This window comes from Orcinus orca, chromosome 14 (genome assembly GCF_937001465.1).
Source record: "Orcinus orca chromosome 14, mOrcOrc1.1, whole genome shotgun sequence".
In the NCBI taxonomy this organism is placed as follows: Eukaryota; Metazoa; Chordata; class Mammalia; order Artiodactyla; family Delphinidae; genus Orcinus; species Orcinus orca.
The window spans coordinates 63,613,675-63,852,691 of NC_064572.1; the positions used below are offsets into that span (position 1 = coordinate 63,613,675).

The 239,017-nt window shown below is 41.0% G+C and overlaps 2 protein-coding genes across 15 annotated transcripts; both read left to right on the forward strand.

The window, feature by feature from the left end:
* The first annotated feature begins 35,160 nt into the window (after window positions 1-35,160).
* Window positions 35,161-219,624, forward strand: BTRC (beta-transducin repeat containing E3 ubiquitin protein ligase). Of its 14 annotated transcripts, XR_004482645.2 has the most exons (17): window positions 35,161-35,315; window positions 91,470-91,577; window positions 115,496-115,582; window positions 133,638-133,715; window positions 150,557-150,646; window positions 190,668-190,899; window positions 194,179-194,365; window positions 199,313-199,409; window positions 200,063-200,200; window positions 200,672-200,790; window positions 202,620-202,869; window positions 203,362-203,480; window positions 204,685-204,795; window positions 206,450-206,528; window positions 212,745-212,937; window positions 214,897-215,715; window positions 216,030-219,624. XR_004482645.2 is itself a non-coding variant. In XM_033425813.2 (16 exons), exons 1-15 carry the CDS (start codon window positions 35,268-35,270, stop codon window positions 212,904-212,906), a joined length of 1,905 nt encoding a protein of 634 aa, XP_033281704.2. In that variant the 5' UTR covers window positions 35,161-35,267; the 3' UTR covers window positions 212,907-212,937; window positions 214,897-219,624. The 14 variants fall into 14 exon arrangements, 13 of the variants coding, with proteins under 13 accessions (XP_033281704.2, XP_004268522.2, XP_033281708.2 ...); XM_033425813.2 differs by having other exon boundaries at window positions 214,897-219,624; XM_033425814.2 differs by lacking the exon at window positions 35,161-35,315 and adding an exon at window positions 35,343-35,711 and having other exon boundaries at window positions 214,897-219,624.
* Window positions 58,776-62,680, forward strand: LOC117200883 (BTB/POZ domain-containing adapter for CUL3-mediated RhoA degradation protein 3-like). The gene has a single exon (XM_033425825.2). It carries the CDS (start codon window positions 60,509-60,511, stop codon window positions 61,508-61,510), a length of 1,002 nt encoding a protein of 333 aa, XP_033281716.2. The 5' UTR covers window positions 58,776-60,508; the 3' UTR covers window positions 61,511-62,680.
* Window positions 219,625-239,017: the final 19,393 nt, after the last annotated feature.

The following is a 239,017-nucleotide window of genomic DNA, read 5'->3' on the forward strand; positions in this document are numbered from 1 at the left end:
CGGTCTCTTTTCTTTTCCTCCCTCACTCCCTCCTCTTCTGTCTCTCTCTGCAACTCCTCCTGGGGTCAGCCTCCATCTATATCTCTGCATCTCTGAGCATCTCAGCCTTCCTCTCCCAGTCTCTCTCTCTCCCTCCCTCCTCCTCTGGGACTCACCTTCCCTAAATACTAAGGACAGGGATTTGCAGTGCCCCGAGGGCTCAGTTAAGTTCTGTTCCCCAGCTCTGCCCTCATCTGCCTTTGCCTGAAGGTGAGAAACTCTGTGGGGTTGGAGGTGGCAGGGCAGCTTGCAAGGCTTTGGGGAGGGTGAAGAGATGGGGAGGGGAGGCCAGGAGTTGGCTGTTTGCCTCCCCTCTTTCTCTTTCCTTAGGTAACAGGATGGCTCTCTGCAAGGATTCCCATCAGGAACTTAAGGATCCAGCAAGGAGAGCTGAAAACTGCCTTCTTAGGAGAGGTCCTGGAGGTTTTCTGGATATTGGAGGCCCCAAACCCAATCAGATTCCAAGTGCCAGACTATTGTGAGTAGATACAGCTGGTGAGAGGGTGCTCTGGAGAGACCTGGGGAAAAGGAGGAGCTGGCCCAACCTTCTAGGGCTACTTCTGAGTACACTGGGTTGTGAACTTGGCAGAGCTATCCAGGCTGGAGCTGCCTTTGCCAGGACATGGCTTAAAAGTCCACTGACAGCCTTTATCAAGGTGTCAGCCCCCATGTCAGAGCTCCTTGAAAGGCCTTCTCTTGCCTTCGTGGGTATTCTCTAAGATGGTGGTGGTGCTGGTGGAGAGATTGTCTATGCTGGTTGTTCATTTACCCATCCCCCTGGGTTTGTATTCCAGTTCTTTCACCTACTAGCTTTGAGGCTGTGGACAATGCTCTTAACTTCTCTAAGCTTCAGGGACCTCATCTATAAAATGGGAATAATAATAGTACCTATCTAGTGAACAAAATAATGTATATAAAGTGCTTAACACCGTGTTTGGCACATTGTTCAATAAATGTTAGCCATTATTATTACTATCGGCAAATATTGAATAATCACCTGCCATATATATTAAGCAGTACACCATGGAGATTATGAGCCTGGGTTTTTGGAGTCAGATTGCGTTTGGGTCCTAGCTTAGCCACCTTTCCAAGGCTTAATGACCTTGGAAAAGTCACTTAGCCTCTCTGAGACTCAGTTTCCTCATCTGTAACAGCAATAATAATTATCCTTACTTATAGTATTGTTGTGGGGGTTACTCAGGCTAAGATAGTGCTGGCACAGTGCTGACGTATGGCAAGGGCTCTAGAAATATTAGCAATTAAGGGTCGGGCATGGCGGATCCCGCCATGAATGAAGCACACACTGCCCTGGGTGTCCTGGGGTTATTCCCTGGGCTCTGACTCTTTCTATTGCTCTGGACCACTGATGGCCTTGACCTTTCACTTCTGTCTAGGGTGGGGGCTTGCTTTAATTTCTCTGGCTGTAAAACGTGGGCTTGCACCTTTTCAGCTGCCTACCTAGCTGAAAAGGGGTGGGACTAGGATTCCTGCTTAGCCCCTTCCCTGGGTAAGAGTGGTGAGAGAAGCTGGCTTTTGAATGCGCTGTCTTAGGCAAAGGTGACAGTGTCCAGAAGGCGACTCTTGAATGTGCTCCCTAAGGCAGGGGTGACAAATTAGAATCAGACATCTGCATCCTGTCCATTGCTGTGTTTCTAAGCGCTTATGGGTTGGTCTGTTCGTTTGCTTGCTTGCTTTTAGTTTTCCTTGGTTTCTCTCTGAAGATTCCTTTGGAGGTATTCCCAACCTAATCTCTGATGAAAGGGAAAGAAGACTACTAACCTCAGTTGGGCCATGAAGGCCAGACAATCAGAGCTTCCAGCTCTGGGGCCTGGAGAGGCAGACCCAGAGGAGGAACCTAGGGGCACGGTTTCTGGCCAGTGGTTTATTTGGGTCTCTTTGCTCATACCTAGCCTCTCTGCTTGGCTCCAGGAGAAAGGAAGCTACCCTTCAAAATCCAGAGCCATAAGCCTAAGCACTCTTAACTAAGTGCTTTAGCCCGTGGAACTTAGAGTCTGCTCTCCTCCCTCCTCACGCCTCTTCTCAAAGGCAAATAAGACATGGTCCGATTCTTCCAGATGCCACAGTCCAGTGGGGGAGTCAGGCATGAAAACAAAGAAGTAAAATAGAGTGAGAGACAACATAATAGAGACAATTACAGGGTGCAGTGAAGACAAAAAAAAAACAGTGGTCAGTTCAACCTGAGGTAACATTGAGGTAACACTTCCTAGAGGAACTGGTGCTTCAGCTAGTTTGTAAATGTGGGCAAAATGGGAGGGGGAAGAGAAGGAAGGGCATGTAAGGTGGGGGAACAGCATATGCAAAAGCCTTGAGGCATCAAACAGCCTGGCACATTTGGAGAACTGCTGTACAGAAGGTGAGGTAGAGAGGTCACTTTGGGGGAGGCCAGGGGAAGGGGACAGATAATAAAGGGCCTATGCGAAGTTGTGCTTTTATCTGGAAGGGCATTAGCAGTGGAATGATTTGCATTTCAGAAAGATAGCTCTGAGGATGATGAAGAGAAGGGGAGAAGGATGCAGCCAAAAATGCTGGAGGCTGGGAGACCAGTGAGGAGGCCCTTACAATTGTGCAGTCAAGAGACAAAGAGGACCTGAGCTGTGACAGTCGTGGTGGGGGTCCTGAGGAGTGAGACTGGGGAGAGCCTAACAAGGCAATTGACAGGATTTTGTACCTGGTTGGATGAGGGAGGTGATGAGGGAGAGGATTCCTGGATAACCGCCTTGGGTGAATGGTTGGAAGTGACAGAGATGGGGAACAGAAGGAGTGGAATGGGTTTGGGGAGAGTGCAGAATACTGAGTTCTGATTGGGACTTGTACTTGGGAAACCTAGAGTACATCTCAGTAAAGATACCCAGGAGGTTAAGAGACTATTAAGAACAATTTTACCTCCATACATTTGGAAACTAAGATGTCTAGTAGGGAGTTGGAAATATGTGTGTGTGAGAGAAGTCTTGTCAGGGTATATGGATTTGAGGGTCACCAGCATATGAATGGTAATTACAGCCATGGGAAGGAGGTCAATTACTTGGGAAAGACACATGAGGAGAGGGACTTCCCTGGTGGTCCAGTGGTTAAAAATCCACCTTCCACTGCAGGGGACGCGGGTTTGATCCCTGGCTAGGGAACTAAGATCCCACATGCCGCGGGGCAACTAAGCCCGTGCGCTGCAACTACTGAGCCCGCACGCTCTGCTGCAACTAGAGAGAAGCCTGTGCACCGCAACAAAGAGCCTGCACGCAGCAACTAAGACCCAGTGCAGCCAAATTAATTAATTAGTTAATTTTTTTAAAAAGCTGTGATGTTAAACAATTGCAGGTGATTATTTAAAAAAAGAAAGACACGTGAGGAGAGAAGAAGGCCAAGAATAGAGTCCTAGGGGGTATCAACACTTAGAGGAGTGGTTTTCAGCCTTGGCAGCACATTTCGATGAGCCAGGGAACTTGAAAAACACTAGTGTCTGAGCCCCACCCCAGACCAACTAGATCTGAATCTCTGGAAATGAGCTGTAAAAGTTCCTCAGGTGATTCTAAAATGAAGTTGGGGCTGAGAACCAATGACTCAGAGGGAGGGCAGAGGAACAGGGCTAGCAAAGAAGGCCGAGAAGGAATGTTCAGGAAGATAGGAAGAGTTTCAAGGAGGGAGAATTCCAAAGCATCAAATGATGCAGAATAGCAACGGTTGAACCCTACCCAGTACTTATGCTGTGTTGGGGACTTTACATGAACTCACTGAATCCTCCCAGAGACTCGATGAGGCAGGTCCTATTATTATCATTGCCATTTTAAAAATAAGTAAACCGAGGCACAGGGATATTAAGTACTTGTCCAAAGTCACATAACTAGTAACCAGAAACCAGGATTCAAGCCCAGGCAGGTGACTACCTGAGTCTGTGCTCCTAACTGCTCTGCTAGACCACCTCTTTTGCAGAGGGCTGAGTGAGGTGAGCACTGCCCGTGACTTTAGCAGTTTGCTGGTCCGTACAGCCTTCAAAGGGGGCCAGCTGTTATCTTCTCTCTTCCCTTCTTTCTGTCTCTTTCCCTTTTTTCTCTTGTCCTTTGTTACTAAGGCAGCTGCCTCTCACCTCTCTGGCCTTCCTCTGGCTGATGGGCCAGGTGGAGCTGGTTCTCCTCCCTCTTGGTGAGACCACATGTTCTGCCCCTTACCGGGTGGCCACAACTGTGAGCACATGGCCAGTAGCCTCTTCATTCATCAGGCTGAATTGAGCATCCTTTTAAGTCTCCACAGTCCAGAAGGGAGTGGGGAGTTGGGGTGATGCAGAAGAAATAGAGGCTCTTATCATCCTGGGAAGTAAGTCTTCCTGGGAAGTTGATGCCAAGATAGACCCTGAGGAGGAAAGAGACTGGAATCCACGTTCACATGGAGGGGATGTGAGCCTAATTAGACACCTGGGACGCCCCTGTGCGCAGCTCCTGCCTGACTTCACCAGGCCCAGAAGCAGTGGTTCTCAACCAGTCTGCATGTTAGAATTTTAAAATATACCACAAGGACCACCTTCAGAACAACTGGATCAGAATCTCCGGGGGTAGGGCTCAGGCACTGATGGGTTTTAAAAGCTCCCCAGGGGATTTTAAAGTAGCCAGAGTTGAGAAACACAACCTCAAGAAAAGAGGTCTGGATAAGTATGAAAAGACTCTGTTTCTAACCTTCACTTTATCATTTCCTAGCTGGTGGGCTTGGGCAGCCCATCGGACCTCTTTGAGCAGCCCATCAAACCTCTTTGAGCCTCAGTTTTCTTATATCTGTAAAATGGGGATAGTAACCTTGACCCTGCCTGCTTTATACAGGTAGACTGTTAAATGTGGTATATTTTGTTAATTATATAGGGCACTATATAAAAGTGAGGTGGAATTAACCTATACAGACACTAATATACAAATAAGCACACAAGGGACTTCCCTGGTGGCACAGTGGTTAAGAATCTGCCTGCCAACACAGGGGACATGGGTTCGAGCCCTGGTCCAGGAAGATCCCACATGCCGCGGAGTAACTAAGCCCGTGCGCCACAACCACTGAAGCCCACGCGCCTAGAGCCCATACTCCGCAACAAGAGAAGCCACCGCAATGAGAAGCCCGCACACCACAACGAAGACTAGCCCCCGCTCGCCGCAACTAGAGAAAGCCCACACGCAGCAATGAAGACCCAATGCAGCCAAAAATAAATAAATAAATAAATAAATAAATAAAAAACAAAAACAATGGGTATCCCTGGTGGCGCCTGCCAATGCAGGGGACATGGGTTCAAGCGCTGGTCCAGGAAGATACCACATGACGCAGAGCAACTAAGCCCATGCGCCACAACTACTGAGCTTGCGCTCTAGAGCCCGCGAGCCACAACTACTGAAGCCCGCATGCCTAGAGCCCATGCTCTGCAACAAGAGAAGCCATCGCAATGAGAAGCCCACGCACTGCAACGAATAGACCCCACTCGCCGCAACTAGAGCAAGCCTGCATGCAGCAACGAAGACCCAATGCAGCCAAAAATAATAAATAACTAAAAATAAATAAATTTATTTAAAAAAGACCCCAAAACAAATAAGCACATGTGTTCACTTGGCACAGTAGGTGCACTTGAGTGAGTACACACACACACACACACACAAGACCAGACAGCTGCTGGCTGGGTTCTGAAAGCAGAGCCTTGGTTCTCTAGACTTGGCCTTTTATGTTTTTAGCCTTCAGAATATGCCGTTACAATATGGAGAGATGATCTGTGTGTGTGTGTGTGTGTGTGCGCGCGCGCGTGTGTGTGTATGAGTGTATGTGTTTAAATGATTGCTAAAGTGTGGCATCATTTGAGTCCGCCTGTCAGCCTATCAGAAACGTCATCTATAACCTTCACTGTTTGCAGTTTAATCTCCCCTGCCTCCCTGAGGGCCCTGTTCTGACATTTTAAACCCCATAAATGACAGTAGTGCTCTTAGCGATTTTGAAAAAAGCCAAGCATTTGGAAAAAACACACATAGACACATACCCCTAAATTCCCCTTCCCTGAACACATGCTCACTCACGCTCATAAGTGGAATCACAGACCTGCTCACACCCTCATACTGGCCAATTTAGAAGTCACAGATATTGGCCAACATAAGTGCACACGCGTGATGGCAGGACACAGATGTATGAAGGCCCAGCCGTGCATCTGGTGCCTGTGTATATGCTCCAGTAGACACACAGCAGACACACCTTTCTGCTCTCATTCTCAAGTCCTATCTATTCCTCTGCTCCTTGGCCTTGAAAGAGAATGGAAGAATCCAAGGTCCTTGGAAGGCTGGTGCTGGGAGCAATGGGGTGACATGGGAGGCTGAGGGGCCCCAAATCTTGGTTTAGTGTTAGGCAAGGTTGTACATTAATAGGCTCAAAGTCTCCACTCTTGGAAAGCCCATGGGTAGAGGGGATAAAAAGCAAATTGTACCCCGCCCTACCAGCAACCAGAGAGCTCACCACATTTGGGGAACTGGAATGAAAAAAGAAAACCCAGAGATGCATATTAAAGGGTTGAGCATGTGAGTATAGAAGGACATGGTATAAGATGTTGACAGTGAGCTCCATAAGGCAGGGCCCTGTCAGCTCCTGGCTGTATCCTTAGGGTTTACAACACACCAGAGGCTCATCAGTACTTGTTGAATGAATGATTGAAAGAATTTGTAAGCTCTAGGGTGAGTAAGTAGTAAGGGGAATGTGTGTGTCCATGTGTGTGTGTTGTGTGTGTGTGTGAGCGAGAGAGAGAGAGAGAGAGAGAGATGGAGATGGGGATGGGAGATTAGATAGTTAAGGACAGTTTCTTAGAAGAGATGACTTCTGATCTAAGACTGAAATAGAGGTGTCCACATCATATGTGATATCCATTTATTCCAGGGTAAGTGGCTGGTTTTTCTTGCTCTGGACTATCTCTGACTTTGCAGCAAGATCTCCCTACTCAAAGACAAGACAGACTTTTCTCCTTATATGTGAAGCAAATGTACCAGCAGAGGATAGGGACTCTGGGCAGCCCTGCTTGATTCTGAGGGGCTCTGTGGATTCTTCGTGGCAGAGCTTGCTCTCATGGCTCTCCCTGTCACCACCTCAAGTCATCATGCACTTTAATGAACTTGTTTCCATGGCAACCAATTAGTGTCAGAAAATGAGGTCTGTGACATCAGGATGAGAGTGGGGTGAGGAACCTCCATCGTCCATATTCCTGGCTCCCTGCGCAGTGTCTGCAACCTTGTGGGAGGACGCAGGGAAAGCTCCAGAAGAGAGATGCAGGACGTTGTACTCCTGAGGAGCACAGATTCGGGGTAAGGCAGGGCCCAGGAATAGGGACTGGGTTGGAGATCTGATTCAGCTGGCAGCGTCCCTACCTGCCATTCCACTCCAAAACGCTGACAAGGCAGTGGGCCCAGTAGTGAGACAGTGTGGGAATACTTAGAAGGGTAACAATAATCTGGGACCATTGCCTGTTCCCTAAGAGAGAGGGATCCCAGGCTTTCTTTATTTGGGGGGCTGTAAACATGGCCCAGAAGGAAGGAAATTTTAGCTCTAGGAGAGGAGACCCTCCCCTTAGGCCTCACTTAAGACCTGTTGCCACCCGCTAGGGATGGATGCTTTGGTCTACAGGAGGAAAGTACATGCTTTAAATAAATAGTGGGAAGCGCAGCTAGAATAAGGCATCTGGAGAATGTAGGAGAGAGAATCCAATGGGCACTTAGCTCACTGATTCTTGGTGCAGAGAATGAGTTGTGGGTAACAGAACTGCACCAATCTGAACCCCTAGATCCTTAGGACCACAGCTGGCTTTCTGAGGGAGTCTGGCCAATTTGGGAAGGTCATTCTAATCAGAAGATAAAAGGAAGAATGCAAAGGACCTTGTACTTAGGAGAGAAAAGAAGGCTGGGTGTTCATTTACTGGACTTCCAAAGTTTGTGAACCTCATCACACCAGCTGGGCAGGCTCTGCTGTGAAGATGATGGAGAGGACAATGATGATGATGAAGGTAAACGGCAGCAGCTGTGTTTCTCATGGCACTTTACAAAACACTTTCATCCTTGTAGTAGCCCAGTCAGCAGGTAGGCAGGAATTGAATTGCCTGCAGGTTGGGTCTGGAAGCAGACTCTGGGGTGGAGATTACTGTGCGGGAGCTTCACTGGGGAGTGCCCTTGGGATCGTCACAAGTGCAAGGGATGGAACTGGAAAGAAGCAGGACTGAACAGAATGAGAAGTTGAGCTGTGCTGCAGTCTCAAAGAAGGCCTTAGTGGACCACAGGGAGGGCTCTGAGGCTGGAATGGCCCTTCAGGACTGTCCCAGGTCGGAGAGAGGGGGCTGGGCCTTCACATGCTGGGGATGACCAGGCATTGGATGCAGGCTGCCCAGGGGAAGGGCATGACCTTAAGTGAGGCAGCTCCCTTTTGACAGAGACAGCTCCAAGGAAAGCTGCCAAGCCAGGGCAGCACCTGGAGACCGTCCCTGAGTACTGAGGGAAGCAGGGCATTGCAGCGCAGCCTCCACAACAGCAGTTACCACTTTCCCTTTGAAGATGAGGAGACTGAAGTTCAGAGAGATGCAATGACCTGCCTCGTCATACAGCTGTCGTACAGGTAGGGTTGGAGTTTAGTTTCAGCATCGAAGTCTTAAGCCTTGGCTTCATGGAGAAGGGATTTCAGTGTAAAATTCTTCAGTGTGACTGCATGAGTAATTCATTAAGGGAACCCTTTCGCTGGGCTCCATGGAGGACAGGCCACTGGAGCTGAGGGTGCCTGGGGTGGGAGGCCGCAGGGAAAGCTCCGTGCGCTGTACCCGGGCAGAAAGAGTCAGGGTGCAGCGACCCTGTGCCAGGCCTCCTGAGAGCCTGCTCAGCTCTGCCGAGGTCCAGGGAGCCTCCTCCCCCGCTGGAAAGGGGAGACTGTGGCTTTAATCCTTCCCAGCGCTGAGGCCACAGAGCTGGCTGGTCTGGGCCATAAGAGAAACTTTCAGGGGTCCGGCCAACGGTCAACCTCCCTGGCCAGCCCCAGGGGCCACCAGCTGCCTCAGGAAGGCCTGGAAGAAGACTTTTGTTTGCTGAGGGATTGACAGAGGTGAGGGAAGGAGTGGGCAAGGTGGCAGAAGGTGAGAGATACCAAGGTGGAGGCCAAGAGAACAGAGAGGGGGCTGATGCTCTCAGAACCGGCCACCCCACAGAAACAAGCTGAAGGAAGGCAGTCCTTCGGCTGGGCCATCTATGCCCTGTTGAGGATTCTGGAAGTCTCCGAAGAGTGTTATGAATACGTGTGGTAGGGTGGGGGTGGGGCTGTGACAGGATCAGGTGAGCGTGGGAAATAGAAGGCCACCTGCAAGTTGGAATTGCTGGGTCCGCAGGCTGGGAGTGACAATGGTTCTTGCTCTTGTTTCTTACAAGTGTCCCTGGCTAGGAGGTGGGAAAGAGCCCTGAGCCACTAAGGGGGAAAGACCCAGAGATGCAAGAGGCAAAGGGACAGGAACCTGATGGCAGCTTGGGAGGCTCTGCCGGGGAGACTCACAAGGATCTACCAGCCTCTACCCAGTTGCCCTTTTGCCCTGAGGGCCATGGGCATGTGCCCCAGGGACCCGGTCCTTCTTGCTCTTTTCTGGGAGGCAAGAGTGAGTGGCTGGGGCTTCCTTGGTGGCGTAGTGGTTAAAGAATCCGCCTGCCAATGCAGGGCACATGGGTTCGAGCCCTGGTCCGGGAAGATCCCACGTGCCGGGGAGCAACTAAGCCCATGAGCCACAACTACTGAGCCTGAGTGCCACAACTACTGAAGCCCACGTGCCACAACTACTGAAGCCTATGCGCCTAGAGCCCGTGCTCCGCAACAAGAGAAGCCACCACAATGAGAAGCCCGCATACCACAACGAAGACCCAACACAGCCAAAAATAAAAAAAATAAAAAAAAAAAGAGTGAGTGGCCACAGCTTCTGTCCAGGAGACTCAGATCAGAAAGGGATTGTTGATTTTTGTTTTTTTTAACTCTGTCACCTTGCCCTTCCCCCATACATTTCCCTTCATGACCTTGTGACTCCTCCATTAGGTCTCCTTTCTTCTTGCTTCAAGAAAAAGCCAAGCGCGAGGGCTGGGGGCCAGGGAGGGAGGCGAGGCGGCAGAGAGGCTGAGCCAATCGCGGGTCTGCAAGGTGCAAAGCAATCAGCGGAGCCGCTGGTGAGCGGGTCACTCAGTAGTGTGCACATCAGGGTGAAATCCTTTCAGCTCTTCGCCAAACCCCTAGTGAAAGACAATCAGGCTCGCTGTCACCGAGCTAATTCTGTCTATATAAAAGCAGTAATGAAATTCACGGCAGGATTACCCTCTCCATCCAATGGGCCAGCGTCACGGTGACATATCTCTCTTATTGCCCGAATGTAACACACCATCTAATTTACGTCGTGTAGCGAGCAGGAATGAAATGTTCATAAAGAATTGCTGCATCTCGTCACCTTAACTGCGGCCCGGGGCTCTGAGGCATCTGTCAGGGAGAGGAGCAGGAGGGAGGGTGGGCGGGGCTCAGGGAGCAGCAGCCGGGGGCAGGGGTTCTGGGGGTGGTTGTTTCTCAGTAGGGTGAAGTGGAGGCAGAGGGAAATGGGGGCTGGGTCGGGGTAGGGAGAAGAGTAGGAAAGGGGGCCATGGAGGGCTTTGGGGAGGCAGGGATAAATAAGGGTAGGATGGAGTGGTCTGTAGGGAGTGATTGGAAGTCTGTGTAAGTCTGGGGAGCCAGAGAGTTTGAGAGAGTGTGTGTGTTTGGGTGAGTTTGGGAGGATAAATGACTGCCTGGTTCATTGGGGAAATGACCCTCTAGGTGCCTCCCAAATACTGCGTGGCCCCTGGTAGTCTCTCTCATTCTCTGGAAGTGGAAATCCATCCACCTCTGAAGGCTATCAGAACCAAACTCTAGGGTTTGTGAGAAAGAAGACCTTTAATAGAGGTGAGCAAGGAGCAGACAGACACTGGGAGCAAGTTTACAAACCTAGGGGCCATCTATGGCTCCTCTGGCTCCTCCTCTGCCCTTCAGGACCTGACCATCAGCTAGCCCTTTCACCTCCCCTCTAAAGTGTTTTACTCATCCATCCTTTTTTTTCTGTCTCCACCACCGCAGTCCAAGGCCACTGCCATCTTTTGCCTACCTAACTCCACACCCCACTGACTGGTCTCCCCCTTGCCCTCTTGCCCCCTCAACTCAGCCAGGTAGTGATCATCTGACTACTATCATCCCTCGACTTGAAACCCCGTTATGGTGTCCCCTTGCTCTTAGGACAAAGGCGAGAACCCACACCTCCGACTTCTTTGCCCTACGCTCTCAGTCTCACATTGTGCTCCAGCCATATTGGCCTTTTCCTGTTGCCTGAACGTGCCATGTTCTAACCAGCCACTGGGACTGTGCACAGGTTTCCTCCCCTTGGAAGACGCCTATCGGCGGGAGCAGCAACACCCGCGCGTGGCTTTAACACCCACTCTCACTTCTGATGTCAGCTGAAGTGTTGCGGCCTGGAGGAAGCCTCCTGTGAGTACCCACACTTCGTTACCTTGCTCTTTGATATGCTTTCCTGTCGTCATTTACTTCCTTTACAACAAAGACCACATATTGTAAGGAGATGTTTCCTTTTGTGACTATCTGATTACAGCCTGTATTTTCCCACTGGACTCCGAACTCCATGAGGGCAGGGACCCTTATGTCTCCAACACCTGGTACAGTATTCAGGGACATTGTAGCCGCTTGATAAATATTTGTGGAATGAAGGAATGAGGGGCCTGCACAACAACTACAGGGCTAGAAACCCTGCTCCTTCCTTCTTCCATTCATTCAGCAAACATCTACTGAGTGCCTTCTGTGTGCCAGGCACTGTCAGAGGCACTATGGTCACAATGCTAAACAAGTGAAGACACAGTCCCTGCCTCTGAGGAGCTCACAGTCCAGGCAGGGGGACAGGCAAGCACCAAAAACAACCAGGGCACTAAACATGTCCTGTGCTGCTTTACTCCGGAGACGAGCCACATCCCACTGTCAGAGCCCCTATGAGGAGGGGCTGATCTTCTGGGGCTATACAAAATTCCCCTAGACACAGGTCAGACACCTTTGGGGGGAAAAACTAGCAAAAGAAAGCAATTATATATATATATATATATTTTTTTTTTTTTTTCGTTACGTGGGCCTCTCACTGCCGTGGCCTCTCCCGTTACGGAGCACAGGCTCCAGACACGCAGGCTCAGCGGCCATGGCTCACGGGCCCAGCCGCTCTGCGGCATGTGGGATCTTCCTGGACCGGGGCACAAACCCGTGTCCCCTGCATCGGCAGGCGGACTCTCAACCACTGCGCCACCAGGGAAGCCCAAGAAAGCAACTATATTAAAGAGACATAACTGGGTTTCTCTTACTAGTGCTAACAACAACGAGAAGCATTTATTGAGACTCAGCTGTGTGCCAAGCACCTCACAACGACCGTGACTCCTATGGATTATTCTCCCTGGTTTATAGATGAGGAAACTGAAGCCAACTGAGTTATACAGCTTACCCCCAAAGGTCACACACCTGGCACACAGTTAATGCTTAATAAATATTTATTGAGTGAATGAATGAATGAGAAGCTGATAAGTAGTAGAAAGGGCAGGCATTAAACATAGGCTTCTGGCTCCAAAGCCCCTGGGCTTTCTGTTATTCATTTCAGGTAACTATTTTTGGACTCTCAGGGGCTTCAGTATTAGAGAAATAACCTGAGGTTGGACTCTAGATCTATGCTTCCTTCCGACCCAGACCCTAGTCTGAACATCCATAGCCTTCCCGCAGATACACATGATACCTCAGATACCAGAGAAGATCAGACCTTAATCCCTTTGGGGAAACACCTATAACGTGAACTCTTTCCAATCCTGTCCTGTCTTTGTCCAACACCCCAGGCTTAGGTTAGCTTATCAAGAAACCTAGGAAGGGGGCGTTCCCTGGTGGCCTAGTGGTTAGGATTCAGGGCCCCAGGTTCAATCCCTGGTTGGGGAACTGAGATCCCATAAGCTGCCCAGCGCAGCCAAAAAAAAAAAAAAAAAAGTCTAGGAAGGGATCTTTTTGGGAGATAGAACATCATTCTCATGTGTCTATAATCAACCACATCTTACACTATGTCTCTTGAGCCTAAGCTATGTGGTCTTTTCTTATTGATTCAGACATATTACTCACCAGATGATCTATATCTATGTGGGGTGTTGTGTGTGGACATGTGTTCATGTATGTATATATATACATGTATCAGTAATGCCATCATTTCATTAGCTCTCTCATATCCCAGTGGTATCTATTCTCTGTGTGTGGAGACACCTGAGTCTGTACCCTGAAGTTCCCTTCCCCACAGACGTCTGGGGATATGTGTCCCTGAAGCTGTCTTTCCCTCTTGCTTATACCCTCCACTCCTAAAAACTATGCATGACCTTCCAGCTAATGCTGGCAGGACACAGAGTGGGATTATGTGCCATGTGTTTCCTCTTATTTTGAGGAAAGTTCTGCTCCCTGGCAGTGGGTAAATTTCTCTTTATCAAAGAGCTAATGCATGGATGTATCATCAAAGAGATAATATATGCCTGGCACACAGTAATCTCCTAATTCATGTTAGCTATTAACATTATTATAGCTCATTTGTCCTCCCTGACCAGAGGGCGTCCCTCCTTCTCCCCACAGCCCTCCTTGGGCTGGAAGTACAAGTAACCATATCCATTCCTGCCAGGGAGCTGTGTGAGGCTTGGTGAACTTACATGGATCTCCTGGGGTGAGAGGCTCCGGGCCATTGTCATCTACATCTCTCAGTAGGTTAAAAATCTCACACACCCTTGGCAGGGAGGACTCCCTCATATTTTTTTTAAAGTTTCCATAAAATAAGTCTCAGGAGTATCCTTAGACATCGCATCCAAAACCTTAAACTTCTAAGACACAGATTGTTTCCTAAACCCATCCTCTTGCAGCTGACATCTTTCCTCCTAGACCAGTGGGTCGGAGGCCAGACCCACTGGCCAATGCCCACCAGAGAAGAGCAGTTGCAGTCATGACACCTGATAATCCTAACTCTTTTCCTTTGGCCCAGGCGGCCTATCCTTCCAGCTAGTGATCTGTTTTGTGGCTCTGCCAGGAGCTGACATTCTAAACCAGACCCACTTCTTCAGGTGAAGCAAGATATCATTCAAGTTGGATACAGAGCATTCAGTAGCAGAAGCAGGGGAGGGTGGGAATGAGAGAGAGAACAGCTATTGAAAAGAATCAGGATTCTCTGGACAATATCAATCCTTAAATTGACATCAGGCATTCTTTTCAGAGTCTCTGGAAACCCAGGGGTCTGTACCTAGAGGTGTATTAAGATAAAGATTTGTTTGATTGTTTTTGGACAGGCAAGAGGGGGAAGGAAGATTCTATGGAACAGATAATCTAGAGGAGGTTGGTGATGGATTGTAAATTGAAATTCAACACTGTCAATGTGTTTATTTGATTTCTACATTTTCCTCCCCCCTTTATTCCCACTCCTCCTCCCCTTCCCCCAGACTGACATAAATGAAACCCTGATGGCTATTTCAACTGCAACCTTTCATATCCAGGGAAGCCTGAGCTTCCCAGCTGCCGGCCAGCTCTGATCCTCTAAACCCAGAGAGACCAGTTGGTCAGAGTTCTCAGGGATGGCAGACCCCAAGTGCAAATTTGGCTTCTGCTACCAACAAACTCTGATCATGGCAGATCACTTAACTTCTCTGGGTATTGGCTTTAATATTAACTTCCTCCTCCCACCTCCACACACACCACCCCAGGTGAGAGTAAGAAGCATCCTGAATTTCATGAAAAATGATTCTAGAAATTCACCTTTCCATTTCCCAGTATAATCACCAGATCAGAATGTAATCCCCACGAGGATTAGCTTGGTCTTGTGTGGGCCAGTCCTCTTCACTGTTGGCCCGGGCAGCTGTTCAGTCATCAACCAGCAGAGAGAGTGCGAGTGGGTGGGTGCCGCTCAGCCCTGCTGCTGAGTGCACGACCCATTGTGATAACAGCAAAGATAATTTTCCAGCTTCATTGCTTGTCTGAGGGCTTTGTGTGTACCTCCAGATACCACATGGTTTAAAACTGTGTCAGTCCAGGGAGTTCCCTGGTGGTCCAGCGCTTAGGACTCTGCACTTTCACTGCTGAGGGCCTGGGTTCAATCCCTGGTCAGGGAATCCCACAAGCCAAGTGGCACAGCCAAAAAATAAAAATAAAGCCGTGTCAGCCCAAAGGAACTGCATCCAACCTGCTTAGAGTTCAGTATGATGGCGAAGGGATGTCTAGCATGTAGATAAAACTCAAAGACCCTCAAAATGGAGACTAATTGATGACTTGAAGGAAAAGGCATAAATTCCTGTTAAGTATGGCTCAACTCCCTTGCTCTCCAGGTCCTCCCAAAGCCAGAAATTTGGTTTTGGTGGTCATTACCTGCTCAGTGTCATTAAATTCTCTGGTAATCTGCAGGGATATGTAATTATGCTATAGTTAGTGATTGTTCACTAAGTAAACCCTTGGTGTAGTTACCATGTAAGTCAAAGGTATTTACAGGGTATTTTTTCTCCCTGTAACTCAAAGCCTTACCGAAACAAATTGGAATTGCCTTCTGGAGGCCGTTGTTATAAATTACAGACCCAACATCTGTCCACATCTGCAATGTCTAGACAGCCTGTCTCAGCTACAAGAGAGGGGAGAGATGAACGAGGAAAAGCAAGGGAGACATGAGGAGTGGCAGAGGAAATCTCAGATTCGTACAATTTTTCTCTGCAGAGGTTTACCCAGGTGATTCCTGTGCTGGCTTCTGAAATGGGTCTGAATCTTCAGAAGCCTAACATCAAGCTCTGGAGGGTTCAGGACCTGACCATCACGCCTGAGTGGGTTGGCAATGCAGCCACTTCCTTTGGGCCACATCTCTGACCCGACAGGCTCTCAGGTCACAGTGGTGTCTGGAAGTTACAAACACAGGGACTGATGACGTTCAGGTCAGGAGAGTTACCTGGTTCTTCAAATTCCCTCCATCCCCTCACCTGCTCCTCCCTGCCTCTCACCCCCACCTGGCTTAGCTTTTGGGGGGTGAGGCATTCATTTGCCTGCCTTTCCTGTGGTCCCTCTCCTGCACCCCCATAAGGAGCCTGCCCATCAGCTGAGTGATTGTATTTTTTTACAGTTCCTAGCACAAACCTTCTCATTTATATGTAAAGCAGCCATTAGTCATAGCTCCGTTCCCACACACTGCCTGATGTACAATCACATTTTGCAGCGGATGAATCTTTCCACACAGCTGCTCTGCTATGAATAATCCGTCTCCGGGCCCATAAATCAGAAAAAAATCATGCACCTCGTTCGCCTGATCCTTACACAAAGTCATATATTTTACATGAGGACGAGCTAAATATTCATGAGTCTTAAAGGCTTTTTTCATAGGCACTTGTTGGGGTTGTTTTCTACTATTGGGGGGATACCAAGGTTGTATTTAGGAGAACCAGGGATTTTAGAGAAGAGAGAAGAAGAGGGGAAGGAGAGAGAGAATCTCTGTGTTTGAGTGTGTATGTGTGTGTGTGTGTGTGTGTGTGTGTGTATGTGTGTGAGAGAGAGAGAGAGAGAGAGAGAGAGAGAGAGGGAGAGAGAGGGAGAGAGAGGGAGAGGGAGAGAGAGAGAGAGAGAGAGAGAGAGAGATGAGAGAGAGAGAGGTTGAGATTCCAAGCTTATCTCTTAGTCTAGGAGTCATGCGGGACAAAGGATGCTCATGTGAGGTCTTAAAAACATGATATATACTTGTTCACCTGAGCTTCTATCCTGCTCAGAGCCATGAATATTGCCTCCCTGACCTTCAAGTTCATTTCATAACCTTTGCCCTCTGACCTGTGCAGCAGTGACTTTGGCCCTTCTCGGTGTAGGGAGGTGCCTGGGAGCCCCACCCTGATTTGATAAAAGCAGAATTCAGGGTGAGGGAGGAGAGACGTGGGAAATGAGCAGATACAAAGAAAACCATTCTGATGCTAACAAAGCCTCTGGACCCACACACAACTTCAGGCCTCCAGAAGCTTCCTGGGGTTTTTGTTTATACCCCATTCTGGTTCCAGAGAGCATTTAAGGTAGTTTTCTTCAGCCTCTGCTTTATCTCCATCCCCTGGTCTATTTCCCTCCACTCACCCTTTTAGCCCCCCAGGCCCTGATCCCTGCAGTCTGCTCAGAGGGCCCACGTCTCTGTCAGGATTACTCTCCCGGCACAGCCCTTCAAACTCCCCCTCTTTTCTGAAATGCAAATTTTGACCCCTCCAAGAAGCCTCCTTCCACTATACAGAGGAGAAGGAGTTACTTGCCTTGCCATGCAAGACCCGCTTGCTTTCCCTAGCTAAACCACTTATCACACCAACTCGTCTGCTGGCAGGTACTTTTTCATTTTATTCTGGCATTCGCTCAACATTTGTCTGTGTGTTCAGTGACGCTGTCTGTCTGACTCATTAATGCTGTGGTCTGCAATGGAGATGATGATGTGTCCTCACTTCCCTTGAAAGGGTAGAAAATTCTTCATCCTGGATTTCACTGACTAGATGAAGAACATATTGCTGTTTCTAGGTAGATTTCTTGGATTTAGCTTTAGATTTGGAAACATATATAAGCTTCTCAGACCCTTTCAGCCTTCAGCGGATGATGATGACTTGTGTTCCAGTAGCTGTCCTCAGATGAAGAACTGTCCCCAAACTGTAGTGGCACCTCTGTGGAGAAAATCACTTCTCTGTTTAATCATTTCCATGCCTCAGATGGGCAAACTGAGGCATAACCTTGGCAAACTACTTTCTCAAGACAAATCAAGAGGAGATGACAGGAAGTTGCAATTGCATGCTAGTTAACTTTTATGATTTTGACTCAGGGCATCAAGTTTTTCCCACCAACCCCCAGGGTGAAAGGCCAGGCATCAAAGCCTTTTCCCATTTCTCTAAGTTCCACGGGTTTACCCTCTCTGCTACCCTTTGCTTCTCTGGCTCTCAACACACTTGCTAACGTTCAGAAAGAATTAAGTAAAAAACCTGCCAGAGAGGAGGAAAAAGTCCAAACTATCACAGATGGTCGGCTCGCAAATTTAATTTAAAATCATTCTTTATTATCCAAAATATTAAAATTAAAGCTATAATGCCCAAAGGAAAACACAGATTAAAACCCCCTATGTTTCACAGCCTCTTCCTCAGGGGGTCCCCAAAACACTGAGTAAGAATGCTTTGAAAAGAAAGCAGGCATGCAGGAGCAAAGAGCCAGCTGTAGATCATTGAGCCAAACTCTCAATGAGTGACCCAATCAGCTTCCCTTAAAGCCAAACACCAACTGTTTCATATGCAATTAATGATTGCCCTGGCAAATGAAAGTGCATCAAGTCATCACAGGCATCATTGAATGAGAAGACACACAGCAGTCACAGGTAGCTCATCCCTGGCATCTACATAATGATATTACCAGGCTAATCTAGGCTCAGAGATTTAATTCTGCAAAACACCATGCACTAAATATTTATATTCATAAAAGGGCTAAGGGGGGGGAAAAGCCCACGTGCTGCCTCTAGGCTCCCCATTTGTCTAGAATAGGCTGCTGGCTCATTTGCTGGGGTGTATGGTTGGGGTCAAGGGCATCAGTCATGTGTCAGTAGAATTCCAGTGTTTCTGGCCCCAACTTCACCCTTCGAAAAGGTTCATTGCTGGATTGGGTATTTAGAGGTACCCAAGAGAAGGCAAAGCAGAAAAGGAGGCCCCCTCATATATCAGCTGAAAAAGGGGCAGTAGAATGGATGAGAACGTCTGTTCTCCTTTCTCTGGTGCAAAAAAAAAAAAAAAATGTCCAGAGAAAGATCAGAGACTGTTAGACTCATTCCTTACAAATTTCAAAATTTCAATTGCAGATATAGTTCCAATTTTTGGTACTACCACACTTGAACTGTAAAACTGAAGGAGAGAGTCTTTCCAAATAGTCATAAATAAACCAATGCTGATGGAAAGAACAAGTGTTTTCTTTGGCTTTTTGGATTTGTCTCCGTTTCCTCTGCTGGAGCCTAATTCTGAACGATGGCCCTTATTCAAATGTTCTTTGCAGTGCGCTCCTGGGCCTGACACCTCCAGCATACAGGGCACAGGACCTAACGTGGCCTGGCGTCAGGGGTTGCCAGGATCATTTCTGGGTCCATCCTGGAGACTCCTCTTCTCCTCTCCCCACTCCCATCTCAAACCCAATTCTTTTTTTTTTTAATTGAAATACAGTTGATTTACAATGTTGTGTTAATTACTGCTATACAGCAAAGTGACTCAGTTATACATATATATATATTCTTTGCTATATTCTTTTCCATTATGGTTTATCACAGGTTATTGAATATAGTTCCTGACATTGTTGTTTAGCCATTCTATATATACCAGTTTGCATCTGCTAATCCCAAACTCCCAATCCATCCCTCTCCCACCCCTCTTCCCCTTGGCAACCACCAGTCTATTCTCAATGTCCGTGATTCTGTTTCTGTTTCATAGATAGGTTCATTTCTGTCATGTTTTAGATTCCACATATAAGTAATATCATATGATATTTGTCTTTTTCTGACTTACTTCACTTACTATGATGATCTCTAGTTGCATCCATATTGCTGCAAATGGCACTATTTTGTTCTTTTTTATGGCTGAGTAGTATTCCATGGTATATATGTACCACATCTTCTTTATCCATTCATCTGTTGATGGACATTTAGGTTGTTTCCATGTCTTGGCTCTCATGAATAGTGCTGCTATGAACATAGGGATGCACGTATCTTTTTGAATTATAGTTTTGTCTGGATGTATGCCCAGAATTGGGATTGCTGGATCATATGGTAATTTTATTTTTAGTTTTCTGAGGAAACGCCATACTGTTTTCCACAGTGGCTGCATCAACTTACCTTCCCACCAAGAGTGTAGGAGGGTTCCTTTTTCTCCACACCCTCTTTAGCACTTGTTATTTGTAGACTTTTTAATGATGGCCATTCTGACCTGTGTGAGGTGGTACTTCATTGTAGTTTTGATTTGCATTTCTCTAATAATTAGCAACGTTGAGCATCTTTTCATGTGCCTATTGGCCATCTATATTTCTTCTTTGGAGAAATGTCTCTTTAGGTCTTCTGCCCATTTTTCGATTGTGTTGTTTGCTTTTTTGTTGTTGAGTTCAAACCCAGTGCTTTTAATCCAGCCCCCTCTGCCCTTCTTTCTCCTTGGCAGAAAATGCAGATGATGGAGCCTGTCGGTTCCCTGTGCACACCATGACTTGGAGCCTTCAGCAACTTTTACAGTGCTCTGCATATTATAATCGAGATGAGATCAGCTAATAAAAATGACTTTGGTTACAATCCAAAAAGATTAACCAGCCTTAAGGGTTTCACGGCTATGCATTACACTTTTCAATTTTCCTACAATTAAGCTAACGACAAATACTATTGACAAATAAACTGCCAGATCTGCTAGCTGAAGCCCTGCCATGGCAAGAGTGTGTTGTTCTGCTGCTGAGTGATTGTCTAGCCACTGCCTGCTTGTAAGGTCCAGCCTGTGAGTTCTAACACGCTGGGGCACTGGCACTCTGGCTGCCTGGCTGAAGGGGCTACGAGGAATGGTTGTTGGCTTTGCTTTTAAAAAAGGTGATAGGGCTTCCCTGGTGGCGCAGTGGTTGAGAGTCCGCCTGCTGATGCAGGGGACACGGGTTCGTGTCCCGGTCCGGGAAGATCCCACGTGCCGCGGAGCGGCTGGGCCCGTGAGCCATGGCGGCTGAGCCTGCGCGTCCGGAGCCTGTGCTCCGCAATGGGAAAGGCCACGGCAGTGAGAGGCCTGCGTACCGCAAAAAAAAAAAAAAAAGGTGATAATTCTGACTCTTGCCCTCCTGCCACCTCTGAAGAATATTCCTGGTTTCCACTGATTTATCGACCTCCTGCTAGAGAAAATCCAAGGTGAGGAGACCTATATTTTTGTGAGGCACAACTACAACTCATTAACTAATTTGGAGTCACAAATCCAGGGCCCAATATAACTAGACCTAGCACTAATAAAATCTGGGGATGCACCCAAGTGTCTCAGTGAAAAACCCCTCCCACACAGATGCTGCTAGAGGTCTATGGAGGTCAGACTTCACCCTGCCTGACTGCCCTGGCATTGGGAAGAATAGAAGGCTGCAAGATGTTTTGGATCCTGTCTACAAAGCTAAGGTCCAATTACTTCTCCAGATATTTCTATTACGCAGTGTTGGAGAAGAAGACAGCAGGAGAAAGGGCTAGGAGACGAGAACTACAAAGGGAATAAAGATCATTGCTACCATTTAATGAGAGTTTACCATGTGCCAAGCACTGTGGTAAGTGCTTTCACTCAGTAATTTACTTAATCCTCATAATAATCTTATGAAGTAGACCTGCATTTTACAACTGAAGAAACCAAGGCTTGGAGAAGTTAAATAGCAGTTCCAAGAATTGCACGCAGGTTTTGGTTGCAGAGCCTGTGCTCTTTACCACAAAACCAATGAAAACTGCCAAATGATTATAAGTATAGAAAGTATCTTTCTATAACAGAATCTAAATTCTGATCTAGGGATTTCCCTGGTGGACCAGTGGTTAGGATTCTGTGCTTCCACTGCAGGGGGCATGGATTTGTCCCCTGGTTGAGGAACTAAGATCCCACATGCCACGCAGTGCGGCTAAAAAATAAAAAATAAAATAAAATAAAATGTAAAATAAATAAATAAATAAATTCTGATCTAGGTTAGAAACAGGACATCTAGCCTCAGTCATGCTCACTTTGATACAATGTTTGATCTTCATCAAAATCAAGAAATATCTGACAAGAACCCAGGCTCCTGGGCCAAATGGGAGAGTAAGAGAGTGCTGTTTCTCCAATTATGAGAAACAGAGGACAGTCTTTAAATCATTGGAGAAGCTTGTTAAAAATGCATTTAAAAATGTTAAATTCATGGGCCCCACGCAATCTTCTTGATCAAAATCTCTGAGTAGGAGGCTCATGAGTCTACTGTTTAACAAGCTCTCCAGATGACTATGCATCCCCCAAAGGAAAACTGAAACCATGCACCTCAGATTGGGGCTTGAATCCACGTGTCAGGACTTGAAACTGGCCAAAACCCACAGTCTTCCAACTGAGATCACACACCTGGTTTCAGGACTTAATGAAGCTCAGGTTCTTGATGTCTCATTGCAGAAAGAATTCAGTGAGAGACAAAGTGATAGGTAAGAAGTGGATTTATTTAGAGAGAAACACGCTCCACTGAGTGTGGGCCATCTCAGAAGGTGAGAAAGGCACCAGGGTATGGGGTTGTCAGTTTTTATACGAGTGGGTAATTTCATAGGCTAATTAGTGGGAGGAGTATTCCAGCTATTTCAGGAAGGGGTGAGGATTTCCAGGAATTGGGCCACTTCCCAATTTTTGATCCTTCTGGTCGGTCTTGGAACTGTCAGGGTGCCTGTGGGTGTGTCATTTAGCTTGCTGATGTGAGTGTATACTGAGGTTCAAGGTCTAGTGGAAGTCGACTTGTCCACCATCTTGGACCCATTTGGTTCTAATCAGTTTATGTCATGTACTCGGCTATGTCATTCTTTCAAAGGTTGTGCCCTGCCCCTTTCCCTCCTGTTTCAAAACCATTGACATGAACTATGAACACTGCCCTCAAATAGTTTCTAATCAAACCCAAGTCCCCTGCCCTGGCATCCAGGCCACTAATCTGACCCTAGGCAGCCCTCACCTCCTTCACTGTCCCCCTCCCTTCAGTCTTTCATATGTACCAACTGCATTTCTTCCTCCTGTCTGTCTTTGTTCTGTTTCACGCTGGTCCCCTCACCTGTGCTCGCCCCTCAATCTGTGTTTGGGTTTTATACACCGTGGCCTGCTATGACCTCTTTTTCTGTCCTCTCTACCTTTTTAAAATGTAATTTTTATTTAAGTATAATGTACATACAGAAAAGTACACAGATTAATAAGGTTACAGCTCAATGAATTTTTTTCAAAGTGTATATACCCATGTAGCCAGCATGAAGTCTCTCTCTTTTTTTAAAATACAAATTTGACTCTAAATAGCACTGAAGAGTAATTTAAGTCTTTAGTCTCTTAAAGGGCCAGCAAGAAAGGGAAATTCCACCGTACATCACTCTTTAAAGACCTCTCCTTATAGAAGCTTCTCCCCACCGAAATCTCTCTCCCTTCTTCCCTTCCTTTCTTTCCTCTCACACGTATTTATTAGGCACCTATCATATTATGTGCTGGGTTGATAATGATGAACAAGATATACCTGGGTCCTGCTTTCATGACACTTACAGTCTCGTGAGGGAAACAAATGAAACACAGGAAGGAAACAATAATTATAAATAGTGACAGTTGCTCTGAAGGGATTAACCGGGTGCTCTGATGCCTGGAGGCTGAGGAGGTGAGGGGAGAGTCTGAATAGCAAGGGCAAAGGCCCTGAGGTGGGTGGGACACACCTTGGCTCAAAGCAGGAATTCTTTCCTTTCTCCTCTGACTTTGGTGGCCTCTCTTCAGCCCTCTCCTCCCATCTTCACAACCTCTTCTTTTCCACCAGAAGCTTTCTACCTTGTCTGCCTCTTTTTATAGGAACGATTCACCATTTTCTCTCTTACAGCATAATAAAGGTTCATCAACACAAACCCTGACTGTTTAGTGAGTCAGGGAAGGGGGAAGAATGTGAACTTGCACTTTCTTTTTTTTTTTTTGGTTGCATTGGGTCTTCGTTGCTGCACGCAGGCTTTCTCCAGTTGCAGCAAGTGGGGGCTACTCTTTGTTGCGGTGTGCAAGCTTCTCATTGTGGTGGCTTCTCTTGTTGTGGAACATGGGCTCTAGGCAAGCAGGCTTCAGTAGTTGCAGCACACAGCCTCAGTAGTTGCGGCACACGTGCCCTAGAGTTCACGGGCTTAGTTGCTCCGTGGCATGGGGGATCTTCCCGGACCAGGGATCCAAACCGTGTCCCTCCATTGATAGGTGGATTCTTAACCACTGCGCCACCAGGTAAGTCCCCGAACTTGCACTTTAATTTCTTTGTTTCTTCCTTTGTTTCTTTCCCCGCTTCCGTCCTTCCTTCTGAAACCGTGCACCTTAGATTGGGACTTGAACCCACGTGCCAGGACTTGAACCCAGCCAAAACTCAGATTGGGACTTGAACCCATGTGGCTGGGACTCGAACCTGGCCAAAACCCAGTCTTCCAACTGAGATCACACACCTGGTTTCAGGACTTAATGAAGCTCAGGTTCTTGATGTCTCATTGCAGAAAGAACTCAGAGACAAAGTGATAGGTAAGAAGTGGATTTATTTAGAGAGAAACACGTTCCACTTAGTGTGGGCCATCTCAGAAGGTGAGAAAGGCACCAGGGTATGGGGTTGTCAGTTTTTATAGGAGTGGGTAATTTCATAGGCTAATGAGTGGGAAGAGTATTCCAGCTATTTCAGGAAGGGGTGGGGATTTCCAGGAATTGGGCCACTTCACACTTTTTGATCCTTCTGGTTGGTCTTGGAACTGTCATGGCGCCTGTGGGTGTGTCGTTTAGCTTGCTGATGTGAGTGTATACTGAGGTTCAAGGTCTAGTGGAAGTCGACATGTCCACCATGTTGGACCCATTTGGTTCTAATCAGTTTATGTCATGTCCTCAGGCTATGTCATTCTTTCAAAGGTTGTGCCCTGCCTCCTTCCCTCCTGTTTCACTTCCTCCCTCCCTCCCTCCTCTTTCATTTTCTTTCTTTCTTTCTTTTTCTTTCTTTCTTTCTTTTTTCCTTCCTTCCTTCCTTCCTTTCTCCCTTCCTCCCTTCCTCCCTCCCTCCCCCACCTTCTTTCTCTCTTTCTCCCTTTCTTCCTTTTTTATTTTTTCCCCAGAAATGTTTGAACAGGATTTATCTACCTACTCATTGGAATCAACACTCAGTCCATCCTCAATGGGGTTGTCCCTGATCTAAGTCTACAGGAAGCCTCTGAGTTGCCTCCTTTTTCTGGTTTCTCACAGTTATCACTGAGACTTACAGAGGTGTTCTGTTCAGGAACTCAGAGGTTTAGAATCAAGAGGTCTCATCAGTGGATTTAGCAGCTACACCGCTTTGTTACCGAGCTAACACTGTTACCACCTGGCATTAAAGGGAGGGGACAGCACAGTCTGTGCCCAAAAGGGTTCGGCTGTGAGCCATTCAGATTCTCACCTACCAACAATGACTTGATATTGTTACAAGCACAAACAGACCTGAGCACTCAAGTGTGGCCCCCTGTCATCTGGCTTTCTTCCCCCCAACATCAGTGTGGGCCCTTTGTGCCCTCTGACCCTAGAGGGAGGCAGAGCAAGTCCTTCTACTAGTCTCTTCTCTCCCTTTCCACCTCCACCACACAGCCCATCCTCAGATCCTGTTTCAATTCTGTCTGCCATGGTCTGGCCTCTTCTCTGAAGAACTGCCTCAGTCAGACTCCCTGACAGGTGACTGAAGTAGAGAGAATGTTGGGAGGTGAGCCCTCATAACAAAATAATTAGATCTTTCAAAAGCCCAGCTTTACAACCCTTTGCACTTTTCCAATATTATGTGATATAGCATCTAATTCTGTTAAATTCCATGTTCTAGAGAAGGTGAATTAAAACAAATTGAAAAAAAAAAAAACAAATAGGGCTTCCCTGGTGGCGCAGTGGTTGAGAATCCGCCTGCCGATGCAGGGGACACAGGTTCGTGCCCCGGTCCGGGAAGATCCCACTTGCCACGGAGCGGCTGGGCCCGTGAACCATGGCCGCTGAGCCTGCGCGTCTGGAGCCTGTGCTCCGCAATGGGAGAGGCCACAAGAGTGAGAGGCCCGTGTACCGCAAAAAACCAAAAAACAAAACCCAAAAAACAAATAAACTACTCTTCCATACTGAGATTCAAGTTAAGGCCTCAAAGCCAAATCTTGGTATATGGATCTTTTTATGTCTTCTCTCTGTCCCAGTCCTTGACAAAATTCTGTCCAGTCCTTATCATCATCATCACCACCATCTAACATTTACTGAGTCCCTACCATGAGCTAGGGCCTGGGCAAAGTGATTTATGTGCATCTTTTCATCCTGGTCCAGCTAAACCTGGACTGCTAAGCCTGACCCAGGACAGTGGTTCTGCAGGTCGATCTCCAGGGCTGTGCTATGAATGAGGCAGGCCCTCAGGCCAGCACTGGAGCCAGCAGGGAGAACCCAGGGACTGGGGATAAAGTTTAGATACGTTGCTCTCTGACAGTTGGGACATGGTTGGGATAATTCTCTGACAGAGACTAGAGAGTAGAATTTGGTCATGTGTCCATTTAATAACTAGGAGAATGATACTTGCTTAGGATAGGGGAAGTCTGAGCTCAGGGAAACCTTTTTTTTTTTTTTTTCCTGGTCTTGAAATTTTTTGCGTGTTTAATTTTTATTTATTTTTATTTTTTGGCTGTGCTACGCATCATGCACAATCTCAGTTCCCCGACCAGGGATCGAACTCTCGCACCCTGCAGTGGAAGCGTGGAGTCTTAACCACTGGAGCGCCAGGGATGTCCCCTTATTGAAGTATAATTGATTTACAATGTCATGTTAGTTTCAGGTGTAGAGCACAGTGATTCAGTTATATATATATATATATATATACACACACACACACACACATATAGGTATACACACAAACACACATATATATATGTATATATATATTCTTTTTCAGATGGTTCCCTGTGCTATGAGGTAGGTTCAGGAAAGCTTTGAGATCAGAAGTCAGTAAGGAGCCTTATGACCTTATATACTGCAAGCTACCCACATATTCATAGCTGAAATTATATGAGATTTATATCAATATAATCCAAAGGATGGGGGAAAGAAGTTGGTGGTGGTACAAATGAAATATAAGTGGCCATAAGTCAATATTTTTGAAGCTGAGTAATTGTTACAGGAGAATGGGGAGCAAGAGAATGGTCATGTCCCAGGTCTCGGACTAGTTCCTGGGATGGGCCACTAAGTGAGGGTCCTTGGCATTGTGCAGGGAAGAACTCAAGAGTGAGGCATAGTAAAGTGAAAGCGAGTTTATTCAGAGACCACATTCCATAGGCAGAATGTGGTCCATCTTAGAAGGTGAGAGCAGGGACTTCCCTGGTGTCCCAGTGGTTAAGACTCTGTGCTTCCACTGCAGGGGGTATGGGTTCCCCCAAGCCACACAGAGCAGCCAAAAAAAAAAAGGTGAGAGCACCCCTGGGGTATGGGGTTAGTTTTTATGCGCTGGGTAATTTCGTATGCTGACCAAGTTGGAGGATTACTCCAACTATTTAGGAGAAGGGTTGGGGATTTCCAGGAATTGGGCCACCGCCCACTTTTGGGCCTTTTATGGTTAGCCTTGGAACTGCCATGGTGCCTGTAGATGTGTCAGTTAGCATGCTGATATATTACAATGAGCATATAACGAGGCTCAACATCTAATGGAAGTCTAATCTTCCAACATCATGGGCCCAGTTGGTTCTAACCAGTTTTTGTAGTGTTCTGTTTTTCTTAATGGCTGTGTCATTCTTTTTTTTTTTTTTTAAATTATTTATTTATTTATTTTTGACTGTGTTGGGTCTTTGTTTCAGTGCGAGGGCTTTCTCTAGTTGCGGCAAGCGGGGGACACTCTTCATCGTGGTGCGCGGGCCCTCTCACTATCGCGGCCTCTCTTGTTGCGGAGCACAGGCTCCAGATGCGCAGGCTCAGTAGTTGTGGCTCATGGGCCTAGTTGCTCCACGGCATGTGGGATCTTCCCAGACCAGGGCTCGAACCCGTATCCCCTGCATTGGCAGGCAGATTCTCAACCACTGTGCCACCAGGGAAGCCCCTGTGTCATTCTTTTAATGGTTGTTCCCTGTCCCCTTCCCTCCTGTCTCCTAATGAGTAGAAGGAAGTTCACTATATTCTTCTCTTTATCTTTCTATGTGTTTGAAAGTTTACATAATCGAAAGTTACACACACACACACACACACACACACACACACACACACACACAGTGCCCTTTCTTTGTGCGCATGTTTACTTCCAGGTGTTTTCTTTTCCTCCCTCCTTCCCTTCCTTTCTTCTCTTCTCTTCTCTTCTCTTTCTCTATTTCTTCCTTTTCTTATTGTTAGTTGTTTTGTTATTGTTTCTCAAGTAAGGTGCCTTTATTTATTTTTTAAATGGCAGCCTGTTTTGGCTGTGGTAAGGACAAACCAAGTCAAATGGGGCCACTGAGAAAACGGTCCCTTGGACCCTAGGGGCAGTAGTGGTAGAAAGGACAATCATCAGACAACCCCAAGAAGACAAATATTCTGGGATAGGGAACTCAGACCTCTGTGAAATAGGAGAGAAGGGGGAAGGGCACAAACTTTAAAAGAATGACATAGCCCAAGGACATGACATAAACTGATTAGAACCAAATAGGTCCAAGATGGCGGATGAGTTGACTTCCACTAGACCTTGAACCTCAGTATATGCCATTGTAACACATCAGCAAGCTAAATGACACACCCACCAGCACCATGACGTTCTGAGACTGACCATCAAAGATTAAAAAAAAGTGGGTGGTGACCCAGTTCCTGGAAATCTCTTCCCCAAAATAGCTAGAATACTCCTCCCACTCATTAGCCTATGAAATTACCCGCCTCTATAAAAACTGACAACCCCATACCCTGGTGCCCTTCTCACCTTCTGAGATGGCCCACACTCTGTCTGTGGAGTGTGTTTCTCTCTAAATAAATCTGCCTCTTACCACTTTGTCCCTCACTGAATTCTTTCTGCGATGAGACATCAAGAACCTGAGCTTCATTAAGTCCTGAAACCAGGTGTGTGATCTCAGTTGGAAGACTGTGGGTTTTGGCCGGTTTCAAGTCCTGGCACATAGGTTCAAGTCCCAATCTGAGGAACATAGTTTCATTTGTATAGCTGTCCTGGCGCCTTCCTCTAAACTGCTGCCCCTCAGAATTGTTCCCCTCAAAAATTGTCTCTTGGGACTTCCCTCATGGTGCAGTGGTTAAGAATCCACCTGCCAATGCAAGGGACATGGGTTCGAGCCCTGGTCCGGGAAGATCCCACATGCTGCGGAGCAACTAAGCCTGTGCGCCACAACTACTGAGCCTGCACGCCACAAATACTGAAGCCCCTGCACCTAGAGCCTGTGCTCTGCACCAAGAAAAGCCACCGCAATGAGAAGCCCATGCACCGCGATGAAGAGTAGCCCCCACTTGTCACAACTAGAGAAGGCCTGTGTGCAGCAACGAAGACCCAACACACAGCCAAAAAAAAAAAAAAAAAAAAAATTATTAAAAAAAAAAGTTGTCTCTTGCTATATGGAGGAGATTGCATTTGATTTAAGGGGTTATTCTTCAACATCAAAGTTCTGACTCTACCTCCCCCACAGCCACCCCCCAGTCTGTTCCCAGACCTCTCTTGGGCTGACAGCCTGGCTGTCTGGATTACTCTCTGTTTATCTACTGATTAATGTGCCTCATATGGAAGCTTCTTCCAGCTGCAAGGCCCCAGGGATTTCCCCCTCCCTGAATGACCTGCCCTGCCCTGCAGGGCTGTCTACATTCCAGATCTCATCTTCCCCCACACCCCCATACTGTTGCCAAGAGAGCCCTGAAGTTAGTATATATTTTATGTTTTGTTTCCCTTACAAATAGAAAGCTTCCTAAAGGCAGGTCCTATCTCTTGAGATTCATTTCTTTTTCTTTAATATTTTATTTTTGGCTGTGTTGGGTCTTCGTTGCTCTGCGTGGGCTTTCTCTAATTGCGGCAAGTGGGGGGGGGGGCTACTCTTCATTGCAGTGCATGGCTTCTCATTGCAGTGGCTTCTTTTGTGGAGCACGGGCTCTAGGGCACTTGGGCTTCAGTAGTTGCAGCACGTGGGCTAAGTAGTTGCAGCACGCAGGCTCAGTAGTTGCAGCATGCGGGCTCAGTAGTTGTGGCACATGGGCCCTAGAGCATGCGGGCTCAGTAGTTGCAGCACGTGGGCTCTAGGGCACGCAGGCTTCAATAGTTGTGGTGCGCAGGCTTAGTTGCTCCACGGCATGTGGGATCTTACCGGACCAGGGATCGAACCCATGTCCCCTGCAATGGCAGGCAGCTTCTTAACCACTGCACCACCAGAGAAGTCCCGATACTATTGTTAATAAATGCATTTAGGCTCTGGGGTTAGACTACTTACAAGAGAATCTGTATTAGTTATCTATTGCCACATGACAAATAACCCTCCAACTTAACAGCTTAAAATAACGACAAACATTTATTATCTCATATGGGTCAGGAATTCAGGAACAGTTTGGCTGAGTGTTCTACCCAGTGTCTCATGAGGTTGTGTTCAAGATGTTGGCTGGGTTTGTAGTCACCTGAAAGCTTAACTGTGGCTGTTGGATCTGCTCCAAGATGCTTCACTTACGTTATTGGCTATTTGGTGCTGACTATTGGCAGAAGGCTTCAGTTCCTTGCTCTGCGGACCTCTCCACAGGGCTGCTTGGGGTTCCTCATAACTAAGTACCTTGTTTCCCCCAGAGCAAGTACTCCAAGTTGGTAAGGCAGAAACCACAATATTTTTTATAACCTAGCCTTGGGAGTCACCCTCCATCATTTCTGCAGTATCTCATTGGTTAAACAAATCAGCCCTATTCAGTATAGGAGGGATGTGAATACCAGGAGGCAAGAATTATTGGGTGTCATCTTGGAGGTAGACACCACCACGTCTTTGTTCTTCTTACTGCATTATATCAGGGGCACACAATTTCAATTTGCCCCATTCCTGATGATGTCCACCTTACTTTTTTTTTTGGCCGCTCCGCGTGGCATGCAGGATCTTAGTTCCCCAACCAGGGATCAAAACTGTGCCCCCTGCAGTGAAAGTGTGGAGTCCCAACCACTGAACTGCCAGGGAATTCCTGATGTTGTTCACCTTGATTGCTTGTTTAAAGTTATATCTACCAGGCTTCCCCACTGTGAAGTTACTCTTTTCTTTTTCGAATCATTAAGTATTTTGGGAGACATATCTCCATTATTCTTTGAGTACTTCTTTGTGTTCTGGCACAAAATGTTCTAGGCTCATCTTGTATTTTCCTTGTCCTAGCTCTGGAATCAGTTATTTCCCCAAGGAACACTGATTTCTTTTAGTGGAGAATGGTACTTAGAAGCTAAGATCTGGACGCTAAGTGTACTTATTGTCACTGGGTATTGCTGCTCCAAGACCCTCACAGTGGGCAGAGCTAGAGAATGTATGTATGTAACCAATCTCCCATTGCTGCTGCTAGCTCCTTCCTCCACATGGATGCCCTTACCACACCAGCTGGGCTCCAACACCCCATGCCAGATCACCTCTCAGCATGGACACCAACTTTGTTCTGCCCTATGTAATAGTTTTAAGACTAAATTATTCAGGAAGGAGAAGGTCCAAACTGAGCCCATCTTGATTGTATATGCAAATTATACGAAATTTAGAGCTATTAATTGTTAACATTTATTGAGTAGTTACTATGTGCCAGGTAATGGTCTAAGAATTTTCCATGAACCTTCACACCAGCCCAATGAGATAGGAACTATTGTGGTCCCTGTTTTGCTCATGAGGCATAAAGAGGTTAAGTAACTTGCCCAAGGTCACACAGTTACCAGTGAGATATAGCAGAACTGTTTTATTGGACTTTTAGAACATATCCTTCAAAAGGAGGAGGTATCCTGTGTCCTCCACAGCATTTTTCTGCCGTAGGCCTGGAACACAGATATTGCTAAATGTCCTCTAGGGACAAACTGCCCCCAGCTGAGAACCACTGGTCTAGAACAACATTAATCGAACCTAAGGAAAGTTACTTCTTGATTGTTTGTGCTAAGAATGAAAGAAAGGGGATAAACATAATACAGAAGGGCAGAACATGCAAAACTCTCATTTCTTTGTGCAGCAGAGATTGCTGTTTGCCTATTCCAACACCCATTAGAAGTGCATTTCTTTAACCTTTCTCCTCCAGCTCTATACCCCACCTGCCTTTGCACCCATACTCTCTCCCTCCATTTCTGTCACTGGAGGTTAATCCTTCCATCTGGATTTCATTCTGTTTTTTCTCAGGACCTGACTCCATCATTATGCCCTCCTCTTTCTTTTATCTTCAACCTTTCCTCTAATGGATCCTTTCTATCACCATTTAAATATGCTCAAGTCTCTCACTTCTTTTTATTCCCCAAGTTTTAATTTTGGAAATTTTATTTAATTAATTTATTTTAAAATTTTTTATTTTTAATTTTTTTTCGCTGCACTGCATAGTTTGCAGGATCTTAGCTCCCTGACCAGGGATTGAACCGGGGCCCTCTGCAGTGAAAGCGCAGAGTCCCAACCACTGGACTGCCAGGGAATTCCCCATATTTAGTATTTTATTTTATTTTATTTTATTTTATTATTATTGGCTGTGTTGGGTCTTCGTTGCTGCACGTGGGCTTTCTCTAGTTGCAGTGAGCTGGGGCTACTCTTTGTTGCAGTGCGTGGGCTTCTCATTGCGGTGGCTTCTCTTGTGGAGCATGGGCTCTAGGTGTGCGGGCTTCAGTAGTGGTGGCTTGTGGGTTCTAGAGCACAGGTTCAGTAGTTGTGGTGCACGGGCTTAGTTGCTCCACGGCATGTGGGATCTTCCTGGACCAGGTCTCAAACCCGTGTCCTCTGCATTGGCAGGTGGATTCTTAACCACTGTGCCACCAGGGAAGTCCCCAGAGCAGAATTTTAGAGTTTAAAAGATCTTAACCTCCCACCCAAACTGAACCCTCCTAGACAATCCTGCCTCTATGTTTTCAGACAATATGGTCATCGTGCCTCTATGTTTCCTTTGTCAGGACAGCTCTGATTACTAGAAAACTCTGAGTCTGAGTCCTATGTTATTACAGTGTGGTTCAGGGAAAATAGCACAGTCCTTGGAGTCAAGCAGAGTTGGGTTTCAATCCTGATGATGTAATTTGCTGCATGACTTGAGTAAGTTATCTCCTCTCAGTCTCACTTACTTCATCTGTAAATTAGGGATAATAGTACTTGTTTTTACAAAGTTACTCTATATTAGAGATTATGATTGTAAAATACCTAGTGTAGTGCCTGGCATAAAGAGCTAATAAAGTGACAGCTGTTATCATCATCATCATAATTATTATCCCACCCAGTGGTCCTAGTTTGCCCTATAGAGCTATATACATATGCATTTCAGTACTTTCAAATACTTGAATTTAGCTGCCATGTTATTCCTAAGCGCTCTTTTTTCAGAGTAAGCATCCATCAATATTTTTTCTTTCAGTTATCTTGTCCTTGGCTACGCTCCTGCATATGATGTTTATAGAACATGGTGCCCATAACTGAATAAAGTACTCCAGGTGTGAGGACTTCCCTGGTGGCGCAGTGGTTAAGAATCTGCCTGCCAATGCAGGGGACACAGGTTTGAGCCCTGGTCCAGGAAGATCCCACATGCCTCGGAGCAACTAAGTCTGTGCGCCACAGCTACTGAGCCTGTGCTTTAGAGCCCGCGAGCCACAACTACTGAGCCCACGTGCCACAACCACTGAACCTGTGTGGGTAGGGCCCATGCTCTGCAACAAGAGAAACCACCGCAATGAGAAGCCCGGGCACTGCAACAGAGTAGACCCCACTCGCCGCAAATAGAGAACGCCTGCACGCAGCAATGAAGACCCGATGCAGCCACAAATAAATTTATATAAAAAAATTAAATTAAAACAAAGCAAAAAACCCACAAAGTACTCCAGGTATGGTCTTAGTGCTTTAAAACAGAGTAAAACCATAAAACTCTATTCCCCAGACACTAGTCTCTTCAAGCTGCCTAGGATTGCTTTAGCTTTTTTGGCAACCATGTCATATACTGCCTTAGTCCTATGAGAAGCTGCAGGTAGTTTTCATATGAATGAGTTTTGAGTCTTCATTTTGCAGTAGTGTAAAACTTTTTTTTTTAATTCAAGAGTAAAACTTTTTATTAACTTAAAGTCTATTATGTATTAGGTATTGTGCTGAGTTCTGAGGATGTAGGGATGAGTAGGACAAAGTATCAACATACTAGAAATGTAAGCTCCATAAGACTGGGTCTATTGCGTTCACTACTGAATCCCCCCCATCTCTTGGCACAATGTCTGCACACGGTTATATGCTGTTTGTTGAATGAAAGAATGAATAAAATAGTTTACAATGGAAAATTTCCTTATAACCGAAAAGGTATTTCCCTAATTCACTTATTTTATAAACTCAGATATTTTGTACAGCATATCACTTTTAGCCCAACCCTAGTGTTTTTTCCACTTAGGTTAAACCCAATTTCCAAAATAAATTCGTACTGTCCCTTTTAAGGCCAAACTAAATACTTACATGCTTTATTTATTGGATGGCCATTATATTCCACCATTAAAGGCCTTTTGCAAGTACCCATTTAACCCTTAACGCAGGGCTTACATCTCAGGGTTAGCAGTAGAGGCCATGGTTTCTGAGTGCTAAACACCCGAGAATTTCCTGAGCCGAGTTCTATTCGGCCCTGATTTACTGTGGATTAGAATAAGGTGACAGGCAGAAATGTGCGGCGATGACTTAGGAGGACCTTGAAATTCTGCATTAGTCTATAAGGTGCTGCCAGGTGCCCATAGGCCAAACGCCTCTAGGTTGAAATCCGTCCCCCAGACGCCAGACATATGAATTTTGGGGGCGTCCAGTTTTCTACAACCACAGTTAGGGAGGCCCTAGGACCTTTGTCCTCTCACAGTTTTTTCCAGTATTTGGGCTACAGGTGAGGCACTGGTCGCCATCTTGATATCAATTGCCAGACAAGACGCCACTGGCGTCGCTCGGTAACCACGGAGACACCGATGCCCCTCCCATTTCCCAGCCCTAGAAGCTGTAAACTACGATTCCCATACGCTGATTCTCTACTTGACTGCCCGTTGTCTAGATGCGGCTTGTCAGCCACCGCGACCCTACCGCAGTGAACCGCGGGAGTTGCAGTTCGCGGTGTGGCCTCATTTTTTTCCGGCGGGAAGTCCCAGAACTACAAATCCCGTGAGCCAGCGGGCTCACGCACGCGCACGGAACAGCTGATCCTCCCTGGCCCCCCTGCGGGTGCCTGAGAGGTAAGAGGGCGGGGAGAAGGAAGAGGAGGCGGGATCCGGGCTCTGCGTTGGTTGCGGCCTGGCACCAAGGGGGCGGCCCCGGCGGAGTGCGGACTCGGTGGCTGTTGACGAGCATGGACCCGGCCGAGGCGGTGCTGCAGGAAAAAGCGCTCAAGTTTATGGTGAGGAGAATGTGCAGGCCGGGGAACGGTGGAGGCGGTGGCGTTGGCGGCGTCGCTCAGGCTCGGGTCTGGGCCGCCATCCCGCTGGAGGAGGGGGCAGCGGGACCCTGGGCCGAGGCCGGGGCCGGGGGCGGAGGCGGCTGAAGGGACGGGACGGGAGTTCCTGGGAGGTAGGAGGGGTTGCGGAGAGGACCCGGAGGTGGGGGGCAGCAGCTCCGCCATCTTGTGGATGAGAGGCCAAGTGACAGCAGGAGCTTAATCGGGGAGGGGGCTCTGGGCGGCGCGCAGGGCCCTGGAGGGAAAGGGGCGTAGGGACAGTTACTGAAGAGCGGAGGAAGCCAGGAGGAGAGACGCCGTGAGGCCGCTGGCAGGGCCTTCCTTGTGTGAGGGTTACGGGTGAGGCCCGGGAGAAGAGGTGCATTCAGGAGTGGGGAAGGGGAGCGCGGGATAGTGGGAGGAGAGATATTGGGAGTGGGAGGTGGGTGGGAAACGGGCAGTGCTGGATGCAGCTGGATCCAAGGTTAGAGGAGAGAAAGACAGGGCTGGTGGGAGACAGATTTGTAGAGTTAAGTGGGAGAGATAGCCTTTGCCTTCAGGGTACAATCCCAGCTTGGCCAAACTAATGTTGACAAACTCTGGAAAGGACTAGGCCTTACTTAGGAAGAAAAGGACTGGGGATGGGGATCTAGCGCTATGATGACAGTCTCTGAGAATGGAAGGGGGTTGACTAGGAACCAGAATTACAAATATCAGGAAAGGGGCTACATCCTCTAGTTTGAAAGGAGAAGACAGGAGAGGTTCATTGGCTGGGGAAACCTAGGTACAGGAGATTAGGGGCAAAATTAATAACTAATAGGGTAAAACAAAACTTAGTGCTAAATTGTAGAGATAGTAAAATGAGGGGACCGGATGCTGTACTACTTTCTGGGAAAGGAAAGGCCATGGAGAATCCAAAGACCCATAAGAAGTGATAAGATCAATGGAGAAATTCAGGAGATAAAAGGGGGAATGCAGGTAGTGAGGAATGGCTGATGTCAGGATTGGTAGTTTTGAGTTTTAGGTTGAAGCACAGTATGAACTTGGACTGGATTTTGTGGGTGTGTTTAAATCCTTTGGAATCTAGTTCTTTAACTTTGAATCATGCTTTTCTGTTTTTGATATGTGTATGTTTGGCAAATTTGTGGAGTCTGATATTTGATGCTTTTAATCTGATGCTTCATTTGTATATCCTAGTTGTAAAACCAGACTTTGTGGTTACAGAATGATGGGATGCATAGACTTACTTCTGTCTTAGCAGGTGGACATAGAGACGTTGATATTACTTGCAGTCTAGTTTTGCTTTTTCCAGAAGTAATTGTAACCTGTCACTCCAAATCTTATTTCTTTTGTCAGTTATTTTGTGTCTTTGCCTGAGATACCCAAATTTAAACAAACATGGACATTAACCTAATTGAATTTAGGCTTTAAACTGCCCCATTTACAAGAATACTGGTCAGATTTACTATGACTTTACTTACTTTGTATTAGTACTTTCAGAAACACCTAACTAAAGTTCAAGTGTATCTTTAATAAAATTCTGTTAGGCCTGAAGAAGGTTCTTGAGTTTCTACCAAATGTTGAAATTCTAAAATATTAAGAAGAGGCTTTGAAATTTTTTTGGACTATAGAAGTGAGAGGAAGTTGCTTTGTATCTACAGCCAGCTTCTAGATTTGAGTCAGAAAAGTGGCAGTTGCTTATTTTTGTTTTCCTGCTTAGAGATTGACTCAATCCTAATCTTGACATGTATCAGGTTTATGGAATAATGTGGTTTAAAGATCATAAAGAGACATTATGAGATCATCTTCTTTACTCCCCATTAGACGTCAGCCTAGGAACATTTTCAACCAATTGATCTCTGCTTGGCACCAGTGAGTTGTTTTGATAATGGTCTCCTGATTGAGTTAAAGTTGAGCTAGAGATGGCCGTGTAGTAGTTTACAGCTTTTGGGACGCCACACATTATTAAATGTTGAGTCAGTTTCCATAGGGAGAAACCAATTCTTCTTCAGTTTTACAATAGTTACTTTCATTTTTGACCTTGCCTGCTATTGTGGCTGCTGTTTGAGCAAAGGCCAACTGGAAGAGGGTCACCAAGAATGACACCTTAGGGCTTCCCTGGTGGCACAGTGGTTGAGAGTCCGCCTGCCGATGCAGGGGACATGGGTTCGTGCCCCAGTCCGGGAAGATCCCACATGGCGCAGAGCGGCTAGGCCCGTGAGCCATGGCCGCTGAGCCTGCATGTCCGGAGCCTGTGCTCCGCAACAGGAGAGGCCACAACAGTGAGAGGCCCGCGTACCGCAAAAAAAGAAAAAAAAAAAAAAGAATGACACCTTAATAACTGAAACAGAACAGAGAGTTAGAGATTTTGTATTCCTTTTTAGCTCAGTAACAGTCTTATTATGAATCTAAGTCACAACTTGCCTTTGGTCCCATTTACCCTGTTATAACATGTCTGTTTCCTTAGTCAGTTGAGATAGGAAGATATTTTGTGTTTGCACCTAGTAATTAGTGCACAGTACACATGCAAGGATTATCCTTTTAATAAAATTGAAGTTGTTGATAGTATTTGGCTTTATTTTGTCCTTATCCCTTCCTTCAGTTGTGAGTTGTGAATGATAATTTTTATACCGATGCCTGATTTCCACTGTTTAAGAAAATGTAGGGCTTCCCTGGTGGCGCAGTGGTTGAGAGTCCACCTGCCAATGCAGGGTACACGGGTTCGTGCCCTGGTCCAGGAAGATCCCACATGCTGCGGAGCAGCTGGGCCTGTGAGCCATGGCCGCTGAGCCTGCATGTACGGAGCCTGTGCTCCGCAACAGGAGAGGCCACAACAGTGAGAGGCCCGCGTACCGCTAAAAAAAAAAAAAAAGAAAATGTAAAATTTGTTTAAAAAGCAACATGAAATGATATTCTCTTTCATGAATTTTGTTCATTATTATATTGACATAGTACTTTGATTAGAAATTTTATAATAAAATCTTATCAATGAGACTGGTAATTCAGATTTGACCATAATTCACACATGGTCTAGACTTAAAGTTTACCTTTGGATTTTTGAGATATATCTATGTGTCTATCCTTCTGTATCCTACCTGTCTATATGACAAGTTGAGGGATGAATTTGAAGATTTTTTGTTTGTTTTGTTTTTATTTTTGGCTGCATTGCGTCTTCGTTGCTGCACGCGGACTTTCTCTAGTTGTGGCGAGTGGGGGCTACTCTTCGTTGTGGTGCACGGGCTTCTCATTGTGGTGGCTTCTCGTTGTGGAACACGGGCTCTGGGTACACGGGCTTCAGTAGTTGTGACACACAGGCTCAGTAGTTGTGGCTCGTGGGCTCTAGAGCACAGGCTTAGTAGTTGTGGCGCACGGGCGTAGTTGCTCCGCGGCATGTGGGATCTTCCCGGGGCAGGGCTCGAACCCGTGTCTCCTGCATTGGCAGGCAGATTCTTAACCACTGCACCACCAGGGAAGTCCTTGAAGTTTATTTTTAAATGGACAGGATAAACCAATCCCAGGATCTTAGAACTGGGAAAATTTGACGCATGCATGAAATAATTTTAGGACATATAAAATAGTTTTTTAAAGAATTGAAAGATAAGTGAAAGTGTAAAGGGTAACTTGCTGTGTAACAAAGATAAATCTGTGGTTGACTGATGCATTTTCTGTTTCACTTGGTGTTGGCTGGGGTGCCAGCGTTTCTGGAATGTTCAAAATGGCCACCTTCTGTCATGGCTGGCCACTGGATGAAAGTTCAGCTAGCAGTAATGCCTTCTGTCCTACTTTATGTGGGCCTCCTTTCTCTAAATGGCCTTTCAGTTTCCTTAAAGCATGATGCCTGGTGTCTAAGAAGGAGCATTCCAGGAGATAGGAAATAGAAACCAGTCAGCCAATTCTCCTAAGTCCTAGGTTTGGGAGTTGAGAATGCTGCCATTGGTCAAAGACAGTCAAGGCCAGCCCAGAGTCAGAGGGAGGGAAAATAATCTCTACCTGTAGACAAGAAGAGAGGTATGCATAAACAGAGAGAAACTGCTGGGGGCCATGCCCTTTTGAGACTGGCTACCACAGATGCTATTCTAGTTGGATGCTCAGGATAAAAATACAAATGGGATCAGCCAAATTTGTGGGTAATAACGCTAGGAATGCTTTGGAGGCATCTCTTTTTTGAGGTTAACTTCTTAAGGAGCTAACATGATCTCCTGCATGACTTGTCTTAATAATGTTACTGTAGAGATAATACTGGATGAATTGATAGGATTCAGGAACTTTTCTTTTTTGCCTGAGAACCATATATATCTAAAAGCAAGAAACTGCATTTTAAAATAAGTATTCAGATTTCTCACTATGTTGGGCTTTTCTTTAAAACAGTGAGGTTGATTACCAGCTGGTTGGATGGACATTTGAAACTAGTTCTTAGTTTGTCAGAATTTCTATATATCTGTTACCTGTTCTCAATTTAAATTAGCCTTCAGTTTCTTTTCTGAATACTCATATAGGTATTGGGGTATGGAATTACAAATTAATGATAATTCTCTGCGTTCATTTTCTTGATTCATGTTTGTAATGTACATAATAAATTATTGGAAGTGAATTATTAGATTGGAGTAAAAATTCTTCTACTTTGAATGATTGCCAGAAATTTTTTTTTTTTTTTTTTTTTGCGGCACGTGGGCCTGTCACTGTTGTGGCCTCTCCCGTTGCGGAGCACAGGCTCCGGACGCGCAGGCTCAGCGGCCATGGCTCATGGGCCCAGCCGCTCCGCAGCATGTGGGATCCTCCCAGACCGGGGCATGAACCCGTGTCCCCTGCATCAGCAGGCGGACTCTCAACCACTGAACCACCAGGGAAGCCCTGCCAGAAATTTTTTATTGCTAAATTAGAAAATGAACTTTCAAAGGAGACTACTTGTTATTCTATATTTTTTGTGTATTGTTTAAATCCTAAAAGAAAATAACCGGTTAAGAATTTTTTTCCCTTTCTAAAGGGAGATGGTACATTATGCAAGATCTTGATCATGTATAGATAAAATTATTTGTGGTAAATGGCATTACAATTAAAAAACGAATGAGAATGAAGAAAGAAAAAAGGATCTTTGTGGTATTAAAATATTTTAAAATACCATGTGCTTTCTAGCAATATTTTAATACAGCATGAAGGTGCTTTCTAAATGTATATAATAAGAATTCACTGTGGATAAAGTAGAAAATATTTACCAATGTTTAACAACTTGGTCACTATAAAGAAAACTGCTTTCTTCCTTAATAAATCAATCCCAGCATCCTAACATTGGCAGTGGAGGAGGGGAAAATCTCTATGGGAAAGGTCCACCTGATCTTACCATTTCAACTAGTATTCTGTAAGATTCACCTTGTCCTGGGGAATCTCTGGATAATTCCCTTTAGATTTCTGAAGCCTGATTGAAAACAGAGCTAGAACATTTTACAGAAGACTCAGAGATAACAACAGAAGAATAGATACTGAGAGTAATTTTGAACTAAGAATAAGATTTGTTCTCTGGGGCACTACAATCATAGTTCCTGGATTGCCTTTGTATGTGGCCAGGGTGAGGATGGGGAGCAGGGAAGCAAAAGCCACAGAGCTGGGAGAGAATTCCTGCCTGCTTAAGGTGAACGCTTTGAGTTGGAACTTCCTTCTGAGGTCTTGCTCCTTTCTGAGATTTGGCTCTCCCTTCAGGGTATACTTGCCTTCCTATTCCTAGGCTTGTGACTGACCTGACCTGACTCTGTCTGTGTCAATAATAGGATACCACAGTAGAAATGGGAGGGTTGTGTTTATTTATTTTTCTTTGTTTTTTTTTTAAATATGATCAGCCATGAATAGCTAATATGTATTTACTTAGTGTTTACTGTTTGCTATTCTAAATTCTTTACATATACTATTATTTCATTTAATCTTCCCAATAATCCTGTAAGATAGATTCAGTACTATTGTTACTCCCATTTTCAGATGAGGAAACTGATTCCAGGGAGGTTAAGTAACTTGCACAAAGTCTCTCTGCTTAGCAAGAAGCCTGAGATCAAACCCAGGCAGTCTGACTTGAAACCCTCATTTGCACTGTGTTTCATCCTTGAAGAGCAGAGAAACAATGGAATATGATGGCACATTTCTTTGCTGGTCCGATGGGCCAGAGTGGAGAGTTACCGTCCAGACTTATATATAGATTTATTTTATTTTATTTTACCTTTTTTTTTGTTTTTTTTTGCGGTACGCGGGCCTCTCACTGCTGTGGCCTCTCCCGTTGTGGCGCACAGGCTCCGGACGCACAGGCTCAGTGGCCATGGCTCATGGGTCCAGCTGCTCCGCGGCATCTGGGATCTTCCCGGACCGGGGCACGAACCCATGTCCCCTGCATCGGCAGGCGGACTCTCAACCACTGCGTCACCAGGGAAGCCCTATATATAGATTTCTGATCATTTGAATTACTGAGGAAACGGAGTTGTCACGGTATCATTGTATCAATTGGCTATTGCTGAGTAATAAAGACCCACAAAATGTCATGGCAATACGATGATAGTTATTTATTCTCATGAATATGTGGATTTGCTGAATATTGGATGACATAGACTGAATTTTGTTGGGTCACTCTGGATTTGGCTGCTCACTCAGGACTGTTCCACATGTTATTCTGGGACTCAGACTGTAGAGGCAGTGACTTCCCAGGCAGAGCTGTCCTCATAGCTATAGTAGAGGCACAAAAGAGCAAGCCCAGTTGTTCAAGTGCCTTTCAATCATTGGTTGTATTATACCAGCTGATATTCCATTAACCAAAGTAAATCACATGGTCAAGTCAAGAGATGGGAAGTATACTCTGCCCATAGAAGGAGTGGAAGAGAGAGCAACTTGCACAATAATTTACTATAGTAATAATAACCTAGTATACTTGATTTATAGAAGAATGATAAAATGCTTACTATTACAACTATTGTGCTTTCTTTCTGCTCTCCCTTGTTGGCACTATTCTGACTAGCACTTTCACATTTTGGTTACTGAACAACACCTATTGGTTGGATACTTCCAGAATCACAATTTAATACAGCAGGTGTCTTTGTATTATGTCATGTAGAAAAAAAAAAGTGTAAAGAAATAATCAGAATCTTGACTTTAATCCACAGTGATGCCCTGGAAAGTTCATCAGTATCACAATTCTTTTTTTCTGTACTTGGGAAGGATAAGGTTGATGTCACTCGAGTAGCATTTGTAACAGAATTTGAACTGTAACAGAATTTGAATCGAGGTCATACATAATGCCCTTGGTATTACGTTCAGCGCTCTTAAACTCCTTCTCTGAACGTAAACTTAAGGCTGTAACGATATTTTCTGATGTCTGGGGGACTTTCAGGCTTTCACTGAAAAGTCATGGAAACAGAATTGTAGCATGTGGATAATGTTTTTGCAGCATGGATATGTAAGTCCTTGTACTTCTTAGCAAGTACTACACTAAACTGTTAATGTGCTTTTTGTGAAATGCTAGATTATGGGTAATATTTCAAAATATTTGGCATCTGAAGATGTATTAGGAAACACACAAAAAAAGCATCACTTAGGTGATTTTTCTTTTCTTTTTCTTTTCTTTTTTTTTTTTTAAGAAGATGTTGGGGGTAGGAGTTTATTAATTAATTTATTTATTTTTGCTGTGTCGGGTCTTCGTTTCTGTGCGAGGGCTTTCTCTAGCTGCGGCAGGCGGAGGCCACTCTTCATCACGGTGCGTGGGCCTCTCACTATTCACGGCCTCTCTTGTTGCGGAGCGCAGGCTCCAGACGCGAGAGCTCAGTAGTTGTGGCTCACGGGCCTAGTTGCTCCGCGGCATGTGGGATCCTCCCAGACCAGGGCTCGAACCTGTGTCCCCTGCATTAACAGGCAGATTCTCAACCACTGCACCACCAGGGAAGCCCCGACTTTTCTTTTCTATATATTCCTTAATGTTTTCTACATTTTTGACGGTGAATATGTATTGTTTTTAATCAGAAAAATTAAAGTTTAATATATTTAATGTATACTTTATAAAACAAGTACCCCAAATGAAGACCTGCACTTGATCATGGACTACAGTGTAGCAAGTGTACTGGCCAGTGGACTGACAGTGGTGGCTTGAATAGACAACTGACTCTGAGCTCATTTTCTTAACTGAAAAGTCTTAATTGTTAGTCTTACCTAGTTAAGAAGGGTCTCTCTTTCTCTCTTTCTCCCCCGCCTCAGTTCATTTTAAATTGTAAATTGCCATGTATAATGTGTTAATTGATAAATTATGCTACTTAAACTCCTATATGTATCCAAGTTTTCATTGGAAATTTAGAACTCTATGGTCCTAAATTGTGCTGGAGCACTGCATTTTCCTGTTAAGTAGTACTTGACAAAATGAGTGAGTTGACAACTGAAAACGAGGCATGCCGTGTGATTTGATAAAAATATAAACATAAACCGAGTGCAAAACATTATGTTACACGTGGAGGGAACTGGTTATGGGGGCAGGAGGGGATGAAGACACAAAGTTAAGTATTATCAAACTTCTGTCTTCTCTAGAACTTCACAGTCTGTTGAGAAGATAGGCATTTATAAATATCTCTTAAGGCACACTTTGGTAAGTGCCAAAATAGAGGCACAAAGTGCTATAGAAGTTAAGGGAGGGGAAATTAGTTTTAACTGGAAAGATCTTTGGAAGGTTTGAAGAAGAGAGCTTCATATTGGACTTGTGGAATAGATAGATTTTGACAGACTTGTTTCTGAAGTGGGAAGTTCCAGGAAGAGGGCGTAGTTTAGGTAGAGGCCAGAAGATCAGGAGACGGCCAGCACAGTGTGAGTAGATGTGTATGATTTGAACATAAGGTGAATAGCAGACAAGAAGGAAAAGATAGATTGGGAGCCTAGGGAGTTTGGATTGAATCCAGTTTGTATTTAAGAATAATATTATAGTGTACTTGGTATGTGTCTATATAAGCTTTTATTGAAGTAAAATAAGTATACTTTTTAAAGAAATCATAAGTATACAGCTCATTGAATGTTTACCCAGTGGTCACTTCTGTGTAACTATTATCTTATATTTGTAGATTAGTTTTTGCCTTTACTGGTATTTAACTTCACATAAATGGAATCACTCCAGTATATATTCTCTAGTGTCTGGCATCTTTTGTCCCACATAAGAAGATTCATTCAGGTTGCTGTGTTAGGTGTAGTATGTTCATTTTTATTGCTATGCAGTATTCCACTGTGTGAATATACTTCAAATTTTTAGCCATTTTATTGTTGATGGACGTTTGGGTTATTTCCAGTTTTGGGTTACTGTGAATTGTGCTATTATGAATAATCTTGTACGTGTCTTTTCTTGTACGTATGTACATATTTCTGTTGGGTATATACCTAGGAGTGGAATTGCTGGGTCATAGGGTATGAAAAATGTTTAGCTTTAGTAGAGTCTATGAATTTTTTCCATTTCATACTTTCTACAGCACCATATGAGTTCCAGTTGCTGTACATTCTTGTAACATTTACTTGCTACTGTCTTTTTTCACTTCAGCCATACTAGTGGGTGAATGGTATTATTTGACTGTTTTAATTTGCATTTCCCTAATGACTGCTGTAATCAAGCACCTAAAAAGATTATTGAGGTTTTTGGCTTTTTTAGGTTTACTGGCTGTTTAGATATCCTCTTTTTTGAAGTGTCTGTTCATGCCTTGGTCATTTTTTTTTTTTTAAATTGGATTGTCTGCCTTTTTCTTGTTGATCTATTCCCTATATTCTGAAAAATACAATACAAATCTTTCAACAAATATATGGTTCTTTTGTAGGAATGTGTGTTTTGTTTTCAGATTTTTTTCATTTAAGAGATCAGTAAAAAAGTCACAAGATTTTGAGACTACAAAATACCTACACGGGATTTACAGGGTTAACGTTTTTTTTTCTTACACAACCAATACTTGAAGAAGCAGCACCACTGTCAGCACCATTTTATAAATGAACGAAGGAGATTTTTAATGCCACAGAAGTAGAAAACACATAATCTCAGAATAAAGGAAACTCTTTGAGGTAGGCAAAATAATGCCTTCCCCCCACCCCCCACCCAAGATAGACAGTCTAATCCCAAGAACCTGTGAATATGTTAAATTACAGGGCAAAGGGGAGTTAAGGTAACAGATGGAATTTGGTTGCTAATCAGCTGACTTTATTTTTAATTTTTTACCATACCACGCAGCGTGCGGGATCTTAGTTCCCTGACCAGGGATTGAACCCGTGCCCCCTGCAGTGGAAGTGTAGAGTCTTAACCACTGGACCGCCAGGGAAGTCCCTCAGCTGACTTTAAAATAGGGAGATTGTCCTGGATAATCCAGGTTGGGCTCAGTGTAATCACAAGGGACCCTAAATGTGTAAGAGGGAGGCTGAAGAGGAGGTCATAGTGATGACGTGTGAGAACTCAATCCACTGTTGCTGATTTTGAAGATGCCGTAAGAGAGCCCTGAGCCAAGGAATGTGAGCAGCTTCTAGAAGCAGGAAAGGAAAAGCTAAGCCTCCAGAAAAGAACATATCCCTGCTGAGGCCTTGATTTTCGGCTCAGTGAGACCCATTTCAGACTTCAGAACTACAGGACTGTCAAATAATAAATTAATGTTGCTTTAAGCCACTAAGTATGTGGTACTTTTTTAAAGTAGCCATGGCAAATTAATAGTCTCTCTTAAGATAGTTAACCTAATTGGGGTGTCTGTTTGTGGATAAAATACACATACATATAACATCACTATATTTATTTTTAGTGTTTGGTAACTACCAGTGCAATTCTTTCTCTTTCTCTTAATATTTTATTTTGAATCAACTCAGAATTACAGAAAAGTTTCAAGTACAACACAAATGATACTTTTTCCTGAATCATTTGAGAGTAAGTTGTCACATCATCACCAAATGCTTTAGTGTATATTTTCTGCAAACAAGGACATTCTATATAAGACAACCATCAAAATTCAGAAATTAACATACAGTACAATTACAGATCTAACCCCTTAGACCCCATTCAAACTTTGCCAGTTGTTCTAATAATGTTCTTTTTTTAAAAAATATTTATTTATTTGCTTACACAGGGTCTTCGTTTCGGCAGGCGGGCTCCTTAGTTGCAGCTCTCCAGCTCCTTAGCTGCAGCACATGGGCTCCTTAGTTGTGGCAGAGGGCTCCTTAGTTGCAGTACACAGGCTCCTTAGTTGTGGCATGCGAACTCTTAGTTGTGGCATGCATATGGGATCTAGTTCCCTGACCAGGGATGGAACCTGGGCCCCCGGCATTGGGAGTGCGAAGTCTTATCCACTGCGCCACCAGGGAAGTCCCTCTAGTAATGTTCTTTATAACAAAAGAGTCTAATTCAGAATCACGTACTGAAATTAGTTGTCATGTCTCCTTCAGTCTGGAACGGTTCCTGTCTTTAACTTTCATGACTATGGCACTTTTGAAGATTATAGGCTAGTTATTTTGTAGAATGATTCCTCAATTTGGGTTTATCTGATGATGTTTCCTCGTGATTAGATTTGGTCCTGTATTTTTGGCAGAAATACCACAGAAGTGTTGCTTTATTTTACTTATTGCCTCCTGTTGGGTGACACATAATTTTTGTTTGTCTTACAACTTTTTTTACTTGATTAAAGTGGCACCTGCCAGTTTCTTCTTTAAAGCTAATGTTTTTGTAGTAAGTATCTTGTGGGAAGGTACTTTGAAACCATGTAACTATCTTATTCTTCATTAGATTTTCAATCTGTTTTTAACAGAATGAGTTTATGAATTCCTGTTTTATTTGATGGGTTATAATACTATCTTTTACTTATTGCCTACTATTCTTTTTTTTTTTTGGCTGTGTTGGGTCTTCGTTGCTGCACGCGGGCTTTCTCTAGTTGCGGCAAGTGGGGGCTACTCTTCGTTTAGGTGCGTGGGCTTCTCATTGTGGCGGCTTCTCTTGTTGTGGAGCACGGGCTCTAGGCATGTGGGCTTCAGTAGTTGCAGCACGTGGGCTCAGTAGTTGTGGCTCGCGGGCTCTAGAGCGTAGGCTCAGTAGTTGTGGTGCACGGGCTTTGTTGCTCCGCAGCATGCGGGATCTTCCCGGACCAGGGCTTGAACCTGTGTCCATTGCATTGGCAGGCAGATTCTTAACCACTGTGCCACCAGGGAAGCCCAGTCATTATTTCTTTTGACACTTAAATTGTTCCCTGTTTGGCCAGTGAGAGTGCTTTCAAACTGCTTTCTTTGTTATGTATTTCTGTCATTCTTTGAACATTGTACTTTTTTCCCCCAGCCCTGGAATCAGTGATTTCTCTTTTTTTTTCCGGTTTCTTTTAGTAGAGAATGATATATAGAAGTCAATATCTGGGTGTTAGGTATACACATTGCTATTGGGTGTCACTGCTCCCAAGTCCTCTCACTGGACAGAGATAGGGAATATATGTATGTGTAAATGTGTGTACACACGCGTGTGCACACACGTATTGCTATTTTAATTTTATCTACATATTTATTTGAAACCATGAGTTCACACAGGTATCTCCAATTCTAGTCTAACACAACAGGGTTTATCCAATAATTTGCTTTCCATAATTGTAACTCCCTTTTCTGTTAGTAAGTTGGCTCTCATTATCCTCAACATAATTTCTTTTTTTTTTCAACATAATTTCTTAATCAATCCCCCCTGTATGTGACCAGTCTCTCCTGTTGCTGCTGTTCCTGACACCCATCATGTGGATGCCATCCTCACCTTATCAGTCTCCAAAATCCCATATTAGGCTGCTGCCCCTAGCCCCCGTTAGAAGACCCTTCTCATTTCAGGCTCTGATACTGTGCACTAGGTTGCTCTCCTCACTCCATTTGGACTTGAGCACCTTGTGCAGGGCTACTAAGGCTGCCGTATTCCTGTATAGACATTCTCTTTATCCTGCTAGGGTTCTGACATCCTGCTGTAGGTCACTGCAGATCCCTCCATCCCATCTCATGTACACACTTGTTTTCTTTGACCCTCACTAAACTGAATACAGATTTTTCACTTTGTAAAACTGAAACTCTGTACGCATTAAACAGTCCCTGGCAATTGCCATTCAGTTGCCTTCAGTCCCTGGCAACTGCCATTCTACTTTGTTTCTATGAATGTGACTACTCTAGATACCTCATAAATGTGGCACCATACAGTATTTGTCTTTTTGTGACTGGCTTATTTTTCTTAGCATAATGTTCTCAAGGTTCATCCATGTCAAGGCATGTGTCAGAATTTCCTTCTTTTTTTTTTTTTTTGCGGTACGCGGGCCTCTCACTGCCGTGGCCTCTCCCGTTGCGGAGCACAGGCTCCGGACGCACAGGCTCAGCAGCCATGGCTCACGGGCCTTTCCACTCCACAGCATGTGGGATCTTCCCGGACCAGGGCACAAACCTGTGTCCCCTGCGTCGGCAGGCGGACTCTCAACCACTGCGCCACCAGGGAAGCCCAGAATTTCCTTCTTTTTTAAGGCTGAATAATATTCCGTTGTATGTATACATCACATTTTGTTTGTCCATTCATCTCTTGCCAGACACTTGGGATACTTTTACCTTTTGGCTATCGTGAATAATGCTGCTATGAACATGGGTCTACAAGTATCTCTTCAAGACCCCAAAACGCTTAATTTTTTTTTATCTTGATCTTTTGTTAGCACTTTTATGAATTCATCAGTTTTCCATCAGAGTTCTGAAAATGCTTATTCATTCAGTTCAGCAGTATAGTCAGTTACCAGAAACCTGTACTTGTCAGAGTCTTTTCCATGAATATTTTACCTTTTACATTTAGATGTACAGTCCGTCTGGAATTTTTATGTTTGATGTGAGGTAGAGGACAGAATTCAGTTTTGTTTTGTTTTTCATCTGTTGCGTTGCATGGTCACTTTTGTCATATACCACCTGTCTATATATGTGTGTGGGCTTGTTTACAGGACTTTTCTGTTCCAGTGGTCTATTTATCCTTGTGCCAATATCATACTTTCTTAATTACTATATTTTTATACCAATTCTTGATATTGGATACTGAATGTCCCTCAGCTTTTGCATGTCCGTATATATTGGAATCAGCTTAATTTCCACAAAACATCCTCCTATAACTTTTATTGGAATTGCATTGAATCTATATATAAGTTTGGGGAGAACTGAGATCTTAACACTATTGAATTTTATAATCTATGAAAATGGTATATCTTTCCATTTTTGGGGTCTGTAATTTCTCTGTGTAGGGACCTTTATATATCTTTTGTTAGATTTATTCCAGGTATTTGGTGTTTTTAGATGCTATTTTTAAAATTTAATTTTCTGTTGTTGAGTGTAAAGGTTTTTTAAACCCGAGCTCCATGACCTCCATTCAGTATAAACACATGGGAGTACTTTTTTCTGAAAGGTCTATAATTTATGTCTGAATCTGATTCCCACTGGGGGCAATAACAACAAAGAAGATTAGAATACCACTTTAGTTATTTGACTTTGAGTGGATTGGACTAGGGACGGGGGGGAACAGACAGGCAGGGAGGCTGCTTAAAGACTATGTAATAGTCTAGGCAAGAAGCCACGTGGGCTTGAGCTAGGGCAGTTGGTATGGAAAGAAGGAAAGATATTCAAGGAATATTCTGGAGATACAGTGAGTAAGGTTTGCCTGGAGTAGGCTAGGAGAAAAGAAAAAGAGAAAAGAGAAGAGTAAAATATGGCTGGTGTCAGGCGTGTTCAGGGCGATTAGTTAAAGGGAAGGTTGCCATAGCAGTAGGTATGGCAAAACAAGTATTTGATGGGTAAAGATATTGGAATAGTCCCTAACTTTAATAAGGAGACTAAATTTAAGATATACATATAGGGTTTCCCTGGTGGGGAACCAAGCAGATGAATATCCAAGCAGATTTGGGGACTCAGAGAAGTTTAGAAGGGCAGGATATAATTTCAGAGGGGAAAATAGTGACAAGGAGTCTGGGTGCAGATATTCTGGGGAGATTCAGTAGGCAGACAACATCAGTGAGTACTGAAAAGAGGCGGCAAATCCTGTTTCAAGTTTGGGCTCAAAAACAGAACTGGAATACCCAGCAAGGAACTAAAGAATTCAGTCTACTCATTAGTGCCCACTGCAGTAGTACTATACTTTATTATTTGGAGAGCATGTTAACATGTAGTGCAGATTCTCAGCTCCTCTTCCCTCCACTTAATTTAGTAGACCTCAAGAATCTGCATGTTTAACAGGCATCTCAGTGTTTCTGATAGAGATATTTTTCAGATCATACTTTGACAAAATATCTAGACTGCTGTGTCCTGGCCAGTGTACCAACACAGAGGGAGTGGGGGAAATATTGTGGCTAGAGCCAGAGTAAAAGGTGAAGCCTTGTACATGGGGAACATAGCAGGAAGCAGCTGAGTTAACTGGATTCAAGAGTGGAGGCAGGTGGTAATCATTTTGTAGTATGTAAATATATTAAATCAACATGTTGTACACCTTACACTTGCACAGTGTTATGTCAGTTATATCTCAGTAAAGCTGGAAAAAAACAGTGAAGGCAGAATGAGACAAACTTCATGGCAGAGGCTTAGAATCGCTTTGAGTTCCAACTGATTAGTAATAAGTTGGTTTCTAAAAACAATTTACTTCTGGGTGCTGTTTGCAGCTGGAGAATTTGGTGAACCATAGGGGCAGAAAAATTAACACGATAATGCCATTTATAAGAGATATATCTAGTAGAAGAGCAATAGCAACACCCCCAAATGTGGCCACTCTAGGTATGTTAAAATCACGTCACAATAAACTGGTAGTCCCTGCTGGTGCTATGAAGAAGTTGTGGATAGTTCTAACATTACTTTTATTGTTAATATTCCATGACCCTATTACATACATGAAGATAAATGACAACAGACTACCTCAACAGTTGTTTCATAGTGCTCTTAAGGTAATGTCTTGAGGTAATGTCAAGGAATGAAGGGAGAAGTTTGAGGAATCATTGAAGTGTTGCTTAAAGCAATAGGCATAACTGAATGGTAAGGAAATTTATGATGAAAGATTCGTCTTTTGTACAATTACATAGACTAGAGTTGTTCTTTTGAGCAGGGTCCTCAAGCTGACCTCAAGTGAGAGGCACAAAGCCACAGGCTTTCTGGTGAGTGAGAAATTGTCTGAAAAGGTCTTTTTATCTTCATCCCTTAGATTAAAAGCAGCATCAGCCACAGCATCAGAGGGAGATGTAATTGATACAATTAAATGAGGTAAAGTGTGAAGCAGCTTTCTAGTCCATAAGGATATAGTGGTGGTAATACTTTTACAACAATACTCTAGTTCAGGGCTTCCCTGGTGGCGCAGTGGTTGGGAGTCCGCCTGCCAATGCAGGGGACACAGGTTCGTGCCCCAGTCCGGGAAGATCCCACATGCCACGGAGGGCGGGGCCCGTGAGCCATGGCCTCTGAGCCTGCGCGTCCGCAGGCTCCACAACAGGAGAGGCCACAACAGTGAGAGGCCCGCCTACCACAAAAACAAAAACAAACAAACAAAAAAACTCTAGTTCAAAATAATTCACACAGATTTCCAAGGTTTATTGAATAGACATTCCACCCCTATTCCATTTTACTGTTTAAACGTGTATTTATTCATGTCTGCTGTGTGCATGTTTTTGGTCTTGGTTTTTTCTTTAAAAAATTAACGTTTAGTAAAATTGACTTTTTTTTAGTGTACAGGTCTCAGAATTCATGTAACCACCACCACTATCAGGATACACAACAGTTCCATCATCCCCCAAAAAACTACCTTGTACTATCTCCCCATCTTCCTAACTCCTGGGAGCTGTGATCTATTCTCCCTCACTTTAGTTTTATCTTTTTGAGAAAGTCATTTAATGGAATCATACAATATATAATCTTTTCGTACTGACTTCTTTCTCTCAGCATAATGCCTTTTAGATGATTCATCCAAGTTGTTGCATGTATCAATAGTTCATTCCTTTTTATTGCTTGGTAGTATTCCATTGTATGGAATACGGCCAGAGTGGCCGTAACATTTCGCATTACCACAGCAGTGTATGAGAGTTCTAGTTCTCCATCCTTGTCAGCACTTGGGATTGTTAGTATTTTTTATTTTAGCCATTCCAATAGGTATATAGTAGTATCTTATCGTGGTTTTAATTTGCATTTCCCTAGTGAATACCTCAGTTCTTGATGACTTTATCTGTTGGGCTCAAACACAAAAGCTAGTCATCCTAAGAAGAATCAGAAGAATGGTCATTAGAGTGATGTAACATTCTGTGAAACATTCCATGAAAGACTTTTGTAACATTAGCATTCTATAAAAGACTTTTTGTAAATATTTTAGAAAGGAGTTTGTGCTAATGAATGTTGATGGCTTTTCAATGAAGTGAGGGGTACTTTGAAACCTAGTTACAAAGTTTCAAGTAAGCCCTGTGACAGAATGAGAGAGTGACTTAAGAGTGTTTTTTTCTGGTGGCATTTGGTCTTATGTAGAGCACTTGTGGCTTTTAAACTGAGGAGATAGGCAAATGAAAAAGAAAAATATCTGATTACCTGATAGTTTTGTTTTGTTGGCACCGCGTAGCATGCGGGATCTTAGTTCCCCAACCAGGGATTGAACCTGCGCCCCCTGCAGTGGAAGTGCGGAGTCTTAACCACTGGACTACCAGGGAAGTCCCTACTTACAGTTTTTAGAAACAAAGCAAAATAAGTGAGAAACACTCATGGTCATCATGATCATTATCAACATTTACTGATCTCCTATTCTTGGTATAATTTTGAAAAACTTACTTATTCAGGGAAATAATTTAGATAGAGGAAAGGAGGCATTCCCTTGAGTAATATGTTTGGCCCCCTTCTACTTCTTCCTTCTTCATAAATCATCCCAAGCAGAAGGCTGTATTATAAGAAGCAAACCAGATGATTGCTAACTAAATGTTTAGTGTTTTAGTTGGTTATTAGCTTAAGGTCAAATTTGTTTAATGAGTAAATGTGGAAGAGTTACTTTTTTTTAACACTTTCAACACACACTTAATGATCATTGGTATGTCATTCCCATTTTATGAAGATGGAGTGTAATTTCTTTATTTTTAATAACGATAGAGGTTTATAATTATTGAATCTTTGTTTTGATGTTATTAGGCGTGTCAGTACTTTTCTTTGATACCAAGTCCTCAGTTAGGAAATAGCCTCCTGATTAGAACTTGTTTCCCTGGGAAAATATAGTCCACTTAAAGCAGTTTCCAGGAATATATTGGTGCAGAAATAGACAGTCAAGTAGTGACTCATGTGTAGCATTCAGTGTAATTTAGAAAAGATGACTTAAGCAGAGGAATATTGATGCATCTGTTTTTCAAATTGCAGTTAATTATAGTGACAGCTTATAAGATCTACTTCATTCTCTCTTGGAATCTTGCCTAACTTAACAAATTTAGGTTAGAAACGGACAATTTAAAAGTCAAATAGGGCTTCCCTGGTGGCGCAGTGGTAGAGAGTCCGCCTGCCGATGCAGGGGACCACGGGTTCGTGCCCCGGTCCGGGAAGATCCCACATGCTGCGGAGCGGCTGGGCCCGCGCGCGTCCCGGAATGGGAGAGGCCACAACAGTGAGAGGCCCGTGAACCGCAAAAAAAAAAAAAAAAAAAAAAAAAGTCAAATAAATTAATCGAAAAGAATCCTGCCTTATCAAATCATGCTTCCAAAGGTTTTTCACACCCTCCAGTCTTATCCAGGTGTGATGTTTTGAAAATAAGAATGATTGTTTCAGTTTTTATCAGAGTTTGAGAATAGAAACTCCTTTTATGCAGGTATGTATCATCTTTGATTATATGGTAGTCCACTGGATATAGTCCCTCTACTTGATATATACCTACTGCATCAATAAACTGTGTGACCCTAGATATGTTTATATGTGGTCATGTTAAAAAGTGTTTAAGTATTCTTAAATGTGTTTTATCAATATCTTATGGAAAAATACTCATAATCTTTTGAAAGCATTCATGTTAAAAAGAATTAGAAATGATGTTTATCTCATTTGGAACTCTTTCTCTTTCAATGTATCATTAAAGTGTAGAGACAGTATATAAGAATTCATACCGGGCTTCCCTGGTGGCGCAGTGGTTGGGAGTCCACCTGCCGATGCAGGGGACGCGGGTTCGTGCCCCGGTCTGGGAGGATCCCACGTGCCGCCGAGCGGCTGCGCCCGTGAACCATGGCCGCTGAGCCTGCGTGTCCGGAGCCTGTTGCTCCGCGGCGGGAGAGGCCGCAGTGGTGAGAGGCCTGCGTACCGCAAAAAAAAAAAAAAAAAAAAAAAAGAATTCATACCATAGGATCAACTGAGACTTTGGTTTAAATATATTACAAATTATACACGGAAGCCTGCATAAGATCCTACATATTTTTTTTTCCCAAAGAAGCTTCTTTAAATGGTTCTGTTAAGTGTAGGAATGTTCTGATGATTATCTTTTTAATTAAAATAAGAAATCTTTGTTTAAAGTGGCATTCTTTTTTTACAGCCTGTTACAGTCTCTGTAACAATCATTCCTTAAGTCTGAACATTTTATTTCCAGGAATCCATTTATATAAAGCTATGTTTAGACCTAATTAAGGAACAATTCTTACAAAGCTTGTAAATAGCCAGGAAAAAAGGGACCGAAGATAAAACTGACATTCACGTTTAACAAAATGATTGTTACAAGGTATGTAATAAGGTATAAAAATACAATAAATCTCTTTTTATAAGAGTTCATATTTTTTGGTCCTTGTTTTCAAGGGTATTTAAGGAGAATATCAAAGCTCTGGAAAGTGACATCTGTTTTGCTGAATGGACTAGTGATAACTTTTTTGTCTCTTACTGACAGTATCAGGAGTTCTACATGTCTTCTTGGTGTGCTTTCTTTGAAAATACCTACTAATCAGTTAAGATTGTGATGTAAATTTTATATTGTGCCATAGTGAAAACAAGACCTAGTTCTCATCTCACTTATACTGCTTTCTAGAAGTTAGAAAACTTTGGGCAAGTTGCTTAACCTCCGAGTCTCATTTTCCTCATCTGGGAAGGTGATAATTGTTTCGATAATTCGATAATAATTATAATTATTATTTTTTATAATTATTTATAATAATTATATAATCACTTATAATATAGTTATTTATATTATATATAATATAATTATTTATATTATAGCAAATGTAATATAATTATTTATATTATATTAAATATAATTATAATTATAACTATTAGAATTTTTATTATAATTATTAAATAATTATTATAATTATTATAATTTTGATAATAATTCTCTTCCTACTTCAAAGAGTTGTTGTGAGGACTAGGTGAAATTATAAATAGTGAAAATATTTTGGAAGTTATATATAGGACTGTGAGTATCCAAGCTACATTTCTTTGTCTCTCTAACCTTGGGTTGTGGTAGCAGTAGTAATAATAAAATAACAGCAATAATGGCAGAAAACACTTATAGCTCAGTATGTACAGTGTAGGATTCTAGGCACTCAACATATATTAACTCATTTGATCCTCTCACCTTATTAGGTATGTATTGTTATTATCCCTGATTTACAGGCATGGAAACTGAGGCACAGAGAGGTTAAGTTACTTCCTTAAGATCATACAGTTGGAGGGACCCCTGGTGGTCCAGTGGTTAAGACTCCACACTCCCAGAGCAGGGGGCCCAGGTTGGATCCCTGGTCAGGGAACTAGATCCTGCATGCCACAAGACCCGGTGCAGTCAAATAAATAAATAAATAAATAATTTTAAAAAAATCATACAGTTGGAGAAATATGGATTTGAAGAGGGGAATGGGTGGTATCAATCATTTTTCAAATCTATAGAAAAATTGAGAAAAGCATTCATATATCCCTCACCTGGATTGGCCAAGTGTTAACATTTTGCCATATTTGATTTTTTTCCTCTCTGTATAGCTATACTTTCCTTTCTAAATCATTTGAAAGTTGTAGACATCATGATATTTCACCTCTACTAAAGCATGTATTTCCTAACATGGGCACTGTCTTTCATAACTACAATGCAGGATCCCACTCAGGAGATTTAACAGTGATAACATTTTACTATTCAATATATAGTTTATATTCAGGTTTCCCCAATGGTTCCAGTAGTGTCCTTTATAGCCTCCTTTTTTAAAATTCATGATCCAGTCACATGTTACACATAGTTATGTCTCTTTAGTCTCCTTTAATTTACAATAGTTCCCTAGTCTTTTTATTCTTGAAATTGAAGTTTTTGAAGAGTCCAGGCAAGTTTTACAGAATGTATCTCATTTGGATTTGTCTGATTGTTGTCCATGGTTAGATTCAGGTTAAAAAATTTGGCAGGAATATATGTTGTAGTTTCTCAGTGCATTACATCAGAAAGTACACGATGTTATTTTGTTCCTTTATCGGTGATGCTAAGTTTGATCATTTTATTAAGGCTGTATTCACCAGATTTCTCCATTGTAAAGGTATATTTGGAATTAATAAGTGCTCAGTGGAGTGAAACTTGGAAACTGTGTAAATAACTTGTTTCCCAGCATTGTTTCTCCCTATAGTTTTGGCATCCACTGATGATTGTTGTGTAGAAATGGTAAAATCAGCCCATTTATTTTTAGGCAGTTCTAAGTGTTTTTTTTTTTTTTCCTTCTTGACTTTGAAGTGGTGACTGTTTCCTATTTTGGGAAGATAATATGTAAACTTTGTCATTTTAATTTTATTTTTTATAAATTTATTTAATTTTTGGCTGAGTTGGGTCTTTGTTGCTGTTCTCGGGCTTTCTCTAGTTGTAGCGAGCGGGGGCTACTCTTCGTTGCGGTGTGTGGGCTTCTCATTGCGGTGGCTCTCTTGTTGCGGAGCATGGGCTCTAGGTGCGCGGGCTTCAGTAGTTGCAGCACACGGGCTCAGTAGTTGTGGCTCGCGGGCTCTAGAGCGCAGGCTCAGTAGTTGTGGCATATGGGCTTAGTTGTTCCGCGGCATGTGGGATCTTCCTGGGCCAGGGCTCGAACCCGTGTCTCCTGCATTGGCAGGCGGATTCTTAACCACTGCACCACCAGGGAAGTCCCTTTATTTTTGTTTTTGAACTTAGCCTAATTAAAATGTACTTTTTACATTCTAATTTATAGGTTATATGCTTTATAATTTTTATCCTCGGTGGAAAACACTGCTAAAGCTGCTTAAATAATTGGGTTTAGTTTTTAAAGGCTTGTGGTACTAAAAGCTGCAACAGAAGTTCCTGGAGGGCTTGTGTTTTCCATTCCATAGGCCTGGGGTGGAGCCTGAAAATCTGCATTTCTAACTAGTTTCCAGATGATGCCACTGGTTCTGGGATCACACTTTGAGACTCACTGTGGCTTTTCTAGGCCTTTCAAGGCAATTTGCTCATAATTATTTAGGCTTTTTTTTTTTTTTCCTACTTACTTGCTTTCTCTGGTAGACATGAGAGTAGTGTGGTTATAGTATAGTGGAATAAGTTGAAGTTTGTATTAGTTGATTTTGATAAATGTTGGAAAAATTATGGGAATTGGCTAAATTACTGAATAGTATCTCATTAATCTAATTCACAATTGTGTTGTAATGAAAATGGCTGTAGGCTGTTTTAAAACTTACTGTGGCATTTATATTTGTTGGGATTTTCTTTACTTCACTTAAACACTGATCCCTTAGTTTTGACCGAATGAGATGTCCATTGTGGTCATTTGGGGCTTTCAGGATTTAAGTGATCCCTGCATACATTTCAACAACTTGGTTCTGTTAGGTCTGTGCAATTAGTAAAGCAAGTGGCACATTTGTTATGTCATAGAGATATTTTTGCTTCTATGGAATTTGGCCAGATTGTCCTCCTCCCTTGCTTCCCCTATTAGAAATGCTATAAACATCAGAAAGAAAAGGATGACCTTACTATTTGTTTCCCAGACTAACTCACAGCCTTGAAGCAGCTCTTTACTTCCGAATAAAAAGTTTAATTTCACGCCCTGACTAGTGCTTGTACGTGCAGGTAGATATTTATTTTATGCAGCTAAACTGGTCTGCTTTTGCAAATTACTTGCCAGTCAGCAGAGCTATAATTTCTTATGAGTAGTTGGTGGTAAATTATAGTTCTTATTAGTAAGTTTTGTGTGTGTGTGTTTTCAATATACTTATGAAGCAGGAGTGGGAATCAGTCAGCAAACTTTGACCAGACTAGGATTTGACTAGTAGCTTTTTTCAGGGCTCAGGGATTGGGACTCCCCTGGTGGCTCAGTGGTTGAGAATCCGCCTGCCAATGCAGGGGACATGGGTTCGAGTTCTGGTCCAGGAAGATCCCACATGCTGCGGAGCAACTAAGCCCTTGCACCACAACTACTGAGCCTGCGCTCTAGAGCCCGTGAGCCACAACTACTGAGCCCACGTGCTACAACTACTGAGCCCGCGTGCCTAGAGCCTGTGCTCCACAACAAGAGAAGCCACTGCAATGAGAAGCCCACGCACCACAATGAAGAGTAGCCCCCCGCTCACTGCAACTAGAGAAAGCCCGCGCGCAGCAATGAAGACCTAACACAGCCAAAAATAAATAAATAAATAAAAAAGGCTCAGGGATTGATGAATTTGGACTAACAATTCCAATTAATTATGTAAACCAGTAAGAAAGAGTGAGATCTTGTTTTCAATTGATGTGAAAATGTACCCAGAACCTAGAAAGAATGATGCCTGGTAGAAAGGATTAAAGAAGAGATTCTCTTTCTTATTGAGAAATAGAATATATTGTAGTTAAAATTTGAGTTTTGAAATTGGAGGGCACTATTTTTTTATTTTTGGCTGCATTGGGTCTTCATTGATGCACGCGGGCTTTCTCTAGTTGCAGCAAGCGGGGGCTACTCTATGTTGCGGTGCGCCTGCTTCTCATTGCGGTGGCTTCTCTTGTTGCCTAGCATGAGCTCTAGGCGTGCGGGCTTCAATAGTTGTGGCGCACGGGCGTAGTTTCTCCGCGGCATGTGGGATCTTCCCGGACCAGGGCTCGAACCCGTGTCCCCTGCATTGGCAGGCGGATTCTTAACCACTGCGCCACCACGGAAACCCTGGAGGGCACTATTGGGCTGAAGTTTTAATTGCTTAATTGAAGCCATGAAGTTTAAAAAATTTTTATTTTAAAGTGAGACTGACTTTTATTGAACTTGGATTAAGAGAAAATGCGATGAATCAGAAAGAGACAAAGTTCTACTTCCTTAATAAGTGGGTCAGTTATTTGCTTTGACTGAGATGTCACTAATTTTGTGTGGGCTTTGAGTCTAGAGGGGTTATCTAACTCAAAGCTTCATAAACTTTTTTGTTCATGGACCTCACTGAAAATCTTTTGTATGTCATGAGATACTCTCCCCAGACATGCACATGAGTATACCTTTTGTACATGATTTCAAGAGGTTCAGAGATCCTTGAATCCTATCCATGGGTCCCGATCTAGCCTTATTTTAGTGTTGTTACATAATGTATTTTAATTTAAAATTTGTTGTTGATAATTACCATTTCAACATAAGTAATTGTGACTTTAATAAGGGTATGACTATCAGGTCTGAGCTTCATCATAAAATGGCATTTTGAGAAGCTAATGAAATATTATGTTATTTGGTAGTATCAGGAAAAAGGGTACAGACTTGACTGGTGGGTATCAAACATCCTACTGGAATGTCCTGTTCTTAATTTTCTAATCCCCCTAGCCACCCAGGCAAGCAGCCACAATTTATCCCTATCTGTGATGATAGAATTTTACTTGTCAGGGATATATGGATAGTTACACTTAATACTTTATTTGCTATCTACTGATATTTCCATGCTGTTTCTACTTTTATCAGTTTTATTAAAGAAAGAGTATGACCAAGCAAATGCCCAGCAACGTCAATTTACCCTAATAAGTGCACTTTACATCTAGGAGATTTGGAATACATTCTTTTGTGTCACGGTGAGCCTTAAACACTGTCAGCATGTTCAGTTATTTATACTCTTCAGCTCTGGGAGGGCTGGGAAACATCGTTTTCCCTTTTTCTTCATCCTCTTAAGGTATCAACACTGGGAATCTGTCCACCTGCTTAGCTCATTCAAAAAACAGTGGTTTATGGTCATTTTAGATCAGTAGTAGTACACTTTGGGCAAAAGGCCTTGTTTGAATCATAGACTATGACTTCTTCCTTTTAAAAATGAGCGAAGGCCTCGCCTCCGCCCCAGGCTCATGCGAGCTGGGTGTTTCCTGTGTCTCTCAGTCCGGGTTTGGAGACTGCAGTGTCTTCCAGCTTTTCATGGAAGAGATATCAGGAGAAAGTGTGGTGAGCTCAGCAGTACCAGTGGCTGCGACCCACACCACTTCGTTCAAGGGCACGAGCCCCAGCTCCAAGTACATGAAGCTGAACATGGGCGGAGCCCTGTACTACACCACCATGCAGACGCTGACCAAGCAGGACACTAGGCTGAAGGCCGTGTTCAGCAGGTGCATAGAGATGCTCACGGACAGTGAAGGCTGGATCCTCATTGACGAGTGTGAGAAGCTCTATGGTACGATACTCAATTACCTTTGTGACGGGGCGGTCCCCTTGCCCGAGAGCCACCGGGAGACTGAGGAGCTGCAGGAAGAAGCCAAGTACTATCTGGTCCAGGGCCTGGTGGAAGAGTTCCAGGCAGCCCTGCAAAACAAAGATACTTATGAGCCTTTCTGCAGAGTTCCTGTTATCACCTCATCCAAGGAAGAACAGAAACTTATAGTGACTTCAAATAAGCCAGCCGTGAAGTTGCCCTACAACAGAAGTAACAACAAATACTCGTATACCAGCAATTCTGACGACAATATGTTGAAGAACATCGAACTGTTTGAAAAGCTGTCTCTGTGCTTTGATGGAAGGGTCCTGTTCATAAAGGATGTCATTGGGGATGAAATCTGCTGCTGGTCCTTCTACAGCCAGGGCCACAAGATCGCTGAAGTCTGCTGTACCTCTATCGTCTACACCACGGAGAAGAAACAGACCAAGGTGGAGTTCCCCGAAGCCCGGATCTATGAGGAGACCCTGAATATTTTGCTGTATGAGGCCCAGGATGACCGGGGACCTGACAGCGCGCTTCTGGAGGCCACAGGTGGGGTGGCCGGTTGCTCCCACCACCTGGACGAGGATGACGAGTGGGAGCGGATCTACATTGCCCAGATCTGTTGAAGGGGCAGGCCTGTTGTCCCTTCGGCTGATCTGTGGTCTGGTGCTTGTTGGGACCCCGCAGGGTCTGACCAAGGGCAAAGCTGCCCCTTCCCCTGCCCTCCTTGTTGACCCACTCCATCCTGGGAAGGCCGCCTGGCCTGCTCACAGGCATAGTGCACAAACCACTGCCCGGTGGGCTCCATTCCTTCCTCCTCGGCCTTCTGCCCCGTTAAGCGGGGCTTACTGCCCCCAGCGGATGCCCTGCCCTTTGCTTAGAAGAAATTAAACACAGCCCCAGACTCTGTTCTGGCGTTCAGACAGGACCACCGCTCACACCAGCAGCCTCAGGATGGCTCGCCTGCTGTCAATGTAGCTGTCACCTGGAAATCTCTTCCTGTCTCTGCTTCTGATTCTTACACAGTGTGGAGCGGCCTTCAGCGAGTAGACCAAGAGGACATGCAGATCCCTTTGGGTCCAGTCAGTGTGTGTGTTCATGTTAGTTTAAGGGACGTGTGCGACTGTGGATGAGGATGTGTGCCCGTGGGGCCTGGGTGGCCCGCACTGGATCCCTGCTGTCTGCACGGCGCTTGTGTGGGACGGACGTTCTCGGTTACCTACTTCCCTGTCTCCTCTGTGTCCATGACGCACAGGGGGAGTGGTGACGAATGTGGGTGGTTGAGACTAGGCTGGTAGAGTAGTTCCAAGGAGATTCGGTTGTGTGTTAAAGTATGGGTGGGCTTTTTTTTAAAATATAAATTTATTTGTTCATTTTTGGCTGTGTTGAGTCTTCATTGCTGTGCACGGGCTTTCTCTAGTTGCGGCAAGCAGGGGCTGCTCTTCGTTGTGGTGTGCAGGCTTCTCATTGCAGTGGCTTCTCTTGTTGCGGAGCACAGGCTCCAGGCGTGCGGGCTTCAGTAGCTGTGGCACACAGGCTCAGTAGTTGTGGCTCGCGGCTCTAGAGCTCAGGCTTAGTAGTTGTGGCACATGTGCTTCATTGCTCCGCGGCATGTGGGATCTTCCTGGACCAGGGCTTGAACCCGTGTGCCCTGCATTGGCAGGCGGATTCTTAACCACTGCGCCACCAGGGAAGCCCAGGATGGGTTTTGTCTGCTCTTTGAGGGAAACATTACTGTTTTATGCCAAAAGTATTAATACAGGCAGCCTTTGATAGAGTGTGTTCCAAAAAAACGAGTTTATGGGCTTCCCTGGTGGCACAGTGGTTGAGAGTCCGCCTGCCGATGCAGGGGACACGGGTTCGTGCCCCGGTCCGGGAAGATCCCACATGCCGCGAAGCGGCTGGGCCAGTGAGCCATGGCCGCTGAGCCTGCGCGTCCGGAGCCTGTGCTCCGCAACGGGAGAGGCCACAACAGTGAGAGGCCCGCGTACAGCAAAAAAAAAAAAAAAAAAAACGAGTTTATATTTTGAAATGGTTTTTACTGCTCATACTTTGTACATCCTGCCTTACTTGTGACAGTTGTATGCCTTTATTTTGTATCCAGCAACAAAGCCTACAATAAAACTTTAAAACAATCATGACCGAACCTAAAAATCATGTATCAGATAGATGCTTTTTAAACTGTTGTGTGGGAAACTTTCATATTAGGCCATTTGGATTTTATTAAGTGCTAAGGATGGGACTTAAATAATGTTATATAAATATTTTATACAGTTTAAGTTTTAAACACCAACCCTGCTGTTTGGGTTGAACTTTTTTAGAAAATTAATGTGAATGTCTGTTGTGATGTTTTCTGTAGGAATGGAAAAGCCATCATGTAAGTTCTTTTTTTTAAATGTTTATGTGAAGAGTAACTTTGTGGAACAGTCTGATTAGCTGGGGCTTCTACACCTTATGACCAAACGTTTCTGGCTGTCTCTCTACTTTTACATTTCCTCCAACTTTGCACTTGTAGTTTATAGTCTTTGCTTCCCTGGGATATGAACAAGTTCTTGAAACATTCCATGGTGAGTGATACTGTTAGTTGCATACAGCCGTGAGCTGACAATGACAAAGTGTGGGCTGGTCCAAGCTCTGTTATCAGACATATTTTACAAGGAACTGATTTCTTATGTGAGCACTAAGGGCAAACAAAAGTCAATATTTGTATTTAAGAACCATCCAAGTAAAACACTGGCCTAAGATTTGGTAAAGAGTAAAGTTTTATTACACTGTAATAACTTAAAATGGAAAAAGCAGAACAGCTTTGGGTCCCTCGTAATGAGGTTTTTTTCAAATAAGTCATCTGATTGTGGTGACTGGGTGCCTCTGCCCACAATGGTTCCGGGCCTCGCCTCTCCATTGTCCTCCTGCAGTGGTTTAGTGGGACAGTCGCTGTGCAGGTACCACGGCCCTCCCTCTGGAATGTGTGCTCTCTAGGTCTCCACCCAGAGTCATTGTAACATGTGTGTGTCACTAACCTTTCTGTCTCTTTGTGCCATGGAAAAAAACACTATGAGCTTCAGAAGTAGTCATTGTATGTTATACAAGCATCTGTGGACATATATAAAATAAAAGTTATATAACGCTTCTACTTAAAAAAAAATGAGCAAACTGAGACCCAAAGAGGTCATGTGACTTGTTCAAGGTTACAGTTGATGACAGCCTGGATTAGAGCCCACATTTCCCTAATCAGAGCCTAGTTGGTTAACTTTTGACTCTTTTTGTTTTGTTTGTGGTTGAGATTGTGTTTCTTCCACTGGATGTGATTGATAGATGAATTGAAGGGTGTGTGTGTGGATGTTTAATTAGTGCTTCTATGACTTCTTTAAGAAAGCCTTTTCTACCCTAAGGTTATGAAAATAGTCTCATATTTTCCACTAGAAGCTTGATAGTTTTGCCTTTTACATTTAGAATGTTAGTCTCTCTAGAATTGATCTTTGCGTTTGTAAGGAATTTCATTTCATTTTTTTCCATATGGATTTCCAGTGTCCCAAGCATCATCTGCTGGAAGAATATGTATTCTCCACTGATCTGCAGAGCTACCTCCATCATAAATCATGTCCTTACATGCATTGGTTTGATTTTGGATTCATTATTCTGTATACTTTTCTATTTATTTATCCCTGTATCAGTACCATGCAGCTTTATTCACATAGCTTTATAATAAGCCTTGATATATAGAAGTTAACTATTGATAGAAATCAAAATATGGAGTTATAAAAATATTTGTTTTTGAATATGTAAAACATGCAACACAGTACAAAATTCAAAAAATACAAAAGGGTATATATCAGAAAATCTCTTTACTCATCTTTGTAGCATTTATTTTCCCTCCCCGGAGGCCACCACTTTTTCTTGTTTCTTGGAGATTAGTTTAAATTAGATTCTATAAGGAGTTTTCTAGAACTCACCTAGAAGACACCTACCATGGATTAAATACTAAAATTTGAAAACCTTTGGTAGGGAAGATGGCTTTTTTGTTTGTTTGTTTTGTTTTTTAAATGTTAAGAGGCAATGGTGTATAATGAAAGAGCACTCTCTTGAGCCAGATGGTTTAATAACCATTTGACCCTTAGACAAATGCTGGAGTTCCTTAGCCCTTGGTTCTGTTTCCTGTCTGTACTTTCTTCCTATTTCTCATCTTGTAAAACAGGGATAATGATAAACCACACATCCTACCTCATGAAGTCATTGTAGGAAGTAAATCTAACAACACTGTTTTTCAGTTTTGATGTCCATATGATAATTTTTCATAAATGAGCTTTTTTTTTTTTTTTTTTTAATTTGGCTGTGCCAGGTCTTAGTTGCGGCACGTGGGATGTTCGTTGCTGAGTGCAGGATCTTTGTTGCAACAGGCAGGATCTTTTTCTTTTAGTTGCGGTATGTGAACTCTTGGTTGTGGCATGTGGGATCTAGTTCCCTGACCAGGGATTGACCCTGGGCCCCCTGCACTGGGAGCACAGAGTCTTAGCCACTGTACCACCAGGGACGTCCCTAAGTGAGTTTGTTTTTGTTTTTTTTAATTAGAACAAATTTGAAAAGTAGAAAAAATAATCAAAAAACAATGAACGAATGAGGGGCCATAACTGCCAACCCCTTTGTATTATGGAACTCCCAGTCTGCCAGTGGAACAGTTGGTTCGTAGGTGATACATTTGACTGTCTAGTATCAGGTCAAATGATGGAACCATTTTTTGTGTATGGTGTTAAAGAATGTTCTAGCTTCATTTTTTTTTTTTTTTTTTTTTGCGGTACGCGGGCCTCTCACTGTTGTGGCCTCTCCCGTTGCGGAGCACAGGCTCCGGACGCACAGGCTTAGCGGCCATGGCTCATGGGCCCAGCCGCTGCGCGGCATGTGGGATCTTCCCGGAGCGGGGCACGAACCCGTGTCTCCTGCATTGGCAGGCGGACTCTCAACCACTGTGCCACCAGGGAAGCCCTCTCGCTTCATTTTTTTACATGTAGCTGTCCAGTTTTCCCATCACCATTTATTGAAGAGACTGTCTTTTCTCCATTGTATAGTCTTGCCTCCTTTGTCGTAGATTAATTGACCATAGGTGCATTGGTTTCTTTCTGGGCTTTCTGACCTGTTCCATTTCTGTTTTTGTGCCAGTACCACACTTTTGATGACTGTAGCTTTGTAGTATAGTCTGAAGACAGGGAGCCTGATTCCTCCAGCTCCGTTTTTCTTTCTCAAGATTGCTTTAGCTATTTGGGGTCTTTTTTGTGTCTCCATACAAATTAAAAATTTTTTTTGATCTAGTTCTGTGAAAAATGCCATTGGTAATTTGATAGGGATTGCATTGAATCTATAGATTGCCTTGGGTAGTATAGTCATTTTCACAATATTGATTCTTCCAATCCAAGCATATGGTATATCTTTCCATCTGTTTGTGTTGTCTTCGATTTCTTTCATCAGCATCTTACAGTTTTCACAGTACAGGTCTTTTACCTCCTTAGGTAGGTTTATTCCTAGGTATTTTATTCTTTTTGTTGCAGTGGTGAATGGAGTTGTTTCCTTAATTTCTCTTTCTGATCTTTCGTTGTTAGTGTATAGAAATGCAAGAGATTTCTGTGCATTAATTTTGTATCTTGCAACTTTACCAAATTCATTGATTAGCTCTAGTAGTTTTCTGGTGGCATCTTTAGTATTCTCTATGTATAGTATCATGTCATCTGCAAACAGTGACAGTTTTACTTCTTCTTTTCCAGTTTGGATTGCTTTTCTTTTTCTTATATGAAGGAATGAAATTCTCTAATTCCTGTAGAGATGTGGATGGATCTAGAGACTGTCATACAGAGTGAAGTAAGTCAGAAAGAGAAAAACAAATATCGTATATTAATGCATATATGTGGAACCTAGAAAAATGGTACAGATTAACTGGTTTGCAAGGCAGAAATAGAGACACAGGTGTAGAGAACAAACGTATGGACACCAAGGGGGGAAAGTGGTGGGCGGGGCAGTGGGATGAACTGGGAGATTGGGATTGACATATATACACTAATATGTATAAAATAGATAACTAATATGAACCTGCTGTATAAAAAATAAATAAAATAAAATTCAAAAAAAAAAATTCCAAAGGAAGCATTTGGACAAGGTAGTGAACCATGCCTCTATCCTGAACTTGCTCTATTCTTAGTTACCTGATGTTTGTACTCATTCTTTGAACTACTTCACATTCTTCTAATAAATTATGGTTTTGCTCTTAAAAAAAAACAAAAAACAAAAAACCTCCCAACAAATGTACGTCCAGGACCAGATGGCTTCACAGGCTAATTCTATCAAACATTTAGAGAAGAGTTAACACCTATCCTTCTGAAACTATTCCAAAAAATTGCAGAGGAAGGAATACTCCCAAACGCATTCTATGAGGCCACCATCACTCTGATGATCATCATTCCTTTCATCAGCCACCATCATTCCTTTCTGTGGCTGAGTAATATTCCATTGTATATATGTACCACATCTTCTTTATCCATTCATCTGTCGATGGGCATTTAGGTTGCTTCCATGACCTGGCTATTGTAAATAGTGCTGCAGTGAACATTGGGGTGCATGTGTCTTTTTAAATTACAGATTTCTCTGGGTATATGCCCAGCAGTGGGATTGCTGGGTCATATAGTAATTCTATTTTTAGTTTTTTAAGGAACCTCCATACTGTTCTCCATCGTAGCTGTATCAATTCACCAACAGTGCAAGAGGGTTCTCTTCTCCACACCCTCTCCAGCATTTGTAGATTTTCTGATGATGCCCATTCTAACCGGTGTGAGGTAATACCTCATTGTAGTTTTGATTTGCATTTCTCTAATAATTAGTGATGTTGAGCATCCTGTCATGTGTTTGTTGGCAACTGTATATCTTCTTTGGAGAAATGTCTATTTAGGTCTTCTACCCATTTTTGGATTGGGTTGTTCTTTTGATATTGAGCTGCATGAGCTGCTTATATATTTTGGAGATTAATCCTTTGTTAGTTGCTTTGTTTGCATATATTTTCTCCCATTCTGAGGGCTGTCTTTTCGTCTTATTTATGGCTTCCTTTGTTGTGCAAAAGCTTTTAAGTTTCATTAGGTCCCATTTGTTTATTTTTGGTTTTATTTCCATTACTCTAGGAGGTGGATCAAAAAAGATCTTGCTGTGATGTATGTCAAAGAGTGTTCTTCCTATGTTTTCCTCTAAGAGTTTTATAGTGTCCGGTCTTACATTTAGGTCTTTAATCCATTTTGAGTTTATTTTTGTGTATGGTGTTAGGGAGTGTTCTAAGTTCAATCTTTTACATGTAGCTGTCCAGTTTTCCCAGCACCACTTATTGAAGAGACTGTCTTTTCTCCATTGTATATCCTTGCCTCCTTTGTCATAGATTAGTTGATCAGAGATGCGTGGGTTTATCTCTGGGCTTTCTATCCTGTTCCACTGATCTATATTTCTGTTTTTGTGCCAGTACCATATTGTCTTGATTACTGTAGCTTTGTAGTATAGTCTGAAGTCAGGGAGTCTGATTCCTCCAGTTCTGTTTTTTTCCCTCAAGACTGCTTTGGCTATTTGGGATCTTTTGTGTCTCCATACAAATTTTAAGGGTTTTTGTTCCAGTTCTGTGAAAAATGCCACTGGTAATTTGATAGGGATTGCATTGAATCTGTAGATTGCTTTGGGTAGTATAGTCATTTTCACAATATTGATTCTTCCAATCCAAGAACATGGTATATCTCTCCATCTGTTTGTGTCGTCTTCGGTTTCTTTCATCAGCACCTTATAGTTTTCTGAGTACAGGTCTTTTACCTCCTTAGGTTTATTCCTAGGTATTCTATTTTTTTGTTGCAATGGTGTATAGGATTGTTTCATTAATTTCTTTTTCTGATCTTTCGTTGTTAGTGTATAGGAATGCAAGAGATTTCTGTGCATTAATTTTGTATCTTGCAACTTTACCAAATTCATTGATTAGCTCTAGTAGTTTTCTGGTGGCATCTTTAGGATTCTTTATGTATAGTATTATGTCATCTGTAAACGGTGACAGTTTTACTTCTTCTTTTCCAATTTGGATTCCTTTTATTTCTTTTTCTTCTCTGATTGTCGTGGCTAGGACTTCCAAAACTATGTTGAATAATAGTGGTGAGCGTGGACATCCTTGTCTTTTTCCTGATCTTAGAGGAAATGCTTTCAGTTTTTCACCACTGAGAATGATGTTTACTGTGGGTTTGTCATAAATGGCCTTCATTATGTTGAGGTAGGTTCCCTCTATGCCCACTTTCTGGAGAGTTTTTATCATAAATGGGTGTTGAATTTTGTCAAAAGCTTTTTCTGCATCTATTGAGATGATCATATGGTTTTTCTTCTTTAATTTGTTAATATGGTGTATCACACTGATTGATTTGTGAATATTGAAAAAATCCTTGTAGTCCTGGGATAAATTCCACACGATTGTGGTGTATGATCCTTTTAATGTGTTGTTGGCTTCTGTTTGGTAGTATTTTGTTGAGGATTTTTGCGTCTATGTTCATCAGTGTTACTGGCCTGTAATTTTCTTTTTTTGTAATATCTGTCTGGTTTTGGTATCAGGGTGACGGTGGCCTCATAGAATGAGTTTGGGAGTGTTTCTTCCTCTGCAGTTTTTTGGGAGAGTTTGAGAAGGATGGGTGTTAGCTCTTCTCTAAATATTTGATAGAATTCACCTGTGAAGCCATCTGGTCCTGGACTTTTGTTTGTTGGAAGAGTTTTAATCACAGTTTCAATTTCAGGACTTATGATTGGTCTGTTCATATTTTCTGTTTCGTCCTGGTTCAGTCTTGGGAGTCATTCTTAAACACCACACAAAAATGAACTGAAAATGGATTAAAGACCTATATGTAAGACCGGGTACTATAAAACTCTTAGAGGAAAACATAGGCAGAACACTCTTTGACATAAATTGCAGCAGTATCTTTTTCAATTCATCTCCCAGAGTAATGGAAATAATAACAAAAATAAACAAATGGGACATAATTAAACTCAAAAGCTTTTGTACAGCAAAGGAAACCATAAACAGGATGAAAAGACAACCCACAGAATGGGAGAAAATAGTCTCAAATGATGCGACTGACAAGGAATTAGTCTCTAAAATTTACAAACAGCTCATGTGGCTCAATATCCAAAAAACAAACAACCCAATAAAAAAATGGGCAGAAGACCTGAATGGACATTTCTCCAAAGAAGACATACAGATGGTCAGTAGACACATGAAAAAGATGCTTGACATCTCTAATTATTGGAGAGATACAAATTAAAACTAAAATGAAATATCACCTCACACCAGTCAGAATGGCCATCATCAAAAATCTATTATATAAACAATAAATGATGGAGAGGGTGTAGAGAAAAGGAAACCCTCCTACAGTGTTGGTGGGAATGTAAATTGGTACAGCCACTATGGAGAACAATATGGAGGTTCCTTAAAAAACTAAAAATAAAAAAAAAATTAAAAAAACTAAAAATAGAGTTACCATATGATCCAGCAGTCCCACTTCTGGGCATATATCTGGAGAAAAACATGGTCCAAAAGGATACATGCACCCCAGTGTTCATTGTAGTACTGTTTACAGATGTGGAAGCAACCTAAATGTCCATTGACAGATGAATGGATAAAGATGTGGTACATATATACAATGGAATATTACTTAGCCATTAAAAAGAATGAAATAATGCCATTTGCAGCAACATGGATAGACCTGGAGATTATCATACTAAGTGAAGTAAGTCAGAGAAAGACGAATATCATATGATAGCACTTATATGCAGAATCTAAAAGAAAGATGACACAGATGAACTTATTTTTTTTTTTAAATGAGGGAACAAGTGTCAGTCTATATTATAAAAATCAGAAAACATTAATTTCTTTTTAATATCAAATTAATTTTAATAGAAGTTTAATTTTTTTCCCCCTGTACACCAAAGGATCATCCTGCCTACCTCCTGGCATGTGCACTTTGGAAACCAACTGGTCTAACACATAGGAGGAAGATGCCTTATGGTAGAATTGAGTTCTTTGCTTTTCACATTCTCTTCAAATTTCATACATCATTGAAAGGCATTTGAGTGAGAAAACTAATCTTTAAAACAAGCATAGCAGTATAATGCAGACTTCTTGTACTGTATGTTGTGCCCTTCTAAAACTAAGTATATGCTTTGGAATCCATACCTAGGTCTTCCTTTATTCTAATGTTATAGTAAATAAATTAAAGATTTTACAGAATATGGACATTGTTTAGCTGGACAAAAAGATGTTTCCATTTCAATTCTCTTTGGAAGATTAATATTCTTGTAGGGCTAGGGGTGGAGATTGATGACTAAAGGTACATTATAATTTCTTATTAAAGAAGATGACTCTTTGATAACTTATTTTTTTATGATAATTATTCTTTCAATTTGGAAAAGTTATTCAGAATGGTTCAAATAGCAATAAAATTATTTTTAAGTTTTGGAAATTGGACCTTTCCAGATCCAATTGCCAGTGACTGATATAATTAAGCTTTATAAATCACTACATCATACCTTGGAATGTAGAAGTACATTTAGATCTCTTGTGTATATATAGAATTCTTACCTCTTAAAATCACAGGAAAAGTACCATTTTGAAGTATTCAGTTCGCCTGGCTTGTGGACTTCACTTTGCTTATATTGGGGACACTAGTTTATTCATGAGATAAGGGTTTTTGGTCCTTTTAAATACTCAATTATATATCTGAACGAACTCTTTGACCAGCGCAGTAGTATCAAAAGTAAAGCTAAAAGCAGGTTCTTCCCCCACTCTCCTCCTCTCTACAAAACACACAGAGATCACAGACTCACTAATTATGAGTAGAGCATAACTACTTATCTTAGGAACAGAGAAGAGAAATAAGGAAGGCCCTAACCTGGAGAGAGTAAGGGTTAAAATTCTTACCACTTTGGACAGGATATAGCACACTCTTGAGAAGAGTTGGTAGGGGCATGTCCCAGTAGCCTGCAAGTCCCTATGGAGTGAGTGGCTAGACATGTCAGATTAGGGCAGGAATAGCAGTTCCACCAGTGAGTTCCAGCAGGTGTGATAGCAATAGCATAGATCTGAATGCGTGTTGGTTCGCAGCAGACTGTCCTGGTGATGAGGCCAGAGCCTGCCTTGAGAGGTATTCTGGATGAGTCGTGGCTGTTACCAAGAATGCCAAGCCACACATGCACAGATAATTCACCAATCCTATCAAAGTGCATCACAAAAATCCAGTCTTGAGACTCCAATTTCAACAGCATTAGCACCTAAATTCACATTATTGCACTATAATAAAATTACATCATTTTGCTTATAGCCTAGGACCTACTGGCTTCAGCTAATTTATTAAGTCATTGCAAGGTAACAGTTACTTGGGAGTTTAAGCCTTAGAAAGGATTTTCTTGAGGTTCCCTACCAGTACTATGGAAAGAAGAAAGCAGGGTTAGAGAGAGGTGGGCTTTTGTGTACGATTTTAGCCCAGTTTGTTGGTTTCATTTTCATGTGAGAGTCTATCCAGGTTGCCCAGGATTGGAATCCATTTGGTGCTAGTTTCTCTCCTTTTCTGTCAGTACCCTCTGTGCTGCCATTCCCCCTCTCTCAACCAATCCTTTAAGTAGTGTAACTATCCATTTGCTCAAGCTGCCTTTTTTTTTTTTTTTAATTATCATTGTTTTGGAGTTCTCATTTTCTTGTATGGAAAAGATTCTGAAGAAAAGATCTTGGACTTCCCTGGTGGTGCAGTGGTTAAGAATCCGCTGTCAGGGTTCATTCAGCCTTGGTCTGGGAAGATCCCACATGCTGTGGAGCAACTAAGCCCGTACGCCACAACTACTGAGCCTGCGCTCTAGATCCTGCAAACCACAACTACTGAGCCCCCATGCCGCAACTACTGAGCCCCCGTGCCGCAACTACTGGAGCCCGCACGCCTAGAGCCCATGCTCCACAACAAGAGAAGCCACCCTGGTGAGAAGCCCTCGCACCGCAACGAAGAGTAGCCCCTGCTTGCCATAACTAGAGAAAGCCCACACGTAGCAATGAAGACCCAACTCAGCCAAAACTAAATAAGTAAATAAATTAATTAAAAAAAACAAAAACAGATCTTGATCCAGTCATTATTTTTGCTGTTTACATTTGCCAACCCTCTCCTCTTTAGTCTTTAAAAAAAACTGGCTAGAAACCAAATTGTTAAATTGTTATTTCAGAGGTTGGAAGAGTAGTGGAATTTTTCTTTAAAAGATGAACTTAAGAAAATGATCCTGCTATGATCCTCAGGTTTGGTTAAATAAATCATCTTTTTCAGTTCACTGCAAACTACAAAATTTATTAAATTATCTCAGCTGTGATTAAAATTAAAATGTGTCTTGTTACATTAATATGTGAAAATTAGTTCAATCCTATAAAAATACTACATATTATAAATAGTCTTTTAGATGCCTTAGGGAACTAAGGGGGATCTTAGTAACATTAGTAACATTTGCATATTTTCTCCTCAAATAGTAATATTTCCATGTTTTGTTTATAAGCAATAAATATATATACATATTCATGGATATTTATACTATGGGAGAATTTTTTTTTGGGCTGTGCTGCTCGGCTTGCAGGATTTTAGGTCCCCAACCAGGGATCAAACCCGTGCCCTTTGCAGTGGAAACGTGGAGTCCTAACCACTGGACCGCCATAGAATTCCCACTATGGGAGAGATTTTACTGTATCTTGGTCAGCTGATCAAAGGGCTTAAAAGATCTGAATTTAATGATTTAAGCTATTAAATTAAAATAACCTTTTGCATATACGGAGTCCTGTTATAGCAAATACTGGTACAAGAAAGGGTTGTAACAATTGATAGTTGTTTTTTTTTTTAAAAAAAACACACTTTTATGTACTGACATGATGGTCCTAGTAATGGATATGGTGATCTAGTAGCCAAAATATTTTTAAAAATTTGTGTTGCCGATTTAGAACAATAAATGCTTTTCTTTGATCTTTTCTATAAATAGGAGTTTTTATAAATACTCAATTTATACTATAAAAGAATTTGAAGTGTATGAACTTCTTCAGGATTCTACTACCATGGAAAGCCTTGAATTGAAGGTAAAGATTTTAAAATGGAGTTTACCTAGTATAAAGCCCACTACTTAGAGCTCTGGTATTCCTAACAAATGATGTTGGATTACCACAGCAAAGTATGCAGTATAGAACTGTATTCATTCTTGATTTTTCTACCTGGGACAGGTATTAATGAACAGTTTGCCACAGCTCATAATCATGATGATATTGCTATCTTTTGCTTGGGGAAGTCTGTGTAAAAGTAAGTCACTGCTAATGGTAGATAGTCTTTAGGTTTCAGGTTTCAGGTATCAGGTTTTTAAAAATTTTTTTTTTCTATGATGAAAGTTCCTATCAAATTAACTCTTCCCTCAAAAGATTTTAAAATGGATTTTTTATTACTTAAATAAAATTCTTATGTAAATTTTGTTACTTTCTTCATGGGGAAGTCCAGTGTCCTTAAGAATACAATCCTAAGAGAAAGTTGTTACATATTGGAGAAAGGCAGGATGATTGTGTTGTTATGGCAACTCAAATGGAGAAAATGAAAACAGCACAGATAAGCTGCATCCTGTTGTCATAGCAACCATAGTTGTGAAAATGATTAAAGCTGGTCTAGAAAGGATGTACTGCAGCCTTAGTCAATCAGAAGTATGTAATGTAAGAAAGGACAGGGAGAATTGGTTTTAGACAGAAGTTAAATCCCTCTGGTGCCACAAGTTGCTAGTATCATTGCATATAGACAGATCTCTGTCCTTTCTAATTATATTTCAACTCAGTTTTATTGCCTCAGATCATAATAATGGTAGGAAGGAAAGATAAATACAATAACTATATGAAAAGCTTGTGAATAAAGCTTTTTTGGTAGCACATTTAGAAAGAAATTGAAGTCACAAAATTTTAACTGAAAGTGGCTTTAAAAGAACAGTAAAATGTTTTCATTTTCTCCTCTTTCCCTTCTCTTTTCCCTCATTTCTTACCCAATGCTTTATTTTCATTCTTTTCTGTAATCTCTTTTCTGTATCATTTTAGTCTTAAGTGTTGAACTGCAACATAAACGCCTAATGTCATGGCAATATGTAAAGCATCAAATGAAGCATTGTGACTGCAGATGAACAGATGGGTTTGGTGATAAACGATAAGCATCTTGTAGGTGAAATTTGTTTTAGCTATGTCCTTCAAACTTTAGCTATAATCAAAGCTTCTTAATTATTTTAAATGCCATTATTTCTTTCCCAACTTCTATTTGCCCACCATAGCAAAATATTTCTTCCCAGTGGAGTGGAGACATGTTAGGAATGAAAGCTGTGCTCTTTGTTCAGCATCTGGCTGTTTGCACAGGTTTTTGTGGTAATAGAATCGGAATCTCTGTGTAAGAGTATTGATCTGCTGCTTGGTAGGTACTGTGTAAAAGAAGTATCTCAGTAACAATGTGTTAAAGTGGTTTAAGAGCAGTTTCTATTACAAATGGGGTGGAGGAAGATGGAGTTCTGCGAGACTGGACACATGCTATAAATATCCATAAAACTGAGGGGTTGATCTAAAAACTGTGGTGTTGAAATTCCCATATTTCTTCCACATTTAATTGCAAATAATTGAACACTACCTGAGCATGAGTACATGAATGCCGTTGCCCTTTTGCCCTTTAGTAGAGGTTTTTATATTTAATGTTCTTGTGTTGTAGTTGGAAACTGCGGTGTGAATGTCAGTTATGAGAGATAGTATCGACTGACCATAAAAACAGTGTTTTAAAGTAATCCATTGAATATTTTCAGTCAAAATCCAAATATTAATGTTGACTTGCTTAAATATAAGTTAATTTTCATAAATAGGCTCTTTAAACAATGCTTGATTTTGCCTGACTAGAGTCTGTCCTTTGGTATAGGCATAGGGAAGAAAGTTCTTACGCGCCGGCTCAGCGGCCATGGCTCACGGGCCCAGCCGCTCTGCGGCATGTGGGATGTGGGATCCTCGCAGACCGGGGCATGAACCCGTGTCCCCTGCACCGGCAGGCGGACTCCCAACCACTGCGCCACCAGGGAAGCCCAGAAACTTCTTTTTAAAAAAGAGAAGATGGGGAAAGAGAAGAGAGAACTAGAGTTTTTTTGTTTGTTTTGAAAGATTTGTAAAATACTCGTCCCTTTTTTTTTTTTTTTTTTGCGGTATGCGGGCCTTTCACTGTTGTGGCCTCTCCCGTTGGGGAGCACCGGCTCCGGACGCACAGGCTCAGCGGCCATGGCGCACGGGCCCAGCCGCTACGCGGCATGTGGGATCTTCCCGGACCAGGGCACGAACCCGTGTCCCCTGCATCGGCAGGCGGACTCTCAACCACTGTGCCACCAGGGAAGCCCTACTCATCCCCTTTATGCTGTTATTTAGTAGTAGTAGGTCATATGTGACTCACGTGACTTAGATCAGACAGCTTAAGCTAATAAATGGTTCAGATACCCAGCAAACACGTCAAAGATTCCTTCAACAAGTTAGCTAACATTTTGTAAAGGAGTTAGAAAATGAAGCCTACCATATGTGCCTGTATACTGTTATGCCTAGATATTGTAGTGCACTGGGATATAACAGTGCATGAATTTGAATCTCCCTTTCTCTTAGCTTATCTTGGAACAGAAATTTTTGAGGCTAGTTTGTAAATCTGTAAAAACGTTTTATATTAGAATCTGATGTGCTGATTTTAAGATTGGTGTCTAAAAGTGGACAGTGTCATCATCACATCAAATGTCAATGTGCATTTGAGATTTACTAGTTTGCATCTTGGCTTGTGCTAAGTTAGATTGTAAGATCAGGTAGTTAATTTTCTTGGAAGAAAAAAAAATTAGCTATACTCATCACTCCCCAGTTCACAATTTCTTGTCACATTTCACTTGCTCCAGAAATATTAGTTTTGGAACCTTCTTGTGAATATGTAACTCTTAATACTGATGTCCTGAGAGAAAGGGGAAGAATTTCTTATCTAACCTAAATAATAACCACACCATCACAGAATATGTCCTCACAAACGCATCAAGCAATCAGATAGCCAGTAAAGCTATTCTGCTAAATTCCATAAACTGAATGGGGAGGGTAGATTATGTTCATTTTTGTTTCTTACTAGGGAACATGACACCTGATCTTTGAAATGGTTATTTATTTCATATATTGTAGCTGCCAGTCAGCCAGCCATTTGCAAATAGTGAAGTAAACACACTGCTGGAAAGGAGTTTCTTCTCTATGGGTCTGTGGTGCCCAGGAAGTCAGATGTAATGTGGTTCCATTTATTTATGTAGGCAGTTATTCTCTTTCTAATGAGCAAGTAGTTTTCTTTTCTCTATTCCTACACAAAAGTTAAATAAAGGAGTACCCAAGGAGGGCTGGGATACTTGGTTTGTAGTAGTTGAAATACCGTTTGATATCAGGGGATCTTTTCATAAAGAGAGTTTCCCTCTCAGTTAAGAAGAAAGCTCCAGAGAGCGCTCCCTTTTGATCTCATTGTTAGAGCAAACATATCTGTAGAGAGGGGGATGTTCCAGAAGTCCAGTGTGAGGATTTGTCTCATCCTCCTCCACCTCCCAATCAAAGGATTTTACTCTGTGGCTTCTTTTGCTCTTTTTGCCTGTGAAGTGAGGGATAAGAGCTAATTGCTCATATGGCAGCCAGCCTGCCTTAATATGTGGATTATTAACATGATACTGTCCTCTGTTGAGTCATAGCAACTGCTGTGAACAAATGTGTAAATCCATACTGGAAAAAAAGTGTTGCAAATGCCTTTCATCAAAATGGAAGACTGCTTCAACTTCTGTTTACTCCTCTAGTTGCAATCAAGCTTTCTTTTTCTTTTTCCTCTCTTTTCCCTTTCTCTCCTCCCTCTCTCTTTCAGAAATACATAAAGCCTAATCCTCCCAATGAGTACTGTGATCATTTGAAGTTTGTGTATAGGCCAACCCCATATCATCAAAAATCGTTGTGTAACCCCATGATTCCCAGGCCTCAGCTGGTGGCCTAGTTATTTCAAACAATATTTAATGCAATAAATTCTAGTGCAATAAAAGAATTTGGACAGTCCCTTAGAGCTTATTGCAGTGGGATTTGACTTGATTTTAATAAAATGAAATGCCAGTATAACCAAATAATTTCTTTGTGGCATGATTTAAAAGGCCTTTAAGTACAGGTATAGGAGATTGAGTTTATAAAACCTAATCTGAATAATTGCAGTTTTATTCTTACCGAGTAAATGAACACTTCAAAAATATAGGAATCCTACTTACTTAGCATAAGGTGATTTTTAATAATTAGCAAAAGTAATGTAAGTGAACAACCTTACTTTTTGTACTGTTATGGGGAGAATAAAGATACCACCTGGCTGTATGCATAAATTTGTGTACTAAGTTGGTTGATTACTGTAGATGGGTCTTAAAAATGACTTTTTGGTACAGAAAACATGTGGCATCTAGGTATTATGATGCCATGCTGCCTGCTAATGTTGAATATTTTGTGTGATTTTTTTTTTTTTAAAGAAAATTGTTCTTACTCATTCAAATTCAACAGTCTTACAGTAAAGTCAGCCATAGACCAAATATTCAGGACTTATGTTGATACAAATGAAAGAAAAATACAACACAAGTATTTGGTAATTAAGAAAACCAGAATGTCAATGTTAGAAAAATTTGGTCATAGTCTTGTACTCTGGAGTCCTTATCTTAAGCCAATAACTTTTAAGATCTTTTGTTTTCTGTACTGAAACAGAATAGTGAAAATGTTTTTATAGAAAGTTATGAAAAAGAAGTATGTATTAATTTGCTTTGGGTCATTCTAATCTCTCTGGTAAATTCATAATTAGGAAGGCCTTTTTAAGACTGTGTTCTAGTCTCACAGGTACACAGCTTCTCCATATCTGGTAAATTTAAATTCATATGTGAGGAGGTTATGTTTTTTTAGAGCATATTATTTACACAATTCACTGGAATGGCTCCTTTGGAAGTTGGGTAGCTCTCTTATGTAATTATGTACTTAGTAACCCTGCGTTACACAGCAGTAGGAATTCAAGTAAGAATAATTTACTGCTTATGCATAGTTATTAGAATTTTAAAGCATTTGCGCAAAATTCTAGTTTATCAGAGTGTTATATTTGACTAATTGCATACTTAATAAATAATAATGAATAAAATTTATTTTAGAAAGCAGCCAGGTTTGAATCCTAACAGTTCTAAATAAGCATCAGGAGCTGCTTCCTCCTCTCCCCCTTCACCTTATTGTTTAAAGGGATTTCCATCCCTTTAGGCCAGATTTTGTAGTGAAACTAATAATTACTGTTAAAAAAATCCATATTAGATGTGTTAAAGATAGACTTAAATCATAGAATTATGGAATTTTATTGCTGCAGGTGTTGTTAGAAATATTTTAATCTACTCCATTTTACCAGTGGAGAAGCTGAGGCACATGGAAATTAAGTGAACTGCTCAAGATCTTACAGTTGGTTTGAGTACGAGTCTGCACCTTGTCCTGGATTAGTGTCTTAACTCCTGGATTAGTGTCACACCTATTCTCAGTTGTTATGATAATTCAACAGTTCACTTCACCAGGGATTTCTTGAACACTTCTGCTGGACTAGGCAGTGGACTAGGCATCCAAAGATTATAAGAAAAGTGTGAGTTTATATGGGCTAACAATAATGATATCAAACTAGTAATATTTAAATTCTAATTTATCTAGTGTTTTTCAATGTTTATAAATGTTATAAATGTTTAAAGTTGGCTGAGCCTTTAAATCTAAATTTCCTACTAGATTATAATTTCCTTTAAGGCAGGGACTCACTTGCTTTTCATAACATTAATCCAGTTTCATTTTGGAATGCTTAAATTAAAAAAATTTTTTTTTGGAGCATTGATGACATTGTTGGAATAAGTGTAGCTTCCCATGGTATCTACTCTGGGGATAATACTCATTTCAGAATTACACTTTTTTCTTAATTGAATACTTTTGATTTCAAGTTAAAAATTGTCTCATTTCTGCCTTAAGCAAGAAGGAGCACCTATTTTAAGGGTACAGAGATAGCTCATGGAACTAAAGGGGAAGATGTCAGGCACCACAAAGACATGGAGCCAGGCATTGGAACACCTTTAGTGCTCAAGGCAGCCACCTTGTATACCTGGGATAAATCCCACTTGGTCATGTTTTATAATCCTTTTTATATGTTGCTGGGTTTTATTTGCTAGTATTTAGTTTAGGACTTTTGCTTATATATTCATGAGGAATGTTGGTCTGCTTATCTCCATTCTGCTACTGAGACTGTCCAATGAGTTTAAAAATTTCAGTTATTTTCAGTTCTTATATTTCCACTTGGTTCTTATATATATCCGTTATTTCTTTGCTAATACTTTCTATCTTTCCATTTCTTTCAAGAATGTTTGCCCTGAGTTATTGGAACGTTTTTATACTATTTATTTATTTTTAAATAAATAAATTTATTTATTTTTGGCTGCGTTGGGTCTTCATTGCTGCATGTGGGCTTTCTCTAGTTGCGATGAGCGGGGGCTACTCTTTGTTGCAGTATGCGTGCTTCTCATTGTGGTGGCTTCACTTGTTGCGGAGCGCAGCCTCTAGGCACGTGGGCTTCAGTAGTGGCTCTCGGGCTCTAGAGTGCAGGCTCACTAGTTGTGCATGGGCTTAGTTGCTCCGAGGCATGTGGGATCTTCCTGGACCAGGGCTCGAACCCATGTCTGCTGCATTGGCAGGTGGATTCTTAACCACTGCACCATCAGGGAAGTCCTGGATTATTTATTTTTTGTATTCCATTTTATCTCCTCCGTTGGCTTAATAGGTACTTTTGTTTTGTTTTAGTGGTTGCTCTAGAGAGCACAATATGCATTTAGAAATATTTACTGAGGGAAATCCCTGGCAGTTCAGTGGTTAGGACTCGGTGCTTTCACTGCCAGGGCCCAGGTTTGATCCCTGGTCAAGGAACTAAGATCCCGCAAGTTGCATGGCATGGCCAAAATAAAAATTATTGAGGTGAAATTCACATACGTAAAATTAACCGTTTAAAAGCAAACAGTATAGGGTCATTTAGTACATTCACAATGTTATGCAATCATCACCTCTATCTAGTTCCAAAACGTTTCCGTCAGTCCAAGTAAAACTTATTCATTAAGCAGTTTCTGTCCATTTCCCCCTTCCTCCAGGCCCTGGCAATCACTAATCTGCATTCACCTATTCGGGATATTTCATATAAATGGAATCATACAATATGTGATCTTTTGTATATAGCTTCTTTTAATTAGCATAATGTTTTTGAGGTTCACCTTGTATCAGTACTTCATTTTTAGGGCTGAATAATATCCCATTGTGTGTATATTCATTTATCTGTTCATTTGTTGGTGAACATATAGGCTGTTTCTACCTTTTGGTTATTGTGAATAAGGTTGCTGTGAACATGTCTGTACATATATTTGTTTGAGTATTTTCACTTCTTTGGGGAATATACCCAGGAGTGGAACTGCTAGAAGTGGTCACATGGTAATTCTATGTTTAACTTTTTGAGGAACTGCCAAGCTGCTTTCTACAGTGGCTGAACTTTTCATATTCCCACTAGCAGTGTATGAGGGTTTCAGTTTCTCCACACCCTCACCATAACTTGTTATTTTCTGGTCTTGTTTTGTTTTGTTTTTAATTGTAGCTTCAAAAGCTTTTGAGACTGGGTAGGACTTCGATGATAAAGATACTTCCAGTCTATCTGGATCTCCTGGCATGCTTTTTTCCTGAGGTATCTAGATAGCTCTGGGGTTTTTTTGTTTCTGTTTTTTCTGTTGCCATCCTAGCGGGTGTGAAGGGCATCTTGTGGTTTTGACTTTTATTTTCCTAATGACTAATGATGTTGAGTCAAATGTTTTTTTTTTTGTCAATTTGTGTATTTTCTTTGGAGAAATGTCTATTCAAGTCCTTTGTCCTTTTTTTTTTTTTTTTGCAGTACGTGGGCCTCTCACTGTTGTGGCCTCTCCCGTTGCGGAGCACAGGCTCCAGACGTGCAGGCTCAGCGGCCATGGCTCATGGGCCCAGCCGCTTCATGGCATGTGAGATCTTCCCGGACCGGGGCACGAACCAGTGTCCCCTGCACCGGCAGGCGGACTCTCAACCACTGCGCCACCAGGGAAGCCCTAAAATTTTTTTTAAATGAGAAAGATTTAAAGATATTTACCCACATATTTGTATTTCTGGAACTTTTAATATTTTTGTGTGGGGGACTTCCCTGGTGGTGCAGTGGATGAGACTCTGCTCTCCCAATGCAGGGGGCCCAGGTTTGATCCGTCGTCAGGGAACTAGATCCCACCTGCATGCAGCAACTAAGAGTTTGCATGCCACAACTAAGGAGCTGGTGAGCTGCAACTAAGGAGCCTGTCTGCCACAACTAAGACCCGGTGCAACCAAATAAATAAATAAATAAATATTAAAAAAAATTTTTTGTGTGGATTGTATCTGTTATTTCCAAATATATTTGGAAAATATATGCTTTCTCCCCACTCACTCTCCTAGTTTTCTTAATGGGATACCAAATTATACATTTGTTGGACCACTTGCTTATTTTTCATGGGTCACTGAGGCATGATTCAATTTTTTCCAGTCCTTTTTCTCGTAGTGCATTATTTTGCATATTGCTATTTCTTCAGATTTACTGATCTATTCTTCTACATTGTTGTAGTTAGCTGTTAATCCCGTCTCATGAAATTACTATTTCAGACATTGTATTTTCCTTTTCTGGAAGTTTTATTTCATTCCTTTTTTGTATCCTACGATTCTAGAATCATAGAATAGCTGTTGTTAGACTAGCTAATGTTAGAATAGCTATTTTAATGTTTTGGCCTGCTAATTTCATTTTTTTAAAGTTTAAAAAAATTTAAAAAATTAAAAAAATTTTTTATTTATTTATTTTTGGCTGCATTGGGTCTTTGTTGCTGCGCGCAGGCTTTCTCTAGTTTCAGTGAGCGGGGGCTACTTTTTTTTTTTCCGCAGGCAGAAATGAGTTTATTGCGTTAGAAAAAATACCAAAGAAAAGCAGCAAACACCTCCGTACTCCAAACAATTATTAGTTTGACTTCAAGGGCGAAAAGGAATCTCAAAGGTACAAACTTTATTTCTGGGAGGGGGTGACAGTCTCATCCCTCCTCCTCCTTCCTTGTCCCTTTAAACCAATGGACCTCGATAGAGGTGTCCATCTGTGTGATATAATCACACACGTCTTTCTCATCCTGCTTGCCTGCGCACGCCCGTGTGGAGCTAGCTGGTCACAGTGAGCAGGCTTCTGAGGTTCTGGGATAGACAGAGAAATGTGAGGATGGGGCTGGGGGGGTTCCTAGCCTGAGACCAGGTTTCCAGTTAGTGATGGTGGGACTAGGGTCGGGGAGGGAGGGCTTGCCTTCCTGCAGAGCTGAGAAGACAGCTTATTGATCCCTCCTTCTTGCCGGGGGCTACTCTTCATTGTGGTGAGCAGGCTTCTCATTGTGGTGGCTTCTCTTGTTGCGGAGCACGGGCTCTAGGTGTGCAGGCTTCAGTAGTTGTGGCACGCAGGCTCAGTAGTTGTGGCTCATGGGCTCTAGAGCGCAGGCTCAGTAGTTGTGGTGCACGGGCTTAGTTGGTCCGCGGCATGTGGGATCTTCCCGGACCAGGGCTCGAACCCATGTCCCCTGCATTGGCAGGTGGGTTCTTAACCACTGCGCCACCAGGGAAGCCCGGCCTGCTAATTTCATTATCTCTGTCATTTCTCGATCTGCTTCTATTGACTGATATTCCTCCTGATTATGGGACACATTTTAATGCTTCTTGTCTCATCTAGTAATTTTATTTTATTTTATTTTACTTATTTATTATTTTTATTTTTTATTTGTGTGTGTGTGTGTGGTACGCGGGCCTCTCACTGTTGTGGCCTCTCCCGTTGCGGAGCACAGGCTCTGGACGCACAGACTCAGCGGCCATGGCTCACGGGCCTCGCCACTCTGCGGCATGTGGGATCTTCCCAGACCGGGGCACGAACCCGTGTCCCCTGCATCGGCAGGCGGACTCTCAACCACTGTGCCACCAGGGAAGCCCTATTTTATTATTATTATTATTATTTTTTGGCCACGCTGTGAGGCTTGAAGGATCTTAGTTCCCCAGCCAGGGATTGAACCCAGGCCCATGGTGGAAACACCTGAGTCCTACCCATTGGACCGCCAGGGAATTCCCTCATCTAGTAATTTTAGATTAGACATTATGAATGCTACATGATTCAGTGTTTGTATTTTGTTGTCTTTTTAAAAGAATGTGTTGAGTTTATTTTGGCCAGTAGTTAAGCTTCTTGCAGTTTGATGCTGCTGTGACTTGATTTTAAGCTTTATTAGGATAGGTTTAGTGTAACCTTTATACTAGTGTAGCTTATCCCTACAAGTGAGGTGTGAGCTTTCTGGGGCTCCTACTCAATGTCCCACATGTTCAGTTAGGCTTCTGCAATCTGGCTGGTCAGAACAGAAAAGTTCCCCAGCTCTGTGTGGGTTCTAGGAGTTGTTGAGCTTATAGCTCCTTCATGGTTTTTTGCCTGGCCTTATGGAGTTTCACCTTATGCAAACAGGACTTAGTGTTTAGGAATAGACCTAAGGAGTCCCCTGTTCAGTTATCTAGAGCTTTTTTCTGCATAATTCTTTCTCCAATACTCTGACTCACCAATTCTGTTCTCTGTTTCCTCAATAAATGGTCCTATTTTGCTCTTCTTGGAGTCCCCTTTCTCATGCCACAGACTAGAAAGTGCTTTGAGGTTTAAGACTTGGACAGTTTTAAGGATCACCTCATTTATTTCCTGTCTTTCAGGGATTACAGTCTGGTACTGCCTGTTGTCCAATGTTTTCAAATATACGTTTCACGTATTTTGTCCCTTTTTCTTTCAGTCTATGATGGGAGGGTAAGTTTGATACCAGCTACTTCCTTATTGTAGTAGCTGAGGTCTAATGTTGTTTTACTTAGAGTTTCTATTTTATTTAAATTTGATGTACTGGAAGTCCTCACTTTGCATGGTTCTGATATGCACAAATTTCAGTTACTACAGTTTAGTTAAATAACACCAGTACCCCAAAACATGGTTCAAATTTCAGTTATCAGAGTTTATTAACTGTAATTTTTGTAAAGTGCAAACTTCCTTGCTAGCTCTCCAGTCCACAGATCACTATGTGGAAAACAGATGCACATCATGATCAGTCAGTCGCTTTCAGTCTGTTGATTAGTCACATACATACTGCACAGTGTACACTTGTGGGCACGCCTGACCTGGGTCCTCTTTAAGATCTCCTACAAGACTATAATGAAGGTACTGGCCAGGGCTGAGGTCTCATTTGAAGGCTTGATTGGGGAAAGATCCACTTCAAGTTTACGTGGTTTTTGGCAGAATTCCTTTCCTCAAGGGTTATTGGAGACTCAGTTCCTAGCTGACTGTTGACTGGAGGCCACCCTCATTTCTTGCCATGTGAAACTCTCCAGTATGACTACTTGCTTCATCAAAGCATGCAAGCCAAGAAGGCAGTAGAGTCTATTAGCAAGATAGAAGTTTCAATCTTATATAGCCTAGAAGCAAGGTATTAGGCTATCCCACACTCAAGGGGACAGGATTACTTACAAGTGTTATGAGGAGGTGGGGATGACTGGGGGCATGTTAGAGTTTGACTGCCAGTATTATAATCCATTATCATCATTATTTATTCTGATGTTCAATTTGTCGCAGAATTAGCCTGTGAGAACCTTTTGCACTGGCCCCTGGCCATGTCTTCACCATTTTTGAGTACCACAAGATGATACTCTGAGGTCATCTTAAACTTTACTTGCCCAAGTCCTGGAATTAGCCATGTTCTAAGGAGCTCTGGTTCCTTTTAGTGGAGAGTGATATTTGGAATCATTAACTGTACTCATTGCTATTAAGGTGTTACTGTTACCAGACCCTCCCAGTTGATAGAGCCAGGGGGTGTGTTTGTGTATGTATGTGTACACACACATATACATACATCACTTACCTAGAAGTGTCTGTCTCTGTTATGAAGCTTTGCATTCATAACATCTTCAGTTGTAGTTCAGCAGCATAGTATTCACTCTGGCTTTCTTCCTTTCTATATTTGTAACTCTTCTCTGATGAGAATCCTTGCTCTTATTATCCTCAATATTTGATCTACCCACCTAATTTTTTTAAAAATAAATTTATTTATTTTATTTATTTATTTTTGGCTGCGTTTGGTCTTTGTTGCTGTGTGCGGGCTTTCTCTAGTTGTGGCAAGTGGGGGCTACTCTTCGTTGCGGTGTGCAGGCTTCTCATTGCAGTGGCTTCTCATTGCAGAGCATGAGCTCTAGGCATGCGGGCTTCAGAAGTTGTGTCACGTGGGCTCAGTATTTGTGTCTCATGGGCTCTAGAGCACAGTCTCAGTAGTTGTGGCACACGGGCTTAGTTGCTCCATGGCATGTGGGATCTTCCCAGACCAGGGCTCAAACCCGTGTCCCCTGCATTGGCAGGCGGATTCTTAACCACTGTACCACCAGGGAAGCCCTTCCCCACCCCTCATTTGATGGATCTTCCTGTATAACTCATCTCCCATTGCCAACATAGCTCTCTCTCCATTTCCCACCCCATACTCTTTATGGATGTCTTCCTTACCCTTTTGGGATCTATTTGCACTGGGCTAACCCTTCCACCCTTCTCTCCCTACTGAGTCTGAAACTCTTTGCTGGGCCACTGCCCCTCACCCCACTGGGTCAGAATTCAGTGCTGTCCACTACCCCTCCACTCTATGAATGTCTTTTTCTGCCCACTTTGGAAACCCTCACTGCCCTGCCCTTCCCGGACACGTGGACATGCTCATCATCCTGCTCACGGCCACTTCAGTCCCCCATGTAGAAGCTCTCCTCACTCCACTAGGGCTGTTGAACCCCATGCCAGGCCACCCTCTTGTAAAGGTTTTTTTCTGTCACCCTACTTGGGCTCTGAAACTCTATGCCAGGGCTTTTACCCCTCAGGGACACCTTTCTCACACCAGTTGGACTCCAAAAGCCTGTATTGGGCCATCGTTGCCACTTATACCACTCAGTTTGATGCCCACTTAGCTTGTACTCACTTAATGGCTGTTGAAGTTCATTTTTCAGTTAGGAAAGGAGATGAGGGAGAAGAGGAATCGAATTTTATTTTTCATATTAAAAAAAATCTCGCTAGTATTTTTACAGCAAATGCTTTTAACCTAGTGCATTGTAGTTTATACAGAAGCCAGTGTTTCCCACATCTATGTAATGCTTACAGGTTTATACCCATGCTTTCATGCCATATTTTTACTCACATACTAGAGGTTTATTATCCTGTTATGTTTATGATTTCTGAGCTTATCTACTCCACCCCCACCCCAACACCCCGAAACCCACAGGTGGTTTTCAATTTACATGTGTCTGTCAGTGCTACCACCATTCTTCCAGTCATTCATTTGAAATCTTGGGTTATTTTTGACTCATCTTTCTTTGTTCCTTTCGTCAGTCAGTAAGTCCTGTTGATCTTTCTCTTTATGTAAGTTTGTCTTCTCTTTGCCCATTACTTTGATGATTAACATGGCCACTTGGGTGGGACTCCTTTTCTTTAGTTTCTGAGTCAGTCCAGTGCCCCTAAACCACCTTTGGCTCCACATTTTTTAATAAATGAACGAACTCCATGTGTGACTTTTTAAGTGGCTTTTTTTTTTTTGGCCATACCGTGGCGACATGCGGAACTTCCCCAAGCAGGGATTGAACCCATGTTCCCTGCAGTGGAAGCACAGAGTCTTAACCACCGGACCACCAGGGAAATCCTTAAGTGCCATTTTTACGTGGCATTATTCTAGGTAGTCAGATATCTAGTTTGAATCCCATATTTACCACTTGCGTGGTACCCATTCACTTTTGGTAATTTATTTAACCTCTCTGGATCTTTTTTATTTACTAGATTGTTTTACAGGTGAGTAAGATAATGAATCGCGAAAGAGATTTATCCAAAACGCATACCTTTCAGCCTGGTAAGATCAGTCTCAGTAAAATAAACAGTGTTATTTTATCAGTATTCTCACTGTTCTATAAGCAAAAACTGTTTCCTTACTTCTCTTTGATATGTAGCTTTCAATGATCACTTGCTATTAAGAGCACATTTATTGACCATCTACTATGACCACATACTGGAGATTAAAAAAAAAAGACATGACTCATATCTGAGAAATACATTATGATAGAGGAGGCAAACATATAATTAATTTACGTACAGTAACAAGTGCTACAATAAAATTAAAGACTGTGTCTGAACTTTTTAAAAATTAGAAATTTTAACTAAACTTATATAGCAGCTATTGTCTAACACAGTTTAGTATGTTATTGTATTTTTCCTTGTAGTTACTGTTTGTGTTAATTTATCTCCCTCAAATAGAGTGTAAACTACTTGAGAATAGGTCTTTATAGTGGTAAGTGTGGATTTTGGGAGACAAACACATTGTGGTCTTACTTCTGCCACTGACAGTCACTGTAACTTCTCTGAACTTGAGTTTACTCTCCTGTTAAAGTGAAAATACTAATAATTCTTTGACAGGATTGTAATGATTAAGTGAAATAATGTTTTTAAGGATCTAGCACAATGACTGGCAAACAATTTATGCCTGATAAATTTTGTTTCTCCTCTCCTTCTACTCCACTTGTGTCTGTTCTGCTAATGAACACTAAATATTTGATTAATGGATGAATTTATTGATTCAATGATCTGCAGTTCATAATGGCTTCCCAGAACATTTTGAAATGCAAGTGGCATTCATGGAAGCCTGTTCTTGGTAATGATGGCACTTTATATTTTTTTCTTTTGTACTTGAAGTTTTTTTCTTTAATATTTATTTATTTGGCTGCACTGGGTCTTAGTTGTGGCATGCAGGATCTTCATTTGTGGCATGCGGGATCTTTAGTTGCAGCATGCAGTTCTCTTAGTTGCGGCATATGGAATCTAGTTCCCTGATCAGGGATTGAACCCAGGCCCCCTGCATTGGAAGTGTGGAGTCTTAGCCAGTGGAGCACCAGGAAAGTCCCTGTACTTGAAATTTTTAGATCCCTTATTTTAATTTTACCAAAACCTTGTGCAGTAAGGGTAGGCAGATATGATTATCCTATGTGACAGTGGGAGTTTCATTTTTGAAGTGAGTGAACTAAGTTGGGATTCTTTTTTTTAAATTTATTTATTGGCTGCATCAGGTCTTAGTTGTGGCATGGGGGATCTTCCTTTGCAGCACGCAGGCTTCTCTGTAGTTGTGGTGCACGGGCTCAGTTGCCCCACAGCATGTGGGATCTTAGTTCCCTGACCAGGGATCGAACTGGCGTCCCCTGCATTGCAAGACAGATTCTTAACCACTGGACCACCAGGGAAGTCCCTAAATTGGAATTCTTAAGAGCCAGTCATTGAATTTGTATAGGTAGAGTGTGAATGTATTACATGGCCTGTGGAATACTATAGTTCTCTTGGCCTGAATTTTTTAGTTGATATAGTAGTGAAAAGGGAATTCTTCTATTCCATGGCTTAAGGATACATAAAGTCTCAATGCAGCAATCTTTTTATTGTTCATTATTATAGCTTCTTTTACTCTTAGAAGTTGACCAACAGGGACCTGAGTTTAGGAGATTTTGTCTTTCAGCTTTCATATAGTAAATGCTAAGGCCAGCCCTTTGCCTGCAGGGCCTTCTATCAGTGAAGAGGAACTGTGGCTTTTCCCATGCAGCCAAATAGGGGGAGGAGTCAAGATTTTCAGTGTTCTTTGTGAAAATGAATTTGTGCTGTTGAACCTCATGGGCATTAGATACTATATTCTCCTTAAAGCACTGCAGGCCCCTTGTTGCAACATTTCAATCTCTTTTTCTGATTCTTTCAGGTAGTAGGAAACATGTTTCAGGCATTTAAAAACATGCTGTGTATGCTTTTTAAAAGCTGGTAAACTCATTCAATTGATTAACAGACTTCAGTTGTAATAAATTATTGGCCCACCGTTTTTTGGAGTACTTTGCAGCATACTGTCCTTATATCAGTTATAGATAGTGTGAACAATGAATACCATATTTTGTTTCCTTAATATTTCTCCAACTAAAGTGTTTTAAGAAGAAAAAAAGTCCCACGATGATAGTAAATATTTCAAAGCTTATAAAGTTTAGTATTATGTGTACTGACTGTTATATTTCAAAATATTTTTCTGTTTTTATATGTGCTGTGATCAGGTATTTAGTTTTTTAGTATTATTAGACTGTAATAGCACCCAAGTTGATGGACAGAGCTTCAGCCTGGGATACATTGAGGGAAACCTAAAGATTGTAAAAATTCTTCTAAAAGATACAGTGTTTCATAAAGCTACAGGAGGAGTACCACTAATATTGTTTAATTAGTACTACTAGAACTCATAATTTCTACCTTGTTTTTTGTTTGCTACTGAATACACTATATGTATATTCACACTTACACATTTGTTTTTGTTTTTTTAGAAGGTTTTAGGACCAGCAGCTTTTTGGGGTTCTCTTTTTTTCCTCTTTTTCTGTCCCTGTCTCTGCTTCTTTCTTTCTTGTTGTTTTCCCTTCTGTTTGGATTGCTTCCTGCCTCCTCCCTCCAATATTCCCACCCCCCCTTAATCCATCTGGAAAGATGAAGAGGCAGCTGCTATGGTAACTATGCATTTTGGTTAATAGCAGACTAACAAGACACATAAAACATATGCAAACTGTGCAGTTAGTTGCTGTCAAAGCGGTAGGGGTATAATACTTTTTCTTTTCCTTCTCCCCACCTTCTAAAAAAAAACTTTAACTTTCCTGTTATATTTTGTCTTCTAAGTTACCATTTCTAATATTGAAATGCTACCATGAATAATTCCTTTTTTCTGCTTAGTCTGCACAATATTTCACTCTGTGGTGAGTTTATGGGAGATGAGTTGAGGTGTGTAGAGGAAAAGAGTTGATTAATTGGGTTAAGAAGTAGATTTCCTGGGCTTCCCTGGTGGTGCAGTTGTTGAGAGTCCGCCTGCCGATGCAGGGGACACGGGTTCGTGCCCCGATCTGGGAAGATCCCACATGCCGCGGAGCGGCTGGGCCCGTGAGCCATGGCCGCTGAGCCTGCGCGTCTGGAGCCTGTGCTCTGCAACGGTAGAGGCCACAACAGTGAGAGGCCCACGTACCGCAAAAAAAAAAAAAAAAAAAAAAAAGAAGTAGATTTCCTTTAGATTCATACATAGAAGGCAAACAGGGATAAAAAATTTTATTAAATATTTGGCTTCTTGACCTATAATTTTTTTTTCTTGCTTTTTGGCCACTAGTGTCCCTTTTGAGTTTCCCTCTGGGGTTAGAACTAGTTAGTAGTATGTTTCTTGAAGATGTGTCTATCATAAAGGCAAGCTGCACCTGCAATATTGTATTTAGCCAAGCCTTGAAAATTCCTGTAATCTGTGCCATCCTGTCTCATACTGTCCCATCTCATAGTTGTCCTCTCTCTGCAGTGCTCTATGCCCAGGTCTCTGTGGCTGGGCTGCTCCAGCCTGGCGGACAGCATGCCTTCGCTGCGATGCCTGTATAACCCAGGGACTGGCGCACTCACAGCTTTCCAGGTACTTTCTCTGTCTCTGTGGGTTATTTGTGGTCATTAGTATGCGTGTCTAATTAATTGGTGTGTCTCTCCTTCTTTCCCATCCTTTACTTACGTTCACTTTTCTCCTTCATGTTGCCTATATTTCACATCACTCAGTTCTCTAATTTATAATGTAGATCCAGATCCATCCACTCTTGAGACATTTTTATTATCGTGATTGGTTTGCCAAAATTGACATAGTGCAACTTGACTTGTTGGTTTTCATACCTAGTAGAAGTATGATCGTGAATAAATAATAATAATAAATAGCATTTATTAATAATATTAATAATTAATTAATAGCATTCAATATGTAATGTTTGCTCTGGACCTACATAAAACCAATTAATCAATCAATTAATTACAACCAGTTGCCTGGGCACCTTCTTGTGTTTTTCTTGTGATTACTAAAAATATAAAGTGCTCAATTCAGAGTGTCTCCTCGCTACTATACTATTATATATGTATGTGTTTGTATATGTTCTTTTGGGTTTTTTTAAATAAATTTATTTATTTATTATGGCTGCGGTGGGTCTTCGTTGCTGCACGCAGGCGTTTTCTAGTTGTGGTGAGCGGGGGCTACTCTTCTTTGTGGTGTGCAGGCTTCTCATTGCAGTGGCTTCTCTTGTTGCAGAGCACAGGCTCTAGGCACACGGGCTTCAGTAGTTGTGGCGCGCGGGCTTCAGTAGTTGTGGCACGTGGGCTCTAGAGCACAGGCTCAGTAGTTGTGGTGCATGGGCTTAGTTGCTCCATGCCATGTGGGATTTTCCCAGACCAGAGCTTGAACCCGTGTCCTCTGCATTGACAGGTAGATTCTTAACCACTGCATCACCAGGGAAGTCCCCAGTTACTTGGCTTTAATGAAAATACTTACTTTAATGTAAGTATTTTAGTGATGATGCTGCTGGATATTTGTCCTTTGCAAAACTTCCTTTGCTTGTCTTATGAGATACAATATGGTGAAGGGCATAGGCTTTAAAATTAGTTAAATCAGAGCTTATATACTGTCTGTCACTAGTGGTATGATCTTGAGCAAGTCATTTTCACCCTAAATTCATCTGTAAGTGGAGACTATAGTAAGGGCATGCAGTAAATAGTTGCTGTTATCATCCTTATCTTCATTGTCATTAATATTATTGCTGTTAATGTTAGAGAATATTGATATCCTGAGAGTATCAATTTATTTCAAACATAGTATTTTTGTTTGTTTGTTTGTTTTTTACTATATATCATATTGATAAAGTTTTGGCTCTCAAGGAACTCAGTCTAGCTTTTTGGTTTTTTAAAATCTTATTGGGGTTGCAATGAGTTTCACCAGACTGCAGTCTGAGATAACAGTCCCTATAAAACTTCCCTCCTTCAGATACCAGTTGTAAGGAGGGCCCCCCCGCCCAGCCCTGCCTCAGGTTTGGTAACTCACTGGAAAGGACTCACAGAACTCACTGAAAGCTGTTATATTCACAGTTTATTACAGGCAGAGGATACAGGTTAAAATTAGCAAAAAAAGAGACATACAGGATAGAATCTGGAGGGAACCAAATGTAGAAATTCCTGTCATCCTCTCCCCATGGAATCATGGATGGCATTACTTCCTCTGTGCCACCGTATGTGACAGTACACACAGAATATTGCGAATCAGGGAAACTCACCCAAGCTTTTTGTGTACAGAGTTTTTATTGCGGCTCAATTACAGGCTGCTCACATGGCTGACTTTTAGTCTCTAGCCCCTCCTGTAGGTTACACTAATGCTTTTAGTCTCTGTTCCTTCTTAGGATTGGAACTGAGTGTGGCTCAAAGCCCCCATCATGAATCACATTTGTCCTGTGGCCAAAGCCCCCAGTCAAAGTTCTGTTAGGTAAGAAGTTCCAGGGGGATACCACCTGCCAGTAACCAAGGGGAAAGACCAGGCCTGTCTTTGGGTAAGATTAATTCTTCAGTACACAGGGGTCATGTACTCCTTTGAGAATCTGATGAGAACTACTGAACTTAGAAAAGTACTCATGACATATAGGCAAAGTTTTATTTATAAGTTTTACATATTATGATTATTATATTTATATTATCTTAAGCTATTAAATTACTGTTTATTTTTTAACATCTTTATTGGAGTATAATTGCTTTACATTGTTGTGTTAGTTTCTGCTGTATAACAAAGTGAATCAGCTCTACATATACTTATATCCCCATATCCCCTCGCTCTTGCGTCTCCCTCCCACCCTCCCTATCCCACCCCTCTAGGTGGTCTCAGAGCACTGAGCTGACCTCCCTGTGCTATGAGGCTGCTTCCCACTAACTATCTGTTTTACATTTGGTAGTGTATATATGTCAATGCCACTCTCTCACTTCGTCCCAGCTTACCCTACCCACTCCCCGCGCCCTCAAGTCCATTCTTTACGTCTGCGTCTTTATTCCTGTCCTGCTTCTAGGTTCTTCAGAACCTTTTTTTTTTTTAGAGTCCATATATATGTGTTAGCACACAGTATTTGTTTTTCTCTTTCTAACTTACTTCACTCTGTATGACAGTCTCTAGGTCCATCCACCTCACTACAAATAACTCAATTTCGTTTCTTTTTATGGCTGAGTAATATTCCATTGTATATACATGCCACATCTTCTTTATCCATTCATCTGTTGATGGACACTTAGGTTGCTTCCATGTCCTGGCTGTTGTAAATAGTGCTGCAATGAACATTGTGGTATGTGACTCTTTTTGTTATGGTTTTCTCAGGGTATATGCCCAGTAGTGGGATTGCTGGGTCATATGGTAGTTCTATGTTTAGTTTTTTAAAGAACCTCCATACTGTTCTCCATAGTGGCTGTATCAATTTACATTCCCACCAACAGTGCAAGAAGGTTCCCTTTTCTCCACACCCTCTCCAGCATTTATTGTTTGTAGGTTTTTTGATGATGGCCATTCTGACCGGTATGAGGTGATACCTCATTGTAGTTTTGATTTGCATTTCTCTAATGATTAGTGATGTTGAGCATCCTTTCATGTGTTTGTTGGCAATCTGTATATCTTCTTTGGAGAAATGTCTGTTTAGGTCTTCTGCCCATTTTTGGATTGGGTTGTTTGTTTTTTTGATATTGAGCTGCATGAGCTGCTTATATAGTTTGGAGATTAATCCTTTGTTAGTTGCTTCATTGGCAAATATTTTCTCCCATTCTGAGGGTTGTCTTTTCGTCTTGTTTATGGTTTCCTTTGCTGTGCAAAAGCTTTTAAGTTTCATTAGGTCCCATTTGTTTATTTTTGTTTTTATTTCCATTTCTCTAGGAGGTGGGTTAAAAAGGATCTTGCTGTGATTTATGTCGTAGAGTGTTCTTTGTTTTCCTCTAAGAGTTTTATGGTGTCTGGCCTTACATTAAATTACTATTTAAATTACATAACCCCCAAATCCCCCAAACTAATAAGTTCTATTAAGGAAATGTTGCAGGAAGGGGGACCCCTTCTAGGGCCTGAGAGTGGGCTCTTGTCTAACACTTGGAAATGAATTGTCTGAGGAGACACACGTGCTGACAAAGCAAGAGACTTTTTGGGAAGGGGTGCCCGGGCAGAGAGCAGCAGGGTAAGGGAACCCAGGAGAACTGCTCTGCCACATGGCTTGCAGTCTCAGGTTTTATGGTAATGGGGTTAGTTTCCGGGTTGTCTCTGGCCAATCATTCTGACTCAGGGTGCTTCCTGGTGGCGCGCGCATCACGCAGCCAAGATGGATTCCAGTAGGAAGGATTCTGGGAGGTTGGTAGGACATATGGACTGGCATCTCCTCTCTCCTTTTGACCTTTCCCTAATTCTTACGGTTGTTGATAGCTTGTCAGTTTCTGCATTCTTTACCAGGATCTCCTGTTGTAAGGTACCTCATGTAAGTGGTTACTATCCGGCCTGGCCAGGGCAGGCAGTTTCGGTCAGTGGTTACCCTAACAGAAATGTGCAGGGAGCCATAAGAATATATAAAAGAGGAACCTGATTTAACCTGAGGGTGGGGGTAAGGAAGATCAGGTAATCAAGGTTTGAGTTAAGAACTGAATGATGAGTAGGGATTAGGCAAAAAGGGAGGTGGGGGAGAACATTTCAGGTCAGTTCAAAGGCCCTGAGGACAGGTGGGGTTTTGTGCATTTAAGGACTCTGCTGGGAAAAAAAAAAAAGAAAAAGAAACCTATCATTACAGAGAATGAGGAGAATAGAGGAGAATAGAGTTAGGGAAGACTGGGAAAGCTTGATCATGGCAGGATTTGTCGGCCATTGAATGTTTCATCTTGATGCTAAGAGTACTAAGCTGTTGAAAGTATTTTTTTTAATAAATTTATTTATTTTATTTATTTATTTTTGGCTGCATTGGGTCTTTGTTGCTGTACGTGGGCTTTCTCTAGTTGCGGCAGGCAGGGGCTGTTCTTCGTTGCGGTGCGTGGGCTTCTCATTGTGGTGGCTTCTCTTGTTGCGGAGCCTGGGCTCTAGGCACATGGGCTTCAGTAGTTGTGGCTCGTGGGCTCTAGGGTGCAGGCTCAGTAGTTGTGGCGCACAGACTTAGTTGCTCTGCGGCATGTGGGATCTTCCCGGACCAGGGCTCGAACCCGTGTCCCCTGCATTGGCTGGCGGCTTCTTAACCACTGTGCCACCAGAGAATTTCCTGTTGAAAGTATTTAAACACAAGTTTGACCTGATCAGATTTGCATTTAGTTGTATTACTCTAGCTATCATAAAGATAATTTCAGTAATTGAGGGAAGAGATGTGGGCAGTTTGGTTTTGATGTCAGGACTCCTTTGCACTGTTAAAAATTATTGAGGACTCCAAAGTGGTTTTGTTTATATGGGATATATCTATTTATATTTATTATATTTGAAATTAGAACTGAGAAAAAAATTAAATATTAATTTATTCATTAAAAATAACTGACTAAAATAGCTACAATAAATCCATTATATGTTAATGCATGTGAATGTTTTTATTTAAAAAAACCTATTTTCTAAAACAAAAATTTAAGACTAGCATTGTATTACATTTTTACAGTCTCTTTAATGTCTGGATTAATAAGAGAGCTGGATTCTCATGTCTGCTTCTGCATTCAGTAAGTTGTGATGTGGTGTTTTGCTTGTAATACATGTAGAATTCCAGCCTCACACAGATACATAGTTTGAAAACATAGAAGTGTTTTAATATCCTTTTCAGGTAGTTGTGATTTCTTAAAGATTAGTTGTATAGAATCTGAAAGATATCAATGAACTTCTTGTGCTCTATTATATTAAAAGCATTGGTCTCAGTGTTTTTAACAAATCATGCTGGAACAGTTGGACATCTATATGCAAAATAATGAACCTTGACTAGATATATTGCACCATATTCAAAAATTAACTCAAACTGGATTGTAGACCTAAATATGAGCTAAAAGTATAAAACTACTAGAAGAAAATGAGCGAGAAAAAAATTCATTGTGACTTCACATTAGAAAATATTTTTTCGAGAAGACAAAAAACATGAACCATAAAAAAAAATAAGTTGGACTTAATCACAGTTTAAAACGTCTGATTTTTAAAAAGATACTGTTTAGAAAATGAACAAGTAAGGCACTGACTGGAAGAAAATATTTGTAAAATACATATTTGATGAAAGACTTGAATTCAGAACTCTTACAAAACAATAAATAATAAGATAAACTACCCAATAAAAAAGGGCGATTAATGAGCAAAAAATTTGAATGGATATAATACCAAAAAAAGATACACAGACAGCAAATAAGCACATGAAAAGATCCTCTATATGTTTAGACATTGGGGAAATGCAAATTCAAACAATAGGAAGACACTACATTGCCACCCACATGCTTCTTCCCACCCTGGAATGTGGGGCTGGGAATTCAATAGATCCTAGTAGTTATTGTATCCTAGCTTAATATGAGAAATGTTAGGCTAGAAAATTCTTTGAAAGCAGAAGCAATCTCTTACACTTATCCATTGACCTCCTTTTTAGTAGTTGGGGCTCAATAAAAGCTGATGATTTGAACTATGTTAGATAAGTGGTAAAGATAATCATGTGCAACTAAAAATTGTACAAGTCAAAATCATCTGACTTGGACACTAAGATATGAAGAACAATTCCAAATTTCTTTCAGCCTAAAACAATTTTGAATCTAAGGCCAGTAGGAAAGATTTGTGAACAAAATTACCATCACTGTCAGGGCTTTATTTAGTCTTAATCAAAAAAATCAACAAATATCTATTTTTTAAAATATTGAGTCCCCTTATAAATTACTGTACTTCTGGAGTATATTGGAGACAAATTGATTTGGAGATTTTTGCTGAAAAATTCAGAATAAATTGGTGTGTGGGCCTTGAATTGTATTGCAGGAGTGAAATTGTGTGACATAGGCAGAAAAGAGATGCTTAAAAAACATCTTAGAAAAGAAGCCCAGAGGCCAGTATATGGAGTGGTGGTTAAGAGCCCTTGTCAAACCCAAGTTCTTGTGTCTTACGCACAGTAAGGCCAAACAAACTGAACTGTCAGAATTTGGAGCAGAAAAAGGTTTATTACAAGGGCAAAGCAAGGAGAATGGGCAGCTCTTGCTCAAAATTTGGTGGGGAGGACTGCAGGGTGTGTGACCTTTCTCAGATTGGTTGGTAGTGTGATAACAGGGTGGTGTTTCAGGAATCTCAGTCATTAGCCTTCTGGTTCCAACCAGTCTTGGGTCCATGTGGTAGTTGCTTAGCTTGAAGTTACCATCTTCCCCCTGGGTGGGGGGGCCTTAGTTCCTGTAGATGAAACTCAGAGATGTGTATCAGATTGTTATGTATATCCCTTGAAGAGGAACAAGGACCCTGCCCCATTGCTGCACTATTGTTTCTTGACTCCTTTCCTTTGTTTCTTCATTTCCTCACTTAATTAGTAACTGTTTGAATCTGCCCATTGGAACTCAGGGAAGGTCTAGGAAGCTGAAGCCTTTTTTTCCTGCAAACAAGAAAAAGGCTTTTGTACCAGGGAGGGCCCTGTAGGGTTCTGCTCAGTTTCACCCCGGCACCAGACTGCTTGAGATTTGAGCCTGGCTCTGTCTACGTGTAACGTTACTTGACTTCTTTATACCTCAGTTTCCTTATCAGTTAAGTAGGGATGATAATAGTATCTATCTCATAGGGTTGTTGTTAGGGTATGAGTTGACTTTTATTAAGTCCTTATGAAACCATGCAACTCAGATAGAGACTTTAAACCCACTGTCTTTTAATTGAGATTACACACCTGGTCTCAGGACTTAATGAAGCTCAGGTTCTTTATGTCTCATCACAGAAAGAATTCAATGAGAGGCAAAGTGATAGGTAAGAAGTGGATTTATTTATAGGGAAGACACACTCCACAGAGTGTGGGGCATCTCAGAAGATGAGAGGCCCTGAAATATGGCTTGATTAGTTTTTATGGGCTGGTTAACTTCATAGGCTAATGTGTGGGAGGATTATTCCAACTATTTCAGGTGAAGGGGCAGGGATTTCCAGGAGTTGGGCTACTGCCCACTTTTTGGTCTTTTATGGTTAGCTTCAGAACTGTCATGGCACTGGTGGGTGTGTCATTTAGCATGCTGATGTAGTACAATGAGTGTATAATGAAGCTCAAGGTCTACGGGTAGTTGACTCTTCCACCATCTTGGATCTAGTTAGTTCTAACCATTTTTTGTCATATCCTGTGGCTATGTCATTCTTTTAAAGGTTGTGCCCTGCCTGCTTCCTTCCTGTTTCACATAGAACAGGGTCTGGAAGAGAAATGGGTTCTATATTATCAGAAAACTGCACAGAGGACTAGGTTTGGAAGCTTTCAGCAAATAATGTTTCACCTTGGTATAAAACAGTACACTGTTGAATTAAATCTTTTTTTTTTTTTCATACCTTACAGCCCAGTTCTGTATCATAGCAAAGCCTACATTTGGTTCAGGTATTGAGAAAATTTTGCTTTCCCCAACATTGCTATAAGTATGAATGTTTATTTTTCTTTTCTTAACTTCGGAGAAATCATTAAGTTCTCTGTAGCAAAAATGGAAGAAATGGGCTTATATGCTGGTTTTATTCTATTAATTCAACAGTTTGTTCTATGTCAGGTTCATTGTGCACAGGTGCTCAATATTGCTGATTGACTAATTGGCAGATGTAGACTTAAGTCTAGTCTTCCCTGTTTCCACTACTAGAATTAAAACAATCTTAGTACATTTGTATCTTTCTTGCTTGAGTTTTGCCTTATTTAGATTTTTGTTTATGTAAAAATTACATACAGTAAAATATACACACCTTGTGTACCCGTAGATGAATTTGACAAATGTATACATTTGTGTAGTCTCACTCTCAAGATATAGAGCATTTCCATAATCTGAGAAAGTTCCTTTGTATCCCCTTCCAGTTAGTACCCATATCCCATATGCAATTACTGTTCTGATTTGTCTCTGAAGATTAGATTTGCCTGTACCTGAACCTTATATAAATGCAGTCACAGAGTATACATTCTTTCGTGTCTGTTTTTTTTTTTTTTTCTGGCCGTGCCACGTGGCATGCAGGATCTTAGTTCCCTGACCAGGGATCATACCCCTGCCCCCTGCAGTGGAAGCACAGAGTCCTAACCACTGGACTGCCAGGGAATTCCCTGTGTCCTCTTGATTAGCATAATGTTTTTGAGATTTATCCATTTTGTTATGTTTGTCTGTAACTTATTCTTTTTTATTGCTAAATAAATTCCATTGCATTAATATACTACAATTTGTTTTTCCATTCATCTATTGGTAGACATTTGGATTGTTCCTGTTTTTGTCTACTATGAATAAAGCTACAGTATACAGTTTGTATGTCTTTTTGTGGACATGGATTTTTATTTCTCTTGGCTTAATGCCTAAGAGTGGAATTGCTGGGTCATAGAGAAAGTGTATTTTTAACTTTAAAAGATATAGTTCAAGTAATTCTTCAAAGTGGTTGTCCCAGTAGGAATACTCATTTCTACTAATATTGCTGAACATGTTTAAGGAAGTGACTTAGTAATAGTTTCATAGTATTTTTTCTTTGAAATTATCGCAAATGTTTAGTGAATTTGAAGCACCTTCGAAGTAAAAATTCTGTGACAATAGAAAAGGAAGAGCCATAGAGTTGTTGCTGAATATGTTGTATTATCCTCAGTAACTCACATGGAAATGGCAACATTGGGATGGTTTGATTATTGACATTACAAACCACACATTTTAAACTTCCCTGATGGTCCAGTGGTTAAGCCACCACGCTCCCAGTGGAAGGGACATGGGTTCGATCCCTGGTCAGGGAGCTAGATCCCACATGCTGCAACTAAGAATTCACATGCCGCAACTAAAAGATCCTGCATGCTGCAACTGAAGATCCTGTGTGCTGCAACTAAGACCCAGTGCAGCCAAATAAATAAATAAATATTAAAAAAAAAACTAGTGGTAAAGAAGATGCTATAAATATTATTTAAATAGATTCTTTGAGGACCTGTTTAGTTTGAACGTATTTTCATTTCCATCATTCCATTGTTTTGTCCTGGAAAGTCAATAGGTGATTAAGAGGATTTCTGTTGATTAACAGTGGGTGTATTTTGTGTAATCATTTGTTTATCCTCAGCAAATGGCAGTCGTAATCTGTACTATTAAATGAGACTGAGCAATAGAAAGTGCTTAAAAATAGCTGAGTAATTCAGATCCTTTATTTTCTTTAGACATTAAAGAAGAAGAGAAATTCTAACAATAAGAATATAGGTTGGGACTTCCCTGGTGGTGCAGTGGTTAAGACTCTGCGCTCCCAACGCAGGGGGCCCGGGTTCGATCCCTGGTCAGGGAACTAGATCCCAGAAGCATGCCACAACTAAGAGTTTGCATACCACAGCTAAGGAGCCAGCAAGCCACAACTTAGGAGCCTGTGAGCTGCAACTAAGGAGCCCACGAGCCGCGACTAAGGAGCCTGTGAGGCGCAACTAAGGAGCCTGCTGGCCGCAACTAAGGAGCACATGTGCTGCAACTAAGGAGCCTGTGAGCTGCAACTAAGACCCAGCACAACCAAATAAATAAATAAATATTTTTTAAAAATGTACTAGTCAGTGCCTTAAAAAAAAAAAGAATATAGGTGGATTTATATGGCCTTAGAATATTTTAGGTGTCAAGTGTAGCTAGTAATTTTAAGGAATTTTTGAGCTTGAATCATATAGTATTTTAATATTAGCTAGGGTCCCTTGTCAAAGGTTGAAATTGTTGAGGATTGACTTCAGGAGAGATTATGTAATATATTTTACTGTTTAAGAATACTTAGATTTCGGGGAACTATATTCAGTATGTGATAAACAATAATGGAAAAGAATACGAAAAAGCATATGTATATGTATAACTGAGTCACTTTGCTGTACAGCAGAAATTAACACAACATTGTAAATCAACTATACTTCAATAAAATTAAGAAAGAAAAATACTTAGAAGTCTACTAAATCTTACCATCTACTACATGAAATGTTAATGTGGAGCAATACTAGGAAAATTAAGCATTATTCAGAATATACGTATATATACATGTATGGAAGCCTTATTTTACTTTTGAGGTTTTAGGGGAATATGGATTATATCACTGAATGTAAATGAACATGTAAAACTTATTACAAAACAACACTGTAAGGAAAATTACCCCATGACAAAAATGCTTACTTACCAAAGTCCTAATTGACCGCCCTCCCACTGTATATAAATCATCTCAGTACTGCATAATTTCTATTTAATAAAAACTTCAGCTCCTTTTGAACGCTCCCAAAGACATTCTGTGAAGCCACCATCACCCGTATACCAAAACCAGATGAAGACACTACCAAAAAAGAAAATTACAGGCCAGTATCTTTGATGAATGTAGACACAAAAATTCTCAGCAAAATATTAGCAAACCGAAACCAGCAACACATAAAGCCATGACCAAGTTGTATTCATCCCAGGGTCACAAGGATGGTTCAACAGTGTCATACTAATCAATCAGTGTCATACACCACATCAACAGACGAAAGGACAGGGACTTCCCTGGTGGTCCAGTGGTTAAGACTCCGTGCTCCCAATGCAGGCGGCCCGGGTCTGATCCCTGGTCAGGGAGCTAGGTCCCACATGCTGCAACTAAGACCTGGCACAGCCAAATAAATAAATATTAAAAAAAAAAAAAGAAGAAAGGACAAAGACCACATGATCATCTCAATAGACACAGAAAAAGCATTTGATAAAATGCAACATCCATTCATGATAAAAACCCTTACGAAAATGGGTGTAGAGGGAACATATCTCAACATAATAAAAGCTATTTATGACAAACCCACAGCCAATATAATACTCAATGGTGAAAAGCTGAAAGCCTTCCTGCTAAAATCTGGAACAAGACAAGGGTGCCCATTCTCACCACTTCTCTTCAACACAGTATTGGAAGTCTTAGCCACAGCCATCAGACAAGAAAAAAAAAAAAAACGTATTCAAATAGGTAAAGAAGAGGTAAAATTGTCATTATATGCAGATGACATGATACTATATATAGAAAACCCTAAAGACTCCACAAAAAAACTACTACAACTGATAAACAAATTCAGCAAGGTAGCAGGATACAAGATTAGCACACAGAAATTGGTTGCATTTCTTTACACTAAAAATATCAGAAATGTAAGCAAACAGTCCCTTTTGAAATTACATCAGAAAACAAAACAAAAAAACCTTAGGAATAAACCTCACCAAGGAGGTGAAAAACTTATATGCTGAGAACTACGAAACATTGATAAAAGATATTAAAGATGATTCAAAGAAATGGAAAGTTATCTCATACTCTTGGATTAGAAGAATTAATATTTTTAAAATGGCAACACTGCCCAAAGCAATCTACAGATTTAATGTGATCCCTATCAAATTACCCATGATATTTTTCACAGAACTAGAACAACTAATCCTAAAATTTATATGGAACTATAAAAGACCCAGAACTGCCAAAGCAATCCTGAGGAAAAAGAACAAAGAAGGAGGCATAACCCTCCCAGACTTCAGACAATACTACAAAGCTACAGTAATCAAAACAGTGTGGTATTGGCATAAAAACAGGCATATGGATTAATGGAACAGAATAGAGAGCCCAGAAAAAAACCGATACATCTGTGGTCAATTAATCTTCAACAAAGGAGTCAAGAATATAAAATGGGAAAAAGAAAGTCTCTTCAGCAAGTGGTGCTGCATGTAAATCAAAGAAGTTAGAATATACTCTCACAACTTGCACAAAAATAAACTCAAAATGGCTTAAAGACTTAAACATGGGACTTCCCAGGTGGCCCAGTGGTTAAGAATCTGCTTTCCAAAGCAGGGGACACGGGTTCGATCCCTGGTCAGGGAATTAAGATCCCTGGTCAGGGAATTAAGATCCCACATGCCTCGGGGCAACTAAGCCTGCACACCACAACTAGAGAACCCGTGTGCCGCAACTACAGAGCCCACATGTTCTGGACCCCACGTGCTGTAACTACTGAGCCCGCACGCTCTGGAGCCCATACACCACAACTAGAGAGTCCGCGCACCACAATTACTAAGGCCACGCACTCTGGAGCCCACACGCCACAACTAGAGAGAATCCCACGTGCAGCACTGAAAGATCCCGTATGCTGCAACTAAGACCTGGTGCAGCCAAAAAATAAAAAATAAATAAGTAAATAAATAAATAAACGTCTTAAATGTAAGATATGACACCATACGACTCCTAGAAGTGATCATAGGCAAAACATTCTTTGACATAAATCTTATCTACCAATGTTTTCTTAGGTCAGTCTTCCAATGCAATAGAAATAAAAACAAAAATAAACAAATGGGACCTAATCAAACTTACAAATTTTTGCACAGCGAAGGAAACCGTAAACAAAATGAAAAGACAACCTGTGGAATGGGAGAAAATATTTGCAAATGATGCAACTGACAAGGGCTTAATTTCCAAAATATACAAACATCTCATATAACTCAACAACAAAAAACAAACAACCCAACTGAAAAAGGGCAGAAGACCTAAATAGACATTTCTTCAAAGAAGACATACAGATGGCCAATAGGCACCTGAAAAGATGCTCAACAGCGCTATTAGAGAAATGCAAATCAAAACTACAATGAGGTACCACCTCACGCCAGTCAGAATGGCCATCATTAAAAAGTCTACAAATAACAAATGCTAAAGAGGGTGTGGAGAAAAGGGAATGCTCTTACACTGTTGGTGGGAGTGTATTGGTGCAGCCACTATGGAAAACAGTATGTAGGTTCCTCCAAAAACTAAAAATGGAGTTGCCATATGATCCAGCAATCCCATTCCTGGGCATATACCCAGACAAAGCTATAATTTGGAAAGATACATGCACCCCTGTGTTCATAGGAGCACTATTTACGATAGCCAAGACATGGAAGCAAACTAAATGTCCATTGAGAGATGAATGGATTAAGAAGATGTGGTATATATATATACAATGGAATATTAGCCATCAAAAAAAAAGAGATAATACCATTTGCAGCAACATGGATGGACCTAGAGATTATCATACTAAAGGAAGTAAGTCAGAAAGAGGAAGACAAATACCATAAGATATCACTTACATGTGGAATCTAAAATATGATACCAATCAACATATCTACGAAACAAAAACAGATTCACAGATATAGAGAACAGACTTGTGGTTGCCAAGGGTACGGGAGGGAAGGAATGGGAGTTTGCAGAGGCAAACTATGTATATGGGATGGATAAACTACAAGGTCCTACTGTATAGCACAGGGAACTATAGTCAATATCTTGTGACAAATGATAATGGAAAAGAATATGAAAAAATATATATATATGCATAACTGAGTCATTTTGCTGTACAGAAGAAATTAACACAACATTGTAAATCGAGTACAATAAAATTAAAAAAGAAATCCAGTTCTTTTTTGTGCATATGTTGACATTTGACCTATGTTTATCCTAGCTATACTCCTTACATTAGGAGTTTGCATATAGTGAGAAGTCAAAAATGTTTTTGTTTTGTGTGTGGGGAAACCCTACATTTTCATCTGTTTATAAAACTAACTTATTGTTTATAGTAGAATATGCAAACTATTTGGTAAATATGTAAACAAGAAAGTATCACTCATACTCCTTCTACTTTAAGATAATCATCAATCAATATGCTAGTTTCCTTCAGTCTAGAATGACTTATCCATTTATGCATGCATGTACACACACAGGCATGCCCAGGCAAATATAATTTTGTTTTAAAATATATTTATTATTACCATTTTATTATAAAATTATAAAGCAAAATAAAAATTTAATAATTATAGAAAATACAGAGAAGTAGAAAAAAGGAAATATTTTAATGTCCTCCCAGATATTACTATTTTATTGATAGTAATACTTTCTGATTTTCAACTTTATTCTGTACTTAATTAAATTCTATGTTTGTCACCTGGTTACATTGATTTTGGTCACTCTATCCCATGTAAGTTTTAGCCATTTCAAATTCATAGTTCTCCAAAGGTGCTGTGTTCTCCCATGCTCTGTGTCTTTGCATATCCTGTTTTCCCTACCTGGAGAACGCTACTGAAAACACTTATCTTCCCTTACCCCCTGCCTCCCACTTTTATCTACCTGGCTAATTAAATTCCACAGTTCGCTCAAGTTGTTTCACCTCTAGGATAAAGGCCCTCACTGATCTTTTCACTCACCCGCCTTAACGTAGTCAGAGCATCTGTACCAACAGCATGCAATAGATACCTCTGTCATAAGCACGGATATGCTTATTGTGATTGCTCAGTTCCTTGAGAGTAGGACTATATTTTGTTTATATTTCCAATGTCAAGCACAGTATAAGTGCTTGATACAGAGTATGTGCTTTATGAATTTTTGCTGAATGAATGAATGGACTTAGATAATTTGAAGAAAATTATTAAATAACATATATAGGGTGGGAAGAGAGAAAGCATTGAATTGCTGGGGGTACCTGCACATACATACACACAAGTATTCTTTATTCAGAAAGAAGTCATGATAATTAAACAATCATTCCAAAGACTACACATTTACATGGAAAAAAGGAAAACATGCTGAGTCTGATTTATGGGCAGATTTATACCTTTGGCTTTCATACAACTCACACTACGATGATCCCTTCTGAATTGGATTTTGTATGTTGAATTTGGACTCTTGTTGATGAACAAATGCACATTTCAAGCTATTAAATAGTGGCCCTGCCAGCCAGCTAACAGTTCAGTTTCAATGATGTCAACGTCTTTATCTTCACAGCAGTGTGTTTGTACAATTATTTGACTTTTATTGCATTTTACCCTTATTCTATACAAGAATAGACACCGGGAGAATTAAAATGATCATAGTGATAAACTACAGTCTACAGAAAGGATGGAGATCATTAGGGACACTGAAAGTGACCCTTTAGCCTTGATTGAGAACAAAATTAAAGTATATGTGCAAAATGTTGGAAATATATTATTGAAGATCATTTATTAAAAAGAAAGTATAATTATGGATTTTAAAACATTTTAGCTAAAATTGAAACTTATTGTTCAGCTTCTACCCTTTCAACTTTTATGTATATTTAACTAAGAAAAGTTAGAGATGACCTGAATTTGGTGTATTTTACTTTATGCTAGAAATTGTCTTGGAAGAATGACACCATTAGGACTGATTTGTCTTTCAGGATGCCTACTTGGTTGTTCTAAATACTCTGTTTTAAGTTTGGTAATAATAGATTCCTCCATTGCTAAGTATTTTGACGTGTTTGTGATGCAGGTAATGTTCATTTACAGGCTAATTTGCAACATTACCTAATATCTAGATTAAACAAGATCATCTTATTGTGAGATGATCAGATTTCCTTAAAAAAATTTTTTTGTTATATTTCCTGATGGATCTGAAAAATTAAACTTTTCACTCCACAAAGAGGGCTTATTGCTTTTATGTTGAATAATGTCAGATTTTACCTAACTGCCCTAACTTAACATGACCCCTAATGGCAGAAGAGAGAGTATAGGTACCCCAGGGCGCCTGGAGTTGCCCCAATATAAGAAGCACAGACCGGAAAAATCAAATTGATGAAAACTTTAAGGGTGATGGGATCCTCTGTGGATGTACTGTCCTTACCAGAGAAATTCTTCCTGTGGGCAGTTAAGGCTCACCTGTATCCTCTGGAGAGGTACATATTACTTTCTTTATATTCCAAGATTACCTTCTTGTTATTGCCATCTGTGTGCTGAGTAGAGGCCAAAGTACCACAGGAGTTCCTTATGTGCTATTCAGGAATCATTGTTGGTTGTTTTGTGACTGCCTGCCACAGCCATTTGTACCTTCTTTCACTATTGTGCTGTTTTATGTGGTAGTGTTTTATTGTCTTGCTGTCCTTCCTTGTGTTAGTTTTTAGACTTGGTATTTTATGTGGACTGTCAGGATATGGAATCTTGGTAGACAGGCAGCATTTAGGAAACTGTCATTTTTCATGATGAGAGAAATCCAGGTTATTTATGTAGGCCTCATTGGGGGAAAAAAAAAAGACCAATCTCTTGACTGTTTAGCTGCTTAGGCCTCTGAGAATTGCAGTACTTTACCATTGTGGGGTGATACCCATGAGTTCTGTTTTTCCTAAGAGTGATGTTGAATAGCTGTGAGCTTTTCTATATTCTCTGGCCCAGTCCTCTGAAAACCAAGTCTATATTTTGAAATAGTTATTTGGGCCTAAGATGTAGTACATCATCATGAAACGGGATTTTGCAGTGTACTTTTCCCTGCTGGGTTGTCTGTCACCTGCATTTTAAAGTTCTCAGGTGTACCATTCAAATTCTCGAGACCTTTGTCGCAAACCTAGTATCTATGGCTTGGTATGAATTAAATTGGAATTCTGTACCCAGTAAAATTGACATAAAAAGAGTAAATTCATTTTTATATATGATCCTTTAGCAAAAAGTTCACATCTTAACCTGATTTGATCTAATTTTTTTGTGTTAAAGATCATAAACAGAAGAGAAGGTATACAGGGATAAGTACTCGTTTTATCTTTTTGTGTTTCACACACACAAATATATATTGCAGTATTTAAAACTAGTTTATGCACAGCTTTTGTATATGAACATGAGAAGTTTTATATTTGAAAGAAAGCACATGATTAGTTTTACTAAAATATAGTTGCTATTGTTCATTCCAGTGTCTGCCCTTTGCATGAGCTGTGTTTTGGGGAGTGCCTGTTTCTTTACTGGTAATAAAACATAAGGGAAATTTCTAGTATAATATTAGTATATTTCCCCTAGATTTTTACATTGTCAGGTCATTAATTTTTTTTAAGCATTTCAGTTGTAGCATAGTGCAGTCCTTTGGGGAGAATTGGTAAAATGAGGATAAAATGGGTACAGGATTCCAACAGCTTGAAGATAACACAATATTTGACCAAAATCTCTTTTGTATTCCCTACTCTGGTTCTATTCCAGTAGTCTTGGAAATGTGCCTACAGACTATTTACAGTGAGATTATAAAACTGAATCATGATTTTGGTGAATAGAAGCCAGAGCATGTGGCTCCAGCACCCTAGCTGGCAGTAAGCTCTCCGTAGGTTTATGAATGTAGTTAGATGGCCCCCAACTGTTTACAAGACAGCAGAGGTGAGATCTTTGATTGACAAGTCAGAAATGCATTAGATCATTCTCTCTGCCAGTCTCTGGTTCATGCTGTTAAAAATGTCAGCCTCCAAGTTTGAATGGCAGCCTGAGGGCCTTAGAAGCTTTTTGTTTTCAGAGATGGAAACACAAATTGGATGTGTGCCTGAGCGCTTCATCCTGGGCTGTAATTTCATCTTTTAGCTAAGAACCACAAGGTACATGAGCAAAGCACCCTGTAAACAATAATACTGTGGAAAAAAAATAAACAAGGTCGTGTTTCTGGTACGTTGATCCGATGGTGTCCTGACCTCTATCACGTTGAACATCTCCACTCTGATTGCTGTTCCCTTTGGCATTACAATGAGAGAAAGAGAGACTGACATAGGAGGAAAAGATTTAAAGTTGCAGTGTTGTTGCACATTCCTTGTATTGGCTATGAAATATTGAACTGTCAGAATGTGACACTTGGTTTTTTAAGCAACCTTTCTTGTTTGAGGTGTTTGCAGTTCATTCCTTTATCCCCCATTTGTCTGCTTTCATTGATAGGGTTGGAAGTAGTTGCCTTAAATGCATGAAAAGGGACAATGTTAAAGAGAAGTGGTGCTGATGGAGCCAACAAATAAACGTAATACTGGAACATAAATGCAGGCTGTGAGGTGTGGGCAAAAGGAGATTAAAGCTGGGTTAGTAAACTAATATTGGGGTTTACGGAATACATTCTATTCTAAGGAGGAATCAGCTTAGGTCCTGGTTCTGTTTTTGTGGAGGCAGGAAGTTGGGAAGGTGGTAGTGGGTAAATATAGGAAATGGAGTGACATAGTTTGTTAAACTGATAGCCTTCTATATGGCAGTATTGCCAGTCAAATAAAAATTAACCCAGCTATGTTATTTATTCCTCTGATTATTCACAGTTTTGGCAAGTGGTTCATTATTGAAAGCCTTAAACGTTTGGCAAGAAAAAAATATCTTTTTTTAAAAAAAAAGTGCCGAATTCATATTTTTAGTAAGAAGGTTGATGAATAGATAATATGTAAGAACCATTGTGTTTGTATTAGTACAGCTTAATGGCACATGAATAGAAAATTTTTGTTGAGAAAGCCAAATCATAGATTTCTTGGAAAATATATTCTAGTAATAGAATGAGTTTTCTATTGCTATTTAAGTTGCAGAATATCTTAAAACAACATATTTTATAGAAAAAAATTTTCTTTCTTTCTAAGAAAACAGCTCTATTGTCAGATATGTGCTTTTATCTTAATTCATTTTGGGGGCCTAGACCTTACAAGTAAAGTTTTGAGTGAGAATGACCTTTTGGAATTCTTCTGGAGTATGAAAAAGGAGTTTGTGTTGAAAGTACTTGAATTAACACTTATTGATGCTTTTAAAGCACAGCTGTTTAGCTTAGTCTTCTCCCTCTGCAAATGTGAAAGGCAGGAGCTATTCTCTATCATGAATACATAGTGAAATGCACTGGAAAAATGGTGGTAATCATTCCTGACATTTCTTAATTCCCTGCTTTGAGGGCATGCTAGAAAGAGGAGATGGTATTTGTAAAATAGTGTCCTGCTCCCTTGTACCCAGAATTATGTCCTCACTTACCAAGTACAGCACAGAGAAAGCAAGGCAAAAGGGAGGGATATTGAGAATTACTTACTGTTGTTTTAAGTATTGCTCTATATTTTTAAAGCATAAATATTGATGTAGATTTGCATTTAAGGTGTGAGAACCCAGTGTCTTGACTCAATGGGGGAGTTTTCAAAAACCATTCTTTTAGAAATTGATTTCTCATTGGCTGATATCCTGAGGATAAGTAAAAACAAACCATTCTTTTCAATCTTGGAAGAACAAGAGGAGTGCAAGTGCTTATCTAAGAAATAAGACTAGAAATATCTACATTTATGGGACCTCCTAAATCTTAAAACAGAGAAACTGTACAAATTTTCTTCTTCCTTGGTGTATTATCATGCAGCAATCACTATGAAAATGCCTCACAGCCCATGGGCTTTTATACAGCCACTCCTCCATAATAATGATTAGCTTTATTACTTAAAGTCCAGGCTTGCATTATAAGCAAAAATTAGTATATTCATAGAACCATAGAATTTCAGTGTTGGAAATGATGTCAGAAGGCCATCTAGTTATATATAGGAATCCTTTATGAAGTGTTTTTGGCAAGGGGCCATCTAATCTCTGCCAGATCACTGCCATTACTGGCAAGCTGAACTTCTTGAGGCATCTTGCTTTCTTCTTCACTGTTGGTTCTGTTAGAAAATTTTCTCTCAAGGAGTCAGACTTCTTACTCACCTACCATTTGTGGTAATACAAAGTAATTGTTTTCTTTTTCATGTATTTATATGTTTGAGGATAACTATCATGTTGCTTATATTTGCTGTGCCCAGAGTGAATATTCCTGGTTCTGTTAGTATTTCTTTGGAAAATGCTAATAATCATTCCTGTCATTTTCATAACCCTGTATTTTGATGGAGAGTGTTAATCATTCTGATTGTCCCTCCTTATGAATGCATTCCATCTTGGCAGTGTCCTTGTTACAATGTGGCATGCATAACTAGAGGCAGTGCTGCAAAAGTGTAGAATACAGTGACGCATCTTGTTTTGAACATAATTTGGGTTATATAATTTAATTACTGCAGCCTAAAATTGAGTATATTTCTTTGGTGTAGATGATGGAAAAATCTCTAGGAACTTAGCCTGAGTGTGTTTTCTTCACCTTTTCTTTGAAGTCAGAAAAGCATATGTAAGTACTTTGATAAATGACATAATGTAGTGGCATATTTGAGTGGTACAGGTATTTTAAACCTAGCTCCAGTTCTTGAAGATGGTGAACATCTGCTTAGAGGTATTGTAGAGCTCCACAATGCACTAATTGAATTACTCTTTTCTGGAGTTGCTGACTGCACTAATTGAATTAGAGTGTGTGTGTGTGTGTGTGTGTGTGTGTGTGTGTGTGTGTGTGTGTGTGTGTGTGTGTGTGTGTGTGTGTGTGTGTGTGTGTTACTGAGATAATTCCAACCTTAACAGGAGAGACTGGGGGAGATATGAATGATGGCGTGTACTGTGCTGCTATCTAATGGCAGCGCATGGAAGTACTGCCTGGTCTTCAGGGAAGACAGAATGTAGTCATCTGATCTAGCATGACCTTAGTCTAACCCCATCCAGTTTAGTTCAAAAGGTCTCAGGATGTATTTTTGTAGTTCTAAATCTAAGAAGAAAGAATGTGATTAATTTACCTATTAAGAATTAAGATATGTTTTATTAGGCATAAAGTTTTTTACAAAGTATTAAGTCTCAAATATTCAACTGAATTAAAAACTTCTAACTTCTAATATCAGTATAATTGGTGAAAACAAATCCAAATGTACTGAGTCAATGGGTCGTGTTCTTTTTCATTTTGCCTTTCATATGACATAAATGTAAAACAGAATTACCTTTTAAAAATTCTTAGCATAACAGAAAGTAATGATATAGGGCTTGTGTTCTTAAATAAAATTTCTTTCTGATTGTCAAAATACTGAAAGTCAGTCAGTCAATTTAAGGGTGTTATCAAATTTTACTATACATAATTATGCTTATATAAAATTTTTAAATTATTATAGGAAATATTTTAATTATAGCAGTCTCAGAGCAAGTTTTACAAATTTCTGCTGCTCTAGTTAATTGTTTAAAATTTAACTTTATCACAAATTTGGTCAAGTTTGCAATTCTCTGAAGTGAAATAGGTAATTCTTCCTTTTCTAAAAAAAAAAGAACCCATTAATCACAATTTAATGATTTTTGTAAAACATCATGAAAATATAATTCTGTACAACTTTAAAAGCAAATACACTGAGGACAACTCAGCAAGCATGAACTGTATTTTGATTCAGTATAACTCTAGGCATTCTAACTTATAAAATAACCCTTAACAGAAAAATACACATGTATAATCACTTGATTTATAGAGTGTGTATGTGGACCTGTAATACCACTTTAACAGTAGAAAAGTGCTACTGGATACCTTTCTTGTATAAGTTTCAATCTCTTATATATGGTCTTCATTATTAAAATAAAAAGTAAGTTTTAATGTTGCAATATTTTATAGGCTAATTTGGTTTTTATTGTAGGATTGAGCTACTTAGGTTTCTGAGCTATACAAATAGCATTGATTAATAGGACTAAAACAGGGGCTTCCCTGGTGCTGCAGTGGTTAAGAATCCACCTGCCAATGCAGGAGACACGGGTTCAAGCCCTGGTCCGGGAAGATCCCACAAGCTGCGGAGCAACTATGCCCGTGCGCCACAACTACTGAGCTTGCGCTCTACAGCCTGCGAGCCACAACTACTGAGCCCGAATGCCACAACTACTGAAGCCTGCACACCTAGAGCCTTTGCTTCGCAACAAGAGAAGACACTGCAATGAGAAGCCCGCGTACCGCAACAAAGAGTAGCTCCTGCTCACTGCAACTAGAGAAAGCCCTTGTGCAGCAATGAATACCCAATGCAGCCAAAAATAAAATAGATAAAATAAATTTAAAATTTAAAATGACTAAAATATATGATATGCACTCTTTATATCTGCTTTCAAGGGCATTTTACTGATTTAGAAAATGTATTTTGATACCATGTAGATTTAAGGCTTTACAAATAACATTGCCATTCACAACTAGCCACAACTCAGTTTAATTCATGTATAGAGTACCTTCTGTGTGCCAGGTACTGTACAAAGTACTGGGCATAAATTAAGATTCAGACCCTGTCCTCGAGGAGATTATAGTTATTTATTAGACATTTATTAAGAACTTATGTACCAGGCACTATGTAGATAATTTGAGGGACTACTGCTGTGAATAACCATTAGTTTCATGTATTTTTCCCATTCATTGAGCTAGAGGTCTGGCTTAGTAGCCGGTCTAAGGAAGCAGTATGCTTATTTTCATATCAGATATAGCTCATCTCAGCAAAAAGAGTGATCTTAAATGGTTTTCCCTTCTGCCTTTACATACCTTCTAAGGGAGCAGTGATGTTTTTGATAGCTTTACATGTAGCTTTAAAAAGAGATGGGTAACATTTATTACAGTGCCTCCTGCTGGTAAATCATAGATTTTCAACCCTGTTGTCTCCAGAATTTGTAGTGCCCACTTGTGGTTTGGTAGTTACTTCAGGGTTTCTTCTAAGGCTATGAGTGGGAAGGAGTCTACTGCATACAAGGTATAAAGTACTTCTTTAAACCATCTATTTCTAGAACTTAAATTGTCCTGGGACCAGCTCTTGATATAAAAATTCATAGAAACCTGTTTTTCACAGAGTGTGGTAACTCCTTGCCATAGTGCTGTAGTGTTAAAATTCACATTGGCCAGGTTGTTCTGTAAATTAAACACTGACAGCTGCCCTCAGGGGAACAGCCAATGTATTTATGATGATGTGCTGATTACACAAAATACACTGCAAGCAGAAAACAGCTGCAGAGAACAAACCTCTTAAAAAGAATACAATTACAAATAGCACCCTCAGTATTTCTAGTGGTGAGTGTAGAATACAGCATGCTAATGCAGGTTTCTTACTTAGTCTGCCTGAAAACAAAAAATCTGAAGGAGATAAGTTAAATTATGGTTGGTTGCACGTGTGCCCACATTAGCAATGAACAAATTTTGTTTCTGAAGAGCACAGCTATGAGTGCACAAATATAAGGTGTGGAGTAATTTTAACCCCCCCCCTTTTCTTGTTAGTAGGCTTTATTGGTGCCTTTCTCATATATAGTAGGGCATGGCCTTGAGTCGATAAGGGTTTGGACATTTGAAGGATATTACACAATTGACCAGGAGAGTATCAAAAATTGTGTTTTAAAAAATTCAATAGGAATTCCATATGTTAGGGCTTGGATATCAACATTTTGTTTGGGACTTCCCTGGTGGCGCAGTGGTTAAGAATTTGTCTGCCAATGCAGGGGATACGGGTTCGAGCCCTGGTCCGGGAAGATCCCACATGCCGTGGAGCAACTGAGCCCGTGTGTCACAACTACTGAGCCTGTGCTCTAGAGCCCGTGAGCCACAACTACTGAACCCACGTGACACAACTACTGAAGCCCACACACCTAGAGCCTGTGCTCCACAACAGGAGAAGCCACCACAATGAGAAAACCATGCACCACAAAGAAGAGTAGCCCCCGCTCACGGCAACTAGAGAAAGCCCACGTGCAGCAACAAAAGACCCAACGCAGCTAAAAGTAAATAAATTAATTAATTAAATTTTTAAAAAAGACAAAACATTTTGTTTGCAGATACACCTCTATACATTCATTGTTATAATGGCTTTAAAGACGTTTGCCCTTGGAATTAATAAAAGGAGTCACAACTCTGTATCTGTGGTAAGGTCTCTGATTTCTTAGATTCTGATTTTCAAGAATTTGGTGTTTTAGGACACTGTAATAGCTGGGTGATAACATATTTTTAGGAGAATCAATTCTCAGGTATGTCCCCTTTCATCCCTGTATGTTCGTGGTCATGTGCAGACAGGTGAGATAAGAAAAAAATTTAGTTGTCCTTGTTTGAAATTCTCTGTTACAGTTTAGGGTCTGTATTTATAAAATATTTCAACCGCTGAGCATGCTAGCTTCTGTTTAAATCAGTGGAAAATATGTTGATCTTCCAAGACATGGATTTACTCAAGCCAGTGCTAAGGTGTAGCAGGGGGATATAGTTATTGGAAACAGTTCACTTCACCCGCCTGAAACTAAGAATCAACTCTTCAGTATATGGATCACTGGTATGTAATAATCGACTATTATTGGTCTGTCTGTTGGTCTCTTTTTAAATCAGTTTGGAACCTCCTGGAGTTATTTTCTTGCTCTGCTGACATCAATCCCATGTGGCAGAGGAGTTGTGTATAACCACTTTGGTTTAATCAATAGAATAATTGATAAACCAGATAAGATTTAAACTGATTATAGCCCCAACAGAATTCCCCAGAGGCCTTGGACTCTCTTAATTTTGACATGTGTGTTTTGTACCCTGAGGATGAAGTGCAGTTTGAATTATCTGTTTTTATTTGCTTAATGATGGGGAGGGTGTTAAAGTCAAATGTTTAATTAACCCAGCAATGGGCTGCGTTGTCACTTACACACAGCTGATTGAGATATCTCATGGAGAATAGTGAATAGGAATGATAATGTGGCACTGGGACGGAAGATTGCTTTTTCAATCTATTTGCTGGGTCACTGCTTTGAATGTCTTATTGGATGAAAGGCATTCAGCCTGGAGAAAAAATTCAGCATTTAAGTACATTTTGTTCTCTTCTCCCCCTCTAACCCCCCCTGCCCAGAAGTTAACTAAAACAGATATGTTCTAGGTTTAATAAGCCATTCATGTACTAGTAAGAGACCAGGGTAGTCAGTAGCCTCAAGCTACATAATTTCCTGTGGAACAGAAAAATTGTAGTAGCCTCCAAGGTATTCTAAATGTGAGCTCTTTTGTCCCTCACATCCCTTGTCCCTTGCCATTATTGTGGAGTTGTCTTTGGTTACTTGTCTCTTGCCTCTTTCTGCAGTGTTTGCTTGATATGCCCCTACCTCTAGGGCCACAGGCAGACCTTTTTCTCCTACAGAAGCATATTCTCCAGTACATTTTTGCCATTTCATGCAGCTGGCTTCTATTTGGTTGTATTTCTAATCAAATATTATAGTGAGATTGTCGAACTATTTAAAGAGATGAAAATGTGAAGCATATAGATTCTTGCTCCCTTTGCTACTGCTATTATAAAACAGTTGGTTCCATGTATATTTTATTTTGTTCAGAAGCAGTTTGCTTTCTGTATGAACTAAAATCTAGGCCAGGAAAGATTCTAATAGCCCACATATCAAAAATGCAATTCAGGCAACTGGAGTTTTAATGACTTGCTACCCACAAAACATTCCTTACTAGCTTTATAATCAATGTAAAATTCTTTGGAGGCATATGAGCAAAACTTAAAAAAATTTTTGTCATGACTTTCCTTTTTTGTAGTTCTATGCTTCTTCCTTTTATCCCCCAAAGATCTAAGCCAGGAATTTACTAATTTTTTTTCTTTGCTTTAGCCATTTGTATTCCAGAGAGCACAATAGGGAGAAGGATACAAGATTGATTTTTGTGTGTGTGTCCTCTTGAAAGCATAGTCTGGGGCATGACTACTTGTGTGTGTGGGGGGTGTGGATTTACAAAGCAACAGAAGCATGTAGCTAGTTTTCAGGTGCATTTTGGACTTTTGCAGGTCAAGGCAGACCAGAGGAGTAGCTTATCTTGAGGGACATAAGTAATAGACGAAATATAGAGCAGCTATTTCAGGAATCATGTAGGTCATTTAATTATCCATTATGATTGAGTGGCTAATGCTCTTTTGGCAATTACATGACCTCTGTTATTCTTGAAAGCTTTCCAGGCCCCCGTGGGTCGAATGACCCACCAGTCAGTGCTTGCAGACTTTATTCCACTCAAAAGGAAAGGAGATGCTGGGCGCTACTGGCATTTAGAAATGGCTGTGCTTTCTTTACCAACCACTACCCAGAATATCCTTTGTACAGCAGTCAGTGATAGGCAGCTGGTTTTGAAGTCTACCGTTCCTTCCTTGTATGCAGAAGCACGAGGTATATCGGTTTCCACAAGAGGGAATTGTGGCAAACAAACTTTAATACCAAAGTTGGCCATTATGGTATTCACAGGTTCTGTACTGCAAAGAACAAGTACTGTGGTATTAAAACTAATGTTTGATATCTCTCAAACCAATCATTCATTATCAAACTCTGAAGTTAGTGATTTTTTTCATTCCATAACTCAACATAATAGCATTGACAATACTAATAACAGATTTTTTTAAAGAGATCATTGATTAAATCAGCCCAATCTGAATTGGTTAATCATTATTTATTCAACTAAATAAACTTAAATAATCATGCTTATATGTGGAATCTAAAAAAAATGGTGCAGATGAACTTATTTACAAAACAGAAGTAGACTCACAGATATAGAAAGCAAACTTACAGTTACCAAAGCAGAAAGGGGGTGTGATAAATTAGGAGTTTGGGATTAACAGATACATACTACTATATATAAAATAGACAAGGATCTACTGTATAGCACAGGGAACTATAATATCTTATAATAACCTATAATGGAAAATAATCTGAAAAAGAATATATATATATATATGTAGCTATATCTGCATAACTTTACATGTGAAACTAACACATTGTAACTCAACTACACTTCAATAAAAAAAAATCATGCTTAAATGATTATCTAATTAAAAACAGCCACTCTAAAATTGAGATGCTGATCCAAGATGGAATAATTCTGCAACATTTAGATGAATGTTTCTGACCTTTTTTTCTTTAATCAATAAAGGATCATTAATATTTCTAAAGAAAATTCTTTACTCCTGCTAAATGATAGTGAAACTTTTGCTTTTTATAATTATAGTGACTTATTGAGTAATTCTGAGAAAAGAAAATAATGTGGGTTTCTTGTGATTCTTTAGATTAAGAACAGTTATGGCGTGAAAAGGAATGACATCACAATCAAACTATTTATAGGGTTTGTTGGAAATGTACAAACAAAATTCTATATACTTAGCAAAATGGAAGATTACCATATTCTCTAGTGGTCCAATAATTTAAAACCACAGGCTTAAGAGAAATAATTTTGTTAGAATAATGTACAAACATATCCTTTAAGTAGAGACCATTTGCATTGTTATAGAAAAAATAATCTATTGGAGAAAAAAATCTTTTTAAATTTGTTACTTACACATCAAAGAGCATTGTTAACAACAACAACCCTACAAGGTTGTTTGTCCCTGGGGTAGTAAAATTAGCTATCTTTCCAAATAAATTTATCAGACCACTCTTGGTAGAACTCAAAGTTGATCTGTTTTTCTTTTTTTAAAAATTTTGTTGTTTGGTACAAATGAAAAACTGATGACATGAATTGATGTTTATAACCTTTGACCCTTCAGAAATGGAAGCCTTCTCACTTAAATTTTAAATCCTTTAGGCCAGTACTACCTTGGTATCTGGCTACTTAGAGACCTGTGAGGATGTAGTCAGTGTGAATTATATTAGTTGTTTTCTGTTTAAAAACATATTTTCCCTCATTATATATAAATACATATATTTTTTATTTTTTTTTGCGGTACGCGGGCCTCTCACCGCTGTGGCCTCTCCCGTTGTGGAGCACAGGCTCCGGACGCGCAGGCTTAGTGGCCATGGCTCACGGGCCCAGCCGCTCCGCGGCATGTGGGATCCTCCCAGACCGGGGCACGAACCCACGTCCCCTGCATCGGCAGGCAGACTCTCAACCACTGTGCCACCAGGGAAGCCCTGTATATATGTATTTTAAAATATCTGTAGTGGAGATGAGCAGAAAATGAGAAAGCAGAATTTACACTAAAAGCAAAAGTTAGAGCTTAAACTCAAGTATCCTGAATAAGGAGTATAATTTGTCTAGTTGGCACTTTAAGAGGAAAGCAAGGACCATAAAGCAAAGTGTGATGTTTGATTTCTTATCGGTAAGTTGCTATTCTTTAAGGCATACCCTTCAAGACCTGTGTTGGACTGTGTTATTCACCCTTGGAAACCAAAAATCTATATAAGTAAATGAGTGGAGATGGTATTTGTAATTTTAAAGACCTGAAAATTCATTAAGACTTCGTATAATTAGTGGAAATGTCCACAGGATAATAAGCCCACAGAAGAATAATTTCTTAATAATAATAAGGAAGAAGGAGAGTGATTAAATAAGGGATAGTGCGTAATAGAAATATACACCGAAATACAAATCTTAACCTAACCCAATCCGATTTCCACAAATTTACTTATTTACTTGAGATGGTTTTATTTTCATTCCAAATGGATAGATTTGGGGATAAGTTTATCAACTGTAAAGGAGCCCTAAATTTCTTCCTCAGTATTGTTGAATTGTAATAAAATGGGAGCACTAAAGCAGGGAAGATATCCAAGGTGTGATGAAAGTCATTTAGCAGAAAAAATTCAGGAACAGGAATGACAGAAATAACTATTCTGCAGAGAGAACGGATTTTGGCATACCTCCTAAGGGTTCTATAGTTCTCAACCCCATTTTGAGAAATCAAAAAGATCTACTGAAAGCAGATGTCTCTGAGTTACAAAAATAACCAGATGTCCTTATTAGTAGAAGCAAATGTTTGCCTCTTAATTCACATAGAACTATATGCATAGGATCACTGGATGAAATATTGTGTAAATATGGCAGCAAAGAAAATTGTGGCATGAAAGGGTCTGTCCTAAACATGTAAGCATAAAGGTTCTATCTTGAAAAGGAAAAAAAATTATTTTAGATTCATGTAGATTTAAAGGTAAGAGAAGTAAATTAAACTATTTATACTTTTGTTCACTGTGATAAGTGAGATTGGTTTTTTTTATTATGTATGTCTTTCTATCCCAAATCCTCCTGGTGAACCTTTATTCATTTTACTGTGCTTGTTTAGCTACTCTGTGCATTTTCATTGTATTTTAAACAGTGAAAGCATACGTATGAAACACATTTTTTTCTGAATGAATGATAGTCATCTTGGTTCTGTCAAGAAAAAACAAACAACCCACAGTAGTATATAAATGCCCTCTTTGCAAGCCTACTGGGATTTAAAAAATATTAAGCCACATTGTTATAAATAGATGTAGTTTGGTGACTGCGTTGGGTTGTTAAGCAGAATAAAAGGAAAAAAAAAAGGCAAGGTATGAAGTTTTTCTGTTTGTTTTTAAATCAGGCCTTAAGAGTCAAAAAAACCTTTAGAATTAAATTGGACTCTCACTTCTGATGTGGAGCATCTTAACATAATTACAAGCTCTTTTATGTAGTACTTATAGTCATTGCTAAGTTAATGTTCAAACCTTTGATTAAGAAGTCACAAAGCTGAATGTGTTCAGACAGCTGTGTAATAATACCTCTCCTGTTCACAAAACAGAGCATTATTTTAGTTTTTTTTCCTGTTTCGCATATTTATTGATAGAAATCTCTCCTCCTATGCTAGCTATGTTTTTAATAGTGAAATATTAAAATGCTGTATTATGATACATTCTATAACTTGAAAGTTAACAAAAGCAGCTCTGCTCCTTCATGTCCTTGCCTTGTCACTCCCTGGTGCTGTTCGACTCTTCCATCCTTCTTATCAGAGTATCTCAGTGCTTAGTTGAGCTTGTTTATCTTAAAAGAGCAGGAGGCAGGCTTTTAGGGAGTAAGCTGCATGTTCCAGTATAACAGGAACCAATGCTGTTTGACTTGAAAAACATTTGATCTCTTACATTAACAGCCCATGTCACTGTAATAGGACTACAGCCGGGCTGTTGTTCAGTTTTCTATTATTTTAGCTTTGAAAGAACTGTTAGAGCTGCTCCAAAATCTCCGTGTTTAAAATTGTATATTGGCAGTCCCCCCAGGACTCGTAAGTAAACAAGGTGATGTGTGTGGCCAGAGGGAACATATTTTGTTAGCTTTGTTTTAAATAAGAACCTTCTCTATCTAAAGATGGTTTTTGTCTGATCCCTGATAGTGTGCTGCATGACTTTGCTTTTGTAAATTTGCACATCTTAAAACATATTTTTGTTTGTCATTAATGTGTGTGCTCAGTAACTATTCATTATGAACTTTAATATTTTTTCTCAAATAATGAAGCATTTAGTTTTCTCATGAAGCTTAACTTCAAATATTCTGCACAATTTCCCTAAGTACAGCAGTTTGTGCAGCAGTTGTTGGAAACTGGCAAGCAAGAATCTAAGGGGAATGTTTGTTAGACTTAAGTATTATTTAGTTTTATTTTAAAATATTCAGTTATTGGTAATTTCTATGCCAGAAATAGTTTGACGTTGGAATCAGGTAGCAGTATCTAAAGAATAGAAAATAAAATTTGTAAAATCAGGTGGTTCTCTTCCTTTTTAAGAGTACCTCTTATTGTAATAGTGATAGAATGGCAGCTTATTGTAGTAGTGGTGGAATGGCAGCAATTTTACTCCTTCCTTTCTTCCTTCCTCTACCTATTTTTAGGTTTGTTTTCCTGTTCTGATTCTTTTCTGATGTAATACAGCATTGCTAGGCCACCCAGCACTTTCCTTGCATTTAACCTAAAATACATACATCAGCCAACACAAGCATAATTGGTTGAAAGGCAGCCATCTATCTGGGGAGTTCTTCTAAATACTGAATGTGTCATGCACTTTGACATGACATATCTGTAATATCTGAATACAGAAAGCACTTTTTGCATTAGCTATAGGTGTTAAAGCAGTAGTGTGTTTTAAGAATGTCTGCTGTGCAAATTCTGGCTTGTGGGGTAATGACAAGTGTTTGCCTGCATAGACAATATATTTTTCCTCTTGAGGTCCCCACACACCTAGTTTCCCTCAAGCTCATCATCTCTGTCAGGTTAATCAATAGGCACCGTATGGCAGAGGGTCAGTAATCAGTGTCATCGTGCCTTTAAATCGTGTTGAAAATTTGCTTAAAGCCTGGGCCAATTAACATCGAGATGATGAATGGATGGGAAGATGGAAAGAGCCTGACGCTCAGGGGCTTTGTGAGGAGGAGATGCTCAGCTGTTGAGCAGCAGACACCAGCGAATAAAATCAGCCATTCATGTGAGCTCAGTCCACCCACTCTTAATGATAATGTCAATCTAGCAAAATATATACACATTGGAGTTGTCACAAGTTCATAAATCAAAGGAGTTTGTCAAAGGCATTCAGATTAACGAGGCAGCAGCAATAACAAGTCAAATTTGCATAGAGAATTGCTCGAATCTCAGTAAATTATGATCCTGTTTTTCATTTGATTATTTGCTAATGTCTCAAGAGGGAGAATGATTATATTAGCATGCAAAATCTACTCCAGAAGTAGAAATCTGAGGTATAGAAGACCAGCACACTATGACAATTAATCAGCTTCTGCATACTAGCATAAATGTACAAGGCCCAGAAATCAACTTCTTTTTATTATTATTTCTCCTTGCCACTGATCCAAATGGTTCAGCTTGACAGAGACTTTATATTGCTTTAACAGTGTTTTGAATTGTGCCTGCAGGCAAGACATAGTTATGCAGCTATAACCAACCTATCCATCTGCCAACCAGATTGGAATTCTCCTATCCAAGGCTTCCATTAACCCCCACTGACAGCTCCAAACAGGATTAAGAATTTGCAAGCATAAAAAATAGTTGTTCTTTGCAAATATACACAATCCCTTTGCATCTTGAGAAAGGCTGCATCTGTGTTTTGTAATTAGTGTTGGACAGTGTAGCAGAGGGAAAAACCTACTTGGCGTTTTTTGGACTTTTGTCATAAGGGAGTAAGGCAGTACTAATGGAAGTTCTGTGTTTGGTTGTCCCAGAGAGTGCTTTCCATTCTCTCCGGTTCCTAGCACTGTGCTTGAATTGGTGTTATTACTAGAAAATATCACTTCTTGAAAGGTTTAACTAGTGGATCTTGTTGAAGGTGAGCAGTATAGGGAGGCTTTGATGTGGCTGTGGTTTAATAGAATATGTCAAATGATAAAACGTGCTGGAGAAGCAATGTGCATGAAAACATGCTAGAGAATATTATCTTATGAGGACACTTGAGGCCCTCCCTAAAATAAAACTGGTACTTGAATAGGATTCTTCAGTCAGCTTCTGAACTTAAATGACCTAAGTTTTCTCCATTGTATCCTAGAAGAATTAATTAAAATTTGCTTAAACACACAACGCATACACTACCCCCCTGCCACACACAGTGTTTTGTCTTTTTCATTGAAGAGTTTGAATGATTTTTATTTATGTAGCTAAATCATCTTTTAACCTTGTAGAAGAATAATTGGACTTGTTTTTTTGCGGTACGCGGGCCTTTCACTGTTGTGGCCTCTCCCGTTGCGGAGCACAGGCTCCGGACGCGCAGGCTCAGCGGCCATGGCTCACGGGCCCAGCCGCTCTGCAGCATGTGGGATCTTCCCGGACCGGGGCATGAACCCGTGTCCCCTGCAACGGCAGGCGGACTCTCAACCATTGTGCCACAAGGGAAGCCCTGGTCTTGTTTTTGAAAATTACAAATCATACATATTTTGAGGATATAATTAGCTCCAAATCATGTAATAAGGTAATGGGAAAAATATTAATCCAATTAGTAATTTACAGGTCAAGCCCATGTTATGATGTTTGCAACTAGCTATGGAAATTGGTCTCAAGATTTTTCTCTTTACATGGGTTGTCATTTTACATGATGATGAACAAGTAATTCAAAATCATAATTTTAATTCACCACGATTTACCTGCTTTGCTAAAATGATACAATTTTCCTGTTACAGAGACCATTGAATTCTCCCAGTGAAGAATGTGGCATAGGTGGAAAATGTTACTTCTAGTTTTAGAGCTGGTAATTTTATTTTTAACAGATGTCTATTCAAACAGGCTCAGGCTCTGTTGCACCATCCAACCTTGAGCAAGATGCTTACTCAAAGATTATTATAAGTCATTATGAGTGGCTTGACTTTTCATCACTGTGTAAATTAGTTTAGTTTTTTATTTGATTATATAATCAACTCTTAATTATCCATGTCACCAGGAGTTGTGTGTTCTAATAGATAACTGAAAACAGTAAATAAGCCACTTACTAGGTTGTGGAGAATATTGCTCCCACCATAAACATCTGAAAAGTTAGGAGTGCTTTGCTTATCAACAGAAGAACATTTCCTTGTTAATGAAGGGTTGGCAAACTTTATTTGTAAAGGACCAGATAATAAACATTTGAGGTTTTGTGGGCCATAGGACCTCTGTCCTGACTACTCACCTCTGCCATTGTAGTGTGAAAGCAGCCACAGACAAGATAATGAACAAGGGTGGCTAACTTTCAATAAAACATTATTTGTAGAAACTTTATTTAGAGCAGGAGCTGGCAAACTCCTCCTGTAAATTATACTGGCATTAAAGTTTTGGGATGGGGACTTCCCTGGTGGTCCAGTGGTTAGGACTCCACGCTCTCAATGCAGGGGGCACAGGTTTGATCCCTGGTCAGGGAACCAGGATCCCACGTGCCCACGTGGCATGGCCAAATAAATAAATAAATGAATAAGTAAAGTGGTGGGATGATAGGACTGTAGTTGGGCTATCACTGAAGTTTCTCTGCTATGAAAACCTTTTTTTTTTTAATTTATTTATTTTATTTATTTTTGGCTGCTTTGGTTCTTCGTTGCGGTGTGTGGGCTTCTCATTGCGGTGACTTCTCTTGTTGCAGAGCATGGGTTCTAGGCACGTGGGCTTCAGTAGTTGTGGCACGTGGGCTCAGTAGTTGTGGCTCGCGGGCTCTAGAGCACAGGCTCAGTAGTTATGGCACACGGGCTTAGTTGCTCTGCAGCATGTGGGATCTTCCTGGACCAGGGCTCGAACCCTTGTCCCCTGCATTGGCAGGCAGATTCTGTGTGTATGTGTGCGGTACGCAGGCCTCTCACTGTTGTGGCCTCTCCCGTCGTGGAGCACAGGCTCCGGACGCGCAGGCTCAGTGGCCATGGCTCACGGGCCCAGCCACTCCACGGCATGTGGAATCTTCCCGGACCGGGGCACGAACCCGTGTCCCCTGCATCGGCAGGCGGACTCTCAACCACTGCGCCACCAGGGAAGCCCTGGCAGGCAGATTCTTAACCACTGCGCCACCAGGGAAGCCCCATGAAAACCATTTTTAAAGCTAGCTGGATGGTGTGGGTGTAAGGTTCCAATTATTTATTAAGCCCTTATTATCTGTATATTATGTAATGTGTTGGGAGGTAGAGGGAGCCACAAAGACTGCCCAATAAGCTTACAGTCTTATTGGGTAGTTGAGAGTAACATGCAAAACATTCATCTATTTAAGTGCCAAATTGTGTGGACCAAATAAAAATGTTAGGGCATTTCCAGTAAAATAAGGTGGAGTAGTTGTATGGTTTCTTAGAGAAGACAGTTGAAACATTTTAAGAATGGGTAGGACTCAAATCGATTAAATAATTGGTTTATAATTCTAGACTAGCATTAAGGACCCTTCTAGCATGGAAATTTCAAGACCAAATCACATGTTTATAAGACTGTGAAGAGACTTGCTTAACTAGGGCAGAAAAATGTACATTGAGGGAAGTAACTTGATATAATGTAGCAGAAATTCTGGAAGGTCTTGAAAACCAGGCCTAGAACTTCATATTTAATTTCATAGAAACAAAGAGCCACTAAAAATTTTTGAGGAAAAAAGACCACCACGGCAGTAGTGGTGATTAAGAAAGATTAATCTGGGCTTCCCTGGTGGCACAGTGGTTAAGAATCTGCCTGCCAGTGCAGGGGACACGGGTTCGAGCCCTGGTCCGGGAAGATCCCACGTGCAGCGGAGCAACTAAGCCCGTGTGCCACACTACTACCGAGCCTGTGCTCTGGAGCCCACGAGCCACAACTACTGAGCCCACATGCCACAACTACTGAAGCCTGTGCACCTAGAACCTGTGTTCCGCAACAAGAGAAACCACTGCAATGAGAAGCCACTCGCCGCAACTAGAGACAGACTGCAGCAACGAAGACCCAACTCAGCCAAAAATAAATAAATTCATTAATTTTAAAAAATTGACTCTGAGGATTTAGGTCTGGGATAGAAAGAAAAGTTGAGAAGAAAAGAGCTAGCCTAGAATGGGTGGGAATGGTAAAGAGTGCTTTAAATTTGGATATGTTGGACTTCCCTGGTGGTCCAGTGGTTAAGTGGTCCAGTGGTCCAGGGGGTGCAGGTTTGATCCCTGGTCTGGGAAGTTCTGCATGCCGTGCGGTGCGGCAAAAAAAAAAAAAAAAAACCCACAACAACAAAAAATAAATTTGAATGTGTTGATTTTGAGACAGTTTAAGTTTTTTTAAAAAAAAATGTGATTCCTTTTTTTTTTATTCACCCCCAGGTTACTTCCGGAAACATTTTAGGCAAAATACATCCCTGAGATCTAATGCATGGGCTTTAGCGGTATTTCACTTTGACTTTTTCCTACCCAAATTTCTGTTACCATATCTGCATGTCTGCAGATGTTATAACTCTAATGCTTCCAGTTTGAAGTTAAATTCAAAGTTGTCAGTGAGGCTTTTATTCTGCCCTTTAAAGTTCTAACCTAGTGAATGCTGAGTTAAGAGATAAACATTCAAGTTAATATAAAAGGTAACAAGTTATATAGTATCTTTTACAGAAATATTTTCATGTAATGCTAATATTTATACACTGTTGTTAACTGCAGGACTTACAGACACATTCTGCAAATGATTTACTATAATGAAATGTTCCATCTGAGTGTTGTGAATGAGTTGTTCTGGGCAGTCAGGTTTTTCTAGTTGGCTCAGGGTTAAGAGGTAGAATATAACTTTTATTTTTATTGAAGGAATTTTTTCCCTCAAGTTATTTTTCATTTATCTAACTTCTGTTTTTCCATTTCTTAACATATTTTCTTCTAGGTTTCATCTGTTTGGTTAATTTTTATTTTGACAGATTTACAGAAAAGTTGAAAGAATAGTACAAAAATCCCCTTATACTTTTTTTTTTTGCAAAAATATTTATTTATTTGGCTGCATCGGGTCTTAGTTGTGGCATGTGGGCTCTTTGTTGACGCGTGCGGGCTTCTCTCTAGTTGTGGCGTATGGGCTCAGTAGTTGTAGCACACAGGCTCTCTAGTTGTGGCATGAGGGCTCTGGAGCGCATGGGCTTAGTTGCCCTGCAGCATGTGGGATCTTAGTTCCTTGACCAGGGATTGAACCCATGTCCCCTGCATTGGAAGGCAGATTCTTAACCACTGGACCACCAGGGAATCCCTTTATACTCTTCACACAGATTCTCCATATGTTAACATGTTACCGTGTTTGCTTATCTCTATACATACACACATATATATACTAACATCCATTTACTTATATTTTCTGAGTTCTTTGAAAGTTAGTTACAGACATATGTCCTTTTACCTCTAAATGTTTCTGTTGTATGTTTTCTGAAACCAAGGACAGTTCTTTTAAGTAACCACAGTACAAATGATACAAATGAACTTATTTACAAAACAGAAATAGACTCACAGACATAGAAAAGAAACTTATGGTTACCAAAGCAGAAAGGTGTGGGGGGGTGCTGGGGGGGATAACTTTGGAATTTGGGATTAACACTACTACTTTATATAAAATAGATAAACAGTAAGGACCTACTGTATAGCACAGGGAATTATATTGAATATCTTGTAATAACCTATAATAGAAAAGAATCTGAAAAAAGAGTAGATATAAATGTATCACTGAATCGCTTTGCTGTACACCTGAAACATTGTAAATCAACTGCTTCAATTAAAAAAAAAAATGACAGTACAAATTGTCAAAATCAGGAAGTTGAATGTCTAAACAAACTTTGGTACATCCATACAGTGATACTACTTGCCAATGAAAAGGAAAGAACTGCTGATATATGCAAGAACACAATGAACAAATGAATCTCACAAATGAATGTATTATGTTAGGTGAAAAAAGACTCAAAAAATTACATACTATATGATTCATTTTATGACATTTTAGAAAAGACAAAATTATTGAGACAAAACAAATCAGTGATCACTGGGGAAAGGGGGGTTTGGGAGGTGATGGGACTGCTTTACATCTTGATTGTGGTGGTTAACACAGCTTTATGCTTTTGTCAAAACTCAGAACTATACAACAAAAAATAATAAATTTTTCCATATGTAAATTTTAAAAGGGGGGAAACAATCAGGAAATTAACATTGATACAGTGTTATTAGTTCATCCATAGACTTGTTTCATATTTTCCAATAATGTCCTTTATACAAACCTTATGTCATAATACCCACTCAGTAATATCCACTTAATAATTACCCATCAAGAACAGTTAAAGGGTGGGGAGGAAAAAAATTGTGGATATAGGCTAGATAGTTATTACTCATCCTGTTAGGCTCAGCTCACTTATTTTTCACTGTATAATTCAGTGCAGAGGAGTTTACCATCAATTTTGTTTCAGCCCCTCCCCCCCAGTAACCTCAGATCACAAACTGCATTCAGTTACATCTCTTTAGTTTTCTTTAATCTGAAAGCAGTTCCTTATGACCTTGACATTTTTTGAAGTACAGACTAGTAATTTTATAGGATGCCCGTCAATTTGGGCTAGTCTGTTGTTTTCTCATGATCAGATTGAGGTTATGTGTATTGAGCAGGATGACCTCAGAAGTAATAATATCAATAATATCAATGACCTCAGTATATCATATCAAGAGGCACATAAGGTTAAGGTGGTATCTACCAGATCTCTCCACTGTGAGGCTACTGTTCTTTTCTTTTGTAATTATTAAGTATATTATGGAGAAATATTTTGAGATTATGTAACTCTCCTGTTATTTGTCACCCACTAATTTGTGTGATAAGTCTTACTTGCATCTTTTAGTTACCCTTAAATAGAACTTACTGGACATAATGTAGCTTGATGACCCAGGACAGTTGTGAACATTGCTTATTGGGATGCATCATAGTTAAAAGATACAAGGAATATCTGTGCTACTGAGCTCTCCTGGGTGATGTTGGAGATCACAGGCTTTGAGAGCCAGTTGAGGTGACTGTTAGGTATACACAGCTATTTCATCATTCCCGGCCACCCTCGACTGTAGAGCTATTACTTTCTTATTCACTGGCTTTCTGGCTCTCCTCTTCACTATTAGTAGGGTACCTTACTCCTTGCTCCTGATATCATGACTGTTTAATGTCCCTGCTCCTATTTTATGCAAGAGGGTTGAATTTTTTGTATTGATTTGTTTCTCATGGTGGATGGTCCAGTAAAAGTAAAAAATGAGTAGAAAGAAGTTGGGAAAAAAGTAAAAAATGATGGGTTAATCTGTCAAAAAAGAACTAGTTATAACAATGTTTTTCTCTTTTTCCTTTTTGTTAATGTTGAGTTACTTTAAAAAAAAAAAACAACACAATATATAATATATATATCCTTTGCCCTGATGGGGTGGAGAAGGGAAAGGAGCTCCTCTACAGCTCTATGTTCTGCTCTCAGGTAGTAATTATCCTTTAGCTCCCTTCATCTTTTAATACCTTAGACATTCTTATAATACCCACTCAATAGTTTACTATCTAAATCAGATAAAATAGAGGGTCAGAAGGAAAAAAATTATTGATGTGGGCTAGATAGCCACTACTCATCCTCTTAGGTTCAGATCACTGTTTTTCACTATGTAATTTAGTATAGAGAGTTTGCCGTCAATTTTGTTCCATCCGAAGCACCTGTAGAGTAAAAATGTGATTTATAATGTGTTCAGTATAAAAAACTTCCACCAAAAAGTAATTAGGCTTCCAACTTTATTATAATGACATTTTCAAAAAACAGTTAATTTTGAAATATAGGACCTTACATTTAATTAAACAGGTTTAGGTGATCTGAAATGGTATTTTATTTAAAGGAGGGTGTAGAACTTCATGGTCTGGGAAATAGTTACTTGCAAATTATAAGTTTAAAATTGAATACTGGCTTAATTGGATACAGTTAAAATTGAATATTGGCTTAAGTTTTTATTATATAAGACATTTAATTTTAGCATTTAAAACATTTGATCTGTACTTTTTTTTTTTTAAGAAAAGTTAAATATACAATTGATTTTATGGGTTTAATGTTGACCTTTCCCTTCCTTTGATTCTCTTATAATGGCGTATATTGCTAGTTTCCTTATCTGGAATGCTTTATTTTATTTTATTTTACTTTAGTTTATTTTTATTTTTAAATTTTTTTGGCCACACCACATGGCTTCCTAATTCCCCTACCGGGGATGGAACCTGGGCCCTCAGCAGTGAAAGCATGGCGTCCCAACCACTGGACCGCCAGGGAATTCCCTGGGATGCTTTATAGTCATTAACTCAACTATATCTCTCCTTCATTTTTTTGTAGATAGTCTACGTTCCTTTTTTCCCCAAAACAGAGAGTAAAAGCAGAATTCTAAAGTTATTGAGCCTCTATCCCTTGCTTGTAACATAGCATTTTTTCTTCTTCTTTGTCCCTAAAATTGACCTTTAAAGTGATCATTACAAATGTAAAATTATCAAGTTAAACCTCATAAAAAATTTCTGCCCAAAAGGACCTTAATGTACTGGCCTGTCAAGGTGACACACAAGGCACACAGATGTTAGCCACAGAGGGCCTTTTGATACTATATGTATGCTATTTATCCTTTAATATCTTTCAAAATATAATATTTGATACAAAGCAAAAAATTCATAATACCTAAATTTAAAACACTGTTATGATCCTATATTCTAATAATGATTTCATACTTGGATGAAGTTTTTCAGATAAACTCATATGTTGGATATAATTTCTGGATCTAAAAGTAACTCCTCAGTTAGAATGTGATGAATATATGTAATGTAATGAGTAAATCAGCTGCAAATTCTAAAATGTTAACATTACACATGTAATTGTGGAAAATAGAGCCCAAATAATGTGTACTTGGATTTTCTGTATTTTATCTTGCGGAGAGTGATTTACATGTGTTACCAGATTTTTTAAAATTATTTTTTAATGTGATAAAATACACATAACATAAAATTTATCACCTTTAACATTTTAAATTGTATAGTTCAGTGGTATTAAATACATTCATAATGTTGTGCAACCATCACCCCCATCCATCTCCATAACTCTTTTCATCTCGTAAAACTGCAACACTCTACCCATTAAACAATAACTCCCCATTCCTCCCTTTTCCCAGCCCCTGGTAACCAACATTCTACTTTCTGTCTCTATGATTTTGACCACTCTAAGTGTCTTATATAAGTGGAATCATAATGCATTTATCTTTTTGTGACTGGCTTATTTCACTTAGCATAATGTCTTCAAGGTTCATCCATGTCGTGGTTTGTGTCAGAATATCCTTCCTTTTTAAGGCTGAAGATTGTTCCATTGTATGTATATACCACATTTTGCCTATCCATTCATCCCTCAGTGTACACTTGGGTTGCTTACACGTTTTCGCTGTTGTGGATAATGCTGCTATGAACACAGACATAAAAATATCTCTTTGAGGGCTTCCCTGGTGGCACAGAGGTTGAGAGTCCGCCTGCCGATGCAGGGGACGCGGGTTTGTGCCCCGGTCCGGGAAGATCCCACATGCCGCGGAATGGCTAGGCCTGTGAGCCATGGCCGCTGAGCCTGCGTGTCCGGAGCCTGTGCTCCGCAACGGGAGAGGCCACAACAGTGAGAGGCCCGCGTATCGCAAAAAGAAAAAAAAATCTCTTTGAAACTCTGCTTTCAGTTTTTTTGAGTATGTACCCAGAATTGGAATTGTTGGATCATATAGTAATTCCTTTTTTAATTCTTTGAGGAATCATACTGTTTCCCATAGCTGATGTACCATTTTACATTCCCGCCAAAGGTGCACAAGGGTTACAATTTCTCAGCATCCTCATCAATGCCTGTTATTTTCTGTTTTTTGTTTTTGATGGTAGCCTACCTAATGAATGTGAAGTACCTTGTAGTTCTGCTGTTCATTTCTGAAATGATTAGTGATGTTGACCATCCTTTCATGTGCTTGGTGGTCATTTGTATATCTTCTTGGATAAATGTCTATTCAAGTCCTTTGCCCATTTTTTAATCAGGTTCTGTTTTTTTGTTGCTGAGTTTTTACAACTTCTCTCTATATTCTGGATGTTAATCCTTTATCAGTAAATGATTTGCAAAATTTTTTCCCATTTTGTGGGTTGGCTTTTACTCTGTTGATATTTAGAACTCTGAATTCGCTTGCAGTTGAATTGTTTATTTCCCTCTTTTTAAGTATTTAAAAATCTCACTGATGTTTTAGGGCCTTCTAGCTGCTATTTGAAGTGATAATGGCAAGAGTGGACTCTAATCTTAAACTACTGATAAATTTTATTGCTTTGAGCTAACTAAGCACTATGCTCTTTTTAATAAAGAAAAGAAAATCAAATCAGAGAAAAGAGGAAGAGAAATAACTAATTGTTTTTAGGATCCAGACATAAGAACTTGGACCAAACATTTAGTATGGTTTAAAACTAATTATTTAAAAGAGAAGGCAATAATCCTGGTTTAAGCTGTTATCAGCTAAGTATAGACTGGAGCTTTCTTGTGTCCAGTGCCAAAGAACAATAAACTGGACTTATAATGAACATGATCTGCTAGGCAGTGCTTAAATATAGATGAAATACTTTTCCACCTAGATCCCTACATATATTTATTTATATACATGGGCATATGTTTTCCTTTACATAAGTGTATGTCTGTATGTATATAAATCTTCAAATGAACAAATGCATAAATATACACGGTATTCTAGCTTACAGAATTAAAAATGTAATTCAGTTTACTCCCACAGAATAAGATTGAAGATAATGAGAACTGAATTAAAGCTTACTTTCTTTCACAGAATTCCTCAGAGAGAGAAGACTGTAATAATGGCGAACCCCCTAGGAAGATAATACCAGAGAAGAATTCACTTAGACAGGTATGAAATTCAGTCTTACTTAAAAAGCTACCAACAACAAAATAAAAGACAGGAAACCCTCAATTTGCCATTCGTTAAGTACTGGAGCTTAAATTAAGAGTACTCTGAAGTTGGTCTGGCTCTAGCCATCAATTTCAGTCAGTTACATTGTTTTCCCAATCATTTAAAAAATATCCTAGGTATACAAGTACAGGGCAGTCAATTGTTTATGTGTAGTGAAAACAAAATCAAAGAAAAAGTTTCTTGTTTAGGAAAAATAACCTGAAGTGCATCTTAAGTGCAGGTAGTAGAATAGTTCTCTTTAAACCTTACTTTTCTATTAAGATTTTTCATACACTAAAAAAAAATAATAATCAAAAGGGATCTACCTATGATGAAGTTAGCTCCTCTTAGTCTAAGCAATATTTGTTTGCTTTTTCTAGAAGTAAAGGCCGTTATTAATGACAACTTTAAAATAATTTTTACTCACCACGGTGCCCCCACTCCTCAAACTTTTTCTTTGAAAGTTCAATTCCATGGTGCTCTGTTTTTAAAAATTAAAATGTTCAAAAACATTTGGTCAAAATATTGGCTCTTCTCACTGCCTGTAGCAACCTCTAACATCTTCCATCCCTCACTGGCAACAAAAACAAGTTCTTACAGTATTGCCAGCAGTAGTAAAAATTATTTTACTTGCATTTATGGCATTATTCTAAGAAAAAGGAGAATAGATTAAATATTTGTTGAGCACCTACCATGAACCTGATACTTATTTTACTTCACTCTCACAATAACCCCGTAAAGTTGCTAGGTATGATTTCCATTTTATAGATGAAGAAAATGGAGGCTGAGAGAGATTCAATGACTTGTTTATTTAGCAAGTCAGTGATTTGAAACCCAGATCTCAGTGTTGCCAAAGCATTTCTACTTCTGCCTTCTAACTCTGTAGGTTGTAGACAGTGTTAATTTAGGGGAAAAGTAGTTGAAATTGTGACACTCATTTTTTATTTACTTTTTTATTTACTATATGTTAAAACATTTTTGGATGGGCAAAATTTCTTTTATAAAAATAATTGTGTGGTAAGTAGAATTGAATCAGTTCAGGAAGCTTTGTTAAATAGCCAAAAGATCAGGGATTGATATTGTTCAGTTAGAGCTTTAACTATTTGGAGATAAACACCTGATCTATAAATCTAAATATATAGGACAAAATTGAATTAAGATAAATTTGGAGGTGGAAACACTCTGCCCCACTATACAGAAACAACTGTCAGAAAACAATGACATGACAAAAAGTTTTGGCAACTTTATTTAAGCTAACAAACGAATTTTCACTCTGCAAAGTTATAAATTAATTTTAATAGGCTGATCCAGATGGTCCATTTGGAAAATGGATAGGCTGATCTGTTGAAAATTAAACTAAATTTATCTCTCTCATACTTCAAACCGAAGCAAGAGAGAGAATCGTGCTTATTAAGTCCAGCACATACAGATGGACCAGCAGGTCACACATGGGACTAATCTGATTCATTTAAAAAATAAATGCATACATTATTGAATCATTTTATACTTGCAAGATCTGTTATGTGCAGTATTTGAAATAATGTTGTTTTTTTTCATTGCTTTTTTAGCAGGTTCTCTTTACCCCCTCTGCTTTAATATAACAACCATTTTGGGGTTTGTTTTGTTTGTCCTCCTAGTGCTCCAAACTGATTTTTCTAATATCTGTCATTCAGTGTTGAGATCCAAGCTCTGGAGATTAATTAGGTCATGAGGCTTTTCCCCCTCCTTTCTTTGTAAAAGGTTTTATCTCCATTCTCTTTGTGAAGAGCATGAACTCAATGTTCTTGGAAAGAGAAATGGCCTTTAGAAATGGGGAAGTAGGAGATCCTCCTGGGGCACTCGGAGTCTTTTAGCTTCTGGGTGTTTTAACAGCCCCATGAATGCAGATTTGTAAATTTATTGCAGTGCCATCTGGTTTTTTGCTCGAACCAGATTACTGTTGGCTTGTGTCTGTCTATTGTGGTGGTCACTCCCTAGGAGCTTGCCCTCTCAGTCTTAGGGATGAGTGATGAATAGCAGGGGTCAATAGAAGCGGGTCACAGGGCAGCTGTCCAGGATTGCCCTGAACTTGATTACGCCACCGCCAAGTTTTTTAATGTAGGATGTAGTATATAAGCTGTCTAAACTCCCTCTTTTCACTAATGCATATGACAATAATGAAGTGCCATTTGCTCCCCCCACCCCACCTTTAGTCAAGTTATTATAGATAAAAAGATGTCAAAGCTGCCTTTTACCTAGTGTTGATGTAAGTAGGATTTGCATCATGTGGGCCAGTCCCTTGAGATTCTTTTGCAGACTATTTCTAATGGGGTTTCAGGAACTCTTTCACCACTGATTTTAAAATGCTAAGTTATGTTCTAATAAATTTAGTGTTGTTTTAAACTAATTTTAGAGCTTATATATATTATTCTAAAGTATAGTTTTACCATTGTTGATAGGATATGACCACTGCCTGTTAAAACTTGGAGTTATTTAACTACTGGAGGAGCTGAAAGAAGTATTATCATTACAGTTCTTACAGACATTAAAAGGGTAAAAGGGAATATTACAAATAACTTTAAGCCAAAAATTTGGCTTCTTCCATGATATGGACGAATTCCTTGAAAAACACAACTTACTGAAACCAAAACAAGGTGAAACAAAATTTGAATAGCCATATGTCTATTAAAAAAATTGAATTATCAAAAGGCCCATATGGTTTCCTGGTGAACTCTATCAAACGTTTAAGGAATAAATAACACCAAAATAGAAAATAGAGAAGGAAAGAACACTCCCTGACTTGTATTATGAGGTTACCATAACCATAATTCCAAAACTTGACAAAGACCTTAGCAGAAAAAGAAACTATTGAAGGAGAAAGTCACGAGACATTACTCCCTGTGTCACCAAGTCATTTTGTATACCTGCTTTTCCATTTCATTTCCAACATCAGAAGGCAGTAGAGTTCAGGGCGGGGGAAAGAAATGCAATGTATTCTTTAAATTTTCTAAGCTTTTGAATAATCTTCTGACATCTTGGCATTAAGTGTAAACATTTATTTAAAGGACGTACAAAGTAGCTACAGTTTTCTTTTTACTTTTATTCCTAGAATGTGAAGCCAAGAAAACCATAGCAAATGTGTTCATAGCTTTTATTCATATCTGCAAACAAGGGCAAAGGCCTGGGAGGATACATGAAAGTACTCATTACTTTTTGAAAACATAACCTTACAACATGCAACTCCTTCTTTGCTTCACATTGGTGCTAATAGGATCTGTCAACCCTGCCTTTCTCTGTAATTGAGTAAATTGTGACCTCTGTCTAATCCTTCTCCCATCCCCCATTCCCTTTGTGTATGTGTCCACTTACCATCCTGAGAACGGGGGTAATGATAAATAAAGCATTGAGTAGTGCTCTCTCAACTCTTTGAAAGCAGCATGATGCCAGCCCTCTAGTTATATTTCTTTAAGTGTTTACGTTTTTCTGTATTCTTTCTCTTGTGTAGCTGGAACCCTGGGGATGCAAAGCCATGAGAGAGGCCAAGAAGCTAACAAAGTAGCTGTCTCCCTTGTTAGCTTGTTCCTTTATTCTTTAAAAACAAGATAAAAACCATCTGGCTCAGGGCATTACATTTTCCTCCCCCATGCACCTCTATAGATGGAGACTTCACCTGCAGTGAGGGTTTACATTGATTAGGGAGGGAGCAGTAATTCAAGCTTCCATCCTCTTCAAGGATACTTTGCAGTCTTTAAAGGTGCTGACCCACTGAGTTAAACTGTCAAGGGAGGATAAAAAAGTATCTTCATCCCAGGAGGTAACAGCTGCTAGGTTTTCAACACCTTGCATGCTGCTGGAAAAATGTCACAATTGTCAGCTGAAAGAAAAATGACTGTTGTCATCTTCTGTTAATGACTGGGCCTTATAAAAGGAACTACATAAGCCTTTTAGAAGGAATAAGTAGCTGTTTTCCTTTCCTACCACCTTCCCCTACCTCTCCCCCCAAATTCCTATGTTGTTCTAAACATTACCTTAGAGTAGATGCACAAAAAACAGCGGTGAAGAACTTAAAGTTAAAACAACCCAGCGTAAGCATGGAGGTCTGATTGGCATAGCTCCTTTATACAGTTGGCTGAGTAGGAGGAACAACCACATCACTGACACAGAAAATGACATTATCGTGTGTATTAACAAAACAACAACAACAAAAAGTCATTCATAAGCCAGTGAACTGAGAGAAAACGTACTGTATTTGTGCTCTTTGGAGGACAGTTTGTTTTCAAGCAGCATCCAGATGGGTAAATACCACGACATTTCTTTTTTCAAGAGAGCCACTTCTTTTCTTCCTTTAAAAAAAAAAAAGGGAGAGAAACTCACTGAATTTTACTTCCTTTGATAGCTCTGTAATGTTTGTATATAATGGCATTCCCTTCTTTCTGATTTGATTGATGCGGGGGGAAGGTTTAATGAAGTCCCTGATATCAGGCAGACAGGTTTTTTTCCTATTTGTTTTAGGTTAGTCATTTTAATTGTATTGAGTAATAAGAAGGTACACACAGCCAAGGGAGCTTTGTTCTGATAATTGCTCAAGAAAATCCATTCCCTATCTGCCTTTGCTTTGTGTTAAGACATTTCTCCCCCTAGTGGCAATAGTAAGCACTTTGTCTTGGCAGTAGGCAAGGTGTAATTGCAATATGACAAACTATGCTTCAGGGACTATCTTGTAAATACTTTAGTTTGGGATTTGGCATTATTTCATTATATATGTGTGTTTTTTCCCCCTAAGAAACTTCCTACCTCTTTTTTTTTTCCTGAAGTGTTTTGGGCTTTGGATGGAAAAAAATTGCCTGAAATGTTTATTAAAAAAAAAACAAACCGTAGTGCATCGTGGATAATGTTTTGCAGCTTGACTTAATTTTAGTCATCTGTTTTAATTACCTATTTATAAAAATGCTTTTGCATTTGTAGACATTATTTAATACTTTGGAAGAAGCACCTCATTTGAAATAAATAAATAAATTGTACTTATTTTAAATAGTCCATAAAAAAGACCTTGAAGGTAATTAATGTAGGTCCCTTAAGTAAGACAAAAATCATCTTTCCAAGTCTGATGAAGTGATTTGTTTATTTAACTTCCCATTTTGGCTGAATCCTTCAGAGTCTAATAACTTTTTTTAAAAAAATGGTTTTTGCAATTTGTGTCTAGCTACAAAAACCCTTCTTCAAAAACAAGCAATTTAATAACCAGCTTTCTTAAAATTACTTTGAGGAAGGAAGACTGTATAGGGGGTTGGTGTTTTGTTTTATTTTTATTTCAGTGTAATCATTCTTTGATAAATTGTGTAATCGCTGACTTAGTAGAAAAAATATTATTGAACTCCTGGGTTGTAATGACCGTAAAAAGTGTATTTTCATATAGAGACTTGAGATATTGTGAATAAATTATAAAGGAAACAGCTCATATGTTGGTTGAAGTCCATATGGGCCTAATTTATTTTGTGTTCAGTGCTTAATTTGGTTGTACCGTTAAAAAGGTGGGAGGGGCTATTGTATCCAGTTGTGTGAATCCTTAAAAAATCTGCCCTATGAGCAACATGGAATGAGATCAGATACAACTTTGCATCTACTGAATGAGATTTGGTAGCATCATTGTGGCATTTTTTAAAGCCCAGTTCCACCTTCCCTAGATGTCACTTTTTAGTTTGCTTTTTCTATCCCACATTCCTACTGGGGACTTGATTTGATGTTTTTATTTTATATATATATATATATATATATATATATATATATATATATATATATAAAATCTGAAGGTCCCTGTGTACCCCTCCCCACCCCCTAATTACTAACCATTTTCATTATAACTGTATCTTGTTTTGCTATACGGCTGCTGAACAGATTTCTTAAGCAGCTTTTTGCAAGGTTAAAAGAATGCAGCCTGGTAACAAGTTTGTGTCATTTTAAATATATACCTTCTAGTAAATAAGGAGAAGTCTGGCAATCAATCCCTTTTAGTGTGTTATATGTTTCACCTGACAACTAAACCTTCTATTGATTAGCCATTACTTTGTTAGATAATCCTATGTCATTGAATCCATTGTAAAAAATTAAACTCTTTAAAATGTTTTACCCTAGCAGCAGTGTGAAAATTGAAAACTTGTTCAGAATTACAGCCTGCTTTCACAAAGAAGGTAGTTTTCAGCAAGGCTTCTTACTGGTTTATGCTTATGTGCTTTATATGCAATATAAAAACATATTAAAGTGCTCTAACACAAAACTCTCTGTCTCTGGTTTAGCAATGAAGCTACCTTTTCAGATGTTGCCTGGGTACAGAACCTATCTTGCCTGTGGCTCTTATACTCACTAGTTTATTTAGCTGGAAGGAGTCTTATAATAGTAAAATACTGAATGTAAAATATTTGATTCTTTAGAAAGCTTTTTTATTTCAGAGTGGTCTAAGGACTGTGATCAGTTTTGGTTTACTAATCTAGGTGACTTCCTTTGAGAAAAAGAAGATCATATACCCATTTTACAGATGGAATGTCTAGAAAATAAAAACCTATATATATCCTTACTCTAGAAACTCCTGCAGGTTCCCTAATGTTCCCCTGAGTGTGTTATACTCATTTCTGAGGGGAAAAGGAATTTTGGAGGAAAAATTAGTTTTCTACCTGCCATGACTATTTTATTCAGAAAAATAAAATAACATTTTTATTAATTAACTGGACAGACCTCTAATACTTTATCCCCTAAATATTAACTGCAGACTTTTATATTTTCATTGAAATAAAGTTTTCATACAGTGAATTATATAGATATTAATTGCATAATCAATAAATTTTTGATGTCTTTACAATTGTGTAACCACCACCCCAATCAAGCTATAGGACATTTTCATTACCCAAGAAAGTTCCCTTGTTCTCCTTCCCAGTTTCCCCACCCACAATGAATCAAACATTGATCAGCTTCCTGTCATAGACTAGTTTCGCCTTTCTTGAATTTTATGTAATAGAATCATCCATGTTGGGGGTCTCACTGTCACTCAGCATAATGCTTATGAGGTTCATCTATACTTTTGTGTTTATCAGTGGTTTATTCTCTTTTATTGTACAGTAAATTCCATTGAATAAATGTACTACAGTTTGTTTTCCATTCTTTTGATGGACACTTGAGCTATTTCTGTTTTTATAAATGAAGTTGCTATGAATGCTCTTTAAGCTTTTTTGGTGAGCATGTGTTAAATACTTTTTCATGTGCTTTTTGACTATTCACATATTTTCTTTTGCGAAGTATCTGGTTTTTTGCCATTAAAAAATTGCATTGTCTTCTTTATTATTGATTTCTAGATAGTCCTCTGTCAGATATGTGTTCTCACAGTCTGTATCTTGCCTGTTTATTCATGGTGTGTTTTGATGAAAAGTTTCTAATGTTTGAATGAAGTCCAGTCAATCAACCCTTACCCCATGATTATGAAGATATTCTAGGTTTTGTTCTAGTGATAGAAGCTTTATAAGTTTTAGCTTTTACCTTGAAGTCTGATCCATTTCAAATTAATTCTTAAGTGTACTGTGAAGTAGAGTTTGGGGCTCATTATTTTCCCCATGCTTTTTTTTGACTGAAAAATTTTAAGATAGTTTATTTATTTTTTCCTGCAGTTTATTGTTAACATTTTATTGTGCTTATTTTCTGATTGTTTGGTTGGCTAGTATTTGTTTGCTCATTTATTATTTATATTTTTTATTGAAGTATAGTTGATGTATCATATGTTACAGGTGTACAGTATAGTGATTCACAGTTTCTAAAGGTTATACTACATTTATAGTTATTTTAAAATATTGGCTATCTTCTCTGTGTTGTACAATCCCCATACTTTTTTATTCAGTTGTTTTGGAACCATCGTTGAAAAGGCTTTCCTTTCCTCCATTGAATTACATGGGTGCCTTTGTCAAAAATCAGTTGGCTGTACAAGTGTAGTCTATTTCTGAACCTCCTGGAAAAGAGGCTGCTTGCTGCTGTATGCAGAGCAAAGGGTAACAGTGTCTGAGGCACTGACCAACTCCTACTTCATGTCTCTGCATGACATAGAAGATGAGCTCAAAGTCCTCTATTTTTTTTAGAGGTGTCTATCCTTGCACCAAATATTACACTGTCTTGATTGTTGTAATTTTAATAATTCTTGAAATCAGGTAATGTGAGTCCTCCACATTTTAATTTTTAATATTGTTTTGGCTATTCTAGGTACTTTTACACTTCTATGTAAATTTTAGAATCAAGTTAGAATTTCTATTAGAAGTCTGTGGGGTGTTGATTTGGATTTTTTTGAAACTATATATTCATTTGAGTAGAATTAACCTCTCAATAATGTTGAGTCGGGCTTCCCTGGTGGCGCAGTGGTTGAGAGTCCGCCTGCCGATGCAGGGGACACGGGTTCGTGCCCCGGTCCGGGAAGATCCCACATGCCGCGGAGTGGCTGGGCCCGTGAGCCATGGACGCTGAGCCTGTGCGTCCGGAGCCTGTTGCTCCGCAATGGGAGAGGCCACAACAGTGAGAGGCCCGCATATCGCAAAAAATAAAAATAATAATAATAATAATATTGAGTCTTCCAGTGTGCAGACAGGGTCTGTATCTCCGTTTGTCTTTTTAAATTTTTCTAAGCAATGTTTTTTAGTTTTCAGTGTACATTTCTTACACATAGTTTGTTAGATTTATTCCTAAGTATTTAATGTTTGTCAATGCTATTGTAAACCTTTCTCATTCCCTGTTGCTATATTATATAAATGCAATTGGTGTTTGACTGTTGACCTTGTTTACTATCATTTGTGAATAAAGAAAATTTTATTTTTTCTTTTCCAACCTATTTGCCTTTTGTTCTTTTTCTTGCTTTATTTGAATGGCTAAGGCCTCCCTATAATGTTAAATAAATGTGGTAAGAGGACATCTTCGCCTTGTTCCCAGTTGAGAGGGAGTATTACGTCTTTTGCCATTAAATATGATGTTAGTTGAAATTTTTTAGATGCCCTTTATGGGATTGAAGAAGTTCCCTTTTATTCCTACCTTGCTGAGGTCTTTTTTTTTTTAAATCATGAATGGGTGTTTAATTTTGTCAAATTCACCTCCCCATTCTATTAATATGGAGAATTACATTAATTGACTTTATTAAGAAGTTTTGTGTCTGTGTTCATGAGGGGTATTGGTCTGTAGTTTTTTTTCAAATGTCTTTGCCATGTTTTGGTGTCAGGGTTATGCTGGCCTTATAAAATGAGTTGGGAAGTCTTTCCTTCCTCCTCCATTTTCTAAAAGTGTTTGTATATGATCCTGATGTTCTTCTTCCTTAATATTTAATAGAATTCACCAGTGAAACTGTCTGGGCCAGAAGTTTTCTTTGTGCGAAGATTTTTTTAAAATTTATGTGGAGTGGTTTTTAATAATTTCGACTTCTTTAATAGATATAGAGCCGTCTAGATTTTCTATTTCTTATTGTGTCAGTTTTGGTAATTTGTGTCTTTCAAGAAATGTGTCTTATTCAACAGATTGTGAACTATTAATATATTTTATTTTATTTTAATACTCTTCCATTTTGGGCCAGTGAGAGAGCCCATTTAGGCTGCATCTATGCTCCTCTGATGTATGTCCAACATTCCTTCAGTGTTTCCAGGTTCATCTTGTATTTACCCTGTCCAATCCTTGAATCAACCATTTCTCCAGGGAACTCTGGTTCCTTTTAGTGAAGAATGATATTTAGAAGCCAAGATTTAAGCATTAACTTTTATTTTACATCTATATTATATGTTTTGAAAACCATGAGTTCACACTGATACCTCCAGTTCCAATACAGTGACACAGAGTTTGTTTTAGATTTCTCCCTCTACATATTTGTAATTCTCTTTTCTAATGGTAAGAAACCTGGTTTGAGTGTTTTCCTTTTAGCACTTAAAAAAATCATGTTCCCCAGGGAATTCCGTGGTGGTGCAGTGGTTAGGACTTGGCACTTTCACTGCCAAGGGCCCAGCTCAGTTCCTGGTCGGAGAACTAAGATCCCACAAGCTGCGAGGTGCAGCCAAAAAAAAAAATAGTGTTCCCTTGTCTTCTAACCTTCATTGTTTATGGTGAAAAACCTGCCATTATTTATATTGTTACTCCCATGTATGCAGCATCCCTTTTTTCTTTGGCTGCATTTAAAGTTTTGTCTTGGTTATTGGTTTTCAGCAGTTTTGACTGTGTTGGGCCTAGGTCTTGTTTTCTGATTTTGGGGTTTTTTGTATTAATCTTCTGGGGTTTGCTTATTTTAGATCAGTAAGCCAATGGTTTTCACCAAATTTTAGAAATATTTGGTCACTATTTTTATAACCTTTTTGTGCCTCATTCTTGCCTCTCTTCTGGGTCTCCAATTACACAATGTTAGAGCATTGAAAATTGTCCCACAGGTGGCTGAGACTCTGTTCTTTTTTCTTTTACTCTTTCTGTTCTTCAGATTATTTCAGTTGAATCTGTCTCTGAAGTTCATTGGCCTTTTCTTCTGGCATCTCCAACCTGCTTTTAAGTCCATCCCGTAAATCTTTAATTTCTAGAATTTGTTTGGTTCATTTTAGTTTTTTTATTTTAAGGGTGAAAATTTCCATCTGTTTACTCATTGTGATTGTATCTTTCTTTAAGTTGTTGAACATATTTGTTATAGCTTCTATAGAGCCTTTATGTACTGATTCCCATAACTAGATCATCTTGGGGTCATTTTCTATTGATTTCTTTTTCTCTTTACTATGGGTCCCATTTATTTTCTTCTCATGTCTAGTGTTTTTGATTGTATAGTGAACATTATAAACAATACATTGTGGAGGCTGGTTTCTTTTATCTTCCTCTGATTATCTTACTGGCTGACCACTGTGACTTCATACAGTCTTGGTTCATGTTTGTTAGGGCAGGTGTGTTTTGGTTTTGACCTTAGTCCTGAGGCACATCCCTTAGTCCTGAAGACTTACTCTTTAGTCTAAATGCAGGGTCTTTCTAAGTTTTCAGTGGAAAGTTTGAGACGCTTATTAAGCCCCTCTAGTTTAGTAGGAATCAAATTCAAAACCTGTCTCCCCTCATGGGCAGTAGCTGGAGTCTCTGCTCAGATCTTTCAGTCTTCTAACTTTTACTTTCCATTGGAATATTTGGAATCTCCCATTTATGTAAGTAGTTTGAGGGTTAGCCATGGATTTGAGGGAAATTTATATGCATGTTTTGATGCTTCATCCCTGCCCTGTCTTTTTCTATTTTTCTTCTCAATTTCTAGCCACTATGGCTGCCCTGAACTCCATCTTCTGACATCTCAAGCTGATAGGCTGTGCCTTTCTAACTGAATTTTAGTCACCCTGCACCAAATAGCCTAGTGAGTACCCTCAGGGAAAAAGCACGTAAACATGGATCTTACCCAGTGTGATTCTCCTTTTTCAAAGTCAGTCCAAATCTCCCACCAATTTCTGCCTACTTTGGGTCAACCTCTAGTGCCTTTGTTATTTTAAAATATTTTTTCCATAGTTTGTCAGTTATCTGAGACGGGGTTAATCTAATACAAACATCTCTGCCATTATTGGAACCAGAACTCTTTGACTTAAAGTTTTATTTTATTTAGTATATATCAATTGCTTCATAAATGTCTTAAAAACACATTAAGTTTCATTTTTTAAAAATTGTGTTGTCAGAGGCTTCCCTGGTGGCGCAGTGGTTGAGAGTCCGCCTGCCGATGCAGGGGACATGGGTTCGTGCCCCATGTGAGTCCGGGAGGATCCCACATGCCGCGGAGTGGCTGGGCCCGTGAGCCATGGCCGCTGAGCCTGCGCGTCCGGAGCCTGTGCTCTGCAATGGGAGAGGCCACAGCAGTGAGGGGCCCGCGTACTGCAAAAAAAAAAAAAAAAAAAAAAATTGTGTTGTCAGATGACATAAATCACAGCAAGATCCTTTTTGACCCACCTCCTAGAGAAATGGAAATAAAAACAAAAATAAACAAATGGGACCTAATGAAACTTAAAAGCTTTTACACAGCAAAGGAAACCATAAACAAGATGAAAAGACAACCCTCAGAATGGAAGAAAATATTTGCAAATGAAGCAACTGACAAAGGATTAATCTCCAGAATTTATAAGCAGCACATGCAGCTCCATATCAAAAAAACAAACACCCCAATCCAAAAATGGGCAGAAGACCTAAAGAGACATTTCTCCAAAGAAGATATGCGGATTGCCAACAAACACATGAAAGGATGCTCAACATCACTAATCATTAGAGAAATGCAAATGAAAACTACAATGAGGTGTCACCTCACACCAGTCAGAGTGACCATCATCAAAAAATCTACAAACAGTAAATTCTGGAGAGGGTGTGGAGAAAAGGAAACCCTCTTGCACTGTTGGTGGGAATATAAATTGATAGAGCCACTCTGGAGAACAGTATGGAGGTTCCTTAAAAACTAAAAATACAACTATCATATGACCCAGCAATCCCACTACTGGGCATATACCCTGAGAACACCATAATTCAAAAAGAGTCATGTATCACAATGTTCATTGCAGCACTATTTACAACAGCCAGGACATGGAAGCAACCTAAGTGTCCATCAACAGATGAATGGATAAAGAAAATGTGACACCTATATGCAGTGGAATATTACTCAGCCATAAAAAGAAATGAAATTGAGTTATTTTAGTGAGGTGGATGGACCTAGAGTCTGTCATACAGAGTGAAATAAGCCAGAAAGAGAAAAACAAATACCGTGTGCTAACACATATATATGGACTCTAAGGAAAAAAAAAGTCATGAAGAACCTAGGGGCAAGACGGGAATAAAGACACAGACCTACTAGAGAATGGACTTGAGGATATGGGGAGGGGGAAGGGTGAGCTGGGACAAAGTGAGAGAGTGGCATGGACTTATATATACTACCAAATGTAAAATAGATAGCTAGTGGGAAACAGCTGCATAGCACAGGGAGATCAGCTCGGTGCTTTGTGACCACCTGGAGGGGTGGGATAGGGAGGGTGGGAGGGAGTCACAAGAGGGAGGAGATATGGGGATATATGTATATGTATAGCTGATTCACTTCATTATAAAACAGAAACTAACACACCATTGTAAAGCAATTATACTCCAGTAAAGATGTTAAAAAAAAAATTGTGTTGTCGGGACTTCCCTGGTGGTCTCGTGGTAGAGAATCTGCCTTCCAATGCAGGGGATGCGGGTTTGATCCCTGGTCCAGGAACTAAGATCCCACATGCCGTGGGGCAACTAAGCCCGCACGCCACCACTACTGAGCTCGCGCGCCTCAGCTAGAGCCCCTGTGCCGTAAACTACAGAGCCCACGCACTCTGGAACCCGTGTGCCACAACTACAGAGCCCACTTGCCCTGGAGCCTGCGTGCCACAGCTAGAGAAGAAATAAAACCCACAAGCCACAACTAGAGAGAAGCCCACACGCCGCAGTGAAGAGCCTGCATGCCACAACGAAAGATCCCACATGCCTCAACGAAGATCCTGTGTGGCACAACTAAGACCCAACACAGCCAAAAATAAATTAAATAAATCTTTTTTAAAAAATTGTGTTGTCTGTACATGAATAGTGTTTGTGGTATTAGCAGTTGCAAAAGAAGTACTGAACCTGAGTCCAGAATGTATTAGTACATGTCCCAATAGTGCCTGTACACTAATGTCAAATGATCGTTTATTCTTTTAAAATATGTGTTTGAAATAATTTCAACTTAAACAATATAAGAATAAAACAAATGGATAAATTTTTAAAAGTTTAACTTGTTTAAATGGAAAACCAAATTTATAATGTTATTTTTCTCTATTTTCTTAAATTTTCTTGTCTATTTACTCTTTTCCAAAGAATGATAATTGACCAAAAATGAATTACTTAAAATATCTATGCATCCATTGCTAATATAAATAAATACATAAATGAATAAGTAAACAGACGGGAAGAACTATAGCGCTTCCTTAAGAAGAATTCCAATTAATAGATGTAGATGGAAAGAGAAATTTAAGTCACCATTAGAACACCACAGTAAAAATTACAACAGGCAAGATCCACCAGTATGCTACAATTAGCAGGCAAAAGTTGAAGCAGAAGCAAAATATTTGCATAGTCTTCAAGTATTTCCCACAATATATTTAGTAATTTCTAAAGGAAAAATAATAAGCTTATAATAGAGAATCTTGGCAGGCACAACCTTAGGCAAGTGGTCAAGGTTAATATCACCAGAAACACTCAGCAACATACCTCTTGACTTGATGCATTGAGAAGGGCATATCACCTCTGTTGTATCCTTCCCAATAATGTATAACCTCAGTCTGATCATGAGAAAACATGAGACAAACCCAAACAAAGGGACATTCTGTAGATTAATCAGTACTCTTCAGAAGTGTCAGAATCGTGAAAGACAAGCAAAGACTGAGGAATTGTCACAGGTTAGAGGAAACTAAGGATACACAGCAACTAAATGCAATGTGGGATCTTGGATTAGATCCTGAACAGAGAAAGGATGTTAGTGGAAAAACTGGTGAAACTCAAATAAGTTCTTAACTTTATATTGTACCAAAGTTAATTCCTTAGTTTTGATAAATGTTCTGTGGTTGTGTAAGACATCAACATAAAGGGAAGCTGGGGGATTTCCCTGGTGGTCCAGTGGTTAAGAGTCCAGCTTCCAATGCAAGGGACGCGGGTTCGATCCCTGGTGGGGGAACTAAGATCCCACATGCTGCAGGGCAACTAAGCCCATGCACTGCAACTATTGAGCAAGCCCACGTCCTGTAACTAGAGAGCCCACGCGCTGCAACTACAGAGCCCGTGTGCCACAACTAGAGAGGAGCCCATGCGCCACAACTAGAGAGGAGCCTGTGCACTGCAACAAAAGATCCCGTGTGCCACAGCTAAGACCTGATGCAGACAAAAATAATAAATAAATATTTTTAAAAACATAAAGGAAAGCTGGGGAAGGGTATACAGGAACTCATATCTATTTTTGCAACTATTCTGTAAATCTAGAATTTTAAAAACTTGATTCTTTCCTATTATTGGTTATAAGAGATCGCCCACATCTTAAGATTTTTCTCTTTAATTTCAACACACATATTTATAAAAATAGTTCTCAAAGAGTGTTCTTAGACCAGCATCATTAACATCAGCTGGGGACTTGTTAAAAATGCAGATTCTCAGAAGCTCTGGGGGTGGGACCCAGCGATCTGTGTTTTAACAAGCCCAGATGATTCTGACATGCACTATTGTTTGAGAGCTGTTACATGTACTATCAGTAAAAACTTAAGACTAAAAGGAAACATTTTAATTAATATATTGGCAAGTTTGATTACAATAAATTATAACCAGTGTTTTTTTTTAATTGTGGTAAAATACCTGTAACATAACATTTACCATCTTAACTATTCTTAAACATACAATTCATGATATTAAATACATTCACATTGTTGTGTAATAGTCACCACCATTCATCCGCATAACTGTTTTTAAAAAAATTTTTTTAATTTTATTTTTGGCTGCATTGGGTCTTTGTTGCTGCGCGCGGGCTTTTCTCTAGTTGCCGCGAGCCGCGGCTACTCTGTTGTGGTGCGTGGGCTTCTCATTGCAGTGCCTTCTCTTGTTGCCAAGCACAGGCTCTAGGCACGTGGGCTTCAGTAGTTGTGGCTCACGGGCTCTAGAGCGCAGGCTCAGTAGTTGTGGCGCACTGGCTTAGTTGCTCCACGGCATGTGGGATTTTCCCGGACCAGGGCTCGAACCCATGTCCCCTACATTGGCAGGCGGATTCTTAACCACTGCGCCACCAGGGAAGTCCTATCCACATAACTCTTAACGTCTTGTAAAACTGAAACTCTGTACTCATTAAACAGTAACTCCCTATTCCCCACTTCTCCCAGCCCCTGGCAGCCACCATTCTATTTTATGTTTTGACTATCTAAGTGGAATCATACAGTGTTTGTCTTTTTGTGACTGGCTTATTTCACATAGCATACCGTCCTTAGGTTTCATCCATGTTGCAGTATATGTTAGAACTTCTTTCCTTTTTAAGGCTGAATACCATTCTACTGTATGTATATACCACATTCAGATGAATGCTTATCCATTCATCCGTCAGTGGACACTTGGGTTGCTTCCACATTTTAGCTACTGTGGATAATGCTGCTATGAACCTGGATGTACAAGTATCTCATCAAGACTCTGTTTTCAGTTCTTTTGGGTATATACCCAGAACTGGAATTGCTGGATCATATGGTAATTCTATTTTTAATTCTTTTGAGGAACCGCCACTATACTGTTTTCCACAATGGCTGTACCATTTTACATTCCCACTAACAGTGCACAAGGGTTCAAATTTCTCCACATTTTCACCAACACTTGTTTTCTGGTTTTGTTTTGTTTTTTTAATAGTAACCATCCTAATGGGTGTAAGGTGGTATCTTATGGTAGTTTTGATTTGCATTCCTCTCATGATTAGTCATGTTGAGCATCTTTTCATGTGCTTTTTAGCCATTTGCATATCTTCTTGGATAATCTCTGTTCAAGTCCTTTGCCCATTTTTGAATAACTGACACCCCTACCTTTCGTATATACAGTAAAGTCACTGCTGCTCACATACTTGTTCATGGGCACATCAGTGGCACTTCTGGGCTCTCACTTTCTTTACTTCCCCCTGTCTACCTTGTCCCGCAGCTCCCATAAATCTGGTATTTACACATAGGATCTATTTGTGTGCTGATTTTGAGAAATAAGGCAGAATTTGAAAACTACACGACAGTATTTCAGTATTTAAACCTATTTCCAAAAAATTCTCTTTACAGACCTACAACAGCTGTGCCAGACTCTGCTTAAATCAAGAGACAGTATGTCTAGCAAGCACTGCTATGAAGACTGAAAATTGTGTGGCCAAAGTAAGTAATATTACACATCAATATATATTATACCACATGATAATAATGGTTTATCTATAGACATCTTTACTCAGTATTGCTATTAAAGACTATTATAGGATTTTTAAATATTTATTTTATTTTTATTTATTTGGCTGCGCTGGGTCTTAGTTGCGGCATGTGGGATCTTTGTTTTGTTTTTTTTTGTTTGTTTGTTTTTTTGCTGTACACGGGCCTCTCACTGTTGTGGCCTCTCCCGTTGGCGGAGCACAGGCTCGGGACGCGCAGGCTTAGCGGCCGTGGCTCACGGGCCTAGCCACTCCACAGCATGTGGGATCTTCCCGGACCAGGGCACGAACCCGTGTCCCCTGCATCAGCAGGCAGACTCAACCACTGCACCACCAGGGAAGCCCCATACAAGCTTTTTATCTTTAGTTGGGCATGCAGGATCTAGTCCCCCAACCAGGGATTGAACCCAGGGCCCCTGCATTGGGAGCACAGTGTCTTAAAGGCTGGACCACCAGGGAAGTTCCTATTATAGGATTTTTAAAAAGAATGTAGGAGGCATCATTTTATGCAAAGCAGATTGCAAGTTGGAGTTTCTTTCTCTTCAGTTGCAGCAGAATTTTTTGATTATGTGTTCTGGTCACACTTTAGTCTAATCCACATTTGTTGCTTGACACTAGTTATGGATTATTACAGATAAGATTTGTGTGGGACTTCCCTGGCTGTCCAGTGGTTAAGACTCCTTGCTTCCACTGCAGGGGATACGGGTTCGATCCCCGGTCGGGGAACTAAAGATCCTGTGTGGCGCGGCCCAAAAAAAAAGATTTGTATAAAAAAATATACAGTTATTCTCATAAGTTTGGTGGTGGTTTTAAAATGTAATAAGTATAGAGTACACCATTGTAGGATTGTGAAATATGCTATAGAAAATCCAATTATTATATCACTATTATTTATTGAGCGGCTATTGATAAAAATACCGCTTTTGGTGATCTTGATCTAACTGGACAAGTATGTTTAATCACGTATATGGAGCTTCTTGTTTCTTATATATAAATGTGTGCCATATCTATAGCCTAAATACAAAAATAATCTTATGTATTAGAGATCTTACAATCTAATAATTGTATCAACTATGCCTCACGTTTTCCATCTCTAATTACTCAGGAACTTTGACCGAAATTTAGATTTCAGCCATTTAAATTATTCCAGGAGTAAATAAGAGTACAGTACGGGCTCTGTTTCTAGACTTCTACTCTGCATATCTGCAAAATTACTGCCTTTTATAACTATTCAGGGATTTGTCACTTTTACAACATTCCCAACTTTAACTAGTTTAATCTATTGTCTAATCTAGTGTTTAATCTATACACTCAGGGTCTCTGTTACTGTTATTATTAGAGCCAGGCCGGTATCATGTGTTTACAAAAATCAAGGAACAGCAATTTTTTTTTTTTTTTTTTTTTTTTTTTTTTTGCGGTATGCGGGCCTCTCACTGTTGTGGCCTCTCCTGTTGCGGAGCACAGGCTCTGGACGCGCAGGCTCAGCGGCCATGGCTCATGGGCCCAGCCGCTCCACGGCATGTGGGATCTTCCTGGACCGGGGCATGAACCTGTGTCCCCTGCATCGGCAGGTGGACTGTCAACCACTGCGCCACCAGGGGAGCCCCAGCAGCAATATTTTTTATTTTGTTTTATTTCTTAAAACATGAAGTAGTTTCAGTTGATAAAGGACATACTTTATCAACTGAAAATATATCATACAAAATAGAACCATTGGAAATGATCCATGTAAGAAATGTCAGAATTTATTAAAAGTTATAGTGAAAAAAGGTAGAGTTAATCAGTTCAGTTCTTAAATTAGAATGTCTTAATAATTTACTGCAAAATATGAATATTATAAATTAACGTGTATTTATTTTTCAGTCATACAGTCACAACTAGCCAAGTGCTGATTGACCCTACTTTTTATCTAGCATTTGTACATTGAGGAGACCAATAATTTGGGCCTTTGAAAATAATCTTTTTCCTTTTTGGCCATGCTGTTCTCAGTTTCATCACAAGTGGGTGACTTCTGGCTAAACAAGGTAAAATCTTAGCATGAGCACCGATCCAAGGACAGGGTGACGATTTTAATGAGTTACATTGAGAGCTGGCCAAGTGAGCATCTGTTCCTTTTGTTTCTCAATACTTTGTAAGCCAGGATTTCTAAGCTACATAGCTATGTTGGTGTATGTCTGTATGATGGTTTTATATTTTCCTCTACCTTCTACTTTAGCGGTGCATGGTTAGAAATCTTGTGGCATCTGGCACAATGGTATAATTTCTTCTATGCTCTTGAGTGAGGAAATAAATTTGCTCGTTGCTGCTGTTTCCGTTGCTCTCAAATGGTGACCCTCTCATCCCATTCTTGCTTATTTTAGCATTATTCTGCCACCTATATCGTTTCATCATCTCCTTAAACACCCTAATTTAATAATGATTTCTATCATTTCCTAGTTTAGGAACCCACCTAACTTTCTGATTCCTTTTATTGGCCCATCTTCATCTTCTGGTTCATTGCTTCAGATCTGAGCCAAATAATCAGTTGGTCAATGGCAAATAAAAACATGTAGCTGAAAATTCTCTTTCTTGCAACAGTCTCCAGTGAAGTGCCAATAACATAGGAATAGGAAGAATTTTCCCTTTTTTATTTACATATGTTATGTGTATCTCATGATTCTGTGCTGCTTCTACTGGCCTCATTTATTGCTTGCCCTTTGAAAAGTAATGACTTGCCATTATTTTTGTAGGTCTGTAAGCTTGTCCCTATTTCATGCTCTTCACCTTTAGCCCTTAACTGGATAGTTTCACCTACTATACTTGATATGGCTGCATTGGTTTTTAACTTGGTACAAGTATGTGTTGTTGATTCAGATTGTGCTCCAAAGTGGCCTTGAATGTCCACCTCCATGGAGAGCCGCTATAATATGGTGATATCAACCATTTTGGTCCTCTAGTTCAAAACAACTAATTCTGATAGGTGTGACTTTGGTTTGGGTAGAGATGGTAATTAAAGTCTAAGACCTTATTATTGAAAACTGTTTATATAAGACATTAATACCAGTTAGTCCCTTTAAAAACAGCAATCCTGTTATGTTTGGACCCCTATAATATATTGTATGTGACTTCTTTGCCAGAGATATCTTAAAATAAATGTTTTATAATAGGTGTATGAAAAGAGACCCTTAGTCCTCTTTAGAATACAAGAAGACGAAGTTGTAAGGCAAACTACAGCCACCCTCGGTTAATAATCTTCTGAATCTCTGACTTGAAGAATGAGTCTTAAGAAAATATTTTAAAATAAAAATGGAGGAAGGGTCATTTTATAGTATAACTTAATCCAAGTAATATTTGGAGGCATTGAGATGTTTTTTATTTCTTCCAAAGCCTTCCTTCTTACTAATTATAGCCCTGTAGTTCATGAGGTTTGTGTTTGGAACATGATAAGCTCTGTGTTTATTGTAGCTTTAAATGGACAGTCATTATTGACCTCCAACTTAATCTTTAAAATCAATAATCATGTTGTACCTAATTGTCAACCTTCATGATGTTTTTTAATTGGTAAAGAAAGCTTACTGGAAAAATAAAGAGCATTAATTTTTGTTATATTTTTATTGACTTCAAGTATTATTGAAAATTTTTGTTTTCAGGATTTTCCCTAATTTACCCTTACACACACACATACACATACAGTTAAAACTGAGTTGTTTTTGAACACATCTGCCTGGATTCTTGCCTAGGTCGGAGAAGTTCTGCCTCTTTATATTTAGAAAATAAACCCCTTCCATAGTCCTTTGTAGATGTGTTCTGTATTGTAGTTGTTGTTGTTGTTATTGTTTTTTACTTTAGACTAATAATCTTTTTGCAACTGAGACAGAAAAATGTGATGTTCCTTTCCACTCACTCCAGATTTTGATAGAAGACTTGTTTTATTTATTTCCAAAATTATATCCGCAGGAAACAAGCTGTTTAAATTCAGATTATGCTGAAGCAAAATGGTCCTGGTATGAGAAGCAACGTGCTGTTTTACGAGCACAGAGTCCCCTTTCTCATAACTGATTGATAGTAAATATTTTCCTGAAGAATTATTGCCAACCATGAACAGTGCAACTGTTTCACTTTTTTCCTGTGCTACTTGCTGTACCAGCCATTGTCGGTAATTAAGATCTACAATTCACAATGCAGACGTTTGCACTTCCTCTGGGTCTGTGCTATTTATAAGGCATTTCAGCTGTTCAGAGTTTCTTTTGAGTTTTAAACTACGTGTTAACAGACTTCTTTAATATACTGTTCCACAAGTAGCATGTCAGATGGTCCATTCTGCACACAAGCTTCTCTGTTGGTTCTAAAGAATAGCTTTGTGGAGAATATATTAAGATTTAACCATATCATTGAGGCTGATGTGGTTGGAAAAACTGAAGTATAATGTTTTATACATTAGGCTTATTGCTGTATTAAAGAGGCAGGAATTAACTTCAGAAGTAATGTTTTTTCTTCCATCTTTAAATATTTATATTAATTAGTGAATGTTAATGGGGGTTACAGAGAGGTTCTGAGAAATACTAGTACAGTGACTTTTCCAAGCTCACTTTGAAGTAATAATAGAATCAAGAATCCTCATTATAGACAACAGTTTGTGTGTTTGTCAGATTAAGGATATGAGAATACATAACCTTCTAGATGTGCATGATATTTAAGAATACAAACATGGGGCACCAAAATGGATCAGCAGATTGACTGCACATTTGTTGTGTAATCAGCTTCAGGAACCCTAAGTAGCATATGCCACTGGAGGGGAAAGTGTAAATAGGAATCCTGGTCTGTATTAAAATTGGTAAAATTCAAAGTCATTTTCAACCATTTCAGCAAAGTTAATTAAAAAAAAAAAGTTAGGACCCCAGTGAGAATCTTCATGAATTATAGTCTAGATTCACAGTAAATACTTGAACAGTCTCCTTGCTACTGCTCTCATTGTTAAACATACAAGAAAAAGAAACAAGAAACTGAAAGCTGTTAACAAAATATGTTAAACTTTTGCCCTGAATGGGGATCAGACTGACTGTTTTTAAGTCTGAAGTCAGAGGCATTGATTCTGCACATTGGCCGCCAGCATCTTCCAGCAGAGCAGATCTGTGGAGAAAGGCAGGACACAGGTTCGGTGCTGATTTCTTGATGGCTCCTTGAATAGACAGAGCTTATAACAAAGACTTTCCAAGGCAGTTTTATTTGCCAAAACCTAAAACTTTCTGTAGTTCTTTTGAACTACGGTGTTTCTGTAAACTTTTTCCCTTCAGTGAACTCTTTATGAGCCTTTTTTTAGATAGCAGCAGTGGTTCAACTGTTGGGAACCACTGATATATCTAACTGAGGTGCTTCAAGATGCTAGAACCTATTCACATTTCTATCTAGCCAGGGAGCTAATAAGATTGAGTTTGTCTTTGTGGGTTGATCTAGATTAGCATGAGATGAGCCCAGTCATTGTCTCCCTAGTGAAAAAGGAAAGGTTGGGAGAGAGTGGGATGAAGGAAGAAAGTTTTTCATGAAGAACTGACTGCAGTATTGCCTGCTGATGCATGTCGGATAACCCGCACCAAGAGATCACATGGCTTCTCCAAAAGTCAAACGATCAATTCGCCTCGTTTTGGCTCTGTACTTAATGCACAAACAGTGCGATCTGCGGGGCTGTAATTGCATTGTTAGGGCCAAGGAACAAGCCTGTGCCTTTTCAGGAGACAGCTGGCAGGGAGAGAGGCATGTTGTTAGGAAAGAGAGAGGCAAGGCAAATAAAATTACTGCTAACGCTCAGAGATCGGCAGGAGTCCTACTTGCCTAATCTTACCGGTGGGAGCAAGCGGCTGTTGTAATCCAATTATAGCAGCATAAGCAATTTGTTAGACACTCCGCATAATGTAACAATTTCCCAATAAACTCTGACTTGTAATAACGTCGGCAAGAGTCCGCATAAATCTGCCCGAATGGTGGGGGCTGGAGCGTTAGGCTGGGGGCTTGTAATTGGCGCCATCAGCACGTTTTGCGGAGTGCAGTATGGTGCAGTCTTTAGTGCAGGAATTTTAAGGAGAAAAGCGTGGCACACGTTTCTTAGAAAAAGAAAAGTGGTCATTAAAGGGGGAGCAGCAAGAAGGGCATACTCTTGCCTTCACATTACCTAGGAATCTTAGTATAGAAAGAAAACAGGAGGAAGCCATGTTTCCTTCTAATACTAAAAAGGGGAATGGGGGTAGAATGTGTGGATTAAATTCCTTTATTTAAAAGGCATCAGTTTCCATTATTTATACCCTCCTTCTCCAGCCCCCCAAAATGCTGTTCAGGCAGCATTTAGCTAACATTTTTACAAAATGTTCTCAGCTAGGCAAGCCTAGAAATGCCAAATTAACATATATTTTCTTCTAGAGTTTAGCATTTTCTTTACAACAGGAAAATATATTTTCTTTGTGCCCAGGACAAATCTTTTAAAGATATTATCTCATTGACTATCAAACCTTTGTGTAGAATTCTGTCTTCTGCTTTAAGAACCCGTCTCTTACTGAAGGGTTTAAAACCCAGATTGTTGTTTGCTTAGCTGGCTTTATTATGCTTCTTATTTTCCAATTCTGAAATATATTGTGAATTTCTGTGATACTAGGATTAATAATCCTTCTTGTTGATCACTTACATTGTATAAGAATACAGTTTTGGGGCTTCCCTGGTGGCGCAGTGGTTGAGAGTCCACCTGCCGACGCAGGGGACACGGGTTTGTGCCCCGGTCTGGGAAGATCCCACATGCCGCGGAGTGGCTGGGTCCGTGAGCCATGGCCACTGAGCCTGCGCGTCCGGAGCCTGTGCTCCACAACGGGAGAGGCCACAACAGTGAGAGGCCCACGTACCGCCAAAAAAAAAAAAAAAAGGCTACAGTTTTTATTATTTAAACCTATACCTATATAATCATTATAGAAACCATTTTGATTCCTAAGTCATAAAATTGCTGCTTTAGAAAAATATTTGTTGTTGTGTTGTGCAAAATAGAACCTCCACTATTTATTGATTGATTAGCATTTGTAGTCACAGAATAGAGTTTCTTATTATATAGGGTATAGGAGGTGAAGAGTGCTCACATATTTGAGTTAATAGACAGATTTTCATGCTACTGTGTGTGTATTAAATGTTATCTACTTATGCCAACCCAACTGTTCATTGTTGTTAATTTGTGTCAAAACCAAGCTTATAAAATAAGGACAGGATTCTTCAAGATACCGTGTTGCTGTGGGTATTATTACAATAAATATTTACTTTCAGTATAAACATTTCCTTCTACTGAAGCAAATGCTGCCTTGTTTGACTGGAGCTACATCAATAAACTGCAGTGCCTCTAATAAAGCCACTCAGTGTCTGGGTTTAACTAATGGCTGATTTTCATGGCTTTGACAGTGAGCTGTGTGCGTTATTTTCTCCTGATATTGTAAAAATAATGAGAGCAAATTAGAACAATCAGTTTACACAGATAGCTCCTGATTGGAGGCGATGGGCAATATGGTAGCAGGTAATCCATCTTCGGGCTCCTGTCACATTAACTTCAGCTGTGTGAAAAGATCAGGTGGGGTAAGCAGGGATCCTGCCCAATCGGAACACTGAAATTAATGAGAAGAGCATTGTTCTGTGATCAACCTTTTAATTAGCAAGACTGGAAATGTTGGGAGTGATGAAGGCAACACCACAGCTGCACAATGCCAGGCACAGTTCCTTAAAGGGGAATGAAAAAGAAAAATCTTTGGGTTTCACATCATACTTTGTTGCTGTATACAGGCATTTTGTTTCCACTCTAGAGCTGGTTTACAGACTTTAAGAAGTACTGCCTATACACTTGAAGCTAATATAGTGTTATATGCCAATTTTACTTCAATTGAAAGAAAGAAATACTACCTACTTTCCAAAGTATTGTCACAAATATGGTTGATGTATTAATGATCTGTAGACGGTAATTCTATCAAGGGTCATTTAGAACTTTACAGTTTCTTTGGCATTGCACTCTGGGTTTTAACCTTTGATTTTTTAAAAATCAGGTAACCAGAGAAATTAAAATTTTAAAAGGTCTGCCTTCTCAGCCTCCTACCACCCCACCCCTCCAATATAGAGCTTTCCTTGCAAGTAGCATGCAAGTTTTATGGTTTGGAGGACTTCTGTCACTTTGAATTATTCAAAAGAGGACCCTAATGCAGGCAGTAAGCTATGGCATATTTAAGTTCTGTTCCTTTCCTGATTCTGTTTATTAGGAAATTCACTATTTGGTTTTTTTTCTGTATGTCATTGACTTCTGTATGTGGGGGACTGTGCTATTTCAGTTTATATAATTGAGAATTGACTATCAATGAATGGTGTTTATAGGAGGAAGAGGGGGGAAAATCTATGCAGTAGCTGAGACTAAGGGCTGGTTCATCCACTTAAAGCTCAGTTATACTAAAATTGTAACCATGTTAATCATCCCTGAAATATTGGAAAATATGGTATTAGGCTGTGGAAGACATCAATGAGCCAAATTTTCTCCACCAAATCAGTGCCTGTTTTCTTGGCCACCTTTGACAGGCTTCGACTATGGGAAGGTATATGAGACCACCAGGATTTGCAGTATTTTAGAGTTTATATCTTAAGTTTAGTGGCTTACTGTAAAAGCAAGTAATATAGGCTATGTACATGAATCCAGATATTTTCCAAAGACACATAAAATAAATTTGTTTTCTTAATATTAACAGTCAGTTGTCTTAGGCACTTATTTAAAGTATTAATACATAAAAGCCAGTTTATCAGGTACCCATCTGAGTATAGAATTAACAGGAAAGAGCCTAAAGTATAGTATGAAATATTCAGGTTAGGTGTAAGCTAATCTTTTCTCATCATAGTTAATAGGACTTTTAAAATAATATATATAACTAACAGAAATTCTTTATTGCAGCCCTAAGCTACTGTATTTGCAGAATATAAGTCCCTGATATTCTACTTCTTTGCAGAACTCACAGAACAAAGGCTCTTCACTTCCTCCTAGTACCTATCTCCCTACCTTCCTTTCCCCTCTAAAAATATTTAGTATAGCTCTAGCAATTCTGTCAGAAACCTGATTTTTTGTTTTGTTTTGTTTTTTGACTAATAGCTTTTCCTGAAAATATTCATTAAGACTTAAATGTATCAGTATTTTAAGATCAGTGACTTAATACTAAATAGTCTCTAGGACTTCCCCCCTACACTCTATAAGAGAATGGTGCTACTGTGCATGTTAGTATTTTAAAGCCCACTTGTTAGAATTTTGCGTGATAACTTTTCTGCATTTCTTAATCTGGAAGAGATCTTTAGTCTTACTGCTTTTATGGATTTTTGTGGCTTTTCGTTCTCTTCTCTCTTAGTGACAGTTCCAGAAGCCTGGGCTCATAAGCTCTCCATAAATAAGTATGTTCTTAGTCATATGGTATAAATAGATCACTTACAAAGCTTGTGAAACCTGAGCTTTCCTTTTGAACCTTTCAGTACCGATGAGCTCAGGATTCATACATGTACAATTTTATTCTTGTGTCGTGAGTTCAGCTTCTTGTAAGGCAAATGAGCTATGAATTTAAATGTTCTCTATACCAAGTTTCTACAAAAATAAAATTGTGTTTTTCCATTTTCCTATGATTCTGGAATTCCATCTGACTTAATTATCTTGCCAATATTTGTTCTTGTTGTTAGAGCTCTTTTCCAGTAAGATTTGTTTCTTAAGATGAGTGTTAAAATAGATGTTTCTTTTTTTGAGGGCATCTTTTTTGTTTGTTTATAATAGTAATAACAGAAATGTCTAACTGGCTGAAGGACCAAGAAACTCCCTTTTAATTTCCTAACAGAGCTAGAGTTGCCAAGTCACCTTAAATTCTACTAATCCAAAATCTCATCAGTAGGGTTCACTTTAGAGAAATTTTCATTAGTCTAGTCCTTTGGATCTCACCTAACACACCCTTATTTAAAGTTCTTATGTATGGAACCAGTTTTATCTCTGAGGATGTGATAATCTTTTCTAAGTTCCTCATCCTCCTCATTTATTAGTTTGGGGTATATTCCTATACAAGGAATTTTTAAAGGTCCATTTTCTTTCTCTTGTAACTTCAGGATGGAAGATATTTATTTTTACTTTTGTACTACTCAAAAGTTTGAGGGGGAGAGAGAGAATATGTTAATATTTATTAAGCCCCTGTGTTTAGGCACTTTTGTGATAGCTATGTTGTCTGTTTCAACCTGATGAGATGGATGATACTATCCCTATTTTACAGATAAGGAACCTGAAGCTTAGAGAAATTAAAACTTTTCACATATCTAAACTATAGAGTTTTGAGTCATCTCTCTGACTTCAGAGTCCTTGCTCTACTGCATACGGGTTGATTTTTAAGTAGTATTTGGAGGCCCTGTGTATCTCTTCTGTTATACTTGGCCTCACACTACAAAGCACCTATAGCTTTTCAACATTTGATTTATATAGAACATTTGACATCTAGCAAATATTATTTCTTCATCTCCCCATCCCCCCACCCCTTACTGCTTGTAAAATATCTTGTTCTGCCTGAACTGTGGCAAGACTGTTTCCAGAAAATTTAACTAACTGCGTTAAATACTCTGGGTTACCTAGTCAATAATTCTATGCAATTTTAAATGCTTACTCAATAATAATCACCTACCTTGTAAACATAGATCTTTAAAGGATTGAAGATGACCTCATGTCATTGGACTTATTATGAGTATGGTAACACCTTAGTATGAGTCCAGTACAATTCGTTCAAGGTGGTAACCTTACCTTAGTAATTGTTTTAGAAATTGTTTTGGAATACAAATCTCATTTGAATTGCTGTATCAGGATTTACAGTGTAAGCATATATTGGCAGTCCTTTTATACCAAAAATTTATTTTTCCTGGTTAAACTTGGTAATTAGTTTTATCAGTTAAAACAAAAAAATGTCCCTTAGGGCTTCAAAGCCCAGGCTCTGTCTGATTACACTTTAGTAAATATTTTTTGTAAGTATGCATGCTTTTAGATAGTTTGGTGATTGTAAAGACATGATGAGGGTATCAGAATTAATAGATGGACCTTGAATCCCCTGTTTCAGACAGGAAAGAGGAGGATTGGGACAGGAGTGAGTAATTAAGAAACAGGTTGATCAAAAGCAAATGAAAACAAAAAGCAAATAAACATAAATATTATTCTGTGGTGTGTGTGTGTGTGTAAAATCTCCCTGGATATTCGCTAATGGAAAGAATAGAAATTTTTGATAGTTACAGTTGACATATAAATATATGTAAGAAGCACTTGGTCACATGGAGCACTAAGACCACGACAAACAGAAAATTTTAAGTATTTCTAGAAGAATGACCATAAATTTAATTATGCTTTATACCTCAGACACCACTTCTTTAACTTTAGCCACATTTTCTTGGAATATCTAATAGCATAAGAAATTTAATTATAAAGATTAAAAAAACAAAAAACAAAAAACTTTGGAGCAAGCCTAAAGGGAAATACAGAGAGAAAACCATGTTTAAAAAGAGATGGTTCCTACAGTGTTAACTATGGAGTGTGTAGCGTGACTCTGTAATGGAATATCATGGCAGGGGGTATAATACTGTAAATAAGATGAATATGCCACTTGTGGATTAATGGGCAACCTAAAGAGTGGCTTTATTTACATCTATGTGTGAGGTTCATTTCCAGTTTGTGTATTTTTTCTTATTCTTGTAATTGGAGTACTTAAAACCTGATGGTTTAATTAGGAGACTTAAAATCAGTTTCCTTGAATCTTAATATGTGTGGGGTTTTGTTTTGGTTTGGGGTTTTTTTGGGGGGAAGGGGGTAGGATTAGTATAATGTCATTTTTGACTTTAAAATTGATCGGTTGAAGGAGTTTTCTTTTTTTCCTCTAGGTAATACTTAAGGAGAAGAGGTGGGTTCTGAATATAAGTCCAAGAAATACAACTACTTTTTATATTTTACATTTTGATAGGGAATAGGTGTAGACATCACATTATAGATTATAGTAGATTCCATTTGCAGTGATAAAAGGATATGGGATGCTTTTCAAAGGTTTGAGTACTGAGTAATGTAAACTTGAATACTTCTAGCCTGGGACACTGTAGGAGCCACTATCTCAACATTATAACATGAGAACATGCAATAAGAGTAGATTCTAAGTGAGAGTTTTATATAACTTATTTTTTTTAATTTATTGAAGTATAGTTGATTTACTATTTTGGGTTAATTTCTGCTGTATAGCAAAGTGTTTCAGTTATACATAAATATACATTCTTTTTCATATTCTTTTCCATTATGGTTTATCACAAGATATTGAATACAGTTCCCTGTGCTATACAGTAGGACCTTGTTGTTTATCCAATTCTATATATAATAGTTTGCTTATATAACTAATTTTTTACTCAGCTGTTTAGGTTGCTGTTGGTTTCCATTTAATGCTATTATTTAGTGCTCTTGAAACTTCAAATTTTGAGATTTAGACTATTTTTTACTCCCTGTTTTCTCCCTCAATTGAAAATGTGTGGTAAAAGTTACCTATAAAGGGCAAATTATATGCAAAAGTAAATTGCCTTCATTGTAGAGTCTGAATAGGACTGATTTTCACTTGCAGAAGGTAGATTCTCAAATTATATTTGTTGAGTCTGATATATATTATTTAAAGTATTAAAATCCAGAGATTGTGTCATCAAATTTTACAGCATTTGTGCACCATTATTTATTGAATGTTTACAATGTGCCAGACACTAAGGGTTAAGGGTTTTATATACATTCTCACTTAAATCCCCACAACAATCTCATTAAGCATACAACCCCATTTTATATATAGATTAACCAGAACTCAGAGATATCAAGCAATTTGCCCAAGGTATGTTGCAGAACTAGAATTTGAACCCAGACTGTCTGACCCCATGGCCATGTGCTTTCAATCATTGTGTTTTGTGAATTTTAGTACATAGAAATTAGGGCAGATGTAGCAAATGTGAGGGGATTATCTAAAAAGTTCTCTATGGTGCCTATTAAGTGTTAATAATTTATTAACAAATAGCCATGATTTGGAAAACACAGAAGTATGCAAATTGGTTATATAAAATCATGATATAGTAATACATTTTAGGTTTGTGTTCTCCTCTTACACTTATAGTATTTTCCTTTTCAGCATTCTATATGAGATGATAAAAATTAAAAATACCCCAATTAGCAACCACAAAAAAGTAAAACTGTTAATTGAACCTTGTAATCTCCTCTTACTGTCTGTTAGGCTTTTCTTTTCAGGCTTTGATTGTGTGTAATAAAACTGTTGCTTAATTAATGCCAGGATTCTGAAGCCTTTGGATGCCACAAAAGAGAGTGAAGTGGAGAAACCAAGAAGCAGCATCGAATAGCTTTTCTGTTGTGTTAATTTAGATCTGTCATTCTTGTTCTAGTTCATGATATATGGCTCCCAGCAGATACTAGGTGAATTAAAAGAGAAGCAAGTAGTGGATCCTGTCTCAGGAAAAACACAAATGATTGAAGCTCTCAGTAGCTTAATGAATAATTGTTTTCAGATAATATTTCACCCCTAGTTTGAGCTGCCCTTGGAATGAATGTGGCTGTGTTAATGTGACCAGCAGACCTAATGCAAAACCAAACTAATTGGTAACTTGGCATTATGGCTTTGTGGTATGTGCAGGAACGATCCAGTACTAATGTCCATGCCGTACTGTCTTTGGCAGAGTGGTGCTTGTGTGTAACCAGAACATGAGAGAGGAAGTCATCCTGACTTGTATTAATCTCCATTTAGAATGCTAAAAAAAAAAATTTCCCTCAGAAATTGTTAAAGTTTCCTATAATTGTGGACACACTTTTTGAGGGATCTATATGCTAAGAAAAGGTTGATAGGAAATGTTTGTTCCTTATAATAGTTCAAAAAATGTTTCTTTAGAATGCAGAATAATGAAGAACACATAATAGTCTTAGCTAAAATGAATTTATTTTTTAAGGTGGTTCTTTATATTCTCTTCTTTTTCATTCTCCTTGATTCAAGGGACTTATTAATTAGCTGGCTTTATATTTGTATTTTAACAAGAGTGTTGAAAAGCAGTGTTTCTTTCAGAGAGGGGAAGATTTGAAACCCAACAATGAAAAACGAAGCCCCTTTTATTTCTGGCTGCATTCTCAGATAGTGTGTATTATAATCATTGAACTTTTAGAGACTGCTCAAATGCTGCCTGAAATGTGTAGGATTACAACATTATAACTAAATTATACTTTCTGGCATATCCAAATGTGAAACAGACGTTGCTGAGTGGAAGCACTGATAACATAATTTCCATTGGTTAAGGTGTCAGTGGAGAAGGGAGTTTACAAGCATGGGCGAAGAATACAGGCTAATTTGAATAGGTCGCTATTGTCCAGGGGGTTATTTAATGCTAATAAATACTTGTTTTAGAATGGATGGAACTAGGTTAAGTGTTACAGCCAAACCTTCCTCTTCTCCTCCACGGAAGAGCAAGGTTCTCCTAACACTGACCTACTTCGCTCTTGTGTGGTACTATAGGTACAGTATATAGGTATGAAGCCATGAAGAGAAAAATTGATGAAGATCAGAAGAATTTTTAGTAGGAAGTGCTTGGTAGCATGCTTCTTTGTTGGTGAGACATAATGTTGCCACAAATCATGAATAAATGTTCCGAATTCTCTAATATTATAGCAGTTATAACCATTTTTAAGCCTCCTTTCTAAGTAGATATTTCTCTCCTGGCTTTCTGTATTGTGAACTTCACAAAACTGGCTTAGGCAGCCTATTAATTATTCATATCATAGCAACAATTAAAGCAAATTAAAAATAAAAATCACCATATTGCATTTAACCGTGGGCAGCACCAAACTGTGTCAGCTCTGTAAAGCCCTGTGATGTTTCCTTAGTTAAAAGTGCTAGAGGGAGCTCTAACCTTGTTCAGAGTAGTGGCATATGGGAACAGTTATCTGTATGTGGCCAAAGGGTTGTAAGTGAAGATAGAGGCTAAGGCTGTGCCATGGCAAAATTTAAATCTTTTTTATAGAACTCCCTGTTTCATTTATATCAGAAAATAAGGGTTAGGACTATGTATCTGTAACCAAACAGGACTTTATTCACCCTTATTTCTCTTTTTATGAATATAATAATGTGTTCCTAATACAGTATTTGGGAGACCCTGAGTTTGGCTCAGTGAATTTTCACAAAGTGAACAACACATCTGAGTAACCACCAGCAAGATTTTTTTTTTTTAAGCAAAGGAAAGGAAAAGAACCTGACCAGAAACCCACTCCTGCCCTCTTTGTCATTCCCCTCCCAAGGGTAGCCGTTATTCTCTCTGCTAACATCATGTGTTAGTTTTGCCTGGTTTTGAACTTTGTGTAAATGGAATCATACAGTATACATTCTGTACTGTTTGACTTATTTCACTCAACATAGTTTTTTGAAAGTCATATTATTGCATATACCTGTAATTTGTTTATTCTCAATGATGTGTAGTATTTCATTATGTAAATATACCAAATTTATGTATCCACTTTACTGTAGATGAACATTTGGGTTGCTTTCAGATTTTGATAACTACAAAATTTTTTCGGTATATATTTACAATGAATACATATATTCTATTGTGTATGTAACTAGGAGGGGAATTAGAATGTCCTGACAGTGGTACCCATTTATACTCTTTCCAGCAGTTAATGAGAGTTCCATTGTTCCTTTTCCTCACTACACAACACTTGTTGTCTGGCTTTTTCATTGAAGCATTCTGGTGGTGTGTAGCAGTATCCCATTGTGGGTTTTTGTATTTTTTCTTAATTGTGGTAAAAAAAAATTTAACATAAAATTTACTATCTCAACCATTTTTAAAGTGTACAGTTCAATAGTGTTAAGTATATTCACATTGTTGTCACGTGTTTGTAAATTTAACTTTCCCTTAACACTTAAAATTGAGCGTTTCTTTATATGTTGATTGACCACTTAGATGTGAAGTGCCTGTTCAAGTCTTTTGCCCATTTTTCTGTTGTGTTTTATATATTTTTCCTAATGATTTGCAGGAGTTCTTTATGAATTCTGGATATAAGTCCTTTGATACATGTGTTACGAATATTTTCTCCTACTCTGTGACTTGCCTTTGCACTTTTAAAATGATGTCTATTGATGAACAGAGGTTCTTAATTTTAATATACTCCAATTTATCAATCTTTGCCTCACATAGTTCTACCTAAGAAATCTATGCCTACTCCAGTGTCATGAAGATATACTCTTATGTTTTTTTTTCTAAAATTTTTATCGTTTTTTACCTTTAACGTTTAGATCTGCACTCCATTTGATTTTTGTGTGTTGTGTTAGGTAGAGGCGAGAGTGCTTTTTTAAAAAAATGTGATATTCGGTTGACCTAGCACCATTTATTAAAACATGTATTTCCCACTATACTGCATTGTTTTCTTTGTCATAAATTACATGACCATATATGTATAGGTCTTTGTCAAATCTTGAACTCTGATAGTAAGCCCTCTAGCTTTGTTGTTATTCTTCAATATTACCTTGGTTATTCTTGGCCATTTGTATTCTCATATAAATTTTAGAATCAACTTATCAGTATTTACCATCTATGTGACCTTTGCATCACCTAATATAGTATTGGCACATAGGAAGTCCTCAATATATTTGTTTAAATGAGATAACTCAGTACACACAAAAATTCCCTAAGTTGTAGTTTCCTCTGATTTCACCCAGAGCCTTTGAGCCTGGCTCTGCTAAGCTTCTCTTACAGTCTAATCACATCTTAAATTTTCTTTTTTTCTTCACAATTCTATCCCCAATCACATCAGCTAATGGTGGCTAGACAAGTTAGCATATTTTAAAATATTCCAAGTCATAATTCCCCTTCCTGGGGAATTTTGTATGGAGTTTCAGTTAAAACTACTTTCAGAGTTTGGTGGGCAGGTCCTGATACAGGCCGAATTGCTCTGATGGTTTCTACATACTAGCAAATGAAAACAACTACCTTTATTAGGCATTTATGTGCCAGACCCTGTGCTTAGTATTTTATACATAATCTCCTGTTGTTTCTTTTAACAACCCTGGGAAATATGTGGTATTATTCCCCTTTGCATGTGAAGAAATTTGAGGCTTAAGGAGGGTAACTAGCTTGCGCAAGCCTACATAGTTTGTACATTGCAGACATAGGGCTTGAACCTAGGCTTGTCTGGTACTATGTAGTACTGCCTCTAAAATCACAGTTCCTTTTACTTCATCTACAAGGAGCCCAGGCTCCTTGCTATTATCCCTAGAAATATATCCTCCCAAATGTCTTGATTCTGTCTTCTTCCCAACCCTACCCAACATAGTCACTGCTACTGTCTTAGTCCATGTCCATTCTGCTATCAGCCTACTCTTCCATCTTTATTTATTTACAATGTAGGCCCATTAGATTGCTCAGTATTGAAAAATACTATCACCATGGCAGATGGTGCCACAAATTATGTTTGTAACTTCCAGTGAAATTTAATCTTTCAAATGGAAATTGAGGCCCAGTTCTTTTTCATATATCTTTATTTAATACAGTAGCTGATGTATCACCTTGGCCTTGAGGACACTTGATGGCCTTTGGAATTGACAGAAAAAGGTCTCTAAGATACAGCAGGCTATGGGCTATCATGCTGAAAATTAAACTGGCCGAGAACAGCAGAACCTTGATAAAGCATTAAGAGGATCCCAATAGGTTTTTCATATCTATTTGCAGACTCTTCATGTAGCCCTGCTACTTTGATTTGGCCCTAAATAAGACAAGTTGGTATATTAAATTGATACAATATTTTATCTCCATGCAAAATAAAGGAATTTTTAATAGAGATACACTCATTTATTAACAGTTTTCTTGAAAACCTTCCCTTAAATACTGGGAACTATGGAGAAGGTGGGTGGGGAAATGAGAGTAAATTATGAAAGAAATGAGGCACATTGAGACACAAAACCTCAAGACATCATTAGGTCTTCAGGTCCTCGAGTCAGCCCTGAGAAAGGTTAACACCGTAAAGTTTTAAATTCTTAATTATGGAATATTTTAGCATGTAGAAAACTAAGAGAATAATAATGTTACCTGTGTACCTGTCACACTCAGAATGATAACATTTCTTTGCATTAAAAACTCAGTTGTTGCAGAAAAGTTTGACTTATTCTTGGGATTTTGGAATATATTGCCTGTCCAAATAATATTATGAAAAATATTTTTTACTTGAGATGTGTACTTAAACTCTAATATGTTAGTTTTTTAGTAAGAAAATGTGAAGAATGATTCTTTTTAAATGTATTCCCTCAACTCTATTTTAATTTACCATGGAACTGAACCATAAACTCAAAATATAAAAGCCAGACTGAGCCTGAGATTATTCCATCCACCCACCCATTTTACAGATGAGATCTCAAACAGCAGAGACTTATCTAAGATCACATAGCTAATAAGTGATGGGACTAGGCCATCATGCTGTCTTACTTTTGCTGTGGGGCTGGCTGTTCACATGTGAATCAACTATAAGAAAAGTTTTCATAATGGTTTGTTTCCAAAGCATCAAATTTCCAAAGCCTCTGGTTTATTCCTTAAACAGAAAATGGAAATAGAGTAACTTCAAAACATTTGGCACATAGGAAAACTTCATTGGAAAAAGTTGTTACCCTTGCATTTCATATTTATAGTGCTCCATGTGAGCTTAAGCCACACCCAGGTGAAGTAAAAAGTTGGGTAGTAAAGCAGAAAATGTCTTTATAGAAACTATTTCATCCTTTAAGAAAAGCCAAGTTCTGCAAAGAAAAGATACAAGTCCTATTTCTAAATTAAGCACATAAACAGTATGGAATTAACTATCTTCCTGATTTTCATTTTCTCATCCCACCTTCACTCCCAACAAACACACACAGAATCCCTGGTGGGGGTTTGTCCCATTTTGAAAAAGAAAATTTTTGTGACACCCAAGATTCAGTATTTCCTCCAAAACACCAAAAATCTGCAGTCTCTGGCCCACGAAACCCCATAAAAATAGTGCCCATGTGGGGGAAATGTAAATAACCTTCAGACAAAATCACAAAGTAATCATTTTTCTGCTAATTTTTGAGAAAAAGAAGGGTGGATGCTGATGACAGCTGGAATTTCAGTCTGATTTCTGCCCTAGCTATGTCTTTACTGTTTACTAAATTGAAGTACAAAGTCTGAAGGAAGCAAAATGTACTCTGTACCCTACAGGATGTAGGAATCATCCTGTATTTACTGTAGAAATCAGTAAAGTGGATTTTCAAAATTAGGGTACTGTATTGAGAATCTTGTTACCATTCTAATAATTTTCCTTATGGTTCTTCCCTCACTAAATTTGAGTGTTATGGGAATATGTTTTGGCAGTTGCTCTGAAAGATTGAAAATGAAAAATAATTGATGTTCAAATGTCTTTTATTTCACATCATAAAACATATTTCGAGGTCTTCCTTTTGCTCTTTCCTGTCTTCACCAGTTGTTAAATGTCACTCATCATTAGTTCAGTTTTACCCTCATTCTTAAATTTTTACATAGTAATATTTTATATATTTTATTACATTAAAATGTTGAAACTAACTTATAAAACAGTGGATTAAAGGTTATTAAGTTAGAGTACTTAGGGACAAGCATCAATGTAGTGATAGTAGCATCCTTGTTGGTACGAGAAGGGGACTCCAAATATGTTTACAACCACAAAGCAATTTACCACTACTCCCCAAAAGCAATATCCACTCCTTACATTAGCTTGGATTGAAATTTCAATTTACCTGATATTTTTGAGCTGCTGCTACATATCTATATAGTTACGGTATATATCTAAATGGCTTATGTCGATCTCTGTCCTTCAGAGTTTAAAATCTAGTTTGAAAGTGAAGGTTGCTGGGCATATATTATTGTAAAAGTGAAGAAGATTGTATTTAATAAAATTATTAAGCTTATAAAAATCAGCAACTATGGGGCTTCCCTGCTGGCGCAGTGGTTGAGAGTCCGCCCGCCAATGCAGGGGACACGGGTTCGTGCCCCGGTCTGGGAAGATCCCACATGCCGCGGAGCGGCTGAGCCCGTGAGCCATGGCCGCTGAGCCTGCGCGTCCAGAGCCTGTGCTCCGCAACGGGAGAGGCCACAACAGTGAGAGGCCCGTGTACCACAAAAAAAAAAAAAAAATCAGCAACTATGTACATTGCAGTGTTCTCTAGTTAAAAGCATAATGAGAGCTAATGCCCTTACTATGTGCTCGGTACTGTTCTAAATGCTTTTTCATATGTATTATTTATATCCTAACATTAACCCTTCCAATTAAGTACTGTGAGAATCGCCATTTTACAGATGAGGTATTTGAGGCACAGAGAGGTTAAGTAACTTAGCCAAGAACACATGGTAGTGCTCAGATAGAATCAGTGCAAAATCATGGTATTATTTTTTTACGATATTCTATTACATAAATATGAACTCCTTAAGAAAGACATTTGAACTGGCTTCGGTGTAGCACTTGTGGTCTTGGTGTTCATGTAAACTTCTTTTGGCTATAGAAAATGTCTTTATCCTTTTATACAAAATAGTCCTAGTGTTTTGTATTTAGCCTTAGTCATTGACTTGGAGCTTCATTGTTATTAGAAAGCCAAAGGTCCAGAATTTCATTTTAGAAAAACTGTACACTTGTAACAACTGCATTTTGAAATTTAGTCTGAACTCTACTAACTTACGTGAATTTGAGCAAGTTATTTTGATCACCTCTGCTAAAAAAAAACAGATGCTGCATCCAAACTAAGCTTTTCCTGGATAAATTAAGAAGACAATTACCCATGTATTCCAGAGAGAAATGTCTTTTGTCCCTTGATGCTCCAAGGGTTATTAAAGTTTTACCTGCAGATAACCAAGACTTCCAGAAGTTACAAGTCATTTACTTCATTCACTGCAGCTAAGAGAGGCCTGTGCTGCTGCCTCATAGGATTATTTCTTGCTGCATTTAACATGCATTAACAAGCATTTGGAAAGAGTTGAATTTCTTCTAGAAAGCCGAGTTGGCTTCTTGAGATCCTAACCCAAAAAACCTTGTATTTTCCTAATCCAGGTTTTAGATATAGCTTCTCAAAGGCTTTCTTCAGGAGCAAGTTTTACCAAGTCATTGAGACCTTTTATTGGACCAAAAAATGTAAGGATTAGAACACAAAGAGGAGGAGGGTAGTTTTTTCTTCTTTATTTAAAACTGACTATATTTTTTCCCATGTCCTTTTTTTTTTTTTTTAAACATCTTTATTGGGGTATAATTGCTTTAATTGGTGTGTTAGTTTCTGCTTTATAACAAAGTGAATCAGTTATACATATACATATGTTCCCATATCTCTTCCCTTTTGCGTCTCCCTCCCTCCCACCCTCCCTATCCCACCCCTCCAGGCGGTCACAAAGCACCGAGCTGATCTCCCTGTGCTATGCGGCTGCTTCCCACTAGCTATCTAACTTACGTTTGGTAGTGTATATATGTCCATGCCTCTCTCTCCTTTTTAATTGCGTTTTAAGTGTGTCTCTGTGTTTTCCTCTGGCAGCCAGTGCCTCTATCATTCCCTGTTATTTATTGGTAGAACTTAGCTTTCTGATGCTAAAATTAAGGGAAGATGTGAGGGAGAAGTGTCTTAGTTAAAACTTTCTCCATCACAGAAATTTTATTTTGGTAATATTAATATTATTTAACATCCAGGTGAGCAACCTCTATCTGAGGAAGTTTACAGAAAGAACAACAAGATTCCAGACAATTAAACTTTATTACTCTGCCCGAAACATTAAGTAGTGGTTTAGAAAAGTAGTTTTTCATCCCCTCTCCCTCTTGATGTTTACTGTATGGGAGAGGCCCTTTTCATCCAACAGGCATATTGCTTTTCTTGGGGTAGGTGAGCTTGGTAATGTTATGTCCCTTTTGCATTTGGTTATATTTATTCCTTTCCCTCTCATCTCTCTCCACCTCATCCCTACTCTCTCCCTCCATATCTCCCTCCATCTATTTCCTTGCCCCTCATCTCTTTTCCCTTTGCCATTTCTTCCTATCCATGCTATCCTTCCCATCTTTTTCCCGTCTCTCTCCTACCCACTCTCTCCTGTTCCCCATCTTCAGTCACTTTCATTCCTCTCCCTTCTCACCTCTCCTCTCCTCCTTGCTCTCTCCTTTCTCCCTGCCTCCCTTCCCTTTCTTCCCGCTCTTCCCCTTCCTTCTCCCTCCTCCTCACTCCTTCCCTCCTCTCTCTGCGTCTTCCTCCTCTCCTCTCCCCTCCTTTCCACACTCACAATCACTTATAATTCTATATCCTATAGGATCAGATCTTGACTTCTCTGAGGTGTTCAGCAAAGGAGATAAATTTTGCCTGCTCTGATTAATTTGATGTTATAGACAAAGAATTCTCTAGATGACACAGAAACACTCTCCCACATATCAAATAATTGACTAATAATTTTTTTTTAGACCAGAAAGATATATAGCCACCAAAATGTGAACACTGTTTATTTGTTGATGGTGGAAATTATGGGCAATTTTTATGTTCTTTGTGTTTCTGTATTTTTCATATTTTCTAAAGTTTGTCTATTATAAATGCTGTTTTTTTAAAACATCAATTGATCTTTCTTTGCTTGACCCCAATAATCCTGATTTAAAGAAAGAAAACCAAAAAAAATGAGGAATCAAATTTGATCCTCTAGTGAATATGAACTTGATTTGCCATTTTTTGTTTGTTTGTTTTTTGCGGTACGCGGGCCTCTCACTGTTGTGGCCTCTCCCCTTGCAGAGCACAGAGTCCGGACGCACAGGCTCAGTGGACATGGCTCATGGGCCCAGTCGCACCGCGGCATGTGGGATCTTCACAGACCAGGGCACGAACCCATGTCCCCTGCATCGGCAGGCAGACTCTCAACCACTGTGCCACCAGGGAAGCCCCTGATTTGCCATTTTGCTATTCAGTTTTCCACATCCTTTCAACTTTCAAAATGGTGGCCCCTTGATTGCAACAGGAAGCCTTCAGCTGTTGGCGCAAACATAGCAGATAATGGATGTTAAAAACAGTCTCACAAGTTAGGCTTAAACTCTAAGTCCTACAAGACCTTTTCTGCCTTCCTCTACCTTTCCCAAAATTTAGTTCATATTTTGTTGTTTGTAATATTACTATACTATGAGGGTGGTCAGTTTAACAGACTTAGCAGTTTATATAGAGATTAGTTTTGTTTTGGGGGATAGAGGGGACCGACACTGGTGAGCAGCCATTCTATTATTTGTTATACCTTGTCTATTGTCTTTGCTACCGTTGGTTATAAAAGGCTTAAAATTCATACTGTACTAGGCCATGGTACCAATTCGCTTGCAGTTAAACGTTAAAATTCCAAGTTCAGATTCAAGTTTGACCAAAAGAAAAAAATTCCAGACTGTTTCCTTCGCAGTTGGCTAGCTTAGGTGTGGAAGGTGAATGTAAGACTAGATGAAATGTTCTACACAAAGTTATGCATTTCCTAGCTATAGTGTACTTGTTTCAGAAAGGGTTAAATGGTGTAGTTAGTAAATGATTTTCTAGCTGCAGGGGTTTTTGAAAAGAGATCTAGGAATTCTGCAGTTAATTGGATTCTGCAGGCATGGACTTACAGTCGTTGAAAAAATTTGAGTGAGTGAAATTCTCTTGCTTTGCTCCTAGGTATAGTTCATACCGTGTCTTAGAAGTCCAGAATTATTATTTTTTTTAAGGATCTTATGCCTGTTTGTGCTGGTTGGACATTTTATATGATAAACATGACATTTTGAAAGATTTTACACAATATATTCCCTTGCTTTGCTCTTCTCCCTGTTTTTTTTTCCTTCTTCCCTCATTTCCCCAAGTCTGCATCATTGGTGCTTTTCCTCATTTTTCCCCATCTTGTGAGCAAAGTCTTAACAGTATGTAGAAAGTTAACTGCCTGGAGTCTTTTAAATATAAGTAACACGCAACCAGTAATAAGCTGTCGGTTGTTTTTTTGCTGCCTGCAAAGAAACATAAACACAGCGCTCATTTCTGGCAGGTTTTTACTGTCAGAGTTTCTCCTATTATATTTATCTTACAATTTGCCAGGGGGTGAAGTTATTAAGTTTTAGCAGCAGCCATCGATCAAGTTCACAAGTTAACACGATAAAGGCTCTATGCCGCTCCGATCCGGGGAAATGATGATCCTCACTCGGTAATTAACTAAATGAGAAAGTTAAATCTTACTTGAGAGCTGGGAGAGATGAAAGAGAGATGTTTGTCAGTTTCTCAGTGGAAATTAGAAGCAGTTTTCTGCAATTCCCTAAGCTGCTGCTCTGTCATATTTTACATAAGCACTGGGAAAACGTCTTGTAATTAGTGCTGTCATGGAGGATTTTTTTTTTTTTTGCTGAAGGATGTTGGAATAATTCATTAGATTATCAAGAAAGGCTTGTGTCCTGAAATGATTAGCACAGTGAAATTTAAACCATTAACGATAACAAGTTTAGAGCTTGCTGCAGTGCAGAGGCACCCGGGGTATGTCTGTGCCTATTTCAATCATTTCTTATAATTAAACATTATGTCCTTTTTTTTCCCCCCATCACTAAGACCCATCCAAAAATCCTTTTAAGGTGGCACTGTCTACATCAGTGCGTTTACCAGCCTTGGAGGTGTGCGTGGTTAGTAGCTATCATAATGCAGCAGTAAATTAAACTGCTGTGAGCTTCTTGGTTTAGAACAAAAGAACCTATCACCCTGGAAGCTATGAAATTGCATGAGGGAACCCACTACAGAAACAAGAGCCCCCATTTGAAACCTAAATATGTTAAGTGACTATCCTATCCCTCAAAAATCCAGAAGTAATAAAAATGGCTTTGTTGTGATTTTGGTGAATTTTTTTAATATGGTTTTTCCTATAATTAGTAAATAGAAAAAAAGATTGCCAAGTGTCCAGTCTTTAAATAATCATTTATACCCGGGCATTTGTGAGTTCATTTCCTGGTAAGTTTTATTTAAAAGAATTGGAGTGATTGCAAGCTTTTTCTTGTTGGTTATTAGAAACCAGTCAAATTCATAATGTGAACTTTCCTTCTGCTGACAAGTCTGCCCCTTCCTGTCTTCCACGTTCACTAATCAGATCTGACATATTTATGAGTTCACCTAATATATAATCATATTTAGTAGAAGCTGTTAAAATATTAATACAATAATCCCACTGAGAAATGTGATGCTTACTCCTGTTGAAATGTTTGTCCTGTTCTATACATGCAGCCACCATTTTCTTTTCATTTGCACTCTTACCTGAGGCGCTCCCCCAAAGATAAGGGACTACTTCTTTGGTCACTGAAAGTTATAGAGATTTTTTTAAAACGGAAAACTGGAAATGTTCAAAGTTATGGTTCCACTTTTGAGCATTCATTACCTTTTACTCTGCATGTTCAATTTATGGCCAGATTCTTTCAGTTTCTCTTGAAACTCACTTGTTAAAAGATGCTTAAGTGCCAGTGGACTCTATTGAACCTTCTGGGTCCCTTTTTCTTTTCTACCCTAGTTCTTTGTAAGTTCTAGAGCTGTTCTGGATCTCCCTGCTATCACCATCTCCATCCTTAGGTGTGCTTACTTATTTCTTTCAGTCCTAATCAAAATGTAGACAATATCATTTCCTCTTAATTTAACGAAGACAATGTTGACTTTTTTTTTTAAGAGATATTTTTACAAAGAAATCAAGGGAAAACAGTAGGAAAACGCTTTGAAATCAAAGTTTTTGTATTCTTATTTAGCTGAAGCCTGGCAATAACCAATAGAGAATAGTATAGACCTAAAAACTCCTCCTCTTTCCCATGCAAAAATCTTGAATGTTTTACCTTGTTTCTCCTGGCCACAAGGAGCAAGAACCCTGGTTTTATCCCTATCCAGGTTAATGTACCAGATTAAATATTTGAAGGATCGGCCCTACTGAAGAAGTAAATCACTATACTGAAATAAATGTGTATTATAACCTAGATTTATAATTCTCAACAGGGCTTTTCTCCTCCTTCCTCTCCTGTGAGGGTAAAATACCTTTCTTCTAAGCACTTCCTAATCTACCTCTTCTAACCTTAGCCATGATCACTTCTTGCCTGGATTATTTTATCAGCTCTAATTGGTCTTCCTTCCTCTGCTCTTTCAACTAGCCCTTGTTATCCCCTCCCCACTGCCCCAGATGCCCCCCACTCCCCTTTCTCTGTGTGGTACCTAGTATAAGTATTTCTAAAGCATAAATTAGATGATGCCATATTTAACTATCTCTAAACCTCCAGGGGCTCTCCTTTACACTTAACAAGAAATCCAGACTTCTTACTGTGACCTGGAAGGCCTTACGTGATCTGGCCCTGCGTCACCTTACTAACCTCGTTTCCCACCACTTTCCCCCTCATTCATTTTGCCCCACCCATACCAGTCACCTTTCTTTCTTTCACTTGAATATACCTTTGACTTGTTCTTCCTTCTGTCTGGGAGGCTTTTCCCCCAGATCTTCACAAGGCTTGACTCTCATCTTTCAGATCTCAGCTCAAATGTTACCTGCTTCAGCGTCATTTCGTAACCACCTCAGTTAGAGCAGGTTGTACTATTCACTTCCTGTTTTTTGTTACCTTATTTTGTTTTCTTCACAATACTTACTGGTTTCTGAGATTAAAATATTTATTAAATATTCTCCCTCTACTCCTCACCAGAGAAAGAAACTTTGTCTACCTGTTCACCAGTTTCCCTAGCACCTAGAAGAATGCCTAGCACAGACTAGTCACTCAGTAAATGGTTGTTAAAATTATGGTTACCACGGGTAAGGGGGGAGGGATAAATTGGGAGATCGGGATTGACACATACATACTACTATATATAAAATAGACAACTAATAAGGACCTACTGTATAGCACAGGGAACTCTACTCAATACTCTGTAATGGCCTATATGGGGAAAGAATCTAAAAAAAGAGTGGATATATGTATAACAGATTCACTTTGCTGTACACCTGAAACTAACACAGCATTGTAAATCAACTATAACCCAATAAAAAAAAAAAAAAAAAAAGTAACACAGGGAGGCCCAGGGCAGGCCAGCTCAGGCCAAGACATCACTCTGATCCCACCCCGGTAGCCCTGTGTCCCCTCCCTGTATGTGTGAAGGTGGGGGTTTATGTGGGATCGGTCTTCCTCAAGCAAGAGCAGGCTGATGAGGGGTTAGAAGTCTGATGGGCCAATTATGTCCACACCCCAGGTCAAAGCTGGCTGGGCTGGATGTAGAGAGCCCAGGCAGTGCCCTTCTACCTGAGGTTTATCACAAGCCCTCTAGATGTATATCCTTTCTCCTAAGTGCATATCGGAGCAGACACAGGTCTGTGCCTGATCTGGGAGCAGAAGGTCAAATGGGCAGAAGAAGCAGTGATAAGATACTGGCCAGGCAGGGCTCTGATACCTCCGGGCCAGGCCAGCTGCTGGTCACTGTCATTGCAGAGCCCCACCCCAGAGACTGGCGAGGAGCTGCTTGATGGGGACATCCAATTCATCTGCCCAAGTGAGGGGCCAGTGCACCACACTGCCAGGGAGGGCCAGTGCAGGCTCCCGGTGAGTGTGGCCACTGAGGGTTCATCAGAACCAGGGCCCAGAGGTGAACAGGAAAGGCCTTGGCCTCGAACACCACCCAGGCTACTCCCCAGGATCCTGTCCTGGGCTCACAGGGAGCTTATTAGCACATCCGGCTCCAACATGGAGCACCATGTCAACCTTCCCTTGAGTCAGCTGTAGGACCTGGAGTCCACCGTGGCAGAGTCTGAAGCTCCAGCAGGAGACCCAGCCCCAGATGATGATTCACCACCTGGGCAGGGAGAACCCGCCGCTGCTCCTGCAGGAGACCCAGAGCCAGGTCAAAATTCACCACCTGCACTAGCTCCTGCAGGAAATCCCCACCCGCCCCCGCGGGCAAATGAGGCTCTTCACCACCACCATTGTCAGCTCCTGATCTACACCATCAACCTGCTACCCCAACCCGAAATTTACTTTCTTTCCTCAGTCTTTGTGTTTGAGTGATTTGTAATTTTATCTTTTTCTTCCCTGTTATTTACGGCATTCTGTACTTTATGTTTTAAGTGTAAAGTAATAAAATTTAAACATTTTCTATTTTTTTAAAAAAAATGGTTGTTGGTTGATTGATAACACTGAAGTTCCAGCCTTAGTCAGAATTCTTGTCCTATCCCTCTTAGGCTGCAGCCTTATCCCGAGTACAACTTTTACCCATTTTATTCTTACATTCATTCATCATCGTAATCATTATATCACTTTCCCCCCCACCCCCCATGGGTTTCAATGCCAGAGTCTTTCCTCAGAGTCCTTCTTAAGGCCAAACAGAATTCTTAAGTATCATTTGCATCTCTCTAGTCATCAATATTATTCTCTGTATCTAGTCCTTGCACCCCCAATTCCAAATGTTGTCCTATATCTGGAACATTTTCCTTTCTCTACTTAACTTACCCTTCCTTGTGATTAACACAGGGTTTACATGCAAACTAGAAACTTCTGTCATCTTACTATCAAGTTCAGCCAGTCCATGCTGTATCTTCCAGCCTACACACAGTACCGTTAGCAAAGTCAGCACACTTAACGTTGCCGTGGTGGTGGTTAGGCTAGTTGGTGCCTGCAAGTATATATTTTTCCCTCCTGGCCCAGGCAGCAGCTTCAGAGAAATTCATGGTAATTTTGAAAGTGATGCTTTAATATATTTTCAGGGAGGGAAATGTTAGCCCTTGGCCTTTGAGGACTAAGCTGAGGACAGTCATATAAATACTTAAGTCCTTTCATTTTGTGTGTTTGTCACCTGACGGCTTCTTTCTTTCTTTCTTTTGGAGATAACTGTTCATTGTAAACAGAAAAGCAGAACAGGAGATGTGCAGGGGTGGCAGAAAGTTAGTGTTACCATTAAACTGAGGTTGTTTGTCAGCTTTCCTAGACATTTGAACAGTAGTGGTTGAGTCATCAGGCTTTTGCTGGGAAAGCCAAATCAATTCTACTGCCACAAGTAACCATTACCGTCACTTCCATACACTCTAATATACAACCTTTTGATTTTTTAATACTTGAACTTTTTCACTGTACCCCTGTGGATTTTCTGAGATTCCCAAATTGAAATTTTGCTGCATTTACTTTAGACATTAGTAGAAAATCCGTAAGGGAGAAGGATAGAGGGAAGAGGCTTGATAACAAAGACCTTTATCTCCAGAGTTCTTTACAAATATAATATCTTAGTTATGAATGAAATTAATATTACGGTGGTATTTATCCTTAGGAATATGCTATCCTTAGACGTTCTTAAAATCTATTTTATTAAGATATAATTTACATACAATAAAATACACCCATTTTAAGTATCCAGTTCGATGAATTTTGGCAAATGTATATACCTGTGTAACAGTCAACATATAGAGCATTTTCATTACCCCCAAAACTTCACTGGTGCCCTTACCCAGTCAGTCCCATCCCCATATCCAGCCCCAGGCAACCACTGTTCTGTTTTTATCACTATAAATTAGGTTTGTTATTCCTAGAGTTTTATATAAGTAGAATCATAAAGTAATATATTCTTTTTGTGCCTGGCTTCTTTCATTCAGCATGTTTTTGAGATTCATCCTTGTCATTTTGTGTATCTGTAGTTTGTTCTTTTATTGCTGAGTACTATTCCTTTGTACAGATATATCACAATTTGTTTATCAGTTAAACTCTTGATGGGCATTAGGATTCTTTCAGTTTGGGACTATTATGAAGCAGCTATGAACATTCATGTACAAGTTTTTGTGTGGAAATTTTTTTTTTCCATTGGGAAGGGGTAAACACCTAGGAGTGAAATTCCTGGGTCACATGGTAAATAGATATATAACTTCGTAAGAAACTGTCAGCCTGTTTTGTAAAATGGTTGTGCTATTAAACATTACTGGCAGCAATGTATGGAAGACCCAGTTGCTCATCGTTGTTGCCACTACCTAGTATGGTCAGTCTTTTTAATTTTAGCCATTTTAATAACTGTGTAGTCGTGTCTCGTGATTTTAACTTGCATTTCCCAAGTGACTCATGATATTGAACATCTTTTCATGTGTTTATTGGTCATCCCGTATATGGATCCTTTTTTGTGAAGTGTCTGTTCAGGTCTTTTGCCCTTTCAAAAAACAAAACAAAACAAAATAGGGTTACTTGTTTTCTTTTCTTATCGAGTTCTAAGAGTTTTTAAAAAATATATGTTTGTTCTTTCTTGTTCTTTTATGCCTTATCTGTGAAATGCTTGCCTATCCCAGTAACACCAAGATTTTCTGTTTTCTCCTAGAAGTTTTGTTTTCTTCTAGAAGTTCAGCTCCTATGGATAAGTCCAGCATCCACTTATGTTAACTTTTTTTTTTTAGATTTTTAAAATTTATTTATTTATTGGCTGTGTTGGGTCATCGTTGCTGTGCATGGGCTTTCTCTAGTTGCATCGAGTGGGAGCTACTCTTCGTTGCGGTGTGCAGGCTTCTCATTGCAGTGGCTTCTCTTGTTCTGGAGTAGGGCTCTACGTGCACGGGCTCAGTAGTTGTGGCTCACAGGCTCCGGATGCGCAGGCTCAGCGGCCATGGCTTATGGGCCCAGCCACTCCGCGGCATGTGGGATCCTCCCGGACCGGGGCACGAACCCGTGTCCCCTGCATTGGCCGGCGGACTCTCAACCACTGCGCCACCAGGGAGGCCCGCCCCTAATTTTTTAATAAGATCTAAACTAGAGAACAAGGTTCATTTTTTCTATATGGATATCCAGTTATTTCAGCATAATTTGTTGAAAAACACTATCCTTTACCTATTGAATTATCTTGGCACCTTTCTCAAAACTCAACTGGCTGTATATGTGAAATTGTTTGTGAATTTGCTATTCTGTTCCATTGATCTACATGTTTGTCCTTACACCAGAGCCATGCTATCTTGATTACTATTACTTTTTTTTTTTATAGACTATACTACAGAGTTCCATCCATCAAGTTACCACATGCTGTAGTTTAAGGGTGTGATTCTTTTTTTTTTTTTTAAATAAATGTATTTATTTATTTTTAGCTGTGTTGGGTCTTCGTTGCTGCACACAGGCTTTCTCTAGTTGCGGCAAGCAGGGGCTACTCTTCACTGCAGTGCGCAGGCCTCTTATTGCCATGGCCTCTCTTGCTGTGGAACACAGGCACATGGGCTCAGTCACTGTAACTCGCGGGCTGTAGAGCACAGGCTCAGTAGTTGTGGCGCATGGGCTTGGTTGCTCTGAGGCACGTGGGAGCTTCCCGGCCCAGGGCTCAAACCCGTGTCCCCTGCATTGGCAGGTAGATTCCTAACCACTGCACCACCAGGGAAGCCCGATTACTATTACTTTATTGTAAGTCTTGAAATTCATTAGTGTGAGTCCATCTTTGTTTTTATTTTTCAAGATTGTCTCAGCTAAAGTTTAGGTCTTTTGCACTTCTGTCTAAATTTTAGAATCAGTTTGTCAGTTTGCTTGCTAGATTGATTGATATTGCATTGACGGTGTAGATCAACTGGAAAGAATGAACATCTTAACAATATTGAGTCTAATTTGTGAACATATATTTCTCCATTTATTTAAGTATTTTAAGTTTTCCCTCAGCAATGTTTTGTAGTTTTCAGGTGTTACACATATGTTGTTAAACTTATTCCTAAGTATTACATTTTTTAATGCTACTGTAAATTGTATAGGCAGTTTTTTAAAAAATACGTATTTTAAAAAATGAAATAAAGAGACCTTCAAGATGGCGGAGGAGTAAGACGTAGAGATCACCTTCCTCCCCACAAATACATTAGAAATACATCTACATGTGGAACAACTCCTACAGAACACCTATTGAACCCTGGCAGAAGACCTCAGCCTTCCCAAAAGATATATATTTTTTCTTCCTTTTTCTCTTTTTGTTACTGTGTATGTGTATGCTTCTTTGTGTGATTTTGTCTGTATAGCTTTGCTTTTACCATTTGTCCTAGGGTTCTGTCTGTCCGTTTTTTTTGTTTGTTTGTTTGTTTGGGTCTTTTTAGTACAGTTTTTAGTGCTGGTTTTCGTTGGTGGATTTGTTTTTTGGTTTGGTTGCTCTCTTCTTTCTTTTCTTATTACTTTTTATTTTTAATAATTATTTTTTTAATAACTTTATTTTATTTTACTTTATTTTTTCTTTCTTTCTTTTTTTCTCCCTTTTCTTCTGAGCTGTATGGCTGACAGGGTCTTGGTGCTCCAGCCAGGTGTTAGGTCTGTGCCTCTGAGTTGGGAGAGCCGAGTTCAGGACATTGGTCCACCAGAGACCTCCCGGCTCCATGTAATATCAAACGGCGAAAGCTCTCCCAGAGATCTCCATCTCAACGCTAAGACCCAGCTCCGCTCAATGATCAGCAAGCTACAGTGCGGGACACCCCATGCCAAACAACTAGCAAGACAGGAACACAACCCCACCCATTAGCAGAGAGGCTGCCTAAAATCATAATAAGGTCACAGACACCCCAAAACACACCACCAGAGGTGGTCCTGCCCACCAGAAAGACAAGATCCAGCCTCATCCACCAGAACAGAGGCACTAGTCCCCTCCACCAGGAAGCCTACACAACCCACTGAACCAACCTTAGCCACTGGGGGCAGGCACCAAAAACAAGGGGAACTACAAACCTGCAGCCAGCGAAAAGGAGACCCCAGACACAGTAAGTTAAGCAAAAAGAGAAGACAGAGGAACACACAGCAGATGAAGGAGCAAGGTAAAAACCCACCAGACCAAACAGATGAAGAGGAAATAGGCAGTCTACCTGAAAAAGAATTCAGAGTAATGATAGTAAAGATGATCCAAAATCTTGGAAATAGAATGGAGAAAATATAAGAAATGTTTAACAAGGACCTAGAAGAACTAAAGAGCAAACAAACACAGATGAACAACACAATAAATGAAATTAAAAATTCTTTAGAAGAAATCAATAGCAGAATAACTGAGGCAGAAGAACGGATAAGTGACCTAGAAGATAAAATAGTGGAAATAACTACCACAGAGCAGAATAAAGAAAAAAGAATGAAAAGAACTGAGGACAGTCTCAGAGACCTCTGGGACAACATTAAATGCACCAACATTCGAATTATAGGGGTCCCAGAAGAAGAAGAGAAAAAGGGAATGAGAAAATATTTGAAGAGATTATAGTTGAAAACTTCCCTAATATGGGAAAGGAAATAATCAAGTCCAGGAAGCGCAGAGAGTCCCATACAGGATAAATCCAAGGAGAAACATGCCAAGACACATATTAATCAAACTATCAAAAATTAAATACAAAGAAAAAATCTTAAAAGCAGCAAGGGAAAAACAACAAATAACATACAAGGGAATCCCCATAAGGGATCTTTAGCAGAAACTCTGCAAGCCAGAAGGGAGTGGCAGGACATATTTAAAGTGATGAAAGGGAAAAACCTACAACCAAGATTACCCAGCAAGGCTCTCATTCAGATTCGACGGAGAAATTAAAACCTTTACAGACAAGCAAAAGCTACGAGAATTCAGCACCACCAAACCAGCTTTACAACAAATGCTAAAGGAACTTCTCTAGTCAGGAAACACAAGAGAAGGAAAAGACCTACAATAACAAACCCAAAACAAGGAAAATGGTAATAGCAACATACATATCGATAACTACCTTAAATGTAAATGGATTAAATGCTCCAACCAGAAGACGTAGACTGGCTGAATGGATACAAAAACAAGAGCCGTATATATGCTGTCTACAAGACACCCACTTCAGACCTAGGCACACATACAGAGTGAAAGTGAGGGGATGGAAAACGATATTCCATGTAAATGGAAATCAAAAGAAAGATGGAGTAACAATTCTCATATCAGACAAAACAGATTTTAAAATAAAGACTATTACAGGAGACAAAGAAGGACACTGCATAATGATCAAGGGATCAATCCAAGAAAAAGATATAACAATTGTAAGTATTTATGCACCCAACATAGGAGCACCTCAATACATAAGGCAGATGCTAACCGCCATAAAAAGGGAAATCGACAGTAACACAGTCATAGTAGGGGACATTAACACCCCACTTTCACCAATGGACAGATCATCCAAAATGAAAATAAATAAGGAAACACAACCTTTAAATGATACATTAAACAAGATGGACTTAATTGATATTCATAGGACATTCCATCCAAAAACAACAGATTACACTTTCTTCTCAAGTGCTCATGGAACATTCTCCAGGATAGATCATATCTTGGGTCACAAATCAAGCCTTGGTAAATTTAAGAAAATTGAAATTGTATCAAGTATCTTTTCCGACCTCAGTGCTATGAGACTAGATATCAATTACAAGAAAAAAATGTGTAAAAGATACAAACACATGGAGGCTAAACAATACACTACTAAATAATCAAGAGATCACTGAAGAAATCAAAGAGGAAATCAAAAAATGCCTAGAAACAAATGACAATGAAAACACGACGACCCAAAACCTATGTGATGCAGCAAAAGCATTTCTAAGAGGGAAGTTTATAGCAATGCAATCCTACCTCAAGAAACAAGAAACATCTCAAATAAACAACCTAACCTTACACCTAAAGCAATTGGAGAAAGAAGAACAAAAAAAACCCCAAGTTAGCAGAAGGAAAGAAATCATAAAGATCAGATCGGAAATAGATGAAAAAGAAATGAAGGGAATAATAGCAAATATCAATAAAACTAAAAGCTGGTTCTTTGAGAAGATAAACAGAATTGATAAGCCATTAGCCAGACTCATCAAGAAAAAAAGGGAGAAGACTCAAATCAATAGAATTAGAAATGAAAAAGGAGAAGTAACAACTGACACTGCAGAAATACAAAGTATCATGAGAGATTACTACAAGCAACTATATGCCAATAAAATGGACAACGTGGAGGAACTGGACAAATTCTTAGAAAAGCACAACCTTCCAAGACTGAACCAGGAAAAAATAGAAAATATGAACAGACCAATCACAAGACCTGAAATTGAGACTGTGATTAAAAATCTTCCAACAAACAAAAGCCCAGGACCAGATGGCTTCACGGGCAAATTCTATCAAACATTTAGAGAAGAGCTAACACCTATCCTTCTCAAACTCTTCCAAAATATAGCAGAGTGAGGAACACTCCCAAACTCATTCTACGAGGCCACCATCACCCTGATACCAAAAGCAGACAAACATGTCACAAAGAAAGAAAACTACAGGCCAATATCACTGACGAACACAGATGCAAAAATCCTCAACAAAATACTAGCAAAGAGGGCTTCCCTGGTGGCGCAGTGGTTGTGAGTACGCCTGCCGATGCAGGGGACACGGGTTCGTGCCCTGGTCCGAGAGGCAAAAAAAAAAAAAAAAAAAAAAAAGATTATGTACTTCTACGTATATTATACTTCAATGAAAATTAAAATAGAAAAAATATATTACATAATGAGAACGAAGGATATATTTAAAGAGAGAGAGAAGGCCTAGCTCCAGCAGTGTCATAAATTCATTGACTGTTGATTTACTGAGCACTTTACTGTATGCCAGGTGGTGAACCAATTAAGCATGGCTTTTCTTAGATTATTTTATTTGATCTTCACAAAAACCCAATATAATAGATTCTATTATTAGCCCCATTTTACAGACAAGGGGAACAGAGACTCAAAAAAAAAAATCAAGTTATTTATTCCATGTCACACAGCTGCTAAATTGAGGAGTTAAAATTTAAAACCAGGTCTTTCTACTGTAGGGCCAACGCTCTTAAAAGAGTGCGGTATGGTGTAGTGATTAAGAGTACTCATGTAAAGTGATGATGGATCTGAGGTGTATGTCTTTCTACCTACAAGGAAATACTCTGTTTTGAGGGGTGGTGACTAGAATGTAGTACCAGCAGACAGTTGGCAAACACATGAACTCTCAGGTTATACTTCATTTCTAATATACAGTGTTTTAGGTCCCATTTATGACTGGATCATTGAAAGTATGACAAAGTCTTGACTGAACTTTAGCTCCTGCGGTGGGATAATCAATATGTGAAATCCTTAGGCATTTTTATCTGTTAATGGTCTGATAGCCACTGATTCCATTTTTATAGAAACATCTGGTTCATTTAAAGTATAAACAGAATAATTTCATTACTTTGCTGATTATTGTTTTCTGTTACTGGCGTTTCTGGTCTTTAGCCAATATACAGTACTCCGGTGGCATCCAACTCCAGTCCGTTTCCACCTTTTAAAAGATAAAAGACAAATATATAAGAGATGATGGAGTGAGAGGTTTTGGATGTTGGGATCAGAAGTGGCGTTTGGTCAAGCTTCTAAACCCACCTATTTATTAGCTCTCAAAATCTTACTCCATATTTCACAAGTTTTCATTTTCTGAGATACAAACAAATAACCTGCATAAAACAGTCCGGAAGTCCCCCAAGGCCCGTGTCCAACAAGGTTCTTATTAATCATTTTTGGTCTTATAGACAACCGTGGCATTTATGCTAAAAAACATCCAACTCTGTGTACACCAAGGTTTGCTGTTTATGGTGTCCACTCCTTCTATGTCAATAGAATGGCTTGGGATTTCCCTGGTGGTGCAGTGGTTAAGAATCTGCCTGCCAGTGCGTCAGTGCAGGGGACAATGGTTCAATCCCTGGTCCAGGAAGATCCCACATGCCGCGGAGCAACTAAGCCTGTGCACCGCAACTACCGAGCCTGCGCTCTAGAGCCCGCAAGTCACAGCTACTGAGCCCGCGTGCCACAAGTACTGAAGCCCTTGCACCTAGAGCCTGTGTTCCGCAACAAGAGAAGCCACCACAATGAGAAGCCGGTGCACCACAACAAAGAGTAGCCCCCGCTCGCCACAACTAGAGAAAAGCCCGTGCGCAACAGTGAAGACCCAACACAGCCAAAAATAAATAAAATTTTTTTTTAAAAAATAAAAAGAATGGCTAATGCCATTCTTGGAAATATACTTTCAGCTGTGTATCTGGAATCATTTGTAAAGAGGCCTACAGGTAGGAGTTAACCTTTAGAAATTAAGGCAAGTCTGTGCCTTTAATAGCAGAAGTTGATTATCCAAATCTGATACAGTTTTATGGCACATTCAATATGTCTAGGCAGGTATGAACTCCACAGTAGCATGGGTCTCCTTGCCACACTGGGTTTGCCTCAATCAAATATGCCAAAGATCCATCAAGTTACTTTGAAAAGTACAGTGCAGGGCACACGGGTTCAATCCCTGGTTGGGGAACTAAGATCCCACATGCCACGGGGCAACTAAGCTCACATGCTGCAACTACTGATCCCACGTGCCACAACTAGAGAGAAACCCATGCTCCACAACTAGAGAGAAACCTGCACGCTGCAACGAAAGATCCTGTGTGCCGCAACTAAGACCTGATGCAGCCAACAAAAAAAAAAGTACAAGTACCTAGTTGTACCTACCACGTTGTGGTTATCCTCTAAAGAAAATCAACTTTTAGAGTAGCAAAAAGTTCAGTTAATTTCTGAATCTTACCCTAGTGTTCCCCAGCTTCAGACTTAAGTATGGTCATTGTCTCCTTTTTCCCCCTCATACCTCGTATTCAGCCTATCAGCTAATTCAGTTGGCTCTGCCTTCAAAGTGTATGTTGAATCCCAATTATTTCTCACCACGCATGTAGCTACCTTACTAGTCCAAAAGATTGTTGTCTCTTCCATGGACTACTGTGAAGTAATCTGTTAATTAGTCTCCTAATTTCCATTCATGTCCCCTGCAGCCTATTCTCCACATAGCAGTGATCCTTTATAAGGTCTCAGATTGTCATGCTCAGGCTATGTGCTTCTCCATGTGACCTCTCTCTGCATAGCTTCTCATCCTCCACACTTCCCTCTCCAGCAGGGTACTCTGAATTTCTTACATGGTGGCTCAAGGTTCTAAGATGGAGTAAGCAGAAGTTGCCTGGACTCAGAAGTCCCAGAATGTCACTTTCTCCACATTCTGTTAGTCAAAGACCAGATTCAAAAGCTAGGACAAACTACTTCTTGATGGGAGGAACAGAATTCATGTTCAGGAAGGGATGGAATTGTTTGGGGCCATCTTTGGAGATAGCTACTACCACCCAAATGACCTGGATCATCTGGCTTGGACTACTTCTTCAACTGTATTTCTTCTTGCTTTGCTCACTTGGTTCTAGCCACCCTGGGCCCTCCTGTTGTTCCTTGAACATGCCATTTAGACTACCACCCAGGACCTTTGCTCTCAAAATGCCCATTGCCTGGACCATTCTTCCCCCGTGTAACAAAATGTCTAGTTTCCTCATTTTCTTCATGTGTCAGTTCAAATGTCATATCTTTAGGGAAACTGTCTCTGACCCCTTAGACTTAAATAATTGTTAGGTTGTTTATTAATTGCTACATAACAAATTACTACAAACTTAGCAAGTTAATATAACACCCATTCATTAGCTCACTGATGTCTAGGTCAGAAGTCTGATATAGCATGACTGGGTCCTCTGCTCAAAGTATCACAAGGCTGAAATCAAGGTGTCGGCTGGGCTGAGTTCTCATCTGGGGAAAAATCATCTTCTCAGCTCATTGTTGTTATTGTTGTTGGCAAATTCAGCTCCTTGCCTTTGTAGGATTGAGGTCCCCATTTCCTTACTGGCTGTCTGCTGGGAGCTGCTCTCAGCTCCTAAGGATGACTGAATTCCTAGTCAGGTGATCCCCTTCTCTTCTGCAACCAATTGGAGAAAACTCTCTGCTTTTAAAGGGCTCATGTCATTAGATCACACCCACTGGAGTAATCTCCCTATCTCGTGGTCCTGATTTGGGACCTTAATTAAGTCACGGCAGTACCTACATGTTTGTTTGAATAACTGAGAGAGATGCTTGTACACCAGGGGTCAAGAATTTCTTGGGGGACCATCTTAGATTTTTGCCCGTCACAATAGCATATATTAATTTTTCTATCCCTTTATCCTGCTTTATTTTTCTTCAAAATACTATCTACATTATATTTTCTGTTTGTATGGTAATGTTTTTAGCTTGCTGTACCTACTAAAATGTAAGTTACTGATGGTAGAGACTGTATTATTTTTGTTCAGTGCTGTATTCCTAGCACCTAGGACAGTGTTTGGCACATTATAGATGCTCAATTAATATTTATTGAATGAATCAATTAATATAGAAGACTTTATGGCATATAATTTTGATGACAGCAGAGAGAGGATTTTGGGGTGGTTGGGGGGAGGAAAAGGGTATATTGAGCATTGATGTTATTTAAGCTTTATCTCCAAAGGTACCAGGGTCTCAAATTATTCATTGGCTTTTCTTTGCATGGAGGATTTCTTACTTGACTATTAAAAAATAAGCTGTGGGCTTCCCTGGTGGCGCAGTGGTTGGGAGTCCGTCTGCCGATGCAGGGGACGCGGGTTCGTGCCCCGTTCTGGGAGGATCCCACATGCCACGGAGTGGCTGGCCCCGTGAGCCATGGCCGCTGGGCCTGCGTGTCTGGAGCCTGTGCTCCGCGACGGGAGAGGCCACAGCGGTGAGAGGCCCGCATACCGCAAAAAAAAAAAAAAAAAAAAAAGTTGTGAGTAAGTAATTGTATAAATGCCCAGTAACTGGTGTATACAAGAAAAAGCAAATTAGCTTTTTTGCTTGCTAGTAATAACATGCTTTCAATCGTTTTTCATCTATATATCTCCAAATAATGCTTTCCTACGAACTTTTGGAAATGGATACCTTGTCATCCAGCAGTATTCCTGATTTACCAACTTGCTGTGGTATTTCTGTGGCTTTTTCCATACAACTGCTGTTTGCAAACATCCAATTACTAATAGAGTAACAGAGTGAGCTCCATCATATAGACATACATAACATAGCATGCCAGACTGGAAAATTATATAATTTCTCTTATTGTCAGTACTTATATGTTTCTTTCAATTCACCTCTTCTACAGACAAAACTTGCCAATGGCACTTCCAGTATGATTGTGCCCAAGCAACGGAAGCTCTCGGCAAGCTATGAGAAGGAAAAGGAACTGTGTGTCAAATATTTTGAGCAGTGGTCAGAGTCCGATCAAGTGGAATTTGTGGAACATCTTATATCCCAAATGTGTCATTACCAACATGGGCACATAAACTCGTATCTTAAACCTATGTTGCAGAGGGATTTCATAACTGCTCTGCCAGGTATGTCTACAGATGTTTGTAAGCCATTAATTTGCCTGGAAGATATGTTACAATGGTAATCATACTAAATCTACAACTCTATTATCTCTCTATTTAAAAAAAAAATCTTTGTTGGCTTGATTTTTACAAACTGAGCATTTAAATTGTACCTTCTTGGGATATAAATACAAAAAATCAAACTCTGTAAATAATAGACTCCTCTTTCCCCTCTCTTCTCCCTGTCTCTATTCACCCTATTTTTACTCACACGTAGGTTTAAATAAAATCTTTTCTGAGGTGTTGTCTGGTTTGAGATGTGTCTTTTATAATGTGTCTTAGTTTTAAGGTATAGTAACTAATGTATTTGAATTTGGATTTCTATGTGAATTTATCAACCGAATATTTACATTATAGGAATGAATAAGAAACATTTTTAATTGAATATTTTAGAAAGGGTATCTCAGGAGCCTTGTTGTGATATTAAATATGTAAATGCCAGGGTTTACAATCTCACTGCTCAGGAACTAAATAGCTATTATAAACTATATATTTTTAAATATATATATATATTTGTACAGACACACACAGACACACATATACACACACAGACTTAAAATACTTTGGAGAGTGCTGTGGTTGTTTCACTGAATGCTTGATGGTGATCTAGGATACTATGTAGGCATCAGTATTTGGGGAAAATGCTGTCTCAGGAAAATACAAGTTTCTCACCTGTGTTAATAGCTTATTTTAAAAGAAAAATAGTACAGAAGTGAGTGAATCTCTAAAATAGCTTATCTTGTTTTTATTTTTTTTCAGTTGTTTCCTGATTATAGCACTTATGGGAAATTTAGAAAATTCAAAACAGTTTAAAATATAAAAATAAAATTTACCAGAACCCTACCATTCAGAGAGAACTACTAATATGCTATTAATATTTTTCCTAGGTGTGTATATTTCCCTCATAAGTGTTTGTAACATTTTTTTCTTACTGTATTCTCTTAATGTGTTTTTCTAAGTGTTGGTTCGTTTAAAAAATAATTTTTTATAGTATTTGTATTACTTACGGTGATTGAAGCACACATTATTTAAATGCTTTATTGAACATTTAGGTAGTTTAAAATGTTTTTTGCATTATAAACTGTGTTGTGGTGGACATTCTTATTCATCTTTTGGGCATCCTAGGGAAAAAAATACCAGAAGTGGGATTTCTATATTAATGAATTATGAACATATTTTAAGGCTTCTAATACATATGCCAAACTATCCTCTAAGAAAAATATACCAACTTATACCTTCCCCCCAAACTGCATGTTACCACTCTGCTTAACCTTTGCCAATTATATCTTTTTAAAAATTTGTTTTTCCAAAATTGGAATTTAAATTGCCCTTTAAAATAAAAGAAATGCCTATTTATATCTTAGAAATAACCATTTTCAAGCTGAATTTGTTCCTATATCTTTTGTTAAGTAGAATAGATTTCTGCCCCTTCTTCACTCATTGGATTTTATTTTAGCCATAGGCAAACAGTTTTCTTTGTGCGAACAATCTGTGTGTACCTCATTACTGTACTCTTCCCAATCACTGAGACATGTTACAATCTCAAGCATATACCACTAAGAATTGAACAGGAGATGATTAGACTTGTATATCCTTTGCCTAATAACAATCTCTGATGTATATCTGCTGACCACTTCATAAGACACTAAATCATCAGTCTAATGCTTTATGGCCGCTTTAACTTATGAACCTACACCATCTGGCTACATTTAGTAAACCAGACTACTTCAAAAAATGCCTGTAATCCATTAATGTAATGGGTTTGTTTGGAGTGTTAGGTGAAATTACTTCCAAAGACTTATTATAGGGACATAGTGAAAGATCAGGAGCAATTTCATGCCAGCCATTAAAAACAGGAATGCATTTTGGGAACTTCTGATGGTGTAGAAAGTTTCAACATAAAGATGCATTACTGTGTTTTGTATGATGAACTAATTATTATATCTTTAATTGGCTTATAGTCATGTTTCTTTAATAAGAATTAGGTGATGAATGCCTCCATCTGCTTGTGCTTAAATATGAACATGTGATGCCAGCCAAACAAGATCCATTTAATGCTTTCTTTTCCAAATCTGCTGAAAAATGTGACTGATATCCATACAATTTTTATAATTAAAATAACGTTTAAGCACATTTGGATTTTTGCTAATGGCATCCAAATGTGTCTTTGTATGATTCAGGGGAAAGACACAAAATGAAATGTGGTATTCTCTCTCCTGTTTGTTAAGTTTGTGCCTAAGGGAATCAGAGTATGAAGGAATCTTTCTGCACTATTTAAGTCTTTAGCAAACCTCTGATATGTAACCTGTAAAGAGAAATAACTTTGAATGTTTTTGTCTCACTTGTGAGTTAGAACAGCAGCCAAAAGTTAGTGCAAATATCCTATTTTACAGGATTTGTTCCTCTGAGGCCCCAGTACAGATTTGGGTAGTAGAGAATTGTAATTGAGAAGCCCACCCAGTTAACACAGTCCAAGATCTACTTCCACTGTTTTTCTCTGTATATCCTACAAAAATAGTCTCTGAAATTATAAGTTATCTATTGGTCTGGGATTTTTTTTTTTCCTTTTTTGGCCAACTGTCATTTAGGCTTTATAGCAGCAACTGTTCTCGAATATATTTTTTAAACATCTAGAATTAAACTCGAACTTAAACATACCTCTCGGTCATTCCTCTTGGAATGTTTCTATATCAATCTGTATTTCCTTCTTCTCTCCTTTCTGCATGCCCAGAATTCTATAATCCAGAACATTCTGACTTAGTGCCTCTCCCCCAGTACATTTAAAGGATATTTCTTTTACTGAACAGCTTAGGAACTGCAGCAGTAATAGAAACAGAATGAGAAATGGACCTAATATAGAGAATTGGGGTGTGGGGGGTGTGAACCACAGAGTTTGAGATGCCATCCATAGAACATCCCCTAGTGCCGAAATCCATATAGATAGATGTGAATTGTTTCCTGGAATCCTTTTTATTTTTAATGTCTTGGGGGGTTTGCTGGTTGTTAGTTTTCACTTCCTTATCTAAAGGAAGATGGAAAATACTGTTCATTTCTGTAACCTTATAGAAAAATTATTGACACTCATTTTACCCCAGTCTGTTTGAAAAAGAAACTGGACCACACTAGGGACAGTAATGTGCCTTCATAGCAGAATAAATGCTGTTCTGATTTAAAGGACCTTTTGTAAAAAATCATTCACCACTATCTATGTTCTTTTTCTTTGCCTCCTCCCCCGACCGAAAGCTCGGGGTTTAGATCACATCGCTGAGAACATTCTGTCATACCTGGATGCCAAATCACTATGTGCTGCTGAACTTGTGTGCAAGGAATGGTACCGAGTGACATCTGATGGCATGTTATGGAAGAAGCTCATCGAGAGAATGGTCAGGACAGATTCTCTGTGGAGAGGCCTGGCAGAACGAAGAGGGTGGTGAGGCTTTTAACGTTCTTACTGTTACAGAGCTTCAGGACCTGGCCTTTCAGTCTCTGGAATACAGTATTATTGGGAGCCATGAGACCACTTATCTTTTGATACAGTGATTTTGCTGTTTTATAGCAAAAAATGTTAAATAGTTGTTCGTGTACTTGACAGTTTTTCTTCTGACCAGTCACTCATAAGTGACATAATAATGTGTTAATACTGCTTTGCAAAAAATCATTAAAAAACTGGCCAGCCATTCTATTTGAAGCGTTCTGTTCTCTGGGCAGAGATTGGTATCCTGAAAAAGGGCTGATGGGCAATTTATAAGGCAAGTAGATGGCTTTGAATCACACAGAAGCCATCAGATCTAGCTTTCCCCTAAAATAATCCAGAACAAATAATTATTTTCTTTTTCAGATTTCTTGCCTTCAGCCCTTGCCTGTGGTGTTTTATCACCTTTGTAATCAAAATTATTTTTATGCCCAACTAGAATAAGAACTCAAGCCATCAGAAAGAGGGAAGATTGGAATTTAGTATAAATCATTGTTTCTTTTTAAGACTCTTATATTTTCTCAAGATTTTACTGCTTAATCCTGAATCCCTTAAGGCATTATATAGTTAGCAGCCCAAGAGATAGTCACCAATTTTGTTGTTCTCTTAATGTAATGGTACCATTTCATTAGAACTTCTGGAAGATGTCTTCTATATATAATTTTCTCTCAGAGGATGTCTCTATAATGTCACTATAAGAAAGTTGGGTGTGAATATTTCATAAATAAAATAAAGGTGACATATTAAATGTTTTAGTTGGGAGATATGCACCAGCAGGCATATGTATGCTCAGTGATATCCTGAGCAATTAATTTTATGAATTGTTTATCGTGGATCATAAAGAGATACAGAACAGTTAAGAATGGAGGATCAGCTTTTCTTAGCAATTTTCATAAAAATATAGTCAGCTCCCTTACTTTTTTTGCATCTTTGAAATTCATTAAAGAATAATAAACATAATGACCTCTAAACATTATACCAAGTGCTTCAAGAGATTTCTGTCATTCTGGCTATTAGGAAGACTTTAAAATTTCTCCCAAATTCAATTAAATTAGGAAGCAAACGCCAGGCAGTTTGGGGCTATGTAAAAATTGCATAAGTGAAAGTTATTATTTCTCCTTCCCGAATATGTTTTCTTTATTCTCATTTATTTCACTATATAGAAAACTAGAAATCTTACCTTTCATAACTTATTTCATAATTTGGAAATAAACTCTTTATATTGTATAAAAAAAAGTATATAGTTGTATGGCATTCGAAGTCCATCATTTTGCTAAGCATGCCAGGATGAGCCTTAGAAATAGAGGAGGCAGTTGCTTACATGGGAAAATTTTAGGGCAGCTAGGAATATTCCTCCACCCCTCAGGGGAAGAAAAAAAAAAATGAAAAAAAACTCCCCTCCAAATAAGTCCTGACCTGAAATTTCAGTTGTAGAGACTTATTCCCATAGCTATAAAGGTTTTGTTCCCTGTTAAAATGTACTTTGTTCCCATTTGGACTGTAAATGACAATAAGCCTTTATCACACCTTGAGACTTTACAAAGTCTCTTTTTTTGAAGGCAGGGAGAACAAGAAGTAGATGGACAGGTCTTGACACATACATGTGAAAATGCCAAAGATAAATGTAGGCTCCACAGTTTTGTTTAGGGTTGGCATCTATTATGTTAGTTACACAGAAGAAAAAACCAAGTAAGATCATTGAACCAGACGGCTTTTTGGCCTTTTAAAAGGGTGTGTGAAGGTATAGCTGAGAAATAATTCAGGATTCAGCACCAATTATCACTTTTCCCTCTATCTCTTCAACCACAGAAACCCATTCCTGCTCTTTTGAGGATCCTTCAGAGTTCTGACTATATTCCTTTGTCTTTGGCCGTATTTATCAGCTTGATACAGACCCATGAAATTTCAAATATTTGTTCACCCCATGAAGATCGCCTCCACTATCCCCTTCACATTCTGTGGCTGCTTATTTTTACATGTTGCCTTTCTTCCTGTGTTAGTTGTCCTTCCCCACTTAAAAAAAAAATTAATCTATGATCACTTTTTCATTTTTTTCTTGCAGGTTGTCTTAACCAAGCCTCCTTTGTCAATAAAGTCTGTTATACTACCTTTCCCCAAATACTGTCTTTGAAAGTTTCTTCCATTTCTTCCAACCAAAAATAAATAAATACAGTTTTCTAAAAAAGCTTTGGGTTTAATTTCCACTCTACTGTTGTATTTTATATCTAGATGAATTTGACACTCTGCCCCTAGGACATGAACTCTTATTTTCTCTCTTGAATAATACTGAATATTCTCTCTGCTCAGTAATGGTAACTCTTAAAAGTATAATAAAAGACCACTTGGGAAAAGTCCATTTTCTTAATCAGCAGATCACATTTTATGATAACATTCTGAATTTAATATTTAGCATTTATCATGTCCTCACATTCTCAGAAGTACTAGGCATTTCAATAGAAGTGGTCCCTGTTGTCAAAGAGCTTCCATCATAAAAGGTTTTGACTTACAAAATAAATATAGACTGAGAAACCAGTTTTCAACACTTAGCCACCCTTTTTTGTAGCACCTTTGATTCAAAGAAACTCAAATACTTTAGCAAGGTGTGATAAATACAGTGGGGTAGAAAATGAGATCAGAGGTTTGTATGATTTCTTTTTCCTTATGGTATAGTTTCATTGCATATGAAGAAAATCCTGGGGTGCCTGTATACGATTGCCAGAGATTAAAAGGAGGACAGGAATCTCTGAGAAATGGTGGGCATTGAGAGACAATAAAGTAGTTAGGGCTTCCCTGGTGGCGCAGTGGTTAAGAATCCGCCTGCCAATGCAGGGATCGTGGGTTCGAGCCCTGGTCCGGGAAGATCCCAATGCTGTGGAGCAGCTAAGCCTGCAAGCCACAACTACTGAGCCCACGTGCCACAACTACTGAAGCCTGCACGCCTAGAGCCTGTGCTCTGCAACTAGAGAAACCACCACAACGAGAAGCCCACACACTGCAACAAAGAGTTAGCCCCCACTCGCTGCAACTAGAGAAAGCTCGCGCACAGCAGCGAAGACCCAATGCAGCCAAAAATAAATAAATAAGTAAAAATTTAAAAAACAAACCAAAAAACCCACCAGAGATATAAAGTAATTAAGAGTGTGGCCTCTGAAGTCAGACTTAGATTCAGATCCCAGGTCTCCTCACTAGCTGTGTGACCTTGGGCAAGTTGCTTAACCTCCCTGACATTTGATTTCTTCATCTGCCAAATGAATATAGTGATTCTTACCTCATTAAAGGATGTTGACGTTGAAACTATTAAATTGTAATTATTGACCAGATTTTTTTTTTTTTTTTTTGCTGAGCTGTGCAGCTTGCGTGATCTTAGTTCCCCCACTAGGGGTTGAACTCGGGCCCCCAGCAGTGGAAGTGCCGGGTCCTAACCACTGGACCGCCAGAGAAATTCCCTATTAACCAGATTAGAACCTCTTCATTCAAAATCTGTTTGCCTGCAATATGTTTATAGAATAATATTGTTCAGAGAAGTGTATCTTGAAGCCCAAATTATTTCATAATGTGTCTTGTTTGCCCTTTTCTTTATGTTGATATATCATGTTTTTTGTTCCTATTAGTCCCTTTAAAAAAAAAAAACTATTGTTTTAGCTTCTCTGTTGCAGATTACCCTTTTTGTATCAACACAGAAGTCAGAGCCAGCTACCTTCCTGATAGGAAATTTTCTCAACTAATTTTCAAGGTGTATAATAGGAAGAGGGCAGGAGAGAAGTGCTCCTAGAGACACTGAACAATTAATTATTTTGTAATGGAGCTATAGAGGGAGGAGTGGATGACTGGCCCAGAGAAAACATGATTTCTCTGGTGCCAGGATTACACTCAGAGGCATTTCTGCCTATCTCCACTTTGCAAGGCACAGTGCCAATGAGAACAGCAATTAGTACACCCATAGTGGGGTTTACTAGCTTGCACACCGTGTTTGGTGGGTTCTTAACTTCAGGATGAGGAATTAAATTTTTTACCCAGCAGGAAGTGATTGCCATTTACTGATTTTTTTTTGTAGCAAAGATCTAGCTTGGGATATGAGTATTCCAGAGATGTTCTGTCATAAGGAAGGAGGTGCTAACAAATGTTGCTCACTGGAATCAAGGAAAGGCAATAAAATCCATGTATGTATGTACATAGCCAGGAACACACCTGTGAAAGTCAATTTTGTGCCTTAGACTGGACAGCACAGTGCTCTTAGGCATTTCTTTTTTTTAATCTGCTTTCATAATTGCTGCTGGACACTCCTGTGGTCCCTTTGTTTTCTGTCGAAATTGCTCCTTTTAAAGCACAGCTACACTGATCACCAGCAGCCTGGGTGCCTGAGCCGCCAACACACCTTACCCCATATAACTGGAGACTAGAAAAAGTAATCTCTGTGACAGAGCCATTCCTGCTGCGCACAATGCTAGGCTCCACTGACACTGGCACAGCTTTACTCAGTGGAAAAAGTCTTTGGGGCATGTGCCTAGTTCAAAGGTGGTAGTTATTATCACAAACAAAATTTTCAAAAGATAAGGCCAATGAATCTGTCTGTACAGTGGTCTGATTGTCAGTAGATGAATTCTGAATGTGTGCATTCCATTTGTCTATTGACATAATATTCCTGAAGGCCTGACACTCTGATGTTCTATACTAGAAATCATCATGTTTTACCCAAAAGCAAATCAATGTTGGCAGAGTTCCTATGAGCCCAGAAAGTTCCTCCTTGACATGGACTCTTGAAATTGAGCTTAACTTCACACCTCTCCAGGCTAGTTATGGAGATTATATGGAATGGTAACTGTGAAAACACTTTGAAGAAATAGGAAGTTCCTTGTAAATGTATAATATTATGATTTTTATTGGGAAATATTTGTTGTTTTTTAGGGGACAGTATTTATTCAAAAACAAACCTCCTGATGGGAATGCTCCTCCCAACTCTTTTTATAGAGCACTTTATCCTAAAATCATACAAGATATTGAGGTAAGAATCTATGTATATTTGGGTATTTGCCAAATACTAGAGAATCATCAACATTCTTCAGTAACAGCATTGCTACAGCAAACCCATTAGGGTTTATTGTGTGGGTTAAAAATCAATTTCTTTACAAGTGAGTAGGATAGGTAAAATATAGTAAATTCCCAGGCAAAAAAACTTTTAAGCTTTTAAAAACTGTTTACTGATAGATAAATAGATGAGAGAATACGATAACAGCAGTGAAACTGCTAAAGTTGCACTTATAAGCCATTATTCAAATATCTTCTGAATTGAGCCTCTGTGGAAGTTCACTGGTAGAAATGGCCACCACAAATGAAAGATGAGCACTGAGTAGGTAACCTCATGTGGTTCATAGCTTGCCCTCTGTTGGTGAACAGTCTCTTCTTTCTAGCAGGTTTATTATTTAGTTCAACGAGTTATATACAGGAGAGTTCTAGAAAATAAATCTTTAATTACTTTGCACATGGAAAAATGTTTTACAGCGTTAAATAGTGGCTTTTTAAAAAAAATGCCTTAAGTTTTATATATCCAGTAGAGTAAAGCATTGAGCATTTGTCATTGGTTACCATGAAAGTCAGATGAGAGCTTAGTTCTAGTCCTCTCCTAATTATTGCTTCTTTACCATTCCTTCGTCTCAGACAATAGAATCTAATTGGAGATGTGGAAGACATAGCTTACAGAGAATCCACTGCCGAAGTGAAACAAGCAAAGGAGTTTATTGTTTACAGTATGATGATCAGAAGATAGTAAGCGGCCTTCGAGATAACACAATCAAGGTGAGGTCTCTTCAGTTATGGGAAGGTAGCAGAAGGGGTGAGGACGACCACAGTATAAAGCAATCAAGCATAAACTCTAAGCAGTATTTCCAGAAAGTAAGAGTTTTAGATTGTTTCCAGTCCAAAAGCCAAAATTTCCTTAAAGGAAAAATGCCTGCTTCCCTCCAGAAATGCATGCAAGTGGATAGGGCTAGGGTTAAATTCTCTTCTTGAAGTGCACTGAATGGGCTATTACTCTTTTGGCCTTCACATAATTATAGGCTACCGCTGTTCCTTAATGAAAAGGATAAAGTCTGCATTAGTACTGAAGCCACATATATATAGGTGCTTAGCTATACGTATAGGAAAGAATGCATTCCACACTACTCCGGGCTTTGATTCTTTTGGGGAATCAAACACATAATAGAGCCAGCAAGTCTCTGCAGCACCCCATTATCATAATGATCAAAAGGATCTTGTTTGCCATCCTAGATCTGGGATAAAAGCACATTGGAATGCAAGCGAATTCTCACAGGCCACACAGGTTCTGTCCTGTGTCTCCAGTATGACGAGAGGGTGATCATAACTGGATCATCGGATTCCACAGTCAGGTAGAAAATTTCAAATGATCTTTTGAACTCTGAAATATCAGATTCACTCTGTTCTGTCTTAGATAGTAATTTTGTATGTATTTGCATGAACACAGTTAAGAAACTTCATAACCAAAAAAGAATAAACCACCAGCTCTCCCCATCATTGTGTCAGTCTAAAACCAGAAAACTTGATTTAGGAATGGTTACAGTAAGTTTACATTTTTGTACATTTAAGAAACTACAGGGACTTCCCTTGTGGTGCAGTGGTTAAGACTTTGTTTGCAGTGCCAATCCAGGCGGCCTTGGTTCTATCCCTGGTCAGGGAACTAGATCCCACGTGCCGCAACTAAGACCAGGCACAGCCTAAATAAATAAATAAATATTTAAAAATTAAAAAGAATTTTAATTACAAAAAAAAAGAAACTACATATTCTATTTTGATTTGGGGGAATCATCTATTACAGAAACTTGGTATACCTTGCATTTCTTACAAAAGCCACCTCATGGGGGAATGACATGAATGGAATGAAGCCTTCCTTTCAAGTGGTTATAACTGTAGTACAGGCATGCGTATCTCCTTTAAAATGTGTACAGGTGAGCAAAGCTCTCTCTTTGTCAACCCCTCCCCTGCTGTCCCTGCAGTTTTTAATTGCAAGCTTCACTCAGGGAGGGACCTTCAATTTCCAGAGGCATTAGTGATTTGATGACACAGCCATTATGCTGCTGGAGTCCACTGTAGCTTGAGTTCTGGGTACTAGCAGCACTACTAGAAACCTCTGTTAGGAATTTTGCCTTGAGCTAAAGGATTTAGCAAACATAATGCATCAAAAGTAACTTTAAAAAAATAGGGAAAAAAGCAGTTAACTGCATTGTTAGATTCTCTGAAGCTAAATGTTTACCATTCCAAGTTATCCTCTGTGAATAGAAAAGGCCATTCCTGTTTCTTGTCTTTTGACTTAAAGGCACAGCAAATTCTGTTCTTAGAGTTATCAACATTTAACATTTATTGGTGCTTGTGGAGTGCCTCAAGGAAGCTGAAAGATTGTAAAGGCTAACATCATTTATAGGACAAGGGAAAAAATGATTTTCTAAAAGAGGGTTAAACTGAAAAAAGAAATAAAATGTGTTGTAAAAAACAAAGTAAATATACAAAAATAGAGTGATCAAAGTAAAATATACCTTCACAAAAAATTCTCAAGCTATCCAAGGGTCACACACTCTGCTGTGAAGCCCATATTGATATTGGGATGGCTGTTCTTGATCCCTACACTCATTTAAAGCACAGAAATGGGGCCTTACATTTAGAGTCTAGATAATTTTAGGCCTTGATCTATGTGGTGAAAAGGTCCAGCATCATCAAACTCAAATCCATAGTACTAAGTCAGTCTGTTAGGGAAGCTTCTTGGCCTATGTCAGTCTAGGACCTGAGGGCTGTCTGTGGGACCACCAGTGCTGTAGTTATTATTAATCAGATTCCCAGTTTAAAATGTAACAGATTGAATGTTAGAAGGTATATGATAATCTTGAAGTCTGTGGCCAATTCTCTGGTGATGGTCGCTGCAACCTCATTCCAGCCCCCTGAAACTAGCCCAGATTTCACATTGACAGCATCCCATCCCCTTCCTCTTCCTTCTCTCCCAGTCCAGCCCTCTGTCTACCACTTCCCCATGATCCATCAGTACACTTTAACTCAGCTCAACTTCAGAGCTGCAGAAGGAAAGTAGGGTGTAACACTAACTATGAGAATAGGGTGGGAAGGGTGGGGAGTGAGGTGGTCCAATACTTGTAATAGATTGTAGCATGAGCTCCTCCTCAATCTCGGATAACCTTAATGTTGTTTGTTCCAGGGTGTGGGATGTAAATACAGGTGAAATGCTAAACACATTGATTCACCATTGTGAAGCAGTTCTGCACTTGCGTTTCAATAATGGCATGATGGTGACCTGTTCCAAAGACCGTTCCATTGCGGTGTGGGATATGGCCTCCCCAACTGACATCACCCTCAGGAGGGTGCTTGTTGGACACCGAGCTGCAGTCAATGTCGTGGACTTTGATGACAAGTACATCGTTTCTGCATCTGGGGATAGGACTATAAAGGTAAAAAGGCATTTTTCAGTAAGTCCCCAACTTAGAAAAGGGAAGTTCATGTGGAAATCTGCTCAAGGGCAGTTTCATACTTAACCCTCACTGTAGAATACTTAATATTTAAATCAACTACTAGTTTATGCGTAAAAAGGTAATGAGTGAGATAGGTTGTGTGACAATTTGAATTAGGTTTTTATTCCTATAAATAATGGTGAGTATGAAAAGGGCAGGGGTAAATTTAGGTTCAAGAAAATTTGTCTGCAAGACCAGACTAACCCCATAAGAGTACATCAGTTTGAGGATTCTCATGTGATAGCAGCCAGCTACAAATTAGCCGTATATTACTATGAATTAAACTTGTCATTTTTTGGTTTGATTTGGATTGGTTTGAAAAGTTGAATTCCCCCTATTCAGTCCTATTTTCTGCTTCCCAAAAACTCCAGTTGCCATAGATTTTACTAGTAAAAGCACCAGATCAACTGCCAAATGCTATTTTTATTTCAGGTATGGAACACAAGTACTTGTGAATTTGTAAGGACCTTAAATGGACACAAACGCGGAATTGCCTGTTTGCAGTACAGAGACAGGCTGGTCGTGAGTGGCTCATCTGACAACACTATCAGGTGAGCAGCAGGTGCCCTTGCCCAGAAGGGATCACTGTTATCCTGCCATTCATTGTTTGTGCACAGATCAAACAGATTTTCAACTGTGTTAAGTTTATAATAAAACATTTTTCAGTTTCTGTAGCTTCTTACAGATCAAAAGTTTGCCCCAAGCAGAGAGGCAGCATAGCAAAGCCTTTTGTTGATGTGTTTCCTTCCTGTAATAGTTTTATCACCATATAGACCTATTTAAAAAGAACTGCTTGAAAGAGGAAGTGAGCAAGAGAGATAAAAATGGAGGCTGAAGGCCCTTCTCTTTAAATTTCTCCTGTCTGCAGTTGAAAAGTGCTAATAAATAGCTAAAGGCCTTTTCTCTTTGCCACTGTTCTAAAAAAAGAAAAGAGATTTGTTTCCCTGCTAGAAATTGTGCATTTTGTTTTCTTAGCATTACATAATTAGCCAGGGAGTTACCAGTCTTTGAAATTATGAAAAAATTATGAAGAATCCACAAATTGAAGTACTTTTTGGTATTTATCCTTCATGAAGATGAATGACACTCATATGAATAGAATTTGGAAGATTTATCAACCCTCTCCCCCTCCTTCAAAGAAGTACTAAGGAATGAAAAGGCTATTGAAAAAACAGATAGATATTGTTATATCTAAGGAAATTATCACTCCTAGAAATCCTTTGGATTGGTCAGAAAGCATACATAATTTAAATTAGTATATAAAAGTTTTTGAGAACTTACTTTGCATTTCCATTATATGAGAAAAACTGTCCTGGACAGTGGGGTGACAGCAGAGAGTGTCCTCAGTGACAAAGGTGGACATACTTTGTGAGGGCAGGATGTCACTGATACTGCGTCTCATTCTTAGTAATTGTGATTTTAGGAAACATTATTTTTCTTGGCTTGGTCATTTCCTTCATAGGCAACTGTGTACATTGAATTCATCTTTTATATTCCTTGGTGACCCTGATTACAGAATTATATGAAGGTTGGTGCTTTGAAAATATATACTGCATATTTGAACTTAAATCGTACATTTTTCTGCTTATACGGCAGAAAAGAAATAAATCACACTGAAAGTAATACATTTGTGTATGAGTGTTGATTGATTTTATTTTTTGGATATTTTAAAAGACGTATGAAGTATGTTATTATAACATTCCAAGCTTAGAAAAGAATACCTGAAAATTCACTTGACTCAATTTTCTCTTTTAGATTATGGAACATAGAATGTGGTGCATGCTTACGAGTGTTAGAAGGCCATGAGGAATTGGTGCGCTGTATTCGATTCGATAACAAGAGGATAGTCAGTGGAGCCTATGATGGGTGAGTTTGCTAACAGCATTTTTTAAAAATCTACCTGTTAATCCCTCCTGCCTTAGAATGTTAAATATAACCTTTCCTTGTCTCTAAAAGATTATAGATATCACAGAAAAAATCTGATACAATATTTCTTGTGTCTAATCCATATATTCACCTCTCCTTTGTTTACTCTTTTCTAAAATATGCTTCCCAATCATTTAATTGTACTTGTTTGCTCATGAATTTCATTAATATTTTGGCTTTTTGGTTATATATTTATCCATTTTGCCGTATAAAGCAAAGAACTGGGTAAACCCACTATATCAGGATATGAATATAAAATAGTGACTTATTAATAAAGCTGAAACATTGGCGGGCAATATCTTGAGGGTGGGGTGGCGCTTAGTATGGTACAGTCTTGAATTTTTATCCCTCTTAGTGATTCCTAAAAGTACAGCCCTCTTGTCCTCACTTCTAGCATTTCAGTCACAATGAGTTAAGTAATCTTTACTTTCCTTTAGTCTGATTTCGAATGGTCATAGAGTCCATTCATGTTGTGGATAGATCCCATGTCCAGCAATGCTAATAAGCACATAGTAAATTCTTACAAAAGTGTATTCACTTATGAAGTGCTCTCTATCATTTCTCCTCATCAAGGTGCCTGATTTGGGGAAGTAGAAGGTCACAGTTCAAATATTGGCAGCTTTTTATTTTATTTTATTTTATTTTTATATTTATTTATTTAGCTCCGCCGGGTCTTAGTTGCAGCACGTGGGATCTTTTTAGTTGTGGCATGTGGGATCTAGTTCCCTAACCAGGGATCGAACCCAGGCCCCCTGCCTTGGGAGTACAGAGTCTTAATCACTGGACCACCAAGGAGGTCCCTGGCAGCTTTTGTAAATATCAGAAACTAACTTACAACATTATCTTAGTTTATGAGCTGGCTATACTGATATATTAAGACAACTCAAGCAGCAGCAGTAAGTGTTAAGAGACCCACTTCCTCTGCTTTGAGTCAGCCATCACTGTTCTACCCTTGGGAAATTGTTCAGGGTATGATGACATGTTCCAGATAAGTCCAAGGTTGTATTTTCTCATTGCCCTGGTTTTGATCTATACCCACTTTTCTTGGGTTTTTTCTGTTGTTAATACTTACCTTGAGGAGACATGACCTATACTTGATTTATAGAAGAGCTATACTTTTCTTATTTAAATCAAAATATGAGGATTTGCTTATATCAACTCCAGAGCTCTTAAATGGACCCCAGTCCTCTGATATGTGTGACGTGAGCCATTCTTAGAATTCACCAGAAAGAAGATGCCTCAGAGTTATAGGTTTCTAGGTCTAAGTGATCTCTTCTATCATTAAGAGTTCTAATGTATCGATATAAGAACTCCTTTTGGCCCAAAGTATGGTGTAACTTTACCATTCACTCTATTCAGTTTGGTTAAAGCTAACCTGTTTCTCGTTTTTAGGTTAATCACGTACATTTTCCACTTTTAAGAATGAATGCAAGGACTGAGTCTCCAAAACAAAAAAGTTTTTGTATATTTCTGTGAGCTGCACTTATAAACTATCTTCGCCGTACATATTTATTGCCATGACTTTTTACTGTTCTTCCTGTGTTCCCTTAATTTTGCTTTTAACTAAGATTTTTGTCCCCTTTTTGATCTTTAGAAAAATTAAGGTGTGGGATCTTGTAGCTGCTTTGGACCCCCGTGCTCCTGCAGGAACTCTCTGTCTACGGACCCTTGTGGTAAGAGCCTTATTGTTTAGAGGGGTTTGGGGAGCAGGAAGGGAAAGAAATTAACATTGATGTGCTGTGGAATACAGAGCTGGATTTGATAGTTGGAACTTCACAAAGCCTACTACTAAGTGGAAAGGCAACCAATACATGACAATAAAATATGTTTATATAGCTGCCTTTCATCCAAAAGTGCTTTAGAGACTGTATATGGAGAAGAATGTGGCAGCTGTTCAACAGCTGCACGGCAGCTCTACACACAGTTTAGTACAGGAAGTGAATAAGAATTCTCTATCCGCCAGAAACAGTAGGGGGTACTTAGGGAGAGAGAACATAATTACTCAATTGGAACCTGTCCAGAATCTGAGGACCTGCACACCTGTGCCTGCAAAAAGTGCCAGGGGAGTCTGTGTGAACCCCCTGGTCAGCCCCTGAGTTACGCTTCCTGTTTAAGGCATGCCGCCTGCAGCAATTTAAATCTCGTCTCTTTTATACTAATATACCCCCTTGCCCAAACATCTTGATATTTGGGCAAAGAAGTGACATAGAAGGAAGAATGTCACCTCAAAAGCACCAAGTTCTTTATCGTGGTGTTAGCCAAAGGCCCAGATCAGAAAATGGCTTAAGGTTTGAAAGCTGCTTCCACTAGAAAAAGATTAGGTGGGGCACCAGGGAGGACAAATCTTTTGCACAATTCAGGGAAAAGATGAGAGCAAGCATTTGAAGCCCAGTGTTCTGAATCCTGACTCTCAACATTTAGGCAGCCTCTGCTTTGGAGAAGAGGGAGATGCATTTCTTTGTCTCCCTTGTTGGATTTAAAGCTCATTCTTACAGCACCAGACCTGCTTTACCTGCATGTTTCACACATGGTTTTTTAAAGTGTGTACTTTAATTCATTTGATTTTTGAAGTATAATTTACATACAGCAAAATTTGTCCCTTTTTTAGTGTACTTCTATGAATTTTGCAATTGTGTAAACACCACAGTCAAGATATAGAACATTTCCATCACCCCAAAAATGATACCCCTTCATATTAATCCCCTGTCCTCAACCCCTAGCAACTGTCCCTATAGTTTTGCTATGAGTGTCATATAAATTAAATCATATTTATGTAGCTTTTTGCACTTGGCTTTTTTCACTTCTTTTGAGATTCATCCACATTGTTGCATGTGTTAATACTTTGTTCCTTTTTATTGCTGAGTGGTATTCCATTGTATGGATGAACTAATTTGTTTATTCATTCACCAGTTTAAGGACATGTGGAATGTTTTCAGTCTTTGGTGATACTGAAAACATTCCCATACAGGCTCTTGTATATACATTTTTTTCTTTCATTTCTCTTGGGTAAATACCTAGGAGTATGATTTCTGAATATATATTTAAATTTAAAAGAAACTACCAACCTGTTTCCCAAAGTAGCATTTTGGGAGTTTGCGAATGCAAACCATTTTACATTTCCACTAAACAATGTGTGAATGTCCAATTTTTCCACATCCTTGACAGGACTTGGTGTTGTCAGTTTTTAAAAACATTACAGCCATTTGAGTAGGTGTGTAGTGGTTGTAGTTTTAATTTACATTTCTGTGATAGCTAATGGTATAGAACATCTTTTCATGTGCTTCTTTTGAAGTGTCTTCACATCTCATCCTCATTTATTTATTGAGTTGTCTTACTAAGTTTTTAAAAACATTTATTGTGGTATAATAGACATACAATAACATGAGCATATTTAAGTATACAACTTGCTAAATTTTGACGTATGTACAAAACAGTGAAAACATCACTTCAGCCAAATAATGAACATATCCTTATGCCCCCTATTACATAGTAATCCCTCCTTCCCATCCCACCCCACTTTTCCTTGCTCCTATCCCCAGGCAGCCACGGATCTTCTTTCTGTCAGTATTGATTAGTTTACATTTTCTAGTGTTTTATGAATGTAATCATAACAGTATGTACTCTTTTTTGCCTGTTTCATTTCACAAAGCATAATTATTTTGAGATTCACCCATGTTGTTCATATAGAGCAATTTTCCTTTTTGAAAATTGCTGAGGAGTATCCCATTGTATGGTTATACCAAAATTTATTTATCCATTTGCTAATTGATGAAAATTTAGGTTATTTCCAGTTTGGGCCTATTACAAATAAAGTTTCTATAAACATTTATGTACAAGTCTTTGTATGAACATATATTTTCATTTCTCTGGGATAAATCCTAGAAACAGAATGGCTAGGTCACATGGTAAGCATATTATTAATATTTTTAGCAACTGCCAAACTGTTTTCCAAAGCATTGTACAGTTTAACATGGTAGTACAACTGTGCATGAGAGTTCCAGTTACTCCATATCCTCACCAATACTTAGTACAGTCTTTTTTGAATCCTTCTAATAAGTGTGTCATTGTACTGCATTGTGATCTTAATTTTATATCCCTAATGTTAATAATGTTGAGCATCTTTTTTTTTTTTTAAAGGGGGACTTTTAAAAAAAATTTATTTATGTTTGGCTGCATTGGGTTTTCATTGCTACGTGCAGGCTTTCTCTGGTTGCAGCAAGTGGGGGCTACTCTTCGTTGCCATGTGCAGGCTTCTCATTGAGGTGGCTTCTCTTGTTGGAGGGCACGGGCTCTAGGCGCACGGGCTTCAGTCGTTGTGGCACACAGGCTCAGTAGTTGTGGCTCGCAGGCTCTAGAGCACAGGCTCAGTAGTTGCGGTACACGGGCTTAGTTGGTACACAGGCTTAGTTGCTCCACGCCATGTGGGATCTTTCCAGACCAGGGATTGAACCTGTGTCCCCTACATAGGCAGGCAGATTCTTAACCACTGCACCACCAGGGAAGCCCCAGTGTTGAGCATCTTTTCATATGTTTATATGCCATCCATATATCTACTTTGCTGAAGTGTTTGAATGTTTTGCCCATTTTAAAAATTGAGTGGCTTTCTGATTATTGAGTTTTAAGATTCTTTTGCATATTCAGCATACAAGTCCTTTGTTAGGTATGTGATTTGCAAATATTTTTTTTCCAGTCCATGGTTTGTTTTTTTATTCCCTTTAAAGTATCTTTTGAAAAGCAGAAATTAATTTTGATTAAGTCCAGTGTGTCAATTTTTCTGTTAGGGATTATGTTATTAGCTATTATATCTTAAAAAAAAATTTATTTGCCTAATCCAAAGTCACAAAGATTTTCCCCTCTATTTTCTTCGAGAAGTTTTATACTTTGAGGTTTTACATTTTAGTCAGTGATTCATTTTGAGTTACTTTTTGCGGATGGTACAAGGTATGGATCAAAGTTCATATGGATATCTGATTGTTCCACCTCCATTTATTCAGAAGACTCTCCTTTTTCGTCTTCGTCATCTTCTTTTTTTTTTTTTTTTTTTTTTAGATTTTTATGTTTATTTATTGCTGTAGAACAACTGCCTGACATAGAGAAGATACCATTAATGGCTTTGGAGATTTGTTTCCCCTTTTTCTTCTTCTTCTTTTTTTTTTTTTTTTTTTTTTTTTTTTGGTGGTACGCGGGCCTCTCACTGTTGTGGCCTCTCCCGTTGCGGAGCACAGGCTCCGGACGCGCAGGCTCAGCGGCCATGGCTCACGGGCCCAGCCGCTCCGCGGCACGTGGGATCTTCCCAGACCGGGGCACGAACCCGCGTCTCCTGCATCGGCAGGCGGACTCTCAACCACTGCGCCACCAGGGAAGCCCTCCCCTTTTTCTTCTTAATAGCAGCTTTGTCAAAAACAAATTGACCATATATGTGTGGGTCTACTTACGGACCTACTCAGTTCCATTGCTCTTTTTGTCTATCTTGATGCCAATATTATACTATCTTGGTTACTGCAGCTTTTTAATAACCCTTTAAGTCAAGTAGTGTTAAGTCATTCAACTGTGTTCTTTTTCAAAGTATTTTGGATTCTTTGAATTTTCATGTGAATTTTAGAATCTGTTTGCCAATTTCAACAACAAAAAGTCTGCTGAGATTTTCATTGGGATCATGTTGAATCTAGATCGATTTGGCAAGAATTGACTTCTTAACAATATTAAATTTTCTTCTAAATAAAGACCATTTATTTAGGTCTTTTAAAATTTCTCAGCAATGTTTTATAGCTTTCAACGTAAAGGTCTTATACATCTTTTGTCATATTTATCCTTAAGTATTTGTTATTTTTAATGCTATTATAAATGGTATTTAAAATTTTTGATTTCTGGATTGTTCACTGCAAATATGTACAAATACACTTCTTTTCCAACCTGTGTACCTTCCATTTTTCTTTTTTGTTTTATTGTACTGACCATCAGTACAGTGCTCAAAAGAATTGGTAAGAGTGGATGTCCTTATCTTTGGGAAAAGGCATTTGGTCTTTTACCATTTTATATATACTTTTATATAGATATATGTTAGCTATAGGTTTTTCATAGATACATTATCAGGGGATTAGGAGGTTCCCTTCAGTTCCCAGATTGCTGAGAGCTTTTATTAGGAATGGATGTTGGTTTTTTTGTTGTTGTTGTTTTTTTGCGGTATGTGGGCCTCTCACTGTTGTGGCCTCTCCCGTTGCGGAGCACAGGCTCCGGACACGCAGGCTCAGAGGCCATGGCTCACGGGCCCAGCCGCTCCGCGGCATGTGGGATCTTCCCGGACCAGGGCACGAACCCGCAACCCCTGCATCGGCAGGCGGACTCTCAACCACTGTGCCACCAGGGAAGCCCTGGATGTTGGTTTTTGTTAAATGCTTTTATCTGCATCCATTGAGGTGACCATATGGTTTTCACCTTTATTCTGTTAATTGCTGTATTACATTGATTTTTGATATTAAACTTTGCATCACTACAGATCCCATGGACATTAAAAGGATTCTAATAAAGGAATACTGTGAACAGCTCTATGCCCCCAGAATTGATAACCCAGATGAAATGGACCAATACCTTGAAAGATACAATCTTCTACAACTTAGGAAGAAATAGACATTCTGAACAGACCTATACCTATTAAAGAAATTTAATAAATAATTAATAACCTTCCAAAACAGAAAGCACCAAGCCCAGATGGGTTCACTGGTGAATTCTATTAAATGTTGAAGGAAGAAATTATACCAATTCTCTATAATTTCCTCCAGAAGATAGAAGCAGAGTGAATACTTGCTACCTAATTCTGTGAGGCCGGCATTACCCTAATACTGAAACCAAACAAAGATATAACAAGAAAAGAAAACTACAGACCAGTATGTCTTATGAACACAGATGCTCATCTATCTAATGAGCTAATTTACATCTTGTAAAGAATATAAAATAGTGCAGTCTCTATGGAAAACAGTATGGTGGCTCCTCAGAATATTAATGATAGAATTACTGTGTGATCCAGCACTCCCACTTCTGGGTATATATCCAAAAAAATTAAAAGCAGAATCTCAGAGAGATCTTTGCATACTCATGTTCATAGCAGTATTACTCATAATAGCCAAGAGATTGAAGCAACCCAAGTATCCATTGATAGATGAATGTATACACAAAATGTGGTGTGTTTGTGTGAATATATATATATATACATACATACACAGAGAGAGAGAGAGAGAGAATGGAATAGAATAGAATATTATTCAGCCTTAGAAAGGAAATACTGTCACATGCTACAACATGGATGAAACTTGAGGACATTATTCTAAGTGAAACAGGCTTATACCTGCTTATGAGAGCCAATTGTTAGACGTTCATGAATTTTGCAAGCTGGTTGAACTCAGATGGGTAGCTTGAAATTAGCCAGGATAGAGATTTTTAGACCATAAAATGTGCAAATGCTTTTACAAATTGGGGAGAGTTAATTGATAACTATATACCAGCACACTAGTTATTATTGCTCATCGGTCCTTGGCCTCTGATTGTAAAAGAATCCTAGAAATACAGGGAAGAGGATAAACCCAGGGAGGTACTGAGGAATGTTCTCATTCAGCCTGAGTCTAGGAGAGTTAGTAATGAGAAACTAGTGTACTATTTGACATGTATCAGCTCTAGTAAATATTACTTTGATTGTATATGAAATCAACTACCCAATATTTGACTTTTCCATCCTGCCTTTAATCCAAGTTGAGGTTTTTCTCTGTATTCTTGAAACAGCTAAATGGTAGAGAAAACTATCAGCATAGCCTTTCCATAGACTCCTTTTGACAAGTTGCTGAATTTGTGTCCTTTTGATTTCGAGTAGTTCAAAAGTTTTGTTTCTGCTTCTTTAGGAGCATTCTGGAAGAGTTTTCCGACTCCAGTTTGATGAATTCCAGATTGTCAGTAGTTCACATGATGACACAATCCTCATCTGGGACTTCCTAAATGATCCAGCTGCCCAAGCTGAACCCCCCCGCTCCCCTTCTCGAACATACACTTATATCTCCAGATAAATAATCATACACTGACCTCAGACTTGCCCAGGTATGAAAAAGAATTGTGAACATAGCACTGTGGGTAGGAAATGGAACATTGGCTGTAAGGTATTGTGAGTTCATGGAGGCTTCTCATGCCCTTTATATCTCCAAGTCCTGTAAAGCAGGAGCTGACACCATGAGACAGGGCTGGGGGCTGCACATTGGACACTGCCTTTGGTTGAGGTAGCCAGCCTCAGTTCTTAGATGATTCTTGAACTAGATCTAGATGATCCTTGTGTAGTAGAACTAATATTCCTGCCTCAGTAATCTAGTAGGATTTTTAAGAAAATAAAATGAGATTTGAATCAGTTTCAAAACTAAGAGTATTGACTCTAAAGCCTATGGCTTTGTAATTCCCAGATTAAGCTAGCACCTTTAATGGAGACCCTTTAACCCAAGTAGATAACCTAATGTGTGAAAGGAAAAATTTCTTGGTGAAATATCGGGCTGCCTTCTCACAGCTCTGCCTTGTCAGTATCATTTGATTGTAAAAGGTAGCTTTTCTTTTATCCTTATCCGCATTCCCTACTGCCTCCAAAAAAGAAAAGAACTATTTTTTGACCTTGGAAGTAGCTCTGGAGTTGGTGAGAACTCCATATAATCTCCCACTCAAGTCTCCATCCTGTCTCTGGGGCAGGAAAAGATCCTAACATTCATCTTAATCTATAGCCGTGGTATATTTAGGTCATACTTGGTGCCCTAACCAGTTCAAATATAGGTAATCACTGGTTTGGGAAAACTGTACTAGCTACTGGGGAGGATTGCCATTATTGTGATTTCTTGTTTCCCATACTTGCCTCCGTTCTTGTGCCAGAAGTACACATTTAGTACACTTTTCTGCACATCTTTCTATAGTGGTTCTTCTGACCAGGGTGTTTCATGCCCTGCTGGGCTCGCTTCAGTGCTCACTTCTCTCACAGAGGATGCACTGCTTCCTCAACCAAGGCACACAGACAGGCCTAGGTGAGAATCCTAGCTGCATGCCCTTGGGCAAATAACTTCCCAGAGCCTTAGTTTCCTTATTAGTAAAACGAGAGTTGCAATACCTACCACACAGAGCTGTTGTGAGGATCCCCTGGAAATGTTATATGTAAAATTCTTAGTGCTTAGCACAGTGTCTAGCACATAACAGGCCCTCACTAAAAAGCCATTAATTAGTATTAATATTGTAGTCGTCATGTACCTACCCCCTCCTTTTGCCAAAATTTTCTCCTCCTTAGATTTTGATGGCATTTTGTCATTTTTTAATATTCTTCCTGGCTCTCTGATTATTTATGTCTCCTTCTTTCTCTCACCCCTAAAACATAGACATCCACTAAGAGTCTGTCTCGGGCTTTTCTTCCTTATCTGAGTTCCCTGCTTTGGCTGCCTTATCTCTTCCCGAGGCTTCAGCTCTCATCTCTAATTTGTATCTGTAGTCCCAACCTCTGCCTAATCTCCAGGCCACATTTCCAGACACCACCTACACACCTGTCCTTGAAGGTACTAGGAGCACTTCTAGAGCACACATCTAACAATCAGGCTCTCCCCTCATCTACACTGCCAGTCCCCTCCAGCCAAGCAACCAGATGGCCTCACCTCACTCCCCCACTTTTGTTAGTGGCACATTGCGTTCATGGCTGCTAAGGGCTGGAGCCGCAGAGCTGTCCTCGCCCGCTCTACCATTATAGGGAGCAGCTGAAAGCTTGATGCTACACCCACCATAGTCACTCTTAATCTCTAGATATCAGAGTCACTCTGCATGAGCACTACAGCCCTGACCATGTCAGTGAGCCCTGCCGAGTCCCCAAACAGGCCATGTAGCCTTTGACAGAAGCTCCTGCATGGCATGGACAGAAAGCGGGCATTAGGAAGGACCCCTGAGCCTTTCCCCCAATTGACAGCTAGTTTAATATTCTTTTCCTCTTAGAGAAAGTGAGAAATATAGGAAAAGGGATTAATGACTATGTGCTCTGTTTTCGCACAGGACTCATTAAAGTTGCGGTATTTAACGTATCTGCCAATACCAGGATGAGCAACAACAGTAACAATCAAACTACCACCCACTTTCCCCGGACTAGCTGAGGAGCAGGGCTTTAAGACTCCTGTTGGGACACAGCTGGTCTGCAGTCGACCCAGGATGGTTTACTCAGCACAGCTGACTGCTTCCGTGCTGCTATCAGAAGATGTCTTCTATCTTTTGTGAATGATTGGAACTTTTAAACCCCACCTCCCCTCCTTCTTTCCTCCTGCTCCTGTTTTTTCCTCATTTGGTTCCAGACAGAGATGACATAAATATATTTAGTGTTTTGCCAGAATCTCTGTTGCTTTGCCGTTAAGCAGAAGAACTAGTTTCCTATGGAGCCTACTGGGAGAGAGCCGCTTCTAAGGGACAGGGGATACAACTTCAAGCCAGACGGCACCCAGTGTCTCCCTGTAAACTGCAAGAATACCCAGCACCTGGCAAGATCTGCCCAGCCCCACTGTGCTTAGGAGGAAACAGCTGTCTGTGTAGCCTCTGGGGCAAGAAAGAAAGAAAACAAGAATGTACACCCTGGAAGATCTGGGCCTCTTTCCTTCCATCTCTTTCTCTGTTTCTGTCCCTCTTGCCCCTTCTCCCACTCCCCTTCAACATGTTTATCTGCTCCACCTGAGAAGAAAGAGTGTGAAGAAAGTATCCTCAGTTACCATGAGGCAAATGAGAAAATGCAATACTTAGAAGAGTTAAGTACCCTTCAGTCAGAATTTCAAACCCAGGCTTTTGCTGCAAGTGACCCTATGTGGCGACGATGGATTCTCAGACATGGTACTGTCGTCGTATTTGCACCTCTTCTCTCTTCTCCTTGTAACACCCACCCACGCCCCCAAAACAAAAGGGGGGAGGGGCAGAAATTTCCTGGGCTCCTTCAATGGCCACATCTTTTCTGGACTCAGCAGTCTCCTCGATTCCATGTAGAGTGTGGAAAGGAGTTGCTGATTGCATTTCCTCTCATTAACAATTAGATGTGTAATAAAAAGCGTACTTCATCTTAAATCACTGCTAAGGCTCAGCCTACAGAAGGGGTTGAAATGGCCAGAGCCATTCTGCATAATGGTTCGCATCTCTGATTTCCTCATCAGGGCCTGCAAGTACCCAGGCGTGCCTGTATCTTTGCCGAGACCATGATCAGGCTAGCTTACCAGGTGGTCAAGACTAAAAGGTGATGTCTTTTTCATTTAAGCCAGTAAATATTGTCTCTCAAAAATCAAGCTAATCATCTCAACCTTGCTCTGCAGAACCTTCCTTCTGCTTTTCCAAACCTGGTATTTATGAAAGGCAAAACTGCCAGAGAGAGAATCAGGGTGAAGTTTGGCACACAGGGTTTATTAATGGCACAGAAATGCCTTCTCTTTCCTTTTCTTCCTTCTCTTGGCCTTATTTTACTCTCCACTCTCCCCAATAAAATTCCTCTGGCAGTTGGTGAGCAACATAAATAAATGGACTTCAGGAAGAGCCAAGGCTTACTGGCCACTTCAAAATCAGCTATAGAGGCTTCAGGTGCAGGGCACGTGTGCCCCCCAACCTGGGGGCACAGGGAGTACTATCAGTATGTGCCCGGCTTGTTTCCCTGGGCAGGAATGGGCCTTCACCAGCCATATTGTGTGGCACAGACACACCCATCAATGGGCACAGGGCAGTCTCCAAGTCTTCCCTTGGAAGCTGAGCAGACAGGCCCATTGTTTCCGTTATATCAAAGCAGTTGAGTAAAAGAAAGGCCCCTTTTAACCAGCTGCTGTAAAAACTTCAGAATGGGATCCTGTTGCAGGCGACCTCAAAGCCAGGCCACCTTTAGTTGGGGGCGGGGGGGGGGGTCATCCTCACTCTTTCCTCTGCTTTGCCAGAAGGAATCCTCTTCCCAAAATATGCCCAGACTGAATCTTGTTACGTACTGAGAGGCAGATTGTGCATATGCATTTTCCCTTTCCTGCTTTATGAGTGCTTTTAAGCTTTTAGTTCCAGGTTATAGTCAGAAAACATTTCCCAGTGAAATGATTGTCATTGCTTGGGAAATTCTGGGTTGGCCAAAAAGTTCGTTCGGATTTTTCCACATCTTACAGAAAAACCAAAGGAACTTTTTGGCCAACCCAGTATTTTCTGAATATAATTTCCTTACCAAATACCCACATGCTAGATGTATGTCTTCTATTTAGCCACTATCAGGGTTCCTTGTCTATTGTCTTGACTTTGTGTGTGTGTGTGTGTGTGTGTGTGTGTGTGTGTGTGTGTGTGTTGACTATTAATGGCTTTTTGATTGGTTAAGGATTTTGCTATAGATGAGGCAGAGGGCCATCCCAGGTCAGGCATTAAAGAGGCATGGATTTTGAGCTATTTCAAAATATTGTCCAATAGCCATAACTTTACCAGTCCTTCTCTTATATGCTGCTATTCGGAAGTGGAACCATGGAATATTCATTGGTCCCCAGGGTTTTGCTCTCTCATCTAGGTTCAGTTGAAGGTATGTTGACAGGAGCTTGTCCAGTACATCATAAATGAGATCAAGGGTGAACCCTGCAGTCTGGAGCCATTAGCTCTATGGAGGATATTCTCCAGGTTGTCCTCTGCTGCTCACGGAAATGGGAATGAAGTTAAGTGGTCTGAAAAACTTGTCGGTCACATTTCTCAGCTCCTGGGGGTCATTTACCAGTTCATTGTAGAAGAAATAATCAGGTAAGTAGAAGTTTGTTTCCAGAGAAGGTAAATGCCACTTACCATCTCTGCATGATTTCAGTGGGAATCGATTATCACTAATCCCCAACTGGGCTAGAATAAAAATAAAGTTTGACCTTTTTAAAAAGACAAGAGAAATGAAGTCTCAACACCTCCAAAGGAATGGTAGAGAAGGAGCTGAAGGTGTTTCTGGGCTCTGAAATGAAATGTCCCCATTGTAGATTAGTCTCTTCTCACTAAAATTCCAATTTAGGCCTGAAAGAAACATCTCATAAAGATGGGAGGAATCCTGTTCAAAGGCAGGCAAGGAGCGTGTGCATGCCCCTGCACCTGGTTACTCTGTGGGCACTTGTGAGCTCTCTGTTCACACTGGGGCTCCTTGGACAAAACCAGCATGCCTTGCTACATATGTGTGTATTTCCACTGCTGAGAACATCCTTTTACTTTCTTAATGTGCAGTTTGAAAATGGACATGAATTGTGAGTGGGAGGCCTTTTACACTTGTCCCTTGGCAAAATTCTTTCCAATGACTCTTCACCAGAAACTTCAGAGATAGGGACTCTCTGGGATTCTGTTGACAAGTAATAAAGTCTGGCCCTCATAGCTTGTTTCTGGGAAAGACCCTGGAATCCCTAAATCATTCTGTTTTCTGCTTGAGTAAGAAAAATCCTTTTTATTTTTCTTTTGTAAAATCAAAAGCTGAAGAGAAGAAAATATGCACTCTTCTCCTTTGCTGTCTCCTGGTACCCATTGGTCTGAATAGCTGTGGTTGGTCTGTTTCTTACTTAGCACTTGGTTGTACGTGGAAACACAGGGCTGGCGGTGGAGTGGTGGGGGGAATATTAGAATAATTAGGGCAAAATTTTCTTCCCCAGAATTAGACACCTTTGTATTGTTGACCTTCTTGGCATCTTAGATGGTAATACCTTCCTGCCTAGAACAGCGCAGGCCAGAGAGGCTAGGCTGCAAGCTTGATTCTGGAGGAATCCAAAGTACTTCCAGTGTCAAAAGGGATGCTTCGATGCCTACCACCTGTTTGATGATCAGGTTTGCCATATGACTTTAATCCGTATTTCTGATCTCCTCCTTCATTTCTCTGAGTTCAGCAGACTTCCCCGAGCTGGAGAACAGAAAAAGGTGCCCTTGCTTCTTTTTGCCTTCCTCTCTTCCCTCCTAGAGTAACCCTCACTTCTACCAAGTGTACCTGAACCTGCAGGCTGAGTTTATCTCCCCGGGCCTCATCCACATAGCCGATCGCTGGCAGACCACAGCCCCTTACGTTATTCACAGGCTCAACATAATCAGTGTTGAAAAGACAGCCATCTCTTAGTAGATTAAAGCTGAGTTTCTCTTCTTGTTCCTTTACCTGTAGTTCATTTGTGACTTCAGAATCCTTGGAACTGAGGAGAGAAACCAAAAAAGCATGATTATGGCTGCTGATTCCAGGTGGAACTTAATGCATTGAAATCCAGAAACCTCTTCTGTTGGAAACTGAGTACCTATGACCTAAAATTTCCTGGAGGCAGATGACACCTGCCAACATCTCTCCAGCCCACCCAACTGGTTCCTGGGTGGCTGTGTGGGTGTTTAAGGGTCAGTGCAGTAAACAGCATTATAAAGCTTCACCTCCCCTCTGTCCCTTTCTCTTCTTGGACACTGATGGAAAAGACCAACAGGAAGGGTTAGATCTCTGGGTACCAAGGATACTAACACTTTCCCAAATCAAGCCCAACACAGACTGTTCTGACGGATGTTCACTGGACTCCAGCTATGGGGCAGGCCTGGCAACAAGTGTGAGCCTCCCTGAGAGCTTTCGGTTGGCTCAGCCTTTATTCTCTAGACTCTTCAGTACTGACTGCTTTGACTTTTGTGATTATGTTATGGTGATGTGTAGTCAATGTACCTATATGTTCACAACCTAGGATCATGGTAATACAGTGTGTTTTGTTTTGTTTTTAACTGTTCAGAAAAAAAGTAACTTAAATTACAAATATAAGATTAAAGTGACTGTCCTGGGTGTCTTATCTCTTTACACCAACACGAAGAGGACAATGACTTTTTCAATATAGAAACTGAGGGAGTAAACAGAGACCTTTTGAAGGTAATCTGACATGAGAAAGCAATATTGAGAGAAGACAGGGCCAAATGGGTATGAATAAGTATGGGAAGGGAACCCAGGCATACAATTAGTGTTCCATGTTGAATTAAATTGAAGCCAAAAGTGATGTCTAACTTGGGAACTGGTCACTATAGCCTTGGCCTACCAACCTGAGCTCAGAACTTAAGTTTTCCTCTGCCACCTCATTAGGTGAAAAGACTTGGGTTTCCCTGGCATCCCATTTGATCAGTTTCAAGATGGGAGAGCTCACATTTGGGAGTAATTTCAAGAGAGATTCCAACAAGCTATAAAAATGAAGGGAGGGGGGCTTCCCTGGTGGCGCAGTGGTTGGGAGTCCGCCTGCCGATGCAGGGGACGCGGGTTCGTGCCCCGGTCCGGGAAGATCCCACATGCCACGGAGCAGCTGGGCCCGTGAGCCATGGCCGCTGAGCCTGCGCGTCCGGAGCCTGTGCTCCGCAGCGGGAGAGGCCACAACAGTGAGAGGCCCACGTACCGCAAAAAAAAAAAAAAAATGAAGGGAGCATTGACTGGGGAAACCCACCCTCCTTCCCTTCTTAAATCAAACCTAGGGAAGTGAGTACCAGGTTGCAGCCAGACCGTTCCCTCTTCCCCTCTAGTGCCACAAGCAGGAACCTCAGTAAAAGTAACTCATCCTTGTTCTACATCTATGGGCTTTTAGTAGTGGTGGTCCTCCCTGCCTGACGAGGCCCCCTGGCTCTGTCAGCCTGTTGTGCCTGTTGTACCTGGATTGACAACTGCGGTCATTAGAGCATTCTCAGACTATTAGATGACAGGGCCCCAGTGCTAGAACAAGAGGCATGTCAGAGCATCAGGTGCACCTGACGTTGTGCAAATGAGGAACCTGAGGAACAAGAAAAAGGGCTCCTCACACTGCCCAAGACCACACTGGAGTCTCCTCCCTAAGAGCTAAGGAGAGGGAAGGGGAGGAGTCAGTGGACACTCCTGTGGCCACTGGCATCTACTCAGTTGTCACTTGTAGGCTGGACTCCTGAGCCCAAAATTGAGCAGAGGCTGGGCCTGGGAGGGTTATGGGTCTCACCTTGAAACCCAGTGTCAAATCGCTCCTCTCTAGGAAGACTGGGGTCTAGGGCACACCCTTGGAAGACTCAGCCCTGAAATCACTTTCCTAAAGCAAGGCTGGGCCTGGAATCCCTCTCCCCTTGAAACCTATAGCTGTACCACCATCAGCAATGACTGAGGGGAGGAGACCTCTCTTCATCCTGATTGGCTCTTGCCAATTAAGAGCATTTTATTAGGCTGCTAATTAAAGGCACTTTGTTAGCAGCAGGAGAGGCCGGGTGGGTGCCTGGTGAGATGGAGCCGAAGCCAGGAGAAATCATTTTCCTCCCCCCACATGGAAGCTGAGCCTCTCAGGGAACCCTCTCAGTCCCCCAACCTCTCCCGCTGCACCTACCACACCCCTTGCTTTCAATTATTGGCTCTGAGGGGAGTGAGGTCATTACCAAGTCCAGGTGGAGAACCATCCCCTGCCTCAGACCAAATGAGGCCTTCGGGGGGCTGTCCTTGTCCCAGTCTCAGTGCACTCGTGTACCTCCTTTGGAGTCTGGGTCCAGGAAAGGAGAAGCCCGGGGGTTGTGTTTGTTCTCCCCACTGGGGAATGGCCCTTGGGTCCCCATCACTCAGACTGTCACTAACTTGGGTCACATGGTATGAATCTCCATGCCCACTTCCTCACCAAAGGCTCAGGAGGTTATTAGGAAATGTGACCTTCCTATAACTTTTGCAAGAGCTGAGCCCACTTAGACCCAGAGTGGGTCCAGGAAGAGGGGCTGGACCCACACATTTCAGACACTTAACCCTGCCTGGTCCAGCTGAGCACCAGGAAGGAAAGTCCCCTTCTTCCAACAAGAGAGGAGGGCCTGGCTATGACTTAGCACATAGGGGCTGGCATGCAGGGTCAGAGATACCCCCTCGCCAGAACCTTCCCTGTCCCATCTTGCTGCCCTCCTCACCCCCTCACTTAACTGCAGAGTTAGCACCAGCCCAGGCTGGGAGGGCGGATTTATGGCTAGGCCTGCCTCCTATTTAACCCGAGGCCGGTCCAGGCTCCAGACACTAAATTAGATTTTTGACAATTAGAGAGACTAATGGGCACGTAGCCATCCCCAGAGCCAAATATCCAGCAAGGCTGTCCTTTAATATCCACCATTGGCCAGCCAGCCCCTCCCTGGCTGCCCTCCTCTCTCCCCTGGTGGGCATTTCCCTCCCACACCCTGTATCTCTCTACCCCAGCTCTGAATGCACTCCAGAGGTTTCTCTGGTTCCGTCTCCCTCCATTTCTTACCCTCTCCTCCCACCCCTGGCCCAGTACCAGCTCGGCTCTGGGGCTCTGCCCCTCCTTGCCCTCCAGTCACATCTCTCTATCTCTGCCTCCCCGAGGCCCATCCCTCTATAATCTTTCCATAGGCCCCTAGCAGACAGCAAGCCCCTTGAGGGCAGGGGTTTGTGCCCTACCTGTATCTAGCATGCCTAGTAACGAACGGGTGCTTAATAAATGTTTATCGTTTCCTGGGCCTGACTCCCTCTGAGTCCCTGGATCGCTAAGGCCTGCCCATGCTGCCCTCCTGGCCCCAGGCCCTGGCCTGGCTGTGTGCCAGCATGGGCTGGGTCCTCTTTCCTTGCAGCCCCGCAGCTCTGGCCAGTCTTGGGCTGGGCGGGTAATGAGATTGCAGTAAGTGGCGTTCGTGGGGGAAGCTGCTCACATTCACTCAGGCCGGCTCATAGCTCTGTCAGGCTGATTGGTCCTGAGTGGAGGCACAAACAGCCCCCCACGGACACACTGAGATTGGTTATAAAATTACAAGCATTTGTTCTGCTGTCAGTGGCCTTCGCTCCCTCCCTGCCTGCCTGCCTGGGCTCCTCACCACCCCCCACCCAGCCTACTCTCCCCTGGGGTCAGCCCATACACCCTGAAGGACCCTGGCCAGGGGCCACCACGCCAGATGAGGCCAAGAGGCTAAGGCCACCAGGCTCCCCAAACAGGCTGGCCTTCTTGCCTTGGCCCTGGGATTGTCACAGCTCAGGCTGGCCTCAGAGTGACCTGACCTTGTGCTCAGGGTTTCCTATTCTCTGAAGGTAAGTGTGGGTGGGGGCCCAGGGCAAATAGGCCTTGGAATCCAGACGCTCTGATCCCAAGTACAGGAAGATGTCCCAAGCCCAGGTCTCCCTGGGTCTACCAGTGCCCACGACATTTGAGGGAGTCCAGGGCAGGGGTTGGGGTGGCTGGGAGGCTTCCATGCTAAAGGAGGGAGCAGCAAAAGCCAGGTTGGTGGGAGGAGTCCATCTCTCTTCCCTTCATGTGGCCAGTCCCCTGCCATGTACCCTAACCCCAGGTAAGGACAAATCAGCTCTCAGGACAGTCCTCCCACCCCTACCCCCAGTCCCTGGAGCCAGACCTAAAAGCCAATTTGGCCCACCAGATGCCTGCTATGGTACCCCCTACAGACTGAGTCCCCTTAGCCTGGCCCTTGTACTCACCCTCTAGGACCAAGGGTCAGTCAGTCCTTCTGGCCTTTGCAGGGGCCCAATTACCCCAAAGCAGATGTGCCTTGAGATCCTGGTTTGTGCTCTGGTGATACTCTCACAAAGCTACTCACTCCTTACTGGCCCTGCTTCCCTGCCTGACACAGACACACCAGCCAGTCCCTCTTACTCTGGCCTCTCAGCCTCCTTCCCACCCTCATTCCTCCAAAAAGGCCCCAGGCCCTGGCCCTTTCCTGGCCCCTCAGCTCCAGCCTCAGTCCCTGCCTGACTGTCACCGTCCTGTTGGGAGGCACCAGGGTGCCCTGCGACCAGGTGCCGGGTTCCCCAGCTTGGAGTAGGAACTTGAGGGAGCATCGTTTCCTGGCTGCTGCCTACAAGGTGCCTTCCTGCCATCCGTCATTCATTCTCAGCCCAGAATGTATTTGCTGCAATTACATCTTTAATTAGGGTGGTGATGGCTCATTGTTCAACAATGATGGATCAGATCCTCCTATTTACCTTCCTCCCTCTGTCCAGCACCCTCCAGGTCAGCTCTCCCCCAGCACTGGGGTTGGGAAGGGTGCACAAGAACTTGCCCTCTCCTGGGGACCACCAGATGTCTCCTTGGTCCAAAGTGGCCAGGTTGTGACAGGGAGGCAGGCTGATGTTGCCCCCATACACACACATGTCACCATCACCACCCCAGGCTGGGCCCTGAGCCACACACTCATCTGAGGGGCTGACAAGCACAGAAAACCTCACAAGTGTTGGGTGCATGTGTGGGCAGCCCTAACTCCAAGCTCCCCTGTGAATCAACCAGGGTCTCTGGCAAGTTCTCCGCTCCCATATACTTGTACCCACTCAGGCCATAGGCCCAGGTCCAAATCTGAACATGGTGGCTGTTCAATGACAGTGTTCAGTAAATGAACATGTCAGTCGGTAAGGGGAGATCTGCTCTGAGAGGGTGAGGCTCAGAGCTCCTCATTGGAGGCCCTGGGCTGGCTGGAGTCCATGGTGAGCAGAGGGGCCAGGATGGGCAGTGAAGGCCCAGGATCCTCCAGGAAGCCTTATGGGTTAAGATCCTAATCTGGGTTAAAACTCCAATTTGGCACCTACTGATTGTATGACACTGGGTGAGTTTCCTAACCTAAGTCTCAGTTTCCTCATTTGTAAAACAGATATGAAAGCGGTACCCTACCTTGTGTGATGACTGCAGATTCATGGAGACACTGCATGTAAAGCGAAGAGTCCGGGATAAGGTGGTGGCAGCGGCAGGGAAAGGTGGTGGCTGAGCAGCTGTGGGGAGCCCATCTCTACTGTGGCTGGCTAATGGCACCCGGAGCTGGGAGGTAGCCTCCATCCTGGTTTGAGGAAGGCCTTACCCACTCCAGGCGTTGTTGGGCACAATGGTGGGGGTGGCAGGGATGTGACAAGGCTGGTGTAAGATTAGGTGCACAGTAGTTGCACAGGGCATCTTCACTGATAGGAATTGGCTGACCTCCTTTCAGAGGTGCGGGGGATCTTCCCCGGTGTGGTCAGGGTCTGGTCAGAGCAGGGTCCTGGCCTGATAGTACGGGAGGGGCTGAGAGGGAGAGCCTGGAGGCCCAGCAGGGGAGCTTAGCCTGTACCTTATCTTTAAGGGGACTGGGCTTCAGGAAAGTGGGGAGGGGAGAAAGCTGGGGTGGGACCTCTATCCCTTCTACCTTTCAGCTCTAAAATTCTATGATCCCCCCCCTCCCTGGGGCCCTATTGTCTCCCACAGAGCTTCCTCACTCCCAGGGGTCGCCCCTCTGCATTCCTTCTTCCCCAGTGATGCTCTCCACCCTGCAGGGCCCACCCTCCCCAGTGTGACTCCAAGGCCCAGGCTGAAAGGATGAGCTGTACCTAGCGGTAAGTATGCGCAACATTACATATGTATATTGGAGAGTAAATAACCCCAAAAAGCGCCTTGTAAATAGACTCCAAGTTTATTCTTTATTAATGAGGCACCGAGTGCCCCGCTGTTTTAGAGCAGCGAGACTTTCATAATATCAAAACCTAAATTACACTTGCGTCTCTCATCCCAGGGACGAACATCTTTCGGCTTCGTTTTCAGAGTGAGTAAGCAGGGATTCCTCCCTGCCTGCCTGGGATTTTTGTTTGTTTGTTTTTTAAATAATTTTTTAAATTTTTTGTTTTTTTTTTTAGATGTTGGGGATAGGAGTTTATTAATTTATTTATTTTTGCTGTGTTGGGTCTTCGTTTCTGTGCGAGGGCTTTCTCTAGTTGTGGCTAGCAGGGGCCACTCTTCATCGTGGTGCACGGGCCCTCTCACTATCTCGGCCTCTCTTGTTGCGGAGCACAGGCTCCAGACGCGCAAGCTCAGTAGTTGTGGCTCACGGGCCTAGTTGCTCCACAGCATGTGGGATCCTCCCAGACCAGGGCTCAAACCTGTGTCCCCTGCACTAGCAGGCAGATTCTCAACCACTGCGCCACCAGGGAAGCCCCTGCCTGGGATTTGTTGGCACCTTTCTTTTACTGGAGGGAGGGAGAGAGGATGTACATACACGTGCACACACACACACACACACACACACACACACACACCCCGAGTTCCTTTAGCTTCGTATCTAAGGCCTCAGGTCCCAGTGTGTGAGGGCCGCCTGGGATGCTGGCCTTCATTCCAGGTACAGAGTTTACAGGATCAAGGGGTCACCCCAGGCCCTGGGGTGTGGAAGTGAGGATGGGTCACTGGACCTTTACAAGCTCTTAGCTTCAGTTTCCCTGTCTGCGAATGGGGATAACAATAGCTTCCTCCTAGGATTGTTGTGAGGACTCAGTTAATGGGTCAGAAGTGGGATTTGGTGTATAGCAAGTCCTGGTAAATGTGAGCTGTGATGGTGATGATGATGAAGATGGTTAGTCCCCTCTTTGGAATGGGACACCAGTGTCTTCAATTCCTGGAACACACCACATATGGGGTCACAGAGTTCCAGCCTCATCCTGGCAGCAAGGTCCTGCACTGACCATGGCCCATCTCACCCTTAGCACGTGCAAGACCTGACCTTCCAGAGGCCCCCAACCCTGAGCTGAGCCAGGGCAAGGAGCCTGGACCCTCTTGGCCCCCCTGATTCCCCAAGTCCAAGGCTCTTCTCAGACCCCTTGGGGATTGTGCCTACCCTACCCCAGTCCTAGACCAAATGGATTAGCTGGGCAGGTGGGCAGGCGGGTGCTGTGTGGGCAGGATTTACAGCCTGGCTGGCCAAGCTCCTGGTGCTCCGGTGGGCGTCATGTCGAATCTGTCCCATTATATGGACAGTTGAGTTTAATAGTCATTGTGTGCTTGCTCAGAGCCCAGCAAACATCGCGGGGCGACACCCCCTTCATGCGAGCCACCCGCTCCTCACCCACACAGCCCATCCATACAGTAAATTAAAAATATGAATCACTTCTCCCCACTGCCTCCCCAAACGCTCATCTTGTCAGCCTCTATGTTGCCTTCATTTGTATTACCTTAATTTAATGTTAATTATGGTCTTCATTTACAAGGAACAAGTGGGCCCTGCTCTGCCAGGGGAACTTCCCCCAACCCCCTCCCCCTCAGCCCAAGAGGGAGAGGCTGGGGGAGAAGGGGAATTTGGGGGGCTACAAAGGAGTAAGGAAGGGAGTTGGGAGAGGGCAGGAGATGAGATCTGAGCCATCAGTGGCTGATGGACACTCAGAAAGGGACTAGGAAGACACCCCCCCACCCTGTCATCAATCATTTATTCATTCAACAGTTACTTATTGAGCACCTAATAAGTGGCAGATAACTAGGAAACAGAGAGATTGGGCAGGGAGTCTTCCACCCTAATAAGGGCTAATGGAGTACCCTCGGAGTCCCCTCTGCCATCCTGAAGTGAATGTGCTAGAAAGCAGCATCAGGAAGACAAGTCATCCATGCCCCAGGTGGGCTGGTACCTGACTCAGCCCAAAGGGCACAGGACATGGGCAAGAGATCTTCTCTTCCTTCCAAGCTCCTCCCTTGGCTACTAGTGCCATCCCTACTCCAAACTGCTTCATACTCTTTCCAGGCAGGGAGTTCTTTCTGAAGTCTTTCCTGAGTCCCTCTTGCTGCAGATCATCCTAGGCTCAGAGCCTGAGTGGGGTCAGGAGTGGAAGGGTGACTCCCAGGCTGCACTGTCTCTGGAGGGTTGGGAGGAAGGCATTGTGTGGATCACCACTCATCACACCACCACTCACCACCTCCACCACCCAGCCCTCCTGACTTGCTCAAAGTCCTGTGTCTTTGAGAGGCCTGGGAGGCCTGAGTGTGACCGTTTTGGCTGTCCCTGTGCTGCCACATTCTGCCAATGGGACACACAGTCACATGTAGGCCTGTAGAGCCTGTGGGGGGGGCTCAATAAATGTTGGTGGCTCACGTCACACGTGTGCACACAGGGAGCTGGCAGAGGGCCACCTGCACTCAAGCTGCCATTAACCACGAACACCAGCCCCTCCCCCCAGCACTCGTCTCCTCAACTGGGGAAGGGGATCTCCAGCTGGGAATAGCTGCTTGACAGATGAGGCTGTTCTGAGTGTGTGTCTGCATGTGTGTCCGTCTCCAGGGAACCTTGATCCACACACAGGGACGTGTGTCTCCCCAATTCCGGTGTGCCCCCTCAGGTTCCGTGTGCCTGTGTGTATGTGCAGGAGCGTGTGTCCAGCAGGCCCACGTGCGTGTGTGCGCGCCTGTGCTCATGCACGCGAGGCCGCCCCCCCCCCACCATCCCCGCCTGTCAGCGGCGCTGGTGACATTGGCGCAGAGGAAAGTGATGACAAATGCCCGTTATCAGCGAACGAGGCCGATGACAAATGGGCGGGCGCCCGAGCAGCCCCATTACGCTGTAATAACAGAAGATGGATGGTCTAGCGCCCCCCACCCCACCCCTACCCGCCTTCGCCGGTAACGGGAGCCCATACGGCTCCGCCCTCCCGGGAGGGAGCCGAGCCGCTTGCTGGGCCGCCAATCACGGCAGGGCCGAGAAGCCCAGGCCCAGGCCGCGGAGCCGGGAGCCCACGCGGCTGCCCGCGGCGGAGGAACAAAGCGACGCGCTCGGGTGGGAGCAGGCGGCACCCAGGGCATCCGGCCCGCCCGCGGCCAGGACACGCAGCTGTGCACACAAATGGCCTGCACACGCGCCAGCCGCCTGCGTCCTTGCACGGTGCTCCTGCAGCTCCTGTCCAGGCACAACCCCCACGTCACGGGAGCACGGACACATGCTTTTCTGCCGTGCGTGGGCATACCATGTGCAGCCCAGATCCGGGTACACACCCACAAACATAAAAACGTGCACACACAGCCATGCAGACCCGTGCACCTGCAATTCATGCACGCGACTACAGAAACCACTTAGGTCTGTGAACACGTATGCTGCCAACATGCCTGCACATGGATGGATATGGAAATATGCACACACTTAAGTAGAAATGCTTATGCATGGACACAAACCCTTACACTCAGTTCTGTGCACACAATTCAGGGCCTCCAAACATGACCACACCCACACGCCAAAGATGCTCACAGCTGCATCAACAAATGTTAACTGAGCCCCCTACCACGTGTCAGCTAGGTGCTGTGGAGTTACAGTGATGACTATGACCATCCCTGGCTTCTAGAATTTTAAGTCTACTAGACGGGCCAAACGGCTGTGAGTGAAGGCAGAAGATTATTTGTGTTTTGACCCAAGTACATAGTATGTGATGTGAGATTTCCAACTGGAAAATCAGAAAAGTCTTCCTGGAGGAGGTGACTAAAGGAAGAGTAAATTTTCAAAAGGAACTGAATTTTGAAAAAGAAAGTATGGAAATGTGAAAGTGTAGGGAGTGCTTGGGGCCAAGATACCTAAGGGGCCAATAGTCCACGCAAATAGTGTGGGGTGAGTGCGGTAGGAGTGAAACTTCCCAGATAGACTGGGGCCAAGAGGCTGGAGCTGGGAAGAGGCTGGGGCAGGTCCAGATGAGAGACCAAGGAGCTAGTTCCTGACATAGAAAAGGAGAGGACCAGGAGGTCAATGAATGGGGAAGTAAGTGAGTGAGAGGTGCCAGGCAGGGCCAACTTCCTAGGTATGTGACCTGGGTGGTCCCATGGGGGTGTGCGTTTAGAAGAGCCCTGTGCTTGGTTTAATGCTGTCTTGAAATTCTTTATAAATTTATAATAAAGAGCCTGCATTTTTATTTGGCACTGGGCCCTGAAAATTATATAGCCAGTCCTGGAGCTAGGGATCTCTCAGGTTGGTCGAGTAAGACAGAAGGAGCAGATTGGGGGAAGAAGACGGTGAGTTTTGGGGGGCCAGAGAGTATATGAGAGTCTGAATATGGAGCGAGGAGTTGAGATGATGGGTAGTGTTTCCTTCTCTGGAGTGGGAGTTTGTGCCTTGCTTATGCCTCTACCCATGGTGTTTTCTACTCCACAGAGAGTCCACACACTGCCACATGCCATAGAGGTTCCTCCTAAAACATGTCTATGTACCCCCTTGCTGGAATATAAGCTCTCCAGTGTTGCCCCCATATCCTCAGGGCATGGAAAATGGTTGCCATGCAATACCTGTTTGTTGAAGGAAAAAGTGAAGGTATGCATGAATGAGCACATGCGAGTCCACATATGTACACACACTGGGCACCATGGGAGGGGTACGTGAAAGTCCGAATATGGTGCCGCTACCCCATTGCCACTTCAGGGGTTGTTCTGTCACCCTGTGTCTACTTTAGGGAAAAACTGTCCTTGTCCCAGGGCCCCCTCATTGGGTGTCTCCTTTGCAGACAGAGCTGGGCAGGAGTTAACAGTGAGCCCAGGACCCTGGGGCGATGGACAGGGAGGGGCTGTGGTTTGGAGCCAGAGGATCTGAATTCAAGCCTCAGCTCCTCCCTTGGCTGACTGCTCCTCTCTCTGAGATTTAACTCTTCATCCGCAAAATGGGACTATAAGATGGAAAAGCATTTATGCCAGCACCATGATGCTGACAGAGATAATTAGGGGAGATATATTCAATAAAGTCAGGTATTGAGAGAGCTGCTTCCTTCCCCCAAACTCTGGGTTCCCTAGGGTGTCAAAAATAGACTGGGGATCCAGAGGATGACCCAGGTGACCTCAAACAGGAGGGGAGCTGGCAGACTGGAAGAAGGATGCTTTGGTCTACTCTCAATATGAGCCAGATGATCGAGGAGCTGAGACTCAGGCCCTGCCTCCCACAACACGCCTGCAAGCAGCGGCACATATGAGGCAAGGCAAATAGGAGGTGCCCTCCATGGCTAAAGTAAACACTCTGACTTTGGGTAGCTTGGGTGGGGAGAGGCAGAGGACATCTCCAGAGATATGGACCAATTGAGAGAGCCAGGTGGAGGCGGGTAAAGGTGAGTGCAGGGCACCAGTGTTGCTGTCTATTTCTTTCCCAGGGTACCCTGCCTTCTGCCCCACGGGAACTCCACCTGCTAACTTTGGCTTCCTAATATGTGACTTTCTCCGGTCTACAGAATGGGGGTGGGGGAACATTTCCAGGAGCCCCCTCTGGTCTCCCTCACCCTCATGTGACCCACTTTGGGTCTCTCCAGTATGTCCTGGTCCCTGTCTCCACCTCCCCTATTTCAGCTGCGTTAACCATAACCTCTCAGTCCCTGTCAAGAGGCCCTCGGGAAACCCCCGGCGGAAGGGGCCTGCAGCAAGAGGTACCGGGATTAGAGAGAAGATGCCGGGAGGAAAGCGATGGGCCAGCTAATGGGCCTCGTTCCTCCTCCCTCACCAGTTCACTTTTTCTGTAGCGTTATTGACCCGTCATTAGTTATCCGTCCAAGGTCGCCGGGCCTGGCCCAGCTATAAATCATGGAGGCTGGAGGGGGGCTACTGGCAGAGCTATAGCTCCCGGAATACAGCGGAGAACTCATCCCCCAGCACAGCGCGGAGGAGGCGCAGATGGCCCCAGTCTCGGGAGAGCTTCCGCTGAGAGGGCTAAGCCCCTCTTCGTACCCACCCATCCCTCCCTCCTTCCCTTCCTCTTCATTCTCCCCTTCCATTTGCTTTTCCATCGCCACCTCTCCTTCCATCACACTTTTCTCCTCTCCCCATCTTTTTCTACTTCCCTCCAAGCTCTGTGTTCAAGGTTGGCGAGGTCAGGGGAACGGGGCGGGGGGGAGGGGTGGTAGCTGGGGCGTACTAGTTCCCTTTCACTGGGTCGTCTCACCCCACCTGGTGTCCTAGTTTAGAGCTTCCGGGAGCAAGGACAGAACTCACGCAGGGGGAAACTGAGGCACAGAATTTCGACCAGAGGTGAGTATGAAAAAGGGGTCCCACCTGATTCAACATCAAAGGTCACCAGTCCTGAATCCGCGGACCCTGCTCCCTTGCCCGGTAATGGGGAGGGTCTACCCACCCAGGGAAGGGCGCGCCGGGCCACATCCCCATCGGCCGCCTCCTCCTAAGGAGCAAGGGGCCGCGCAATCCGGACAGTTCCTGCCCCAGCTCCCACCCCGGAGCTCGGAGAGAAGCTCCTGGGCGGTTCCTCCCCGGCGCTTGCTGTCCTCTCTACCACACCCCCATCCCCGGCCTTCGCGCGCGCCGGGCCTCTTGGCCGGTCCTCGCGCGCCCTCTGCTGGCTCCTCCTGAGAAGCGCTCCCGTCGGCCTACGTACTCGCTCCATCTCCAGCCCAACACACCTGGCGGCGGCGCCCGGCCTTCCCCAAGGCCCCGCCCACCGCCCTGATACACGTTTGCGGTGCCGCCCCCGCTCGCAAGGAGGCACCGTGGAGCACTCCTCTATCCCGCCATCCCCAGCTTCTGAGCAGTCTCTGCCATTCCAGGTCCTAGGGAGGCCCGTTTGCCTGTTCCAGAAGAGTGGGCGGAGTGAGGTCCAGCAAGACAGAACTTGAAGCTTGGAGTGGAGAGAGCATTTCTCTTGCCCGTGGAGCCACGTTCCGGAGGGGCATCTGCAGTCCGAGTCTATACGTCACAGGGCAGCAGGTGGGGTTCCTTCAGGGCATCCCCCTGGACTTGGCCCTGCAACTTCCAAAGGTGCTTTGGTGGGGGAGGGTCGGGGAGGTCCTCAAAGTAGGGGGACCTTGGTGTTCAGAAGCTCTGAGGTGGGGGCTGCAGTCCTTGGCCCATGAGGTGGGAAGCTGGGGCTGCTCAGCGCTGCAGGACTGTTCTCTGGCATGGAGAGGAAAGACATGGCCTCTGGGGGCCTCTCTCCTGGGGCCAGACCCTAAGGGTCCTGGGCTTTCTCCCCATTAGGCAGCTTGGGAGGAAGAGGGACAGGCCAGCGGGTGATCCTTTCCACTGGGGTGTCTGGCCCGGTAGTAGGGAGGGTGGCTTGACCAGAGGCCCTTGCCACACTGGCCCCAAAGTTCTCCAATACAGCAGAGTCCAAAGTCATGGTGTTGAGAGAGGATTCCTCAGGTGAAACCTGGAGCTGAGGGGAGGAGTCTCTCAGGCCAGGCCAGGCCCCCAGCAAGCCCTGTGTGGAGTCCATGTGGGAACAAGTCAAGTATGTGTGGAGCTATGAGAGGGGGGTCCAGTGTGTGCAGGGACATGTGTAGGAGCTGTGGGGGACAGGCTGGGCATGTGTAGGGATAGATGTGAGCTACAGAGCCAGGACCCTTGCCTCTAGCAGGGCTGGAGTTTGAGAGTCAATGACCCCACATCACTAATTCCCTAATGGAGGTGGGAGGTTAGGGGGTCCCATCTCAGGGCAAATGGGCATTTGCTGATTCAGAACTCCAGTTCTCAGGGGCAGGGATTGTGTCCTTCACCATCAGCATCAGGAACCTCCACAGACTCTGAAAAGCTCAGGGCTCTTTGCTTTATGGGAGAAGCAAAGGGAGAGAAGTTAGCAGACAGCCCAGTTAGATCTGGGCTAGAGCCACTTCCATAGGGGGAGCCAGGGAAACCAGCTGGACTTCCTTGGGTCACAGAGATCTGAGAATGAAACCCAGCTGTTCTCACATGCTGTGTGACTTAACACAAGTAAATGAATGTCTCTGGGCCTCTGTTTCCTCATCTGCCAAATGGGGATAATAGGGCTGTAGGGAAGGTTACATGATACAGTCCATGTGCAGGGCTGGGTTAAGGGTAGACTGGCCAGGCTCAGAGTCAATCAATAAATGCTGCTGGAATAAACCAGAAATATGGTGCAGCTAACCCAGGTCTCCTCAGTGGAGACTCTTTCCATAACTTGCAAAATGTCAGTTGGTCTTCCTCAAAATCCATGATGCTGGGACCTTCCAGTGGGAATCAAAAACATCTCCCGCCAGCACCCACCCAGGACCCATGAATAAATACTTTTTGAAAACTCTAGTTTGGGGGGAAGGGGAACTCGGTTTGAAAGCACATTAAATTATCAGCCATGCCCTAACCACATTCTAGAAGCCTCTGCCTACGCCAATTCCATAGAGGCTCCTCCTGTCAAGGACCCATTCCTGTGAGGTGAGCTTGCTACTCCTCATTACCCAGGGGTCCAGACTCCACCTGGCAGGAATCATGAATTTAAATGCTTACAAGGGTTTAGTCCCAGGTGAAACAATAGGGAGTGATGAGAACTTTGGCAACTAGGGAGCAGCTCCAGTCAATTGTTGCCGTGTGGGAATACGGTGGTGGTGGTTGTGGGGGGAAGTAGCATTAGGATAGAGCCTTAGACCTCTCCCAGCTTCATCTCCCTCCCCCATCGTAGGACCCTCCTGAGATACCCTTCCCCTAAGTCCTGCATATTAGGTTTCTATTGCTGCACAACAAAAGTGATAACAAATCACAACTTAGCCCCTAAAAACAAGACCCATTATTTCACAATTCCGTAGACCAGAAGTCCAGGCAAGCTCAGCTGAATTCTCTGATTAGGGTTCCACAAGACCTAAATCAAGGTGTTGGCCCGGCTGGGCTCTTATCTGGAAGCTCTGGGAAAGATCAGCTTCCACACTCATTCTCATTGTTGACAAAATTCAGTTCCTTATGGTTGTAGGACTAAGGTCCCCATTTCCTTGCTGGCTGTCAGCTGGGGGCTGCTCCCTGGTCCTTGCACAAGTCCCCTTCCATCTTCAAAGCCAGCAAAGGTGTGCTGAATCTTCTGCTTTGAATATCTCTGCTGCCCCTTCTGCTGATAGCCAAAGAAAACTGCTTTTAAGGGGCTCACATGATTAGACCAGAGGCACCCAGATAATCTTCCTTTTGCCATATGAGGTAACATAACCACAGGAGTAACACCTCATCAGAGTTGAAGGCTTTACCCACACTCAAAAGGGAGGGGGTTATACAAGGGCAAAAGTCACTAGGGGATTTTCAGAGAATCCTGCCCACCACACCCAACCTTCAAGATGGAGTAGAAACAGCCCCCGCACCCCGACCTAGATCCCAGACTTCTGTGAGACATTGAGTCAGTCACCTCCCATTTCTGGTCCCGTTTCCTCACCTGTAAAATGGGGTAACGTGGCAGATAAAATCTAAATCCCTCCCAGGTCTCACATACTCATAATGAGGCAAGAAGACGGAGAATCTGAACCTTTGGACTGCAGAGGCCCCACTGCTCAGGAACTGCATAACCCTTCCAGAAACACCCCCTGCAGGCCTTCAAAAGGGCCTTACCAAGAAAAGCAGTACAGCCACAGAGCACAGCCAAGGTGCTTAGTGTAAGAGGCCCAGCCACCCTGCTGGGCTGGGCTGGGCTGTAGGGAAGTGGCCGCTGCTGTTGGCCAGACTATGGGTGCCTGTGAGGCCCCACAGACTAGAATGGGTCCCCCCTGGAGTCTGCACAGGGCAAGGTAGCCTACATCTTGTTGGTGGGGAAGTGGGGTGAAGACCAGGTACCCTCCCCCCACCTCTCAACTGGAGCCGACCTTCAAAATCCACCTCCCAAATCCATCCTGTCTGACCCCAGTCTCAGCCTCTGGGTACCCAAAAGGGCCTTCTCGGCCTCTTCCTGCCCCTTCCACCCAGACCTAGCTGGACAGGGGTAGTTGATACTAGCATCCTGGACCCTCTGGGCTGTTCCTGCCCAGGGAGGGGCCAAGGGTCTCAGGCGTCTCTCATCTGGGAGTCCCAATCACCCAATCAATCACTCCACATTCCCCTGCCCCCGGCTCCCCCCACAGTAACACAGCCTCTCTTCCAGGCTCCCCTCCAGCCCTCCCAGGCTCTACTTTCTGTTCTGCAGGCAAGCTCCCCTGCAGGGGTCACCACCCACCAGGCTTCCACCAAGGCCTGGCAGAGGGGCTGGAAGGAGACCCTCCCCAACTCCATCCAAGCGCGGGAACTGGGTAAGAGGCAGGGAAATGAATATTAATTTATCATGATTAGGCAAATCCGGCAGGGAGAGCAGATTCCGGAGGAGGCTAAAAAGATGAATTTCAGCAATAAAATTAAATAAGGATGGACGGGCGGCCCCTCCTCCCTCCCGCTTTGCTGATCTCTCTCTTTCTTACAATTTATGAGGCCAATTATGAAGATGAGGTTGGAAGTTCCTGGAACTTCACTAAATGCAAACGGCGGTCCCTGCTGTTCCCATCAAATTAATTAACCGCGCGCTATTGATGGCCGCTCAAGGCTGACGCAGGCGGCCGGCCCTGCGGCCGCCTCCAGGACACGAGGACTCAGAGTCCGCAGCCCATTGGGCCTCTACCACCTTCTGCAGTCCCTGCCCAGCACCACAGGGGACTCCAAGGACTCCCCTTCCAGGCCCTGCCTGAGCCCTTGATGACCCTGGGGCATGCACACCGAGGTCTAGATTGGCAGACACACTGACACACACCCAGGTTGTCCACACACTTGTGCAGATGCAAAATCATGAACCCGCAGCACACAAACACAGGGCCAGGGATGTACTTTAGGCACACAGGCAAATGCCCACGCAGTCAGACACAGGCACGGTGGCAGCTGAGCTGAGGGAACCGGAGCCTGGTGGGTGAGGACAGCAGGGCTAAGGGAGTCTCGCTGCAGGAGGAACATAATGTCTGGGGCCATGGGCCTGCTCCATCAGCGCCAGGCCCGGGTCCAGCAGAGCGAAGGGTCAGACAGCCGTTCTGAGCAGTGGCCCACTGCCTGGTGCCCGTACTGCCCTCCCATGGCATTCTCAGAGCCCTGTCCACAGTCCCTCCACCGCTGGGTCCTCTCCTCACCTCTGGGACATTTTTCAGTATTGTTCCCTCTTGGTCTTTCGCTAGGGCTCAGCTTCTGCACTGACCTCCAGTGTGGGGGACCAAGGCTTGCAGATCCCCTGGTTCAGACTATGGGGATGAGGCCTGGCCCAGAGTCTCAGGCCAGTTTGGGGACTTCAGCCCTGAGGGTCCACCTGTTCCAGAGCTCAGAAGCAGGGCTGCCCAGTGGCTCAGGCGTTCTGGAAAACTATCTGGCTGGTGTCCAGACTGAAGGGCAGAGTCGACAGAGGACTAAAGGTCTGGGGGCTGAGCCCGTTCTAGGCCTGGTGCAGCTGGTGTCTGCAGAGTATGGGTAGCAGCAAGTGCCCGAAGAGCTGTAGCTGCCACTTGAGGTTGATCTCTGGGATGGTGAGGAGGGCCTAGAAAGGGGGTCTCTCCTGTTGGGGAAGTGAAGAGAAGAAATGATGTCTTCTCCAAGCTGTCATTCCTAGTCCTGGCAAGAAGCATCCCATTCTGTTTAAAGGGACAGGAACTCATAGCCCTCTTGTGGAGAAGCAGGACAAAGGGCCTGGGTTTCCCATTCCCAGCCCTTGGGTCCTGGAGGGCAGGACATGGCTGGACCTGTCCACCTTGTAGCGCCCACTCCAGGCCTGGGAAACCCTGGCCCTGTGCCCACACCTGCTCCCCCAGGAGCAGCCAGAAGCCAGGAGGAAACTTTGACCTGGTCTCGTTCCCCTTTCAGTGCAAGTCTTGGGCCAATGTTATCAATCCAGGCCCTGGGAAAAGATGAGGCTCCCGGGTTGGCAGGGCTGGGGCTGAGCAGCCTGGAGAGGATTGTACCTGAGGCACAAAGTGCAGGGGGAAACTGGGAGGCTCCGACTGAGCACGGGGCAGCCAGTCCATGAGGACTGGGCTCCCAGCTTTGCCTACCACCTGCCCCTCCCCTACTGCAGCCATGTAAGGAGGCCCCTCCCTTTCCCCACACCCCACTGCACTTCCAGGGACACCCTCCACCTCGCAGCAGGGCCTGCCCACACCCACCATCCCTCTGCTCACTTTGTACAGGGAAAGAACAAGACATACCCTGTCTATTGGTCCTCTATCGCTGCAGTAACAAATTTCCATACACTTAGTGGCTTAAAACAACGCAGTTATTACTAAACAGTTCTATTGTTTAGAAGTCTGACACAGGTCTCCCTGGAATAAAACTGAGGTGTTGGCAGGGCTGTGTTCTGTTACAGAGGCTCTAGAGTAGAATCTGTTTCCTTGCCTCTTCCGGTTTCTAGAGGTTGCCCACATTCCTTGGCTGGTAGTCCCGTTTCTCTGTCTTCAAAGGCAGAAACATCACATCTCTCTAACCTTCCTTCCTTTGTCACCTCTCTCTCTGATTGTAGCCAGGAAAAGTTCTCCACTTTTAAGGACTCATGATTAGATTGGGCCCACTGGCTAATCTCCTCATCTCAAAATCCTTAACTTTAATCGCATCTGCAATGTCCTTTTCTTACCAAGTAGGGTAACATATTCACAGGTTCCAGGGATTAGGCTGTGGACATCTTTGGGAGACCGTTACCCTGCCCACCATACCTGTGGTCTGGCCAGAGACCACTGTGGCTCAGGGAGAGAGTGACGATGAGCTGAGCTAGGGGCAGGAAGTAGGCCTGTGGGGCCCTTCCTCTTTGTTAGGGCCAGGTGGTGAGTGGGTGGTAATTTTGGGGTGCTCAGTTGCTAGATAGGATGCCGATTCCCACCAGGGCTCCAAAATTCAGTCTCCCTTTTAGCAGGATGGGGCACTGGGTTGAAAGCCCACCCAGGAACCAGGCTCAGCGCTCAAGTGGCTGGGGAACCCCCCAACACACCCTTTGCTTAGTTTGGACTCAGAGGATCGCCCCCTCTGCCAAACTGGGCAGCCTTCTCAAGACACAGAATCCTCCATTAGCTCTTCTCCTGGGCTCCTGTGCCACACTGAGCAGCCCAGAGGACACCACCCGCAGGATGGGTCTCTCTGGAGGGTGTGGGCACTCCTTTTTAACCCATGATTTCCTGTTGCCCTTACCAGGATGTGGGACCAGGAATTTGTACAGTTTGAAGGTGGTCTCCAGAATTCTGAGTCTCCTGGGGGGGGGTTGGGGGGTCCTTTCCCTCCTTCCCACAAGAGATGGCAGGAAAGGGGGCCAGGCCCCTGGTACCAGATCCAGAAGTCAGCACTATCCCTCCCTATGGTTCTGAAGACTTCCTGTGTGTAGGAAGGGGTTAATTGGCCAACTTATCCTGTGACCCACTGGTTCCCTCTTCTCCTAGCCCTGGAGGCCTTGCTCCTCTGGGTCTGGAGAGGCTGCTGAGCAGGCTGGGGCATTCAAGTGGGAAGCGAAAAGAGAGGAGCAGCAACATTTGGACACGGACACCCCAGGCTTTGGGCTTCTGTCAACTCCACCCCTTACTGGGGATGGTGGCGGGCATGGAGGGCCCAGTTGAGTAGACTAGCAGAGCTCCTAAGGGGAACTGAAAGCAGCCCTAACACCTGGGGGGCCCAGAGATGTCCCAGCTCCTCTTTTCCAGTCCAGGCCCAGGGCAGCCACACCTCCCTGGGAGTAGAAGCTCCGAGGAGAGGCTCGCCCCTCACGAAAGCTTCTGGCCCTTTGATGTGGCTTCTCTGGTACTGAGCTGTGAAAGGGGCCCTCCAGACTCCCA

Excerpts from the sequence above, each read along its gene's own strand:
- BTRC (XM_033425813.2), top strand. The coding sequence starts at position 35,268 with ATGGACCCGGCCGAGGCGGTGCTGCAGGAAAAAGCGCTCAAGTTTATG. Across the intron at positions 150,647-190,667 it reads CTGAAAATTGTGTGGCCAAA|ACAAAACTTGCCAATGGCAC; the intron begins GTAAGTAATATT and ends CCTCTTCTACAG. Across the intron at positions 203,481-204,684 it reads TCATCTGACAACACTATCAG|ATTATGGAACATAGAATGTG; the intron begins GTGAGCAGCAGG and ends TTTCTCTTTTAG.
- LOC117200883 (XM_033425825.2), top strand. The coding sequence starts at position 60,509 with ATGAGCGAAGGCCTCGCCTCCGCCCCAGGCTCATGCGAGCTGGGTGTT.